This window comes from Rhinolophus hipposideros, assembly GCF_964194185.1.
Source record: "Rhinolophus hipposideros genome assembly, chromosome: 8".
Lineage (NCBI taxonomy): Eukaryota > Metazoa > Chordata > Mammalia > Chiroptera > Rhinolophidae > Rhinolophus > Rhinolophus hipposideros.
In genome coordinates, this window is record NC_138054.1 from 55,132,578 (window position 1) to 55,366,142 (window position 233,565).

The 233,565-nt window shown below is 40.2% G+C and overlaps 2 protein-coding genes across 3 annotated transcripts; one reads left to right on the top strand and one right to left on the bottom strand.

The window, feature by feature from the left end:
* Positions 1–15,313: 15,313 nt before the first annotated feature.
* PRKAA2 (protein kinase AMP-activated catalytic subunit alpha 2) lies at positions 15,314–62,602 on the bottom strand. Its single transcript, XM_081057884.1, has 9 exons — positions 62,429–62,602; positions 41,683–41,824; positions 32,971–33,064; positions 32,267–32,411; positions 30,938–31,025; positions 29,331–29,555; positions 21,113–21,617; positions 19,547–19,673; positions 15,314–18,307 (listed from the first exon to the last, which is right to left on the bottom strand). Exons 1-9 carry the CDS (start codon positions 62,520–62,522, stop codon positions 18,069–18,071), a joined length of 1,659 nt encoding a protein of 552 aa, XP_080914010.1. The 5' UTR covers positions 62,523–62,602; the 3' UTR covers positions 15,314–18,068.
* A 4,034-nt stretch (positions 62,603–66,636) lies between these two features.
* PLPP3 (phospholipid phosphatase 3) lies at positions 66,637–202,973 on the top strand. Of its 2 annotated transcripts, XM_081057886.1 has the most exons (7): positions 66,637–66,757; positions 114,628–115,254; positions 156,098–156,255; positions 169,694–169,974; positions 170,341–170,398; positions 180,659–180,835; positions 194,592–202,973. In XM_081057886.1, the coding sequence occupies exons 2-7, from the start codon at positions 115,116–115,118 to the stop codon at positions 194,715–194,717; spliced, it is 939 nt and encodes a 312-aa protein (XP_080914012.1). In that variant the 5' UTR covers positions 66,637–66,757; positions 114,628–115,115; the 3' UTR covers positions 194,718–202,973. The 2 variants fall into 2 exon arrangements, with proteins under 2 accessions (XP_080914012.1, XP_080914011.1); XM_081057885.1 differs by lacking the exon at positions 66,637–66,757 and having other exon boundaries at positions 114,540–115,254.
* Positions 202,974–233,565: the final 30,592 nt, after the last annotated feature.

Genomic DNA, 233,565 nt, shown 5'->3' on the forward strand with positions numbered 1-233,565 from the left:
CAAAGACGGTAGTGGTAGAGGAGTTGGGGGAAGGAGGCCCCCACACAACGGCCTGACAGAAGGTAAGAGGGGCATCAGCAGCAGCAATACCGAAGAATCCAGCTCCCTCCCAGGGACCGTGGTGGTGTTCGTACCACCGAAGAGCCTGGTAGCAGCAGAGGAGACAGGTCTTCAGCATCCAAGCCACAGCACAACAGTGTAAGCAGACATAGGGAACCAGGTGGCAGTATGGTAGGCTCACAAACCTGGCAATGCCTGCATCTGCCACCTCCCCCTGCCATGGGAGTGGTGACCCAAGACCCAGGAAACCTGGACACAACAGAGCACCCACCACCCTGGTCACCCAGGCAGCAACTCCCATACCATGGGAATAGCCCCCACATACATTGCAAAGATGCCAACCGTGGTGGGGCACCAGAGATCAGGGAGGCCCAAGTAATACACAGGAAAGAGAAAACCAAACTGACACTGAAAGCACCCCCAATTGGGGAAATGAAGACCTTTAATTATCAACCTGCTGAATTAAAATCAAAATGCAAAAATCCTCAACAAAATATTAGCAAATTGAATCCAGCAATGCATGAAAAGGTCATATACCATGATCAAGTGGGATTTATTCATGGGATACAAGGCTGGTTCACAGCCACAAATCAATTAACTTGATACACCACATAGAAAAATGAAAAATAAAAATCGTATGATCATATCATAAAAAAAGTGTTTGACAAACTCCAGCATCGATTTATGATAAAAACTCTCATCAAATAGGGAATAGAGGGAACATATCTCAACATAATAAAGGCCATATATGACAAACCCACAGCTAACATCATACTCAGTGGGGAAAAGCTAAAACATTCTCCTCAAAATCAGAGACAAGGCGCCTGCTTTCACCACTTTTACTCAACATAGTACTGGAAGCTCTAGCCACAGTAATCAGACAAGAAAAATAACAGGGATCCAAATGAGAAAGGAAGAAGTAAAACTGTCATCATTTGCAGAAGACATGATACTATATATAGAAAAACCTAAAGAATCCACCAAAAAACTATTAGAACTGATAAATTAATTTAGTAAAGTCACAGGTTGCAAAATTAATATTCAGAAATCAGTTGTATTTTTATACACCAATAATGAACTATCAGAAAGAGAAATTAACAAAACAATCCCATTTACAATTGCATCCAAAAAAGTCCTAGGAATAAATATAACCAAGGAAGTAAAAGACCTGTACTCAAAATATTATAACACATTGAAGAGAAAAATTAAAGACACAAATAAATGGAAGCACATAGCATGCTCATGTATAAGAGGACTATAGGTAATTCCATACTACCCAAAGCAATCTATAGATTCAGTGCAATCCCTATCAAAATACCAATGGCATTTTTCACAGGATTAGAACAAATAATCCTAAAATTGATATGGAACTTCAAAAGACCCCGAAAAGCCACAACAATCTTGAGAAAAAAGAATAGAGCCGGAAGTATCACACTACCTGATAATCAAGCTACGCTATAAAGCCATAGTAATCAAAAGAGCATGGTATTGGCATAAAAACAGATACATAGGTCAATGGAAAAGAATAGAGGACCGAGAAATAAATCCATGCCTATACGGTCATTTAACCTATGACAAAGGAAGCAAGAATATACTTTGGGGTAGAGACAGTCTATTCAATAAATGTTGCTGGGAAAACTAGACAAATACATGCAAAAAAAAAATGAAATTGGACCACCTTCTTACTCCATATACAAGAATAAACTCAAAATGGATTAAAGACTTAAATATAAACCAGAAACCATAAAACTCTTAGGTAGCAAACTCTCAGACATTACCCTTAGTAATGTTTTTACTGATATACTTCTTTGGGCAAGAAAAAATAAACAAATAGGAATACATGAAACTAAAAAGTTTTTGCACAGCAAAGGAAACCAGCAACAAAATGAAATGACATCTGACTGAATGGAGAAGATATTCTGTAATAATACATCTGATAAGGGATTAATATACATAATTTATAAACAAGACTCATACAACTGAAAACCAAAAAAAATCCAATTAACAAATGGACAGAGGACCTGAACAGACATTTCTCCAAAGAGGAGATACAGATGGCCAATACACATATGAAAAGATGCTCAATGTCACTAATCATCACAGAAATGCAAATAAAAACCACAATGAGATATCACCTCACACCTGTCAGAATGGGCCATCATTAATAAATCAAAAAACAACAGGTGGTGGTTAGGATGTGGAGAAAAGAGAAACTTTGTGCACTACTGGTGGGGTTGCAAATTGGTGCAACCACTGTGGAAAACAGTATGGAGGTTCCTCAAAAAATTAAAAATAGAACTACCTTATGACCCAGCAATTCTACTCCTGGGTATTTATCAAAAGAAATCGAAGACACTAATTGTAAAATATATATGCACCCTTATGTTCACTGCAGTGCTATTTATAAGACCCAAGAGATGGAAACAGCCAAAGTGCCCAGCAATAGAGATGATTGGATAAAAAATGTGGTATACATATACAATGAAATATTAAATAAAATCTTACTACGCATATTTGTGACAACGTGGATGAACCTAGAGGTATTACACTAAGTGAAATAAGTCAGACAGAGAAAGACAAATACCATAAGATCTCACTAATATGTGAAATCTAAAGAACAGAATAAACAAACAAAACAGAAACAGACTCATAGATACAGAGAACAAACTAATGGTTATTAGATGGGAGGGGAGTTGAGGGACTGGGAGAGAAAGGTAAAAGGATTGAGAAGTACAAATTGGGAGGACATCCAATATGCTAAAGTAGATAAACACTGTGCCTGCTTCCTTCCATGAACACATTAAAATTACAACCAGGAGAATCATCTGAAGTCTAGCTGAACAGAAGTTTTATAACTACAGATATAAAGAAGCCATGTTGAGACTAGTAGGAGGGGTAGAGATGCAAAACGGGCTAGCCCCAAACCGCCATGTGGTGGTTGAGAACCGGGAGGGATATCTTGGCTGTGGAGGTTCCCCCCCAGAGGAGTGAGAGACCTCAGCCACAAACTAGTCACCTCAGCCCGGAGTACTAGTGCTGGGAAGAGGAGCCCCAACATCTGGCTGTGAAAAACAGTGGGGATTCTGACTATCCGGGTGGGACACAGGCTGCAGGAAACCCAAAAGTCCTCTTAAATGGCCCGTGAACAGACTCTCTCACTTGCAGGTACTCACCTTGGGCTCCATCAGAGGGACAGTAACATGGCGGGAGTGGGAGGGTGTTGGGAGACATACGGAGGTCAGACTGAGGTGTGTGACTTCATAGAGAGGGCTGGAGGACAGTTGGCGTTTTTCCTGGGGTCTTTCTCCCGTGCAGCCGGCAGGCAGGCGCCATCTTTCCTGTGTTGAGCCCTCCCCCACAGGTCAAATATGAATCTGATAGGCCTGGTGAGCTCCACTGCTCCACCCTGCTGACTCAGCTGGGACTCATACAGCACCAGAGGTACTTTTTCTGTAAGCAGCCAGCCCCGTCCAAAATGCACTCTTTGTTGTTAGAAAACTATGAGTCCATGAGCCCCAGTGGGGTGGCAACTGGTCTCAGTGTGCTCTGAGACTTTTGCTGAGTAGCTCCAGGCTCAGCACGGGCACCAAACCAGAGTCTACATTAACCTGTTGACCACACCGTTTCCACTCTAGTGACTCCCTAAGGCCCTTCCTCACCCAAACTGTGTACTACATGAGGCTTTATCAGTTGGTGAACTTTAAGGAACTGGAAAGTGGCAGCAGGCCTCAGGGTGTCCTGGTATTTAGCAGAGCTATACCAGGCCCAGTACTGGTGGCAGACATCCTCGGTTCACAGCATGACCTCTCCCATGTGCTTCCACGGTTAGCAAAGGCAGCGAATAACTGCGGATTGCTTTGTAGCTCCTACCAGGTAGTCTCTGGCTGGTCATAGGTAGTGGGTGACCTGTGCTTGCACCAGAGACCCTCTCAAGAGGCCCTAGAATCAACATACTTGGAGACTCGCTCAGACTACAGCACAGCACTGCCCAAAAGAACCCCACAAACAGCATACCCAAAAGGGTCTCAACAGGCACCAAAGCTCACTGGAGTGAATACCTCTCAGTGGGGTAAGGCCATTGCACAGCAGCCTGTAAACTTTGGATGTGGCCAAACCCCACAGCCAATCAGCCTGAGGGTCAATCCCACCCACTGACATGCCAATAGCAATCAAGGCTCAGATATAACAGGCGGGCACACACACCCCACACAAGGGACATTCCTGGAGCATTCAGAACATGGATGACCAGAAAGACTGTGCCAGGGCCCCACAGGACACCTACTATATAAGGCCACCCGGTTAAGAATGGGAGACATAGCAGATCTACCTAATATAGAGAGGCAGCCAAAATGAGGAAACAAAATGAGAAATACCTCCCAAAGAACAAAACTCCAGAAAAAAAGCTGAACAAAATGGAGGCAAGCAATCTACCAGAAACAGAGTTCAAAACAATTGTTATAAGGATACTCAGGGAACTTAGTGAAAACTTTGACAGAGAACATAGAAATCATAAAAAAGAACCAATCAGAAGTGAAGAATATGAACACTGAAATGAAGAATGCACTAGAAGGAATCACCAGAAGACTGGATGAAGCAGAAGATTGAATCGGCAATTTGGAAGATGAGGTCGTAAAAAACACCCAGTTGGAACAGCAAAAAGAAAAAAGAATCCAGAAAAATGAGGATAGTTTAAGAGATCTCTGGGACAACATCAAGAGTAACAACATTCACATCATAGGGGTACCAGAAGGAGATGAGAGAAAGCAAGGGATTGAGAACACATTTGAAGAAATAACGACTGAAAAAACTTTCCTGACCTGGGAAAGGAAATAGAAATACAAGTCCAGGAAGAGCAGAGAGTCCCAAACATGATAAACCTATACAGGCCCACACCAGGATACATTATAATTAGAATGGTAAAGGTTAAAGACAAAGAGAGAATCTTAAAAGCAGCAAGAGAAATGCAACTAGTAACTTATAAAATTGTCAGCTGATTTCTTAACAGAAACTTTGCAGGCCAGAAGGGATTGGCACAAAATATTCAATGTGTAAGCAAGGACCTACAACCAAGATTACTCTACCTAGCAAAGCTACTGTTTATAATTGAAGGACAAATAAAGAGTTTCCCAGACAAGAAAAAGAAAAAGGAATTCATCACCACCAAACCAGTATTACAAGAAATGTTAGAGGGACTTCTTTAAGATGTGGGGGGGAAAAAAGATCAAAACTATGAATAATAGAATGGTAATAGCTACCTATCTATCAACAATTACTTTCAATGTAAATGGATTAAATGCTCTAATCAAAAGACACAGGAGGGTTGAATGGATAAGAAAACCCCTCCCATGTGCTGCCTACAAGAGAATCATTTCAGATTGAAAACATACACAGACAGAAAGTGAAGGGATGGAAGAAGATATTTCATAAAAATGGATAAGAAAATCAACAAAAAAAGCTGGGGTAGCAATACTTACACCAGACAAAATAGACTTTAAAACAGAGGCTATAACAAGAGACAAAGGACCCAGTAATCTCACTTCAGGGAATTTATCCGAAAAAACCCAAAAGCTACTTTGAGGGAACATGAACATCCGTATACTCGTTGCAGCATTGTTTACAATGGCCAAGATGTGGAGGCAGCTTGGGTGTCTCTCAATGGAAAAATGGATAAAGAGGTGGTACATATGTACAATGGACTATTGCTCAGCCACGGAAGGGAATGGGTTCTTGCCATCTGCAGCAGCATGGAGGGAGCTGGAGGGTACTGTGCTGAGTGGAGTGTCAGACAAAAACAGATGCAATGTGATTTCACTTATACGTGGACTCTAAGAATAAACAAACAGAACAAACATGTAGATACAGAGAACATATTGATGGTTGTCACATGGGAGGGGGCCTGAGGGTGACTTAAAAAAAAGGGAAAGGATTAAGAAGTACAAATTGGTTGTTAGACAGTAATGAAGAGGATGTAGGGCATAAGGACTATAGTCAATATTATAATAACTAGGTATGGTGTCATATTGGTACTAGATTTGTTGGGGTGATAGATAGGAAAGGGTTGGGGGCAGGGTGAAAAAGGTGAAGGGATTAAGAAGTACAAACTGATACTTACAAAATAGTCATGGGGATGTAATATAAATCACAGGGAATATGGTCAATATTATGGTAATAACTATGTATAGTGCCAGGTGAGTACTGGACTAGTCAGGGGGATCATTTCCTAAATTATACAAATGTCTAACTACAATGCTGTACACCTGGAATGAATATAAAATAATACTGAACATCGACTATAATGGAAAAATTAAAAAGGGGGAGAAAAGGTGAAGGGGAATAAGAGGTCCAAATTTCCAGGTATAAGACAAGTCATGGGGATATAATGTACCGCATAGGGAATATAGTCAATAATACTGTGATAGTGTGGTACGGTGTCAGATGGTTGCTGGACTTATCACAATGATCACTTCTTAGGTATATAAATACTGAATATGGTGTATATCTGAAACTAATAAAATACTGTATGTTAGCTATATTTTATTTTTTATTAGTTTCAGGTGTACAAAGCAACATAATAGACATTTACACCCCTCACAAAGTGATAACCCCCCCAAGCTACTACCCCTCTCACATCTTATATAACTGTTACAGTACCATTGACTATCTTCCTTATGCTATACTCCACCTCCCATGACCATATATATATATATGTATGTATATACATACATATATATATATATATATATATATATATATATATATATATGTGTGTGTGTGTGTGTGTATTGACATACAATATTTTGCTACTTCAACTTCAGGTGTATAGCACGTTGTTCATGCATCTATATTTTAATAAAAAACCTTTTAAAAAAGTATAATATAAAGAAAAATAATGGAAAAGTAGTGGGAAAATCTGTATCATAAACCTTATAATTGTACATTAAAATTTTTACATAAAAAATTAAAAAGTAAAGTACAAATTGATAGTTACAAAATAGTCACAGGGGTGTAAATACAGTATGGTGAATATAGTCAATAATATCATAAAAACTATGTATAGTGTCAGATGGGTACTAGACTTATTGGGGGATCACTTCATAAATTATATAAATGTCTAACCACTGTGCTATACATCTGAAACTAATATATTGAATGTCAAGTATCATTATAATAGTCATGGGGATATATAGTACAGCATAGGGACTATAGTCAATAATATTGTAATAACTTGGTACTATGTCAGAAGGGTAATAGACTTATTGGGGTTATCACTTTGTAAGATATATAAATGTCTAATCACTGTGTTGTTTTGCATACCTGAAACTAATAAAACAAAAAGAAAAAATATTAGTGAATCAAATACATTATAAGGCATTGTTTTATCCCACAACCAAGTGTGATTGATTCCAGACATTCAAGGATGGTTCAACATCCACAAATCAATCAACATGATACATCATATTAAGAAAATGTAGGATAAAAATCACATGATCATCTCAATAGATGCAGAAAAAGCATTTGACAAACACAATATTGACTTGTGATTTAAAAAAACTCTCAAAAAATGGGTACAAAAGTACCTTAACATAATAAAGATCATATATAACAAACCTACAGTTAACATCATACTCAACAGTGAAAAATTGAAAACTTTTCCTGTAAGATCAGCAACAAGATAAGGATGTTGACTTTCGCCACTTTTATTCAACATAGTACTGGAAGTCCAAGTCAGAGCACCTGGAAAGAAATAAAAACCATCTAAATTGGAAAGGAAAAAAAACTGTCACTATTTGCAGATGACATGTTTTTAATATACAGAAAACCCTAACAACTCCACCAAAACATTAGAATAAATGAATACAGTAAAGTTGTAGAATACAAAATGAATGTATAAAAATCTGCATTTCTATATACTAACAATCAACTATCAGAAAGAAAAATGAAGAAAACAATCCCATTTTAATTGCAACAAAAAGAAAAAAATACCCAGGACTAAACTAACAAAGGAGGTGAAGACCTGTACACTGAAAACTACAAGACTGTTAAAAGAAACTGAAGATACAAAGAAACGGAAAGATATTCCATGTTCATGGATTGGAAGAATTAACATTGTTAAAATGTCCATATTACCTAAAGCAATCTACAGGTTTACTGCAATCCCTCTCAAAATTCCAATGGCATTTTTCATAGAAACAGAACAAAAAAAACCCTAAAATTTGTAAGGTACTTCAAAAAGCCATGAGTACTCAAAATAATCCTGAGAGAAAGAACAAAGCTGGAGGTATCACACTCCCCAATTTTAAACTATACTATAAAGCTATAGTGATCAAAACAATCAGGTATTTGCACAAAAACAGAAACAGACTAACAGAACAGAATTGAGAGTCCACAAATAAACCCACACATAAATGGACAACTAATTGATGACAAAGGAGCCAAAAATATACAGTGGATAAAGTAAAGTCTTTTCAATAAATAGTGTTGGGAAAACTGGACAGATACATGCAAAAAAAAAAAGAGAGAAAAAGCTGACCACTATCTTTCACCACATACAAAAATTAAAGTAGATTAAACACTAGAATATAAGACCTGAAACAATAAAATACATAGAAGAAAACATAGGCACTAAGCTTCTGGACATCAGTCTTAGTAGTGATTTGTGAATTTGACTCCAAAGGCAAGAGAAACAAAAACAAACAAGTGGGACTATATCAAAATATAAGTATTCTACATAGCAAAAGAAACCATCCACAAAACGGTAACCACTTCAATGGGGAAAGATATTTGCAAATGGTATTTCTAATATGGGGTTAATATCCAAAATATATAAAGAACTCATACAACTTAACAACAAGAGAAACAATCTGATTAAAAAGTGAGAAGATCTGAACAGACATTTTTCCAAGGAAAACATACACATGGCCAACAGGCACATGAAAAGATGTCCAACATCACTAATTATTAGAGAAATGCAAATCAAAACCACAGTGAGACATCACCTCACCTCTGTTAGAATGGCTATCATAAATCAATCAACAAATGAGTGCTGGCAAGGATGTGGAGAAAAGGGACCCCTCGTATACTGTTGGTGGGACTGTAAATTGGTGCAGCCACTATGGAAAACAGTATGGAGGTGCCTCAAAAAATTTAGTACTATGTGATCCAGCAATTTCTCTTCTAGATATTTACCCCAAAGAATATAAAACACTAATGAGAAAAAGATATATGTATCCTTATGATCATTGCAGCATTACTTACAAGAGCCAAGATATGGAAGTGTCCATCGATGGATGAATGGATAAAGAAATGGCAGTACATATACACAATTGAATACTACTCAGCTATAAAAAAAATGAAATATTACCATTTGCAACAACATGATGGATCCTGACAGTATTATGCAAAGTGAAATAAGTCAGACAGAAAAGGACAAAAACCATATAATTTCACTCATATGTGGAATATAAAAAAGATGAATAAACAAACAAAATGAAAACAAATTCATACCCAGAGGGGTATGAGGGTAGGATGAGGGTGAAATTGGTAAATGGTGTCAAACATATGGTGAAGGATGGAAACTAGACTTTTGGTGGTGTAAATGCTACAGTGTATACAGATACTGAATTACAATTTTATACATCTGAAACTATGTCATTAACCAGTTAGCTCAATAATAAAAAAATTGTGATAAGTTTATAATAATTTCTTATGGCAGCAATAGAAAACTAATAGTTAACGTTAAAAATTACAATGTATGGGGCCGGCCCGGTGGCTCAGGTGGTTAGAGCTCCATGCTCCTAACTCCGAAGGCTGCCGGTTAGATCCTCACATGGGCCAGTGGGCTCTCAACCACAAGGTTGCCGGTTCAACTACTCGAGTCCTGCAAGGGATGGTGGGCAGCGCCCCCTACAACTACAATTGAACACGGCACCTTGAGCTGAGCTGCCGCTGAGCTCCCAGATGGCTCAGTTGGTTGGAGCGCATCCTCTCAACCACAAGGTTGCTGGTTCGACTCCCGCAAGGGATGGTGGGCTTTGCCCTGCAACTAGCAACAGCAACTGGACCTGGAGCTGAGCTGCGCCCTCCACAACTAAGATTGAAAGGACAACAACTTGACTTGGAAAAAAGTCCTGGAAGTACACACTGTTCCCCAATAAAGTCCTGTTCCCCTTCTCCAATAAAATCTTAAAAAAAAAAAAAATTACAATGTACAATAAAGAAGCAAAAGTGTGAAAAACAGACGGTGTGAAATCTCCAAGGAATCGTAGGCAATCTTTTTCTACAAAAGCTTTCTCTGTAACTATTAACTGATGTACAGAATATTAGCTTAATGACTGAGCAGAAACAAAAACAGCTTTCAGATTAACCACTTTAATTTGATTTTGTGAAAAAAATCTTATAAGCAATCAGATAGGCTGCTTTTTTCTTTCATGTTTGTAACCCATGAGTTTGTACAGTGCAAATATTAACTAGGGTGAACTTGTAACTATGAAATTCTGTGTAATTCAAGAAGACATCTTTACCATACAGTCACAGGAAGACACATCCTTCTCAGTTGATTACTGAACACTCACAAAAAATTCGTAACACAAACAAAACTGGAATTTGAATCTATGGTTATGGAAACACAGAAGCACTGGGAGCCTGGTCTTTTTCTTTTTCTTCCTAGAACGAATTATAAAAAGTGATCTTAATTTCAACAGTTAAAAAAATTTTTTTTAATAGATAGTAATCAAGTACTTGAATAATTTTGTGTATCAGCCTATGGATTTTTTTCTTTTTCAAAGATGAGCTTTAAAAAAATTGAATGTAGCATCTTCTTTAAAAAATTTGAATAATTACTATCGAATCTTACATTTTCTTATGATTGTCATGGACATAACCTAATGGCTGTCAACTTTCAGTTTTATTTGATGCATTCAGAATTCACCGTATATTTAAGTATACATGATGAAGCATACAAGCATTCTTCCTAAAACAATATTAAGATTCCTATGATAACAGTTTACAGTTCTATAACAATTTTGCATTAAACACTCAAAACATTGTACAACCACAGATTTGTGAACAGTCACGAGAGAATGTATTTTGGTACATTAAGGCAGCTTCAGCCAACAATTTACCAAGTTCTGAATATTTGTTGCAACAAAACAAAAATGTGATAATTGAATATTCAGTGTTTTCAAGAAATTTTAGTCACTTAAGAAAACCATGATTTGTGAAACTGTGGTCTTCAACATTTACAACTATATTCTTACCACATAAGACTTCCTAAAATCAATATACTCGTCCTATCAGTATCAAAGATATCTTTAAAAAAGGAGAATTTACATTAAATATGAGGATGATAAACCCTGTGTTTCATTAAACAAGGGCCTTCAAACAGTTTCTCACACACATCTGTGAGGTAGGTTATTATCCACATTTTGTAGGTGAGAAAACTAGATGAGGTTATGGGACTTGTTGCTGCCACAGCAGCCAAACTGACACTCAGATTTCAAATTAGGTTTTGTCCTTTGCTCTGCATTCTTTCTTTCCTTTACAAACTTTTTAAAAGGTTGAACTACCATGTTTCCCCGAAAATAAGACCTAGCTAGACCATCAGTTCTAATGTGTCTTTTGGAGCAAAAATTAATATAAGACCCGGTCTTATTTTACTATAAAACCGGGTCTTATATATTATAAGACCGAGTCATATATAAGACCAGGTATAATATAATGTAACATAATATAATACAATATAATACCGGGTCTTATATTAATTTTTGCTCCAAAAGATGCATTAGAGCTGATTGTCCGCATAGGTTTTATTTTTGGGGAAATACAGTATAAAGATTGCTATTCACTGCATTCCTTTTAAAAACATGAGAAGGCAGCCAATCTTTTACTAAGGTGACTCAAAAAGTGAAGCAACACAAAAGAAATTTTTAAAATCTGCATCCAATGAACAACTTGATGATAGGGTGAGGTCTAGCCAAAGGAACCTGTAAACAGGCAAAAAGCAAACAATGTGAACGTCTGTGGAGGGCAGATATAAGGAAAAATGAGAGGAATTAGAACAAAAGAAAATACAGTTAAAACAAGTTTTCAACTAATTATTACTGTTCCTATAATTTAAAAGAGAAGGCACAATTAAGGTATTTTTGTGATTTTAGATCAATGGATCTGTTTCTCTTTTCCATTTCAGGAAAATGTTTATCTGTCTAGAAAAACGGCCTTTGTAATAAAACTTACTTAAAAGTGGCTTTTAGCTGTGAAAAACATATGTGTAAATTAGCAGCAAAAAATTAACTATGCAATTCTCCACAGCTAGAACAGTATTTTTCCTTGAAATTTTACATCAACACAAAATAGCAAAATTTGAACAAACAAAAACAAGTGTATCACACTATATGAACCTTGTCAAAATTTTATGAATGCTCAAAACAAGTTTTCATGCTAGAATATTGTACAAATACTTTTTTTCCTGTAAAGAGCACTCTGCTCTAGAATTTCCTTAATTGCACTTTAAACATAACTGAAATTTATCTACCCTGCTTGTCCAAATAATCATGAGCTACTTCCATAAAATCAGAACTGCTTTAGATATAAATAATAGTTACCAAAAGTCACATACACAGTCATAGCTGCAAATTGGCGTTGCTATGCAAGGCTGGCAGTAAACATTAACATTGGCTCACAAAATTAATACAGGCCCACAGTCTGGTAACTTCTAAATCAACCTGATTCTTATCAGGTTATGGCTGAAAAAGTTTAAGTAAAACTCAAACCAGTCTAGACTCTGGGTCCTGTCCTCTTTTTGCTATTACTGTTCAGTGACACCAAATACATCATAATTATATGTGGGAAAGACTAGTAAGCATGCCAGCAACTTGTTCAAATAAGATTTGTATAATTTTTAAAGCTCATCAAACAAAAATCACATTTCAAAGTTTTATAAGGTTTGGGAGAATTTCTATCAAGCTGATAATAATTAGGTAGTTCATGAATAGAGATATACTCTATGAAAACAGTGTTTTATCAACTCATATACATATAAAACAAAAAATTTTCAACCTGTATATTTTGATGAGCCTAATTCAGATAATAATAAAAAACTATGACAATTTAGGATAGGGGTTGGAGCTAGTTTTACTTTCTAAAAAGATTGTACTGTAAGAACCATGTCATAAAATTAAAGGACAAATCATGTCCCAAAAAGTTTTCTTCAGTATTTCTTAAGCACCCTCAATTATAGAATTACTTATAAAAATCAATATACGGATCATAAATATTTCAGATAATTACATCTAGTTAGTACAATCAACTGTTTCAAATAATTAAACTAAGAAATATTCAGTTAAGACTACATTATGTCACTCTAAGACATGAAAGAAATACATCTGTGTTTGTTTTTATTACTCAACTACTCAGCCGGTTCCATAATTCAGACTGCTCTCCCCCAGAGGAAGGTGGCATTAGAGCAGTGATCATTGCTGAATATTTTCATGGCATTAATCTTTACGAAGAGCTTTCTGGTCCTGCTTCCTCATCTGGAAAATAGTTACCTCACAAGGGTACTGTAACATATTAATAAATAAGTTAATAGATATGGAGGGCCTCTGGGTCAAAAAATCTAAAATAAAAATGTATGGAATGCATCCATCACTTCAAATCAGCCATGTTTTGCTTTGTGTCAAGTACACATGACGTTTTAAAATGTTTGGTTTTCTGGATGACTTCTGCCATTTGTCTTCTAAGGGCAGCTGTAGTTAGAAAAATATTCAAGTACATACCTTCAAAATGCCTCCCCAAACATACGTAGAACATTCATGCTAATATAAAAACTCTCAATACATTAAAAATGGACACTAACATAAATCATATGAAAAGATAGAACTTTAAAGCTCAAAGGTACCTTAGAGGTCTTTTAATCTATCCCTCCCACTTTAGAAATTACAAAAATGAACCCCGACCTAAGATGTGATTTACCCAACAGATTGCACGTATCCCTCATCCAGAATTTCTAATAAACTAGAATCTCTGAGAACTACTAAAATAAATTACATTCCCTAGTTAAAAAGTGACAGAGTGACAGGATGACCAGGTAAAGAAATGCCAGATTGAAAATGTGGGGGTCTTTTAAAACAAAAACAAAGTCGTGAACATTTAGATACTGAGATTTCACAACCATTAGCAGGATTTAACTTATTAACCAGTGAACAGACAAAGATGCAGTGTCTGGATTAGACATGTTCCACTTCCGTATTTTATAAATGGAACTGCAGTGCTTGTATTAACTCAGTGTACTGCATTTTAATAGAGACTACAGATAAATCCAAACAGTCAAAAACATCTGTAACAGTTGTCTATGATTATTTTCTCACTTATATCTCATCATCTAACATTAAAAATCATTTGTATTCCCTGAGTACAAACTGGCTAGGGAATAAGAGAAAGCAAGCCCAGAATTATGAACTGTCATGGAAAACATACCTGCAGAAAATGTAGAATTGTCTATACTACATATAGCCAATTCCCTGACCTAGAAATACTATCATTTCTGATTAATTTAGGCTCCTGGATTCTCTTTATAGATGGCTAGTATCAAGGAATGCAAATACTAAAGGTTACAAAAGTGTCTCTTAAAAAAAAGTTGGTTGATCAAAACAAAACAACTTATAATAGTTGCCTACAAATTCAATTTGAAATGTTGTTTTTTCCTACATTAAAGGATAACAGGAATTAGATCTAAATATGGTGTCCTATTTAAAAGTACTTAGAAAATGTTCACTGACTACATGTTTTGAAAGTAAGAATCAGTAATATTGACTAACGATCCATACAGCCACAAGCATTAGTCAGTAGTCTCTTAGTACTTTTTCACAAGCAATCTTTTTCAGATTTTTCAGTTATCCATTCAACACAAAAAATTTTGCTCCCAAACAATACCACAACCTGATTAAGAAAATCAAGGCGCTATGAAACACGTTGCAAACACATACAATTCTATTTAGTCCAGCATTCGCTCAAGATGAATACGTGCACAAGTTAAAATGAAATTATTCTGATTTGGAGCCAGATTCTCTCCAACAACTGATAAGGGAAAAGAAATTCTTAATTTTCTGAACTACCCTAATTATGACAACCCGGGACAATAACTTTCCTAAAACAGTGTTTTCCAAATTGGCTTTTACCATGGAATATTAAGCTTAAAAAGTTGGTTAAATTAATTTGGACAAAGCAGGGTTAAACAAAGTTATGGTTTTCTTTTTTTCATAGGACTTATCAAAGTCTTTCCTGCTCAGATCCACTGTCGTCTTCAGTGGGAGAGTAGCATGTAACGTTTTCCAAACTTGCTCAAATGGAATCATTTTTCTACAGAGCATCTCACAGGCTACAATTTGGGAAATGCTGTTCTAGAATCATATGGAGTCCATGCCATGATAATAGCTAAGACTTTACCTATAACCTAATAATAGAAGCTCTCCTCCACAATTTTAACTGCAAGAAGTTGTTCCTACTCCAGACCTATCTAACAAATATCACATTCAAAATTAACCAGTTTATAAGACTGGAATGTGGGAATTTAGTAACCGATTCGTTCCCTCTTCCTGCTTATTAACAACAAAAAAACCTCCTTTGACAATGTCCTAGCCTGTTGTGCTGGGCTAAGCCTCCTGTAATCTTTTCTCTACAGAACAATTCTAGATTCACAGAATAGCTGTGCTTTAAAAACGCCAGCATAAAGAACCAAAACGGCGACCCTTGGTTCTCCTAAGATTCAACAGGTTAACTATCAAATTGTACATATTCACGAATACTGGAGAGAATGATAAAATAGTAAATAATATTTTTAACACTCAAAAAAACATGATAATCAACCATATAAAGTAATTTTGACATGAATAAGTGTCTAATATTTATTAGACTAACAAGCTAAAACGATACTGGATTCCTTCCTGTTGTTTCTCAGCCTTCAAAATTGTCAGGGATTTTGTCACTGAGGATAAGGAATCAGATTAGCTCCTTATTTCTAAGATAATCCAATTCATAGTCAGGCAAGTGTTATGAGATGGCCTTATTTTTCCCAAAAGAGGTATTTACACATCTGGATTATTGGAAATTATGCCATAACTATAATGCACAGCAGACTAACTAACACAGCAGGACTACTGCTTATCTCTATAAAAATAATCATTAAAAAAGCACCCTTTGGTGCCACTAGGTGGCAACCTTTCAAAGATTTAAACTTAAAACATCTTAACTTCAACCCCACCTTCTTTCTCAAATAGGATTGCTTTTATTTTGATATTAAGAAATCAGACTTAAAGATATTTAACAAGATTTTTTAAAAATTCTACAAAATAATATGATGTAACACTCCAAACTTCTGATTCAAAACTATTTAAAGATAGACATGTTTGTCTTCCATAAACACAGGAGAAACTTGGTCTAACATTCTCATTTGCATCTGGTAGAAAACATTAGTTTTGGCAAAGAGAAACCTGTCAAGGCTTAATCACTTTTTGTTTTCAAGAGCTTAATCTTTTCTGGCTAAGTCAGGTGAATGAGATTGTTAATTACAGCATACTCAAGAAAACAAATGAATAAATACAAATTAGATAAATTACACATAATTTAAAAATTAAATACTTTTACTAAAACAAAATAAATCAATAAGCTATTATCTACCCTGCTGTATATAAGTACTTTAAGATTACAAAACAAACCCCAAAACCTACACAAAGCAAAACAAACAAACAAACTGGTTTTCCTTCAAAAGTAACTTGTATATTTATACAAGAGAATTTTTTTTAATGTTTAAAGCTTCCCTGCCCTAAGAGGTTCAGTAGTGCAGGTGACAGCCTATCAAGCTTTGGAAGTACATAAAAGCCCTTAGGGCCAGAACAGGGTTTTCAAACTGGATGGCTAGCAACCAAGATACAGAACACAGAAAGGCAACTACCAAAGATTTAAAAGCTAAACCAATCAGTCACTAAGGATCACAATAAATAAAGACACTGGTGACTAGGGAAAATGAGGGAAAGGGTGGCTACGCTAACAAACATCAGATGAAGAATTAACATGTGGAATGCAACATCAATCACACACAGAAGACACACAAACACTCCCTACCACCACACACAATACGAGATCAAAAATTTAAAGAAGGGGCTGTGGATATTTTGCTTTGTTTCATGTAACTATTTCATCATGCACGGTGAAGTACAAAAATAAGAGCCAAAAAGAATTTGAGAAAGGTAGGTTTCAAAGGCATGTTTTAAAATGATGTAAGTTTATGAAAGAGACAACAGTTGTTGCAATTCCAGATGTTCCAATACTGAGTAGAACCTTGAAAGCTCTTAAAACATTATTCACAGAAATCTCAAGATAAAACCTCTGGTTGGTTACAGCTGTTTTGAAGGAACCAGGAAATAGTGGTTAGCTGTTTCAGGACCACAGCCCTTCTATTAAACACTAGGAAAAAACTACTAGAAGAATTTGGCTTCTGAAATTCTCGGGCAGGCTTTTAAGATTTAAACATTTAAATACTATCTTACGAATGGTTGTTTTATTTTTTAGTCTTCTTGTGCTAAAGAATTGGGTGCATAAACACAGCTTATAGCCTCTGGAATTTTTAGGAAGTAAACTGGATTTCTCTACACTAAAAAGTAAAACAAGGTGTTGTCAAACCCCCGTTGATTGAGATGGTTCCCAGTGAAGGTGTATTAATCATCTGTAGTGAACTCACAATTTTAAATTCACAGTCTTAATCAGTGTTCACCTCCTAAAGATTCTGCCTATGCGAATGCGTCACAGACAAAATAGAACTACAGATTTCGGTAAATACAGGTAAATAAAATGTCAGACTTTTTTGTTCAGTAATTTCATTGAGTGTCCCCTGGCGTATTCATGTCTGTCAATCAGCATTTTAGAGTATGCGATATGCGTAAGTAAAACAAGAATTTAAAGAATAGATCTGATTTTCACAGTGCAATTACAGAAAGATATAAACTAAGGACAGGTCATCAACGGGCTAAAGTAGTGATCAGACTGGCACACATTTCAAAAAAATCCATGGTGTGACTCCCGAGGCGAGGTGGAACTGAAGACAATATGCTTCCAGTCAAGGAGCCAGTGAGAGAGCCAGAGAGGGAATGGCTCTCCGCAGTCACAGAATCAAAACTTGATCGTGGTCTGTGTAAGCCAGCAGCAGAACAGGAACGCTGAGGTGTTGAGGAACCTGACCTCTGCTCCATCACCTCATCTAAAATGGACCAGAGAAGAGCAATTGATCTGAAAGGTGTATGGATCCAGCCCTTCCTATAAAGATGCTATACTCAGAATAGTCAGGAAGTAAACATTTCTGAGCAAAGGCAACTTAACAATGAATGTGATAGCTCAGTTCCATAGGAGCAGGGTGACAATACCTCTTCCCTCCCACAATCATAAAAGACATCACTAATTAATCACATTTCCACACAAACATGACCCCTGAATCCTTCTCAACATAGGATTCAGCATTAACCCTGAAATCAAACCGACATTCCTGTATCTGAGGAAAGCACATCCTTGAAGGTTTATGTTCTCATAGAATATCAATAAATAATCACTAGGATAAAAGTAAGTTACCAACACAGAGTGGTTCTGAACCTTCAGTGCACAATGAAATTGCCTGGGGGAGGGGGGAGGGAAATCTTGTTAGAAATGCAGATTCCCAGTTTCCCAGGGCCCATCTCCAGAGATTCTGAGTTAGTGGGTCTGGGGGCAGTTCCCAAGAATCTTCATTTTAATAAGAGCTATAATTTTGATGAAGGAGGTCTGGGGACCACATAAACATTGCTATAGTTGACGGTAGTTCAAGAATAAAATTTAAAAGCTCTGTTTAAATCAACTTTCTTATACCTGAACTCAGTTCTATTCTCGATCCATCCAGCACCTGACCCTCAGTTTATTCTCTTCTTATCCCCTGTGGGTCTCTGAACGGAATAAGCACATGTGGTTCACCTAGCTTTGACTCTTGACACAGTAAGTAATTGTAGGGGACAGCCTCCCCTGATTCCTTTGGCTGCTGGATGGCCATGGGCACTGAAATCCAACCCAAATCCTAGGAGAGGCCTATTTGGTCACCTTGGCCAACCAGGATGAGGGAAGTTGATGAACAGGGAAGTTTAGATAATATAATGTTAACAGTAATAAAATACGAATACGAATGTGACAACCTGACAACATCAGATATCTTAAGTAAAAATCGCCTCCCTGTTTTTGCCCCACAGCCAATACTTCAAATGACTTTTTAAGCCAAGGAAGCACTGTTTTTTAGGGAGGTGCTGGATTAGGGATATTCTGCATGTCTTTGATCAGTTTCATTTCACTTACTAAATCTAGATTACTTAAAACCAGTATATAAGACCTACCCACCATATCTTTGAGATGATTTTTAACATCTTGTCAACTAGTACCAAGTTTTATCTTCTCAGAGCTCATGCCTGCATAGCTTGCTTACCATCAATGCTTTTAAAGTCCAAAAGATAGCTTCTATTGTCAACCAGGTAAAGTTGTAAGCTCATTTTCACATAATTGCCAGTCACTGGATTTTTTCTTCTTACACGAAGATGGTATGCATTCACTACCTGAAACGAGAAATCTTCCGTAAGGAAAAATGTTAAAAATAACAAACTACAAAATATCTCCCTATTCTTATTGCAAAGAATATCAAAACAAATAATGGATAGAAGTGGGATAGAGAAGAAACTACTGATTGATCCTTGTTTAATATTATATGGTAGTTGAGTATTTATTTAACCACTAACAGTACTGTTTGTGTATAGCAATTAAAATTTACAGGGAACTCAGATTATGCTCGTATAGCATCTAGCCGTCATTCTAGGTATGCCTCACTCTAAAACATCAACAATAATTTTGGTTGCCCAGCCTCAAATTGAATAGTTTACCTATGGAGTAGGAGGAATAAAGGACAATTAACATCTTAATGGTTTGCATCAAGCACTGTAACAGGTACTGTCACAAAATTTAAGTATCACAATCATTCTGTGAGAAAGATACCTGCCTTTTGAATATAAGACAACTACAGCTCAGATAAAGAAGATTCTGGGTTTGCAAAATAGCTATCAAATTAGTTCCAAAACTTTTTCAGTAGGGATTTTAAAGATATTAACCTCCTTTTTCAATTAAATCAAACTGCTTCAGTAAAAAAACTGTTTTAAACAGTTTTAATAAAATATTTTATTCATGCATTTCATGTACAAATAATAATAAAAATGGTTTATTCAAACATGTCAAGTGAACATTTACATGGTATGTTTGAATGTTTTTCTTCTACCTTTAAAAATACATTCACAGTCCTCAAGAAAGAAAACAAGTGTTACAGAAATACCTGAAATGACAAAATGCTCCCCCCCAACATATACTCAAATGGAATTTAAATGAATTTGAGCACCAATTAAAAAAAGTAAAATGTGGGCTAAGCGTAAGAAAAATATACCTTAACTGAGGATTAAAAACACCAGCCAAATAAGAAAGATGTTTCTCAACTTAGAGAAAGGTATTTGTTGACTGAATAAATATATCCTGATGGTACAATTTGTATTGACCACTAGCTGCTACAGCTACTGACAAAGAGAAAACAAAAGAAGAAAACCCTTCCTAAAAAATGAGAGAGAAAAGTGAAAACATACTACCTTTTAAGACGTACAACTTTGTATTGCTATAATGAAGGCTGAAACAGGGAGACTATTTTCCCAGGTGATTTCAGGTTGATTACTTTTTTGTTTCTCTGCCAAAAATGTTATTTTGTAATTCAAAAATATGTAGGTCCCCAACATCAACACTCTTCTTCCTTAAAGAGGTTTATTCGTTTTGTTTTGAATGCACATGGTATATTATTGCAAAGAATGGGGTTTATCAGCCAGAAGCATCAAGACTACTAGATTTATATATAAATCAAAAACAACTCTTTTATTGACAACACTACTCAACTCAGCAACTCAGAGAAGCTTACTACATTTAAAGAAATGGCTTCTACAAATGATCTTAACATACAATTTCCTACCTTCCATTCAAAATCCAGCTGCTTCATAGCTCGGTAAACTTCAGCCATAATGTCATATGGTTTGCTTTGACTTCGGATTCCAAGATGCCACTTGGCTTTTTTTACAGCTAAAGATTTGGGCTTCGTTGTATTCAGTGCCTCCAATGGACATCTTGCTTTAGGGCTGTCTGCTATAAGAGGTGGCATCCTTTCCGGATGAGGTTTCAGGCCTGGGGGAATATGCATGGCACTATCATCCATAAAAGAACCAGTTGGGGGACTAGAGGCGAGGTAGAACTCACTGGCTTGGTTCATTATTCTCCGATTGTCAATGATAAGATGATAAGCCACTGCAAGCTGGTCTTGAGGGTCACCACTATATAAACTGTTCATTACTTCTGATTCTGTACACTCAAATTTTTCACACACTTCTTTCACAGCCTCATCATCAATGACGTTAGCATCATAGGAGGGGTCTTCAGGAAATAAGTAACTGGGCAAATCTTGTTTAAACCATTCATGTTCTCTAGGAAAAATACCACAATACACTATTGTAAGAACATGCTTTGGGAAGTCCCAAATAATTTAGACATGGGGCAATACAACATCACAGAATCGGCAAGATCTGCTCTCTAGTCACTTACTAGTTTTGTGACTCTGGGTAAGTTAATTAACCCTTATACTTGAGTAACGATGGTTATTCAGACTTGGGTACTTGGTTGACATTTTCTTAAAAATAAATAAAATGAGCCTGTCACTTCAAAGAAAAAAACTGGAAGTATTTGATGCCAATAATAAAATCCAAGATTTCAAGCAAAATTTTAGAATTACGTGTAATTTATATCTGTCTTCATGCGCTTGACAGGTTCCCAATACTTAAAGACTTTTCTGATAACTTTGTAGTGATGATTATAATGAATATGATTTTTGATATTGTTATAATGAAATGTGTCACCATTTGGAAAATCTCTCTACCTCAATAACCCAATCTTTTCCAAATGATCAATGCACGATATTGCAGACTTATACATAGGTTAAAAAAAAAAATTCCACTCAAAATGCAAAACAGACCAGTGGATTTTAATAAAGTACAATGGTTAATTGATATGTTTTCTGATTTGATAATATAACTAACATGTTAAGCTTTGGTTTAATATCAAAGAAAATGTCCACAACTATCTGAAAGGCTATTAAAATATTCCTCTTTTCCAACCCCTTATATGAATGAGGTCAGATTTGGTCCATAGATGTCAAGTAATACAACATATTGCAACAGACTGAATCAAGAAGTAGATATGAGAACCTAGCTGCTGTCTCTGATTAAGCCAAACACTAAGGATTTGAAAACGGTAAAATAATGCCACTGTTGTCACCAATATTTTCATTTGGGAAAACAAGGTTATTTTTCATAAAAGATTTTATTTAGGTTTATTATTATTTTCAAGTTAATTAAATATATTTTTTTAAATTTCTCAGTTCTAATTTCTAATGTGGTAAATATTCATAGATATGCCTGCATTTAAAAAAAAATAAAAACACCAACTCTTTGGAGACCTCAACTTTAAAAGCATAAAAGGGCAGTAAAGCAAAAGTTTGAGAACCAGTCTCCCAAATCTTATTTTATTACACTTCTAGGCCTTTACAAATGATGTTAATATTGCCACCGTAGGCTATCCCACCCTTTTTCACTTAACATGTACTATTCTTTCAGGATTGTGTCAGCAATACTATATAAGGGAATGGAGCACTCTCTAAGCTTAAATCCAGATCAATATATATTTTGCCTGGATGCCTTCTATTGACTGATTAATTTATGAATATTTACTAAAGACAGACTATATCAAAAAGATACACTCCTTCACCTCACAGAGATTATATTGTAGCTAGATAAAGATCCAACAAATACAAAAATATATGGTTACTCACAAAAATAAATGTATAGTTACAAATACATAAACAGGAAAATCTGTGATAAAGATTCTGAGTGGAGGGGCGGCCGGATGGCTCAGTTGGTTAGAGTGAGAGCTCTTAACAACAAGGTTGCTGGGCTGCGCCCCCTGCAACTGAAGATTGAAAACGGCGACTGGACTTGGAGCTGAGCTGTGCCCTCCACGACTAGATTGAAGGACAATGACTTGGAACTGATGGGCCCTGGAAAAACACACTGTTCCCCAATATTCCCCAATAAAAACTTTTTTTTAACTAGAAAAAATAAAAAAAATATTTTGAGTAGAAAACAGGGTAAAATAAGAGTATATTATTCAAAATGAGAGGCAGGTGATTATAGAAGCAACTTTGACTAATACTTAAGCAGATACCAGAATGATTAGAAGACATCTAAGCAGAGTTGAGAAACAGGTACTCCCAGAAAAAGAAACAATATATGAAAAGACTCTGAGACAAGCATTTTGCCATGTTCAAGGAACTGAACTCAAGCCACTATCATGACAGCGTAATGAGTTATGGGTTGGAGTGGCAAAAGACATCGGATATTTCTGACAGCTGTAAGCTATAAAACTGGTTTTGGGATTTGAACCTAGTATTAATGAAAATCACTGAAAAATTTTAAAAAGACAGGGGTAACATGAGCTAATTTGCATTCTGTAAAGATTGTTCCGCTTGTGACACAGAAATTGAATTGAAAAGATAAAAAATGATAATGATGATCATACTACTGCAATAGTCCAAGTGAGAAATAATGGCATGCCAGGCCCTGAGAATATACAAGATGAAACTTCTACAGCTTCTAGATTTTTCTATTATTGCATTCCCACTTTTTTATAGTTGTTGATTTTTAATATTCCCCATGAACTTGGAGCTCCTTGATAAAGGGACCATGTCTTATTTAGTTGCATGCCAGTACCTAGTAAATGCTCAATAAAAGCAGAATAAATCAATGATGAATAGACACATGCAGTATGAAGACAAAAATGAATTCATTAATGTGTTTATTTGCTACATTTTGATAATAATAAGTATCTAATAAATGTTTAATAAAAATGACTGATAGTATTAATTTTTCAAAAGAAATAATAGAAGAAATTATATTACATGTCTAACATTTTTAAAAACCAATGACAAATACGGAAGATAAGCACTTTTGAATTAACTCAAAACATTCATTCTTCCATATGAGATTAGGGGCCGGCCCGGTGGCTCAGGCGGTTAGAGCTCCATGCTCCAAACTCCAAGGCTGCCGGTTCGATTCCCACATGGGCCAGTGGGCTCTCAACCACAAGGTTGCTAGTTCGATTCCTCGAGTCCCACAAGGGATGGTGGGCAGCGCCCCCTGCAACTAAAGATTGAACATGGCACCTTGAGCTGAGCTGGCTCAGTTGGTTGGAGTGTGTCCTCTCAACCACAAGGTTGCCGGTTGGACTCCCGCAAGGGATGGTGGGCTATGAGCTGCGCCCTCCACAACTAAGACTGAAAGGACAACAACTTGAAGCTGAACGGCACCCTCCACAACTAAAATTGAAAGGACAACTTGACTTGGAAAAAAGTCCTGGAAGTACACACTGTTCCTCAATAAAGTCCTGTTCCCCTTCCCCAATAAAAAAAAAAAAAAAAAAAAGAAAAAAAAAAGTTTGTCACAAGTATAATTCAATGCACTTAAACACACAATGTTAAAAAAAAAGAAATTAGATTGCTAACAAAAATTGTCAAAAATCAACGTTTTCAGAACTCTGGAATTTAACTTACAACAATCTGAGGAATGCTTATTCAAAAAATAAAAATAAATAACTGTCTGAATCTCAAGAAGAACAGCAAGATTTGTAATGTTTTAAGTTGCCTTATGTCTTCTAACTTTCCCCATGTCTACGGTTCTTGAAAACCAAGAGCCTCACAATCATGGTAGCCCAGGAAATCAATAGTCTAGTAATCACTGGGGGGAAGATGGAGAGCAGAATAGGTTTAGTGTTCTCCAAAAATCCTATCCCCACAGAACTGTCATTATCTGACATGTCTGGCAGTTCCCTGGAACCCTCCACAAGCAAGCCTTGTCTTTATCTGACCTGACTCAGAGCTCCCTCACTGCAGCCTTCTCCCCAGGATAATTGTCAAAAACAATCAATAGCAACTGTCTAACATCTGAGCTATATAAAAGTGGCAATAAGAGTTGGAGCAAACAAGAAGCTGAACAAAAAAAACTTCAAAGAAAAAGAGAATAAGAGTTCCATATAGGTCCTTGAAGTACTCTAATATATTCCTGAGGCTCAAGAAGGCCACACACACACACATGCAGTGCTGTGTGCAAAAGGGCCGAATTTCTCACCACTGACTGACTTTAGGCTCAGTGCTAGCAGGAAGTGAACACCAAGACAGATTTATGAACTTGGAGCACTGAAGAGATAGTCCAACATGCACAGAATCCCTCAGTAAAAGCTGACAGGCTTATTAGAAGAAGGCATTTAAGGAAGGCGCTGTCTAATCATTAACTGACCAGTAAGCCAACCAAGCTGAGACCTGAGTGGCTACCCATGACAAAGAATACAGACCTGATGGAAGTAGTTCAGTAAAACCACTAAACAAACAAGAGCAACAACAACATACAATTACAAACTCTAGGCATATACCCAAGAGAAATGAAAACATGACTACACAAATATCTGTACATGAATGATCACAGAAACATTACTCATAAGAGTCAAAAAATGAAAACAACTCAAATATCCATTAACTGATGAACAAAATGTAGTATATCCATCCAGTGGAATATTTTTCAAGCAAAAAAGGAATCAAGTTCTGATACATGCTACTCCATGAAATCTCCTTGAAAACATTATACTAAGTGAAAGAAGCCAGACTCAGAAAGCCACTTGCTGTATGATTCCATTTACATGAAATGTCCAGAATAGGCTAATCCAGAAAGAAAGTAGATAAGTGGTTGCCAGGGGTTGGGAAGAAAAAAAATAAGGAATGATTACTAATGAGAAAGTTTCTTTTGGGATGATGAAAATATTCTGGGCTGAGATAGTGGTAATGATTGTAAACTTTGTGAATATACCCAAAACCAATCAATTATAAGGGCACATTTACAGTATGTAAATTATATCAATAAATGTTTAAAAAAAACAGTAAGTAGGGAAATAATCTATTTTGATTTCTAATTCATTAAACAAAGGACCATTTTGTTTATAATGAGAAAAACGTGCCCATTAAAAAGCCATACTCCCAGCTTTTGATGTTCAAGAGTGTTCCTGAATTAAATCTACTGACGTCCACAGACACCAAGATGTGTATGAAGGTTCACCTGAGACACTATCAATTCATTTCACAAGGACTATTATTACACAGCCACCAGAAATTATGTCCTTCTATCACTACTACCTGGCACCTGACTTTGATACATGACTTAAGACTTAAAGGAGTTGTCGGGATTACCAATCAAATTTTAGAAACTTCCCAACGTGTCTCAACTTCTTTAAGTGAAGCTAAAAGGTCTTTCAATATTCACTTAAAAATAAAATTAATAGCTAACATTGTGTGCTGGACATTGTTTTAAGAGCTTTAATGGTATTAGGTTGAATATTTGCAGTACTTACTGAAAGAGTAAATTCACGTTTCAACCTAAGACTATCCTCCCAACAAATACACTATGTATGATGTAACTAAAGCAAAAAAAGAAAGTATATGATGATAATAAACAGAAGAATCAGGATTCATACTTAGTTGAATTTCAGACCCTTCCCTTTTAACCATAATAACATTAATAGTAATACTTAGCTTAAGGTGCTTAGGAAATTACAAAAATGTGATTTTTAATGAACATAATCTCTGTCTCATCTACTACTGTATTCCCAGCACCTTGCATAGGACCTTGCACAGAGCAGACGCTAAATGTTTGTTGAACAAATAAAAGCAAAATGATTAAACGAATGAGTAGATGTTGAGATATATTTTCTAACCACCAATGATTTACCATCTTGTAAAAAAATAAGATCTGTACAGAAATATCTGTTAGAATGTAGTAAGAGAAATAAATATACTGTGTTTCCCCGAAAATAAGACCTAGCTGGACCATCAGCTCTAATGTGTCTTTTGGAGCAAAAATTAATATAAGACCATATATTATATTACATTATATTATATTACATTATATTATATTATACTATACTATATTATAGTAAAATAAGACTGGGTCTTATATTAATTTTTGCTCCAAAAGATGCATTAGATGCTGATGGTTCGCTTAGGTCTTACTTTCAGGGAAACACGGTAAAATATTATGGTATACTGGAGAAAGCATAGATGTCATAGAACTCATACAGCAATTCAGATTAGTGGAAATAGTATAGGTTTTGAATTCAGGCAATTTCTGTGTTGAGCCCCACTTCTAAATCTTAATTCATATCGAATGTACAATGCGTGGCACATATTAATGCTTGGTCCCTAATTTAAAGGAACTTAATAGGGACAAACAGATACATAAATGAATCATAAATAAGCTTTCTAAACTTCACTTTCATGTCCGTAAAAGTAGATTAATAATAGCTATCTATTAATCGTCAATGCAATAAAAAATGTCAAGTATCTAGCAAAATACCTGGTATATTGTAACTGTTCAATAATTAGTAACTCTTTCCTTGTTGAACTGTATTTTATCGAATCAAGAATTCCCAAACACTAAAAAGCTAAATTTGGATAAATAAAAAAGTGATGAAAACTCCTAATTCAAGTTATTATATTATTTGAAGTACAGAAATTAATGCCACTATTTTATACCACCTACATATGTATAAATTAATTCATCCTAGGAGACTTTTACTTACATTTTTCTTCTTACATTTACTTACATTTTACTTACATTTTTCTAAAGCCTGTACATACACAAACATCTGTTTTAAAATAACAGTCAATACTTCTACTCTTCCAAATGTATGTGCTAATCCACGTACAAGTTTATACACCAGTATATCTAGTTTCCTTTCTAACGAAAAGTCAATTAATTGAACCACATATTCTAAAGAATTGTGAACACAAAAGGTTTTTCCCTGCTAAGTTCATTTCCATAACTAAATCTGGTGCTCATTTACAATTTTACATTTTTATGCATCAGGCCTGGAACCCTGAAGGGGGGCAGGGGAGAACAGTAGGCAAACACAAAAGAAATCAGTCCTGGTTTGTGTGAGATCAGCAGCAGTCACATAAATATTTAAATATTCCAAGTCACAGGTCTCTAAATAGTCACTCTGGCATTTGAAGATAAGGAGAAGGATGGAAAGATGTCAAAAGAATGTGTTTGTAGGCAAATTCTTGATGAAATGTTACATAAGGACAAAAAAAAAATCCTCCAGGAAACATGACCTGATAAGTTAGAAGTAGAAGGCAATGGGTCGTCCCAGCTTGTGTGTGCTGCTCATGTTGTGTGTGCTGGTCATGTTCATGGAAACACAGCGACTACACTTACCAAAGTTTCTCACATAACAAGAAATCTTTCACTGCAAATAGTTCCCACTAGGAACTATTTTTGGATTCAAAATCTTAGCAAAACTTATAGTCTTTATTTCATCAACCATATGTAAAATACATAAATCTCACCCTGTTTTCCTATTTGAAATTTACTCAAATACTTTCTGAGCATATACTATCTTCCTAGGCCTTCTACCACTGCATATACAAAGATCAGCAAGACACTCTCTGTCCTTAGTTAAGAGACAGAAAGACACAAAGAGAAAATAGCTACATACAAAATAACAATGAAAGAATAGAAAAAGCAAGAACAAAATGTGGACATCACAGAAGTGGAAGCAATTAACATTAACCAGGGAAATCACAAGTGCTTTCACAACAGAGATGATATGTGAGTGGAATTTTATACGATGAATGGAAATCCAATAGGTCAAAGAAAGGCAGAAAAGGCATCAGAGGCAAAAGGACTAATATTAACAAGAGACATGTAGCCATAAAATATGTTATGTTTGAGGAGCAAGGAAAAACGCCTCATGGCTAAAGCACCGATGTGCGTGGGACATGGCGTTGAGTGCAGGCAATGAGACTGCAGAAGAAGGTAAGCAGAGCCTTGCTACGAAGGGCCTTATATGCTTTGCTACCTAAGCTCAAAAATTAGGGAAACAATCGGAAATATTTAAAAGATGAGTGACATGATCAGGTTCGTGTAATAAGGAAAGTCAAATGTGTATAAAGTGTTAGAGCTTAGCATAAAGGAGGCTTTCAATTAGTGACACTGTTGGAAATACTAGAATATGTACATAACAGTAACCAAAACAATATTCACCTTATGTCTTTGATAGTTGCTCGTTTCAGGGGGTCAACCTGCAGCATATGAGTCAGGAGAGTGGCAACAGAACGATTGAGATATTCTGGGATATAAAATACACCCCCTCGGATCTTCTTAAATAACGTAGGTACATGCTCATCATCAAATGGAAGGGTGCCACAAAGAAGAGCATATAAGATAACACCACAGCTCCAGATGTCAACTTCAGGACCTGCATATAATCTAAGAGAAAAGATAACAACACAGACGTGAAACGCAAGTGTCACTTTTGCTCATCTACATGTACCCTGCTCCCATATGCACGTAATATGGACTTGGTATCTACTGCTTTTCAATGTCTTCTTTAAAGTCTCTGGCCACTCCCCAACACTCAATGGTTGTTCTCCATAGAGAATAATTGGTCTGACCAATCACTATTTATTCAAGTTTTCCAAGAGAAAATGGTATTTTTATTTTTTGACACAAATTCATTTCACTGAATTTATTACTTGACTAAAAAATATAAAACTTTCTATGGTTAATTTTTGATAGAAACATCAAAGTAGATTACCATAAACTTGAAAAAAATACTATATAGTGTATTAGCTAAATTTTTTTACTATAAAACTATTACACAAAAAAAAATGCATATAGAATAATAGAATTTCATCTCTGGCACACCTATTTTAAAGAATATTTGAAATAGTAAAGTACCTAAAAGTCCAGTGGCAATCTCTTTGATAGTATTTACCCTGTGTCACATTATCCTGAGTACCTACTACTTTCATTCTAATCACTTGTTAGCTCATGGGATAAGATTAGCTTTGCTCCAGAAAACCTATGCCTAGAAGACCATTCCTTTTTTCTCTTACCTATCTATAGTATTCAAATTCCCTAATAGCACATTACCAAACTCAAACCTCGGTCTGAGGCAACAAAGTAAAATCTCTATCATTCCAATTAAAAGAATATAATCCATTTTAATAAAAGTTGCTGTCCATCATTTACGTCATTGGCTGTACTGTCCAAACACCTCTATGTGCTACCTGTGAGAATATCTTCTCTATCTTTTCTCTCATAGAATTGTGTTAACTTTTAAAATCAGTTATGGGTCACTGTATAAGATGGGTTTATCACTGCAATCTGTATAAACATTTTAAAAAGGTACCAATGAGGAAGCTGCTTGTGCAGTTTAATTCATGAAATAACATTGTCCCCCCAAAACCTCATTCTTCCAAAAACAAAATATAAAATACCATGTATACTTTATAAAAGAATATGTAAAACGTTATTAAACGATCATGTCTGATAAGTAAATGATGGCACTAGCTTAAATTTAGCAAATGCTTACTTTCTTATCTGCACTTTTCTAAAATGAAAAAAATCAAGTTATTCCAGTCATTTTTAATGGAAAACCTCCTTAAATACATTCATAACAAAATCTAAATTAATGTTTAAAAAATTGTTTATTATATATTGTCTCTTCAAAAATGAAAAAAATTAAAGGGATAATCGCTTTCTACTATATTAAAAATCTTATCTTCCAAAGAGAATATATTATAATTAAATGTTATCAGAATGAACTAAAGATTACACAAAGCTACTCTTTGCTGATATATAATTACCTGCCTGAGATTACTTCAGGTGCTGCATAATTCGGAGATCCACAACTAGTTCTCAGAAATTCACCATCTGACATCATATTAGATAATCCTGAAAATAAGAGTAATGTTTACCTGGTGCTGGACATTTTTAAAAGTAGATATAGATAAACGTGTGAGGAAAAATGTCAAATCTTTAATGCACCATACATCATGTTTTTTAATTATCAAAAAAAAGCATGGAACGCATTTGTTAGACTAGAATGAAACCATTTCAGAGAGCTGTTACACTATGACAAAAAAGCTAAAACACATCACACTATGATTGAAGTTAAATTCCTTTTCTAAATAAGAATGTTGATTCACTTCACAAATGAGTGAACTATAAAATTTTAAATTATATGAACTATAACATTTAAAAGCATCAAAATATTACCAACTTCTACAGTTGAAAGAATAAAATAAAATATTACTTTTTATGCTATGCTTTCAAAAGCCTTTTTACCAAAATCTCTAAGTAGAAATCAGACAGGCTCCAATTTATAAAGATTATATTCCAAACATTTTTAATTTGGAAAGCTTTAATTCAACATAGAAAAAATAATATACTGAACCAAAAATCTAGTTGAATTATAGTACTACATGAGTTTTGTGATTTCGAGAAGGGAAATAGAGAAACTAGTTTCCTAGTTTTTAGATCAAAGACCAAGAATTGACAGAAGTTTTTAATAAGCAATGCTGAACTCTGGCGCCCTTCCATCTCTCTTTCTATAATCTCTTACTTCCTAATCCGTTTCCCAAACACCCCACTATGACATCCTTTCCAGGTATGTTTACTCTGGAAAGTGTTTGATGCATAAAAATTAGATTTTACCTTTTCCTTTACCCCTGACAAAAACTCCTATTCTTTTCCAAGTTGTCAGACGTTACCCTGAGATCCACTAACACTGCCCCCATCAATTGAGGCCAATAAAGCTCCAAAAGTGCAGGCAAGTTTCCATATACCTCTGGTTAAGTGCATTCATCAAAGAAAGTGCCTACATTTTCATTACGCTTTCAACGGCCTTTGTGGTCCCCACATAAAAACAGCTAAATTTCATTTCCTTAGGAAGAAATGCAGATTGAATGGCTTTACCTTGATGCTAGCTAGCCCTCTACCTTCTCTAGAAGTATCTGCATGTTTTTTAAAGTGTGTTTAAATAAACAGAAACAAGCTAGAGTGGAGACTACAACTAATCCTTTTTCATGGTACAGGATTTACGGTGTTGTAATTGAAAGTTCTTCGTTCCACAGGAGCGTTACGCATTTTAAAAGGCAGCTCGTACATTGCTGGACAACCCTGAAGTCACATACCAAAATCGGCTATCTTGGCATTCATGTGCGCATCCAATAGTACGTTCTCTGGTTTCAGGTCTCGATGTACAACCATATGCCTGTGGCAGTAATCCACAGCAGACAGGATCTGCTGAAAGAGCCGCCTGGCTTCCACCTCCTCCACCTACCAGGTACAAAAGAAGCTGCACTAAGGATATTTGGGACGTCGATACAGCAAGAGTTTTAGTTTCATATCAGCCTAAATGTGACAGAGCAAGCTCATTAGATTCGTGTTAGAATTCTTAACAAGTCAGACAAACAAATCCAAAACTTGCATTAAAGCTCAATCAACAGGTTTTTCTTTGCTGCTAGGCAGTAATACTTAATTTTCAAGTAATATTACTAAATGTACATAGGTTTGGGGGAATTGACAAGTAAAACGTAACTTGAATGAAAGTGCTAAGAAAAGAAATAACTGAAGCTTCAACATGATATTACGGAACAGATTTTTCATTTTGAAAAGCATAGGCATGTTAGCAATTAAATGGAACATATTTCCTAAAATCAGTATATCAACAGGTGCACTTTTTAAGAGAGAGAGTATGTCTAATAATCTGTATGTGCAGTTGGACATTATTACAGAAGTATCCCCCACTTTATATCTTTGTGGTTTGCTACTTCCCACTACTTTCCCCTTTTTAAGTTTAGGAGTTTGTTATTGAACTAGAGAGTATGTTACTCACCCGTCCATGTTTACAGATGTAGTCAAACAATTCACCACCAGACACATATTCCATTACCATAAAAAAATCTGTCGGAGTGCTGATCACCTGGTATCTTTTTTGTAAATACAAAATAAGTTAGTAAAAAGTTACTTTAACTAAAATCAACCTCATATTTCTATTCTTGCTACCATTTTATATTCCAGGGTTTTATAATATTTTTAAGATTGCAACAAATTACATGATGTTATCAAAATAATCAGAAAGCTATAAACATGGAGCTTTACAAAATTAAACTACTTTCTAAGGCGTATGGACTTTCCTCTAGGTTCTCCCTTTCATGTTTACAAAAATCTTTCAAATTCTTCATCAAGTAGGCATTAATTCTTCCATTTAAACAAAAATTGTATTAGTCTATGGAGATGAGGTATCATATATTTAAGCAAAAGTAAAACGTATTCTTGGAAAGGTTAAATGATACCACAGGATACAATCAACAAAATCAAGAAAGTAGACAAATGATAAATAAACTACAACAAATAAACTACAAGGGAAAAAAAAAAAGAGGAAGGGGAACAGATTAAAAGTAACTTAAGAAACATATTAACCAATTATACATTGTATAGACTGGTTTTGATTCTGATTCAAACAAACTCACTTTGAAAACTATGAAACAATCAAGAAAGTCTGAATACTGACCAGAGAGTTGACAATATTAATTATTTAATTTCTAGGTTTTAAAGGAACTGCGCTTGTTATTAAAATTAAAAAAGAAAAAGTCTTTATCTCCCAGAGTAGATACTGAAGAGTTTACAGGTTAAAAATAGAATATTTGAGATTTGCTTCAAAATAATTTAGAGTGGGAGAAGTGGGAAGAAGCAGACAAAACAATATACTGACAATTGTTGAAGCTGAATGACAGATACATGAGGCGTCATCACTTTACTTTGTATACATTAAAAACTTTCCATAATAAAAAATTAAATAGATTAATATGTGTGAAAGTAATCTACATAGGACAAGATCAATAAAATTTATTTATTTGTATGTTTCTAGGTACTCAAAGCTGAGCACATTAAAAAAAATAACAAAGAACATTAGCTCTATTTGATCTTTTTTTTTTTTTTTTTTGGTTGTTGAGAGCCCACTGGCCCATGTGGGAATCGAACCGGCAGCCTTTGGAGTTAGGAGCATGGAGCTCTAACCGCCTGCGCCACCGGGCCGGCCCACATTAGCTCTATTTGACAAAATAAAATTCTTCCTAAAATATTACAACTCCCCCCCCCACACACACACAATTTTACGAGAGTAAAAACTTTGAAAACAAAAACATAACATTATTTTTTTTAAAAAAACATAACATTTAATGTTTTAACTGATGGTTGCATTTAATGCCTATAAATGACCAATTGTTCTACTTTTGAAAATAGGTTTGCTTTGTTTATAAACGATTGCCTATAGTCTGACTGGTCACGAGCAATATCTAATGCACACTGAGTTACTATGTATTTAGGGCCACTAAGTACAGCTGTGTAGTTTTTGCGTGGCTTAAAGGCACCCAGTGGAAGGCACAGGTAGAAGCTGAGAAGTGGCCCAGATGCCATCCTTAAGTAGTTTTGGTAATTAGTTCACCCAGATGGGGCACCTTTTATTAAAGTGCACAAAACAAGTATGTGGTACATGGTGGTTCGAGTTACTATTTCTTACTAAAGAGGAGGGGGAAATGGCCAGGAAGTTGGTGATATAACTACATACTATAAATTTTAAAAGAGGACACATCATGTATTAACATTTGAAAAAAGTAAAATATTAAAGCTATGGTATTGAAAATGATTACAGATTTTCAGACCAAGTATTTCTAACAGCAACCTTTAGTCTTCGGGATGAAAAAGGACAAGGTACCGCACTTACATAAAATAAACTAGTGTAACTGAGGAATACAGTTGAGAGTACTTCAAATGAGCTGTAGGAAGGGAATTTTACCGAGAACGCTAGAAAATTCTATAAAAGCCGTCCTGAACTCTAATCGAATAAAAGGAACAGTGTAAAGCCCGAGCCCTTACTGTGTCACCTCACTGTAGGCTAATCTGATTTATTAACAAAATTCTCAATCACTTGTGTGCTCTGTACATCTTTAGGGCATAAGAGAAAAAAAAGGATGAAATTCTAACAAATTTAGCAGCTGATTTTTCCAACTATACCACAGGTCTTTAATAGACATTAAAGAAACATTCTTTTCAAAACACAAATCCGTTCTTCAATAGATTCCTGATTAGAAATTTTCAGGGGTTTCACTAGTGCTCCCCGGGCCTGCGTTCATCAGGCCCCTGCCTCTCGCCGTAGTGCTGTATCACCTTCGGTTCCCACTACTACGGTACACGCCGTCTTTTCTTTGTTAGTCATGCTGCACTGCCCCCTGCCGCAGCTCCTTGGGTAAGCGATTCCTGCTCACCTGACTCCTATCCCATGACCTGGTGGGGTGCACCCTTTAACTGGTCACTAATCACCCTTCAGATCTCAGCGTGAAGGTCACCCCCACCAAGTCCAGATCAAGACCTTTTTGCTCTCACAGGAGCATTTTTAACTTCAGAGCATGTATCTCAGTTTGTAATTATACATTTATTATGATGATCACATTCATGAGTATGCGCTCAGTAAATTTCTATAACAAAATAGGTATTGAAATAAATACATAAATTAACACCTTTAAATAATGTGAGCAGCTTCGAGTCAAAACCAGATTAATCTGAGACTGCAAAATTACAACAAAACCTTAAGCAATAACAGTTTAATTAACCAGAATGAGGTGAGGAGAAAGGGAAACATAATTTTTAGAAGAAAAAAGTCCTAAGAAAAAAATGCAAATGTAGTGAAAAAGATAATTTCCAGTGTTCTAAGCCTGGCCAGAGTAAGCCAAATCTTTTGTGCCCTCTAAAATAATAATTAATCACACTGAAGCATTATAAGAAATTCAGTCATGAATCACACATGTCATTTTCTTAATACAACAGAAAAGGAAACAGATGTGCTTTAGAAAATTTTTCAGAAACAGTATTTCTAGTTAAACAAAAATAAAATTCAAGCACCAAAAAAAACTGAAATACAACAATATTTAACAGTCAGGCAAATAAAGAAGGGACCATAAAAGAAAGTCTTAAGATGGGGCAAGAATGAAAAAAAAAACAAAACACCACAAAAAAAAAACAGAAGATGGTAATGTCAGAAATCCAGGGACAGCATTTCTCTCTTTCTCTATTTTTTTTTAAGGAGGGCGCAGCTTACAGTGGCCCCAGAGGGGATCAAACTGGCAACCTTGGTTAGAGCACTGCACCAGCCTCCCTAGGACATTTCAAGGTGGTGGTGGTGAACAATGGTAAAGAGCTGTCCATAGGTTGAATAAGATAAAAACTCTTAAAAGAAAAAAAAAAAGCAGACAGGCAAAAGCATTTCTACCAAATTAGGAAGTATTGATCTTTTGATCAGTTAAAATAAAGTTTTCTTAAAAACTATGGGGGAAAGAAAAACAAGGACAAAAATTAATTCAACAAATTCTAGTTCATAGGAAAGTTTGGAGTTTCCTTTCAATCCTGTTTATTCCTCTTAATTTTCTCCCAGTGGTTTGTTTGGTCTTTTTTCTTCAATTCGAGTAATAGTGCAATTGTGCAATAAATAGCCTTCATTCTAGCTTTCAAACTTTCTTGCTAACTCTAGAGGCCCCAGGAAACTATTCTTAGCAGCTAGCCCAAGACTGCACATAACAAACAAAACCACTAAAAGGATCAGGTCTCTCTCCCTGTTTAAATCACTAACACTAATAGAGGCTATGTCAGTAAGATTGTTCTGTAGCAAGAATACATAAGTGCTTTTTTTTTTTTTAATTCAGATCCATAATTAGAGAGGCGATGTAGCTGAATGAATTAAGCTCAAGGCTGGACGCCAGAAGCTTTAAACATCAAATTCACCTATGCCAATTACTTTCTGACCAACCCTAAGAACGTTCTATATAACTCCTTCAACAAAACAAAATAGCAAATAACTTTTAAAATCCTAAACCAGCATAAAATAATTAGTCAAACTAAAATTAAACAATTATAAATAATTATAGAAATTGAGGAGAGAAAGCAGTGGTAGATATGACATCAAAAATAAGTCCTCATAACAATTGCAACTGCTTACTCACAAAATTTGGCTTGTGTTTGTAAGAACAGCACAGTAACTAGGGCTCATACCCTACATATGAGGGTTGGCCCTCTAAGTGACGAGGTCAAGAAACAACGCAAATACATAGAGAGCTGTCCCTTCTCCAGTCTCACTCTGACATGTGATACTTTTAGTATGGCTTCCCAGCTTTCTCCTCTTACACAGAGTGGCCACTCAGCAAGGAAGAGCAAAGCGATGTAGCTTAGAAGTCACTCAATAACTAGAACAAAGACATCGTTAGCGTGGAGTCGAAACCAGATATGAACTATGTCAGCTAACTGAAAACAATTCGGAATCATGAAAGAGGGCTGGAATCAGTGCCTAGGTTGCCAATTTCTACTTTGGGTCAATGTACATCAAACACTGGGCATCACACCAGTGCGAACACGTCTAATCCTGAAATAACACATGTGGTATCCCATTTTAAAGTTAAGGAAACAAAGAATAGGAGAGGTAGTCACTGAACTCATAGGTGGTATGTTAATTCTTACGATAATCTTAGAACCCCGTATACACATGCTCCGGATCGTGTGGAATGAAGGTCCTAGATAACCTGACCATCAAGCCCTGCCGCGCAACCTCAGGGCCCTCACTTCTTGTTTATGTTGGTGGTCAAGTGAGCTTGGAGTGGAGATCACATGACAGGGCCTGCAGCTGACGTTAGGGCGGTGTTTTCACAGTGCCCGTTGAGCACTGAGTCATCACAGGTGACCCAATGGCACGCCGAGCCCCAGGAAAGCCGTCTCTGAGCCGTCAATGGTATATGCATGCTGTTGGTAAGATGCACTGAATGGGGCCCTATCACTGAACACACCAAGTTGCAACAATTCACTAGCAATAAACACAGCTAGCGACAGGAAAGACTAAATGCATGTTCCAAATCCCAGCAATAACCAGATCAGCCACTCATTGAAGGATTTCCAGAATGCTTATATTAGTTTCCTATTGCTGCCACACTTCAAACATAGTGGTTTAAAACAACAAAAATGCATTTGCTTATATTTTTGCAGCTTAGAAGTCTGACACGTGTCTTGCTGGGGTGTCAGCAGGACTGCACTGCTTTCCGGAGGCCCCCGGGGAAACCCATTTCTTTGTATTTTCCAACGTTTGGAGACCACCTACACTCCTCGGCTCACGGCCCCCACCCTCCATCTTCAAAGCCAGCAACCGCCAGTTGAGCCCTGCTCACATCTTTTCACTCGGACTTTGCTTTCACCCTAAAACCTCTTTCCCTGAATCATTTGACTCCCTCTTCCACTTTTAAGGACTGTGATTACAGTCCCAGGTTACCAAGGGAAATCTATTTTAAGATCAGCTGATTAGCAACCTTAAATCCATCTATAAACTTAATTCTCCTTTGCCAAGTGACGTAACACTCACAGGTTCTGAGGATTGGGACATGTTGGGGCAGGGCGGGGCATTATTCACTGACCACAGCCACTATGCTGGCCTTGTCATGAGGTATAAACAGTGTGTCTCTACCGGATTATCAAATTGCTCCCCAGTAACACTGACATGCAAAGATTGCTCGCTGACAAAGTTCTGGCTAAATATAATTTCTGATTATAATGAACTAGCAAACAAAGCCTCAAAAATATTAACACTATTTTTTTTTAGAGTATACTTATATATTTCTTAGAGTATACTTACAGGCTTTCTCCAGGACAATATTGCTTGAATCAAAATATAAATATAGTATTGGACCTCCTTCTACTAGTTCTACTATTAATCTAACTAACAGCGACTTGGTGTTTGCAAAACACCGTTGTCACCTATACTATAGATAATACTTTGAATGTCATTGACGTCGTTGTCTTATTTGTATCTAAATTGTCAATTTATTTTGGTTTCATAATTGTGTCCAAGCCATGGAGCTTATACTTAGTTCTTTGTCTCTGTATGTTTAAGTAACGGCATAGTTTAACAAGAGGGATACATTCTGAGAAATGCATCATGAGGTGATTTCATCGTTCTGCCAACATCAGAGTGCACTTACACAAACCTACCATGTTTCCCCGAAAATAAGACCTAGCCGGACAATCAGCTCGAATGTGTCTTTTGGAACAAAAATTAATATAAGACTCTGTCTTATTTTACTATAATGTAGGACCAGGTCTTATATAGAATAAGACTGGGTCTTATATTAATTTTTGCTCCAAAAGACACATTAGAGCGGACTGCCCGGCTAGGGTTTATTTTGGGGGAAACAGGGCAGGTGGTACAGCCGACTGCACACCTAGGCTGTATGATAACAGCCTATTGCTCCTAGGCTACAAGCCTGTACAGCAGGTTACTGCACTGACTACTGTAGGCAATTGTACCGTGATGATAAGTATCTGTGTACCTAAGCATAGAAAAGGTGCAGTAAACACTGGTATGAAAGATTTTTTTTTTAAATGGTCCACCTGTATAAGGCATTTATGATGAATGGAGCCGGCAGGACTGGCAGTTGCTCTGAGTGAGTCAGTGAGTGAGTGGCGAGTGAGTGTGAAGGACGAGGACACAACTGTCCACTGCTGTCCACTTTATAAACAGTGTCCCACAAGCCCTTCCCCTGCTTCCTTCTGACAAGGTCAGAAATAGAATATCGAAGCCATCAATGTTGCTCCAGTGAGCAGAGACGTGGAATGGACAGATTGGAAATATTGGGGAGAAACTGGTGGGGAAGGCATAGGTGACCACAACAGTGACTGTCAGGAGGGATTGGAATGGTGGCCTGAGGATCAGTGGGAATAAGAAACCAAGATGGAGAGAGAAAGGAACATAGGGGTTTGTCAGGGCAGTGTGGTTTTGGTTATTGCATGTTGGAACAATGGGCAGATTAAGGAACTTTGTGGTGTTCATTTAAAGGGGGTGGTTAACATGGAGAGGGTGCAGAACTGAGGACTCAAGTGTTTTGACTTCGCAAATTTGTTTTTGGTTCCACTGACCCTATCTGGCATAAAGGGCTATCTCTGTCACTGAATTGATGGAAGAAATAAAACTTATCTATTTACATCATTACAATCTGAACACATTCCCAAAGTACGCGGAGAGGTTGGCTCCACACTACCACTGAAAGCTTTTACTAAGGTGGCAACGGCACTTAATACTTGTTAAGGAAACTCCTGTGGACCTGTGTCCTTGTACAGGATCTGAGGTCTGCCATAAAGAATTTAGTGCCCTCTGAGCAGGATGCACTGGGGGAGGGGGGAGGGTCAGGCCCCTCTGTGCTGACACAGCTCAGTGGCTGACTGAGTGGGATGTCATCTGTACACCAAAAAGTGAGGTGCTGTGTGTAGGAGGGAATCTACTGCCAATCCCCACAGATACTGCTTCTGTCAGAGAAAAAAAATTCTTCCTAAACCACATATCCATCCATTTCTTACAAGAAACTCGGCTCCATTACAATCTTATGGAACCAACATTGTACATGCAGTCCATCGTGGACTGAAACGTCATCATGCAGTGCTTGAATGTATATTAAAAATAATTAAGGCAAACAGGGGATCCAGAAATTTACACTTCCTTTAAAACGGGTTTATATAACTCTCAGGTTTGAAAAAGACTAGAGTACTGAAGTAGATATTAACAGCATGGCATTTGGAATCAGATATGAACTCAATTACCAGCTCTGCAACTTACTGTATTTTTGACCTCGGACAAGTTGCTGATACTCTTTAGATATACAATTTCCTTATCTATTAAATGAGAATAATAATACCTACCTTATAGGCTTAGGATGAAAAGAAATTATATATATGTAAAATGCTCAATATAGTTTCTAACCATTATCAGGTACTCAATAAGATTAACATTTATTTTATAAAACCCTATCCAAGCTTTAAGATAAAGAAACAAAGATAATTTTCAGTGTTTGGCATATTTTCTCAATAGATATTAAACTGCAACATCAAATGATTTAATAGACTACTGTTCCATATTAATGTCTAAATTTTCTGTAGGTCTAGTTGACTTTAAATTAATTATCCTTCTATTTAATTAATTAACCTATTATTAATCTCTAATATTTACTTATTTTTAAAGTTTATAATTTGGCGTATCTCCCCAATATTCATTTGCCTTACTATCAGTAATTAAAGAGCTTTACTACCAGTAATTAAAGTAATAATTGGAATTTTGTAAGTAATATAGTATGGTGGATAATGTTTAACAGTTACTTTCTACCTTCTCCAAAAAGAAAATACCCTGATATGTTAATGAAAATTGACTAGAAAAAAATTACAAAATGAAACTAGAAATATCAAAGTCCTAAATGAACTTGAAAGTGAAAGCTAGCAGGAAGAGTCAACTTCTAAGGCTTATTTTCATCACTTAAAAGAAAACCAGTACCAATTTCAAAACAACTATTAATTCTAAACCATAAGTATGCAAAGAAGGATTGATGGAGGCTAAATGAATTAACACTTGCTCAATATAAATATGAAAAAAGTATTTTTATAAAAGGTTAACTAAAGATAAACACTTATTTGTAAATTCATAGCTATTTCAAGACAGTTTCTCTTTTGTATTATCAGGTACAAAAATACTTACAGTTTGATAATATGAGGATGACGAAAGAGTTTTAGATTCTGAATTTCCCGTTTTATTTTTCCAACAACATCTAAACTGCGAATCTTCTGTCTATTTAAGATTTTAACTGCAACTTTATGGCCTGTCAACTGATGTTCTCCAACTAAAGAAAAGAAAAAGGAAAAAACAACAAATGCTGTCATAGAAACATAATCATTTATTCATGCTTCCTTGCACTGTAACCCCAAATTTCTTTACTCATATATACCACTTTTATGTCATTTATTGCATAGAACTGAAGTACCTCTCTTCACTTCCGTCTCTCCTACTAGAGTACTCGCAGGCACTCCTTGAAAATAAAAACCATAGCTTAGTCTCCTCTATATCCTCAGCACCTAGCACAGAGATGTTCACTAAATATTTGTGGAAAGGATTACTGAATTATGTTTTCCTACATAAAATTATAATCAAATTTGGAACATCTTTTGGGTAGAACAGAATTCACTATGTTTTGTTAATCTCTTTATTTCCCCTCTTCTGGTTAATGCCAGTCATTGTATTATAGAAGAATATATGATTGCTGTAATATATTAAAACTCATAGCTAGTTTCATTACTATTTCATCAGAAAATTCACATGTAGCCCTTTTTTTTTGGCCTTTTCCACAAAGCCTTCTTCCCCCATCAGAAGAAATCCAATATTTATTTCACCCCGTTTGATGGAATCTCTACTTCCTGCAAACCCTTATAGTACGTTTATAAAGCTCATGTGTCACTTACCATTTTTAGGCTATTATAAATATTTGTGTTTTTCACAAATCACATGACATGAGCTATCAGTTCATACCACTCTTGAATGAGACAGTCAGTATTCATCTGAACCTCCCAGAAAGTATGTAGCAGTGTTTTATATATGCTAGATGCTAAATAAATACATATTGTGTTCAAGGTAACAACAGTCTTTCCCTCTCCTGGTATACTTAAATACTATTCAAATGAAAACCCCTCAATTGGGGAACAGATGTTTTAGCCCTCCTCTCCTATTTCCCTCAATTACTATTCTAAGCTTTCACCATTGTCCTCACAGCACCTGTTCACTCCTTGACCCCTTTCAGCAAGCAAATTTCCCTTTCATTTCTTTGGGGAAAATGTAGTCATTAAGAATGATTTCTGGTCTTAAAGGCTTACTTATATCCACATCCCGCTTTCCTCCAGTCTCAGAGATGTTTTGGTCCTCTTCCTGTGCAAGGTCAGCCTCATCAATTTATACCCTTGAACTCATCTTTTCTACACTCTCCTTATATTCAACCTCTTTATTTTCTAATAATTCGTTCTGCTCAGCCTATAACATCCCATCCTTCTCCCAAATCTTCCATTTACCCTGTATCTTCCACTAGTTTCCAAAATCTGTCTCATCAAAAAGTCTCAAAAGAGTAATCTGTATTAGTCTTCTCTTCTTCCCTTATCACCATCCCTAAATTCACTATCTGGCTTCTGCCTCCACTCCTCTACTAAAACCAAAAGGTCACAAATGTCTCACTAATTATCAAGCCATTTATACTTTTCAGTTCTCAGACTACTGTACAGTTGACCCTTGAACAATATGGGTTTGAACTGGGTGGGTCTTCCTATACATGGGTTTTTTTTCAATACTATAAATGTACTTTTTCTTCCTTATGATTTTCTTAGTAACATTTCCTTTGTTTAGCTACTTATTGTGACAATATAATATGTAATACATATAACATACAAAATATGTGTTAACTGACTTTATCTTAACAATAAAGTTTATGGTTAACAGTAGGCTAAAGGTAGTCAAGTTTGGGGGGAGTCAGAAGTTACGTGTAGATTTTCAACTTTGCAGGGGACTGGCTCCCTTGGCTCCTGTGTTGTCCAGGGACCAACTATAATCTCTGTTGTACTGGACAATACCGATCACTCTCTCTTTTTGGTGGCACTGCTCTCTCTCCTGGTTCTACTCTCAGATGGTCTTCATGGCCTCCACCTGTTCTTTAAGCGTTAGTTTCCCCAGGTTTCTAACCTAGGCCCAATGTAGATCCTTAAGTTATCTCATTCATCTCTCATAGTCTTAACTACTACCCATATGCCAATAACTCTGCCCATTTCTTCAAATTCATAGATTTTAAATTCATATAGCAGCCCACCAACACTTCAAATTTAACACATTCAAAATGAAGCTCAGCATTCTATTCCTCCTCCTCCACCAAATCTATGCCCTTTATTTCACTGGGTGGCACACAGCCCACATGCTAGAAACCAAGGAGTCAGGTGACATTCTCTCCTAAACATTTCTTGAAGTCAAGTTTCAAATCATTTTGGCAAATATGTTAATAACAATGACAGAGGTGACAATGACACTTATTAAGTGTTTATTATGTACTAAGTATTATTCTAAGTACGAAATGCCCTGCTCACTGAACCCCATAACTCTAGAAAGTATTATTATCCTCCACTGTACAGATGAGAAACCTGAGGCACAGGGAAGTTAAATTACTCATCCAAGGTGCCATAGTAAGTACTAGCACAACATGCGGTCTCCAACTGTCTCACTTCAGCTCAGAGGCAGTAGATGTGGAGAAAAGGGAACTCTCATACACTGTTGATGAGAATGTAAACTGGTACATCCACTACGGAAAACAGTATGGAGGTTCCTCAACAAATCATAAATAGATCTAACATATGATCCAGCAATCCCACTCTGGGTAGCTATGGAAAGAAAATGAAAACAGGATATCAAACAAATATCTGCACTCCCAGATTCATTGCAACATTACTTACAATAGCCAAGATATAGAAACTAAGTATCTATTGACGACTGAATGAACAAAGAAGACACCCTACAAGTATATACATATATAATGGACTATTAGTCGTGAAAAGAAGGAAATTCTGTTTGAGACAATATGGATGGACCTTGAGGGCGTTATACTAAGTGAAATAAGCCAGACAGAGAAAGATGAGCATTGCATGTTACCACTTATATGTGGAGTCTTAAAAAAAAAAAAGTCAAACTCATAGAAACAGAGTAGAAAATTAGTTGCTGAGGGCTATGGGGTGGAGAAAATAGGGAGAGGCTGGTAAAAGAGCATAAACTTTCAGCTATTAGATAAATAAGATCCGAGGATCTAATGCATAACACGGTGACTATAGTTGATAACACTATATTGTATAATTGAAATTTTCTTGAGAGTATAACTAAAATAGTCTCACCAAAAAATATAAATATATACATAAAAATACATAAACGTGTGGTTATGGATGTGTTAATTAACTAGATGGGAGGAATCCTTTCATAGTGTATACATATATCAAATCATCATGATGTATGCTTTAAATATCTTACAATTTTGCCAATTATAACTCAATAAAGCTAAAAAATTTTTAATCATTTTTTTAAACAGTATTATTCGGTCTGATATCTGAGGAAATAGTGACTCATTTATCTTCATACCTGAAAGAAATTTTCCCCCATGAAACGATGGAAAAGAAATGGCATTTTCCCTTGAAAGCACACTGATAAGCTAAATGGATACCCGAGGTCGAGCTGAATGGCTTAAGAATGCCCCCTCAGTTTGCTGAACTATATTAGTGTCTATTGCCTATAACTTACGTGAATTAGCACTTAGTTATAATTAATTTCAAATAGTTGTCTCATAATCACATTCTACCTAAACGTCAAATGATATTCCTAAGAATCTTGTTACTATAAACAGATTTAAGACTAACAATTTCGTCTATGTGTATTACAGCCGTACATTTTTCTAAGGAAGTAACTAAAAGAAAAGGCTTGTATTCATCAAAGTTTTATTCCTATTCATTGATGCAATCTAAAAACATTTACTGAGTACCTTCAACATGCCAGGTCAGTGTTGATCAAAGACACACGAAAAGAGAGGTTTAATAGGCCTCTATTCAGCAATAAGAAGGCTACAATAAGTTATTTAGGGTAGCAAATCAGTCTGAAGACTGTTAGGGACACTTTATTTGTAAAGGGGGAACATAGATGAGAACGAACATTAAAAAATCACCAACGATGGACAACTTGGTCATAACTTACCATGTAGATAAGTAAATATTCAGAGCAATGCCTATTCTGACAGGAGAAATAAGGGGCGCTCATCCATAGAACAACTATTTAATGAAGTCCTATATGGTAAGTACTGTACTGGGCACTTGGGATGTAAGTGGTGAACAAAGGAGATCTGTCATGCTGCTAGTTGTCCCAATGCCTATTGCACCCTTCTTTCCCAGACGTTAAGACTCTCAAATTACAGCTGACCACATGGCTACCCAGAACAATGACTGTTATCTAGCATCTCTTATAACTACTCATACATGTGGCCATGTGACTATGTTCTGGCCAATGACATGTAAGCCAAATGTCCCTAGCAGCTTCTTTTTCATCCCTTCCTCCATCCTGAAGTCTGGAATTTCAAAGCCACCATCTCGTACTTTTAGGATAGGGATAGGCAGTTGGGACCCACAGAACAGACAAGACCATGCTTCTGATACCATCAGGAATGATTCATGAACAGGCAGGAACAGGTGTTTCAGACTGTTACAAGAGAGCAAAATACTGCTTTGTGTAAGCCACTCTTATTTTGAAGATTTCTGTCGTTCACAACTAAACCTAAATAATAACACTATTCAGAATACCTTAAAACTCATAAAAGGTTTGAACTTACTTTTAATTCCCAATTTTGCTGAACTGCCATCCGTGAACTACCATGTTTCCTGAAAATAAGACCTAACCGGACCATCAGCTCTAATGTGTCTTTTGGAGCAAAAATTAGAACCCAGTCTTATTTTAATGTAATATAAAACCGGGTCTTATATAAGACTGGATCTTATATTAATTTTTGCTCTAAAAGACACATTAGACCTGATGGTCCGGCTAGGTCTTGTTTTGGGGGAAACACAGTAATGAAAATAAATTATAAGGTACTGCCCATACAATTTCTTAGATTAAAAAGACTGGTAAACAAACTAGAAACAGCACTTGGACTAAAAAGAATACAATAAAATCCTTTTCTTAAAGCTACACCATATATTCCAAATATAACTTGATTCTTTTTAGCCAAAAGTTATACTTCAGAAAAAAAAAAAGATTCTTATCAAATTCAAGTTTTCAAAAACCCTTCATATTTAGAAGGCACTTTCTAAATTATTTTGAACTACAAATGACTATGCATGAAAGATACACTACCCAAACATGTACCAATCATTACATGAGATACAGCATTTGATGGAATCAGTAAAAATTTAAAATAAATATATTTATCAAGGATATGGTAATTATCCCTGAAGAATGACTTCATACTTACAAATGTAGAATATCACCCTAAATAAGCCTTTTAGAGATCAGTTTAAAAAGCAGATGCATTGTAACGTTGTAAAGCTCGTTAAGTATAACTCTACAAGACAAGTGAAAAAAAACCACAAAGCTCTAAGGTTATAGCAGTGGGTACCTGCTATAGTATCGCACAGATTCAAAATAACTTAAATGGAAAATATGGTATTCTAGAAAGCCACACTAGATTATTCAAACGGTATTCCCAGTAATAACAGAAATCTGAAATGTAAAGTAGGTAAAAACACAGTATCTGTAAAACAATATTTACATATATTTTAAATATATATGTTTATCTAAAATAGTTATATATTATTAATGGAGAAAAGACATGTTCAAAAATATTTAAAGCAGCTTTATTCTTAATAACCAAAAAGTAAAAACTACCCAAATGCCCATCAGTAACAGAATGGTATATTCTTAATATAATGTACACAACAATAACAATGAACACATTACAACTACACACGACATGGATAAACTTCCCAAACAAAGTAAAAGAAGCCAGACACAAATATCAGTCTGTTTATATAAAGTTCAAAAATAGGTGAAACTAATCAGTGGTTAGTGGTTACCCTTGGAGGAAGGAGGTGGATGGAAACAGTCACTAAAACCGGACACTGCGGGGCTTGTGGAATACTTGTCATTTTTTGCGTCATAGTGGTTATATGGGTATGTTCAGTTTGTGAAAATTCATTGAGTATTTCTGTAAAAAAAAATCACTTAGAATGTATGCAACTTTTTGTATATGTGGCATAATTCAATAAAAAGATTAAGAAAGAATGTTTGGACAGCATTACAGGCATACCTAGGCTATGACGAGCCAAGGGACACCATGTGTGTCAGCAAGCAGGGCCTTGTCAGGTGTCAGTCACCCTTTCTTCACTCATTTATATCAAGAGCCTTCACTCGGAAGTCAGGGAAGTCATCCGACGCGCACACGTTCTGACCCCTACCATCACCAGGCGCCTGCCAAAATAACACAAGGCTCCTTTCTTCTTCACCCATGGTGAAACAAAACAGTCTCAGTGCTTTCCTCCAAACTTCCTTTCCCTGGAAGTCCTTTAAATTTCTCTAAAGGATAGTTCTAAGTAGAAAGCAAAAGACTTTATTCCTTTTAATCTAACTCTGAATAAATAAGCACTACCAGAATTCTGTCAGGTAAATATCATTACACCCAGTTTATAGATGAGGACACTAGGAATTAGAGTACAATCAGTGAATGACAAGCTGGTACATCTGCCTCCAAAGCCCAAGCTCACAACTCCACTACTTTACCTCCCATTAATGAGGCTCTTTTGATTATAACATATCAGGAATGCATACTTGCATGTTTATCTTTTCATATCAGGCATTTGAGTTGGGAAATTAGGGCACTGAAGGGATGGGGTCTAGAAGTGATAGCCTAAAGATGGACCTGGGACAATGGGTGAGAATAGTCAAGTAAGGAGAACTGCTGTGTTCAGATAAAATGCAGGCTGGGGCAGAGCTGTGGCCTTTGCTATAGATCAGCTATACTAGTTATTCATCAGAGCTGCCAAATGCCAAGAAAATAAAACATGGACTGAAACAGTCCCATAATACAATAGGTAACATGCACTCAATTTCTACTGAAAGAACTCATGTATCCTTGACATTTCTCTCCTAGTTGTTTTTACTCTGTTGGTCTCTGTACTCATTTGTTCATTTATTCACTCAACAAATATACTGAGTGTCTACTGTATCCGAGGCTATCCAAATGCTGAAAATACAAGTATAAATGGAACTTGCCTTATGGTGGAGAATAGAAACAATAAACAAATATATAATGGTGATATAATGGCAAAAAATGAAGAAAATAAAGCAGAGTATGTGTGACAGAGGTGGAGGTAGGAAAATAGATCAGTAAAGGCCTGAAGCTGTGATTTTTTAGCAAAGGTTTGCTCTACATCTAACTTCTTGGATAACTGATTGCATACATGATATACTGTATTCTGCTTTATTTTTAAAACCCATGTTTATACTGGCTTCAGATGATAATTTTAAAGTATTTCTTTAAAAGTGAGTCAATCAAGAATTCCATAGGAGAATCAACTCATGCTTTACAAAATCATTCACACAGAGTCAGAAAAAGCTTTCCAGTATAGAAGTCATTATTTAAAACTGCTGGAGAAAGTATTAGCATCAAGGTCAGAGATACAAGATTTTTAAAAATATTCATAGATATCCTCACTCCAGATGAACAGCAGAACCTGCCAGGAACGCGTCTAAAGTTTCTTAAATCATCCCGTCTTATGGCTTTACATCTCTGATCCTTATGTCTACATGCTTTGTCTCCTTCTTCTCCTTCCTTTCTTTTCCCGTCTCTGCTTCCATCCCCATTAATTGCCCTTAACGGAATAAACTTTTTGTTGTATATATTTACTGAACAAAATTGTATGCTCCATAAAATTTCTCTTTAAGATAGAACTGTGGAATGACTTTAGAGATCCCTCCAAAACAAAATGAGAAACATAAACTGTTTCTTACCTTTGGGGCCTTAAGGTTTTCATTTTAGTGGTTACCCTAGGGATTACAACACACATTCTTGACTTATTAGAATCTAATATAAATCAATATTTTACCATCTCCTAGATGATGCAAGGACTTTCGCACACTTTAACTCTATTTTTCCTCTCCCATTTTTTCTGTTGTTGTATTTTATTTCTACATGTATTTTAAATCTCACAATACATTATTTTGTATAGTCAATATCTTTCTGCCTAAAGAATTCCCTTTGGTGTTCCCTTTACTATGAGTCTGCTGGTGACAGAGTTTCTCAATTTCTGCCTACCTGAAAATATATTTCACCTTTATTTTTAAAGGTTATTTTTGTTGGGTACAAAATTATAGGTTTACAGTTCATTTCTTTCACCTTTCTAACAATACCACTACACTGTTTTCTTACTTTCATTGTTTTTTGTTGAGAAAGTCAACTTGTTGTTCCATTGAAGACAATATGCATCTTTTATCCTCTGGCTACCTTTAAGATTTTCTCTTAACAGTTCCTCCCATCTCTATATACATAGATGCAGTCTACTTCAATATAGGAAAGCCTCAAGCAAATAGAACCAGTTTTGAACAGTTTTCCAATGATGTAGCTAGGAATGGCTTTCTTGCATTTATCCTGCTTGGGGTTCGGTGGCTTGATGTGTTTAATCCCATTAAAGTTTTAGAAAATGTTCTGCTACTATCTCTTCAAATATTGCTTCTGTCCCATTCAGTCTCTCCTCCCCTTCTGTAATTGTATATAGTGCCTATTCTGTATGATCATCAGTGATCTTGGGTTCAAAATGACATTCACATTCACAGGACAGAATAGAGAGTAATCTAACACCAATTTTACTTAGTTTTTAAGAAGTATTTAAGAATGTAAACACAGCATATCAATATGACCAAATCAAATACATCTTCATCAGGAGTCCTTAAAACATCCCGTTGCTGCTTCCAAAACCCCTCATCACACACAGCAGACCAGGTTGTGGGGGTTGAGACCCACATGCATCAACACAATGTCCTACAGCATTCCTAAGTCTCAGACAGTAACTACATCATATAACAGCCCATTCATGCAGCTTCTAAGCCCCCCACAAGGGGTGCACTGAGTTAGAAGAGACACCATAAGGAAAGCTGAAGGTCTGTTTCCCTACAAGTTTTATACTGGTGAAACAAAGCAGTAGCAATGTACTCTCTTGGGGTAATAACATGTCTCTTCATTCTCCCACTCCAGATGTCACAGGTCATTTCTACAGTAAATATGGGGGTTTGGCACCAGCACTGAAAAATCACATTTATCTTGGTAGATGTCCAGAGAAACTGTATTAAAATAAGATAAAACAGAGGTCATCTTTTGATAGGGGAAAAAAAATAAGTCTGCAATTAATTTTTTTTCTGTAAGTTCCAATAATACATATGTTAGACTTTTCAATGTGTTCACTTTTGTCTCTTACACTTTCTTTCCATCATTTTATCTGTTATACTTCAGTCTAGATAATTTCTTCTAAACTATTTTCCAGTTCACTAATCCTTTCTTCAACAGACTCTAATCTGATGTTACACCATCCATAGAGTTCTAACTCAACTATTGTATTTTTCAGTTGTGGAATATTTTTATTTTTATGAGTCTCTGTTAAAATTCTTCATCTTGAACATATTAATCAGTTACTTTAACATCTGTATCACTGTTTGTTTCTGTTGTCTTGGCCTTGTCTCCTGGAATGTTGAACACTGTGAGAAAAACTGTATAGGCTCCAGCTGATTTTATTTTCTATCTGCTTATCTGCCTCCTAAAGATCTGAGAAAGATCATCTTAATACTCTAGGATTAAGTTGATTCTAAGAAGAATTTCGATCTCCAGGGAGTTGCAACCAAAAACCCAACTGCTAACCACGGACTCTGCTCCTTGATAAGATGTGAACTCCAACTGTTGTCTCCTCAGGACTTGAATTCTGCTTAGCTTTTCTGCCTTTTACTCACTGCTCTCTCTGGCCTCTTACATTTACCATTATTACAAATTAGCAAATGACTCAAAGTCAAACAAAATGGCAGGCTCACTCCACTGCATTTTTATTCTGATGGGAATACTGACTGCTCAAGCCCTGGCTGCCTTCAAACAGATTTTTAAAATTTCTCCAGATTCTCTAATTGTTCTTGACTAGAAGGTTGGTTTGATACAAATCAGAAGTCACAGCTAGCTATGGAAGTCAATCACAGCAAATAAAATAGATGTACAATAACAGAATATTAAGGTTAAAAAGAACTTTAAAGATTATCTATGCCAACCTTCCATTCAAACTAGGAATTTTGTGGTAACAATCTTGAAAGATTATCATTCAGTATGTAAGGAAATATGTCAATGACAGAAATCTGATTTGTGGTACAAATTGTACCACTCAGAGGCAATTTCCTTTATAGAAAGATCCTTATTTTTCTGCATTATAATTTGCCTCCTTAAAACATTGATCCAATAGTCACAGTTCTATCCTTCAAAGCATTATTGAACATGGTGACTTTTTTCCCCAGATCATGGTACTTTAGCTGTTTAAAAATAGCTATTGCGCTTAAAATATGTCTTCTCACAGTATAAAAAATATTTCATATCATGTTTCCTTTACTATGTCTCATATGGAATACTTTTTATAATGGTCATTCTCTGAATGAAATATAATTTGGTAAATTTCTTCCAAATTGTGGTGCCAAGAACTGAACCCAATATTCAAAATTTAACTTAATCCAAAGTACAGCAGGACTATACTAGCTCTACAACTACCAACTAATATGGCTTCTACACAGCTATTTTCCATCAACGATTTAAGCAATCATAATATATAATTTCCTGTTTGTGGTCAGCTAAAACTTCAACATCTTAGGAACTACTATTAATTATACTACTCTTTTATGCACCTGTTTTTTGTTTTTGTTTATAACCTAAGTGCTAGATTTGACACTTATCCCTATTAAATTTCACCTTCTTGATTTTCACCTAGCAATCCAGTCAATATAGATTTAAATTCTGATTCTATGCTTTCTCTATTAATTACCTCATCTAGCTTTGTGCCTTCCTAAATAAGAAATCTTATTATATTTTTTAAATAGAATCAATGACTGAGATTTCCCTTTAGGATGACACCTAACTTCTTTGGGAACAGTTGTTCAGCAATAAGCCATTCAGAGCACATTTCCTCATATTCACAGAGCTACTATAAGACACAAAGTCAAATTTCTTTTTGAAATCAAATTTATAGCATACAGTATAACTGATATCTAACTGAATTAGGAGAGCACTAAGGGAACCTGGTATGAATCTGAGAAAAATGTGGATTCATCATATATCATATTTGAGTTAGAATTCAAATGTCAGAAAAGAATCATTTAAGTAAATTCTGTGATGAATATTTCCCCCTGTTTTAATTTAGTAAATCATCTGTTGTAGTGATATGGGAGAGCTCCCCACCCCCACCCCTCACCCCTGCACTATAGGAATTTTAGGTCTCCTTTTCCCTAGTTTCTTAGCTCCCTAGTTCCTGCCCTTAATCCCCTTTCAAATTAGCTTTTTAACCTTAAACATAAGATTGCTCCTAGCCTGAATCATAGGAAGTCCCCGGACCCCCTCCTCCAGGCCATTCCAGGCCCAGCTCCTGGGTGACCAATGCCACCTGAATGACTGGATTAACCAGAGGAAAAGGCCACAGGCTCCCCAAAGCTGAACAGAATTTCTATCACACAACCACCTTGCGTCAATGGTTTTGGGTCCTGCTCCTTGGGCCTACACTTTTAACTCTTTAACCAACATCTATCTCTCCTCATCTAGGGGCTAATGGGATACAAATGATGCCCCAGAAAGACTTCCAGTACGTCCCATCCAAAGAGGTCAACATGGCCTTCTGGGCAGATCCCAAGACCTCTTCCCCTCATCTAAGATCAGATAGGGCGAGAGTTCCAAGAATCCCCAATAGGTAGGGACTATGGCCACATCCAGCAGGAAGCAGACACAGAAGAGACCTCCTGCCCCTCAACTTCCCGTAGAGATTTATGGGGATCACGCCTCTCAAGGGAAAATGAGGCAGGCAGTTAGAGACAGGAATGGGGTCTCCAAACATTCCTGCATGGTTCAACACAACCTATGGAAAGCAACTGCCCAGAAGACCTCCCCTCCACACCCAAATCTTTTTCCCTTATCCACTATAGCCATCAACCACTATGAAGAAGCTAAAGGATACAAAATACCCAACTAGATTAGACCTGCCACTCACACCTGTGCAGTAAAGGCTACTATGACCTTCATTTCAGCTGGGCCTCATTATACCATCGTTGTAATAGTATACATATGCCCAGAAGTTCATTCATATCATTATAACAGACAACTCTGGGAAGAAACATGCGCAGTCTAAAAAGAAGAGATAATAGCCTCCTGTCAATCACAGGTGACAATCAAATGGTCCCACACCTAGAGAGGAGTGGCCCATTCTAGAAGCGAAGGAAATAAAAACTGCAAGTCCTCGCCAGCCAGAGTCTTTTGAGCCACTCTGTTGCTTGGGCCCGCTCCTATGTCTTTGGAGTATACTTTCGCTTCTAATAAACTGCTCTTTCACCACTGTATTTCTGTGTCTCATTCAATTCTTTGCTTGAGACACCAAAAACCTGGGCACCGCGCCGAGAAGGGCCTACTCTCCAGTAACAGTAGCATCGCCACATTTTCAACACTAGTAAAAATATTTGCGTAAAATTCAATATGACTAAGCACAGTAAATGCTAAATATATATGTATATATATATATATATATTATTTCATTAAGTCTAGGAGAACAGAAGTCAATTATGTAATATGATATACTGCCACATTATACTCAAAAACATTAAGGAAATAAGCACAGTGTGATATAATATAGATGATGTATTACAGAACTGTACACCTGAAATCTATGTAACTTTGCTAACAATTGTCACCCAAAAAACTTTAATTAAAAAAAAAGAAAATTAATAAATTAATTAATACTTATGGTATTTATCAAGTAAGAATTTATAAAAATTTAATGGTACACTTAAAATTTTTATTCTATTATTTTCAGTTGTGATAGCTAGGTAACTAGTTTAAAACTAATTTGTAATTCAGAAATGGAGAGATGTTAAATGAGAACATATTGCTCATGGTGTTTTTAACAGTACATAAAATATATAAAATAATATTAAGAAAAAATTCTGAAAAAAAGTATTTTAATAAACTGATACATGGGCATTCAAAATAAGAGACATTATAGCAAGATCTGAAAATTATTTTGACTCATATAATGGGTGTTTCAAAAATCTCAGGGCAAATTAAAAAAGAAATATTAACACTTTAAAAACAAAGACATCATCAAAAGAAATATAGTAAAATGCATCAGAGGCAAACACTGTTAAACATAAGACACCACTTAAGCAAGAATACTGATCCCTTGAAGGGGTGAAGAAGGTTTCTATTATTAGCAGAGATAAGAGCTGCCTGAAATTCTTTCCTTAATAATACCAAACTAAAAATAAAATGGTTCACCACATTTCAAAATAAACACATTGCTTTGCATATTCATTTCAATCATTTAAATAATAGGTAAAAATCTATTCAACCAGATTCAAGGTGCTTTCTCTTATATTTGTACCTAATAAATATACTAGGGAGATTCACTCTCATCCAGTATTGTAGAGGTCTTGTGCTACTCACTTATTCATTAGCTCCTAAAGGATTTGAGATTAGATCATTTGCTACCGTGTTTCCCCGAAAATAAGACCTAACCGGAAAATAAGCCCTAGCGTGATTTTTCAGGAGTGGCTCCTAATGCATCTTTTGGAGCAAAAATTAATATCAATATAAGATCTGGTCTTATTTTCAGGGAAACATAGTAGATCGAATTAAATTACCTGCTTGGCTTTAAAAAAATTCACTAATTTCTCTTCAAAATATTGTTGTATCATCAAGGAAACCACAGGAATCTAAGAAGAATAGATGGGGCAGTATTATCATTACAAAGGAGTAGTACCAAATGCTTTAACATCTCCCACGACATAAGTGAATATTTTTCATGTTTTTGCACAAAGAAAACTAGATAAAGCAGTGCTGTGTCAGCATGGGAAAGAGGAAAAACCCAAGAAAAATTGAGGTAATTACCTCAGTATATGTTCAAACTACAAAAATCCTTTCTAATTTACATAGATATGTTAGGTCCAAGTTTGTAGGAAGGCATTTTTAGCTCAGTCTGTATTTTCTATAGGTTAAAAAAATAAACTTTATTTACTATTTCAATTCTACTTGAAGGAGACACGGCCTTAAAAAATGACCCATACATAAAAACTGCCAGCTGCTCAGACTCTCCTTCCTTTCCCAATGTTTGCCTCCTTCCTTGAAGAGTTTTATGACCACTACCACAGGATCTGGAATATGTATGTTAGTGCTTGTATATATGCACTGCAAGTGATGTACAGGAGAGAGTGATGAGTGAGCAGAGTCCAGAGAATTCGTTCCCTGAACATATTTAAGTGAACTATGAAAGAAGACCTGGGAAAAAGAAACCAGGAGATCACGAACTCTTCCCCCTCATCAAATAAATTTCTGGTCTCAGAACGGGGTCACAGATTTGTCTCAGAGTTCAGCTAATTATGGGTTTGTATATAATAGTACATAAGACTTAAGTCTTTTTGAGTATCTTCTACATTTTCTCATAGACTTCTCACAACAGCATAAGGGAACATATGGTATTAAGTTGGTACAAAAGTAACTGCGGTTTTTGCAATTGTTTTCAACCTTTTAACCTGCAATTACTTTTACACCAACCTAATATTATTCTCTTTTTTATAAATCAAGTGATTTTGGCTTAAGGCCACACAGCTGGCTTTACAACACAGCAAAAGGTCCTCCAAATCCAATGTTCTCTATCCTATATACCATGCTGCCTTTGTGAATTTACCCTGAACTTATTCACGTTTATAACATTATTTCCTACAGGGAAATATCTTTTGAGAGTCAGTCAACTGATCACACAAATGAATACAATCCTTTCAGAAATTAAGGACAAAATTACCTATGTCGATATGATATAAACGATATATGTCAGCAAAAGAAACTAAATAGTATGTCATTTACCTAATTATTTACAAGATATGACTGAATTGATTTTGATTCAAACACTAATCATCTAGTATTTGAGAAGTAATACAGCTTCGTTATTTAGCACTATTTCAAAAGTAAAATCAGTTCAGCTAGTAATTTATATGAACCTTCACTACTACTTCCATTTTGTTATTTTATCCATTTTCCATATTTGTGAAAAAACAAATTACATGACTTATCCAAAAAGGATACTGCATTTTAATATAAACATTAATAATTAAATATCATACAGCAAAAATAGTCTTTTAGAACTTTCCTCAATGCAGGCAACCAAAAAAATACAGGCAGATTTTTTGAGATCACTGTCTCAAGGTTGATATCAGAAATGAAGGCATTTCTAAACACAACAATCACTTATTAACACCAACAATCACTTATTAACACAGGGTGCAGAATTTACAACAGCCTTGCAATCTATTTGTATGGCAATTTATCTTTTTTAAAGTCATTTCATGTACCTCAACCATTTAACCCTCATAAGAATTCTAGAAGGTAGGTAGGCCAAATGTTGTTATTGCCATTTTATAAAGGAGGAAACAGGCTAAGAAAAATTGAATGGTTTTCCCAAAGCCATGTAACTAGTAATGCAATGGAATTAAAATCCAGAGCTAATTAATGCCTTTCAAAAATCAATGTTCTTTCTAGGACATCAAATCATTTTTACAAGTTCTCTTTAGTCTGGTTACTAAAGGTTACTGGTAATCTTAGTCAAAGCTACTTTCACAGTAAGGAAAAAAAACCCTGACGTATCTAGTATTTCTAAGAAACTTGGGTTAAAATTGTTAGCATTCAGCACATTCATCATATAAGAAATAGAAAGGATTGAGGTATAAAAGTTGGGAATATAAAAACCTAAATGTTAAGAATATATATGGAGTTTCAAAACAACTTTTATTCTCTCTAAATGTGAAATTAAAGACATTTAAATCTCTTTTTCTCAGTCCTTGATAAATATCTACCGACACGTAAAATTATATCCTTGTAGGTTTGAAACTCACAAGATAACATGCTGTGCATTTTGACTTTACATTCCATATAGCACAGACTTTGGAGTCAGAGAACCCTGAATTTGACTGCTAATTCTGCAGCTTACTAGTAATGTGACTCAGGGCAACTTAACTTAAAGTATCTCATTCTCAATTTCTTTATTTGTAAAATGGAGATAATGTCAAACTCAGGATTACCCTGGGGAATGAGTAAAATCAAGTCTACATATAGTACTTAGAATATAACAAAAACTGAATCAATTTGTAACTTTTATCACTAAAGTGTTACAAACACATTTCCTTTTTCTTTGCTCTACATTTCAGCTCTGGTCTTCAGTAATTCAAATTTCCATTAAAACAGAAGAAATAATTAAACACATCCTTTTTGAAATTAAATTTTTAAAACAATCCATTTAATGATAAAGTTGTAAAATCCCTAACAGATTACATGTTTTAGTATTCTTTCTAGAAGAAAACATGGCCCAGAGAGTAACCGTTGTCTTGTTCATGGGAGTCAAAAATAATCACAGTAAGAGCCCAAAATGCCACAGGCACAACTCTCAGGTCCACCAACTGACAACGCATTTGTCCAAAATTCAATTTATCATTTGAGATGTATTTACATTTCAAAAAAGGTAACACATTGCTTGTTAAAAATTTTCAGTGCAAGTTCTGTTTGCTTATCTTTCCAGTTATCTCAAAAATTAAGTTGGGAATTAAAACATTTACTTAAATTCTTAAAAGCGAATTCTGTGAGCCATTCAAGAAAGTATATGAAAAATAGAGAAGGGAATTCCTTGATGAGCCTTTGCTGGCTAGAAAGAGGTTACAATGCTTATAAAGTATTCCTTGGTGTATAATTCTGATAAAGATTAATTATTTCAAAACAGAAATCTAGCAGTCCTTGCCTTGAAAATGTAGGATTCTTTTTAAATAAATAATTTACATTACATTATATATTTTTTCTTCAACCAGGCTTTGTATAACACAAACAACAGATCTATTCTTCTAGAATTTCTATCACCTTTACTAATTTAGATAAGAACTGAACAAGTCTAACTACAAAAGCTCTTAAAGAGCAGTTCCACCCTATCCTGGAAAGAGTAAGAACCGAAACAATCAATATAGAGAAAACAAATTAAATAAGTGTTACTTTTCAACTCTGTCAGCCCACATAATTTGCTTCCATAACTAATTTTACAACAGAATAATGGAGAACATTCAATTTAAACATTCTAAATAAGGCTAATTACTTACCAACAAATAATTTCCATATACCTTTCAAAAATAACTTGAATCCAGTGCTATTAAATGAAAACTATGCCACTTTCAAAATCTATGATAAGCATAACAATTAAGAAAGAAAGCATGTAAAATACTCCTCACTCTTCCATTTCCATGTTTTTATAGCCATAAAAATGAAATGATCTCCTCTTAAGTTTTTTTAAGTACCAAAAGCATGGTCCATAAAAGGAAACAAAAAAAATCAATAAATTAGACCTCATAAAAATTCAAAACTTTTATACTTCAAGACACCACTAAGAAAATGAAAAGTCAAACAACAGACTGGGAAAAAATATTTGCAAAACATATCCGATAAGGGATTTGTATACAGAACTTATAAAGAATTCTTATAACTCAACCTATGAGTGGCAAACAACCGAATCAAAAAATAAGCAAATGACAGGAACAGACATCTTACCCAAGAAGATATACAAATGGCTAATAAGTACATGAAAAGATGTTCAACATCAATAGTCACTAGGGAAATGCAAATTAAGGCCACAATAAGATACCATTTCACATCCATTAAACTGGCTATAAGACAGACAATAACAAACACTGGTGAAGATGCGGTGAAACGAGAACCCTCATACATTGTGGGTGGCACTGTAAAAAAGTACAACCATTTTGGAAAAGTTTGCAGTTTCTCAAAAAGCTAAATATAAAACTATGATATGGCCTGGGATATAAATATTCCTAGTTATATCTCCAAGATACAAAAAAACATACGTCCACACAGAGACTTAGATGTGAAGTTAAGTCTGTGGTGGCATTATTTGTAAGAACCCAAAACTGAAAACAATGTCCATCAACTAGTGAATGTGTAGACAGAATGTGGCCTACCCACACATTGGAATATTATTCGGCAATAAAAAAGAACAAGCTACTAACACATGCTATGTCATGCATGCACCTCAACAACATTGATAAAGAAGCTAGACATGACAGACTCCATAATGAATAATCCCAGTTATAAGAAGTGTCCAGAGAACGCAAATTTATACCGACAGAAAACATATTAGTAGTTTTCTGGGGCTGAGGGTAGGAAAGAGGATTAACTGAAAATGGACACAAGTGATCCTATTGTGGTGATAAAAATGTTCGAAAATTGATCTATGATGAAGGTTGCACCACTTGGTCGAGTTAAAAAATCAATGAATTGTACATTTGGAATGAGTTAATTTTATAATATGTACAATACACCTAACAAAGTTGTTTTTAAAAATGCACGTGCTTTTATTTCTTGTCCCTTGAAGAATTAAATGAGTAACTTTAGATTGTAGCAACTTCTATAATTTGTATTAAACAAACAATTGTACTAATTCGAATCGTGGATGGAAAACCACAATCTAACTTTAGAGAGGTTCTAACATAGTGTTAGGACACCACCCCCCCCCCACCCCAATGGTTGCTCACTGGACAGGAGTCCTCCAGGCAAAGGATTTCTCATAAATCAAAGTACCTTCTGTTGGTTTGCATTTTAAGAAGCCAGTGCCTGGAAGCAGCTCAAGAGTAACATATACAAAAGAGATTTAAGTTGTCCCTTGACAATAGGCCAATTGATGTGATGGGTGTTTTAGTCTATATTCATGTTACAGTTGAAGAATTTAAAGAAATAAACAAAAATGTTAACATAATTTAGGACATAGGGTGTTATCTAACTTTGGGAGTGTACATACATGTCCAGATAGCAAATGCACCATTTGATTGAGTAATTGCATCATGCTGAAACACAGTAGTCTTCAGCAATACCATTTAATAACAAGTAATGTTTCAGGCATCAATCCAATCCCTAGATCTTCCTATATTCATTTTAAAACATATGCTCACTACCCACTCTATCTATGAGGTCTTTCCAAAACAACCCAAAAGTTCACAGCCCTCATGGGACTTCAAAGAATTTTACCACCTTTTTAGGCCTGGACACACACTCCACCTTGTCTGTGAGTTCTTGCCTGACACCTTATTGAAAATTGCTAACCAAACAAAACTCCCTAGCCTCCCTTCCCTGATTCATTTCTCTTAATAGCACTAAACATACTATGTATTTTACATATACACTGTGATTATTGTCTTCCCCTAGTAATATAAACTCCACAAAAGGAGGGATTTTAATCTGGATTTGTTCTTTGCTGGATTCCTATTCTCTACAGCAGTGCCTAACACATTGGAGGTGCTCAACTGGTATTTTCTGAACAAACAAAAGGGTATTAGATATGTGTAAGGAAATAAGAGCTGATTCTGGCAACAGGAATGAACAATATGTTTCTTCTCTTGAATAGATTTAAAATTAAAATATGAATTTTAAAGGAAATAGAGGTGTCAGAATAAAATCTCCAAACTGCCTATCCAACATTTCTACAGCAAAAAGAGTTAAACAGCCAATATTCTACTTCTAATTCTGGATTTGCAACAATCAAACAGAAAGTATTTTTAATAAGCTGGTTCTAGTTCTGGAAAGAGGACAAATTAATTAAATCTCATGTGACTCCTGTTAACACAACAACAAAAAAGGAAAGTTTAATAGTTAACTAGCATGGAGGAAAAATTCCGATAGCAGCCTGTTTTTGTACATCCAAAATGGTCTCTCATCATCAACCAAACAGACCTTAGCAGAATCCGCGTTAGCAGTTCTGGCCTCCTCAGCCCCACACCTTGCAGGGCCCGACACCAAGGAAACTTTTTTCTCCCCTCATCCCAGAAGCCTTCCTAGAACCACTGTACACACGCCAACCAGCCTTCAGACTTCCCGTTGTAATTAAGCCGACCCGACCCAGCTGCATTCCAGCGGTTCCCACGCCCAGCAGAAGACCTACCCACCACTCGGCCCCCAAACATCCCCTAAACGGTCACCGCACCACCCCAGAGTCCTGGAGCAAAAGGAATCAGGATGGCAAGGACCCGCAGCCTGGCCAGAACTGGAAGACATTTTACACTTCATCCTGGTTCTGCCAATTTCGGTGTGACCTTGGGCACTGTCCTAAACCTCTAGGGGCCCCCGTCGTCTCACCTTCGAGGTGAGGATGCCACCTTCATCAAGTTGCTGTCAGCATTAAATGAAATCACACGTCCAGCACCGAGCAGGGCACCTGGCACGCAATGGGAACTGGAAATCGTCGGGGACGGATGTCACCCCCCAGCCCTACCCGCACGGTCTCGGGGCCGAGGGCGCCTCACCCAACAGCACACTCGCCCAGGTGCGGAGAGCAGGGCTCCGAGGTCCGGGCGGCGGGAGCGCCCGGCTCCCCAACACCCGACGGGCAGCTGGGCGCTGGCGCTCCACCCGGGCGCCTCCGGCCGCCGCTGCGGGGCCACGCGGAGCCCAGCGCTGCCCGCTGCCCGCCGCCCGCCCGGGCCCCCAGCTCCGCGCGGCCCGGGCCGCCCCACCTGCCGCCAGGCCCGGGGCTCGGGGGCCCGCAGCTCGGCCCGCGCTCCCGCGAGGCGGACGGCGCCTCGGGCGCGTACTCACTCTTCACTTTGCCGAAGGTGCCGACGCCCAGTGTGTCCCCCAGCACGTAGTGTCCGATCTTCACCCGCCCGTCGTGCTTCTGCTTCTCAGCCATCTTCAGCGCGCGCAGCCCGGCTCCGCCGCCGCCGCCGCCGCGGGCTCCGGAGTGCGGCCGCCGCCGCCACTTACCCACAGTGCAGCGGGCCCGCGGGGGGGGCGGGGGGGCAGGGCCGGGGCCGCGGCGCCGGGAGCCCGGGGGAGCCCGGGGGGGGGGCTGGGGGGGCAGGGCCGGGTCCGCGGCGCGGGGAGCCCGGGGGCGCCGGGCGGGGGGGGCCGGGGGGAGCGGGGGGGCGGGGCTGGGGGGCGGGGAGCCCGGGGGGGGGGCAGGCGGGAGCAGGGCCGGGGCCGCGGCGCGGGGACCCCGGGGGCGCCGGGCGGGGGGGGGGGCGGGGGGAGCAGGGCCGGGGCCGCGGCGCCGGGAGCCCGGGGGAGGCCGGGGGGGGGGGGCTGGGCGGTGGGGAGCCCGGGGGGGGGCGGGGGGGCAGGGCCGGGTCCGCGGCGCGGGGAGCCCGGGGGCGCCGGGCGGGGGGGGCCGGGGGGAGCGGGGGGGCGGGGGGGCAGGGCCGGGGCCGCGGCGCAGGGAGCCCGGGGCGGGGGGCGGGGGCAGGGACCCGGTGGGAAAGGCCCCCGAGCGGCGGGCGGGGCGCGCGGAGGGCACGGGGGAGGCGGGCCGGGAGGGTGGGGGGGGGCGAGTGCGCCGGGCCCCCGCGACGGGCGGCGACAGTGGGGGCTGGACCCGGGTACCCAGCGAGGGAGGGTTCCCAGCGAGGGAGGGTTCCGCGAGCAGGGGGCGGGGGGGAGGGCGGAGGCTGACAGGTGTGCGCGGTCGGGGGTGCAGGGGACCGCGCCTTTACCTGGGGGAGAGGCTGGAGGGCGAGGGTGGGCTATAGGGGCCCATTATGGGGAACACCGAACCCTAGTGAGAATGTGAGGGTGCGATTTGGGCCGAATCCTCGGGAATGGAAAGAGGTTGGAAGTAGAATTTTAAAAAACACAAGCAGGCCCGAAGAGTGGGGAGAGCGGAGATGTAAAACCGACTACGTGAGTCTCAGGGAAGTTGGGTCGGAGGCGACGGGAAAGGCCTTGATCCTGGAGCACTCAGAGCCTCAAGCAAGTCTCTCAGGCTGAGTGTTTGTGATACAGGTCATGGCACATGGAGAACTCAAATCTATGCTCCATTCAGTCCTCCACATATATTACAATTCTCGATTATTTTCTCCTACGGGTGGAAGAGACGCTCTCCTCCCGAGCTCTCAATTCTAATTTGCACAACATTCTCCAATAAATCACAGCCGCATTTTTGCTCAATTGTTTTTTAGCACATGCTTATATTAATACATAGCGTTCACTAGTTTGCGATGGAACTGTGCAGAAACAGTGAAAGAAATGAAAAGGGAAACTGAATGCAGTGAGCATAGAAAGTAAAATACATAGGGGCAAAGAGAAATTATTAAAAGCAAGGGCAATTTCCTGAAAATGGTGATGGAAAGAGAACTGACTCTGGGTGGTGGACACACAATGTGATATATAGATGATGTATTATAGAATTGTAAACCTGAAACTTATGTAACTCTACTAACAGTTGTCATCCCAATAAACTTTAATTTTAAAAAAAGCAAGGGCAATTTAAATGCACAAATTAATGAAAGAATAAATGTGATAAAGATAGAAGTGGGGGTAAAACATGGTGAGGAAACTAGACTGACAAGAATTTAGTAATGAAGTGATTATATATCCTTCCTTCCCTCCCTCCCTTTCTTGTTGTTCAATTCTTTAATGTTGCCTATCTTAACAGTGCTTAAAAAATATTGGCTGCTTGATAATAATGGGTAAGGATTAGTTGAACATTTTTAACATTGTGTATGACAATAGAGTTTCAAAGTCACATTCCTCAAACAAGAAGTCACTTACCACACTGTTTATATGTAAAGAGAGAAAAGTATTGATCACAAAGAATGAGATGTAACAAAAATTGTTTTTTTAAGAAACGATAAATACACAAATGGCACACATACATCATTCTTGTTTACACACCAAAACAATCTGATGAGAAATGATCACAGCTTATAAATTATAGATATCACAGCTGTTGAACAGAGGCTATTTTTATTCATTCTTGCGATCATCTTTCTTGCTGACAAGAAGTATCATTAAGAATCACTCTACCTAGCTGGCAATTTGGAGAAAATAGCCAGTTATTTTAGATACTAAACTTTCATTTGGTTAAGGTCACTCCTTAAGTGTTCATTTAGATGAATAAGAAAACAAAATACCTCTTCAGCTTTTGCGACATCAGATGTATGTCTCTTGTTCTAACATTCCGTTAGAAGATGTTGAAAAGTCTATTAGATTGTTTTCTTGAAGCTACATGAAGACAGACTTTAAATAGATATTTGAAGGCATTTTGCACTGTCTTAACTATTTGTTGATAATTACAACTTAAGTTTTATACACGTCATAACAATGACCCTTACCTAGCTACTATGAACTACCTTTATTTTTATGTCAACCAAATGTATGATACTTTGTTGATTAAAAAGTCCATTTAAACACAAGTATCTCATTTAATTGTCATAAAATAAATTTATGATTATCCCCATTTTATAGATAATAAAACTTAGTTTTTCCGTTTCTGATTTGTCCAAGGCTAATCAGCTAAGTGGCAGAGTCAGACCTCATATCTAGTTTTGACTTACCCTTTATCTCTACTTATCATAGCTGCCTATAAAAACGTGGTGCTCCGTGCAAGTTTAAAATCTTCACAATTGTAGTCCCATTCTTGTTTTTTTGATTTTTTTGTTTTTTATTTCTAGGACAAACCAATAATATGCCCTTTAAATTTATATTTTAGCTCTTTTCCTGACCTTTAGCTCTTTTAGAGGAAAGGTTGAATGTTAAGTGGGTGAAAAGGGTGGGAAAGGACAACTTCTGTCAGCACTCAGCCTTCTATTGCCCTGAACATTTTAGATATGGTTCCATCCTTGCCTCTCCCTACGGAGCAATACAGTATGACAGTTAATCAGACCAAATCTCCTTAACAGTCATGCCCCTTGAGGGTTCACTCCCTAAAGATGTTCTGGTAAGCACAATATTCCCCACTTTATTATTTTCCAATAATGTTTTAGTGTCCGTGTGTTATTTAGTACCAATCTCTGAGATTCGGTGGACCAGGCAGCTATTTACTTCTTAACCCTAGTCCAACTGTTACTGCTTTACTCTCCTACTACTGGGTCTTTGGGGTTACTTTACTTCAAATATTCTAAAGCAAGGCCTGAATAGGAGAATAATGGAGTGCCACTAATCTAATAAACTACATTCCACTGGTATTATCAATAACCAGTTCCTTCAAGTCTGCTCAGGGTCACCTTCTGAGAGAGGCCTACCTGCTCTGACCAATCCTATTTATTGCAGTTTCACCTCACTCATACTTCCTGCCCTGAACTCTCCATCCCCTTAACTTCCTCAACTCTGTCTAACATACTATTTACTTGTTTACTCTGGTTTTTTTTGTTTTGTCTGTCTCTCCCAAGTAGAATGTAAGCTTCATGAGAGAGTGTGTTTTTCTCTATTTTGTTCACTGGTGTTATCCTCAGTTCCCAGAACAGTGCCTTACAAATAAATTTTAGGCACCTGAGTAGATTCGGGCTGTGTGACACCTAATGTTTATACAATGTGGGGGACCTCTTTATGGGAAAAAAATGCAAAATTGTTCATGAAAGTGAATATTTCTTTGAAATGAAATAAACTATCTACAAATATTTTTAAGCTGACAACACAAAATCCCCAAATTCAGAAAAAAAAAATCTATATAAATTAAGTATCCCACACACCTTTATAATGCTTATTTTCTGCATTTTTTGGTTGTATATTCTCTGATTGCCTCTTCATATTTTGTAACATTTTTTTATAGAGATAATAGAAAGATAATTCTGTCCTTCTAAAGTGATTGATCAAGTTTTTGAGTGCATATTTCTCTTCAGGATTCCCATAGCACTTTTTTCATATCGCTAATACAGCATCTATCAATTCTGTAATTTTATATATTTATATTTCATATCTAAATTAATATTTTATATGTATAATATATATTTCACATATATAATTAATATTTATATATATAAATGTTTATATATATAAACAACATACTCCATCTGCTGTTTCCAGGGCCCAACAGAACTTGGTACATCATTCCAGAAATATTTGTTGAATTTAAATAAAGAAGATATGGTTATTAACCTATGGAATTAAGGAACAAGAACACAGAGAAGAGCACTTTTAAAAAAAGTCAAAGTAAGTTCATTTTATGCATATAAATGTTAAATACAAAGCATAATTTTCCACCTTGGGGTAGGTAGGAGTCACTAGTGAGGTTGGAGTTAGGCGTAAGCCAGAACATACTAGACCTTATAGATTCATGATAAGGTGTTTCTGTTATTGTTTTCCAGTTTAAAATAAAAAAAAACTAGACACTCAGTGATTAATGAAGTGTGTTGATGATATGTTGTATGTAATACAAGGCAAATAATTACTTCTTTTTTGTTTTTGTTATGAAAATATGTAAACATATATCAAAGTACGATAATATGTCAATGATTAGCAACATTGTCAACATTTACCAATCTACCTCCGCATTTTTAAAATTGGTTTGTTTCCTGGGGTGTTTTAAAGCAAATAACCAGATAGATTATTTCACTGGTCAATACTTCTGTATATAGCTCTACCAGGTAAGGTATATAAGCTCTACCAGGTAAGGACTTCTTTCTAGCACAGCCACACTACCACTATTACATCTAATACAACTAACAATAATTCCCTGCTATTATGGAATACCCACTCTATGTTCCATTTCCCTCGATTTCCTTAAAAATGTAGTTTTACTTTTGGTTTATTTTAATCCGGATCAAAAAAGTCTGCAGTTACCATTTTTTTAAAATGTCATTTGCTGAAAAGTTGGGTCATTTTACCTGTTGCATATCCAAACTTTGTTGGATTTAGCTCAATAATTTATCTTGATCACAAGAGATAGTATGGTGTTGTAGACAAAGCATGGTACTTAAAAACCAAAATCCTGAGTTTGTGTCTCAGCTTAGCCACTGAGCCGTGTGTCCTTAGACATGTAATTTCCCATCTCATTGGTAAAACTAGTAATGTTGAACTAGCTTATATTTAAAGTTATTTTTCATTGTTAGAAAATTCAACTCCCAAATCCCACTTCCCATTTTAGAAGGAAACTATCAAAGGAAAAAGATAGGGAGATTATTATAAAGTACTGTAGTCCAAGGTATCTCAACAAACTATTTGATCTTTGCACCTGATTTTCTCTACACACATTTATTTAGTTCTCAACATTTATTATTATTGGTTTGCAAGGCTGAGAGGATATTCCTGGCCTAACCCCTTCAAAAAGATAAATGGATAAAATACATGTGACAATACTTAAAACCCTTTCAAGGAAAATGTAATATATAACTTTGAAATATTGTTTTTAGTAGGTACCCTAGTAACAAACTTAATGTAACCCATTTCCATTCTGTGGCTGAGTACATTTATAAATTGCTTCAATATGAGTCAACATTGTAATTTTCAGTGTAGCTGAGAAAAAATAAAACATTTTGGATCAGACTTCTTCCATGAGCAGATGTATTAATTGGAATAACAAAGGTTGTTTGCTTTGTTATATAAACATTATAGGTCTGACAGCATTTTTAGAATCTTGCTTTCATGTGTGTGTTGACAGCTTGTCTGAAAAAAGCTCAAACACACTTTTAGATCAGTTAAGTCAATTATTTCTCCCCTGGAATGGATTCAGTGCCTATCAATACCAAATATTTTTAGGGATGGCCGGATGGCTCAATTGGTTAGAGCATGAGCTCTGAACAACAGAGTTGCCAGTTCAAATCCCACATGGGCCAGTGAGCTGCGCCCTCCACAATTATCATGTTTCCCTGAAAACAGACGATCAGCTCTAATATGACCTGGTCTTATTTTACTATATTATAAGACAGGGTATAATATAATACAATACAATATAGTATAATATGACATAATATAATATAGTACTGGGCCTTATATTAATTTTTGCTCCAAAAAACACATTAGAGCTGATTGTCCAGCTAGATCTTATTTTCGGGGAAACAGACTAGATTGAAGACAACGAGCTGCCGCTGAACTTCCGGAGGGGCAGCCAAATGGCTCAGTTGGTTAGAGAACCAGCTCTCAACAACAAAGTTGCCGGAATCTGCAACTAAAGATTGAAAATGGCGACTGGACTTGGAGCTGAGCTGCGCCCTCCACAATTAGATTGAAGGACAACTACTTGAAGCTAATGGGCCCTGGAGAAATACACTGCCCCCCAATATTCCCCAATAAAATTTATTTTAAAAAAAATACTGAACATTTTTAAATTGGTAAGGTTTGACTAAAGAGATACCAATGTCACCTTGAATTGATTATCATTTTTGTTAGGCTTGTGCATTGGAATTAAAACAACCCTTGACAAAACTATACAGTGTACGTATTATTTGCAGTCTTCTATTATACACTTTTAATGACCTAAAGTGGGTGTTAATACTTTGGTTTGTTGGCTCAACCCTGTGAACATTAACAGCAAAGCTTTGATGGGATTAATTAGTGCAAAATTCAGATCAATTAAGTAATTTCAAAATTTCCAAATGCTCTGTAAATAATAAAATAATTCTCCTTCCAAGAATAAAGACCTTTAAAAATAGCCAGAGAATTCACTTTCTTTCTTTTTTTATTAAAGTTTATGGGGGTGACGATTGTTAGTAAAGTTACATAGATTTCAGGTGTACAATTCTGTAATACATCATCTATATATCACATTGTGTGTTCACCGCCCAGAATCAGTTCTCTTTCCATCACCATACATTTGATCCCCTTCTGTTTTTCAGTTAGAATGTTGGCTTGCATTAGGTGCCCTTCAAAGGCTCATGACTCTAAGGTTCTGATTCTATGAAATTAAATTGTTAATCTTTTTTTTAAGTCTTGATTAATAAATTTTCACCCTTGAATTTTAAAATATTGAAATGTTTCAATAGTGGTATAAAACTAGCTATTCCACCTATTAAAGATTCCCAGATCATTTGAGAATATTGTTCCTTGTTCTAAATATATGCATTTATTGGACAAAGGTGTGTTGATACCTACTGAGTGATAGGCCCCTGGTCAAGGCACTAGGGATACAGTAGTGACTAAGACAGTCATGGCAGTTAGTGACTCGTTTACCACTCATAATGTTAACATTTTGTTAAAGAAAAGATTAATCATGACACTCGTTAAAGGCATACTTTACTCGGGACTATTGCCATCGGTATAAGAACTTCTGCAATGGGGTTTTGCAGTAGGAGTGAGAAATTGGCCTCGACTGTGCATATAACAAAGAAAAGTGGGTATTTATAGCCAAGGAGCAGGGTACGAGGGTCACTGGCAGAGAAATGACCAAAAGTAATTCTTTGCTAAACTGACCTAACAGGATCCTTGCTGAAAGCAGGCCAAGGTCATGGTAAGGATAAGGAATTTTGTTGGCTATCAAATCATTATCCTGGCTAACCTGACTTAGCAGGATTCTTGTTAAAACGGGGCTCTTGAGGACATGCCTCACTATGAGTTCAATTGGGCTCAGAGGATCCTAATAAGAGTTAAATCAAGGAGAGAATCTTTGTCACATTTTAGTGGAAAAGGCAGACAATAAACTATCAAACAAATATACAGTAGTTCCCCTCTTATACATGGGGGATACATTCCAAATCCCCCAGTGGATGTCTGAAAACACGGATAGTACTGAACCCTATGTATACTATGCTTTTACCTATGCACGCATGCCTATGATAAAGTTTAATTTATAAATTAGCACATTAGGAGATTAACAACAATAGCTAATAATAAAATAGGACAATTACAACAACATACTGTAATAAAAGTTATGTGAATGTGGTCTCTCTCTCTCTCTCTCTCTCTCTCTCTCTCTCTCTCTCTCTCTCTTTCTCTCTCTCTCTCTCTCCCTCTCTCTCTCATTATCTGATAACTGATCTTATAACCTAGACAGCTACTAAGTGACTAATGGATGGGTAGCATATACAGCATAGGTATCCTGGACAAAGAGATGATTCATGTTCCAGTTTAAAGAGACCAGGAAAACACAAGATTTCATCATGCTACTCAGAACGCATGCAATTTTAAACTTATAAATTGTTTATTTCTGGAATTTTCTATTTAATATTTTTGGACCATGGTTGACTATGGGTAACTGAAACCACAGAAAGTAAAACTGTGAAGAGGGGAACTACTGTATAATATAATGTAATGGTAGTGGCAAGCTCTGTAAAGAAAAGTAAGCGGAGGAAATAGATACAGAAATGAAAGTTGAGGGGATGTGAATAGGCATTTTATATAGGTTGTGAAACAAAGTGTCTGAGAATGTAGCAGATACATTTGAACACATAACCTGAGAATTATGTGAAGAAAGGAGCCATTGAAATATCTGGGATAAGAGCATAACGGACAGAAGGAAGGGCAAGTGCAAAGGCCCTGAGATAGTACAAATAGTATATTGGAGGAATAGCAGTGTGTCCAGAGTGGTGAGTACAAAAATAAGAATGGAAGGGTTTGCAGTTAAAATGCCTAAAGCCAGGTCATATTTGGTAGACTATGTTAAAAACTTTGGATTTTTTTTAAAAAGTGTGATTACATTTGGGGAGAATTTTTTAATATGAGTGATGTGATATGAATTATAAACTTAAAAGATCTCTCTAGATGGCTGTGAGGAAAAGAGTCTAAGGTGACAAGAGTGGAAACAAAGAAACTAATTAAGAGGCTATTGTAGTAGACCAGTTCAGTGTTGATAGTTGCTTAAACTAGGGTGGTAGCAGTGAAGATGGTGAGAGCCATTCAGATTTAGCACATATTCTGATGTTCGCACCAAGAGGATTTGCCAATGGTTGAATGAGAGGTGTGAGAAGAATCACAAAAGCAGAATCAAAGACATAGATTTTTTTGGCCCATACATCTAGATGAACAAGCATGCCACAGACTGAAATGCAAAAGGCTTCATGAGAAATAAGTTGGGAGAAAAAAGAGGAGGGCCAAAATTCTGTTTGACTATGGTAAGTGTGAAATGTATTCTAGAAATTCAAAAGGACATGTCAAGTAGGTTGTTGACCGCAAGAGTATGAACTTCGGGGGAGAAGTCCAGACTGAAAATGTAAGTTTCAAAATCATCAGCATATATACCATATGACTGGAGATCCCTCAGGAAGTGAATATGAACAACAAAAGAGATTCTCAGACTGAGATATCCCAGATTTAGAGATCTATAAAAGCAAGAGGAATTAGCAAAATACATGGAAAAGGAACATCTACTAAGGTAGGAGGAAATTTAAGAAAGTATTATCAATATTTCAAGACACTATTATCAACCATGTCTAATGCTACCAATACATCAAATGAGATGAGGATGAAGCATTGACTATTGCATCTGATGACCTTGACAAATGACTTTGTAGTGGAATGATAGAGATAAAGGTCAGCGTGGAGTAAGTTTATGAGAAAATTGAAGAAATAGAGAAGGTGCTTCTATACAATTCTTTTGAGTGTGTCTATGAAAGGGGCAGTAGCAAATGGGAGGTGTGGAGACAAGGGTGGACTTTTTAGGACAAGGAAAAATACAGCACACTTGTAAGCTGATGGGAATCATCCAATAGAAAAGGGATAAAGGATAGTGTGAGATAGAATAATAACTGTAGAACATTTAGCAGTGAATCTTGATTTGACAGTTCTTCAGGACCTCCCACACCTTCTTTCAAGGGACTTATGCTCTAATGAAAAATATATACATTAGATTAATAAATTTCAAAATGGTGCAATAAGTCATATGAAAAAGTTGTGGATAGGACTGAAAAGTGTGGAGAGGTAAGTTACAAGGCTCTTGTGTTTGACCAGAGGAAATATAATGAGGACCCGAACCACTGGCATTTCCAGTCGTGAAGGAAGGGAAAGGATGGACTTGAGAGCTGTTTACGAGAAAGAATGAATAGGATTTAATGATTGCTTATTTATGCATTAGGAGAGAAATGAAGTAATTTTGGATGACTTCCAGATTTCTGGCATGGTACTGTGGATGGATGAATCTTCCTAACATAGTTCTTAGCCTTTTACTTTCTTCCTTAAAAATGTTCAAAGACTTTTTACGTTGCTTAAAGATTAATCTTTAAAGCTCTATAGTCTGGATTCACCCCTAAAATCTGCCCTTTTTGGCATACCCTTTACCTTTCTGAGGTACCTCCTTGGAACTTAAGGACTGACCATAATAGCATCCGGTTTGAAAAAGGACTGGTCTGCAGAGTAAAATTCCAAGCCTTTAAGTCTGCATTCAAGGCCCTCTGACATCTAGCTCCTACCAAAGTAATTTCTTGCCTCATCTTCCTAACCCAAAGCTCTAACCATATCAAATTTCTTTCTATTCTGTGTCCACACCAACCTGTAGTAGGCTACTTGTACCTTTGCTCCCATTATTCTCAATGTCTGGAACTTCTTTATTCTTCGGTACTCTCAATCAAATAACCTCCACATGTTTCAAAATTCACCTCCTTTGTGCAGTCTTTCTTCAACGTCCCAGATACATTTGACCATTCTGTCTTTAAGAATGCTGTTTACTTTATGCTTAATTAAATCCATCATTATACTTACCCTATTTATCTATCTGGTCCACGATTTGGCTGTTAATCCTTTGAGGGCAAGCACTGTGAACATAGTAGGCATTGAATAGATGTTAGCTGAATGACTGAGAAACAAATGAAATCTCAGCTCAGGCATCACTTTATCTTAATTTACCTGTCCCCTCCAAGACAGCACTAAAGACTTCTTTCTGTTCATTCCTGTAAGGCCCTATTTCACTTCTGTTTATTCCTGTAAAGCCCTCTAGCACTTCTGTTTGTTCCTGTAAGGTCCTGTATCACTTCTGCTTAGCACTCTATTGTGCCCCCACATCGTATTTGTTCTATGGCATTGTTTTTTCTCTCTTTTTTGGTGTCTGTGTCTCCTGCATGGATTTTATCCTGTTTATCTTGGTATTCCAAGCACTTAGGTTCTCAATAAATGTTTTAAGAATGTATTGTTTAATAATTAAAGTGCTATCTTACTTTTTAAAGTCCTATACTATGTAATCATGCCCATCTTTTTCCACCTTCACAAAGTATTCCCTAATCATTCTTGGCTAGAACTCACCTTTCACTCTGTCATTCTATGAAGCTGTAGCTGTATCTCTGTTGTGTAATTATCATTTTCTAGGACAGTTATTGATCTAGATCGATTACAAAAGCCTAACAAGAACACTTTTATTCTTCATTATATTCCCGTACTGTTGTGATTCTCGACTCTTCTTTTTTGTGTACTGCGATGCGCCCCTCCCAATTCCAAGAGAACTTGGCAAAATTAACGGCAAAGGACCATTGGAGACAGTTATAACAGCAACAATCTTGAATCTGATATGATTTATTTTGTCAAAATAAACAATTAATAAGCTCCTCCATTTATACTCTCACTAGTAACATTTTCTGATCTCTTGCCCCACTGAACCTCATACATGGTAAGCATTCTTTAAATACTTGATTAATAAATAAAAGAAGGAAGGAATACTATTTCCACTACCAAGTTCAAAGGGCATTCAGACTTTGCCTTTTGTACAAAATATGTTCACTCATTTGTCTATTACGGTTTAGAGCTAGAAATAATTTATTTACATGGGCTAGAGGAAGACAATTTATTTATATTGTCCTTCATAAACTAAATTCTAGATAAAATAATAGTTTCACTTTAAAAATTTAGATTTCTTTTCCCAGCCCACGCTAACCTTAGAAACAAATAGAAATGTTACAGGAACTGAGTTTTCCCTGAGGTTTTATTAAGTTCTGACCTCTATATTCTCTCTGGAAACCCAAGTGACCCATACATACTCTGCCATTTCCCAGTGTTACTCAGCACTGCTTGTCTATCTGGCACCCTCTGCTGCTATCATAATCCTTAAAATTGAGGAGTAGGAATTTTTTGTTTATTTTCTCCTTCCAGTGACAACTCTTTAACCATTAAAAAGGTGATGGTCTTCTTTTAGGTTACAGCCCTTTACAATGCGGAACTTGAAACAACTTTCTCAGGAAAAGGACTGAGCAACAAGGGAAGGACATCATCCACGTATAGCCGTACTGTTATCTTTGCTAACCATAACTGAGTAGCCCAACCCTAGTGTACCTGTCTTTCTGCTTTCTTCTACCACTTGGGTAATTCTTACCTTTTCTGGGAACACCTTCCACTTTCCCAAAGATTGGAGGCAGCATTTATTTCCGCCACTTTGTTTTTTCCTCTTTATGTCGTCATCCTAAGGCTCCAGACAGTGTCTCCTATTACTGGGGAAAAAAGAGGAGAGAGAACAAAGCACGTTGGGAGGAGGTCCCCACACAAATTTGACATTTTGGGGCCCTTGCCAGAATATGGAAAGTGAGCCTGTTGTTGGTATCCCTACTATGATCCTGCTCTTATACTCTTTTCATTATTTGATCCACCTGATATCTCAGAAAGATTATGTAATAAATGGTGTAAAATTTCAGGCGTTCTTGGCTACAGACATAGATTAGGGAAATGCTAAAAATTATAAGGTGTAATGAAAAATCTATCACAGCATCTGCCATGAGTTTTTTCAGGGCGAAAAAATAGACGTCAAAACTATCTTCAACTATACCCCCGGAAGTGGAGCTTTAACATTTTCCTAATGAGGATTAAAAAGAAATCACCTTAAGTATCTTCCTTTATTTTTTTTAAATGTACATTTTAAGCCTTTTATAATCTATTTCAAATGTTGTTTGGAGAACAGTGAAGAAAAATACATTTTGAAGCATTCTTTTTTTTTAACTGATTCTGATTCACTTTTATAAAACTTACTACTACTTTTGATGTGGCTTTTTTCAGATAACTACTATTTGGCTTACTAGAAAGTTCAATCATTAGAATTTTTTTTTTTTGTAATTTAAATGCTAATTTTTCAGAATGCAATTCAAACCTCAAGAATGTTTTAATGCTGAATATACTAGATACAAAGAAGTATCTCATGAACAATGCCCTTAAAGCTCTGACCTTTTCGAAGAGAAGACTTGTACCCATGAAACAATTTAAAAACAAGTTACTTATTTTTTGACTTGTGGATTAAAATGTGCAACACCTCTATCTATTTCACCAAACTCTTTTTCGTTATATAGGAAAGAAGTAACTTAATTTTTGTTCATTATTTTCATTGCATCTGACATAAATACCTTCAGAAACATACACTTGCAAAAAAGAGTGTGATTATACACCCTTTCTGCCTTTTCTTTACTCCCCCATTCTAAAATCTAATGGTAGCTTGTGATGCCCACAGGACAAAAGCTAAATTGTGTGGTGATTGCTTAATGAAAACAACCTGGAAGGCAAGGAAAAAAATGTTTTTCAGACAGAATTAATCAAACCGACTTTTAATAAATCCCATGTTTTTAAGTCCCAACATTGACTATATTTCTTGAATCCAAAACTCAGCTTCATAATAACCTGAATTATTGCTGGAAAGTCTCTCTGCATCAGTCTGGTGTATAGACACCTGTTGTTAACTCTTACCAGTTGTTCTTTACTTTGCCTCTTAGTTTTCTGGTTAAGTCTGTTCACATTTTTCTGATTTACCCGTTTTCTATTCCTGCTCCATTCAAAATCCAAAGGCCTCAACAATTTCTTGCTCATCCCCATTAGTCCAAATTTCATTCTATAAAATTCGGATGCACCCTAGAAAACTCCAAACTTTCACCCGAAGAAGGATGCCATAGTATCAGTTAAACCAGGAACACGCCTCTCTGACAAGGTTTTGTCATACCAAGCAACCCCCAACCCTGCTGCCCACCAGAATTTATCAATATTGAGAAGGGATTGCTTTTTCCTCTTCTTCGTGAAAGAGGTTGCTATAAACACTTATTATTAAGCTTCGTTTAAAGAATCAAACCTATGGAGAGGTTTTAAGTGAGGAAATATTTGGATTGGTAGTAGAAGGCATGAATAGCTTTTATAAATTGGAGAAATGAAATCTAAGTTTAGTTAAAAGCACATTCTACACTTTATTTCCTGTTCAATAAATGGAGCATTTTTGTGGAAATAAGCCAAAGATTTTATGAATAGTTCCTTACTTTTTCCCATGAGCTTGGAACATTTTTCAAATATAAATTGAAAAATAAATCCCTACAAGAATTTGTATGTTCTCACTTTTTTGCTGTTGGGAACTTTACGTCATAACTTTAGTTGTGAGCTTTAGCTGCGTTTGTATCTGATAAAATCCTTAGAATAGAGTCAAGCATCAGATCAAAACAACTTGATTTTATTGTCTGGCAAATATTTCTTAGCAATAAGCAAAGAATTTTGAGATATCAAATGTTATCTATTTTTAACTGCCTTACTATTTCTGCCATAATATGTCTAAGTTCCTAAAATAAAAGCTCCTGAATATTTGTTGCAAATCTGATATTTCATGAGGTCAGCTGGTATTGCTGTGTGGTTTAGATAATACATTTAGTCTCTAAACTGTTATCACATTTTAACCTATTTAAAAAAAGGCAAGTTTACTTGAACTGAGATATCATATCCATTTGCGTCCTCAGAAGTTTTGTCATGAACAATTAAGTTTCCCGTAGAAACGTGATATGTATGTGTAAAAATCATGGCAAATTCTGTTTCTTTTTGCGTAGCTATATTAAAATAATATTTTCTATTCTAGTCACATATTTAGCCTATCTAAAACCAGTTACAGAATTGGAAAGTTACGGTTTGAGGAAGCAGGGGAAATTGTAGAAATGATATCTCTATATTATTTCTGGATGACTCGCACAGATGCAATTTTATATGAACTTTATTTTAAAATATTGCACGACTTCAGTGTGAAGTTTGAATCGTGAAAAATATACAATTGAGCCAAGTGAGTTTAACAACATTATATAGAAATTGAAAGCTTTATTATATGCATTGAATGGTGGTAGAAACCAGTTTGCGTTCTATTATTTCCTTTTTTTTTATTTATTTATCATCAGCTTTCTCATTCCTTCATATTGTCTGCTATTTACTGTGATGGCAATGCATCATACACTCTATTTGAAATCTTTTTAACTGTGCTAGTACAGTAATAGTCCTCCTGACAGGCACATAACTACATAACGTGAATCTCTGAAGGTTTTCCCAGTAAGTAAATTAGAAAAGCAAGAAATGTGAAAGAACCCAGTTCAAGAACTGCTTTTCATCAGTAGAATAGTAAATGAATAGTGAATACCCTAAAGACATTTCCTAAATGTATAAAAACTGCACAGATCTCTCTCTCTCTCTCTCTCTCTCTCTCTCTCTCTCTCTCACAAACACACACACACTGGGACTCAGGTGCACACAGCTTATCTGAGTGAAAGCACCTGCAGTATATCAAAACAATACATGTATATCAATGATAAAGTTTAATTTATAAATTAGTTATAGTAAGAGATTAACAGCAATAATTTATAGGGGGTGGCTGGTTAGCTCAGTTAGTTAGAGCATGTTGCTAATAACATCAAGGTTGCTGGTTCTATCCCCACATGGGCGTCTGTGAGCTGTGCCCTCCTTAAAAAAACAAACCAAAAAACCCCAATAATTTATAAAATAGAACAATTATAGGTATATAATGTAATAAGTTATATGAATGGTTTAGGGCCATTATTTAATAAAATAAGGGTTACTTGAACCCCAACACTGCGATACTAAGACAGCTGATCAGTCTAGATGGCTATTAAGTGACTAAAGGGTGAGTAACATATACAGCGTGGATACACTGGACAAAGGGGTGATTCACACCCAGACAGGAAGCAGTGAGACGGTGGGAGATTTCATCATGCTACTCAGAACAGCATGTAATTTCAAATTTATGAATTGTTTATTTCTGGAATTTTTCCATTTAACACATTCGGACAGAGGTTGACTGGGTAACTGAAACCATGGAAAGTGAAACTGCGGATAAGGGGGACTTCTGTATTCTGGATTATATATGCATGGGTTCATTCAGTCATTCAACATTCACTGAGTGCTTACTCTGTGCGAGGGGTTTTACTAGGTCTTGAATATACAAAGATAACAGGTACCGCTCCTGTCTTCGGAAGTGAATAACCAGAAAGCATAGTAATAAGAAACATGTTAGAGGTAAGCATAGGTGCTTAGGAGGCCCATAAGAGGAATGACTGTTTTGTTTTGTACTTTCTTAGATTTAATTACTATATCAAATTTCCTTCTCTAAACTTTCACTCTGGCTCTGAAACAATCAAGTCCTTTGTAAGTAGTTGTCCGAAGAAACATTAAAATTTTAATAAATTTGCAATGATATTTTAGTTTTTAACTTTTTGTAACTCAGGGATGTGACTTGGGTTTTTAATCTGTAGTAGCGATAGATTGTATTATTCTTCAACTAATATTTACTCTTCTGTTCCTCCCTTCCCTCAGCTAGAGGAATATACTTCCCCATGGCACTGATAAGGAGTGTGGCCATGTGACTTGCTTTGGCCAATGAAATGTGAGCAGATGTGACATAAACCCCATCCTTGCAGAGAAATTAAATATACTTGCATGGGTTGGCTTGGCCTTTTGAGCTTCCATTCTCTGCCAAGAACAGCCTTTCTCAGATAGTCCCAGACTGGAAAAAACACATAGAGCCCATCAAAGCTGGAGGCAACTCACAGGCCTGTTAGCATGAAATAAATGTTCATTAGTGAAAGCCACTGAAATTTTGGGATTGTTTGTTAGTGCAGCAAAAAAATGATTAATACAAGAGTCAACTTTATAAGCACACTTGTGTGGAAAACCATAAGCAATATAAACAAAAGGCAGGATATTTGAAATGACTTTCAAAAATTAAAAAAAGCAAATGTTATACACAGATTGTGAAATATGCTCCATTTGTATCACCATTAACACATGGCTACCTTATAGTACCTGGTGTATGTATAAAAGGCAAATATTTAGGAGCCAGGCAATAATCTACTGTATGTCAGTATGTCTGTACTAATAATTAATAGTTATGTATCTGTCATGAGTCCCTTTATACTATAAAATGTGGGACACTGATTCGTTTTTACAATAAATCTAATGCTGTTAATCGAATGCAGAAAAGTACATGAGGAAAAAGAGTTTCATCCTAATAAAATAGAACTTAAAGCTTATTAAATGCTTCAGTTTTCACTATCCACAAATGACCACAGGAAACAAAATAAAGGGAAAAAAATCATGTTCTAGGACTATAATGTTATATAACTACACACCCAGATATATAATATATATTAAATTATGTATACAATTGTGTAAATTAGTGTAAAAAGGATAAAAATACCAAACATTAGTAATTTCCTCATTTGTGGCAAGGTTCTAGTTCTAACACTGAGAAAGGTTTCTTCCTCAACACTGTGTGTTAGTCGTCGTGGACCACATTTTAAAATCGTCTATGACTAACACTCATCTTGTTTATATTTTCACATAGTATTTCCATATTATAGTTATCTGGCTATCTCAAAGCAACTTTCTTGTTCCAAACGAATCATAATGTTGTAGACTAGGATGTGTGCGTGGAGAGATTGTAACCGTAGAAAACAATGGTATTATGCCGTTACCAATATGAGTACTTTTATGTACTCTAAATCAAGTAAGAAAGCACATTTTTATAAATTGAAAAACATTTTATAAGCCCTGGTGGGATATAAACTCCCTTCACAAAGACACATATTGGCTTCTTCCTGAGCTATCTGGAATTTTTCATCTAAATGAAAATTATTTTTACAGCTGATTTTTGCAGCAGTTTTTATTCTACCCTGCAGATGTATTAACGTGTTTTTATCATGTGGACATCTGATTATAAACTAATCTATTTTATGTTAAACTTCAGTGTTTCTCCCATGCTTATATTATGAGGAAATGGAGACTAGTTTGAATCAAAAGAAGTGTCTTTAATAGTACCTCCAGAAGTTCCTGTTGACCTTTGCCAGCTTGAGGCTAATCTGGGGGAAGATGGAGAGGAGTTATAATCATCTAAAATATAAATAAAAAATGTTTTCTCAAAGTTCTTTGAATCAGAAAGAAAAAAAATATGTTTGGGATACACCCCATAGATTTATTTGAATTCCCTTGCATACTTCAAGTGAATCCACAGTCAAACAAATGAAGCTTATGGTTGCACAGTTGGAGACTTAACTAGTTCTTCATTTTATAAAAATAAAATTGCAGGTAATTGTACACCAGTTGGTTTGAATTTGTACATGTAGCAAGTAGCTAATGAATTACTTCCTCCACTTTCTCCAGGTACTGAATAGAAGCATTTTTCATGAATCTGTCATATGCTGAAAGAAGGAGACTGGATATTAAGGCTGAAAATAACTTTTTGACAGGTCATTTAACCTATTCATTCCTTGATTTGTTCCTTTGTCCTTTTCTTCACTTGTGTATTCATTCATTGAACAATAAATATTTATTGAGCTCTTCCTGTGAAGTAGGCAATGTGAGAGGTTCTGGGAATACAGCAGTAAATAAATAAACGCAAGAGGAGCTCAAAAGACAATTCCAGATCCTTCTCAAATTCACTCATCCATTTATTCACATTCATTTCCAACACCTACCGGTAGTACAACAAAAAAAGTCAAACATGGATTTAATTTGCACTTAACAGCTGGGTGATATTGGGCAAGTTGTTTACATTCTCAGAGCCTCAGCTTTCATATCTGCTGTCTATCTCAGAGAATGTTAGAGTGCATTACAAACATAACAGAGAACTGCTTGGCATTTTATTTTCCCACCACCCATTCCAAATCTCACCTGTTCCCCACATGTTAGGTTCATAGGGATGCATAATGGATAAATGCATTTCCTAGCCCTGTGCTTGGTCGTAGCTAAGAATATAGAGAAATATAAAATTTGGTCCCTGCCTTCTGGAAAATTAAGCTTAGAATAATAATGAGTAACATTTACTACATACCAAGCATTGTTCTAAGCACTATACATGGATGAACTCACTATCTAATTAAAACCTGGATCATTGGATATGTTTCTGTTTAATAGTCCTTCCTCTTATTTTTATCAGTAATGTTTATTTTTTCCTAATCTTTAACATATAGTATACATAACAAGATACATCCAACATTTACATTTCTAACACAACTCAGTGCCATAAAATTATTAAAATAAGATAATGCATGTTAAAGTTCTTGGTAAGCTTTCAAGTACTGTGCACACATTGTCCCAATGCAATCACCATTTACTCATACATCTCAGACTATACAGTATGTCACATATACACCCAATTCTCTGTGTGAAAACCCTTTATATGTTAGAAGGTTATCATCAAATCCCCATTCTAATATCTAGGCTGAATAGGCTCGTTTGTTTACAATTTCCTCCTACAATCTCTTTCTAAAACTTTCAATGATCTTTGTATTTTGTGACTTTTGTTTGACCTGTCATCTATTGTTTGTTGCCATGATAATCTTACAAGTGAACCTCACTTTATGAAACACAACTATGCAAAAGTAGAGTTTTTTTTTTATAAATTGTGTCATATTTCAAAGTTTCTTAAAGACCCTCTGTAGAGAAAAAGGAGAAGTTAGAAAAGGACTTGTTTATGGAGTACCTACTCCTCTGCTGATCTGTAATGTGACCTTGTTTCTTAGCATCTCTAAGCCCTAGTTTCGTCATCTGTATAGTAGGGAGTCACCATCATCCCCTCCTGTAGTGGTTCTCAGCGGTTCTCATATGTGCTGGGGCACATTTGAAAATGCCATTTGTGGCAACATGGATGGACCTTGAGATTTCATGCTAAGCGAAATAAGTCAGACAGAAAAAGTCGAGAATCATAGGATTTCACTCATATCTGGGAATAAAACTGAAAGCAACACAGGAACAAGACAAAGAAAGAAACAAAAACTCATAGACACAGACAACAGTTTAGTGGTTACCAGAGGGTAAATGGGGAGTGGGAATAGTAGAAGAGGGTAAAAGGGGTCAAATATTTGGTGATAGAAGGAGAACTGATTCTGGGTGGTAAGCACACAATGTGATATACAGATGATGTAGTACACAATTGTCCACTTGGAACCTATGTAATTTTATTAACCATTGTCAACCCAATGAATTTAATTATTTTCAGTCCTCACAATGATGTGGTTAGCTACTGCTGTTTAGTGAGGGGATGGAGTGGGGGGCAGAGACATAAATATATATCCCAAAATGCTTAGGGCAGTCCATCATAACTAGAAACTGTCCTGCCGCAAAATTTTGAGAAACAGATAAAGCAACTCCTTACAAATTTCCCTCTGATAAACTAATGAACACTAGATGGCAGGACAAGGGTACTTTATGATTAAGGAGGATTTAAAAAAAAAAAAAAAAGCATTCAAAATCCAGGACACTCTTCTGTCCTGTTACAATAATAATTTTAAAATTCTTTCCTGCGTAAGTCTGCCCAAAGCAAATCTGAAATTCTCCTGCTAGAGAAAGTATCTTAAAATCTCTGATCAGCTCCCTGTCAGGCTAGAAGAGTTGTATTAATAACTTTAGAAATAGCTAGCTGACTTCCATGTTTATCTGTGTTTCTCAAGTATTACTTGACTTGAGTCAAGTAAACTATATTTCCAGTTCTAAGTTGTATCGGACACTTCTTTGGATGCCTCTGTCTCTTATTCCAGGCGCTGCTGGGCCAGACAGCGCTGTAGGGGCTCTGACAACGTTCACACAGGCCTCAGTTGAAAGCACTGTACCTCCTACTCCTGCCTTACACATCTCTCCTCCCATCCCAGAGCATCCTATGAGGGGCCTGCATGCACCCATGTCTACGCTACCTAAAAGGGCAGGGGGTGAGCCTATGACCTCAGGGACCATAGTCAGTGGAAAACATCTTCCTCTTTTCTAGCCCCTCCTCTCCTAAATTGGCAATCCTGGGATGCAGCATGTCCTAATCTTAAGAGCACAATCTTTTTGTTGTTGGCGGTGGTGGTGTTTTTATTTATTTATTTATTTATTTATTTATTTATTTATTTATTTATTTATTTTTTATTAGTTTCAGGTGTACAAGACAAGGTAATACTTAGACGTTCATCATTTATATCGTTTACACTGTGGGGCCCCCTCCCCCCATCCACTATCCCTGCGACCTCGCACCGAGCCATCACATTATATATATAAAATTATAGTTGGCATTCATTAATGTTTAGCTTCTAGTGTACAGTGCCAAGATCAGGCATCTACAGTATCCCTGAGGTGGTCTCCCAAATGGGACACGTGTCCATCGGATACCCAACAAAATCTTTACAACATTATTGATTAAGTTCCCCAAATTAATTTTCAAAAACCCTGAGGCCATCTTGTGGTTACCAACTGTTTCCTAATCCCCAAGGGCACAATCTTTTGAGTTGAGCAATCAATTGTACTTTGCAACAACTAACATATAATGTCCCCACTTTGGCTTTCCCACCTCCTTGCCTCACTCTCCTTGCCCTTCACTCTTCTTCCCTGGGATTGTACTCCTTAATAAAAATAAGAGCGCGTAAGCTGTCTGCTTTAGGCTCTGCTTTGGGAAATCCTGGCTAAAAATAAGTAAAGTGGAGAACGGAAACCATCATCTTGTTAATTCGGACCAAACTCTTGCAGAGATCAATTCAGATTAATTTACAGGACAGGATGCTAAATACAGAAGAATGGTGATATTGCCAGTTGACGAGTAAAATGAGCTGTCAACACTGTCCAACCATCCTACTACATTTCTCTCGTAAGCTCACTTTCACATTCACTGAGATATCTGTTTCACAGAATTTCTGTCCTTATACTTCCTGTCCACGGTGCTATCACCTTCAACTGACAAACTCACTCCAAATTTAATTGGGAAAACAGAAACCATCAGATGGGCACACTTTCACCATCTTATCACCAGATCAACAAAGCCATCTGTGCCTGCCCTCCTCTCCTTCTCTCTTATTTCATCTGATGAGTGTCGCTTCTCCTATTATCAGCCAGTTCCTCAGTAGAGATCTAATTCCCTCTGGCCATCTCAGGGGCCTGCTTCCTTATTTCCCTCTCCTTCTTGCAGCAGTAATCCCTCTCACTCTGCTGCATTGTTCCCCTGGCATTCAAAATACTCTCCCACCATTAAAAGGCCTCCCTTAACTGCACATTGTCCTTCAGCTTCTTCCTTCCTTTCCCAGCCAAATGCCTCTAAACAGAAAGCTGTCTCAACTTTCTCACTTTCTATTCACGCCTCAGCTCTCGTAATTGGGCTCCCACCTCCACCACTTCACTGAAACTGCCCTTATAGAAGTTTCTAAGGACTTCTCTGTTGTTCCACCTAATGATGGTTTTTTTTGTTGTTGTTGTTGTTTTTATGGCTTCGTTTTAACTCAACCTCAAGCTGAAATCAACACAAGTAACCATTCTCTCCTTTGCACTTGCTCTTCTCCTGGCTCCCTTTGACACCTGCTCACGTGCTACTATTTCTCTATCACACTCGTGCTGCTCCGCTTCTTCCTGGCTGCTGGTGTTGTCAGTCCTCCAGGCCTGGCCTAGGCCTCTTCCCTCTTCATTACATACTGAGGCTTTCTCACATACACCCGTGATTTCAAATGACTTCTTTTGCAGATGACTCACAAATGTGTATCATCAACAGAGACCTTTCCTCTGACCTTTATTTCCCTCTGGTGCTTACAATCTTAGCTGAGAATCTCAAATCCACCTCAGTCTCAGTATATTCAAAAAACCAACTCACTATTTCCACCCTACCGTCCTCTCTGCCCAACCTGGCTGTCGTTCTATGACTTGATGGACAGTAATGGGTATCACTGAAACGGAAACAGAGTGAAGGGAAACACCCCCTTCACCAATCCATCACTATGCCCTGTCTATTTGTACAGGTTTTTAAATATCTCGATCGAGTTAATTTATATTAAGTCTATTTAAAAATATTTCTTGAATCTGTCCACTGTGCCACTGTACCACTGCCACCAGAGTGTACTAGTTAGTACCTTGTGCCTGGAGTACTCCGATGTTTGTTCAGCCAGAAGCCAGAATGGTGTTTTCAATCCCCTAAAGTGATTGTGTCACCCTGTTGCTTAACATCTTTAAATAGTTTTTCTGTATTTTAGAATAAAACAAAGAATCCATCCTCTAGGCTACAAACCCTGCATGTTCTAGCCTCAAGCTACCTCTTCAGTTTATATTTTTTTTACTCTCTGTCCTAATTCATTGCTTTTCTTTCAGTTTTTCCTATTCTCTGTGCACCCTCCTTACTACAGTACCGTGTTTCCCTGAAAATAAAACCCAACCAGAAAATAAGCCCTAGCAGATTTTTCAGGGTGACATCTCCTGAACATAAGCCCTAATGCGTCTTTTGGAGCAAAAATTAGTATAAGATCTGGTCTTAGTTTCGGGCAAACAAGGTACCTTCGGATATGCTTTCCCTCTGCCTAGAGTGTCCTTTCTCTAGTTAATGCCTGTCCAGTCCTCAGGTATCAGCTTAGGGCATTTTTTTTTTAATGCAAGCATTCCCTAATCTTCCAACCAAGTCAGATTCCTCTTATACAATCTGTCCTAGACACCAATAATGTGATGTATGAGAGAGCATGTCCGAAAAGTACACAAGGGTTTAAATTAAAGCAGTGGCTTTAGGGTTTAAAAGTCAGAACCCAATGTGAAACATCCCCACAAGGGAAATTATTTTGATTTAGTGTCTACTTTACTGGTAGCAGGGAATAAAAGGAAAGTTGGAGGAAATTTCGAATGTCTGACTTGTTTGAATGGATAGAGAAATGTTCCTTAAAGGGAGATGGCAAATTATTAGGCTGGTGCAAAAGTAATTGGGGTTTTTGCAATTATTTTTAATCTTTTCAACCTCAATTACTTTCCCATCAATCTAATAAAGAGCAGAAATGGGTTTAATGGCAAATTAACGAATGAATGCTGGTTAATTTCTATATATTACTATAGAGTAGTCTTCAAGATATGGTGTTAAGGGTAAAAAAAAAAGGAGAAAGCATACATAGTTTGTTACTATTTATTTAAGAAATGGAGGGGTAAATTCAACTATATAGAGGGTGCCAAAAGATATGTATAGACATTTTAAGAAAGGGAAAAAACTGTATTAAAATTACACTGATCATAACCACTTTGAGCACCTCTTGTAATTGCAGAAGTCAAACATGACTTGTATTCATCTTTTGTTAGTGGTATATATTGAGCATTACAATTTTAATACAGCTTTTTCCTCTCTTAAAATGTACATATAGTTTTTTGGGCACCCTCTGTATATTTGTACTTATATTTAAAAACAAAACAAAATGACAAACCATAAATATTTTAAATAGTTATCAATGAAGGGGGGACATAAGACTGTACTGCAGGCAAGTCTGACAGAACACCACAGACTGGATAGCTTATAAATAACAGAAATTGACTTCTCACAGTTCTGGGGACTGGAAGTCCAAGATCAGGGTGCCAGCATGATGGGGTGAGGGCCCTCTTCTGGGTCACAGGCCTCATGCTGTGTTTTCACATGGTGGAAAGGGCTAAGGAACTCTGTGAGGTCTCTTTTATAGGAGCAGTAATCCCATTTGTGACGGTTCTACCCTCCTGACCTGAGAACCTCCCCTTCCTGACCCAAGCTCCTTCTAAAAGCCCCACCTCCTAAGACTATAACACTGGGCATTAGTATGTTAACATAGGACTTTGGGGGGACACAAACATTCAGAGCATAGCACTACCATATTGGGGATTAGAGCCTCAACATAGGAATTGGTGGAAAGTGGATATAAATGCTCAGTCCATAACGTAAATTATCTGTGTTTAGTCACTGGCTTGGGGTTGCCCAGAAAGAGTGAGGTCCCAGTTCAAAAACCAAAATGAATCCTGAAGGCACTGAAAATAGAGGCTGTCAATGGACTTCACTTTTTCCAACAGAAGCTAGACAACGAGTTGTCTCTTGAAGGGACAGCGAAGCGATGCCCCTTTCTGGCCAGTCCAGTCCAGCCGTTGTGTCGTGTAGTGCATTTCTCCCTGGGGAATATCTCTTCCAGGGTTCTTCATGGACTTGGGATACCTGAAGACGCAGCTTACTTGTGCCCTTCCGTTCTGTTCCTGTTTGATCTCAGATGTGACACCTTCAGCTTGAGTGCTGCTGAGCACATTGCTAGGGGGAAAATGGGATGTAGTAATCCATGGCCTGCAATGGCATCACAGCTGTGCTTAATTGTGATGAAGTGCCAGAAAAAGCATGCGCCTTGGAAGCTTAAGTGGCTACTGTGTTTGCCCATTATGGCAGTCAGGACGACTAGAAGGATGGTGGCATGAGATGGATTCTTTTGAGATAACTTCAGCACTTACACACACACACACACACACACACACACACACACACACACACACAATGCAAAGTCAGGTCCATTATTAACTCTCAGCTCCCTTACCCATGGATGTCGCTTTCTATACTCTGTGCACAACAATTGGTGCCCCAAAGGGTTACTTCCTGCTTGCCCAGTGAATGTGGACTAGCTCTGGTCTGGGAAACCAGAGAATTTTTTCATCAGCTACTGGACTGCAATGACACCTTCTCTGATAAAGTCTGAACTCTTGTCCATGTTTTAATAACCATGTTCCTCGGTTATTCTCTTCAGCCCCAAGGCGTATTTATATCTTATTCTTTTAGCATAACTTGATAATGGATTATCTGAACTTCCCTCTTTAAATCACAGCATTATATCTATCTCGTGACTGGACCCAGACTGAAAGAAATGGAATCCAGGTTTAGTATCTGGCACATGCCTAAAAACTGAGCAAAGAATCACAAACTTTTTAAAAAATTATTATTTTTTTAAATTAAAGTTTATTGGGATGACAATTATTAGTAAAGATATATAGGTTTCAGGTATACAATTCTGTATTACATCATCTATAAATCACATTGTGTTTTACATCTGTGTTCACCACCCAGAGTCAGTTCTCCTTCCATCACCGTATATTTGATCCCCTTTACCCTCATCTACCACCCCTCTCCCCCCTTACAGAATCATAAACTTTTATTGAGGCAATTGCCCTCAGCTCCCTGCTTACCCATTCTTGTTTTCTTTTGATTCGAAACGGAAAGCAGTACTTTTTTTTGACTGCTTATCTATTTTTCCCCTAGACACACTGTATTCTCTTAGCTATCTTTATGACTCTGTGGATCAAGCTGTCTTAGACAGCATACCAACTTTGTTCGTTATTATAATAATTGTGAACCGTTGGCTTCTGGTGGTTCAGCACTACCAGGTGGCCTCATGCCCCTTCCTCTAAATGTGCCAAGTTCTCCTACTGTGCCTACTGTCAGACCTGGCCTTCACAAGAGAGCTACCGTTAAACCTCTGGCATATACCTGAAGGCCTTGGCAACTTGTGTGATCTTTGGAACTTTTATGGAACAAAACCCTCTGGTGGGTCTTTTAGCTTCACATGACATTTCTACTCCAGCATGCTCATTGCCTGAGCTTTTTATTCTCTCTGTCCATCATATGTCACAGAAAGTCAAGCATTTCAACTAAGCTCAATGAGCCATTGCTTTCTTCAGCCACCATTGCAGTGAGTTTGCACTGTCCTCTTAGTTTCTTGGAAGGGTGCTAAAGCTAACGTCTCAAGAGAGTTCTCCCAAGTCAGTAAACTCTCCCTTATTCAGCCTTATATTCCAGCCCCTTTGATAAAATGTTCTCAATACCAGTCCCACATGTACTCCGCCTGGCTCCTTCTAGAATATGCTAATTATCACAGCTCTTTTGGAATACAGACCCTAGCCTTTCTTATCAGGCTGGGTTATGCTGTCACTCCACCTAGCTATTGATTTGGCAGCTTGAACCCCGTGGAGGAGAGGTCTCTAGAGTGTTTTCCTCCACAGAGAGAACATTAGTTATTAGTAGATGTAGGCCACCTCTGCAGGCTCTGAAGGCTTAGATAAGTCTAGGGAGCAAAAATCTTCAGGGGCACCTAAGAGTTATCCCCATCCATGTATCAGGATCCCAGGTTTTTCCAACCAGGGCTCTGACATTGGCATAATAGACCTTCTTTGGTTTTATATCCAATTGCCTTTGAAGCTAGAGACTCTATTCAATCTTGAATTTGATTTTCAGCTTTTTTTCTGCGACAGGAGATAAGGGCCTCTTTCTAAGATACCAAAGAGGCTCTCTGGCCTTCACAATTAATTTTCTGTTATTAACTGCCCTCAGCTTTTCATTATCCCTTTTTAAGACAGAGGATCTGTAAGACACAACTTAATGACAACGAACCTATTTTATCGTATGCATTACTTCCCACTCCCATTCCTGAATCGTTACACCAACGAAGACATCTCTCTTCACCAGAACATTCTAAAACACCTGAAAATTTCAGCACTTGGACTGCCACCTTGTATCAGGGGCAATCCATGTCCCAATATCCACTGGTATGATTTTCCTTTAACTTGAAGAACTTCCATTATCATTTCTTGTAGTGCAGGTCTGTTGGCAATGAATTATCTCAGTTTTTGTCTGAAAGAATCTGTATTTAACTTTCATTTTAAAGGATATTTTTCCTGGATATACAATTCCAGATTGACAGTCTCCCCCAAGCACTTTAACATGTTAAATACATTGGTATTTTTTTTTTTCTGGCTAGCATTTTTCCTGACAATGCTACAATGCATTTTTCCTGACAATGTCTCCTATGAGTAATGTGTCTATTTTTCTCTGACTACATTTGGATTTTTTCCTCCACTGTTAAGTAATTTGTTTATTATGTTCCTTGGTTTGGGGTATGTGTCCATGTGTTTATTCTGCTTGATATTTGTTGAACTCCTTGAGTCTGTGGGTTTATAGTTTCATCAAATTTGGGAAAAGTTCAGCCATTATTTTTCCTCTCCTCTGGGAATCAAATTACATATATATTATATGACTTGATATTATCCCACAAGTCATTGCAACTGTTCATTCTTTTTCAGTCCTTTTCTTCTCTGTGCTTCACTTTAGAGGTGTTTCAGTTAACTATGTCTTCAGATTCACTCATCTTCTGTAGTATTGAATCTGCTAAACCCATTCATTGAATTTTTTTTATTTGGGATATTATATTTTTTAACTGTAGACTTTTCATTTTATTTTTTTAATCTTTCATTTTCTCTGCATTATATTTATATTTTCCTTTAAATCCTGGCTCTTCTTTAAAGTTACTGCCTGCATCTGTCATTTCTGGGTCATTTACATGAACTTATTTTTCTCCTGCTTATGAATCACATTTTCCTGCTTCTTTTCATGTCTAGAAAAATGTCATTGGAAGCTAGATATTGTGATGCCATTGTGTCAGGTATCAATTTTAATGTCTGTTTTTAGAGAGTGGGTAAGTTATTCTAAAATTTGTTTGATGCTTGGGAGCTGCAACTTCTTCTCCTGCCTCTAATAAACTATCCTCCTTTACAAAAAATAAATAAATAAAAATAAAATAAAATTTGTTTGATACTCTTGAGGCTTGGTTTTAAATTTTATGAGGGTGGACCTAGAGTATCGTTCATTCTAGAACTAATTTAGTTCTATTACTATGGTATGACCTTTCTTAGGTCTCTGCTGTAAGCTGTAGATGTCCAATAAAGTCTCTTTTCTCTAACTTGCTGGAATTTGAATATCTCTCCACTCCTCTGTGAGTTCTGAGAATTGTTCAGCTTGTATTTCATCATACTCTGCCCACCCTAATGGAGTTTTACTCTATGTATTCACAACTTAGTATTCATCAAGTATCAATGGGTTACTCCGCAGCTTACTGGAGATATTTTCCTGGTTAGCTCCCACTGTTCTGGTACTCTGCTTTATAAATTCTAGTCATCTCAGCTGCCCTGACCACTAATCTCTTTTTCTTCTCAATTCAGTGAGACAGCTATGCTAGTGATGCTTTCTCCCTGCACCACATTTTGTACAGTGACTTCAAATAAAAAGATGGGCAATCATAGGGATTCTCTCATTTGTTTCCCTTTTTTCAGGGATCAGAGACTTCGTTATAGCTGTTGTCCAAATTTTGAAAATAATTGTTTTCCATATTTGTCCATTTTTCTAGTTTCTTTTTTTTCTTTTTTGAATGACAGGAAGGCAAGCCTAGTACCAATTATTCCATTATGGTGGAAGTAGAAATTTGTCGTAAGTGTTGTGACAGGTATGAGCACATGGTTCACCCAAACACACAAATATTATAATAGCTTCTCAAAAAGACTTTCCAGAGAATGCAACACCTCCTCTAACAGAGAAGCCAAAAATAGAAGGGCCAAGGATGTTTCAGGTAATAGAATAGCATGAACAGAGGCAGAGAGGGATTCTAGAACTGTCAAAAGTGTAGCTAAATCCTAGAGTAAGACTTGCAAGGAGTGGGGAACAGGAATACGTAAGAGATTATTTAGGAGAAAATATAATATTCTTCTTATGCATTTAATGAGTAAAAATGACTGAAGAAATTATGTTTAATAAAATTATGCTATAACCACTCATTTAAACACTATAATTCAGTTAAAAATGACGGTTATGAAGACTATAAAGCAGGAATAGGGTGCTTATAATGTTAAATTAAAAATTCATAATAAAAAATTACATTTGTGTACATATTATAATTATTTTTAAAAGTCAGATGCATAGAAAATAATATCAGAAGGAAATATACAAAACTGAAAAGTGATTGTACTAATGTGGTGAGAAATGCATAATGGTTACCCCCCACCTTTTTTTTTTGTTTCAGATGTTCTGTATTTGGTATTATAAAAATGCCAATACATAACTATATACATATGAGTACATACATGACACATACATACAGGCTGGTCTTACCCTCTGTGCCTTGGTTTCCTACTCTGTAAAATGAAAATTTTGGTAGTACTTATCTTACTGATTTATTGTGTCAATTAAGCGGGACGTAATTTATTTAAGCACTTTTTCCCCAAAAGGACCACTGTTGCATTTGTGAAGGACAATGCATTATGCTTAATTCTGCTACACTTCTGAGTCCCACGCATTTTATGCATGTAGCAACCCCCAGACACAGTGACTACAAAAAAAATGTCATCCCATATTTCCAAATATGTATGGTCGAAAATCATATGTGTAAGGGTTATGGATCAAGAGACCCAGGAATGTCTGTGTAGATATATGACTGTAAAGGCTCTTTCTTTCCTCTAATTCTTTGATGAAACATAATCCCTCACATGCAAAGAAACCCCAAACAAAAAAGAAACAGGAACAATGTGGTATGATAGCAAGTGCCCAGGACTGGGACTCAGAAGATACAGATCTTGTTTTATTCTCTTTTTCAGTCAAGTCCCTTAGTCTCTCTAGGATTATTTCTTGCTAATAAAATGAAGTCCAAGCTACAACGAAGAGTCCTTCTGGCTCTAAGTTTTGATCATTTTAATGTATTCAAGACATAATTCTGCTGAGGTGCCTTCTTTCTGTAGCAAAGGTGGACACACATAGATAGACCAGTTCTGCAACTTGTGAATTACAGAGGGGAGGGGTTTAGATTCTATCACCCTTCCCCCTATTTAGATGCAATCACGTAATGCAGAGGTCAGATGACAAAACCTAGGAAGAATTTAAACAGCCGCCCAAGCTTTTTCAGATGAAGATTTTTATTGGCCAACCTGAATGTGAACTCTCAGTCTTGTGTTTTTGTCTCTAGTTGTTTCTGTTTGGATGCATCTCTTTGCCTAATATAGAATGCTGAACTTCTTTCCTCATTTGTCCATACAGTTTAGAAACTTGCGCGTTTCAATTACTTACCACACGTGAAGTGTTAATCCTCCATAACAGAATGTGGTTTCTAAGTAGTAGTTGCATTATGTAGCTGAATTACACAAAGGTACCGTGAATTGAGCATCTTATTTAACACCTTTACGTACATTCTTTTCTTAATCTGCATGGGAACACCATAATGTAAATAACAGCTCATTTTACAGATCAGGAAACTCAGGGACAGGGAGCTGAAGCAACTTGCCTGTGGTCACACATACTGGTAAGTAGCACAGCCTATCTGACTCCACACTATCACAACATTGAGATTAATCACCTGAATCATTTAGGCAATTTAAGGAAGATATTCACTTCCCTCCAAAATTAAACATTCAGAAACATGCCTATTAAGGGTTAAGAAACTTTCTCGAATATTAGCCCTAATATTGTCTATTCTGTTTCCTGTTTTTTAAGAGAGAGTATCTATATCAAATCCTGGAACCTGAAAAACTACTAATTATCCTAGGAGAATGACCCACAGAGAATGCTCAACGGCATATATAACCGTTTATGTGTTGTTACCTTTGGATAGTTACCTTGATCTCCACTCCAACCCACAGGGTGGGCAAAATAGGGTAGACAAAATACTTTGCCCAAATTCAACTGTAAAATAATGTCTTCTTTATTATTATTATACAAACTGGGTTAAAAAGTGGAAAATAACAATTATCACCCCAGTAAATTAAAATAAAAGTGGAAAATAATGAGTTTAAATAACATCGTAGACAGACATTTATTTTTTTAAGGATAAATAAGCTTGTCATTCTTGTAAGAGACTGAAGGACAACAAAGTTCCTTTGTGTAACCCTTTCTTCTTGTTACAGTGGGACTACCTTTAATAGTACTAAACTTTTCCTGTAAAGTAAGTCAAATCCCAAGCCTACCTGCCTCCAAGTGTCTGCCTTTCCCCATGGGGTCCTGGATGAAGTTTTTTTCCTGCTGCTCTAAGTGTTCCCTGCTGCTTTGACACTTGCTGGGCTCATTCCAACATGGCTGCTTCCACCCTAATTGATATCACTGGTCATGCCTTTGAGTGGAAAAAGGTCTTTCCCTTTCAGCATCTGTGTTTGACACACAAAGAGCTTCATACATTCTTCCCGGTTGGCTGGAATAAAACATATTTGATAGTGAGTCAGTAACCTACTTGACACAATCCCCCCTGTCAAAAGATCAACTTGAGCTCCAAGCTCATGTGTCTCAATTCTTTCCTAACAATATGGTTTTACTTCATGGCAATTGAGGGTGCTCTTCATCTCTTCAACCCCGTCTTTTTTGTTTATTCTGAGGCTTAAACACCTCCATGCTGATTCCACACAATCACATTTAAAGTTTACTTCATGGTTTTCCAGGTGCTGTAGGAACCACAAAGACTATCTTTCAGCATCTTGAAGGCAATTTTTTGTTCCTGAAACTTAATAAAAGTTGGTGTTCAATTATGTTTATTGAATGAATGGACAAATTGATGAATAGCTGTTAAGTAGGCATGCTAGTTAAGCTACATAAGAAAAGCTGTGTAGCACAGCATTTCTGTATTTAAATATACCTGTGTAACATATTTACATGTACTTTTTAGACATTATGATTTCTTTATTGAGCTATATAATTTTTAACACAGTATAGTGGTAACTTGCTATGGAAGCACTTCTTACTAAAAAACGATATCCAGACCTACCTTAATAAAATGATGGGCAGCAGTTAGGCCAAGGATGAATTTCTATCTGTAGCTCTACTTCTATCTAGTTAGCTATGCCCTTTCAACTTGATCTCTTTTACTATTTGTTTCAATACTTTTTCTTCATGTCTTTAGTATTAGTAATGATAAAGAGTGACATACACAGTTTAAGAATTCATTATAAATATGTCTCCTAAAACACTCACAGAATTTATTAGGCATTTGTCCTGATTCTCTCCATTCTTTTTGTAACTGCATGGCTGACTACCAGGACCACTCTGTTGCACAGGGTTGGAATTGTGTGGCCACATATGTGGCCCTAGATTACATACATTTCCAAAATTTTTATGGATATAATTCTGTTGATAAATAATATATAATTTTCTATACGATGTATTATGTAGAAAATATATTATATTTGTATTAATAATACATATAATTAGAAAATTATGAAGCATGCCGTTCAAGTCAAATCCCTATCAAATCTTAGCACTAAACTAGGAGCGTATTAAACTATTCCATTAAAGAATTTTGATCATTTTAACAGTGAAAATAATGTAATAATAGTGTATCTTCTAAGAAATGATTAAAGGATGATCTTTTTTAGATAGAGTCATTTCAGTCTACAAAGGATTTCCACATTCATTATCCCTTTAAATTCCCATATCAAGCCAGTGAATAAGGTCTGCGATTCTCACTTTATCAAACTGAGAACTGAGGTTTAGGGAGAGATAGCAACTTGCCCAAAGTCAGACAGCTACTTAGTGACAGACCTGGGATTCAAGTTGCCAATTCTATTTGCGATAGTATTTCTATTGTGCTACTTTTTAAAAAAAAATCAGAAATACCTTGCATATACTAGAGAGAATTTCATGACCTCATAAGTGTATATAAAATCAAAGGGGATATAATGATATTACATAAAACCTCAAAAGAGCAGGAAAAAAACACCCACAGACATCAGAAGGGTCCTTCTGGGAAATTTTATTTTATTGTATATTAGATTTTTAAAAATATATTTTAATATAGATGGTTTATTACTCGCTTATTAATTCAGTATACATTTTGGGGGTGCCTGTTATTGACAAGGCACTGAACTGAACACTATGAGAACTATAAAAATGAGTGTAATACAACCACTGATCTCATGAAATGTACAATCTCCAAGCACAATTACACAAGTAACTGTAATAGCCTGTGGAATGTTATAAATGCCAAACCCAATTTGGGAGTACAGTGTTAACGACAAATTAGCATAGAAAATCGGGAGGCAACATAATTTTCATTTTTGCCTACATTGAAACTGTATTACTCTTGTAATAATAATTAAAAGGGAGTCATTTATATGTTTTCCGCCCCTTCTTCCACCTTCCCCGCCACCGCCACTCCGGTTCAAGCCGTTGTTTATCAGTCTAGTTGTGATGGACACAGCTCCCTAGCCCATGCTGGTATTATGAGCCTAGCTCTACCCCTGGCTGAGCCAGTCCATCTCTGGTCGTTGGTCAGCCACTCACCCAGCGACCTTGGCGTTAGGAGCATGGAGCTCGAACCACCTGAGCCAACGGGCTAGCCCACATTTTTTAAAGAAGAGAGATTATATTAAGTTCATGGAAGACAAACAAAGGTATGGAAGTGGCCATGGAGAGTCAGGCATATGGAGATCAACTGTTTTTTTCTTTGCCTCTTGAATTAACAGGAGAAGAAACAGTAGCCACATTCCCCAGCAAAGTTCCAAGGAAATGATGATACCTGCGAAAAACTAGGTTTTAAGTAAAATAAGCAAGTAGAAGGATTTTTAGGGCTAGAGTGGGAGATCTTGTCTGTGATATTGCACAAACGCCCATTTTAAAGTTGAAGAAACTGAGGCACAGATAAATGAAGATACTTGCCCACAATCACATAACCAGTTGGAACAGAGACAGAACTGTTCGTGTTCATCTCTCTAGACCCCACACTATGTTCCCTGAGTACGAGCAATATGTAGATTACTGTCTAAGGCATTAGCAGAGTCAGATTATCTTTATCGATATCTACAGCTGTGCCTTATACATTATAAGCATTCACTAATTCTTTATTTAATGAGTGAAAAATTAAATTGGTAATACAAGTTATTTGATATTATAAGGACAAATAAAATCATATCTACGCTATATAGCTTACGCTGAATAAATAATAGACATTTCAAATTTTACACTTTCCAAACGGAACTTCTGATCTTCCCTCCCCAGACCTGCTTCACTCTCAGTCTTTCTCTGTAGACGGCAACTCCATCTTTCTACTTACTCAGGCTAAACATCTGGGGCTCACCTTTGATGTCTCTCTTTTTCTCCTACCACATATCCATTTTGTCAACAACTCCTGTTGGTTCTACCTTTAAAATATCTCCAGAGTCTGACCTCTCTCACCACTTTCTTTACCACTTTCATCTCAGATTAATCTACAACCGTCTGTCTCCTGGATTACTACCAGTCTCGGTGCTCGTCCTTCGTCCATGCTCAGTCTATTCTCAAAGCAGTCAGCATGATTCTTTTAAACCTTAAGTCAGATCATCACTCTTCTGACCCCAGCTCTGAAATACACTTTCATTTCACTCTTGAGTAAAGGGTAAAACCCCTTTAACGGCGCAAATGTTCATAGCAGCATTGTTCATAATAACCAAGAAGTAGAAACAAGCCAAATGTCACCAAATGGATGCATAAACAAAAATGTGGTATATCAATACAATGAAATAATACTTGGTAAGAAAAAACAAGTTAAGTACCACTATATGCTAAAACTTGGATTAACCTTGAAGACATTATCCTAAGTGAAAGAAACATATTGCATGACTATAAGAAATGTCCAGGTTAGGCAAATTCATGGGGACAGAAAATAGATTGAGGACTACCTACATCTAGGTTGGAGGGGCTGGAAGAAGAAATAGGGAATGATGGCTAATGGTTTATTTTTGGGATGATAACAATGTTCTAAAATGGATTTTTGGTCATAGTTTCACGTCTCCGTGAATATACCAAAACCATTGATTTGTACACTTTAAATGGATCTATTTTAAGATATGCGAATTACATTTCTAAAAATCTGTTTGAAAAAATTGGAGGTAATAAAAGTAGAAAAAGAATATAATAAAAGGAGCAGTATATGTAAAGACCACAAAGTGGGAAGGAACTTAATTTAATATCAGTGAAGAACCCACTGTCCCCAGAGTGCATGATCAAGGTGAGAAATAAGCTGGAGTGTGCAATAAGAATCACAGTATGGAGAAAAATGGCGACGTGAGGTGAGCCTCTGTAACGCTCCCCTGGAATGTACAACGAATCGGACAACAATAACTCCACAAAGGACTCCTTGCACAGCAGACAGGCAAGACGAAGAGGCCCACTACTGAATTCACCTCCAGGTGGGTGAATCGCGCGAGCGGGGGAGGAGGGAGAGGAGAAGTGCGGAGACGGAGCCGCGCGGGCGCAGGACACAGACCTAGCTCAGTGCTCGGAGCCCGCTGCGCCCGGGAACTACCGCCGCTGCGGGAGAGGAAAGGACTCGGACTGCTAGGGCTCCGCTCACGGCCCGCAGGGCTGAGGGGGCAGCATACAAAACCGCTGAACCCAACGCTCGCTCACGGCAGACCTCGGAGCAAAGACTGAGGGAAGAGGGCTGAAATCAGTGGTTTAAGCCCTCACTGCCGAGCGGAGAACGGAAGCCTTAGGCACGGAGACTAGCCACCCCCTCCCTACCCTCCCAGAGCTCGCCCTGCCCCCACCTGCCCGGTGCTAGAAGCGATAAAGTAGCAGTGTCGGATCAAAGGACAGAATATTTGCTGCTCTGAGAACTGTGGACCTCAGACACAGATTCGCAGCTCAACTAGTTCCGGCAAAGGGGAGGGAGCTGTGGAAGCAGGACTGGCTGTGGTGGTGGTCGCCGCCATTGCTCTGGGCCACCTCTCACAACTCACCCCGCCCCTGGCCCCACCTATCTGGGCGGATCCTTGCAGGAGTAAACAGAACTGCTGAAACAAACGGGCTCTGAATCTGGTGCAGAAAGAGCTTTGGAACTCCAAAAGCTCTTCGCATACCTATCAATCTGTTGCAGAAGACACTCCTGTAGATGTCTAGGAAGAGAAATAGTAAATCAGTGATTGCCATGAATAACCAAGGCAACAAGATAGCTCAGAAAGAAAGTGAAAAGTCTCCAGAAAAGGAACTTAGAGATATGGACCTTTGTGATTTAAATGACAGAGAATTCAAGATCGCAATTCTGAAAAAACTGAACGAGATGCAAGAAAACACAGAAAGGCAGTTTAATGAACTCAGAAACACAATCAAAGAACACCATGAGCATTTTACAAAAGAGATTGAAATCTTGAAAAAGAACCAAATAGAATTTCTGGAGATTAAGAACTCAATAGAAGAAATTAACAATAAAATATCCAGCTTAGGTAGTAGAGTTGACCAGATGGAGGAAAGAATCAGTGACATCGAAGATAGGAACCTGGAATTTACTCAGAGGGAAGAAGAAAGAGACTTGAGACTTAAAAGAAATGAAAGAACTCTACAAGAACTTTCTGACTCCATCAGAAAGAGCAATATAAGAATAATGGGCATACCAGAAGGAGAAGAAAGAGGGAAGGGAACAGAGAATATATTCAAACAAATCGTCGATGAGAACTTCCCAAACTTGTGGAAAGAACTGGATCCTCGAATCCAAGAAGCAAATAGAACACCTAATTACCTCAATCCCAACAGGCCTTCACCAAGGCACATTGTATTGAAGCTGTCTAAAATCAATGACAAAGAAAGAATCCTCAAGGCAGCCAGGGAAAAGAAGACGGTAACTTACAAGGGAAAGCCCATTAGATTATCATCAGATTTTTCAGCAGAAACTCTACAAGCTAGGAGGGAATGGAACCAAATATTCAAACTATTGAAAGAGAGAAATCATGAGCCAAGAATAATATATCCAGCAAAGATATCCTTTAGATATGAAGGAGGAATAAAGACCTTTCCAGACATACAGAAGCTGAGGGAATTTTCTAATACACGACCTGCACTACAAGAAATACTAAAGGAGGCTATTAGACCACCATCAACAGGGACAACTTGTGGCAACTGAAACATAAAAAGGGGGAGCGTAAAGGCCTGAACTGGAATATGGGAATAGAGAAAGTAAGCGTACTGAAGAAACTGGAATACTCTAAATATCAAACTTTCTTTTACATAAACTCAAGGGTAACCACTCAAAAAACATCCAAATCTGAAATATATACTGTAATAAAAGCAGAAACAGAGGGAAACATCATAGAATACCACCACACAGAAATAACAGACAACAACAAAAAGGCAAAGAAACAATGGAGACACAGCCTTACCAGAAAACTAAAGACAGAATGACAGGAAATCCTCACATATCAATAATCACCCTAAATGTAAATGGACTGAACTCACCAATAAAGAGACACAGAGTAGCAGATTGGATCAAAAAACTAAACCCAACCATATGCTGCTTACAAGAGACACATCTCAGCTACAAGGACAAGCATAGACTCAAAGTGAAAGGGTGGAAATTGACACTCCAAGCAAATGGTACCCAGAGAAAATCAGGTGTAGCCATAATGATTTCCGATGAAACAGACTTCAGGGTGAAAAAGATAACAAGAGACAAAGATGGACATTTCATAATGGTAAAGGGGACTATACAACAAGAAGACATAACAGTCATCAATATTTATGCCCCCAATCAGGGAGCACCGAAATATACCAAGCAACTACTAACAGAACTAAAGAGAGAAATTGACCAAAACACAATTATACTAGGGGACTTAAATACATCATTGACAGCTATGGATAGATCATCCAAACAGAAGATAAATAACGAAATCGCAGCCCTAAATGACACATTAGATGAATTGGACATAATTGACATATATAGAGCACTTCATCCTAAAACATCAGACTATACATTCTTTTCTAGTGTACATGGAACATTCTCAAGGATAGACCATATATTGGGACACAAAATCAGCCTCAGCAAATTTAAGAAGATTGAAATCATACCAAGCATATTCTCTGATCACAAAGCTTTGAAATTGGATATCAACTGCAAAAAGAAAGCAGGAAAAAACACAAATACATGGAGATTAAACAACATACTTTTAAAGAACGACTGGGTCAAAGAAGAAATTAGAGGAGAGCTCAAAAGATACATAGAAACAAATGACAATGAAAATACATCCTACCAAAATTTTTGGGATGCTGCGAAAGCAGTTTTAAGAGGGAAATTTATATCATTACAGGCCTATCTCAAGAAACAAGAAAAATCCCAAATAAATAATCTCATGTTACACCTTAAAAAACTAGAAAAAGAAGAACAAGCGAAACCCAAGGTCAGCAGAAGAAAGGAAATAACAAAAATCAGAGCAGAACTAAATGAAATAGAGAACAAAAAGACAATAGAAAAAATTAATGTGACAAAAAGCTGGTTCTTTGAAAAGATTAACAAAATCGACAAACCCTTGGCTAGACTCACTAAGATAAAAAGAGAGAAGACACTAATTAACAAAATCAGAAATGAAAAAGGGGAAGTTATCACGGACACCACAGAAATACAAAGGATTATCCAAGAATACTATGAAGGACTATATGCCACCAAATTTAATAACTTAGAAGAAATGGACAAGTTCTTAGAAACATATAGCCTTCCAAGGCTGAATCATGAAGAACTGGAAAATCTTAACAGGCCGATCACCAGTAACGAAATTGAATCAGTCATCAAAAACCTTCCCAAAATCAAAAGTCCTGGACCAGATGGCTTCACCAGTGAATTCTACCAAACCTTCAAAGAGGATCTAATACCAATCCTGCTCAAACTCTTCCAAAAAATTGAAGAAGAGTCAGTACTCCCTAACTCATTTTATGAGGCCAACATTACCCTGATACCAAAACCTGGTAAGGACAACACAAAAAAAGAAAACTACAGACCTATATCTCTGATGAATACAGATGCTAAAATCCTAAACAAAATTCTAGCAAATCGAATACAACAATGCATTAAAAAGATTATTCATCACGACCAAGTGGGGTTCATCCCCGGGGCACAAGGATGGTTCAACATTCGCAAATCCATCAATGTGATACATCACATAAACAAAATAAAGGACAAAAATCATATGATTCTATCAATTGATGCAGAAAAAGCATTTGATAAGATACAACATCCATTTATGATTAAAACACTTACTAAAATTGGTATAGAAGGAAAATACCTCAACATAATAAAGGCCATATACGACAAGCCCTCAGCTAATCTCATAATTAATGGTGAAAAGCTGAAGCCCTTTGCTCTACGTTCAGGAACACGACAAGGTTGTCCCCTATCACCTCTGCTTTTCAACATAGTGTTGGAAGTCCTCGCCAGAGCTATCAGGCAAGAGAAAGAAATAAAAGGCATCCAAATTGGGAATGAAGAAGTTAAATTGTCACTCTTTGCAGATGACATGATGCTATACATAGAAAACCCTAAAGACTCCACCAAAAAGCTATTAGAAACAATCAATGAATATAGTAAAGTTGCTGGCTACAAAATCAACGTACAAAAGTCCATTGCTTTCCTATATACCAACAATGAAATCTCAGAAAAAGAGATAGAAAAAACAATTCCTTTTGCAATTGCAGCAAAAAGAATAAAATACCTAGGAATAAACTTAACCAAGGATGTGAAGGATTTATATGCTGAAAACTATAAGACATTTTTGAAAGAAATTGAAGAAGACACAAAGAAATGGAAAGACATTCCGTGCTCATGGATTGGAAGAATCAACATAGTTAAAATGGCCATATTACCCAAAGCCATATACAGATTTAATGCAATCCCCATTAAAATCCCAATGGCATTTTTTAAAGAAATAGAACAAAAAATCATCAGATTTGTTTGGAACCACAAAAGACCCCGAATAGCCAAAGCAATATTAAAAAAAAAGAACAATACTGGAGGTATCACACTCCCTGATTTTTCCTTGTACTACAGGGCTACAATAATCAAAACAGCTTGGTATTGGCGGAAAAACAGACACATAGACCAATGGAATAGAATTGAGAACCCAGAAATAAAACCACATAAATATGGACAGATAATTTTTGACAAAGAAGCTAAAAACATACAATGGACGAAAGACAGCCTCTTCAATAAATGGTGCTGGCAGAATTGGATAGCTACGTGCAAAAGAATGAAACTGGACTGCTATCTGTCACCATGTACCAAAATTAATTCAAAATGGATCAAAGACTTAAGCATAAGACCTGACACGATAAACTGCATTGAAGAAAACATAGGTACTAAACTTATGGACCTTGGGTTCAAAGAGCATTTTATGAATTTGACTCCAAAGGCAATGGAAGTAAAAACTAAAATAAACAAATGGGATTATATGAAACTGAAAAGCTTCTGCACAGCAAAAGAAACTATTGACAAAATAATGAGGCAACCAACTGAATGGGAGAAGATTTTCACAAACAGTTCCTCTGATAAGGGGCTAATATCCAAAATATACAAGGAACTCATGAAACTCAACAACAAAAAAACAAACAACCCAATTGAAAAATGGACAGAGGACCTGAAGAGACATTTCTCCAAAGAGGATATACAAATGGCAAATAGACATATGAAAAAATGCTCAACATCGCTAATCATCAGAGAAATGCAAATGAAAACCACAATGAGATATCACCTCACCCCAGTCAGAATGGCTTTCATCAACAAAACAAATAGTAACAAGTGTTGGAGAGGCTGTGGAGAAAAAGGAACTCTCATACACTGTTGGTGGGAATGCAGACTGGTGCAGCCACTATGGAAGGCAGTGTGGAGGTTCCTCAAGAAATTACGAATAGAATTACCATATGACCCAGCAATCGCTCTCCTGGGTATCTACCCCAAAAATATAAAAGCATTTCTCTATAGAGACACGTGTACGCCAATGTTCATTGCAGCTTTGTTTACGGTGGCCAAGACATGGAAACAACCAAAATGTCCTTCGATAGATGAATGGATAAAGAAGTTGTGGTACATATACACAATGGAATACTATTCGGCGTTAAGGAAAGATGATATAGGAGCATTTGTGACAACATGGATGGATCTCGAGAGAATAATGCTAAGTGAAACAAGTCAGACAGAAAAAGCAAAGAACCCTATGATTTCACTGATATGTGGTATATAAACCAAAAAGAACAAGACAAACAAATGAGAAACAAAAACTCATAGACACAGACAATAATTTAGTGGTTACCAGAGGGTAAGGGGGTGGGGAGTGGGTGATGAGGGTAAAGGGGATCAAATATATGGTGATGGAAGGAGAACTGACTCTGGGTGGTGAACACACAATGGGATTTATAAACGATGTAATACAGAATTGTACACCTGAAATCTATGTAAATTTACTAACAATTGTCAGCCCAATAAAATTAATTAAAAAAAAAAAAAAGAATCACAGTATGAAGGATTTTAAATTTCATCTTAAGCCTCAAAGTTTTAAAGGGATTTAAGCAGGTCAGTGACATAAACAAATCTGCTTAAAAAATTATTCTGGCTAGTCCGTGAAGAACTAGAGGTAGACAAACGTAGTAACAGAGAGAACAAATAAAAGGTTATTGCAGGAGGTGAGGAAGAAAGAACAGTTGAAGTGGACACAGAGATAAGAGATAGGTTTTGAGATCTAGTTTGGAGGGAGAATCAATGAAAGTTGGTGACTAGATGGAGAGCATGAAGGCTATGTGTAGATGGAGGTTCCATTTACTTCGATGAAGGCCTCTGGAGGTAGAGTGGCTTTTGGTGTGTACTCCTGAATATGCTACCTGTGAGATGCATTTGAAAACAGCCAAGAAGATGTGTGCATAGGTAGTGCAATGTATAGCTTAGATTGGGTTCAAATATTACTCTGCCCTTCATTAGCTATGTGACATTGAGAAAAGTGATTTTTTTCATGATTCCTTCATTTGTTAATGAAGATAAAAATAACCTTTAATGGCCAAATAATAATATACTAGGTTATTACAGGCTTGTTGGTTTAGAGCAGATTTTGGACCCCAACTATCTGATTTGGATCCTGGTCCCACCATGACTATAGTTGTATGACCTTGGGAAAGTTAGTGAACCTCTTTGAATCACGTTTTCTTAATCCCAAAATAGGGATAATAATAACACCTGTCTCATGGAGTTGTTAAATAGTATATGCGTTAAATAATTCATGCAAAGTACTTTGGGCTTGTCATATAGAAAGCAATTGCCTGGTGATTAGATAAGAGTAAGTGGCAGCTATTACTCTTATCTTACAGGGTTAACATGAAGAGATGAGATAATGCATATGAAAGGAACCAGTGTGTGGTAGACACTCGTATAATATTATAAAAGTTTCCTTCCTTACTGTTCCACCCGAATTTTGTCTCAAAGGAACTTTTGACTTTTACCCAGGTTAGATTAACCTGAGACACCCTCTCAATATGGGAAAGGCTACTAAACTGTTCAACAGTATAAAATGGAGATAAAGTTCACTTAACATTGCCAGAGGAGAGGAAAACAGAGAAAGGATTGTCTACGAGGAGAGGGACAATCCAGGTTGGAGAGACAGAATGCAATCAGCAAATATGGAATTCAGCTTAGACAGTGAAGCAGAGAGTAAAATTCCTGAGAACAGTGGAGCTGGTGTGGGACATTGGCTGCTAAGAGATGAAACCCCACAGCTGTCTTCTATCTAATGAATAACAGCAAAGCAGGCTTCCTCAAGTGAGGACTCTAATTCAACAATATCTAAAATTATCATGAACTCGTCCTGAGGCTTTTGTATGTGCCATCCCAACTAGTCATTCATTTATGCACTCATTTATTCAACAAATATTTGCTAAGTGCCAGCCACTAAGTAGACTAAAGAGAAAAAAAAAAAAACCAAAGTGCTTATTCTAATGGAGATTGAAGTCTGGGGAGGAACTCAGGAAAGAAATAAAGAAGTAAAAATATATAAATTTAAGAAGAAAAATAAAGCAAGGGCGTCAGGAGAGATGTGGACATGGTGGACATGGTGAATAAAAGTAAAGCCCTAAAGGAGGAGAACATTCTAACAGGGCGAACATTCCGTGCAGAGGCCTACATCTTCCTGTCCCGGCCATGCTGTTGTCCGTTTCCCCATCCTGTAACATTTAAAGAAAGAAAAAGTTTCTATCAGACCGAAGAAGATAATGTATGCAGTAACTCAGTGTAGTTTTAGTTTCTTGGGGCTTCTTTAACAAATCGGTACAATCTGGGTGGCTTAAAACAACAAAAATGTGTTCTCTGCCAGTTCTGGAGGCTGTAAGACCAAAATCCCACTGGACCACCCTTCCTCTGGGGCTTTAGGACAGAATCCGTTCCTTGCCTCCTCTCCCTTCTGGAGGCGGCCCCAGCATTTCGGCATCACCGCAAGCTCTGCCTCCATCTTCACGTGGTTTTCTCTTGAGTGTGTCCAAGTCTTTTGTTTCTTGTAAGAACACTTTTTATTAAATTCAAGTCCCATGTTCGTCATCCAGGATGATCTCACTCTAAGATCTTTAGCAATTACATCTGCAAAGACCTTTTTTCAAAATAAGGTCATATTCACAGGTTCTGGTGATTAGGACATGAACATACCTTTTTTATGGGGGGGGGTGACCATTTAAGCTACTACACCCAATAAAGGTATTTTAGTTCTGTTTGCCCTTGATATGGAATTCCTCACATTCCCCATCTTTTTTCTTCAAGTTGAAGGGTTGTCTTTTAGAATTTATTTTCTTTTTCGGGGGAAGCGGGGAAGAGGGGTGCAGGGGGTAGAACTAAGGGAGGTAGATAACTAAGAATTATCTGCGGTAGAGATGTTTATATGGCCATAGCCATTAATGTTATCCAAGGGCAAGAGCGGGGTGGGGGGGGCTGGCATCTGTTTTGGAGTTGGGATGACTAAGTAGGTTAAAGTTCCAGAATAATTACTAACTCTCTGTTGGTCTAACATCAAATACATAAATTTAATCAATTTTAACAATCTGGAAAATTGAAGGAATTCATCTTTCTCCTTTTCCTATCCATACCATACATAGCTACTCCCTTCCTAATTCATGTTTCATTCATACTTTCACTACCCTTTTATGGTTTAAATATTTATCATGGTGTAACATACATATAATAAAGTGTAAAACCTTTATGTTCACATTATTAAATTTTACATATGCATATACCCATGTAAGCATCACCCAAATCAAGCACCCAGAAGGCTTCCTCGTGCCTCTGACCGGTTAATAACACCCTCCCCAAAAGTGACCACTATTCTGAGTTCTATCACCATGTTTTTGAATTTCTTATACAGCAATACAGTGCCAATTTCTTTTGTCAACATTATGTCTGAGAGGTTCATCCATGCTCCTTTCTGTAGATGCAATTCATTTCTTCTTTAGTGCTGCATAGTATTCTACGATGTGATATCTTATCATTTATTTAGTCATTCTCTTTTTGATGGATGTTTGTGGTGCTTCCATTTGTGAGCTATCATGAATAAGGCTGCTATGAATCTTCTTGTACAAGTCTTTTGCTGGACATATGTTCTCACCTTTGTTGGGCATATCCCTCGGAGTGGAATTGAGAGGCCAGAGGAAAAGGATATGTTTAGTTTTAATAGATATTGCCAAGGAGTTTTCCAAAACAGTTATACCACTTTTCACTCCAGTTGGGCCACACCCTCACCAACACTTGATTTTGTCAGGATTTAAAATATATATATATATAGTTAGGATTTTTAATTGTAGCCATTCTAATATGAATATATTGTGGTTTTAATTTGCAGTTCCCTAGTGACTAATGATGTTGAGCACCTTGTCCTATGCTTATTGGACATGCAGATATCCTAATTTGTGAAGTGCCTATTCAAGACTTCTCCCCCTCCCCACCCTCTTAAAAATTGTGGGGGATTGTCTGTATTTTTCTGATTGATTTGTAGTTTTTCATATATTCTGGATATAAGTCCTCTTTCTGGATGTATGTATTTTTCTAATCCCTTAATTGCCATTTCACTTTCTTATGTGTGTTGTGTAGCTATAAGCAAACTTTTTCTGTAAAGGGCTAGATAGTAAATATTTTAAACTTTGCAGGCCATCTGACCTTTGTTATAGCTACTCAGCTCTGCCCTTGTAGCACATAAACAGTTGCAGACAACCATACATTAAATGAATAAGCATGGCTGTTTTCCAATAAAACTTTATGAACAATGAAAATTTGAATTTCTATACATTTCACATATCACAAAATATTATTCTTCTTTTGATTTTTTTCAACCATGTGAAAATGTGAAAAACATTTTGAGCTCACAGGCTGTATAAAGACATGTAACATGCTGAATTTAACCCTCAGGGGATTGTTTGGTAACTTCCAATGTATTTTATAAATATAAATTTTTAACTTTAATGAATTCCAATGTATATCTCTTCTTTTGTAATTAATGTTTTTCATTCCTGTGTAAGAAATCTTTGCCTACCCTAAGGTCATGACTATGTTCTCCTTTGTTTCCTTCTAAAAGCTGTGTTTTATCATTCACATTTATGTCAGTGATCCATCTATGATTAAGCTTTGGGTATGGTGTGAAGTAGAGGTTTTACACATTTGTTTCTATGTACTCAGGCTATTATATACCTGTTACAATGTTATTATGTAGCTATGACTCATCTGTTCTGTGAAACTTTCCCTGATGGCTCTATGTGGAACTTAAAACTCTCTGCTGGTCATTCATTCAACAATTACTTTTGGAAGGCTTATTAGGTACCATGCTAGGTAGAAAGGGTTGTCTCTTCTGAAGCAGATTATAGTATTTTGAAGAAACCAATTAAGTCTTCACAGTAAAATGTGATAAGTGCCATGATAATATTGCAAGTAACAGTCTTTTGAAGAAAACAATTAAGTCTTTATAGTAAAATGTGATAAGCGCCATGATAATATTGCAAGTAATTTGTTTTTCTCCTACTGAAAATGAGATGAGTCATTTGAAGAAAGGGATCATAAGCTTTAATTTGATTATCTCTACCACCTAGTATGAATTCTAGTATAGAATATGTACTTTTGAAAATTTGAGGACTGAATAAATGAGTGAATAAGTACAGTGAATAAATACACAAATATGTATACAATCAGTGTTTATACAGAATATGTACAATATGAATTCAGTGAATAATATGCATCAATATATATATGTGCACACACACACACACACACACACACACACACACACACACCCTTTCTACCCCTTCTTCCTAGACACACACAGCTAAAGTACCACTTGGGGAAACCACTAATCTTTCCCTTGTGTACCTTAGATGACAAAGTTTATTCAGTCTATATTAATGATTAAAGTCTTGGTGGCTCTTGTATCAAACTGCATAGGTTCAAATCCAGGCTCTATCACTAATTAGCCACATAATCTTAGTTAGTTAACCTCCCTGTGCCCCAGTAACCTAATCTATAGAATCGGAAAACCTTTCTCATAGAGTTGTTTAGAATATTAAATGAATTCATATATGTATGAATATATATATATATATACATATATATATATGTATGTAAAATAAATGCAGCTCTAACCACCCAATGAGGACAGGAGTTTTTGTCTGCTTTGTTCATTGCCATATTCCCAGCTCCTTGAAAAGTGCTTGGTACATAGTAGGTGCTCAAAAAATGTCTGTTGCGTGAACGACAAATACCTGGATCATGAAAAAAATCTCAATAACTCAAACATTTCAATAATTATTATTTCATGTTTGATATAAAAGTTCTGAATTCTCATTCCAACCATTCCCCATCCCCCAGTTACAGCCATTTTTCACTTTGGGAATCAGCATTTTTCTACAATGACACAAGGTGGCAGCATCGGTCTCCTTTTGAGTTATCAGCCTCGCTCTAGTTTGACCCATTCTACTAGGGACAAACTGCAACATCTTTATTTGCAAGTTCCTCCGTCCATTCTAGATTCTGTTTATTTAAATGAACATTAACTGATTGAATTATCATAAGGTTAGCTCTTACCAGCCCTAATTTCTAGCTAAAGAAAAGATTACTGCTTGTAGAAAGGTAAAAATATTGACCATGAATTGAGGCTGCTTTCCTGTAACACTACTGCTTGGTGTTCTTAAGGCTCTCTTTTTGTAACAAATAACTGCTTGGCAAATAATGAAACCAAATCTTCCTTTTCAGTGATACAAGGTGCAGCACTGTTATTCCTTTCCAAGTCTACAAGAAAAGACAAAACAAAATACAACTTGTAGTCTGTCTTTTAAATAAAGATGAGGCTAATTCTGTAGTCCCTCTAATTACTCTGTGAAACCACTGTTGAGAAGCAGACATTTCTGAGCACCTTTGAGGATGAGACCTTGTGATGCAAAGAAAAGAATCTTGGTTTAGAAATTAAGAGACCTAGAATTCTTGTGGTGCTTCAGGAATCACCTCCAACTTTAAGCAAATCTCTTGTCTTTCAAAATTCAGTATATTTCTAAAGCAAAATCTCTGCCTTACCTACTTGAAATTAGATCAGTGAAGCTAAATACCTTTACAAACTGTAAAGCACTCGATTTTACACTGCGTGAGCTAACGATAGAATCATTTCTACTTTACCTATGAGGAAAACCAGTTCTAGCCAGTTAAATGGGCTTACCTCAGTTTTCTCATCTATAAAATGGGCTAATGATAGCAACCCCACCCACATCTGTGACTAGTAAGGATAAAATAACATAATAGATGTGAGTGTCTTTAAAATGAAAGTGCTCTCACTTGTACTAGATGATTTGTTTAAGCAAATGGATTTTTTTTGAGTTTCACAAACAATCTGAAAAAAACCAATGTCTTAAAAAAGAGAAAGCTTTTGATTTACTACCTTTAGAAAGCTCAAGAAAACGGACATTTTAAAAAAGACAGCAATAGAGATGCTAAAGGTGTTATTGCATTTAGGGAGGGATAAATAAAATTAAATTGGTTAGCATTCTATAGAGTATTCAGCGTTAGTATTCAATCAACACTTTTTAAATATCTGTATTTAAATGAGGCGTACTGCAGAGTTACTACAACACCAAATCATTCAAAATATTAACATTCAACTAATACTTGTAAACTGCTTATTGTGTACCAGGTGTTTTCAAATGTATTATTTAATTTTTAATGTTCTAGTCCTCAGAACCAGAGAAAACTGTCAGCACCATTTAAAAGTTGAAGAAACTGAGATTCAGAGAAGTTGTTCCACTTGCCTCAGGTCAAAAGCAGATCCAAAATGGTCAGACCTCAAATCCTGGACACTTTCCTGCCTTTTCCCAGGAATGTCACTGTAGAGGCTTCTATTCAGTCCTCTGGGAGCACTCATGATGTAGAATCCAATACTTACAGCAGCAAGCCAGCAATTCTTGTTTAGTAAAAAGCGGAGGTGGAATGTGTAAAACCAAGGATTTTAAATAACATAGATGAGTGGGAACTTAGCCGCCAAAACGTATCTATCTTCTTAGGTGAATTTCAGTGGCTTGGAAAATTTAAGCTCTGACTTTGGGACTATACACCTTTATGTAAAGGGACTCAGTTATCTCTCCCTTAAATATTTCAGAGCTAATTCATGCCTTTTCGGGGAGAAAAAAAGTCAATTATTGAATGTTAGGGGTTAAAAAGAGAAATAAAATTATGAGGTAACAAGAGATCTTAGAAATGAAGGCTATTTAAATCTCTTGGGAGGTATCAGTTATTTAAAAATGGTGTGCTGTTGTTGCCACACATAGTAAGTTAATCTTAAAAAGGCATTTATCCCCGCTGATATTGTCGTTTTTACACAGGCTAGTTTAGTGAACTGGATGTCATCTTAGGTGTGAATTTGGGTAAGCTATGTGTACCAGGAATTTTAATTACTTGATTTCTTTGAAACGACACCATTCTAAACTATCCAGTCTGTTTCGTGGCATTTTATTTGCTAGCTAGATGGTTGAGTTTTGGGATTTAAAGCAAAGAGATCTTCACATTTTTGTACCTGGTAGGCTGTTTTATTTCTTGTCTAAAGAATGATATTGACCATCTATTTATGACTTGTTCAAGTCAATTTAATGAGTCTCTGTAGTGTTCTGTTTCCTTGAAGTTACTCAAATAGAATGCTTGTTGGCAAATAACTGCATACGTCTATTAACACTGCGATCTCTTCCTTATTAAAAAAATAGCCCACAGAGCCTTGTAAATGGAAATACAAACCTCTCATTTAAACATCCATTGATTTTCTCTTTCATTTACTTCTGAAATAACTGATTTTCATCCTTCTTAATAATTAGCTGAGTTTAATCCAGAGAACCTTAAACCAAAACGGGTTTCTAGTAGTCAAGCTAGAGCTGGCTAAAGTTAATCTTACTCAAGAACTTTAAACAGATTAACAATCATTGCTAAGTTATAATACCATTTCACCACAGTAAAAGCCTGGCTCTTTTAAAAATGTGTCTTCTTAAATAAATAAAAGTCATTTCACAGATAAGAAAAGCAGACAGAAAAGGTAAAGGGAGGTAATTGTAAAACTCAAATAATAGAACAGAGTAGTATATACACCGGCTATATATAAGTGGCCTTCTCAGTGGCTGGCACTCAGTGGCTGCGCAAGACTCTTGGAGCTCCAAGGAGGAAAGGATCAGAGCGGGGTGTAGTTTCAGGAAGGTTTGCACTTACTCTTAGATTGAAGTTCCAAGGATAGGGTTTGGCAACTAAGAACTTGAAGGATAGTTATGATCACAGTGAGGGTTGGGTGGGCAAGGAAAAGACCTCGGAATCCCTGAATGTCTCTTAGAATGTCAATAATGATGAAATCTGCCTTGTATTATTGTTTCTGCTATTTTAACATTTCAAGAGAGGGCATTTCTCACTGAAAAGCTATGGAAGGAATCTGTTCTCTTGGTTACCCTGGCTTTTACATGCTGCTATTTGAATTGAGAGCGCTGAGTCTGATCCACAGCTGCATGCCCCAGCTCCCACACTGTCTTGGAGATTCAGTCCCTCTTGCTTCCAGAAGACAGTGGTTTTGCTTTTGTGCCCCTACACACACACACACACACACACACACACACACACACACACACACTTGTTGTTATCCAGTCTGGACATGAGCTTAATTCAGCAGCCACCAAACCATGTGCCAGGTACTGAGAACATGCTGTGAAGCTGATACTCTATTGAGCGTACTGGAGTCTACTAACGATAACACCAAATAGAACTGTGATAAGTGCTACAAGAGTGTTATAAACAAAGTGTCGAAGGTGAAGTTAATTCTGTCCAGGGGTCAGGAAAGGGCTCAGAGAGAAGGTGACATTTCAGAGGACCCTAAAGCAAGAGAATCATTTTGGGAGCTAGAGAAAGGATGGATGTGCATTATAGGCAGAGGAAGTAGGAGAGCTGGGGTGTGGAGCACGAAAGGACTGTTCGAGAAAGGGCAAGTGGCTGACAGCGGCTGGATACAGGGTTATTGAACCCCATAACAAGTCGCTGTAAATGCATTAAAAAGCTAAAGGATGTATAAAAAGAGACATCTGGAAGAAATGTTTATTGTCCACTGTGGGCCCAGCTCCCTGCCAGGCACTATAGAAGATACTAGAAGGGAAAGCCCTTGCCCTGGAAATGTTTATCTGGAAGAAAGATTAAGTCACGTAAAATAATTTAAAAATAATATGACAGTCTAAGGCAAAGCATCAGATTGCTCCAGAACTCAAGCTAAACATGGTCCCTCCAGCGAGTACTCCTGCGGGCCTGGGCTCCCCCACCCTCCTAGTGATACAGGCAGCCTGAGGCGGGCTGAGGCCGGCTGAATCTGCAGAGGGGCTTGAGGGCTTGAGATTCCTTCTCCTCAGGAACAGGAATAAAGGTCATGGAACTCATATAGGGCACTCATACACCGTCACGTACCTGACACCTTTCTAGGTGCTTACATTGATTAATTAATTCTTCACAATTACTCTGTTTGGGAGAAAGAGATATTATCTCATTTACACATGGGGAAACTGAGGCACAGAGCCCCAGTCAGAATTCAGATTCACGGGGTCTAGCTCCAGAGCCCTGCAGTCTTTTTCATGTTACTCTCCTCAGAATCTAGCACCGTATGCAGTGCTGGGTGTTAACACCTTTAAAATAAAACCAAAGACAGTTTTTCTTGAGTATGTTCAGGATGTGATTCAAATCAAAATAAAGACCTGAAAAAAAAAAAAAGAACTTGAAAGCCCCGCATTTGTAAGGGAGGAGAAATATTATATATTTTAGCTGTACAGGCTTAACTTTGGCCTGACCCAAGGCCAGCAAGAAAATGTTCGTTTTTATTTACATATATATATATATATATATATATATATATATATATTTTTTTTTTTTTTTTTTTTTTTCCTTTTGTGACAATTTGGCGTTTCTGAACGCTAGGGGCTCCCGGATTCTCCGGTTTGAGAGTAACTTTTCCTTTTAGGATTTTTTTTTTTTTTGAAGGGGGTGGGGGAAAATGTGGCCTTAATTATCCTACGTCTTAGCAACTTAAGGAAGGGGCTGTGCTTTCGGAATCCCTTCAGAGCCAAGTAAGGAGGTCCCTCTCGTTCCCTCTTTCTCTCTCTCTCTCTTTTAAAGGACCTCGTGAACTAAAAGTGCAGAAAACAAACCCGAGGCGTCCGTCACCGCAGCCGCGGCGGCAGCAGCAGCAGCAGCAGGAGGCGGAGGAGGAGAAGTTGGAGCTGGGGCAGGCGCTGCGCAGGGCTGCGCTCCGCTGCGCTTCCATTCATTAAGTCGGCAGCCGCCGCGCAGGGCAGTGGCCGAGCCGAGCGCCCGCGCTGCCCACTCCCTCGCTCGCGCGCGCAGACCCACGCCGGCCCCGCGCGCCCCGGGCAGCGCAGCTCTGCACAGCTTTCTGCTGCGGATTTGGCTCTCCTCCCCTGGGACTTTCGAACGATTTGGGGTTGAGAGAGGAAAGAAAGCAGCACCCCGGGGGCGCAGCAAGCCCCGCCGCCTGCAGTGGGACGCGGGCAGCGACGCCCCACTCCCGCCGCCTCGGCCCCCGCCGCCTCGGCCAGGAGGCGACCCCCGCCCCTGGGTGTGCGGCTGCCGCCGCAGCCAGCGCCATGCAAAACTACAAGTACGACAAGGCGATCGTCCCGGAGAGCAAGAACGGCGGCAGCCCGGCTCTCAACAACAGCCCGCGGAGGGGCGGCAGCAAGCGGGCGCTGCTCATCTGCCTCGACCTCTTCTGCCTCTTCATGGGTGAGCCCCGCCCCGCGGTCCCCGGCCGCCCCGCGGTCCCCGGCCGCCCCGCGGTCCCCGGCCGCCCCGCGGTCCCCGGCCGCCCCGCGGTCCCCGGCCGCCCCGCGGTCCCCGGCCGCCCCGCGGTCCCCGGCCGCCCCGCGCTCGGCGCGCGTCCCAGCCCCGGGGTGGCTGCGCGCGGGGCCGCCGGCCAGAGGCGTCTCCAGACCGGCAGCGCCGCGCTGTCAGCCCCAGGCCCCGCCGGGGAGTCTGCGGGCCACCCCCGGTGCCCAGGCCCGCGCCCTCCCCGCTCCCACCTACTCCCGGCCTGCACACGCGTGTGGCTGGGGCGTGCCTAGGCTTTCGCGGGCCGCTGGAGGTCGGCTCCTGAAAAGCGGTCGAGACCACTTGGAAGCCCAGGCGGAATCCCACGGGAGGTGTGGGTTCGCCCTGTTAGAATAGGGGAAGTTGGTTGAACCAGGATCGAGAGCCAGCGCATAACTTGTTGCCCTCCATCCAAGTGAAATGGAGCTCCCGGAGCGCCGGGCTCCTGCCTGGAGCCCAGCTGCCTTCCCCTGTCTGTGTGTAAACACCCAGCCTCTTCCGCCGGGGCTGCCTCGGCCCTGGCCAGACCTAGCTCTGCAAGCTGGCCTTTCCACTTGCTCCTCTCCTCCACGCTCCACAGGGGCTTCGGAGGCGCGCTCTAGGACCTTGGAGCCGGGTACCGTCCTTTGGCGCCTACTATGTGCCAGGCGGTAGGTTTAACTAGCCCTTTCCCTGACTCGGTGCAGTGCGAGTGAAGAGCCCTATTTCACTGATGAGGAAACTGAGGCACCGGGAAAAGCAAGCCGCGGTCATATTTTGGGACCACAATTAACTGCCCCCCAGAAAGTTGAGGCGATGGTCCACTTCGTTATCAAACGAGCTGGGAGCCACAGCTAACAGAGTGGTGGGAGTTAAAAGAATTGGAGTGGGAGAGTAAGAAGGATTTATGAACTCGGTGCGGGGAGGGAAAAGCTACTGACATGAATCTACAGGAGTTCCAAGGTTGAAGTCAGGGTAGCGAATTTTTATTTTTAAGCGTATCATGGTGTAATGGAAAGCGCACAGACTTGTCATCAGAACACTGCCACTATGCCACTTGTTGGGTGTGCCACCTAATGGCTCAGTGGCCTCAGTTTCTTCATCAGTTGAGTGAGTCGGTTGAACTAGATGCTCTCCAAGGCCCCTTCCTGCATTAAGAACTCGGATTTGGTCCAGGAGCTGTTCTGCCAACTCTGCTAACTGAAGAAACATCTGTGTTCCCAATTCAGATCCCTTAAAATAGAACTCCTGCACGGGAGACTGAAGTCCCCTTTGAAATGGATTTGTCCAGGCAGATTGTGCAAACCAGAGACGTCCTGGGCTGGACTTCTGCTTCCTCGGTTCATGACTTTCTGCAGGAGGGTCCTTACTGAGGTGTATCTGTCCTTGGCTTGCCTAGCCACAGTAAATTTAGCAAGTCAAAGAAAGATGGGATTCATTTTAAAAATAAGAAAATCTCCCTTTAGATGGAGACAGTGTAGGCTAAAATTGTGCTCTGTGCAAAGGAAAAAAAACGAGTGACTGACTGCACACACACCCCATTCCCACCTCTTAGAAAATTCAACATTACAATGCAATGTAAAGGAATTGTCACTGGGGGGCCTGCCTTCCTGAAGACTGCTGGCTTATTATCATGCACACTGGGAAGATTAGTACTTAAAGTCTCTGCCAAGCTATTGAATTTTTAAAAGACCCTCCCTGGTCCTGGGGGAGAACAAGGAAACAATAAACACGGAGGAGCTGTTTGCTGTAAACTTGCCTGGGGCTTCCCAGTGTTTACTGGAGTGTTGGGTTGGTGGTAGGGTAGACGGACTGCCGGTGCTTTGTACCCTCCTACCTCCTATTTTGTGTTTAGGAAAGCAGAGCTAGAACGAGCTTGACAGCCTTTGTACAGCTTCATTGCCTCCTCCCACTCTTCGGATTTCAGAAGGCAGTCCCAAGGCATGGTGTATTCTTATTCAAGGATAAAGAAGTGTGAAGGAATTTGCAAAAAGACACACTTGTAGCAAAGGATGCAGAAACCCCACTCTGTGGTGCATGGAAGGGGTTTAAGTAAAGTGTATGTTTGCACATTTCAGTTGTTCATCTGCCCCAATTCTCCCTGGGTCCCCTCAGAGCTGATAGTCTAAACCTAGTTGTTTTTTATGTTTCCTCACTGTTAGTCTGTTTGAATAAGTGATTTTGTTAATCTCAAAAAAGTAATACAATCACAGGATCTTGTATTTTATTATGAGAAGCACCTAGCTGTCTGTTTTAAAGGGTACGTGCCTTGCCATTAAAACCATGTCAACAAAATCATTTTCAAAGTGACTTATCAGTGTCTCCCCTATGTACAGGCCTAATTACAATATCACTAATTTAATGCATCTAACACATTTAATAAGGAAAACTGTTGAGTAAATATTTACTTGTGAAATTTATGCAGGAGAACTCTTTGGCTTCCCGAAGAAAATTAGTAACACAACATGTGATTTTAATGTTCTACACACCACAGTACTTAAAAAAAAAAAGTTGTTTCTACTTGGTTCACTTTTTGCCTAAGACTGTCAGTATGGTTTAATTTTTATATAGTTTATTGATCATATGGTCTGGATTACAGGGCACCAATGTATTAGAAAGAGAGACGTGGTTTTCTGTTTATTCGCTCACAGGAAGATATACCAAGCTTCATCTCTTTGTATCTGGAAAAAATAAAAAGCTGACGTGCTATGGACCTTATGTAAGTGGAAATAGGCAAGCAGTTCAACTTGTTCCACATACCTTTTTGGAATGTTAAATTCTTGGTGGAAAAACAAAAGTCCACCGTTGGTTGAAGGCCAAAAGAATTTGGAAGGCCAAAGAACACCAATAGTAGGTTACCTCCCATTGAACAGCTATCTTCACCTTCGCCGACTAATTGCGTGTATAAGTAGTTAGGAATCTTTGCATGGTAGTTTCTCCTGAAATTGGTTTTGTTTTCCTTGCCATTAAGTAATATGCACGCCTCCTGTTTCCTGTGCATTTGTTCTGGTGTGTGAGGTTACATGAGGGCAGCTGCGAATATTCTCAGGCAAGAAGGGAGGAGCATCTCCTATGATCTTTCTAAGCTCTTTTTAGCCTCTTTTTTATATAAATTAGTTTATGTACGCTTCACTGTAATTCTCCATTTTATGGATGAGAAAGCCAAAGGTCTGAGAAGGGCAGGACTGAGATTCTTACTGAAGTTCATTTGGGTTCATCCCTAATCCTCAATAAGCACAACTGGAGTCCATCCCCCTTTCCTTTCCTATCTGAAGAATCCTGAAACTCAAAATTCTTGAGTTTCAGGATTCAGAAAATCCTGAAGCTCAGTTTGCAGAATGCCCAGCCTTTCCACATTTCCGAGTTACCCTAAGCAGATGGATAAAAGCAGTTCAACTCTTCTGATCAGTGGTACAGTCTCATTGCTCCACGGCCTTGTTTTTGATTTGGAGTAAGTGCTAGTACTAAGTAATTCCCAGATTTTGAGGGCACCATTTTACCCCATGAGGCAGTGGTTCCAAAGAAAGAACACACAGCAGTACGTGGCTGTAGCACAATTGGTAAATCTATGTTGAGCTTCTGTGCTCTTGCTACCCCTCTTCCTTATCCCCTTCTCTAGATATGTACTGAATGCCTCTTTCCAGCCCATGCCTTTTGATGGGTAGGCAGTTTCTGACAGTCCCAGCTTTTTGTCCTGTGCACTTTGTTCCAGCCCTTCATCCTCTGAGTTCAGTGAGCTCATCTGCAAAATGGTAATCAGAATGTCCACTCCATTACGCTGCTGTGAGGATCAGAAGAAATACTGGATGTAAAAGTTATTTGTCATCCCTCAAGATTTGGGCAACTGCAAGGAATTTATCACCTGGAACCTTGCATGATGGTTTTGTGATTGTCTTCATATATTTTATCGCAGAATCATTGATAGATGAGACCATGAAATTAATATTTGGTAATAATATTATAATGAAGACCACAAAGCATTCACTTCCAATAGGAGAATGTCATATTTGCCCTGTAAATTGAAGACAGCTGATTTCCATTCATTGTTGATCAAAACGTTTAGCTGAGAAGGTAGCCCCTAAAATTTAGCAGAATGTTTGAGCCATCTGATCTTCACAGTATTCCCTGAGCCCTCTTTGGAAAAGGTTCTTTTGAACATCAAGACTGTTTCTCTTTTGGCTTTTGATAGTAGAAGGTAGGTTAGCTGAGTTTATAGTAGCCATAGGAAACATTAGAAGATGCTTGGACAGACTGGGTGTGAAAAGCCTGACTCCTGTGCCCTTCCCCACCAGGTAACAGTCAATGCGTGGGATATCATGAACAGAGGAAAAGAACCTCGAACACAGAAAAATATAGAATTTGGATGGTCAGCAACCATACTATATACTTTACTGGTTTCAAAACGTTTGGGGACATTTCTTGTTTTGCGGTTAACGGTCAGGATAAAATTCTAGAACTGGTTCCATACATGGGATACATAAAATCATCATGCATTATTCAACTATTCACACTTAATAGTGAGAGGGAGGCAGTGTGGGGTCATGAAGAGAACGGGAGATTGGAGCCAGAAGCCTCAGGTTCCAGGCCAGCCCATGCCACCATCTTGTTGTGTGGTTGTGGACAAGTAGGTTTTATATGGATCTCAGTTTTTTTCTCCCTTTGGTAAAATGACTGGTTGGGCGAGATTTTTTGTCTGATGTCTAAGGGCTGCCATGCAACATTCTGTGACCAATTTCTAGAAGAGGGGAATGACACATTTGTTTACTGTCTACCTGATGGATGTACTTTCCTTAGCTTTTCATTGTCCATTAGCTCAGGGCGTCGTTACAACAATGAGGAGCCTAGAAACATGAGTTCTTCTGGTCTTGTCCTGTCAGTACATCACTGTGAGACTTTGGGAAAGTTCACTTGACTTTTCTGGGCCTTGGTTTCTTTATCACTGCAACAAAGGAAGGGGACTACTAGATCACCTCTCGGACCCCTTCTAGCTCTAGCAGTTTTATGAATCTGTGCTGGTTGGTATTGTGATGTAGAAACTCAGTCATTATTTCTCTTAGATCATTTATCATCAATTAAATTTTTACACATTTTTTCACCAAAGAAGTGATGCTAACAGTTAGCTTACATTGGTATTTATTCTGGAGAAGTAGTAAGCACTTTTACTACAGTTAACCCAGTATGCTGAGAGAAACTGGCTAGATTTTTGCTGGGTGTGCCCTTTTACCTGCCTCCTGAAATTCATCGTAATCACAAGGAAACAAAGGGACTTTTCCCTTCCTTTTGTTGCTCAGTTATTATAGTCACTAAGTATGTGTTTTTAGTAACCTGGTAGGTTTTGATAACTTAAGCCACTGTGTGAACCACTGAACATAGAAATAGATTTTCATTAGTCAACTGGTGAACCACCTAGCTGAACATCCTGCATGGACTGAAATAAAGGCAACCTCTAGTTAGTAGGTAAGCCCTGCTGATTTCCCTAGGATGGTTGGAAACCTCAATTTTCTCGTTGTCCAGAATGGCTGTTTGTTTGTTTTCTTTGCTCCTTCCCTAACTTTCTCATATACTTCAGAGATATAGCTGCCTAAGGGGGTATAGCTGCCTTTGGGGGACTGCTAAAGCTAGAGTTGGTAGCCTTTCCACTTTTAATCCTTTTGATTTCCTGTCCATTTTGGATTCGTTCTTTCCCCCTTCCTGTGCAGTTGTTTGGGCTGGCAAGCCCAGTTGGACACAGCATGACATTAATGAGACTGTAGGCAGTGGTATTTATGGAGAAACCTTATCCTGTGTGTCAGTTCAATTCAGCACACATTGTTTGAGGAGAAATAATCTATTGGGGGGATGCCTACTATGTCAGTACTTCACAAGCTCACCTATGAAGGAGACCCATCTAGTGTGAAATACAGATCCTCAGACCCCTTCCTGGGAGAGTCAGATTCCACAGGCTTTGGGATAGGGACTGGGATTCTGTAATTGATCAAAGCTTCTGGTGATCCTTGTCAGGCCAATTTGAGAATCACTATGTTGTTTCACAACTGATGTCTTAAGGGCCATTGACTTATGTAGAGGGCTTTTTGTCTGTACTGAAGGTTCTGGCATTTTCCACATTGTTAGATTGGCTATACTTTTTGTTTTTCATTTGTGGCCAGTACACCTGTCTTTCTCAGTAAAGACAATCAAGCTTGTTACAGTTCTTTCAAAAGGAAAAATTACCCCTGGGTGCCACCCTGAGGTCTGCTGTGATTTTCAGTGCAAGGATGGGTTCTTGTTTTTATTTCCAGGTTCTAAACTGAGTTCTAGGTAGTTGACGTCAGCCAAGTGGCCATTTTGGATAAATGAGGTGGTAATTCTATAAATATTTTCTTTGGAGATTGAAGTTTGTGTATGAGTAAAAGGAATAAATTAGATTCCTCAACAGAGCCTTTAAAAGATCAAAATTAGCTTGGCATATATAGTCTTGTAGAGACAACACAAACTTTTGATTCACCCAGAGATGGGTTTGAATCCTGACATAAAGCTAAAGCTCACAGGTAGGTGTGACGTAGGCAAACATTATTTAACCTTTCCAAGTTTCAGTTTCCTGACCTGCCAAAGAAGCAAGCCAACCTAGTGACACGCTTTTGTGGTGATGCTCAGATGAAATCATGGAGCTGAAAACATTTTGAAAAGTTAAAAAACACTGTCATTATTAGGTATTATGTTGCTAATATTATTCATAGTAATAGCAATAATTTCCTTCCGAAGTGTCCTCACTCAGTGGTTCTATGGAATCCTCTTTCATTTTTTGGCAGCAAAGTTGCCTGAAAAATATGAGGAGAAAAAAATGTGAGGAGAATCCTAAGCAAAATCCAGGCAGAGGGAACCCAAGTGTTTTCCATTAGCTGAAGAAGAGCAATGGCAGGTTTTCTGACTCTGGGAAAGTCACAGGGCAGGAATCTCAGTAGCCTTTGGTGGCTGCATTCTCCCCCTTTGAAAGGAGGATGGCGGGATCATCTTAAGAGCAAGGCAAATACACCTTAGAAGGGTGGGAGGGGATTTGGACAAATGGTCTGTTTTAGCATCAATTCTTCCCTGTATCTTTTGCAGCTCAGGGGAAACCTAACTAAATAAAACAGCTGCGATTGAAAATGATCAAAATGCTTATTACCCAGGGCATTCCACATATTTGCTGAAGAAGAGAGTAACTGTTCTAGTTATCATATTTATCATTCATGCTTACACTGTGATGTAGATACTAGAGCCCTTTCATAGATGAGGCCACCGCAGCTCAGAGAAGTTAAGTAACTTGCACAAGGGCACCCAGCTAGGAAGTAGTCCCTAAAATTTCCAGAGCTCTTGTCAGCTTAACTTGCTGCCCACTTTTCCATGCAATTAATGCAAAGGAGACACACTCTTTTCTATCTCAATCCATTTCATTTATTTCTATTCTATTGAGTCTGAATATCTATAACACGTTCTACAGGGCTCAAGGACACGGATGTGAGTCTTTGTGGGGATCCAACCGGCAACCTTGGTGTTACTACGTAGCGCCACGCTTTAACCAACTGAGCTCACCAGCCACCCCACGGATGTGAGTCGAAAGGATCATTTTGGACAGTGGAGGAGACAGTTTTACATAAGTAATTGCAAAAATCGCTTGGAGTGTGCTGATGAGCCTCTTCTGTGGACATTTAAAGAAAATAAGAGCAATTCTTCATTGCCGAGATTTGTGGAGTTTGAAAGTACATTTCATTATCAACAAAGTACATTTCATTATCATTTTTTGTCTCAGTCACAAAAACAGGTGTCTTTGAACAGGGGGAGGTTGGGAGGTCTGAGGGGTGCAGTACAGGCTTGAGAGTCAGACAGATGGGAGTTTGCTTGCCATTATTAGCTATGTAAGGTTAGGCAAGTTATTGAATATCTCTGAGGCTTTAGTTTTCTCTGTCGTAAAATGGGATAATATATATGCATTGTGAAGCTGTGCGAATCGGCCTAGTATAGAGTTTGGTGCACCTATGGGAGATACCGTCATCACTGTTAACCTTGTCCTGGTACCCTCGATTCACATATGGTGAACCTGAAGCTTGGATTGGTTAGTAAGTAATTGTCCAGTGATAGTGAAAGAGCCGGGCTAGAACCAAGGTCTTGGCTTTATACCAATTTTACTTTTCTGGTGTTTACTTGTCAGTTTGAAATTGGATATCATTTATGAGGCAGAATTCTCCAGGGAGCAATAGTCTCTTCTTTCTCCTCCCTGTGTCATTTTAAAGAGGAACAAGGCAAACAGGTTTAACTTTTAGTCCAAATTCAAGGATGATCATTGAGTAAGGCCAGAGATACTTGGAGCAAATTGGAAGGAGCAGTCCTTTTTTTTTTTTTTTTTAAATTGCTTTTTTGCTGGCATGATACAGTCACTATTTTTTTTTTTAAGGATTTTTATTGGGGAAGGGGAACAGGACTTTATTGGGGACAGTGTGTACTCCAGGCCTTTTTTCCAAGTCAAGTTGTTGTCCTTTCAATCTTAGTTGTGGAGGGCGCAGCTCAGCTCCAGGTCCAGTTGCCAGTTGCTAGTTGCAGGGGGCGCAGCCCACTATCCCTTGTGGGAGTCGATCCGGCAACCTTGTGGCTGAGAGCCTGTGCTCCAACCAACTGAGCCATCTGGGAGCTCAGCGGCAGCTCAGCTCAAGGTGCTGTGTTCAATCTTAGTTGCAGGGGGCGCTGCCCACCATCCCTTGCGGGAGTCGAGGAGTTGAACCGGCAACCTTGTGGTTGAGAGCCCACTGGCCCATGTGGGAATCGGACCGGCAGCCTTCGGAGTTAGGAGCATGGAGCTCCAACCGCCTGAGACACATGGCTGGCCCCAAGGAGCAGTCCATTTTTGAGAAATCATTGTCTTCAGACTGGCACATGCTCTAGAAAGTGCTTATTACCAAAGATAGCTGCTGAGTGGTTTGAGCTCCAACAGGCACCATCTTTCTCAAATGATGTATCCAAGGAGAGAAGAAAGAACCCAGGTTTTGGAAGTTTTTGCTCTTTAAAAGCTTCTTCATCACCTCTTGAGGTGGACATTTTTCTAATTTGACTGAGGAGGAAACTGAGTCTTAGGTTAAATAATTTTCTCCAAGTCATGCATTAATTGGCTGTCGTTCAAAAGAAGTCTAGGACAGGTTCTCAAACATTCTTGTGAAACTATTCTTCCCTTAGGCCCAGGTTAAATTATAAATTATGATCTGCATTAACATTCCCCAATTTAAAACAAACCAAACAAAATAACACATAAGACCCAGTTGGAATCGTCTGAAAGGAACTTGTTGATTTCTGTATGCTTTGAAAGTATACATTGCAATCAGAGTATTGGTGGTAAACGTGTTTTTGAGGGTTGTCACAAATTAACAAAATTATATGCCTAGAGAGTTTTGCAGAGAAATACAAATCAGTGTAAAGCGCCTTGTCATAATAAGCAGTATGCTTTGGTTCCTGTTTACATATCCCTAAAGCATATAACACACATGATTATATTAACACGAAGGAAACCTCTGTCATTGATGGTTTCTTTATAGCTAGCCCACAGATTAGTTTGTGGTATCAATCATAATTTCTAGAGAGCCTATTTAATTAAGTCTGTGTTTGTATCTGTCTTTTTAAGTATCCATCTTTTGTAGATGTTTCTTCAACACCTACTATGTGCTACATCAGGGGCTTCCTTGCCCTTTAAGAATTCCCAGGCTGGTGAATGGGAAAGTTTTGCATAATTACATATGGGAGGTGATGCTGACTTTGGAGTGGTAAGGGAGGGGATACAGCAGCGTGGTGAAGGAAGAGTGATGATGAAGTGTGCTGGAAGAGGCATGGACCTGGGTCTTGCAGGATACATATGAAATAGCTCACAAACCATGAAGGGGAAGATGGTATTTCCGCAGAGGGACCAACAGGTGCTGAGACAGGGAAACACAAACATTCTTGGGAAGGGTGAGTAGTTGGAGGTTGGGTGTAGTTATTGTATATTTGCATTGAGTGTGGGGGTGGGGGGATGATATCGGAGATGAAGCTGGAGAGATAGGTTGGAGCCAGATTATAAAGGGAGGCTGTAAATGGCAGGCAGCTAAGGAATTTGCACTTTATTTTGGAGGAACAGCAGAACAAATAAAGTTTTATTTTTGTTTTTGTTTTTCTTTTATTATGGAAAATTTAATAATAGAAACCAAACAATGTATAAGTAGGAGTGGAATTATTGCTGGATCATCTGGTTAACTTCATGTTTGACTTTCTGAGGAATTATTGCCCAACTTTTTCTACAGTGGCTGCACCCTTTTAGAAATAACATAAAGTTAGTGAAAATATGTAAGAGAAAAATAAAAAGTTTTATAGATAACAGTTGGATTAACATATTCATGAAATTTTTTTAAAGAGGGGATTAATCTGATTCATGTTGAAATCCTGGGTTTGAGAGGAGAGAACTGGAGGTGGCAGAGGGAGACTGGCTGGAAAGCAGGTGAGAGCTGAATCTAAGGCATTGGGGCAGAGAGGAGAGAAGGATGGGCAAGAAAGAGGTTACAGGTAGTTCCTGATCTCCTGGTTGGGAGACCTCTAAACTGTGGTGATGTCACTCCCTCTACAAACACTTCAAATGCAGTGTTTGTAGAAGACTTACGAAATCCATAGGATGGGATTAGTAAATGCTTCATGTTCATAGCCTTATTAGAAAGATGAGGCTTTAAATTATCTTTTTTTTTCTGCTCTGAAATTCTTAAATTTTTCAAATGTCCCTTAAAATAAGTGGGCCATTGGAAATCCTCTTGGTTTAAAGAAACAGTTTTTCTTGATTGTTGTGGTATTTTTCAAACAGTTTTATCCACATATATTATAAATCATCTCACCATACAATTCATCCACTTAAAATGTACAGTTTACAGACTTTTAGTATATTCACAGAGTTGAGCAACCATCACAGCAATCAATTTTAGAACATTTTCATCATTCTAATAAGAAATCTGTAATGACTGCAGCCACTCCCATTTACCCTCCTCCTCCCACATCCTATGATAATCTAATCAACTTTCTGTTTCTATAGATTTGCCTATTTTGGACAATTCATGTACAAGTGGAATCGTATATCACTGTCTTTTGTGACTGGCTTCTTTCACTCAACATAATGTTTTTAAGGTTATACATTTGTATTATGTATGGTCAGTACTAATAAAGTATTAGTACTTTATTTACTTTTATTGCCAAGTAATATTCCATTGTATGGACGTACCGCATTTAGTTTATACATTTATCAGTTGATGGACATCTGGGTTATTTCCACTTTTTGGCTATTATGAATCATGCTGCTATGAACTTTCACATATAGATGTTTGTGAATGTTGTGTGGGTATGCGTTTTCAATTCTCTTGGGTATATATACCATGTTTCCCTGAAAATAAGACCTAGCCGGACAATCAGCTCTAATGCGTCTTTTGGAGCAAAAATTAATATAAGACCCGGTCTTATTTTACTATAAGATCAGGTCTTATAATATAATAAATAATATAATATAATATAATATAATATAATACAATACAATACCAGGTCTTATATTAATTTTTGCTCCAAAAGATGCGTTAGAGCTGATTGTACGGCTAGGTCTTATTTTCGGGGAAACACTGTACTTTGGAGTGGAATTGCTGGATCATATGGTAACTGTTTAAAAATTTGAGGAACTGCCAAGTTATTTTCCATAGTGGCTGCACTCTTAGAAACATTAACAAGATTAATTAAAATATGTATGGAAAAAATACAGAAGTTTTACTGGAGACCTTTGCAATTAACATATTCACGAATCCACTGTGGTGTCACTTTGTCCTTAGGAGCATTTTTTTTTTTTAAAGAAACAGTTTTTAATCAGTTTAGTGTCACTGGATTTAAGATGAGTGAGCAGAGAACAATATAGCTGACTGAGAAATAAATGCTGGGTGGTCAGCTAGACCCTCTCACCCGCTGAGTAACATACTTCCACAAACCAGGGTGTGCACGCAGATTCCTGCTTCAGCAAATGAAAAAAACCTTGGATCTTCAGAGTTCCTTGAAAACAGTTAAAAGTACAAATATTAATATTAAAACCTATATTTTCCTAGGATCTGCTTTACAAGATTTTTAAGACCATGAAATAGAACTCGTTCCTGATAAGGTTGATTAGTCACACTTTCCTCTATGGATAGATAGATGGCTGTATACATAATTTTCTCAGGTTTTGTTAAATTAAAATTACCATGTATCTTTTAGAATCATGTGCTGGATGCTTGGGATATTAAATAGTATAATACACAATCATTTAGGAATTAGTTGGAGTGTCAAGTTGTAAATTGCACTTAAAATTGCACTTATAAGTGCATGAAAAATTGAACCACAAATTTTACAAAAGGGTAGGAAAAGGCACTCACCTTTATTAGGAACTTTAGATGATACCTCACTTTTTACAATAACAGAAGAAAGTAGATGTCAATTACATGGGTTAACTCAGAGACGATAAATGATTTGTCCAGGTTCACACAGCTCATATGTGTTGGGGCTGGTATTTGGACTCAAGCCTGACAAAATAATGACCATTGCTAATATTTATCTAGTGCTACTTTTGTATCTCTCAGTGGCTTAAACCGTGTGCATGCATTCTTTTACTTAATCCTCCCCATGAGTTTATGAAATCCTTATCATCATCTGCATTTTACAGAACTGGAGTTCCGAAAGGTTAAACATAACTTAGCAAAAGTTATGCCAGCAAGTGAGTTGGAAGAGTTGGGGTCAGACCTAAGAAGTCTGTCTCACGGGGCCATTCTTCACCCCTGGGCTCTACTGCTTAATGTTCTCCAAGTGCCCCAATTTCTCCCTGCAACTCCATGCTGGCTTTCACATCAACAACATGTGATGAAGTGTCCAAACTGAGTGAGACCTGTGATTCTAACCCTGGGTTCTCTGGACCCACAAAGGTCTATCAGGGCAGTCACAGGGCATCTTATGCTCTTTTCCGCACTTCAAAAATATCTAATGTGTGCTATATGTTTCTTAGTGATAAACTTGCTCACATTAACTCAGAGCACGAACCTCTGCCTAGACGAGTCAAAGCATCTTCATTCTGTTCATCATTTGAATGTACAATGACACCAGTCAGCTCACCCTGAGCTTGCTGGTTATTTCCACGAATCAGGAGACTGGATTGGCATTTTCTATGCTTTGATTAACATAAGTGAAGAAAGGTTTTAAGCGTAGTTTACTTGGTAAATAAAGATGTCTTCCAGACATCATGGAGGGTCAAGAAGGAACTGCAAGGGATTTTTGATGGTGAAAAAGTGGGACAGCCTAGAATGGACAAGCAGCTCTGTGAATGTAGAGGAGAGGAAGTCCACTGGATCCTGGGAAAGCTTCCTAAAAGATGGAGGGACTTGGTAAACCTTTGTCCCTCATACCAGGCAGCAGAAATGGGTTGTCATGGGCTTGATCTGCTGTCCTGGTTGTTTGGTGTAACCTTTGGGTCACATCGAGAAATGTTGAACTCTGGTTAGTGGCTGCGGATGTGGCACCTTCATTAAATGCAGTAAATAGACCTTTCACCAGTAGTCTCTTCCCCACAAATGACCCACATTGTTGTAAAGTTAACAACCACTAACAGGAAGTGGCAGAAATGCTTCTTAGCCACACAGTGGATTTCATTAGACACTTGCCCAAAGTAGCTGTTTCGGTCAATTTGGCCTGTGTAGGTTCCTAGGGATGATTGGACTAATGCACTATTCCTTATAATTCCATTTGTCTTGCTGTCCTCTTGGCGCTAGTGGATATTTTGATTAAATGCTTAGTGTCTTCTTTTCAAGCAACTGCACATACTGTTGCATACTGTGATTATAGGGAGGAACTTTTGGCAGGCTGAGATTTAAAAAATGTTTCCAAGGTGTTACCCACTTACTTTGGGTCTTTGGTTTAGTGGGCTTCTAATTTAAATCTGTTTGGAGAGTGGTTCCAAAGACATGACAGGAGGGATGGTGGGCTCCACTCACCCTTGTAAACCATTGCATTGGAAGGTCTGTACCTCAGGCATCCCATGAGTGAAGAATTCCCAGGGGCTGACTGGGGAATGACAATACACTTCTTGGATCAAAACATTCAAAATACAGGCTTTCAATCCCAGGGCAAAATAAGCCATGTTGATTTTAGATTTCACTTTTCTTAAGGCCATTGATGGAGCTAAAGAAACTTTAATTATGATTTTACCTTAAATGGGCTGTTTACAGTTGTGCTGACCCCAGCTGTGAAATCCCAACATTTATTGTTAATTAATAATCCCTTTTACTGAACACTTCTACCAAATGGTAATGTATGCATTCTGAGAATTTGAATTCAAATATCCTTTCTTGCTTCAATTGATTTTGTTTTTATTCTAGATCTCCAGCTTTCCAGCCCTGAAAAGCCAGCAAAACAAAACATCAAAACTATCACACCCAGAATATCATTCCCAGATGTCAACTGGACAAAGAACATTTTTAACCTTTCCATTCCAGATAGGCACATTCACATATCTGATTAGATTGTGCAATCCTGAAGGGGAGATACTGCTCTAACTGATCTTACAGATAAGGCAGTTGCCCTTAGGAGAGGTTGAGGGACGTGCTGGGGATTCTGTGACTAGAAAATGGTGGTTGGAGCATCTGGGTTAAGAACCAACCAACACCTATTTTTCTTCCAACAAGGAAGACTGGCATTGGAATTTGCACTGACTACTGTTTTCGATAATAAGCATATGACGAAAGCAAGCAAACCAGAAAGTTTTAAAATGAAATTATCAGGTCTTGTAATTGGGGTGATTTGGGGTTTTGCCTATTTTCAAGTGTGATTGGGGTTTTGCCTATTTTAGTATTGCCTGTTTCATTGTGAATTCCTAGAGGACAGAGATTAGACTCAAAACCTCTAGCTTGGAAGAGGGAAGGGCATGAACTTGACTGAATACTTCTCTGGCAGGCACTAGTGCATGGGGCTTTACATGAATTATTAATCTTCTTGAATTTCACAACAACCCTACAAAGGAGGAGGTTGGAGTTCATTTCAGTTTTCCATAACCTGGTCAACAATGCCTGTCTCAATTCTTTTGGGTGGTGACACACTGTATTAATAATTCAACTAGTTAATCACTAGCAGAGATCCTTTACTGTGCTTTCAGGGGAAGTTCTTTTCTAGAATCTGCTTTGAGCCAGTCACTTGGACCATGCATCCACTGTTACTGAAAATAATGTCAAAGACAATCTCAGCTCCAGTTCTGTAGAGCCTTAGAAGAAAAGGGCAGGAGCTATGGCAGGAGAGTACTTTGCCCATTTCATACAGAAATGGAATGACTTTTCTGCAGAGAGATAGAACTGCAGAGTGTATTGTTAATTCTTCTTAACAGTCTTCTCCAAAAGAGTTAAAAAGCCAGGGAAATGCAATGTTTGGAGTGAAGTAGGCTACACTTTGGTTAAAGACTCTGTGTATTTCCCAGGCTATTGTAGGGCTGCTATTCAGCTGGGATTTGAATGGTGGTGTGATTAGCATGTGAGCAAGTGTATAAAGTAGGTCTTTTTTTCCCCTTTCCTAAAAGAAGTTTTGTGGCATTTCTTTTTCTGACAGAGTTGGCATGAAGCTTTGACAAACACAGGCCCATGGAAAAGTTAAATAGGACTTAGAGCAGGCCCATTTTGTACAGCTCCTTCACACTTAGAATGCAGACTAGCAAAGCATCTGGTAAGAGGCACCTCAGATCACAGGAGTTAGCAAGGGCTGTTCCTCCACTGTGGACCTATTATGAATGGCAACTCCAAGACCAATGGGAAAGTGTACCCGCGGCTCTTGACCATTCTGTGTCAGAAAACTATAGATGAGAACATGCTTGGGACTCAGCTATCTATCATATCTATCCCTCAGCATTTACTGAGATAAATACCAAGCACTGAGGGAGATAAAAAGAAATACAGGACACGGATCCTGCTCTCAAGGGGCTGGTGAGAGGTTGAGAAGATAAAAGCACAAACAGCCAATGGAAGAAAACTTGACCAGGTGTCTTAAGCTGATAATTAAATGAAATTATTTAAAAAGTTAAAAATCTAGCTCAGTGCTGAGCTAGGCCCTGTTCCCACCTTTGCTATATTAGCTGGGTGATCTTTGGCAAATCACTGCCACTTTAGGCATGATAAAATGGGGGTGATTCACTCCTTGCCTACCTCATAGACCAAAGGATATGATATAACACGTATATACAGGAATACGCTTTAAAGCATTGTAACTGTAAAGTCGTATTTGTACAATATATATATTTGGTCTTCTGAATCTGCTCTCTCCTCTTCAGTGTCTCTATTTCTAACCCGTGTTAGATGCATGGCATCATACGCCTAGGGCCGCAAACGTTTCTTTACAAATTGTGTTTCTAGGGCAATAGCCTCTTCTCCCCCACACATCCTTTATTCAATGAATATACAGGAATCATTTCTCAAAATTGCCATTCTGATCATGTAGGCCCTTCTCTTCAGAACAGGACTTTTACGACCCCTCATGAACTACGGAATAAAATTCTTAATATATTTGAGACCCTTTAGAAACTGGCCCCCACCAACCCTTTTTACTCCTCATTCATTCCCTTGTTTCCCATCCCCTCTAGTCCTCCGCTGCATACCCTTGTTCCAGGCAGCTCCGTTCTGTGGCTATTCTAGGCACTTTCCCACCATGTCATTCTTTTTGCTGGGTATGTACTTTTCACCTCTTGATACTCACTTCAACTTGTCACCCCCTCTGTGAAGCCTTTCCAGATTGCCTCCGGGCAGAATTTGGTCTTCTTTGGGCTCCCGTACCACTTTGTATTGATCTTCCTTCTGTAAAAATATTTGGTTTGTTTCACAGTGTTTTACAGTTCCATCCTGATAGATTATGACTTCCTTGTATATGATAGGTGCTCAAAATGTTTTATTGAAGAAAATATCAACAAAAAGTTATTTTAGAAACCACAGACGAGAAGCAAAACAGAAACATAAAATTTTTGTTTCCTATACTACCATAACCTTTAGGTAACCACTGACACAGTATCTTCTTTCTATAAATAGCTAAATTATTATTAAGTATAAAGATAAAGCTAAACGCTGGGTGCTTAATACATACTTCCTGCAAGTCAGTGTGATGAAATGGGAAAAAAAACCTTGCTTTCTAGAGTTTGTAACAGCCCATGATGAAGTCTTAACTAACCTGGGAGAACTGGGAGTATGTACCTTAAGAACAGCTAGGTGTTTTAAATTCAATTTTGCATTCATATAGTATTTTGAACTTAGTTGACACACTGAATTTGCACTAACTGTGACAGCTTCTATTAAAAAAAGCCTTTACCTTGCCCTGAAAACTAGGACTGTATTTAGAATGTGTGATTTTTCTTAACCTTGTCTTGCCTTAGGAGGGGCTCTAAATGGGAAAGCAGAAACCTCGTGCTGTAGAGGAAAGACTCCCAAGGTGGGAGTCCAGAAATCTGAGTTTATGTCCCAGCTTTGTTGCTAACTTCCTGGGTCAGCTTGGCCAACGAACTTTCCCTGTCTTGACTCTATTGCCTCATCTGTGACAAGGAACAATTACATCTTCTGGCATAAAGAGTCCTCTCATTGTTTTGCCCAACTGGATACTTCCTCTGAAATCTCTGTTCCTTAAAATGTTGTGAAGATCTCTTCACTTCAAGAGGGAAAAGTAATGATTTTCTCCTTTAACCTTTTTCTGTTTGATCATGTGGCCATACTTGTTCTTGCTTATTCACTTCAAACGTATTAGAGTCATTGCTTTTACCTATTGCAAAAACGTTTTCAAATAATCTCCTCGTGTACCAGCACATTGCTTGCTTGTATGTTTGCCTTTCGAAATTTTGATCTAGGTTAATCTTGCTTCCCACTATTCCGAGAGGGCTGAGATTGATATACCAAAATAATCTGACTCAGAAAAGAAAGGAACTAACAGTATAGAGCACCTAATGTATTCCTGAGGCTTCATGTGTTTGATTCAGTCCCGGCAATATCCTTGTGGAATGAGTGTTTTACTCCAATTGTATAGATGATAAAACTGAGGCATAACGAGGTTAAGTATTAGGGATTAACACCAGAACTGCGTAGCTTATTTCAAAGCTCAGGCTTCAAGACCATTTAATCACTCTTCCCACTCTCAACCCCATCCAGGGCACCAGTCATCTTTTCTTGGTTAGTATCAAGCCTCTGTTTAATACTTCCAGGGATGACGAGTTTTCCTCAGAGGCAGGTTAATTGTTCAAAAGGTTATGTTAATAAGCAATCTACCTACTTATAATTTCAGCTGAGCATCAATTATGTTTGGTTCCATGTTGATAAGTATTAGTGTTAATAATAGAATTAATCAGTTTTATAATTAAAAGCCCCTGAATAAATGGTAATGTGTCATTTCAACAAACACTGAGCACTTTTAATGTACTAGATGCCTAATGATGAATCGGATATGGTTCCTTGCCCATGTGTCTTCTGGAGCAGACCCTGAGCAGACACAGTACTAGAAATACAACATGGACACTGTACTACAGAGGTAGCAGAATTGAGCTGGGGGTGGGGGGCAGTAACATCGCAGTTGTTTGGATGGCCAGATTAAGGGAATGCCCTCCTAGGCACCACTTTCAAAGAAGGCTTTGCACTGAAGAAGAATTCTTTTTAGCAGAGTGGTTTCTCTGCCTCAGCTCTGACCAGTACCAATGGCCGCCCTTTTAAATAAGCTTAGAACACAGAAGGTGGAGGGGCCTAAGAATCAAGAGTTTTCCCCTGCCCACTCCCATTATATAGATGGGAAAACTGAACTCAGAGAAATTACCTGTCTTAGAAAATGTGTAAAATCCCGAAACAAAATTCTTCTCGTGCAGATTCAAGTTTAAATCAAGTAAAACCGTATTTTAAAGCATCCCTTTCCACTCTAGATTTGGTTGCAAGTCTGATATTGGCCCTCTGTATCAGTAATCTGCAAGCCTTTTAAACCTTAACGTAACATCCCAAAGCACAGTAATATATTATTCTTAAAACAATGCCATTAATATGATTACATTAATAGGGAATAACCCTGTCACAGTCCCTCCCAAGTTCCTGCCAGCCTTATTTTGAATGCACACCGTATTCTCATTGACTTCCATCTTCATCCATAGCGTTCTTTCTGGACACACCCCACCGATGTCTGCCTTCTGGCCTTTGGTCATGTCTTTCCCCTTCAAAGCACCCTCCTTTCTCTGCCTGTGGGAAAGGGTATCCATTCTTAAGGCTGGTTTCTGCTCACCCCACTCCCTCACGACTCCAACTTCGGGGTTCTTGCACCTCCTCGGATCAAGTCATTTTCAAGTCGGGCACTAGTTAGTGACCTTAAACAAATTTAAACTTCTACTCTGTTGGTGTAACTTTCCTTACCTAAATAATGTGGCAGTTGAATTAGATGGTCTTTATGTGAGCTCGTTTGGAAAAAAGAAAAAAAGATTCCATACCTAGGGCAGTTCTTCAGTTGGAGGTCTTGACCTTGTGGAATTGTTGAATCCTGTCACAGGGTTGCGACATAAAGGGAGAGATGAAGAGATTCACTATCACATGTTTTCACAATTGTAACTTAGTCATAAAGCTTTAAACTTATTTAAGTGGCATTGTGGCACAATGGAAAGAAGATTTTTGTCTTGGGGTCATACAGTTCTGGGCTCAAATCATGGCCACACTATTTGCTAACTTACTGCCTGAGGCCAGGGTTGTAACCTCTGAACTTGAGTTTTCCCATATGTAAAAGGGGAACAATAGTTCCTGTCTTACAGGTGTCCCAAGATTCGAAGATGCCTGGCAGAGAGCAGGTTCTTCCACATTAATCTACCCTAGCTCCTAAACTTTTTGTATGGAAACTTACCTGTCATCTATAATTGGCTAGCTTCAGAACAAATATGTATATCAGAAAGCACTACCTGGATTTATAGAATAAGCATGGATGAGGCTAAGTTTATCTTATGTTTGAGAAGTAACTTTGGAGTCCTTGCAAAGAATCCTTTGGCACCCACATGGATCTAGCTACCTTCTATTTGATCTGCACTTGCTTCAGGAAGGTGTTTTCCAACTGGGAGAGAACAAATTGGAAAATTGTCTTTAATGCATTCCAGTGTTCTGAGGCAAAAACTTGCTGGAGATATTGAGCAGAGCATATTAACCAATATCATTTAAAGTTGATTAAAGCTATCATCTTAATTAAATACAAGAGAACAAGAAGTTCTTAGTCCTCTGGTAGCAATTAAAGACTAAAGAGTCAATTTGAAGTTGTTTTTGCAACTCTTAGAATAATACTCCCGCTCCCCCCTCCCATGAAAAGAGTTTCTTAGCTATAGACATGCCCTCACATTGAGGGTTTTGAAAGCTGTTAGGACCACAAACCTGCTGGCGAAGCCTTCTGCTGCCAAGGCATCTGAGTTCTCAAAAGCAAGAGGGTTCAAGCTCAGGATACGCTGATTTGGAAAGAGAGCCCAAACAAAGGGCCTTTTGAGGCAGGAAGCTGGGCTTTGGCTTCAGCACAGAGCAATGTGGGATTGGAAAAGCGCTCTGGGACTTGCTGAGGAGAAGAGGGACTATGAGATCGATCGATGGAGGAAGTATAAAGTTTCTCCATACAGTGAGGAGTTTATTTCAAAACCCTCGAAAGTTGGTTTCAGAAACTGTTTGTTATCTTTCCTCTGTCAGCTTAATCAGCATGCCTATAAAATGTGGACTTAACTTTAATATGTCTTTGAGCAGAAAAGGGAAATGATTCGATAAGGTACATGTAGATGTTACTGTTCTAGCAAGGATGTCTGATGAATCCTTTTCAGGTAAGACCCACGGCGATTGCAGTCATTAACTCACTTATTCACCCACTTAATCATGCAGTAGTTATTGATTACCTGCTATAGGCTATATTGATATGGCTCTGAAGTCAAAAAGATACAATTCCTACTCAAGGAGCTTAAAATCTAGTTGACCAAAACTTGAATATTTGAAATGAAGGAGACAGTTCTTTCTTAATACCGCGTTTCCCCGAAAATAAGACCTAGCCGGACCATCAGTTGTAATGCGTCTTTTGGAGCAAAAATTAATATAAGACCCAGTCATATTTTAATATAATATAAGACCTGGTCATAATATAATATAATATAATATAATGTAATATAATGTAATCTAATATTATATAATATAATACTGGGTCTTATATAATACAGTATTATAATACAGTATAATACCAGGTCTTATATTAATTTTTGCTCCAAACGATGAATTAGAGCTAATGGTTCGGCTAAGTCTTATTTTGGGGGAAATATGGTAAGTATTTCCCACTGTGTCCACAGATACATGACTCTCTTCCCCCCACCACCCAAACAGGTTTTTAAAATTGATTTTCCCTGAAGTGAACCTTCTGACACTCATCTTCACAGATATTCTAAATAGAAGCAAACTGACCAAAAGAATGAGTCCAGCAGGGGCAGTCAATTAATTAGACAAGGGCTATAAACATGAGAGGAGATTCAATGATGTAACTCAAGGAAGAGAAAATAATTTAAATGCTGGTGGATTCGACTCTTCATTTCCCTCCATTTTTTATTTTTGTATATCTAAACTGCATCTACTAAGCAAAAATGTTCATGACCAGAAAAGACCTACTTCCTGTCAACCCTTTGGTAAGATTGGGGGGGGTGGGACAGGGCCAGAGGTGGGGGCGGGAGGAATACAACAGTGGGAACAATAGAAGGAAAAGAACCGTTGACAAGAGAAATTAACACTGGGAGGACCTGGGTCAACTGAGCCCCAGTCACCATAGAAGAAGAGCAGTGGCTTTGGGCCACACTGATTCTTCTGGAACAGATAGGGCTCAGAGATGTGAGGCAAGAAGGGACAACGTCTCATGAATTCGTGACATTAAGTGTTTGCTCTATGCCCCTCCCAAATGTGCATCAGTTGTGTGGCTTCCAAGAGTGAGGCATCTAAGTTTACTTAGTCTCTGTCTTGTGGTTGTATTTATGTGGCAGTAAACTATTATTGTTCCTACACAGTCGCTTTTAGAGATAGACTTGATTAGCAAATGCAAACATGCTTGAATTCACAGGTGCCAGGTCTTTGAATCTGTAAACAGGTAGCCTAACATTAGCTAGATGTTGTCATGAGATAGGAGGATGGGTTTTCTCTCTTGCTGGATTTGTACTGCTAGTACAGTGTATGACAGCTGGACCTAATCAGAGAAGTTACAATGGCTGATTGGTTTCTTAAATAAGAACATTTAGAAGAAAAGGCTCTGATATGTTTATAGATACCTAGGACACACACACAACTTTTCTCTCCCTCTTTGAAGTGTGTTTGTGGGGTAGATTAAAATTAGGAGAAAAACTGGATTTCTATGCATATTTGGAGAGGTAGAATATCGATCATAAATATGAGTTTATGAAGAACCCTGACGGTGAAATCTGAGTCAGGGACCTCATCTTTTTACTTCCATATTTCTAGTGCCTAACTTGGGTCCTGGTACATGTAAGTTGTTCAGAAAAAATTGAGCAAAATAGAAAAGCCTGCATTTTTGACACCAGCAGAAAACATTTTTTTAGCCTTTTTTTTAAAAGGTAGATTTGTTTTTCATTATTGGTGTCTCAAATGATAGCAGTCCAAATTTGGGGAAAAAGAGGGGAAATCACCCATAATCCACCACCTAATGCAAACACCGTTTGGGCATATTCCTTTTAGTAATTTGTATTTGATTTTCTGTCGGTTATTGAGGTATATCTACATATTTTGTATGTTGCTGATAGTTCTTTTATCCTTATTTGACCAAATGACCCGTTATGATCATTCAGAATTAAGCAATATTCATTCCCTCTCTCTTTCCTTTGCCTTACCCCCCCAGATCAAAACTGTGGAGTAGGTGCGATTGCCCCCTCTTTGCTAGGGCTGATGTAACAAAGTACCACTAATTGGGTGGCTTGAACAGCAAAAATGTGTTGTTTCACAGTTCTGGAGGCTAGAAGTTTGAAATCAAGGTCATGCAAGGTGATTCCTTCTTAGGGCTGTGAGGCAGGGATCTGTTCCAGGCCCCTCTCCTTGGCTTGTGGATGGCTGTCTGAATGTCCACATGGCCTTCTCCCTGTAAGCATGTCTCTGTCCAAGTATCTCCTGTTTTATCAGGTCACCAGTCATTGGATGAGGACCCACCCTAACGACACTGCAACTTGATTGCTTCGGTAAGCTTTATCTCTAAATAAGGTCACACTCTGAGATCCTAGGGTTAGAATTCAACAGAAGAATTTTTTTAAAGGTGGGAGGGGGACGGCACAATTCAACCCATAACACCCCCAATGTATATGTGAGCAAATTGAGGCCCATGTGACTCTGAAATGGTGAGTTTTCATCATATCCTGTGTCCTACCCATGAATTAAAAATACCATGAACAAGGGAAAAAATGTCTTCCTTGATGTGAAGGTGATTAGTGAGACAATGTTTAATCATTAGTAACTGCTAAATGTAACTGACCAACTGAAACCAGTATATTTAAGAAACAAGATTAAGTACAGCACCCACTATGCTCAATTAAAACTTTGTGGTTGCTCTAAAGCATTTGCTAAGCCTGCTGTTCAGATTGTTCCATTCTTATTCGAAAGCTCAGGGAAGACAGTGGCCTATAGGCTATATAGCATTCCAGTAATTCCTAGCAATTGACCACATTCCCCAGGAACACCAATCAATATTAGACATTGACCATTGATTTTTTTCATATCTCCAGCATTTGTATAGATTCCTTTTAGTTTTTAGTTTTCCTTCTCCTGCATCAGTGACTATAACAAGCTACACGCACACGCATAGACACACTATGTACCTACACACCAAGAGGCCCCAGGGAAGGCGAGAACCAGTATAACGATAATCAGTCAGTGTAGCCAGTCTGTCCGTGCTCCTTAGGGTGTCCATGTTCGCAAGAAAGACAAGCTGCTGAAGCTGTTGAGCAGAAAAGGTTGCATGGTCCCTGCTCAGCCCTCTCCATTATGGAGGACTGGACATGGCACTAGCCTGACTTTCAGCACAAGTTAATATTGAAGCCTAGGAGTAGTGTCCCCTGGAGTTTTGCAGTACGTACCTACCTGGGTCCTTTTTCCACGTAGTACCCTTGAGCAAATCACTATTTCTTTTCTTAATTTCCTCACGTGAATATAAAAGAAGGAACTATGGACTCGCTTTTATGCCTGTGCGTTGTGCAGTATAGGTGCATAATAAATATTTATTGGAAAAAGTGAATGAAAATGAACACATGGTCCCCAGAGAGATGGAAGTAACCAAGAAAGTTCCAGGGGACATACCATTCATTTGAACCAGCCTGAAGTACTAAGAAGTACCTAGTTATTTTCCTTTAGCTGGAAATAATCAAACATTGAAAAGACATTGGTAGTTTAGAAAACTACATATACGGTTGCCTTTGTTTTAAAGGAAAGGAGCTCCCACATGGGAGCAAAGGGCTACCATTCTTCTTCTAATGTATTCTGTAGAGAAGGTCATGAACAATAACCAGTGAACGGAATGTGCTATATTTGTATGGTACTGTATCTCTGAACTTCACAGTAACCCCGCAAGGTTGCCTGTACTATCCCCATTCTACAGATGGCCTAGAGAGGCAGCAAGTTGACCATTGACTGTCACAGGATGAAAAAGAGCAGATCTATGCTTCACACACAAATCTATTTGACCCCAAAGCCCGTGCCTTTTCTGATAAACTGTATTATTAGTCACCCACACCAAAGGCTTGGTGACTTTCATAATACATATTTAATAACTATATGTGAAGTAATGGATTTCTTTATGGGCCAAAATAACACCGACCTCTCCAGTGTTATTTTGAGACACACCATCCCGTATTTATAACAGTGATATTTTTGCGCCTTTCTGTGTGCCAGGTATTGTATGAGGCAACTTCACACACAATATCTTATTCCTCTCACATCACTGTGAGAGGTTCACTGACTTGTCTGGAGACAGGACCCAGGTGTGTCTGACTCCAAAATCCACATGCTTGGAGCTACACCTTCCTACCCTTTGCTATTGTACTTCACTTTCCCATAGAGGGATTGCCATCTTCAGCCATTTAGTTCTAATCTATACCGAAGTACACTCCTGGATAGTGCTATGTGTTAAGATAACCTGAGAGAGTGAATAGGGAGAGTACAGCCATCAGTTTCAGAGAGGTGTTTGAGGCAAAGAGGGAAACAGCCTCAGACGCTCCTGGACAGCAGGCAGTGTTTATTGGAGTGTGCTATCCAGGACCTGGCATGGCTGTGAGAAGCCTTAATACATCTTATTTGGGATTGATGGGCATGCGACTAAACCATGCAGAAGGCTTTTTCTTGGGAAGGTGGTTGGTCACATCTCAGCAGGGAGCTTTAGTTATAAAGCTCAAAGCTCCCGTGCTCCCATCCATCTTCCACGTGGCGCCCGAGTGATCTTTCTAAAACACAGCCTGGCCGTGCCACTGTCCACCCAGATGTATTTCTTCGAGTCTCTGCTGTGTATCTAGCACTGTGTAGAGGATAAATAAAAAATACTGCCTCTGCTGGCTAGGAAATCAGTCTTGTTTGAAAGCCATATACACAAAACATAATTTTAGAGCCAGTTAGGGATCTAAAGGCTACCCTTTAGGCTGCCTCTTCTTGACAGTGTTCTGGACAACTCTAGTTCTGCTAGGTTGTCCATCTTCCGGTGGATACTCAGCAGTGAACTTGGATGAAGTTTTCAGGAAGTAAGGTTCATGCCAGATACGCTTTGGGATTTGACCAACTAGTCCAACCTCCTCTCTTTAATAGATAAGGAGGCTCATCAAGGAAAGGGGACTTTATTTTATTAAGTCACAAAAAAGTCCAACCTTGGGCCTCAAGACCCAGTCCAGGGCCTTTTCTGTTGCACAGGGGACCTCATCATTTTATCCCCCACTCTATTTCTGTCTTCAAACCAGACAGTCCTAAGGTACATATGTTCTCCTGTATCTTGAAACCATATGCTTCTCAGGCTTTTTCTCCCCTTCTCAGATAGGCCCCTGAAGTTTGATGTCTGAAATCATTGTTTCTCTTTTGGAGCTTTTCTGGCAAAGATATTGTTAAGCTAAGGTCATCACAATGAGGTAGAAGAGAATGCGGGAGGAGAACTGCAGATTTGAATTCTTACAGGATCCTCATGGAGGAAAACCTGGTTTTTCAATTGGGATGTTACTGGCCTCCTGGCCAGGAGGGAGCTCTTTGAGGTCAGAAACCCCGTTTTACTCATTGCAGTACTTTTCTATCCCTAACACACAATACATGCTCAGTTACCATTGGATATTCAGTGTGGTTTAAAATTGTGTTTATTTGGTATATGCATATATAAATTGCATTTTATGTATATTATACATTTTTTTTAAAGCCCTTGAATTCAAAAATGAAAATGTTTCTCCTTTTTGAACAGTGACTCCCAAATCAACCTGAGATAGAATCATCTCAAGGTCTCGTTAAAAATGAGAATGCTCAGGCCTTTGCCCCTGAAATTCTGATTGAGCAATTGAGCAGGTCGGGGCAGTGCCTGGAATGTGTTTTGTAATAGGTGCTCCTGATGATTTTGATGATTGGCCAAATCTGAGAATCACCATCCAGATGGTTCAATTGTTCAAATCTTGTTCAATCCCCAATTTCACCCTTAAAGACAGACGTGAAAATAAGCACTAGGTTTCAGGCCTGGAACCCTCAAACAAACAAACACGTGCATAGGAATATAGACAGGTTGTATTTGGAACAAGTGGCCAGTGTACCTGGTGTCTGATCGAGAGGGGCAATGGAGAGAAATGATTTGCAAGCCTAATTAGACCTGCTCCCAGTTCTCAGACCTGCAACTCTAAGCCTCCTGCTAATTGGCAGTCCCTTAGTAGGTTAGGACTTGGCATTGGGTTTGCATGTTATTATAAACCACACACAGAAAAACCCAGTGGCTGAGGAACTCCTGCCAAACCCAGGCCTGGGTTTTTGTGAGGCTTTTGAAGTGCACTAGTCTTTTAGTATTTTGTGTAGTCAGTGTGCTGAAAGGCATCAAACTGTTCCTTTGGATGGGATTTGTGAAGGGCGAGTTTGTTGAATAATTAATTCACCCAAACCCATTCTGTCATCTTGATGGACAAGCAGGAGCCCACATACGCAGTTCTGCTCTTTGCGGTATTTGGAGCGTGATAGGAGAGATTATTTCTGGAATCCAGCCCCCTTCCCTTCGTGTTTTTGGTGGGGAAGGAAGAAGCATTAGAGTACCTCTGCTAGGAGCCTGGCTGTTTAACAGGCCATCTCAGGAAGTCCTCACAGCAGCCCTTCTAGCTGCAGGACCTATTGTGCCAATGACGATACTGAGGTCCTGAGAACTCACTAGTCCAGGGTCACACTGCCACACCCTGGCCGGAAGGGGAGGGACTTGTACCTAGGTCTGGTAATTCTGAACTGTCACCCAACCAAACCAAACCCGGAAAACACTTTTGGATTGTTTTGGGTGCTCAGTTGATTAATACGGGGGATGAAAGAGTTTTCTGCTATTTACATCATGCACGGGGTGCCTGTTGTCATCGTGGATAATATAGGTATTATACATGCTCCCCTCCTTCCTCAAATTATATAATAGAGTCCCCTACTTGGAGGTGAGACTCCCCATTACAGAGCCACATCATCCAGAGGGACGAGACAGAGGCTGGAGAAAGTGGCTTTTACCAGATCGCACAGGCCTGTTACAGGCTCCAAAGGGGCAGTCCAGTGTTCTGGGAGCCTTGCTCTCTGCTCCTGTCCACCCATTCAGGTTCCAGTTGGAGAGACTTCCATTTCTTTCCAAGTCCATTTCCACAAAGGGAGAGCTGTATTGGAGGCTGAGATTTCCATGAAAACCTTCCATTTTTCAGGCAAACATACCAGGCAGCTCTTGTGGCAATACCATGGTGAAGGAAAATAATGTTATTTGGCGTTTTGCCCTTTAAAAAAGTGTGTGTGGGGGGCTGGGGTAGGCGGGTGGGGGGAGGATGGGAAGAGAGAACAGTGGGAGCTTTGTAATTTACTGCAATAGAGGTCAGGTGGGCAGGGTCATGAGGGAAGGAGGGGTACAGAGTAGGCCTGAACCCCCCTTGGGCTTCCATACCCTCTTCTCCCCCTCTGCCTGATTCACACATTTTGGGCCTTTGTAAAGGGGAAGTTTGGGGGGGTATGTTTTTATTTGGAAGAAGGACTCCAGACATTCTGTCCCTCTGAGAGAAGCTGGCTCCTTGCTGCTTTGCAAGGATTAAGGGTCCGGCTTCCAGAACCATTGAAGAAACATCCCAGGAACTACCCTTTTCTCTCAACAGCTGAAAAATGCATCACAGAGCAGTAGCTTCCTGGAGAGTTTTGGCAAAAGATCTTCCCTCTGGAACAATAGGGTTCCTATAGCCAACCACCTAGGAGTTTTTACTGTGGCCCATTCTCCCACGCTGATCTGAATGCCGGCATTTTGTTGTCCTCATCCTGGTGGGGGAAGGGGTGGGGCTGCCAAAGGGACTGAGGGTGGCCCCAGAGCACATGGATTTCTGTCTCCGGGGGCCGGCCAGTTGATGAGATGCACCCCTTCTCAGGTCCAGTCGAAAGTACCTAAAAGACAGGAAATGTGATTGCTGCACAGAACTGTGGAAAGCCAGCCTGACCCAGCACCACGCCTGCTATGCTGCCCTGAGCCCGCTTCTGATCTTAGTGCCGGCCTGCCCCAAACGGAGCTGGTACTCCTTACCTGGGAAGGGTTTATTAGCAGGAGGAATAAACGAGGCCCAGCTATGTAGAGCCTAGAATGGTATCTGGTTTGCAGCAGTTGCTAATGCTAATTCCCACCTGCCTCTTACCCACACCACATTTTTGCCAATGCCCACTTCTTTGACAGAGCCAAGAGCTGCCAATCATTAAGTCAGTTTCTATTTGAAGATCTGCAGAATTGGGGACGTTTCCTGGAACTGTTCTTTATAAAAGAGCTTCTTTGAACTCTGAGGGGCTGTGCTTGGCCAGTCTACCTTTATGAACTTATGCTCCTCGGTTCCTCCAGCCAGGATGGTGGGCAGGATGATACCCATCTGCTCTACATGGATGCCATGGAAATGAAGCCTTCGGTTTGTTTATAAAATGCCCTGCATTACTTGGATAAAGGTGAAAACTCCTAAACTTAGAAAGGTCCACAATGCACCTGGTGAAAACCACCCTTTTCAGTTTACGTATAAAGAAATAGAGCCTGGGAGAACAGCAGTGTGGTTATATAGTTAGCAGCAGAATGATCTTCTGCTAGTTTTTGTTTTTTAAGGTTGCCTTGGCAAAAGAAACTTAACTTCTAATACTCCCAAACTTGCCTGTGTTATCCTCTTACTGGTATCGGCATGTCGTCACTACACCAAAATCTGGGCTTCAAATGATTTTCCTCTCCAGGATATCATTGGCTGAGCTGCTCCAGCTCCGAATACCTGAGACTCTTTATTACTCAGGAGGTAAAAGGTTGACTAATTTGCTAGAACAGCCACACCAAGTAGAATGACCCCAATACATTTCTTTGGCTTCAACTTACTTCAATTTATAGTAATGCTCGTGATGATTAAACCAGAAACCCTTTCCCCCAATTAAGAAATTTCTTCTGGATGGAATAACATTTTGAATTACTAGTTTTTCCTTTTTCACATCTTTTCAGTATCTATGTTTTAGGAATCAGATGGTCTCCCTCAAACTTGCTTTTCTCCTTTTTCCTCAGGGTAATAAGTTGGGTAGGGAATGAGGGTGGAATACAGAAGCAGTTCTGTTAACTTTTAGGGGGAAAAACTTTCGAGTTCTGAATTCGTTTTTCCTTTTAGTATAACGTCAAATACATTATTGCCATTCAAAGATAGCCAGGAATGTTTGAAATGCATTTACTGGCCTTGTCAGTAAACTGGTATTACATGTCTGCTGGCTGCCAGGTCATGCGTTGAAGGTGTCCTCTGCTCCCTGGACATTTTAGAAATGCCTCTATGGGAGTTCCTGTCACATTGCCTCATGGGTAGTTGCCCCCCAAGTGTGCATTCTTCGAGGGTGGGGACCACGTTTTAATAGTTTCTGTAGCCCATAATTCTCTCAGTGAGTTTTCTCGTTCAAAGCAGCCTTTTTCTCCTTCACTTTCTTGCCACCCAGTGTAATGTGTAAAACTTGGTGGGGCATGGACCAAGCCTCAGATGTCTGAGAAAGACGTTTGACTTGTACTTTAATCAGGTATTTTGTAATGCCATTCACTCCCTGGATACTTCTAAAATGAAAATGGAGCCTATAAGGACAGCACAGAGAGAGGAAATAAACTAGAAATTAAAAAGTGATTAGTGAGTGTTTAAGCAGAAGGTCAAAGGGATTATTTTGGACTTCAAACTTTTCAGCTTTCAGGGCTTGTATTCAGTTACAAAATTACATCCCTGAATTATTTGTGCAGGTGGCAGCTGTCATAGTTGAAGAAGGTTTCAGTGGTTTACAAAAGGAACATTGACAGGGCTGGGAATGGGGAGTGTGCTGCTGGGGTGAGGGTTGTCTTATCTGCAGCACACTGGAATGGCTCCAGTCTTGCTCAACTTGAGTGACATTCCTTGTCTGAGCTGACACAGCCCTGTCCAGGTTAGTTCAGCCACCTTCTTGAGGAAACCAGTCAAGCCAGTTGATTGGCATCATGTAAACAGCTGGATAGTAGATTTTCAGGACTGGGAGGGCAGAGAACGCAATAGCTACCATGGGATATTTCATCCTCGCAGCTCTTCAGAATGGCTGTTGGCATCTTGTCTTTACACTTGGGGTTCAGAGAAGTTAAGCAGCCTGCTGAAGATTGCATAGATTATAAGCGGCAAAACTGGTTTTCAAACCCAGGTCTGAGTTGCTTTGTTGAAATTGATGTTCTCCTTTTTACTTAGAGCTTTCTTCAGGGCAGAGATTCTCGATAGGATCACAGCAAAAGGCCTGGTGGTGGGCTGACATTGATCCCTTTGTTCCTGGGGCAGCTGGGCAGGGCAGGGTGTAGCTCCTGAGTCACTAACTAGAGGCCTCAGCTTATGTAGGGCTGCCCTACAAACTGTTTTCTGATAGTTTCACTTCGTAAAAACGGCCTGGAAACTGAAAATTAAGTGTCTTGAACATCATGAAGCCTAACCACCCACCTGAGACTTGAAGCTGGTGAGGTTGCCCATAAATTATTCCTGATGGAATTATCAGCTCCTCACGAGGATATGATATGTGCTATTGTGTTGTTTTGAGGGATACGGTTAGCCAAACAGGATTTGGGAAATGAGAGAGATTAGTTGTGGGGAGAGGAGAGGGGGTAGTTCAGAATTTAGAAGGGGTAAAAAGGATCCACAGGTCACAGAGTGTGTTGGGATGGAGTCAGGTCTTTTGAATTTTAGTTTGTTTCCTATACATTTATTCAATACACATTTGTTGAGCACACACTAAGTTCCCTGTGCTTATTCTCTGTGCTGGGGATACAGAGATGAATAAAATATATGGACCCTTTTCTGAAGAGCCTCTCAGCTAGTACAGGAGACTTACCAGAAAGGAATAATTAGAATGCTGGAGTGTGGTGAGTGTCAGTCTTCTCATCTCTTAAATGGAGTAAATGACATCTAAGATCTCTTGTAGTTCCAGACTTCATCAGCATATTACTGCAATGTGCCTAACTCCATTTAGAGTGAGCTTTGTAATACCAACCAATATCTGATGGACTTTAATTCTTAAATCACTTCTCACTTGGCTTTTACTCTTTAAAATTCATGAGCCGCTATCAGAAGGAGACTGTTTTATTTTTATTTTAAATAACTATTGCCTTAAAAAATAGAACTCTGATAACTCCACCCACTGCCAGCCTCATGGAGTAAATTTGCTAAGAGCTTCTAATTCTTACTCCTTTTACTAACTGAGACCTTTAGCAAGTCATTTAGCTTCTGAGCCTCAGTTTCCCCATATCTAAAATGCAAATATTATTAATTGCCTTGTAATGACGACTTGACATAATCCTTGGATTTATAATTGAAAACATAGTTAGGAGGCTCAGTCTTAGATTAAAATTAACACGGATACATAAACACATGCACATATCCTTTCACAAATACACATGTCGAATGAGGCCATTACCTATCATGGAGGACACTTGAATCAAGAGTTAGTTATTTCTATTTTTATGGGTTCATCCAAGGACTTCTATATTCTCTAGAGCAGGGATGGAAAAGCCAAATGTCCACAGGGGCCAGGCAGTTTAATAGAAATGACTGCAGTAGACCGGGTATAGGAAAATTGACAGCATAAGCTCAGTGAGAATGGCGACCGACACACAGCCTGAGTGTCATGGAATCAGTAGGGAATGCTGGCACCCTGGAGAATGGATGCAGCCCAGTTACCACTGCCTGTATTGCCACTTGGCGTTAGAGCTGGTTGGAAAGGAGTTGGAAATCTGGATGTTACATGAGACCGCCCGTTATTCAATGTTAACAACTAATTTAAAAAAACTGAAACCGTGGGTGGGCGAAACAGAACATCTCTGCAGACCAGATTTGGCCATGGGCTGCCAGTTTGTGACTTTTGACTTAGAACCTGGACCATGTGCCTTGATGGGTTACCTTGGAGTATCCTGACAGCCTTGGGTTGCCGACTGACATGATTTTGTTCTCACAGGGCCTCCAGTAATGCTTCCACGCTTTGTCTTTGGCACCACATCTCGCTCCAGTCTTGCCTTTTGACTCTCTCGAACTTTGGCCCTCCTAGGTGTCTCATGTTCTGCCAGTCCACAGGTTGTTTATTTTACTGCCACATAAACCTGGGGTTTGTGTCCACCTGGGCAGCATGGCCTAGATGGGGGCATGAATGCTGACGAAAGCATGTTTAACTGTTGGAAAAATAAAAAGAAATATTTCTTTTCACCCTTATATTATATGTAGCTTTACCTCCCATTCAGCCTCGTGTGATCTTTGAAAATGCATGGCATGGTTTCTGCTTCTTTCTGACAGGGTGCCAGGTGCTGTAACCACTGTGGAAGCCCCTTCTGTTTATACAATCCCAAGAAATCCCTGGAATTACGGGATTTTATCAGCCTGCTTTTCCCTTGGGATCAGATTGCATTTGGAAGTGACTGGCAAGCCCACAGCTACTTGAGTGAGCTTTTGACATAATTCTGATCACACCTTATCCCTGCTTAAAAGTTTTCAATGGCTTCCTATTACAGATAGAAGCAAGAATGAACATTTATGGAGCCAGGGAATTACTGGTACTTTATACACTGTTTTAGTTTGTCTTCATGATTAACTCTGTGCTAGGAGCTCTTCTACAAAGTCCTCTTGTACAGTGATGAAAATGAAGTTCAGAGAGGTAAGGTGACTTGCCCAAGGTCATACAGTAAGCATGACAGGTGACAGAAGTGAGAAGTAAAATCCTGTCTGCTTGACTCTGAAGTTCATGGATGAATTGGAAGAAAGGAACTCTTCCACAATGGGTTCCATGGCTAAGTAAGTCAATCCCTGGAGAATTATTTAAGTCTTGAAGGATGAACAGGAGTTTGCCAGTGGTAGTTTAATCCAGATAAAAACACAGGAAAATAAAATGTCATTATTTATATCAGAGCTATAAAATCCTATGCACCCGTGTGATTCTTGCTGTGTCCTAGCTCTGGGCAGCCATACTTCATATGAACACATTTAAGTCATAAGAGAGTCTGAAGAAGGAGAGTGGCTGCATCTGTATAAATCCATCTCAACATCTAAAGGGGAGCTTACATTTTATCCTTGTTCAAGGTCAACAAACACTTTCCAGAGCTTTGTAGCTTTTCTGAAATCTGCATAGACGTAACATAGTTCATGTGTATTTAGCAAGAAAGGCTAACTGGCCCCATCTGTGAATGAACTTTACAGTCAAAGTATTCTATTACATATCCTGGTTATGGCTCTTATCAGCAGAGTTGACACTGAGGCAAATTATAATCTCTCTGACCCTTGGTATTTGGGCTATATGCTAATTAATTTAGAGGATTATTTTGAGAGTTAAACCATCTGATGTATCTGAAACTCCCGGCACATAATACATGCTCAATGAATGTAAGTGTTCTCCCATCCTTATTTTAAATAAGGGATCAAAAGAGAGGAAGGGAGTCTTGGGAAATTACTCATTTTTACCTGGGATAGAGGAATCATAAGTCCTGTTGGCTCTAGTAGTTGTGTGTTAGTACTAGCAATAAAATATTTCATTTGTGAAATATGTGATGGCAGCAAAAGAGGTCTGGACATCTCTCAATGAAAGCTATGAACCATGGGCTGTTGGTCAGTTTGTTTTTAGTTCCTGGTGGATGTGGTAACCCTTTAAAAATGCAACTGAAAAGGCCAAAACAGCCAGAGCTGGGGGTGTTAAGCTGGCTGATATTAATTATTTTAAAGAATAAAATGTTTTCACTTTAAGCACTTTCAAATAAGAAAGGCCATCCAAAGTTCTTTTTTCACACCGATGATTAGACTAAAGACAGGTGTCTCTTTGTACAGGAACCTGAAACTTTCCAAAGTTGAGACACTCAAAAACAGTGCAGTAGCTTCCTCATTGTTGTGTCCCCAGCACCTAACATAGTTCTCAGTACACATAACTGTCCATAAATGTTTGTGGGATGGAACTAAACACCTTGGACTTCGGATCAGGAAACCCAGGCACCAGAACTGGATGTGCCATTAGTTTCTTCATTTGTAGGATGGAGGTGCTTTTGATTCTGACAATCTTCTTTTTGTGAAGAAAGGGCCTGAACTTTCCAGTACTGAAGAATTGAGCATTTGTCAAAGAGAACCTCTAGACCCCAGAATATTGCATGCTCACACCAGCCAACAGCAAGTGTTTTTCATGGCAGCTCCTTTCAAAGGTGGGAAACACCTTCATAGTAAACTTAGTTTTGTCTCATCTGGATTGTGTCCAGTCTAAAAATCTGGACAAATATCATAAACCAAAGAAAGTTTGCACACTTCTAAGACCAGTAGCAATTAATTACTTTAAATAGAAACCCTGTCACTTACAAGCAACATAAATATTTGTATTTTGAACCTCTAAGTAGTAGTTGGGTTGACCATTCTGGCCGTAAGTGATTAAAAAAAAATCATTTGGTCATATTTTAACAGGGAATACATTTATAAAGAAGGGGAGGGTCAGGTCATAGAGTAAGAAAATATCAGCCAAAAGAAAGACAGACCTGGGTTCAAATCCTGGAGACCAATTGACTCCCCTGGGACCATTGCACACGTTAGAAAACTTCTGGCCTTAGTTTTCTGTTGGGTACAAATGAAAATGATAACCTTTAACTTTTTATAGCAACGGTGGAGATTAGAATACGTTAATTCCTAATTAGACTAAACTCCTTGAAATCAGAATCCCAGCCTCTTCCATATATATTTGTAACACCTGGTCCAAATTGGTGCCATTTGCTAGTTTTGCATTGGAGACGAGCTGCTTTAATCTTTCTGAGCCTCAATTTTTCATTTGTAAAGTGAGTAGAACTCTACAGTGTAGGTAAGATGGATAAATTCCTGTCAGTCCTAATAGCTGCCTGATTTGAGCAACTTACTCTATGCTTCGTACTTACACACATATTCTGGTTCCAGTATTATTTTGTGGGTAGGGGTGTAGACTTTCTGCAGATGTTAGTTTAATTATTACTCTCCTAGATTGTAGACTTTTGCTTATTTTAATGTAAGTACAGATGCAGGGAAGCGGAAAGTTGCAAAAACTCTGGATGGAAAAGGCACTCGAAGGACTTGGGATATAGGACACATGGGAAGCCGCTCCCTGATGCTCTGATTTGGTTCGTGCAAAAGTGTAAAGATTTCTCATTCACTCCCTGACCGGCCCCACTCTTTCCCTGCCTACACCAAGGGCTTTCTAAAAAGCGCTCTGAGAGCAGGAGGCTGTGTTTAATTTTGTGCAAACGTGAAGTTGTGACTGAAGGGAGCAGGGCTCTGGCGCTGGGTCACTTTGGTAACACTTCCCACATGACTTTACCAATGGGTGGGCCACGAAAACTTAGCCTCTGTTTTTTTACACCCCACTCCCAACCGCCCAACCTGCCCAAGTGTTAGTTTTTCAAAGCCCAAGAAGTTTCAAAGGCCTGAACCCAACACAGGGGCCTTTCTTCATGCTTTGATTTTCTGCCCATTAAGTGTTTGTCAGTGAGTTCGAATTTCACCTCCGCTGCAGCCTACATATCCCAAGAGGTCTCTGGAGGTATAGGAAGTTAATTGATCCTTGATTAAAAGGAGGAATACTTGAGTCTGGGTCTAGAATCACCAGATGGTGTGTGTGTGTGTGTGTGTGTGTGTGTGTGTGTGTGTGTGTGTGTGTGTACACTTTTGGGTTCTGCTTTGCAAAAGCTCATAATGTACCTTTCATTATAGATAAATCTAAATTCCAGAGTTTTGGCTTCAGAGTTTTGGCTAAATTAGATACTGAGCACATTTGTGGGTACACGGTGAATGTTCAGTGAGCAGTAGCCGGTGCTGTTATCTTGACTATTGCAAACAAAGCCTTTTTTTCTTCAAAGACCATGAGGTTTGCTCAGCTTCATTTAATTTATTAATACTCATAGGGGCCTCCTTCTCTCTGTTTTAAGTGACTCACTTACTTTACAAAGCACCCAAGAACCAGATCATTGGAACCCTATCTAGCTCCATCACTTAACTTGCAGAGTGACTCTGGTAAGTCACTTAAATCCCTTGAAACTTAAGGTGACTTAACATGTTAGTTTTTATGACTATTTCTCCCAGGAGCCTGTGCGCCAGCCACCTGAAGGTTGGGACATAAACTCCTTCAGTAGCCCCATCAGTGCCTAGAACATAACAAGCAGCCAGGTTTGTCAGACTGTACTAGTTATGTGCTCATCAGCACACTGTGGGCACATAGTAGTTGTTTAGTAAATGCTCACTATTATTATTGTTCTCTGCGCTATTTTTCCCTTTGCTTACTTATGTATCTCTTCCAGCTCTGTAGCCAGATTTAAAATTGTATTCTCATATGGCCATCGGTTTTGTTGACTGCTTTATTGGAATCCCTAAACCAGACTAAATTCTCATGAATTTACTTAGCTTCTGGGCTCCGGAAACCTGCTCATATAAGTGTCACCTCAAGCCTCCCATCCTGTGGGCCATCTGTAATGTCCCTAGTAGAGTATTGTGCCCTCACTGTAGTCTATACATATGTCAGTTCACACACTAAAAAATATTTTAATGCAATTGGTTTTGTGACTTTCTTACGATACCATGAGCCTCTTGAGGACAGGTACTATGTACGATGTATTCACCTGTAGATTCCCAGTGACCAACACAGGGAATTTTCTTGAAATGAAATGATCACGGATTGTAGTAGTTGGTAATAAAGATGATGCCAAAGTTGGAAATGGAGATCTTTGCTTTGGAAAAAGAACAGCCTCTTCTCTGTGTCCTGGAGACGGAAGGCTTGATGTTATGTCTTTTGAGGACTAGCTGCCCCATTGGGGACAATGTTTATGCTTTTCACATTGACTGAAGGAATCTGAAGTGATTCTCTTTTTGGAGCAAAGTCAAGATTTGACTGGCATCACTCCCCATTGGACCACAAGTGTGTAGGGGAGACAAAGAAAACCCATTGGTTTTTCTAAATGCTCTTTCCACGCCTTTCAAGACAACAAACAAAGTATATTTAGGTTCAACTTCTTGTCTGTTTCTGGTCATCATCCACGTAATCAGAACCGGAAACCTTCCCCAAGCCTTGGTCAGGGAAGGCAGGAAAAGGATTTGTGTTGCTCCCAGGTTGAGGGCAAAGGAACTGACCAGACAGATTTTCTTTCCTAAGTTTCTCTGTGGGCCTTTTTCGCCCTTCTTCCTTTCTCACATGTATTGAGTGTACATGGCGTGTGCCAGACTGTGCTGTTACTAATGCTGTTTGTTGCCTGGTACCTTCCAACTAAGCCACATCCTGTACTGATTTTAATGGAGTCTAGGTGTCTTCCCCTACTAGATAGTAAGCTCCCTGGGGACAGGGCTTATGTCATCTTTGTATTTCTTATACTTAGTATGTACATAGTAAAAACTCAAATATTTGTTGAATCAATGAATGATTTAATACATTAACTTACTACATCACCCCAGCAATCTGAAAGCGAGATTTCATTCTTCCCTTTGCACAAATGAGACGGGGCTTTTGGAGATGTGAAATAATTTGCTCAAGGAGAAGGGGAGCAGAGTTGAGGTCATTAACCCAATTTATCTAACGCCATGGCTCTTTTATATGTGTTTTACTGTCCGGAGAAACATGTTTTACAGGCCTATCATGTGAATGCTATTAAAACATAGGAGCTGGGGAACTGAGAGTGTAGCATAAATTTAAGGAACTCGGGGTCTGTTTCCTACCTAAGTTTATTAGCAACGCTTTGGCTCATAGGCACCACAGAGACTGCGGCTGGGCTCGGACACCAAGCGCTAAACGATTTTATCACGATGTGTGGAACTTAAAAGCGGACTATTAATATCATACCGCTGGCTTCTCAGCTACTTTTCATAGCCAACTTGGCCACATTTCAAAATATTTAGGCAGTGGAATGAAGATGGTTCAGGCCCACATGATATCTTTTCTCTCCCAGCCCCCCACCCCAAAAAAGATCAACTCACCGCTCTTGCTACTTCTAAGCCAGACCATTTATCCACCACCCCTCCCTTGCCCCCTTTTCTCTGTTGCAGAAAGGCAGTTTCAAGAGCTGATGGTTACTGCCTTCCAGGGCCCCTCTGTGTTTACTTTGAGAAGGTCAGGCACAATGCTGTGTGGTGTGTGGCTGTATTTTTTTTTTTTTTTTCTAAGCACCAGTATGAATTTGATAAAGTAAATTGTTGTCCTAGCAGGAAGCAGTTAGGGGTCACCAAATAAATAGCCGGAGAGTTCAAATAAATCCAAAGAATAAAATCAAATAAATCCATGTGTGTATGCACAGTGATACATAAATACACTTTTTTGAAAGTGAGCATTTTTATCACTGCAGGTCTGGACCAAAGTAATTGAAAAATTGTGGCGTTCATGGTACTTTTAAAAAAAAAAAGAGAGAGAGATGGTGTGAGCCTTCCAGCAACGGGACATGAATTTAATTCTTTTTGAAAAACATGAAAATGGAATTCCTCTCCCCCCCCCCCCACAACTGGTTATCTTGGGATTTTTCAGCTAGTGAAAGTCACATTTGGATGAAACCAATTTGCAAAGTTAAATGAGGGATTTAGGCATTCTGGGATGGACTAAGAAACTGAGAGAGCTCAATAGTCTCCCAGAGTCTCTTTTTTCCGCTTGAAGATGAGTGATATTCATGCTTAAATAATGCTTTACAATGACCTCTCAGGATTATTGGAAGATTCAGTGCAGCAATGGCTGTAAAATACTTCACACAATGTAGGTGCACACCAGGGGTGGGTGTTGTCATTAACCAGGTGTTTTTCATGGTCTTCCCTAATCCTAACATTCGGTGGCTCACCTTTTTACCTTGTGAGGTGGCATTGGGGCTTGGGTGGTAGGGTGGAAACAAGTCTTCCAGTCTAAGAGAAGAGTCTAAACCAAGATAGAATATCTCTGTACTGTTTTCTTGTAGGATGGGTCAATGGGGGACAGCAGTCCCTGAGTCTGGAGAGGGGAGGTTCTTTCAGGTCATGGGGAACTCTGTAGGTCATACTTTATCTTGTCCTGTGCAATGGGAAACCATCGAAGAGGCTTTTTAATGACATGCTCGTGGTCAGGAAGTAAACTGGTGGATATGTGTAAGAGGCAGTGAAGGCCAGAAAACTGAGTGGGAGGCCTTGGAGTGTCCAAGCAAGAGATACTGGCGCCTTTCACTTTTTACTTTAGGGTTGTGAGGGATTTTTCCTGGCAGGTGATGGAATCCATTTACCATGACCTTTAAGAGAATAGTCTGAGCTGGCTACTGATTAAACCAGCAGCAGCTGCACTAGCAGCTTGTTACTCTCACATGCCCTTGGGCTCTGCTCCAGGTCTGCAGGCATCAGGGCCCAGCTCAGCTCTGCTCAGTCTTCTCCAGGACTCTTTGAACAGTAAAAGAAAAAGACAGGAAATGGCATTCATTGAGCAGCTACTGTGTGCCAGGCACTGTGCTAGCATTTTATGTGCTTCGTTCTCCTTTAGTCACCACCATAACTTACTTAATATACGGGGAAGTTTGAGGCCCAGGAAGATGGAGTGAGAATCAGAGGTCACACTGCTAGGAAGTGGTGGACCTGGGATTCAAATTCAGGTTATCTGACTCCGAGGCCTTCACTACTCCATGCAACACAGAGGATGGAGCCTTAGGATGAACTTCTCAAAGGGAAATGGTTAAGACTTAAGAGAAGAATGTACTTGAAGGCATAATGAGATATTAGATTTGGGATTGTGCTAGTAATTATTACAAATTAGACTTTAATTTTTAACAGGATGTTATAGGGCAGTGGAAACGCTCCTGCCCTGGCTCTTCCATTGCCTCCTTCTGTGCTCTTGGCCAAGACAAAAGGATAATGCTACACTCCTGGAGGGTGACGAAAGGAGGAAAGGGGATGCGTGGAGTGTGAAAGCTCTCATTAGGCTGTAGCTCGCCACAAACACAAGGAATTAATATCACTGCCCTTGTTGTTTGGGGTGGTCTTAGTTTTAGGTCATTCTTTAGCCTCCTTGCATTGATGTTTTCCTCTTCTCTTTTTTCCCCCCACCCGTGGTATCTGCAATGGTTCCATCTTGACCAGCGGGCCTGCCCTTCCTGATCATTGAGACAAGCACCATCAAGCCTTACCACCGAGGGTTTTACTGCAATGATGAAAACATCAAGTATCCTCTGAAAACTGGCGAGACAATAAATGATGCCGTGCTCTGTGCTGTGGGCATCGTCATCGCCATCCTTGCGGTAAGTGCCCAGACCATCATGCTCACCCTGTCTGATGTCCCCTCTGTCATACTAGAGAACATCTGAGCCAGCAGAGACTGTGCAGAGCAATTAGAATTTTACTAGTTAGTGTTACTTCACGAAGTTCATACTGTTACTAAAGGTATTTTAAAATACTAAGCAGACCATGCACACACACAAACACACACACACGCACAGAGCAGGCCTTCGAATAACATAGTTTCGTTCGATGTCTTTTTGTTATAACATCCAGATGCCACAGGAACTTAACTCTTGTTTCTATCAACTAGCCTATGATAAAATTGGCTTCCTTTTACGTTGTTTCCCTTAAAGTCACAGATCCTATCATGAGGACTTCGTATATACTAAAAGTATTATAAGAGTATGCTAAGCACCCTTCTAAAATACTGTGCATGCTTTACCCTCACAACAGTCCACTGAAGTCTAGATAGTGTTCTTATCTTTAAGGAACTGAGGTCCACAGAGTAAAAGTAATTTTGCCCAAGGTCACTGGTTAATAAGAGGTAGAGTTGGGCTTTAAACCTACTTGTCCCTTACCCCAGAGTCAGAGCACTGAGCCCCAGAGGAGGGGGGACGTGCCTTGTCAGATATCACAGGACTTTTCTGCTATAACAGGGATAACGCTACTAACATTGTCTGGTATAGTGTTTAGTTCTCTCATCCAGTGGCTCGGTTGTCAAAGTGAAGATAAAATGGGACTTGGGATCCAGAGACCTCCGTTCTAGACCTGGCCCTCCACTCATGAGCTATACATCTCTAAAACCAAGGATGACTATCTTGCTTCATAGCATTGCAGCGAGGAGTAAGAGATCATGACTAGTGACATACTTTGCAAACTCTTAACTGCTAAGCAGGTTACTCATATGTAGGTGGAAAGTCCAGACCTACATCCAGGTCTTCCTTTAGAGGATGACATCCTCATGGAAGATGCAAAAATGTGCCGTGGGCTTGAACAAGGTCCATACTTATCTTGAGCTCGTGGAAATTGGGGTATGGCCTGGGGTATGTCCTGGGCTCTACTTGGAAGGTCACTGCCCTGTTTCAGATGTGTCCATTTAGGACAGGGGTGGGCGGGAGTATATGATGGTAATCCAGTCTTATAATTTGTGAGTCATACATTTTTCATAGCTGTCCATTCCACACCTTTAGTATTGTCTAAGTTTGTTCTTTGCTCCTAAACCCCAGTCATGTGGAGCAAGGCGCAGGCATCATGTCCACGAAGATGAATTCTCCCTCACAGGCCCTTGCGTCATCCATGTGTTAGCTTCCACCTGGAAGCTTATCTTTGGCCTGTATGAGCAAGCCAAGAAGGAGGGAAGTTAATATTGAGATCATTACTTGTGAAATAAGTGGTATCATTTCCATTATACAAGTGGAAAATCAGAAGCTCAAGGGGGTTAAACGGTATGCTCAAAGTCTACAGCTCATAAAAGTTGGGGTTCAAACCTATGCCTGGCTTACTTCAAAGCCCTGTTTCCATCTTGCAGACTTGATTTCGGAATGGAGGTTGGGTACTCCAAATGCACTGCTCAAGGGGATAGGCAGTTAGCTAATCGCGCCTACTCTGGATCAAATATAACCTGTTGATGGTACATGAAACATGTTTCATGAAGTTTCTTTTCACTTCCCCACTCTAGAGGTTGGTTGTAAACTTTGAGACCCGTCTTTGTTTTTTAATAACATTGCAAACCAGGCACACCATCAACAGTTTGAAATTGGGGAGGTGGGAGAAGGAGGCTAGTAGAAGTCTTTTCAACATTCAAAAGAAAAACAGTCCATTTTACATCTGTAGTAGCTGCTCAAAGGTGGACTAAAGATCTTTGTGTTCAAAAACCGAAATACGAAATCTGATTTTACTGTTTTCTCCAATTTGACAGTGTGGGGTTGAGTTCTCTAGGAAGAAGGGCTTTGCCTAGAAAAGATGTTTGTAATAGAAGGCAAATAAATTGCACAGTACCTTGTACTTAAGGTTTGAACAGGTGTTTTTGACAGTTGGAGGATAAGGTTTGAACAGGTGTTTTTGACAGTTGGAGGATCAGTTCATTAAATGCTTTTAAGAAGCCTACTAAGTGGATAAGATAAAGACTAGCCCCAGGATAGTGTATGCTCTCCGCTCTCTGTGTCACCGGCTGGCCTCGTGGGCTGCTCCCACGCACAGCACAGCAGCGAAGGACATTCTTCAGAGACCTGGGCACGCACTGACTGTACGAATTAGGTGAATCACTAGTTTCTGTAGCCCTCCTTTTCCTCATCTGTAAAATGAGAGTGGTGTTTGAGTTCGCTCATGAGGATTGCTGTAAGAATCAAATGCTGTTGTGCATGGGAACACACTTTGTGCAGTGGGCTAGAAGAACAGAGGGCACTAACGTAGATTCTTTAAGACCCATGCTGCTCTGAGTTCCTCCTTCCTCAAGCAAAACTCCTGGGCATTGGCTCTTTCCCTGCTGTTTGCCAAAACCTGCCCCTTCCGCCTTACAAACGCTAACATTTCTACAAAAAATCTGCTTTTAAGATTTTAATCATGGCTTGCCTAGCTGCTCATGTCATGTTGACGTTTTAATTAAAATGCTCCCTGACCTCCCAGGTTTCCTTGTAATAGTCACGTGTTGTGGTCTTGGTGAGAGGATGAGGAACAGCACTCCTTGCCCAGCCATACACGGTTAGCAACGTAGGTTTGCATAGTACTTTTCCTATAGTTCTGAGAAAGCTCAGGCAAGCAGATACCACAATAATGATCTTTTGTCAGGTGCAGCTGAGTGCCCTAGAAACCTGTGGACCATGTTCAAGCATTTTCCCCCACGGGAACCCCAAGTGCTAGGTATTCTTACGGTTCTTAGTTTAGGGTGTGGTTAAAGGCATAAACTCTGGTTCATACCTGAGATCCTCCGCTGTGGAGCATGTAGCAAGTTAATGAACCTCACTGAGACTCAGTAGGCTCGTCTGTTAAATGGAGATACGTCTACTTATTAAGGTTCTCAGAATTAAATGAGCTAATATATGTAAAGTAACTCAGTGCCTGGCCCCTACCATACACTCAATAAATGTTAACTATTTTTATACTGAGTACCCAAATTCAAAACATGGTGAATTGACTTAGCCAAGACCCTGTATCTGATAAAAATAGAATCAGCAAAGGAACTCCAGTCTTTGGACTCATACTTCCTGCTCTTTCCTTGCAGCTAATGAACGATATAGAACCCAGGTCTCATGACTGTCGTTCCGGTGCTCTTTGCAAGAGGACCTTTACCTCCTGACCTAGCTGCCCTTGCATTTCAGCTGGAGGCAGGAGGTCTGCTTGCCTGTTTACCTGCCAATAAGGCCCAGAGTCCTCATGGACAAAAGTCAAAGACCTCAGAGGAAGAATGAATCATTCACTTTAGTTGATTCATTTCTGGAAAAGCAATAGAGCTTAAATTAAACAACAACAACACACTTCCCACTTTCCCATTATGACGTCATAGAGCCCGGCTGGCTCCACCCAGAATCTGCTCCTGGTCAGAGGACATGAGTGACAGTCAGGGCGGGTAGATGGGGACTCAAAGCTGGAAATCTAATCATCCTGCTAAGGCCTTCTCTGCTGAATGTCAGGTTTGTTTAAAACAAGAGAAGCCTGGACTGATTGGCTGCCCTTGCTTCAGTTTGAACGTCCCCACAGCAAAGTAATGGAATGCCGGTGGTGGAGTTTTAGCCATGCAAATCATCAGAAGTTATAGAGAAAGCAGACACCTTTCTATGGCAAGAGATAGGGAAAAACCTAGTCATGTTGACCTCTTTTTCAGATGTATCTCAGATTCTGGAATTATAGCATAATAGGAATTCCTTCCAAATCCACAAAGCAATGGTTTCTATCCCTCCCTTGTAAAGGCTTAATGACCTTAGCTGCAATGAGATTAGGAGCAAATAGTAAAATATCATCTCCTATCTAGCCTCCTTGCGTTTTGCCTTGCACTGTGCTGTGAAGAGTATTATGGACAAAGATTTTAATATGGAAAAAATGCTCAGTATTCTTTTTAAGTAAACATGGGATCAGTGCTTGCCTTGGTCAAGCCCTGAAAGGGGTTTATATGGATTCTTCATATCTAGGAGTTGATGCCTTGGTGAGTCATGGGTGAATCCCCTTCTCCCTCCAGCCATAAAAATGCTGCTTTTCCTCTCAGATCCCATTGAATCTAATCCTTTGTAACCATTCCAACCAGAGAAAAAGCTCAGATTTTGGCATCACCTAACCTAATAGGTTCATGTCCCAAATTCTGTGCTTACTCATTCTGTTACTTTTCCTTCAACCTCAGACAAAGCCACTGACTCCCTTGGAAAAGAGGGATACCTTCCTTTTCTGTAAACAAGTGACAATAGTTCACCAACTCCATAGGCTTGTTTTGAGAGTCAAATCAAATGAAATCTTGTGTGTCCTTAGTGAGAATCATCCTTTTCATTTCTGTACTGTCGTGCAACTTATAAAGTGGTCTTTATGTTTGCATTGCCTTATTTGCATTGACAGTCATCCTGGGAGGGAAGATATCAGAGGATGTTCTCATGGCGCAGCTAAGGTAACTGGGGCTCAAGGATAGTAAGTGACTTTCCCAAAGCTAATTAGGACAGGGCTAGACCAGGAGTCCTCGGATTCTGAGGCCAAGACTTTTTTTTGTGATGACAGCATGGCTGCCTTCTAAAGCCAGCCTACCTTCCACAATTATTCAAACCCCCATGGTGTAGCAGGTGCTGGGGGTGAACCTCAGTCCAAATAGCTGCATGTTGGCTCTCATCACTAAACTGCCAGAAGCTGTCCCATCTCAAGCAGACAAATAACGCCTCAATACACATTGCCTTGTAATGTGATTTGTGTCCGGTGTTGTCTTCCCAGCTAGATAATAGGTGCCTGGAAGGCAGAGACCAGGCCTTTTCCTCTTGCACAGGGTAGGTACTACATAAACAAGCAGACATCTTCTTCAGCAAGCATTCCTTGGCTCCCTCCTCCCGCACCTTCCAAAGGTCTCAGAGATCCCTGGCCCCGCCTCTGTCTTTGCAGTTACTGTGCTGAAGTGTCACGTCTGTTTACGTGTCTACTTCCTGCGTACCCTGTTATCTGCATCAGGCTAGGGACCGGTCTGATTTGATTTTTGTATTGCTAGACATAGTGCAAGGCATAGTCTTTGGTGCTCAATATATATTTGTAAAAATCACAGGGGAGGCCATCCATTTTGAGCATAAAATCAAAAGCATTATTAGGCCAAAAGATGCCAGAGGATGTATGGAGCAGGGGAAAGTGTCCAATTTGCTTCCCTAAACTTTTAAATGTGGTCCATGCTGCCCACTGGAATGTGCTCTATACCACATGAAAATTGCTTGCTGGAGAGACAAGAAGAAGAGCTTGATACCTCCAAGATTTGTTTATTCAGGATCAGGCTTCAGTTTGCCTACATCTGGACTTCATTACTTCCTCCCCATCCCCCATCTCCCTTTATCTGAGAAAGCACTGCCAAGAAAACAAGGTTCCCCAAGATTGCCTCCTCATTAAAGGTGAGTCAAGTTTTCAACTCTGAAAAAAGTGAAGTCACGCTGGCCCAGTGGTGCCTTAGTGGGAGACCCCTACCCCCAGTTTACAGTCCACTACATCTGTGCAATTACCAAGACCACCAACAGAGAGTGGGGCCACATTAATCCTCCAACTGTGTCATCCCCTGATCAGAGGGCTAGAGAGTTCTTCTGAGACCTTCTTATCCCTGGAGGCATGGTGGGAGGGGGCATCTATTTGCAATTTAACAAACACAGGCATTGAGATAAAGATTTACTGTAGTCTGTTCCCTTTCCCAACCACCTCCACTCCTGCCCTGGAAGAAGTGAGAGCTGTAGCAATTCTTCCTAAGTTACCAGCGCTCTGAGGGGTTAATGACTTTGAAAAATGTATCTAATATGAAGGTGACGATATTCTCCATTTTAAGTGATAATGCTTAGAGGCTGAAAAAAATCTGTTGGTGGGAGTCAGTGAGTGTTAGAGGATGGGGTAGAGAGTCGGATAACATTTGTGAGCTACCTAATGGGCCGGAAACCCAAATGCCTTATCTTAAATCCTCTTCAACAGCTACATGAGATAGGTATTATTTACCCCATCTACAATGAGGGAGGCTTACGAGGGTGACGAGGGTGACGTGACTCGTGTGAGGTTACTCTGCTTGGTGGGTGGGGGAGCAGGAATTAAAGCCCAGGTCTGTCTGGCTTCAAAGCCCAGTGTTTGAACTGAAGGCGCACTCTGTGCTAGGTGTTGTGCAGAGTGCTCTTTATTTAGTGACCTATCAAAGCTTTTAGTTCCCGGGCTTGGAGCTCAGTGTATAAAGGAAGAAAAACCATCTAGACCACGGGGCAGGTGACCACGGAAGATGGATAGTGTCTTACAGGGTTTTGTATGAAGTGGTTTGTGCCGAAGGTGATAAGCTGCTGTGTAGGTCGATACATGGTAAGACCTCCCCTGCAACAAGCAGGCATGTGATAGGCACCTTGGCCTAGAAGCTATAAGGCACAGATAATGCCCTTGGAGCTTATGGTCTGATGGAGAAGCAGGTCATGTAGTAGACTGACTACTCTATTAGAGACCCTTAAGGAAACTAAAAAATTGGTTGGAGAATAAGAAGAGAGTCAGGGCAGTGCGGGGTGGTGGGCCCCAGAGAGGTAAGAGCCAAAGGACAAAACAGGCCGAATGCTATAGATGGCCTGAGGGATAAATGCAGTGCTATAGAAGTTCAGAGGAAGATCATTGAAGGTTATTTTCATTTGGCGAAGACTTCATCATCATCACCATTCATTGAGCACTTTTACCCACTTAATTATCACAACAGCCCTTGAGCTGTTGGTACTGTCAACATCCTGCTTTATATACAGAAGGAAACAGGGTTCTCAAGCTCAGTTGTGCAAGACCCACAAGTAAAAGAGCCAAACTTTAACCTAGTACACTAGTTGGCAGTTGAGCTCTACTTTGAAATATGGTTTAGGACTTTCATCAAAGACCCTGACATTTCAAGCAGAGAAGATTGCTTCAACAATAGTAGAGCACGAACAATAGTGTTTTTGGATCTCGGCTGGGGGAGTAGAAAATAAGGTAATAGACAAAGATAAGGTAGGAAAGGATTATATAGCAATATTGTGAAATTCCTTGAGTGCTGGGGAATTCCTCCAATTAATTGGCTAGAGTTGGATGAAAGTATTTGAAGCTAGTTTGGTCAATTTTCTAACAAAAGTGAGGCCTGAACCATAGTGACAGCAATGCAAGGAGAAAAGGGGGAAAAAGATGGCTATGTGAGATGCCTTGCAAAAGTAGGATGAAGAAAATTTGCTGACAGTAGGATAAGGGAGAGGGAGGAGTCTACAATTTCATGTCTTTGAAGTTGTATGTTTGGTGGTACCTTGAGCAGAAATGGAGGCAAGAAAAGTGAGGTTTGGGGCAGAAGTTGGACTGAGTGGAATGGTTAGGTTGACATGCTATTAACATTGATTTGATAATCAGTTGGGAGATATGACTGAAGATTGGAATAGGGCTGATAGGGCTAAAGCATAAGCTGAGCCTAGAGAGAGCAAGAGATATCCTTTTGGAGGTCATCTTCACAGAAGTAATAATTGAAACTATTGAAGCAGCTGAGATCACAGCAGACAGGCAAAAATACAACCCTAGGGAAGACCCACCTTTATCTGGTAGAACCCGGAAGTGGAGCCACTGGAAGAAGAAAGGTGTTTGAGAATAGGAAGAAAAGCACCATGGTGCTATGTTAAGGAAGCTTAGGAAATTCAATGTCAAAAGGAGTAAGAGATGGGTCATAGGCAATGCTGCAGAAAAAGTAGCCAAGAGACTCTTTCATGGACAGGCTAAGGTGGTCATCTGAGAGAACTATGGGTTTGAGTCCCTGAGTTTTGGGAAGAGAATGTCTTCTTTATAAAGCTGGTGGGCATAGGGCAGCTGCTGCTCATTTCAACCATGAATAGCTTCTGCGGCCTCTATGTGGCCTTTTTGCTGTCCATATTCAAGATATTGGAGTTTGGACTTACCCAGAAACCCCACTGATGGCCTAGGACAGTCCTCATTGCCTTTTACAATCTGTTAGGCACTGACGTCTTGCTACAAGGCTGAAGACAACCAAGTGAGAGAAGAATCAAAAATTAAATTTTGCATCAATGATTTGTTATCACTGAAGATGCTGCATTTTATTGCAGTAGATGGAGCGTTAAGCTTCGGAGAAAATATAGCTTCACTTGTGTCTCTATCCTTAGAAGCAGGAGCTAGATAACTTGACATGTTTCCTTTCCCTTGGGACTGAGAAATAAACTGAGAAGAACGATTTCTTCCTTCATTATTCTCAATCCTCAAATGTTTGTGGAGTGAAACTCTTCTGGACTGAAAGAAGTTCATTAAGCCCCATAACTGAGATGTGAAAGAATAACTTGGTGCTCTGTGGTTGGAAGGGACTTCGATGGGCAGGTGTCTGACAAGATTACGTGACCTTACCGGGTGCTCTGTGACTGTCCATCTCACTGGAGACGCAGACGCTGCTGCCTGCTAGGACTTCTAAGAGAAAGCCAGCTTGGTGCCGTCAGAGCACAAGAACCAGTATGAAGAGGTCCAGGCTACAGTGACAGTCCTGCCACTGCCTTATTTCTGACCCCCGGTGATTCACTGACCTCTCTGGCCTTCACCTTACTCACTTATAAAGTGTCGATAATAACTTAGTAATTCATAGCCTGTTGGTGACAAGCAAATAACACAGTAGATGTGAGAAGCCTTTGAAAGCTGTAAAGTGCTATGCAAATATTATTATTCAAGCAGATCAGAGTATAGGGAAGCTGGTCCTTCAAACTCAGCAGGGGAAGAAGATGAGTTCCCAGTCTTTAAAAGGAGAGATTGTTGAAATACTACGTGCAAAAATCTTACTTTTCTTCAGATAATTTAAAAATAGAGTGGAATGTTCAAAAATAACACCAACGATACAGTACAATTGCTCTTTCTGCATTGGGTTTAGATTTCCCTTCCACTTTGTTCCCCTGAAAAAAGCATACTAGATTAAAAGGTCAAAGCCAGTGTCATCCATACACAGGTTTTCTGGTTCTACCCTGGAGGAGGTAGTACTTCCAAACTTGAAGTTGGAAGTTCTCTTCCAAGGAGCTCTTGGGGGTATCTTGGAAAAGATATTTTCTACAAGTATTTGTTAATATTTTTGTTTCCCCTTCTCCAATGGAAGAAGAAAATTGACTTTTGGAGGGCTCTTCTGTTAGGTCCTGGGCACCTGACGTACCACTTTCTTGAATCCCCTAGCAATCCTGCCATGTAAATAGTATCAGTCGTCTTTTATAGATGAGAAGACCTAAACCCAGAGAGGTGAAGTCACTTGCCTAAAGTAAGAGATGGGATTCAGACCAAAGATTTTTCTGGCTCCAAAGTCAGTACTTCTTTTACCACCCTAAGCTCTCCTTTCCAAAAAGTCTATCCCAATATTTCTCCAGATTTCCTCTCCAGAACAGTTCAATATTTGTGAATCTGTGGGCAGTTGAGCTCTTTTCCCCCAGAAAAGACAGGAAGGGTGGCTGTCTTAGACTTTGAGACAACCTCCCCCCAAACTGCAGCCGTTCTCAGGCAAGGACTGATCCCTTTCTGTCCCCTCATAGCTTAATTGCAATACTTTCCCAGTTTATTAGTTTCCAGATTCTGTGCCAAGTGCTTTAAAAGGCAGGTAGGGGAGAGTTCTCTGCTCACCTGGCAGCCTGCCATGCCCCTCCCCCCCATGCCACCCCCCAGAATCTGTTGCTTGCTGTTTCAGAAAGGGATCAACATTGAAGGCATTTTTCTCAGCAGTGAAATTTACATATCACCATCTTGCTGACTGAAGCAGAAATGAGGGCTCCTGGGGCAGGAGCCTGGGGGTGGGGACAGAGCCTTTGTAGGAGAGAGGGAGGGGGAGGGAAGAGCTTATTTTATTACCCAGGAATAAAAACATTGTGAGTAATGAATAAAGTCCGAAAGCAGTAAATCTGGGACTCCAGAGTTAGGTGTGTAATGTGTCAGAGAACAATTTAAGCCTTCGCCTCTTCTGCAGAGGTGAGGTATGCAGGCCGTCATTCACAGCCCGAATTTCATTAAATGGTCTTTTAAAGGTTAGGATTACAAGAAGCCAAGTCCGGCTGGTTCATAATGATGATTTATGGCTGTGTTGTCGACTCCCCGACCCTTCTGTACAAGGGGATAGAGAAAATACATAATTTGTTGCTCATTAGCTCCAAGATCTGTCAGGCTGGCCCAGAAGCCATGTGGTCCTGGAGTCATGCGTCTGCTAAATGACTTCAGCCTGGCCCAGTCCTTGAAAATGTACAATTGCTATACTATAGTGGAAACTGTTTTTAATAACAATAGACATAATAAAATTATCTCACTGTAGTCTGGCATGGGTCTGGGTCTTTGAACTTGAGAGTCAGAATAGCTGGATCTACTCTGTAACTAGCCTCAAATCCTTCAAATAAGTTGCTATCTCTCAGAGCCTTGGTATCGCCACCTGTAGAATGGGTATATCTTCTCCACAGTTGAAGATTAAGTGAAACTAAAGTGCAAAAGAAAGGTGAACAATTGCTGCTATGATTAGCATTGTTATGAGGCTTTGAGGTGCCCTCAAATGTTCTTTTTACCTCTTTGCCTTCCCATGAGAGACAAGGAAGCATTTTAATTTGAAGTTTATTGTTTGCAAGACTGTGGCATGGAAAGCCGAAATTTTAGGATGAAGGGATGTTAGAAGTGAAAGGAACCCTTGAGTTGTAATCAAACCCTTTCTCTCTATGCTGACTGAAGCAGAGAGATGACTCACTTGAGATTAATCAGTAGATTCATGTAAGAGATGCTAATTTGTAGTGGAAACTTGCGTGTTCTTTCACAGCGTTAAACAGGAAATCACGCTCAAGCCGAGCCAATTTAGAAAATTTCTTAATCTGTGGCCGCGGTATGGTTTGAGGAACTCAGAAGCAGTCCAAGGGTGGGGGTTGTGCATGTGGCCCCCGTTCCGCTCTTTGCCTATGTTATCTCCGGGGGAAAGCACCCTTCCTCTGCTCCTGCTTTGCAGGGTTGGGGGGCTAGTGGTGGAGGTATAGCACAGGAGAGTTGAGAATAAATGCCATTGCAATTATGAGGTAGTAAATCACGGAGTCGAGTGCCCTCATTTTGCAAATGGAGACCCTAACTTATCCCATATTCATTCAATGAGTACCTTCGAACCGTGGCCCCTTGACTCCGAGTTTAGTGGGGTTTTTTCCCCCCTGCACCTAAAATCATGTGAGTATGACTTATAAATAAAAAATAAGAGAGAACATGATGGTGGTAATAAACATCTGGAACTTGTTAGCCTAGAAGGTTACATAGGGTAAAAGTGTAAACAGGTTCAAAAGGGGAATTAGAATGAATGGTAGGAAAGAATGCTGGGTGGGGAGTTGGAACACCTGGGTCTAATCTTTAGATGTGAGTTAATTTGGACCTCAGTTTGTTCTGTATATAATGGACCCTTTCATTTCTGACTTGCTGTGCTTCTCAGATTTTAATCTTTGCAACGTGTTATCAAAGGTCTCTTCGTAATGTTTAGAGGATATTTCTAATTTTGCCATAAGGCAGCTGTGAGAACTACTGTCCTGCTCCCTTTCATTAATTCATTCATTCAACTAATAGTCTCTGAGCACCTCCCTGGGATCAGGTAATAGTTCTGCTCAACCAGGGAATAGCTAAGTCAGGACTTGGCTCTTTCTCTCTCTAATAGAGAATCATACGCAATGTGACCTGGGAAACCAAAGTGTAGCACTTAGAAGTAGCAAGGTTTTATAAACACAGAATCACTGTATAAACGTTAGCAGAAGTAGCTGTTCTCACTACTGTACCTGCTGGCCTCGGGGCCCAGCTGGCATTTCCCTCCTACGTGGCCATCCTATCCCCAGACTTTGGAGCCCCTGAGGACTTGGATCGGACCCCATGCCTTGATGCCTTCCCTCGCAGTGAAGAATAGCAGGAGACTTAGAAAAGGAGTGCCCGGATATGTCAGTCGATTGCTTCCCTTGTGGTTGTCAACTTGCTCTCTGCTCCCTGAAAGGGCAAGTGTGGCTCATCATCCCGCCCTGTGGGGAAGTGTGAAAGGGACTTTGTGGTGAGTGATGAGTTGAACATTGGCGTCCCTGGACTGTGGTGCAACCAGGAGGAAGTGGTCATGGCTGTGCTGTGGAGTTAAGACAAGGGCAGCCGGCTGTGTGGTTGTGCATTACCAAAGCAGGATTGGTCCTCTGCTACGAAGGCATCATAGGCATTTGTCTTACAGGGTATGGACTGGCCTCCCATCCTTAACATGAAACCAGGCCCTTTCAGTTGAAGTGCTTCCCCCCTCAGGAGAAATTCCCCCACCCCCCGGCCTCAACAATATCTCTCATGGTTTTTGTGAGGATTTCACAAAGGAAGTATATAAAAGCAAAGCCTGGTATGCAGTAGGTATTCAATAATTGATAGCTCTCTTTTATTATTATTATTTTTTAGTGGTGATAAATGTCCCCTCAGTGTCAAGGAGTAGCTCCAGTGGGATGGAAGAAGTGTATGAAAATCAAGACTCACTCGCCCTCCTTCAGAATTGAGGGAACAATGCAGGCAGACTTGAGGAAATTCACCAACTCTGAAGGACATTGTACTAACCGTGCCTTGGGTTGTAGTTCAGTGTTCTTTTCATCATACCATACTTCTGAAACGGGAGATGAAAGAATCACTTTCTATGACCCAGCTCATTTCCCATCCATGTTATCATATTTAAGCCAACAACTCTGCAAAGGTGGGTAGCCTCCTTTCATGGAGAAGGAAACTTAAGCCTGGAGAGGTTAAGTTATTGCTGAAGGACACCAGGTAGGTGGCAGAGCCTAGATTCAAACCCAGGACTTGGTCTTGGGATATTCACCCTTCCCTATAGAAACCCTCACTGTGGCTCAATGTTGACACAAGGCTCAGGCCCTTTGTAGAGTTAGACTGTTAGTGATTCTTTGCTCCAGATCCTCTGATATCCTGGCCACCCTTAAGTCTTGATTTTTCATCTAATTTTTTTTCTATAGCTAAGTTCTTATTTGTCTCTTTCTCACATTAAAAAATACGTGTATATTTATATATAAATATGTTTGATTTTATGTTTTTCTTGTTACAAGGTATTCTGTAGCTATGTAGGACTTTTTTGAAAAAAGCAAATAATGACCAAGTTAGCACTTTGATCTTTCCTCCCAAACGTATTTGTGTCTGTGTACTTACTAAATAGAAAATTGGGATTTTCTAGATTATAATTTACAGTTGTCTACTAAACATTCTCTTTTGTCAGTAAATACACTTTACGGCGTCAGTTTTGATGATGGGTCTTGATACTGCCTAATTCCCCAATTGGTTTCCTTTCAGATCATCACAGGGGAATTCTACCGGATCTATTACCTGAAGGAGAAGTCCCGGTCAACGATTCAGAATCCCTACGTGGCAGCCCTCTATAAGCAAGTGGGTTGCTTCCTCTTTGGCTGTGCCATCAGCCAGTCCTTCACAGACATTGCTAAAGTCTCCATTGGACGCCTGCGTCCTCATTTCTTGAGTGTCTGCAATCCTGATTTCAACCTGATCAACTGCTCTGAGGGCTACGTTCAGAACTATAAATGCAGAGGTGATGACAGCAAAGTCCAGGAAGCCAGGTGAGACACCTCCTCCCGTGGCCACTGTGCACCCCTTTGAGACAGACAGTTCAGTGAGCACTTACTAAGCACCTACTAGGCGCCAGGCCCAGTGCTGTGTTCCGGATTAGATGGGTCGCTATGGCATAGTCCTTATGCTTGAGGAAGTCACATGATTGAGATAGACATGTACATAAACAATTATGATATAGCATGTGTTCTTGATCGTGCCTGATAGGTTACAGGCAGTCTGTCCAAAGCACCACCAGGGATGTAAAAACAAGACGTTGCTGTTCCCTAGGTCAGTCTAGGGAGGGAAGGCAGGCAGACAATTGTGTAGCAGGGATGTGCATATGGCCCTTTCATGGCCCTCTCTTACTCTTGCAGGAAGTCCTTCTTCTCTGGCCACGCCTCCTTCTCCATGTACACTATGCTGTATTTGGTGGTAAGTACCTGCCCTCTTATTCCAATGGAGTCCAGCCCCAGCTTAAATCCCTTCTGTACACAAAGCCCCCAGGGTGGTTTGGGACAGGTGTCCTATGAAATCCTTGAAAAAGGGCTTAGCTAGAAAATTTGAGTTCTATTCTGAGCTCCACCACTGCCTCAGCAGAAGTTGTTTTAGTCTCCAGGATTTTCTTATTTTTCAAATAAAAATAATTACTATAGTTGCTTGGTAAGCATTGTGTACCCATTTTGAAATTACGAAGTGAAAAAGACACTTTGTATAACATTTTATGGGAACAAGGACTGTTTTCTGAAAATCCATTAAACTCAGTTGATCCTTACAGGAACCTTATGTCATAAGTAATATTATTTCTATTGTGGGAAAGGATTGCTTAGTAAGGCTCAAGAGAAGGCGAGTGAACTGCCAGAATGTACGTAGATACCAGGACCGTTGCTCAAACTGAAGTCTTCCGGTCAAGTTTGTTGCAGTGCTCCCCATGCTGGTCCTCTGTAGTCTACTGATGGAAAGGCTTGAAAACTCATCCTCATCTGACTACATAGAGTGATTTTATGCTTTACAAAATACTGCATCCATGAGCACACATGACCTTGTCCTAACAGGAGGTATCAAAATCCTCATCCCCGTTGCTTGGATGCAGAGACCAAGGCCCAGAGAGGCTACGCAGCATGTAGAAGGTCCTTCCACTGGTAGTGGAGCCACGATCTGCATCCCCATGTGGCCCGTCCCATTGCCATGTCTGCTCTGACTTCCTGGAGATGCCGGGACAGTGCAGGTGATGTCCCGTTCCCTGCCAGCTGCTGCAGATAGCGGCTGATCTGTTTCTCTTTGTCAGTTAAATATGGTCCCCCTGCCTTTCCTCTTCCCTTGAATGAGGTTGGTGTGCCAAGGCACTTCCTGCTTCTGACTGCTTTGATGGGAGGACAGAGAGAGAAGGCACCGAGAGGTCAGACATAGCTCAGAGGAGCATGAGCGGTTTGGAAAAAGGACGTTTTGATTTTGACTTATTTGAGAAACACGATTAGGAATTGGAAAAAACTTTTAAGTTGTTTTGTCTTGTTTCTTCCCCCACCAATCCTTTCCAAGTTTGGAGGCCTCTAGGCTTCCCGTTACCTAGGATGCAGAAGTAAAAAGTGGGCCCCAACCTACAGAAACATTCAATGTGCATTTTACGTATTCCTGAATAGCACTTCCCTTCATTCTTGATTTTCTGGTTTTTGTGTTTGCTTCGCTCTGAGAAAGGATAATTTAGCAAAGATATTCAGTTTAGTTTCCTGTTCCATTTCTATGTTTTACCCAGGCCTGGAAGCAATTTTACAAATGTAATCTCACTGTTTTGTAAAGGTGCTTAAAGGAGTACATATGTGCTCAGTTTTCTGTATTCCTTCATTTTCTTCCAAGAGAAAAACACTAGATAATTTTGAAACCTACGCCAGGCACTGTGTGCTCCACAGCTGCCCCAAAGGTAAAGGTGCTGACGGGTTTCTGGTGCCTTCTGTGTGCCAGGCGCCGTGTGGAGCTCACACTGTAATATTCGATTCTCTCAGCAACCCAGTGAGATACCTGTGATTACCCTGCTTTCCATTTAAAATAGACCAACCAACCGTAATCTAAGAAGGTCTGCAGTAAAAGGTCTACATCCAGTAAGAGGCAGAAAGGGTATCTGAAAGCTGGTCTTTATAACTCCAGCATCATTTTATGTTCTTTTCATTATACGGCACTACGAAAACAAAAACAAAACAAACCTGCAGAATAAACTTAAGGAATATAAGCCCTTGACGCTGATTGTAATTTCACCTGAAGGCGAGCTACCTTTCTTCAGATCTGCTTTAAGGGGCGAGATGGTCCCCTCACCGTGTTCGCCCCCATCCCCCCATCCCCCCACCCCCACTGAGTTACCTCCTTAACAGCTATGATTACAGCAAGTCTCTGCAGGGGTCATGGATGCAGAGCAGATTTTGATTGAATGCTTATTTGCATCTCTCTGAGGGAGGAAAAATTGCAGTGCCTTTGTACTCCTGGAAAGAAGAAAAAGAAGGAGGGAGAAAGGGAGAGAGGAAAGGAAGAGACGGGGAGAAAGAAGAGCCTTCTTAATCCTTCGTCTCTTGAGCACATTAGGATACACATTCACTCATGCACACACCCTACACTCTTAGGAACCCTCGCGAACGTACATACATTCAACATGCACAACTCGCATATACAACATACGAACACAGGGCTGTTCACCTCTAAGGTTATCTTGCCCTAAAACAACCTCTGAAGCTAAGAGCCAAAAAGTAAGGACAGTGCTCTTTGCCAGGGCTGTTTTTTTTTGTTACATTACATGGAAATGTCAGCCCCTTGAATGTCCATTTTGCAATGTTTTCTATAGTTAAGTTTGCTGCCTGTCAGAATTGGTGGGAAATCCTGCAGCCAGTCAGAGAAGCCCTTTCATGTTAGGCTTCAGGAAGTGCTGGAGTTGGGTGCTTTTGTTAACACAGCCTGTGATCCCAGCTTCCCTGGAGCCTTGGAGAGAATCACATTTCAACTGGTTGTGTATAGCGTTAACAGCTTTTGCCTTTAGAGTCAGTCAGACCTGGATGATTCTGGCCATGCCAATTAATAGTTATGGAACCATGCATGAGTGGGTTACTTAGCTTTCAAGCCTCAGTGTACTCACCTATAAAGTGGAGACAATCTTGTCTGTTTTACAGGGTTATTGCCACTTTTCTCTAGGCCCCTCTTTCCCCATCTGTCAAATGAAAGAGTGGAATTAGATGGTGCCTGTTTATCTCTCAATCTCTGTGGCTCTGTTTGAAAGAAGGTTGAACTAACTGCTGATGGGAAGCCCTCAGGGACAAACTTAGGCCCACATCACCATGGAGTTCAAAGAGAGTGGCCGCCCAGAAGCATCAGCCACCCCTAACTAGAGGCCTTTCAGCACCAGCTGCCATGTCGGGCCTCCCAGGGCTTTGCAGGGCATTCCGTATTAGGTTTTGATTTGTAAAATAGTTAGCTTGGAAAAACCATTCCCCAAACACCAAATTATCTCTGGGCACGGAACCTTAAGGATGAGGTTAGGGCTTGTTAATGCATATTCTAATGAGAAAAATCCCACAGCGTCTATAAACATGAATGGTGCTTCCCACCCGTGAGCCCTGGCCTCCACCCCAGAGCACCACATCTGGATTGGCCCTGCACTTCCATAGTCAGGGACTGAGGATGTCCAGCTAAAATGCCAACAGCAGGGCAGGCACCCATTCATGTAACATATCTGCTGTCTCCTCTGTTGTGTCACCTATGGGGGCTACTGAGCTAAATCAGACCCGCGGTCTGCCCTCCAGGAACTTCCCTGTGCATTCAACATTCAGCATCCAGCACATATTTAGCGAGTGGCTCTGATGCACCAACCACCACGCCAGGGGTGGGAAAATGGAGATTAGTAAGGCATAGTCACAGTCCTTGGGGAGTTCAGTCTAGAGAAGTAGGTGGACAATGACAACAGTCAGGTTCATTGTGCGGGGGAGAAGCAAGGGGATGTGTCGGTTATTGTGGAAGCTGAGAATTGTAGTGGCTACCCCGGAGTGGAGAGTGGCAGAAGCCAGGGAAGGTTTCCAGTCGGATGAAGGTGGGAGGATTGGAAGGACTCGCTACCTGTGTATAGATGGAAAGGAGGATGGTGCTTTGAGAACGGCAGGTACTCCGTTCAGTACAGCATTGATCTGGTAGGAAGTCAGGGGTGGAGGGCACGTTAATTGTTGAGAAGATCTGTGGGATCATCTGCCCTGGCTCCTCTTGCAGCTCAGATTAGGCGGCAGTACAGTACGTTCCTCTGGGGCCGTCTGCTCCTGCTGTGCTCCTTTCCCAGGACTCTGTACTTTGCCCCCTTTCACCTTTGCCCGTCCCTGGCCACCCTGTGTAAAATGACAGCCCCCTCCTCCGATACTTCCTAATTTCCTTTGTGGCTTCCTCCCCACACACACAACTTCTCACCTCTGACATACTATGTATTCGCTTCTTTGTTTATCTCCACCAGGGAAACTAAGCTTCTTTCCATTCCAATCAGAACTGTGTTCGTTTCCTCTTCACTGACTTGATAGATGACAAGGGGCCTGTGTGGTACAGGAAAGGTCTCGGTTGCCTCTTCGCTGAACTCTTTACCTATTGACTCTTGACTGCGATGCCCATGAGAACTGTTTATGTGTGGAGGGTAGGTTGGGTACCAAGGAAACAGGGAAGTGGTTGTCCTCGGACAGCCATGTTCTCCAGCCTGTGGTTGTTAGTCATTGAGGTTTGTTCAACGTGTTAGGAATCCTGGAGCAGTGGGGTCTGGTGTGCCCACGAGACATACCCGCAGATCCTGGGAGTGTCTGAAACTGCAGAAACAAGATTGTGGTTTCCAAGGGAAATATACCGCTGTGCCAGATGTTTTTCCTTTTGTCCCTCTCTATCTCATCCATCCATCCATCCATCTTTCCAGTGTCAGTGACCAGTGTCAGACCTGTGTGAACATCCCGGCACACCACAAAAGTTCACATCTTGTATGGAAAGCCTGAAAAGTAAAAAGCTGCCAAACAATTGGATGAGTTCTCTGACTGAGGGTGGAATGAAGGGTTAGAGCACAGAGGAAAGGGCTGTTAACTCTGCTGAGAGGTGCACTAAGTCAATTCACAGGCTCTCCTTACCTTAAGGTCAGCTCAGAGATTCTATTCTTACAAAAGCTGGACACTTGTGTTTCAGGTATGGGTGTTACAAAAACGTGTGAACAGTAAATGAGAGGAGCCCGAAGTTCAAATGTCCCATGCAGGTTGTTCTTTAGTTCATGACAGCTATGTAGTCCCCTCAAATTGGTTCTTTTCTCCAAAGATACAAGTGCAATACAAAAGACCAATACTTTGTGTGCAAAGCACTAATTCCCTAAAGAAGCCAGATGGTTCTGTGGTTAGAGCATGAACTTAGAAAGAGGCAAATCTTCCTTCATGTAAATCATGCCTCTTGTTACCTTGAACAAGTGACGTGGCCTCTGTTGGCCTTGTTTTCTTCATCTGTAAAATGGGCACAGTGGTGTCCATCGACCAGGATGACTGCGTGAACTGTAGGTTGTGTCATTTAAAGCACCTAGCACAGTATCTAGAACAGTGCTCACAGTATCTAGAACAGTGCTCGGCAAAATGATACTTTCTTTTTCTCTCCCTGATAGTGACAGAAAATAAGATCTGATTCCCTTCTAAAGAAGGAGCAAGATCAACTAAAACAAATATTTCTTTTTTGTCCTGAAAGTGGTTGAATAATTTTCCAGAGAGAAATTCCAGTTCTGCACCATGTAGACGAGTCACCGGGCACATGAAGCAGAGCCAAGCGTGCCATGGAGGAGATGAGAGAGGGAGAAACTGTCTCCCTGTGGGTGTCAGTGATCTGGACAGACTTCCAGGAAGACGGCAGGCTGGGACACAAGGAGGGACAAAAGCCTCCTTTTCACTCTTAGCAGAGCTGTCCCAAGAGCGATGGAAATGAAGGGAAAGGACAGTACCGACCTGTTTCACCAGTATGCAAATTGTGTAATGAAACACAAATGACTTAGCAAGAACGGGGACTGTGACTCACCCACATCTGACTCTGCTGGTTCAGACCCGAGGAGCCGGCTTGAATTCAGCCAGGGCTTTCTAAGGAGGTTTTGTTGAGATTCCACAGGACCCCGATTTTAAAGCTAGGATCAGGAAGAAGAGAACTCCATTCATGGAGTGAGTCCTCTGTGCCAGAGACTTTCACACACATCATTTAGTTGGGGGGAAGTGGGGGCGGGGATACAGGTATATACTTTTCTATTGTTGTCTTCATCTATCTACCATCAGCCGTTTCAGCAATTGGATGAAAAATCTTAGTATTAGAAAAGGACTTTACGATTTTATTCTTTTTTTCACAAAGGAAGGTATTTTATTCATGCCCGTCTCTTTCACAGACATGTTTTTTTGTTTGTTTTTTGTTTGTTTGTTTTTAAAATGAACAGAGCTCCTTATGAGACAGCAGAAATTCAGAGAAGCAGTGTGACTTGTTCTACACTTGGTATGAAGCAGAGAAAAGATTCAGATCTACTTGTTCTGATTGCAGGGCAAACACTTTGCATTCTCTGCATTGTCACACTGATGGTTGAGAAGCGGATTTTTGCAGCCCAGAGATCTTCCCACCACCAATGGGGAAGTGAAGACAGATTAGACAGGCTCTCATGGCTGCTGACGACTATGAGAGGTCAGGGTGATTTAGGCTTTCCGAGCTTTCCTTCAGCTCTGCTCACCCCATTCCTAACCACTTTTTTTCAGGGTGTCTAGGACTTTTTGGAAGCCCATGTAGGAATTCTGATTCTGGGAAAGTCTCCTTGTTGTTTGGCCCAGAACAGGGACGTTACATCCTTGTGGTCAGGAGGTTTGGCTTCCTCTTCTGAATTAGGGGCACCTGCCCCTGTGGAGTGGGAATGAATGGAGCCTCCTGACCCACACAGTGCCCCCAGGCTCAGGTTTCCCAGGGAGCAGGGTGCTCCAGAAAATACTCCCTGATTCGGCTGAGGCCCAGGCCCCTGGCCTGGAGTGGCTCCTGCGAATGAGGCTATGAACCAGCAAAATCTGCGTCATTGAGCAGTTAGATTGGTATGGGATGGGGGAGAGAATTACCAGGTCTTTTGATCAACCTCAAAGCCTGTTGTCACCTGCTTACTTCTCAGATCAGAAGTAGACATTGGGTGGAAGGTCATTGTTCAATCTTTCTTTAGTAAGTTACTTGTTTTGGTGAAATCAACCACTGTCATTGCCTAAATTTCATTTACTAAGGCAAAAGGGTAGTGTGGGTTTTTGGAAGAGCGCCTTGAGTGCACTAGATACTATTCTACCTATTTCACAGGTGAGGAAGTTTAGAAAAGTTAAGTGACACACTTATTAAGTGGTAAAGCCAGGACTGGAATCCCCAAATCCACTTTACTACTGCTGTGCTTACCCCTGAAACCCCAACTGCAGACACCAGGATCAGTCCTGAGATCTTGAGACATTTCTCCATAAGTGTGCTAGCTACTGATAGATGGGGTGGGGGAAGGGCAAGCTTCCCTCCACAGACTAATTCCATGACTGACTGCTTCTCAAAAAGATTCTTTCCCCATGGCTCCCTGCTCCTTTCTCATTCATAAGCGCTGTCTTCCTGAAGCTATTCTGATGACTGGTCTTTTCCTCTCCAAGTTCCTCTCTTGTATTTATTTTTTTCTTTTATGAAGCTCCAGCCTAAGTATCTGAGTCAGTGGGAAGGGGAGAGGTATGCTTTGTTGGGTTGGAAACCCACCCTTCCTGTGCCTCACCCTGATTCCGAAGGCCCGTGACCTCAAGTCTGCAAGTGGGGGGAAGTGTTGCAGGGTTTTGAACCAGACGTTCCTGAAGACCTGCAGATTTTTCAGGGAGGGAAATTAGAAAATCTTGGGGCTACTAGGTCCAAATGAAGAGAAGTGGTCAGAGAATGTATAATCCTCTGTTGATTGAGCCACATGTTCTTCCAGGCACTCCATCTCCATGATCACCTCTCTGTACTACGGCCTGTGACAGTGGTGGTTACATTTTTTTTATGTGTGAGAAAACTGAGGCTCAGTGAGGTTTTCCTGATGAAAACCTGGGCTCTTTCTGTTATCCAACACACCCCATCCATCGACAAGACTTGCTGGAGGGAGATCAGACCCTAGCAGGCACAATACAAATACACACACTATTCCTTGCTCCCTGAACTGGCCACTGTTCTGAAGACTTGTGTTGAGTTGGAGCTATGTCAACATTATCTCCATCCCAACTGCCCAAAGGAAGGGAGCTTTTATTCGTGATTGCAGAATCTGTGGTTGGGTCATTTCAGCAGAAATAAGGGACTAGGCTTTGACCTGCAGACTATTTTTTATGGTACTGAGTGCCTTGCTTCACACGGTTACATTTGTCACCGTTGCTTACAGTTAATATTTACCACTTGGGACTCAACGGGTCGATGTGCTGTACAAATAGTCATAAGTATAATAAGTGATGAAAATAAGGATGTGGAAGAGAGCGTTTACCAATCTTTTTTCAAAAGACCCTCAGTGTTCCGTGGAGTATGGTTTAGGAAAGACTGGCCTACGAATGAGAGACCAGGTGCCTTCGTTTGACCTCCAGTACCCTTCCTAAATAGCCTCTGCAGCCCTGTTTCTCATCACCCCACCCCCACCCCACCCCAACATCCTCTTCAGCTGCACTGAACTATGAGAAGTGCTCTGGAACTCTGCTGGCTTCTAAGTCGTCACTCTGCCTGGAATACACAGCCCTCACTGCTGTCCTCTTAACTCCTACCAAACACTATTCATCTGTAGGGTTCAAGTCAAGTATAATCATTGATCCTAGTCCCTGAACTTCTGTCATACTTCCTGTAAAACCCATAATATACTTACTTTTGCTTTCATGTATCTCCCCAACTGTGTGCTCCATAGGACAGGAATTGTAACTTCTTATTTCTGTGTCCTTAGCACTTATAGTGTCTGGCTTGTGTGCTTGCTTGTTTTTTGTATGTATGTATGTATGTAGGTATGTGTGTAATTCATTTATTTATTTATTATTTTAATTTAATTTTATTCCTCCCTCATTCCACAGGTTTGGCTTTTCAGGTTATTTTTAGAATATTGTTGTTACGTGTTTTTTTTCTCCATATCTTTATAGGATATCCATGGGAATCTGATTGAATTTACATGTCAATGTATGAGTTTAGGAGTTAAGTGTTCTAAAAAATGAGTGTTCTTGTAAAGACAAATGCTAACTCTATTCAGATTGTCCTTCACGTCCCTTGTTTCATAAGGGCCCTATGGGATTCTTTGTAAATTCATTACTATTTATTTAATCATCTTTGCGATTATGATGACTTTGCCTCTTTTAGATCTTGAACTGGTTATTTTTTGCATATGAAAAAACCTTTGATTTTTTTTTGATCACTTGTTTAGCAACCAACAGCATCGATGCATTCTGTATTAGTTTTTCATTTGTTATGCTTAGATTTCCCAATAATACATTCATGTAATTTCATAATGATTATAAAATTTCCTGCTGTTTTCCAGGCCTGGGTTTTCGAAATAGTTTCCCAGTAGTTGAGGATTCAGTGCTAGACACTCTTCCTACGTCGATAAGAGTGACTCCGGAATCTTCCACTCTTCTGTCTCCTCAGGACTGGTCTCTGGCGTGCTCTTTCCGGACCAACAAAAGGAAAATGTCCATTTGTCTCAGGAAGGGCAGTCACGCCTTTGCCACTGTCACAGATCTATCTTTAGGCCGTCAGCCCTCTCCCCTCCGCTCTCTTCCCTTCTCCTGGTTTTTGCTTTGATTTGTAGTCGGAAGTTCCTCTTGTCTCATTGCCTCTTCCCCCTCATTTCCCAAGTTCCCACAGGAACCTGGAAAGTAGGTTGTGCCCAGAGGTTAGAACGGAAACTGCAGCAAGATAACTATGGGGGACAATGCCCAGTTGACGTCATTTCAACTTCTTTGCTTCAGCCAGAGGTGTTTTTTTTTTTTTCTTCCATTTTTCTTCAGGTTACTCTCCTACTCCACCCAGCCCAGTGTCTGTCAACCTCTGTTTGAGAGCTCTCTGGCATTGTCTGGCTGGTTTATGTGTTTCCTTACTTTCTAATTCAAAATCCACAGCCCCAAGTAGTGACTTTGAAACTTATCCTTTGACAGAGATGCTTTCTTCTGATGCATAAGCAGCCCCTTGTGACTATCATGATAACCTCCCCCTCTCGTCATACGTCTTATTTCCATGGCAATCCTAAGAGGCAGGTAGTACATGGAGTGCGTAGAATAATCTCCACGAAAACACACAAGTGCACTGAATGAGCCGTCAATTGTAAAAAAAGAAACCTTTACTAACCCTGGTTATTCTTTGATTAGTTTCAATCAAGAAGAAGACAAAAGGGAATTAATATTTGTAAAGTGTCTAATACATACCAGGTAGTGTGCTAAGGCTTTTCTCATATATTCCTCAGCTCTCTCTAGCTTATCACCCTAGAAAAGCTCCATTTTTCTTATTTTTTCAGTACAGGAAGGACCGCTTAAGGTTTAAATAACTGGCTTGAGGTCATGTCCAAGTTGAATACTCTTTCTACAACATGCCACACCCAAGGTCCGGATAACTGCATTTAGTGGAAATGTAGTGTGCATCGACTTGGTATTATAATACAGGTGAGTAGCGAGTCACTTAGTGTCTGTTCATTTTATCTCCACCCTCCAGCTGTACCTCCAGGCCCGCTTCACTTGGCGAGGTGCCCGCCTGCTTCGGCCACTCCTGCAGTTCACCCTGATCATGATGGCCTTTTACACAGGACTGTCCCGTGTATCTGACCACAAGCACCATCCCAGCGATGTCCTGGCAGGATTTGCTCAAGGAGCCCTGGTGGCCTGCTGCATAGTAAGTAGCATCTTGTCCTCAGTATACAATCCGAGCTCTAGACTGCCTGCTTGTTAAATGTTTCCAGCTCAGTGACCAAAGCCAAGGAGCTCTCCGTCCTCTTCTCTGCTCGGTATCCGAAGAGTCACCCTACTCAGGACCCCTTCAGTAAAATGAGAATAATGACTGCTTCTTTCAAGCCTGTGAGTTTTAATCCAACAGAGTCTGTAAATCCTCTGTTCCATCAACAATGACAGATTTGGGCTCATAGAATTTTGCAATTGGAAGAGATCTTAGATCTTGTCCAACTCACTGACTTCATTGATGAGGACATTTAGGGTTAGAGAGGGGAAGAAACTTGTCCCAGGTCACGTGTCAAGTGTAAATCCCTGACTCATAGTGCTGACATGCTGCTTTGGTGGACACTTACTACTGAGTAGAACTTCTCAGCTTCTTGGAAACTTCTGTCTGTCTCTGTGACCTTTCGGATGACTCGGTCAGACCCTAACCTCAATGTTGGCTAGAAAAGAGGGGATTTGGTGAAGACTAAGGCCTTACCCATCAAGTCACAGAGTTCCCTAGAGGATGGCCTTGGGATGGATCACGTTCTGATTTACCCCAAATGAATGGGTTACCCGTTTCACGTACTTAATCCCTGATTCCAGTTTGGGTGGGATAAGGTATTCCACCTCTCTGAGCCTCCATCTCCTCAGGAATCCTGCCTACTAAAAGTTTTCGGGGCTTATTTAGCAAACATGACCGAATACCTATTCTAATACTGTTCCTTCCTGGGCCCTACTCAGGGGAGCTCAGCCTGGGCCGTCAGGAATCCCAGAATACAGTAATGGCTGGATGTTTCAGCACCACACATGTAGGCTGTGTTGTTAGTATAACCCTCGCTCATTCACAGTAAGAATCATGAACAATAGGGAAATGTAGACCAGCCCCTGTCCTTTCCTGATTTCTAAGCCTGGCTGCAGCCCCACGTCACCCTACAACAAGCTCTCCCACTCTTCTATGGCAGCATTTATCTCTGTTGAAATTGTTGGTATGTGTCTCCCTTTAGGCTGGGTTCCTTGGGGGTAGGGACCATATGTAACATATATATTATTCTCCCTATTTTACCAAGGCCTCTCAGGGATCTTAGCTCAGAGTAAGTAAATGTGCTTAATCAGCAAAACGCTAGAGTCAGTGAGATGATCTACCCTCTCCTGAGAACCCTGTCAAGAACATTCTCTTGAACGCAGAGGGAAGAATAAGGCACAGCCCTTGCACCTAAGGAAATCCCAGTCTAGTCGCTCCCGCAGCTGGGCCAAGCACAGCAGTTGTAGTACAATGTGGGGCTGCAATGGAGGCACAGACAGGGTGCTTCAGCAGGCCGATGGGGTCTGACTGTGCAGTGGTCAAGAAGCGGAACCAGGAGTTGGGGCGATCAGAGTGGGCACCATAATGAAAGTAGCATCTGAGCTGCTTGCCAACCTGGCATGGGAATCCTAACCTAATGGACTGGCTGTCTTGATTCATTACTTTCCTTTCCTTTTTTTTTTTTTTTTTTTCTTTTTCAGTCAAGGCAAAGAAGGGTGAGAAATTGGGAGAGCAAGCTGCTAATGAGAGCAGCTGTCACTGACCAGCTTGTTCTCTGATGCTTGGCCCTTTAATGTAAAGTGACAGTGGGGGATGGGTGTATGCACTAAAGGGTAAACCTTTGCTGACTGCCCTTCTCTGCAGGAGAAGGCTCACGGGGTCTCCTGTTGTGTTTCCTTGGCGCCACTGCCCTAATTAGAGTCTCCTGCACCCCCAATTAAAAAAATTAAAAGATGAGGGAGTCCTTCATTGCCTTCCTCTCTTTTACATCCCGGAGCACTGGCCATGCACAATTAGACAAAGTGTTCAGAATGACCAGGGTTATTTTCAAGAAGGGAAATGAGGGGTCTGACTTTTATTCTGTTTGGCCACCGTAGCACAAGATAGGAACTTGGTCCTAGCATTTGTAGGACCTACTCTGCGCTGGCACGTTGTAGATCCTTTATCCATTGTTTCCTTTTAGGTCCATGAAGCCATATTACAGATGAGGTAACTGAGGTTCAAAGTGATGGCTGAGGCTCAAGTCACCCAAAGTCAGAGCTAGCTGACAGGTGCTCCCAGATGCTCACTGACTCCGAAGCTTTGCCCTCTGCACTTGGTGGGATGATCACTGAACCCAAGGTCAGCCAAGGTTAACCCAAGGCATAAGCAGCATAGACAGCTACATAAAGAACATAATTTAAGGGTGTCACAAGGGCCTTTCCAACCAACGCTTTGAGTTTGAAAGCCTGTTTTACAGTGTTAAGGTGGGTAGGAAAGGGGTGATAAATATCTTTCCTTGTCGGATAAATATCTTTCCTTGTCTTTTGCCCCCTTAGTAGTGAACACATGAGAGAAGGGACTGGATCTTATTATTTTTGTCCAAATACCTAACACCCAGGCTGGTACTCAAGAGCTCATGGTCCTGAGTGGCTCTGAGTCACAGCACTGAGTGATCCACTTCATTTAGGCCATCTGAGAGGCCAGGGCAAGAAGCTGTGGCTAGTCAGCATAGGAGCTCGCAGATGTTTAGCTTGGGGAAAAGAAGGCAGTCAGTCCTTTCCCATCGTAAGCTCTGTCATCCCGGTTTTAATTGTACGGAAGACAGAAGGACAGTTCAGGACCCTAGATTGAGCGGAGATAGGTCTGGGGAACCAAGAGGCCATCTGAAGATGCCCGGGAAAGGGAACCCTGAGGAAGATGGAGGGTGTCTGCCTCACAAGTTTTATAGCTTTATCACTTGCTTTCCTGGAGTTCAGCATAGCTCTCGTAGCCTAGGCAGGGACCTGTGGCCTCTGCTCTGCTGCGTCATGTAGAACGTTCCCCCAGGAATCAAGGCTGACTGTCCCAGTGAAACCCAAGAAAAGACAAGTTCTCTTCTCATCCATGAATAGGGCTATGTTGGATGGATCTTGAAACAGACCAAGAAAGAGGCAGTACAGGGTGCCAAGAACTCAGAGTCCATTTCCCACTCTGCCTGATCACCTCCTAAGCCATGCTTCTGTGGACATCCCATTAATTTCACTGAGAAATAATATTTGCTAACATGTATTGAGAGCTAGTGTGCCAGCCACTATATTAAGTGCTTACACAGATCATCTTCAGTCCCCCCAAAATCCTATATTGAATCCTATATCCATCATTGTCCTCACTGAAGAGATGAGAAAACAGTGACGAAGAAAGATTAAGTTGCCAGATGGGAGAGGGGTTGGATGGCTGGGTGAAAAAGGGGAAGGGTTTAAGTACAAATTGGCAGTTACAAAAGAGTGATGGAGGTGTAGAGTACAGGGTAGGGAATACAGTCAATAATGTCATAACTAGGTATGTGTGGGTGCCAGAGGATCACTTCACAAGTTATATAAATGTCTAACCACTGCTGTACACCTACCTGAAACTAATATAAAATAATATTGACTGTCAACTGTAATCGAAAAATAAAATATATATACATATATATACAAGAAACAAAAAAAAAGGATTAAGTGCAATGGAGAGAAGGTAGAGAAGCCAGGAGGTGGTCCGACACAGAGCCAGCACGGCCAGCTTCTTTTAAGGGTCTCGTCTCCTTCTCTCCAGGCACACCAAACTTGCGAATATTTTCCAACATGGCGGTCCCCTTTGATGGGGACGTGCAGTTTCATGTTTCACCTCATCTCTGATCCAACCTTCTCTGTCAGCGTCTCATGTTGCTGTTGGAACACATTACCACCAACTTAGTAGTATAAAACAACACAAATTCATTTTCTTATAGTTCTTGAATTTGGAATTCCAAAAGCGGTCTCGCTGGGCTAAAGAGTCAAGGTGTTAGCAGGGCTGCGTTCCTTCTGGAGGTACTAGCGAGAATCCGTTTCCTTCACTTCTCCAGCTTCTAGAAGCTGCCTTTGTTCTTTGGCTTGTGGCCCCTTCCTCCATCTTCAAAACTAGCAGCATAGCATCTTCAAATCACTTTCTTTCCTTCTCTGGCCTCTGTTTCCATCATCACATGTCCTTCTGTGATTTTGACTCTCCTGACTTCCTGTTATGAGGACCAGTGTGATTACATTGGATTCACCTGCATAAACCAGAGTAATCTCTCCATCACAAGATCTTTAACTTAATGACACCTGCAAATCTATTTTGCTATGTAAGGTAACATATTTGCAGGCTCTGGGGGTTGGGACATGGACATCCTTGCGGGCCATTGTTTAGTGTACCACACCTTCCCTCTGTCTTCCCTGAATAAAGAATTCATCTAACTTTCATCTAGTGCTCCCATGGCCTCTTGCATGTTTTTTCTGCTGTGGCGTTCAGCCTGGCTCTGTCATAATTGCCTGCTCATAGGGCTGTCTCCCCAACTAGACTGTGGGTGCCTCAATAGCACAATCCATGGCTTAACTTTCTGGTTATTCATTCCCAACACTTAGTTCAGCGGCTGACATAGTGAGTGCTTGATAAGCATTAAAGAATGAGTGATGAATTAGCTTATGACCTACAGCAAGAAACTTCCCCTCTGAGCCAAGTTTCCTCAACTGTGAATTGATCTTGAACCCTGATGTTGGAGCCCCGTGACCGTCTCTCACACATTCTATGGCACAGCTGATTTTGGAGACCTGACTTCTCAGATGAAGCCCTCTCCCTGTCATGCCCACAAAGATGTCCTCTACTTGGAGATCATGACACAGTTCTAAGGTCCCAGTGAGTGCTGTGCACCACCTAGAATGTTGGCTGAGTCACTGCAGAGCCTTAGGCAACAAGCCGTGACAGCCAAGCCCTTTCCCAATTCTGCTGAGAGTAAATCCTGTCACAACAACAGACATGTCTAGACAAAAATCACATGCCAAACAGGAGGGGGTTTGGTTTCCTCCCCCACTGCTCACTAGTTGATCTAACTCTTTTCAGAGAGGGAGACAATGGCACCCAACACAGACAGAAAACATACATGATGTGATGGACTCAATATGAAGACATGGGCACATAGGGTCAGGTAGGCCTGCACACTGATGTAAGCATCCGCACGTGTGAATGGAGGTACACAGGATAAAAGTAGACAGCCAGCGCCCAGAGAGACAGAGGCATGTGGACAGACCCAATTGTACCCAAACACATCCTCTCCGTTTCTCACCTGCACTCAGAACCACAGACACACATAGACAGGCCAATGTAAACACAGGGGCATACTGACCTTCACAGTCCCCTTCACACACACACACACACACACACACACACACACACACACACAATTCTACCAAGATGTGAACTCTTCAGCTGTGCTCACCATGCCCACCCCCTGGTGTAACCCAGGGACTCAGATGAAGAGACAGACATCAGTTCATTTCCTATCTGGTGACAACTTGCCTATCTGGTCACCTCCTCCCTTGACCTTCTAACAGATGGCAAAGTATGGGGCCTTGGGAGGGGTCAGGGCAGGGCCAGGCCGCCATTGCTGTGGGTTTGGCAGAGGAAGCAGCTGCTCGTGAATTTCATAAACACACAGCAGAGTCTTTCCTGGTTTTCCTCTTCCCGGGGGTGGGGCTGTGCTAGCAGTTACTCTTTTTTTTGTGCTGCTATCTTCCTCCAGGATGTAGGGAAGGGCGAGGGTTTTCTTTGTCTTTGCCCCCGTGAAGTCAAGAGACAAGCAAGAACGTGAATGTGAAGAAGAGTACCGTGATGACAACTCCCTCAGGAGGAAACTGGGGGGCAGAGAGAGAGTGTGTGACATGCCCAGGGACGCAGTGATAGAGTAGGAACCAGATACAGGGGTCTTGAGTCTATCTCACAGGACTAAAACAGTCAACTCCAAACAGGCTTGGCCTATGCCATGAATTTGTGAGATCTCTCTCTTCTTCAACAGAGGAGATTACCACCTATTCCCATTGGGTTTATTATGCCTGGGCACGGGAATCGGTGAAATGAGCTCCCAAATCTCTTCTGGACTTGCAAAAGCCTAGCTCTTTGCCACTCAGGCCTTCAGTGTCAAGTGGGCAGGGGTGCCAGGAATGTGGATGTGGGAGAGAGAAAGGAGCAGAGGCAGAGATACATTTTGGCTCCCATTAGAGGACAGCAGTATCTTTGCAGTATTCTACGGTTTGCAGAATCCTTTTACAATCTCCTTTCACATTCCCCTGCTGAGATGGATGGGGTGAATGATAAGCAGCGACTCAGAAAGGGGAGTTATATTCCTGACACTTGCTAGTTAGGCTATTGGGCAAGTCACTTCCGCTCAGCAACCTTTTCCCATTCTATGAAGTGGGTATGGTAATAACTTTATACAATCTTTAGATTAAGAATTCAAAGAATAAAAGATGTACCATGCTTGGCACGTGCAACACATTGAATGTGTACTATGTGTTAAGTATTAGGTTTTGTTTAAAGATTTGGCTCTAAAAAGAGTTGGTCCTTAAAGAGCTTAGAATGCAGTCGCTTTCCAAGACTTGACCACAATTGATAACAAATACATTTTACATCATAACGCAATGGAGACACCCACACATAACTAAAATATTTCACAAAATAAGACTTACCCTTACTGTGTGTGATGCATTTTAATATTTTTAATTTAACCTTTAAAAATGCTGGTGGTGACCACCTAGTGTATTGATTTTGTATCTTACTAATGATTTGTGACGTGCAGTTTGAAAAACACTAGTCTGAGGGGTGGGCAGCCATGTGAACAAACGTGCATTTGAAGGGCACAGTTGCTAGGATGGTACCCTCTACTGGGGACAGTGGGAGCACAAGAGAGGGGATAGTTCATTCTTCTTGAGGTTATTAGAAGACTAGAAGAGGAGATAATTCTCGAAAGATGAGTGGACTTTTTTTTTTTGAGATGCAAAAGATAGGCATTTCATGCAGAAGGAGTAACACAGACTTTGAGATTGGTGAGAGTGTGATTTGTCTTCTGACCCTAGGAATTCAAAACAATGGAGCTTGTGGGATAATGGGGGAGGTGAGCTCAATAAACAGTGGTCCCCTTTACTCTTTGAGCTTGAAAATGTAGGATTTCTGGGAGTGGGGGTCCCTGCCTTTGGCCGGCCTCTGTCATCCTTGGGTACCACATTCCTGAGCTCTGCCTGCTGCCGGATCTAACACCCCTATGACAGAGCTGTCAGTGCTCTGGGTCCTCCCTACCAGAACGCCTTTTTCGTGATAGCCTAGAAATGACTTCGTGTCAAGCTCCTTGGAAAGATGTAGTTAGAACTGCCAGCAACTTTCTTCCCTCTGCTGCTCCAAACTCTCCTCCGTTTTCTGAGACTAACTTCCTTTATGTCCCTCCGTAGCAAGATGATCTTGAATGATGGTAACCAAAGTAGGATTTGAATAGCTCTTTATAAGTGTTTTCACATAAATTCTTCCATTTGAGCCTTACAATAACAATGGAAAGGTCGATTTTTAAGTGACATTTGCACAAAATACAGTGCAGATCCATCATCTGAAATCATAAACTTCTTCATTTTGTATAAAGTCAAGCCTAGACAAGAGTGTGACTTAGCCTGGCTCACCCAGTAGCAATTTTGGGACTAGATCCTGACTCTTAGTGTGACACTCTGTCTACCCCATCATGTTCCCTCTCTGATACATTAGGAAATCATACAAATACCCAGTGCCAAAAGTCACTGAAAGCTCTTTATTGCGGTACGTATTGAAGTAATGATTCCAATCCGGTAACTCCCATTTAGTCAAAAAACAGAGCTGCCAAAAATGGCTTTTCTTCCGACACTTACTATACTTACGGCATAAAGGTGAGCCAGGTCCCGAGGCTTTCTCCTGCAAAGAAAATTCTTTCTTTTTTTTTTCCTCCCCCTTCTTCCATGCCCCCACACACACACACACTCCAGTTTAAGCCGCTGTTTCTCAGTCTAGTTGTGTAGGACACAGCTCCCTGGCCCATGCTGGTGTTATGAGCCTTATGCTGGGCCCCACCCCCCACCCCGCACCCCACCAAGGCAGTTGGTCACCAGTCTTCAGTCTGCCGCTCACAACAGCTCATGGCAGTCTCACCGGCTGCTGGCTGCTCACGCTGGCCACCGGCCGTTCATGGCAGCACACAGTAGCACACAGCAGCCCACAAGAAAATTATTTCTTAATCTATAAATTGCTTATTATGGTAGAGCAGGATGCCAATAGGAAACCCCATGGCCAAGGCAATGGGATGTATGCAAAAGGAACATGGTGTCTCTCCTCACGTGAAGAGGGGACTAGATTTATTGAGGGCTACAGCTGCCGGGCTCTGGACACAGTTCATTCCCCTGAGCAGCTCACAGTCTAAAGGGGACACATGACAGCATTTAAAGCATCATGCATTACAGCCTATGCCTAATGGTAAGACAGAAGGTCAATAAAAGTTCAGTATGGGTACCGAAGAGAAAAGGTAAGGGCTGCTCAAAGAAGGTATTAATGAAGCCCAGTATACAAATAAAGGAGCTGCTCTTAAAGAGATTACATGATATCTAAGACAGATAGCCAGTAACCTTCAGGTCTAGGATTTGAGCCGATCTGTTCATCTCTACTGGCTGTCCACTAAGGTTCTCCTAATGTTAGTCTGCATAACAAACATCAGTAGTGTTTGTTCAATGCAGATTCCAGGCCAAACTTTCAGTAGGTCAGGGGTGGACCCAGGAATCTGCTTTTTCAAGGACTCAGCTGATTCTGAAATATATATTGTGAGGATGACAGTTTGAGAAATACTAGAATAGATAACTCTCAGTCTTCTTCTTTTTCTAACATTCCAAAATTCTTCTGCTTTTATACTTATCTGATTTGTGCTGGCATCTAAGCTCAACAGGGACTTATAAAAATCCTGATGAATAAGGACATGATTCCTATCTTCAAGGAGTTCACTTACACACTCTCAGGAGTTGAAACACTCAGGGATTCCATAAACATTTCAAGGACAATTTTGTTCTCATAATCCGCCCTTAAAATGACCCTGAGAATTTGCTGACTTGGCCATTTGCAGCAATGGGAGTGGAAACCTGGCTACCACCAGACTTCTTGTTTCTGGCCCGCTGGGTTCTTGGTGAGCTTAAGCCAGGCAGCACCCCGGCCAGCATCTCCGGGGTCAGTGAATGCTGGCAACAAGACATCGGAGCTGCTTCCTTGTGAATTGTGCTGACTCATTCTGTAAAACAGCCCCAGAAATTATAGGGCTGTGAGTTCAAGCCCTTATCTGTCCAATGGAAAATTTCCATTCGTACGTGGTCTTCATGTCCAGCTTAAATCCGTACAGGCTGTCACATGCCCATTCGTCTTACTCATTTCCTATTTTCTCCTCTCTCCTTTTCCTTTTTTTCTAGTTCTTTCTTCACTTTTCACACCAGGGGAAGGAGAAGAGAAGTGACTTTGTGTAGGTAGGCGCTGAACACACAAGCCAGTGATAATGGTTCCCATTTAGTAACCTTTTACTGGACACCAGGTGATGTGTCACAATTGTGCCTTTTGTTAGGTCATATAATCCTTAGAGTAACCCTTTGAGGTAGGTAATGTATTCCTCATTTAGATATTTTGCTGAAAATGGCAAAACGTGGATTTGAAGACAAGTCTACTCCAAAAAGGAAAGCTTTTACAAGGGGAGTGGGCGATCGTGACAGGATGATAATATAATAACAATAGTCCCCATTTTCAAGGAGACTCCCTGCACATGTCTTAGCTCCTCGTCACAGTGAATGGGATCCCTCCGGCCTGGAGTTGCCTTGTTTCTGTGTAGCGGCCTGGAGTTGCCTTGTTTCTGTGTAGCGTTGCTCTTTATGGAACCGCTACATTGTCCTGCGTGCTTGGGTGAATTGGATCACAGAATAAGCCTGCCATTCTGACGCAGCAGGAGGTCAGAACTACTTCCCCAAGACAATGTCAGAGGAAGCCAAAATATTAGAAGTCAAAGGAAAGCACAGCTACAATTTGTTTCACTAGCATAGTTACCCAAGGTTAAACAGTTTTGATGGGAACAAGTGCAAAGATTTCTAGAAAACAGAACTGGACAGAAAAGTATTACCTCCTCCTGCACACTTACACACCACCTACCCACTGCACTTCTGTCTTCAATATTTCAGAAACCATCTCTTCTTTTTTTGTCATCACTGCATGGTTGGAGTCCAGGACTCACCCTCTCCTGTATTCTGTAATAGTGTCCTGCTTTCGGGCTCTGCACCCCTTCTCATTCCTTCTCCATCTTAAATGCCATCATAATCTCAGTGCGAGCCTTCCCAACATGCTGTTCCCTTTTCTGCTTTGACAACAGCTCCTAAGGCCAAGAGGATAAGGTCCGAATTCCTCAGTGTGTCCTAGGAGGCTTTGTCCTCTCCGGCCTCATCACCACTCGGCCCTAGCCATGCCGAGCTTCCTGCAGCTCCCGAACATGCTGTGCTGTCTGTCCTCTCTCACTGCCGTGCCTCTGCACACACTGCTCCCTTTGCCTAGAACAACATTCCTGGCATTCACCACCTGGCTAACTCCTACTTATCCTTCAAAGCTAAGCTCAAATATACCTCCTTTGGGGAAAGCCTTCTAAGGCCCTCTCCCCTCCCCTTCAGCCTGGGTTGGAGGCCACACTCTCTGTGCTTCTTTAACACCCTGGCTTCCCCCTATCATAATCCTTAAAACACTGCATTGTAGTGGTCTGTTTACCTGGATCTCTCCCTCATTGCCCTGTGAGCTCTTGGAGGGCAAAGGACACTGTCTTATGTATATTTATTTTTATAATCTCAGGACTTGGCACAGACAGATGTTCAATAAGTGTTTACTGATTGCATTTTTCAAAAAAAGCAATTTATAAAATGCAGATGAGGAGAGGTGGAATTGAAAGTATGTGCTCAGGACAGTGTAACAGAACTCCTCTTGGTGCTTCGGGTATGGATTTCGTGTTTGCTGAGACTATGTATTATCTAATGTGTTTTTTCTTACGACAGAGAAGATGTGTGGAGTGGGACTGGGGCTGGGAGTGGGTTTGTTCCAGTGGATTTGTTTTAAGATAGCTCTCTAATTTATATAGACCCTTTCCTTTCCCGCCTGGGCCTCTGGGTTTTCTTTCTGGGTGGAAATCATCTTCTGCAGGAAATGGAACTGCTCCAAGCCAAGAAGTTTTCACTCTTACAAGTCCTTTTGGTGTTCTGCTGTTCAAGCATTAGGGAAGACTGAGCCCTGTTTGAGTCTTGACAGGACCGTGTTTTATGATCCCAAAAAAGTGTTTGTGTAACTTCAAGCCACGCTGAAAGTGAAATACAGCTTGAGGAGGGGGGATTCTGCTGGCCCCGGCTCAACTTTTCATCTTGCCGCTTGGCTGGGTGCATGTGGTGTGTCAGAATATGGTTCCCCTGAAGTCCGTAGGCGTTGTATGTGCCGACAGCATGCAAGGGCCAGAGTGCTTGCTTCCAGTAGAGAGGAGTTGAGCAATTCGACAACAAACATTGATTGAGCCCCTGGTGTGTCCAAAGCTCAGTGCTGAGTACTTTGGGTGATACAGGGTCATGAGGTCCAGGGTTCCATCCTCGAAAAGCCTCCCATCTAGGAAGAAAGCCTGATAAGCAGAGTTTTAGAGACATGAGAGGGCATGGCAATTTCTAGGTCCAGTCATTACTTTGGTGCCCAGAGCGTTACAGAAAGGAATACCTTTTCTTGAACTATGTACCGGACACAGGTTTAGATGAAGTACGTTGCTGCCTTTAACCTTTATATTCTTCCTATCTTGCAGTTAGGAAACAGAAACCCTAGTACGTAGTGGATACATGCTCAGAAAATTTAAATTGGGAAATAAGCCAATAGATTAAGGTGGTGTCAGGATCTTGAAGGGGTTCTGTTTGTTTGGGGGTGGGGAGACTGTCCCCTGCTATATTTGCCCTGAGCAGATAGGATGAGGCTGGGATTTCTGCTCTCAGAAATGAGAGCAGTAGGAGCACTTATTTGGTGGAGCTACCTATAGCTGCTGGGCTTGAAGAAGTGGAGTTGTAATACCAGCAGTGGAAGGATTGATCATAACTTCCCTCAGGACACAGTGAAGGAAGGAGGGGAAGGTAATTTCCAGGTAGAGATGAGGATGTTTATTGGCTCTGTACCTGTCAGAAGAGTTGAAAAGTTTACCTCCACATGTAACTTTAATCATGTTCATTGTATTTCCTTACACTGGAGGCATGTGAAAACACCTTCTCTGAGCTCTTGTAAAGGTTCCTGAGCAGGGGAGCCCAGAGCCTCATGGCAGGACTGAGTACAGATCTGTTCCTTCCTGGTTCTCAGGTTTGGCAAGGAGACAAATCTTTCTGTGCCACAGTTCTCACACCTCTTTAGAAAAGACAGGGGCACAAAGCTTAATTTTTTTTCCTTTGCAAAGTGCTAATTCAATAGCACTCAGACGGTAAATATATTAAAATGTTAAACCTCTTGGCTTTCTTATAGTAGCATAGAAATAGCCTGACCTTCTTATTTATAATCTTTTTTTTTTTTTTACAAAAAAATAATAATTAAACGTTTGAGTAAATAATATATGTAATGGGTACAAAATTCAAAAGGTATTAAATGGTTTTACAGTGACGTGTAAGTCTTGGGTCCACTTTTCTCTTCTAGTCACCCAGCTCTCCTGGGGGTAATCAGCATCACTAGTTTCTTGCTGTGATTTTTGTGGCACTTTGTTGATTGATGTAATTTTAGAGACGGGACATTGTGGCAATTGGTTCAACAAGTGATCCAAATCCTTAGTGGTTCCTTAGTGATCCAAATCCTGGAGCCGTGCTGTTGGTGTGAACTCTCATGAAGAACTTCATTTCTTGCCTAGAATGTGTCCAGAACGAAGTCACAGTGCTGTCATCAATAGTGAGCATATGACCCTCTGCAGGACAAAGACATTTGTATGCAGAAAGCTGTTAGACATAGGAACTTGGACAGTGTTTTATTCCCCGTTTCGAAACCCAGCCATATGTTTCCTATTACATTACATGACTGATAGGTGCCACTTAGGGTTACTTAATACAAACGCCTGTTGCTGAATGGCTCAAATGGATGTCTATGTATTTATTTTGCCATATAATACAAAGCATAAAATTTTCTTACTCTGGTAACTTATCAGAAGTTCTTAAATCTTTCATCAGAAGCTAATTGAGACAGGAACTCTGCCTGAGCCATCCCTATCCCCTCACAAGTGGGTGTTCAGTAAATGTTTCTCAGTGATTCAAGAGAGACTCAGTGTGTCGCATGCTCAGAGGGAGGAAGGCCGTGAGATGAGCGATAGGAGAGTTTTCATTGACCTTTCCTCTGGGTTGGTTGCTGACTCCCTCAGCAACGAGGCCCTTGCTTCTTGACCCCCATCAAACTGTTGATATCACTGGGCTTCCAGGAAAAGTCGTCACAACTGCTTCCTTATTCCGACTCTTTCTTGTAAGGAAAGGGAAAATATTGTGATTAATGACTGACTTAAGTATGACTTGTTTCCTTTGTGTAGGGACTTATCTTTCATTGCTGTTCATTTGCTTTGAGAAATAAGGTAGTGGGGGCTGGAGATATGGTGCAGTGGACTGGGAGTCCATAGAACTGAATTCTGTGCAACCTGGGGCAGGTCGCGGCCCTTCTCTGGGCCTCGGTTTCCTTGTATGTATAAGAAGGATTGGACTGTATGGCCTCTATGGTGCTTCCCTAGTCAAAGATCTGTGGTTTAGGGCCCCCTTTTCCTAAACTCCATGCTCTTATCCCCTTCCTTTGCTCGTCCCCAGATCCCAGATATCAGTCACTGATTTGGATGTCTGATTTGTGCTTGCAGGTTTTCTTCGTGTCTGACCTCTTCAAGGCCAAGATGACACTCGCCCTGCCTCCCCCTGCTATCAGGAAGGAGATCCTCTCACCTGTGGACATAATTGACAGGAACAATCATCACAACATGGTGTAGGTGCTACCCACTTCCTGCGCTGTTTTTGTAAAATGACTGCTGACAGCAAGTTCTTGCTGCTCTCCAATCTCATCAGACAGTAGAATGTAGGGAAAAACTTTTTGCCCGACTGATTTTAAAAAGAAAAAAAAAAAGTCTTACACTTTGTGGCCTTCCAAAATAGGTAGTGCTCACCTATGTGGAAACAACAGCAAACTAACACCAAGTGCCGGAACCCTGGATGTGCAATCGGTTTAAGTGTTCATGTTCTAGTGAACACTGGCTTGTTCTGGAACAGACACTAAAATGTTTTGAGTAGAGTCTGCCTGTCACTTTTGTGACGGAGGTATCCCAGGCCTGTGAGAAAAGCTCAAATTCACCTTGTAGCACACAATGCCAGAAATAGCACTGAATCAAGAAAATAGCCATGGGGGGGCTGGGGTCCCCTCTCGTGTCTCTCTGTCCACACCACTCTATCCTCTACTGTGACTTTGGTTCAGGAAGTTTTTGTTTGTTTGTTTGTTTGTTTGTTTTTTTAATAGAAGGAAAGAGCAAATTTGCTCAGTCAAGTGATCAGATCCTGAATCCAAATTCCTAGACCGAAGGCCTTATCACTCACTTCCCGGCCCATAGGCCAACACCACCCTCCCTCACGTTAGTGATTAGGAGACTCTTTGTGGATGAGTGAAGATCACAAATAGCACAATTTCAGAAGAGATCGAGGGTACAGGCCCTCATTTGTCTTCTTTGGACGCATCATCCTGTGATGTTGAAATGGCAGTTGCAGGATGGTGATGTTATATAATATCAATCACCCAGGCACTTGCACACTCTTAGTAACGGTTAGCTTCGGTTACTGCTTTCTCCCTTGAAATCCTTGCTCTGTACCCACCGGGATTTCCTGTGAGGGTCTGGAGATGAGCCAAGTCATGGTCTGCCACCAGCTGATGGAAAGCAGCCTTCCGTACAAGACATGAGGGAGTGAAGGGGCAGGAATGAAAAATGAACCAACCTTTTGGCTACTCAAAGTCAGAATGAGCCAGAGTAGCAGACGGTCTCATGCCTGAGAGGTTGCCCTTCTAGATAATGGAGCTGACGAGGGTCTCTGTGGGAGTCGCTCTTGCTAAGCTGTGTAAAGCACTATTGTCTTGGGGTTGACCTCTAGGACAGTTCTTGATAGGTTCTGCTGGGCAGAACACATGGGTTAAATCTCCGGAAAGAGTTTTCCTCATCCTCTATCCATAAGTGTCCTCCCATCACGCAAGGTCCCACTCTAGGCAATAGACAGGGACCCCTTCGACTGAACCTTTGAGGAAAAGAGGAAGGAAGAAATGCTTTCAAATCTTCTTGGATGCAAACCTTTCAAAGGGCTAAATGTAACCACATGGATCAACCACAAGCACATTCTTACCACAGAAGCCGTCCTTTCATTTCAACTTATAGCAAGCTATGATTTTTATATATAAATATTATATAAATAATGTATAAAACATTAAAAGTTAACTATGTAAAATATTATTTCTGAAACAATTTTAGCTATATCCACTATGATTATAAACTGTGTCTCGACCTGTGTTATTTACATTAGCTGCTTAAAGAAGCATTGAGTTAATTTTTTTAATATCAACTAAAATATCATAGTTCTGTGGTAGACGTTGTTTTACAATAAAAGAAATAACTGCAACTAGGGAAAACTGTATAAAAACATTAAATTGTCAGTATTTTTGTAAGGTTCCATTTTGTAAAGAGAATAATATTCAAAGACTTTTGTAGAATACAAAGTGAAAACTTGTATCTGCGAAACTATACTTGTATTAGATGTGCTTTTTAAATAAAAGCTCATAACACAACTAATTAAGGAGTTGGAAGTCTGAAATGTTGGATGGGTGTTTGTCTTGGGTAAAGGAGGGAGGGGAACAGGCTTGCCTCACCTCCGGGCACCTTTTCCTGAAATATGGTGGTCATTGTATGGATATAGATGTCTAAGCTGCTCTTTCATCTCCGAAAGCCTGTTTGCCAAGTGAAGCTCTGGTGCTCCTCTCCTCTCAAGCTCTTTTAAAGAGCTTTCTACTTTAAAGGGGGATTCACAGGGAGGGAGGAGCTGTGGGTCCCCCAAAGGCAGATACCGGCAGTGCTCTAGATAAGGTATGCTTGGGGAGCTCTCTGAGGAGTCCTTCTCACAGCCAACATCAAAGGAAGGAGGGTGCACCGCTGAACAGGACATTTGGCCCCTGATTTCCCTCTTTGTGTTGCCTCAACCTGGAAGAAGGACAAACTGGAAATTCACATGTACTGAGCCACCTGTGTGCCTGGCACTTTCTGCCTATTGGTCACTTTTGATCCTTATAGCAGTTATTATTTTGAAAAATAAAGAATACTAAGGGATGTAAAGATCAAACAACTTAAGATCCTAGAAGATTAAACTGCAGACCAGGACTTGAATTCATTTCCTACTGCTGCTCTTAACAAATTACCACAAAATGGGTGAGTTAAAACAACACAAATATATTATCTTAGCTCTGGAGGCTGTAAGGGAGAAAGTGTTTCCAGGTCTTTTCCAACTTCTAGAGGTCATCTATATCCTTTGGTTTCTGGCCTGCTTCTTCCGTCTTCAAAGCCAAGCAACATTGTGCCCAGTGCTTACTCTGCCATCTCTGGTTCTCCTGTGGTGCCACTCCTTACATATTTAGGACCTGGTGATCATACTGGGCCCACTCAGATAATCCAGAATAATCTATGTAAAGGTCAGCTGATTAGCAACCTGAATTCTCTCTGTCATCATAATTCTCCTTTGCCATGTCACATAACATATTAACAGGTTTCAGGGATTAGGACATGGACATTTTTGAGAGGGCCATTATTTTGCCTACCCCAGTTTCACCCTTTGGCCCCCAAAGATTCACATCCATTCCGCATGCAAAATGATACATTCACTCTATCCCAACATCCTCCAAAATTGCAACATATGATAGCATCAACTAGAAATCCAAAAATCTCATCTAGGTTTTATCAACTTAAAAATCCCAAATCTCATCATTCAAACTACATTACCTAATTCAGGTAAGGATGAGAGTCTGGGTTTAACCCATCCTGAGGCATAACTGCTTCCCATCTGTAAATCTATGAAACTCAAGAAACAAGCTTTCTTTCCCAAAATTCAATGATGGGAGTCATAGAATAACAGTTACAGACATTCTTGTTCAAAAAAGAAAATGGAAGGGAAAAAGAAGTCACTGGTCCCAAGCAATTTCAAAGTCCAGCTAGGCAAAATTTGGTTTCATGGGCTGGGAATACACCCATGTGGCTCCTGGCTTTCTCTTCCTAACGACAACGGCAGCCTGCATGTCACTAGAAGACAAGCCCCATTCAGACCACTATAGTAGCTCAGCACTTTGTCAGCATTTTGCTGAAAGTGGAAATGTAACATTGGGCCCTCGCTTGCAACTAGGGAGACCCTTAAGGCCAAAGTCCAAATTTTCCCTTCAAATCTAGGAGAACAAAGGTCCAGACAGACATAAGAACTTGTTGGTGGGGAGGGGGCACACAAAGCAAGTTAGTGGAGGAACTGGTGAGACCAAACCCCGAGTCTTCTAGTCCCCCAGTCTTTTCCATTACACCTTTCCCATAGCACTTGACAGACTAAACTAGTCTCAAAGCAGAAGAACAGAAAGAGGGAGCTGTTATATTTTATTCAGTATTTCTATGTAATTTTTCTGGGGGAGGTAGTTCTACATTAGTTAAGTCAACTAGATATGTTGCTAGATTTGGAATTTCAGCATTCCTTTCACGATCTGATACTTGCCTATCTCTCTACCCTTGTTTCTTCTGCTGCACCTACCTTTGTCCTTATCTCCTAAAATCCAGCCATACAGAACTGCTTGCAGTTCTCTCAAACTCATACCACTTTCTTTTGCATGTGTATCTACTTCTTCCTGGTCAACTTCAGGGATCAGGTCTGCCTCCACCTTCACTGGGAAAACTCTGAGGTGGGGTAGGATGGCATTGTTGGTCTTCCACAGTCTTCTTGTTCTGCGATCGACTAGATATATATCTATCTCAGTTATTGAGTGTGAACTCTTGGAGGGCAGTGACAATGTCTTATCCCTTATTTTTTCCCTTAGGAGGAAGCACAATGACTAGCACAGAGTAGGCACTCGATAAATATTTTTTGATCGAATAGATGCCTAGAGAATGCATCCTTTAGTTTATATATGTCAAAGTGTGTGTGTGTGTGATTATGTGTGCAAGTATGTGTATGTATTTGCAAATACAGTATATGAGTGTGTATCTCTGGATCTTCATACAAGTTTGTGTGCCCAAGTATACTCGTATACATATATGTGCATATTCATGCTGCTTCTTCTGAGTGGGTGACACAAACCCTTAGGTGGCATTTGTGGAGATGTTGTGATGTTTGTGGTGACAGTGGAGAAGAGAAATAAAGGATAATTGCAACTTTGGTGACCAAACTGTGGAATATGTGGTCCAAGCAGCTCTCAGAAACTCTCCCTACAGAAGGTGCCTGTTATGGAGGGTGGAATCCATGGTACCTAAGTAAACAGTGCACTGCTCTTGGGTTCAGGGTATTGGGAGGAGGGGGTGGAATGAGTTTTGACATCAATAGGACAGCCTTGAGGGACAATGGTTCCTGTGGACCTGATCTCTTTAATTCCAATTGAAGCTTATATACCAAGTTTTCACTTATTTATTTATTTTTTTTAAATCCATTCAGGCCAGTTCCTGTCTCACACAGGGGCCTCTTTCCATCCCATTAAGGTTTTGCCTGCTTATTTCCATGTTTTCTTTCCTCTCATTACTCTGGCATGTGTGGGCAAACAAACTTTCCACCAGCCCTCCACTCGATATCTGTCTTTCTCTGTTGATTTGCCGGCTGCTATCTGGTGTTCCACCTTTATCGGCAGAGGAGTTCCATGACTATGACGTCACCACTGCTCAGTTGGAGGACCTCAGCATGAATCAAGACATCAGAGGAAATGAGTGGTGATCCCCCAAGGTGACAAGCTCATAAAGTCATCATCAGTGACAGCAGAGAAAGTTAAGGAAAACTGAGGTCAGAGTTAAAAGAATACAACCAGTGTTTGTTTATTCATGCCTCATTCATTCAGTGAATATTCACTGAGCTCCTACACTGTGCATTAGACATAGGAATTTACAGTCTAATGAGGTAGATTGGTATATGGACAAACAGAAAGACAAAAGTAAGCCCAGGATACTATGGACACCCAGAGAAGAGGACTCTAAATGACAGGAAGATCAATGAGCAAATCATATACACACTGATAAAGAAGATGGGCTTAGAGTCAGATAGATCAGATTTAAATCTCCACTCAGCCACTTAACTACAAAAGTTACTCACTGATTGGCCTCTATTTCTTCAGTTGGAGATTATAAATGTAAATTTTGCATATCTATGCAAAATGGTTGTGATGGTTAAACGAAATGAATTTTTAACATGGACTCACTGCAAGCATTGAAATGGAAGATGTTTTATTATATCTTATGTAGATGATGCTTAATGCTAAATTTTAAAGTAGGAGTTGGCTAGGTGAAGAAAAGGGATCATGGTGTTTTAGGCAAAGAACACAACCATGTCCAAAGATCTGACATGTTTAATGAGCTGGGAATGATAAGATTTGCATTCTTTAAAAGTTACTCTGAGGCAACCTGACAGAAATGTCAAGAGCCTTAAGCATGTTCATATACTTTAATCTAATAATTTTACATCTAGGAATTTATCATAAGGAAACAACCACAGAGAAGGATAAAAATGTAGGTGCAAGAATGTACATTGGAGTCTGTTCTATAATAATGAACTTGGAAACAGTCTAAATGTAAAATAATTGGAAAATGATTAAATAAATTATGATACATCCAATTGATGTTATATTTGAAAACCTTCAAATGTATTCAACCAAAGTAAAGGAAAGTATTTATAATAAAATGTCAACCAATAAAGAAGAATTCAAAGCTTGAATACAATGATTCTGGTATTGATTTAAAATAAATAAATAAATAAATGCACAACAAAACGATTGGAAGAAATTATACCAAAACAAAACAAAACACTCTAGTTATCTGTGCATAGTGGAATTATTGGTGATTTCTGTTCTCTTTTTAAAGTTTTTACTGTACTGTCCGTATCTTTAGGATGAATCTGCAGATTTTACAATTTAAAAATATTTTAAAAATTATCATTCTTATAGGCATTGTACAGAATACAAGTTGATATAGGGCAGACAGAAAAAACATTAGACATGTAGTTGATTATCATAATAATCCAGGAGAGAAGTGATAAGATTTTTATCAAGGCATACGCGGAAGGGTTGTAGGTGCAAAGATGCATTCTAGAAATATAAAGAGTTAGACTTGGGAAGACTTCATTACCTCTTAGATATGGGTGAAAAAAAAGAGAAGAAACCAAATATAATGCTCAGGTTTCTGACTTGCTTGTACTGACCTGAGAGAGAGAAAGATTGAGAGAGAGAGAGAGGGAGAGAGAGGCTGAAAACAGGGAAAGGACAATTTGGAGGAGACAGTAGTAGAAATGAGGAGTTCTGTTTTGGAGTATTGAACTTTGGGTGTTTGGGGGTTGTTGAGGTAAAAATGTCCAGTAAATAGTTGGATAAATAGGCCTGCAGTTCATTCGTTCATTCATTCATTCATTCATTCAACAAGTATTTATTGAGTAGTCACTGTGTGCCAGACAGTGCTTTGGCTTTGGACATATAGCAATGCACAAAACAAAATAGAGCTTGCATTCCAGTATTCCAGTTCGGGGCTAGATTCTCTAGCTCAGAATATGAGTAGACTTCTGGGCTGAAGACAGACTTTTAGGAGTCAACCACCTGGACACGGTGAAAGTGAAGAAAAGCCACGAGAAGTCGATGAGCTAGATGGCCTGGTGGGGGAATGTGGAATGAGAAGAGTGGGCTTATTTTGGACCAAGTTCCGTCAGGCTATTTCTTTCCTATAGCTTAGAGGATTGAATGACTTTGATAAATGTCTGCAACCCCTTTATATATGACTACTTTCTGACTGTACTCAACTCCTGATTTAGCTATTACTTCTGTGAGAGGTGGACAAATCACTGCCTTTCTCTTAGATTTGGTTGTCTTATCTCTACAATATATATAGCATGACTTTAACCTGCATCAATATAACTTCCTGCTTCAGGATCTCAGCACTTTCTCTTCCTCTGCCTTGAATGCCCTTCCCTATGACCTTCCCCTGCTCGGCTCCTTTTTGTCTTTCAGATCTCTGCTCAGCTAACACTTCTCCAGAGAGGACGTCCCTGACCCTTCAGTGGAAATCAATATAAACCCAGGTCCTTGGGACTCTAGCACCCTATCAGTGTCTAGTATTTAACTCACTGTTAATTTTCCACACCGCAACCAGAACGTGTCATGAGAATATGGATCAAGCTTGTCTTGTTCTTTGTGATATAATAGTCCCAGCTCCCAGAATAGAGCCTGGCACCTAGTAGGCAAGCAATAATTTTTGAATTATTTGGAATTATTTGAATAATTTTGAACAAATAAATAATTTTCCAGCTTTAGGAGTAAACATTAAAAAACAGTTACATTTCTATGTGCCAAGTATCTTATTAAAGTGTGTGGGATACAGAACTAAGGTTGACAATCTCATGAGAGATACAGACACCTATGCAACTATCGTAAGGGAGTGACTAAAGGTGGAGCAGAGGTTTGGGTGGATGTGAGGAAGGATCTGGAGATGTGGTGTATGTGTGGGGGATAGTACTAGGTATTTTCAGGCTGCAAACTGTAATATTGGGATTGTGGTGCCAACTTGATATTCCGACCTCAAGGCTTGATTGATAGATGACAAGATGGGTCAGGAGAAGGGTCCACTTTACAATCTAAATTAGACTATATCTGTTTGGCGCACATTGTACATCATATACAGATGTATGTACACACGATAGTGGATGTTCAATAAGCATTTTTTGAATAAACAAAAATATCATCTCAGATAAAATTCAGAATTGGTATATACCTACACTGGAATATTGCTCCACCTCAACACAAAGGAAATTCTGACACTACTACAACATGGATGAAATTTGAGGACATTATGCTAAATGAAATAAGGGGTTTATTTTCTTATCCATTTCCCCCTCCTGTGTCTTTTGAGTGGAGCATTTTATCCATTTACATTGAAAGTAGTTGTTGATAGATAGGTAGCTATTGCCATTTTATTATGTATAATTTGATCTTTTTTTATTCACCTTAAAAAAGTCCCTCTAAAAAAAAAAAAAGTCCCTCTAACATTTCTTGTAATGCTGGTTTGGTTATGATAAACTCCTTTAGCTTTTTCTTGTTTGGGAAGTTCTTTTATCTCTCCTTTGATTCTAAATGATAGCTGTGCTGGGTAGAGTAATCTTGGTTGTAAGTCCTTGCTTTTAATCATGTTGAATATTTTGTGCCAGTCCCTTATGGTCAGCAAAGTTCCTGTTGAGAAATCAGCTGACAATCTTATGGAAACTTCTATAAGTTACTAGTTGCCTTTCTTGTGCTGTCTTTAGAATTCTTTGTCTTTAACTTTTGCCATTCTAATTATAACGCATGTTGGTGTGGACCTGTTTGGGTTCATACTGTTTGGAAATCTCTGCACATCCTGGACTTGTATGTTTATTTCCTTTACCAGGTTAAGAAAGTTTTCATTGTTTCTTCAAATAGGTTCTCAATCCCTTGCTTTCTCTCTTCTCCTTCTGGTACCCCTGTGATGTGAATGTTGTCATGCTTGATGTTTTCCCAGAGGTCTCTTAAACTATCCTCATTTTTTCAGATTCTTTTTTCTTTTTGCTGTTCTGATTGGGTGTTTTCTGCTACCTTGCTTTCCAAATCGCTGACTCTATCCTCTGCTTCATCTAGTCTGCTGGTGATCCCTTCTAGTGCATGCTTCATTTCAGTTATTATATTCTTCACTTCTGACTGGTTCTTTTTTATGGTTTCTATGTCCTTTTTAATGCTTGCTGTCTCTTTGTTGAAGTTCTCACTAAGTTCCTTGAGCATCCTTATAACCATTGTTTTGAACTCTGTCTCTGGTAGGTTGCTTGCCTCCATTTTGTTTAATTCCTTTTCTGGATTTTTCTCCTGTTCTTTCATTTGGGATGTATTTCTTTGTTTTCTCATTTTGGCTATCTCTCTGTTTGGTTCTGTATATTAGATAGATCTGCTACATTTCTCAGTCTTGGCTGGATGGCTCTATGTAGTAGGTGCCCTGTAGGGCCCAGTGGCACAGTCTTCCTGGTCATCTGCTCTGGGTGCTCCAGGAGTGTCCCTTGTGTAGGTTGTGCATGCCCTGCTGTTATAGTTGAGCCTTGATAGCTATCAGCACATTAATGGGTGGGATTGACCCTCAGGCTGAATGGCTGTGGGGTTTGTCCATGTCCCCAGCTCACAGGCTGCTGTGGGAGCGGGGAGCTTAAACCGTTGAGTGGGGTTTGCCCTAGCAGGTTTGCCCACCAGAGTGCCTGTGAAGACCACTCTTTTGGTGTGCCACTTGTCGGGTTAATTGGGCAGTGCTCTGCTGTGGTCTGAAGCCAACCTCTAAGTATGTTGGTTCTGGGGCCTTTTGGGAGGGGCTCACCTACCCAACTACTACTACTAGGCCAAGGACTACCTGATCCTACAAAGTGATTCACGGTTGTGTGCCACCTGTGCTAACCCTGGAGACATGTAGGAGAGGCCATGCTGATAACTGAGGATGTCTGCCACCAGTACTGGGCCTGGGGTAGCTCCATAAAATGCCAGGACACCCCAAGACCTGCTGCCACCTGCCAGTGCCCTTAAGCTTCAGACATTGATAAAGCCTTGTGCAGTATATAAGTTGGGTGAGGCAGGGTCTCAGGGACCCTCAGGCAGGGTCACTAGAGTGGAAGAGTTGTGGTCACCAGGCTAATGTAAATTCTGATTTGGTGCCAGTGCTGAACCTGGAGCTACTCAGCAAAACTCTCAGAGCACACAGGGGCCAGTCTCCCCCGACCTGGGGTCTGTTGGACTCTTACAGTTTTCCAAGAACGAGTGCAATACAAGCAGGACTGGCTGCTCTTGGAGAAAGTGTCTCCTGTGCTGGGGGATTTGGGTCAGGCAAGGTCCCAATGAGTCAGCAGGACAGAGCTGAGGAGCTCACCAGACCAATCAGATTCAGATTTGGCCGTAAGCGTAGGGGGAGGGCTCAACACAGGAAAGATGGTGGCCACCTGGGCCTGCCGGCTGCATAGGAGAAGCACACAGGGAAAATGCCGACTGTCCTCCAGCCCTCATCCCGAAGTCTCAAAACTCAGACTGTCCCCCATATGTCTCCGACCCTCTCCGAGTTACTATCCCTTCACTGGAGCCCAAGGTGAGTGTCTTGGAGTGAGAGAGTCTGTGCACTGGCCCTTTAACAGGATGTCTGGGTTTCCCAGAGCCTTCCGTCCCACCTGGAGTGTCGGAATCCCCGCTGTTTTTTACAGCCAGATCTTGTGGGGGCTCCTCTTCCTGGCACCAGTACTCTGGGTTGGGGAGGCCTGTGGGAGTGGAGGTCCCTCACTCCTCTGGGGGGAACCTCTGTGTTCAAAATATCCCTCCCAGTTCTCAACCACCACATGGAGATTTGGGGTTAGACAGTTCCGCATCTCTGCCCCTCTGACTAGTTTTGATATCGCTTCTGCTTTATATCCTTAGTTATACAACCTCTGTTCAGCCAAAGTTCAGATGGTTCTCCAGATTGATTGTTCTATAATTTAGTTGTAATTTCAATGTGTTCATGGAAGGAAGCAGGCACGGTATTTATCTCCTCCGCCATCTTGGATCTGATCTATTTTGCTACATTTCAAAGTTAAAAAAAATTATAAAATTCAGAGCGCATGATTAGTGATTCAGTTCCCCTTTGATCTGTGTTATTTTGTTCTCCTAAGAAGTTAAGGAACTCAAAACGTCTGTGTTCCCAGTCAGAGTTCCTCCTGCCTTCAGATTCTGTGGACTAGCACGAAAGGAGAAGAGGAAACTGAAGCTCAGAGAGGTTTTAGAACTTGTACAAGTTATAAAACAGGGCTGGTTCCGTGATTAGAACACAAGTCTTTTGACTTTAGTGCAGTACTCTTCCCATTTCAATGGCTTTCAGAGTCAGGATGAGCCACTGCAGCCACCTCTTTCATCCTGATCCTTCCCTGGGGCACCACGGTTCCTGCCATAGGATACAGAAGATGGAGTCCTTTGACATCTCTGCTAGAATGTCTAAGAGGCACCTCACAATTAGCATGCCTTATAATGAGCCCTGATTTATTAGTTATTAGATGATATATTTTTAAAAATAATTTTTTTGATGATAGTTCATTATGTGGTTTTTGGAATATAACTTAGAAGGGGTTCGAAGAATGAGTCACATTCCTATGACAAAACTCTTTCCCCAGGTACTTATTTTTGAGGATAAGGTATCTTAGTATTGACATCTATAAATATAAAATATAGAAATAGAATTGAGGCTTACCCCTCTAGCAATCCCCCTTATCACTCTAGCAATAAATATTATATGCCAATGGATACATGAACTAATTAAAGAAAATCCTTATGTAGCTTATTATGGAATGAAGTTCCTATAAATTTTTACTTTGTATGTTTAAGAATTATTTTTAAAAATCCAAAATATATTTATTATTTTGATCAATTGTGTACTACTGCTAATTATAGTAATCAGTTCAGATGGAATTTTTTAATACTTAGAACTATATGGTCACAGGAAACAAAACATTATGTATTTCCATTTATAGACATATTTTTGTTAGTGATATGTTATAGAATGGTCAATAAAAGACTTTAAATCATGTAATATGCATTAGGATAAGATTCCGGCAGGGAGGTAAAAGGAATGAAAATATGAGTTCAAGGAAGAAAAGGAACTATGTAAAATTTCTCATTGTGATGAAGAGCTCTTTCATATTATTTTTAAATAAGTGTGAGCATCAGAATGCTATGACATTTAAATCCAACTAGGTACATTTAAAAGAGTGCCCTAGTACCTTTATTTCAAATTTTCAATATTTACAAATTGCCATAAATTACCTTCTTTCCAACTCTTTAAACTTAAAATGAACTATTTTAGATGGCAGCTTAAAAGTGTGTGTTAGAATACACAGTTTTTCAAAATCCTTTGGGGGTAGTGGAATGAAACAAATTTGAAAACCACTGGCACAGATCGTTGTTGATGATTTGTACTGTAGAGAGGTGCTGAGAAATGGGAAGGTAAGTAGAGGAAGATGGGGACCAAAAGAGATTTCTGTTTTCGGTTTGCTCTTGTCTTGAAAGATGGGGAAAGTTACGGGATACTTGTGTGCTAAGGACAGTGTTCTAGACGAGAGGGGAAACTCGATGGTACAGGAGAGGTGTGGGGGGACGGGAGGTCTGTGATGGGGTGGTGAAGGGCGGAGATAAGGAGTAACAGTACAGGTGAGACCTGTGAAGGGCTAGATGGCAACTCGGCAACGCTCAGGGGGAGGGCAAAGAGGACGGCCAAGGGCACGAGTGGATATAAACGCGGGGGTTTGGGGGCACAAAGAAGTTCTGCTTGGCCTCTGTTTCCCCAATAAAATCCAAGCAAGATTCAGAGCTGTAAGGATGGGGGAGGACGTATTGAGGCTGAGAAGATGACAGATGTAGAATAGACCTTTAAGGGGCCGGGAGAAGATCTACGTGGGAAACGTAGTGGATCTTGGGCTTGGTGTCGGGAATTGACTGAGACCTGTCAGCCAGGCCGTGTGAGCTTCTGTGGGCAGGCGCAGGTGAGGGAGAACAGGGGGGCTGGATTTAACCAGCTTGAGGTTTGGTGACTGCGGACTCCGACGGGCAGGCTGGAGTGGCCGGGACTTGGCACATCGATTGAAGTGATGGCGCCTGGGAAGGAGAGAAGGGCCGTCGTGGGGATGGATGATGGAATCAATGGATTAGTAAATCCCTGTGGGTGAACCAATTGCTGCGTTTAGATTATTGATTTTTTTCTTTTTCAAATTGCAGCCGTCACCTTTTTTATTTTTTTATTTTTTATTGTTTTTATTCCAAGAGCACTTGCTGACTCTCCAATTCTCCTCTTTCTGAACAGTCTATGCCGTCGTCGTTTTCACGGGGGGACTATCTGCTCACTTTTCGGAGGAAATCAGTGAGCGTTTCCTTTAGTGGTACTTGTGCTGCCCGCGTGGGCCGCTGTGTTGGCTTCCGAGGAAATCGTCTGTTTTGTCCCGTCTGTTTTGGTCCCGGGCTCCTCGCCCGCCCCCGGGCTCGGGCCCGCCCACTCAGGTCGCAGGAGAGAGACGGAAGCTCTGATTGGAAGCCCCGAGTGCGTGGGCGGGGTCTGTCCCTCGAGGGCCACGCCGCCAGAACCCGGTCGGTCCTCCCTTGGCCGCAGGGCCTCCTCGGGACTCGTCGGTCCCAGCCCCGGTGTCGGGCGGCTGAGATGGGGGGGTCCCGGGTCTGGGGGGAGGGGTTCCGAGTTGGGCGACTTGGATGTGATCCCGTTGTTTTCACTCCCAGATCGGACGTTTTAGAATGCAAGAGCGGCACGCTTTGGTCGCCGTGCGTTTGTCTGGGGCAGTGTTTGCGGTGAGATCACAGCACAAGGGTTTTGTTTGGCTTTTTAAACATTTCCCAGCACAGACGTACTCCGACGGGAGGGCGGGGCAGGCACGGGCCCAATGGGAGCGGCCCTGGGCTTCCAGCCTGTCCCCGGAGTGAAAGGAACGGGGTCAGAAGTGCGGTTGAACATTAACCCTTTTGTGGCCGTAGTTTATCTGCGGGGAAGGCCTGGCGGCTGCAGGATTTGGATTTCCAGCGGCTCGATGCACCGTGTGTGGTCCACCTACAGACACTTTATTTCGTGCTTCCTTTGTGCCACACTCGGGGTAGGTTTCCGGAGCGAAAGGCAACTTCCAGCCCTTTCTAGTGACTGCCTCTTTTTCTCAGGTCCCATCACTTGGCTATTTCCGCTTTGAATCCTTGCAACCCTATGATGTAGATGCCTCCCTTATTTTTAGATTAAGGTAATTGAGGCTTGGAGAGCTGAAATGACTTACCCAACATCATCTAGCTCGTAGGACAGAATTCAGTTTGGCCCCTATCAGCCTTTCAAGGCCAGGTACTTTCTATTACATCACTCCAGCTATGTCCTCTAGGGGTACCAGTCTTCTGGGTGATTAGAGGACAAGAGAAACTAATGGTAAGTAAAGTAGTCAGTGCCGTATCCTAAAGGCAACGGAAAACGCCCACGTTTATTTCTGTTTGTTTGCTTGTTTCTGTGCTATTCAGGGAGGTATCCCCCAGAGAAAGTTAAATTTAACTTGGCTGTCCAGGATGAGCAGGGAGTTCCACAGGCACTGATGAATAGCAAGCCCCGGGATCAGAAGGTTCAACATGCCAGTGATTTTGGTACCCACAGAATGTACAAACTGGAAGGCCCTTAGGGCAGCTCCCACCCCTTCATGTTACTGATGAAATAAATGGAGACGCAGAGAGGGTAAGTAATTATTTCAGTTCACAAAATAAGAGAGTGACGAAACAGGGCTAAGAACCCAGGTGCTCTACCCTGGCCTGTCTTCTTAATAGTCAGACATAATATAAGCGCATTAACACTTGTTGGGCACTTACTAAACAAATATATACTTTTGTTTCTTTTACTTCTTGTGACAACTCCACGAGGTAGACTGTTTTACAAAGGAAGGAATTGAGACCGAAAGACGTAATTTACCCAAGATCACACAGCACGTTGGACCCTAAACCCTACTGTTGTAGTGATAAGTAGAGAAGGGAAGAAGGGCATGACCACCAAAACCCTTTCACTGGAGAAAGTTTTATCCCCCTTATTCAGAGGTGGAAACAGAGGCTCAGAGATGTTCAGGAACTTGCCCAAGGTGACAGAGCGATAAAATGGTGGAGCATCATGCCTGCATTCTCTCAGTCAAACAGGGTGCCCGCCAGAATAGGGAAGCCATCACAGCCCTTCTTCTCTTGATAGTCTTTCAAATCTTTCAGACAGTCCTGCCTTGGGAATGTTGGCCTCTGCAGGCAAAGTGGCTCTAGCCCTGATCCAGTTGTATTGTCACTTCTCACTTTGTCAATGAGGAACGACCTGTCCAAACAGGACAGGGAGCAGGCTCTCCCGGCTGCCAATGTGATTTTTCTGCCTTCCTCCTCACTTTCTCCTGTGCGTCATGTCATCAGGGGCTCTGGATCACGTTATTCCAAAAGGCCAAAGTGTGAGATGCTTTTAGTTCTGGGATCCTGAGGGAAGCCACTTGGTAAAGCAACTTTGGTTTAGGTTTGCAGGACACAAATCAAAGGGGCACAGCGCGGTCAGGACAGCCAGCACTAGAGGCTGGGACGTGCTTGAACTTAGGTAGCGCCTCTTAAATCTGGGTGAAGAGTGACGAGTAGACAGAGTTATGAATTGGGGGTGGAAAAATGAGTCTCCCCCAATATTTCTGTTTGCCAGTAACCCTCACTGACCAAGAGAATAAGATGCATGAGAGTGCTCAAAATTAATTAAGTTCACCTGGCTTGTCTTCACTGCTAACTAGGTGATCCTGAGGGCTTGGCTTCCAGAAGGGATATCAGGAAGGAGTGTTGCCACTGTGGAAGGAAGCTCTGGACTGGGGGGCTCCAGCCAGCTCTGCCAATTGGCTGTGTGACCCTGGAAAAGGCAATTCAGCTCTCTAGGACTCAGTCGTTATTCATTCCTTCATTCACTCATTCATTCACTTATTCAATAAACATTTTGTGGGGACAGATTCCCAGAGAGCCATTTCCAGGCTCTCGGCCTCACGTGGAAAGGCGCTGGCTCGGTTATTAGATGACCATCAGCTGTAATCAGGTGGCCATCAGCTGTTACCAGTTAGCCATTAGCAACTAATATAACGCTGTGGCTAGCCTCAGCATTGGTTTGTTGGTTTGTTGTTTGGTTGGTTGGTTGATTGATTGGTTGGTTGGTTGGTTGGTTGATTGGTTGGTTCGTTGGCTGGCTGGCAGGCAGGCAGGCAGGCAGAGAAGTGGACTGCGGATTGCGGCTAGCAAGTGGGGTTAGCATGTGTGGATGGCGGATTGTGGATTGTATGGATTTTACTTCCTGTGTCTCACCCGGCTGCCAGCGAGACGGGTGCAGGAAGACCCCTCGTTGGGGTACCGGCAGATGTTTGCTTTTTTGTCACGACCAGCTGCCAGTGAGAATATAGTGGTGTGACTCACCCATCTATGGCTCTCTTGGTCTTCCTTTTGGGCCTCACCATATCCTGTGTTCTTGTGTGGGGAGTGGGAGCTGAGACCCTGCGTGATGTATTTCTTGAACCCCTAATGTGGGCCTGACTCAGTCTTAATGGATGAGACAACTTCTAATAGTGAAAGAACTCACAGCCCTGCAGTGAAAGAACTCACAGCCCTGCGGGGGAAATAGAAAACACAGAGATTATGAGTAGTTCTAAACTACTCTGGGGTATGGGCAGAGGCCCCCTGGAAGAACTGAGGTCATTTGGAATCTCTTGTGAAATTTTGAAAAAAACACTCCTTTTTCTGGGCAAATACAGGCCCTTACCAGGAGGCTCAGCTGGAAAGTAGGGCCCAAGCAGATATTTGTGCCCCTAGTTGCCCCCTGGGCTGGTCCCTCTTGCCTGGTGAACAACCTACATATCTGGACACAGCAGCCCTGAATTTCCAGATTGAGACATACAGGTCCAGTGGAAGGCAAAGGTGGAAGAGTCCGTTTCAGGCTGAGGAATGAGCATGTACAAGACCTGCAGTCCTTGGAAAGAGCTTCCTTCACTTGGGGACCTGCATGTGGTGCATTGTGACTAGAGTGAGTGAGGTATTGGGGGGACTGAAGCGAGATGAGTTGGGAAGATCAGCAGAGGTTGTTTATTATTCACTCATTAAGCAAATATTTAGTGGGCATCATTGCAACTTTAGAGATTATGATGGGCCTCCAGTGTCTGTTAAGGTATCATAAGGGAATATTGATTTCTGTCCCACCTTCCCGTTAGCATTGCATGAGCTCCCAAATGAGCTAATGGGTGTAAAATCCTTTTAAGAACTTGGAACTTCTGGATCATTCCTATGAATAATCACTTCTAATCTTCATCTGAGTGACCAATACTAGTGCCTAGGAATTTTGGGGTTTGTTTCTGACACTGGGCACTACTTGATCCTATCTTTGGGGAAGAAGAGAACTTTGGTTATGATCACGATGATACAGGAATTGTGACATTTGCCCTTGCTCTGCTGTCAAGGTCCATCTTGACCAGGAAGGAAATCCATTTCTGTCTGAGTTAGCTGAGGGGACTGGATGGCCTGTAACTTCCTGGGGCCTGTACAGGAATTCACGGGCTCATCCCTAGGCAATGGTACCTATTGTGGTCAAAGGCTTTTACTCTTCTGGTTGAAATACCAATGGAGATGAGAAAGTCACCTAAAATCGTGAACAAAAGTGAAGCTCTGTTTCTGGGGTGAGAGAGAACTGAGGGACCCCCGGAGGCCTTGTCAGGTTGTCCCCAGGTTAGAAGCTGTGTGGCCTGATTAGTAGGTCTGATTTAGGTGAGAGAGGCTGGCATGGAGGCCTGGGAACTTGGCCTCTTCCTCACTGTGTGGCTATGGGCATGTCACTTCCCCTTTCTGGACTAGTTTCTCTATTAACCAGGAAGTTGGACTTATTCAAATATGAACAACAGAGTCCTTGAAACCCTTGTATAGAACCCTGGTATATAATCAAGATCAAAGCAGTGGTATTATAGTTGAGGCAAAGGTTGGGGCCTGGAGTTCTGCTCATTTCAACTCCTCCTTGTCCTGCCTCATCCTGTCAGGATTTCTGCCACTACTAGAGATAGCCCTGGAGTTCTTGTGGAATTTAGTTTGAAATAATTGGATTAGAGCTTTTTTTTTCTAATTGGGCTCCTCTGGCCCCTGGGCTTAGGGCAGGGATGAGGGCAATTGAAAATTTCTGTGATATTTTTTACAATTTTGTATTTGCATTGAGGTGATTAGCTAATGAATAGAGGGATTAACTAATCCCTCTATTCAATATAATATAATCTGGATTATCTACATGACCCTCCCTCTTCCTCCCCCCAGTTTTCTTATACAGACATGAGATTCCAGTGGCCCCATTTGAATTTTTATTTATGACTGTGGTAACACTATGAAAACATTTAAAATATTTTCCATTTCACTTTCCATGTAGTGTGTTTCCAAAATTGGGAAATCTGTAATTTTTTTTTTTTTAAGGAAAGTATTTATTAGAAGACAGTGGTATAAACAAGATAGGAATTTATTTCTCTTTCATATCTGAAGCCATCAAATGATGGCTCCACAAACATCAGGACTCCAGCTCTTTCTATCATGTTCCTCTGTAGTCCTCAACATGGACCTTCCATTTTGTGATACAAAATGGCATCAAGTCTGCATTCCACCTACAAGGAAGGAGGGAAGGAAGAAAGGGGAGAGCCCACCGTTTCCGTTTAAGGGCAAATAGTGGTGCACATCACTTGTTTTTCACGTCTCATTAGCTATAATTTGATCCTATGGCCATACCTATCTGCAAAGAAAGCCAAGAAATCTCTTTAGCTGGGCAGTTTTGTGACCAACTAAAACTTCTATCTCTATGCAAAAGAAGAAAACAGATAAAGGGGCCAAATGAAAACCTGCCACAAGGGTCTAGCCATTTCTCATGTTTGAGAAACACAATTTCTACAATCCTTTCTGGGTATAAAATTGTGATTAGAATCTAAGGACTTCAAGCTGGAAAGGAGCTCATCGTGAGTTTAGCTAATCCATTAAATGATGAAGATATTATGGACCCACTCTACAGATAAGGCATCTGAGGGCCCAAAGAGTTTAAGTGAATTGGCCAGGGTGAATTCAATCAGTAGCAAAGGGAGAAATTAATTTTGGGTAGATAATCACAGGAATGGTAGAATTCACTGGGAGCCTGGAGGGGCTCTTGTCTGTGCATTATAGTCCTATTCCCATGATGTCCTGGCTCTTCAGACTGTACCTTACCACTTACGCTATCATTGAGGAGAAAGTAGACTCTGCCCTGGGGATCAGGACATCCTGAATGGAGTAGGAGCTTTGGAGACAGTCAGACATGGCTGGCTTTCAATGCTGGTTTTGCTTCTTATTACTGAGATGCCTTGGGCAAGGCATGCCATTTCTTGGTTTTAGTTTCCTCATGTTTAAAAAGAAGATAATATCTACCTTACAGTTTTCTTCCTTTCTTTCACCCTTCCTCTGAACTCCCTCCTTACCTTCTCCTCCTCCTTCTTCTCCCTTCCCCAATGATCCTCCCCCACACACACCTCCTTTCCTTTCTTTTTCCCCCCCTTCTCCTCCCTGCTCTTCTTTCATTCCTGGAATGAATAAAGAGACCTGTATGAGACTTAGTACTTAGAAGTGTAAAGCAAAGGTAGTTTCCTTTCTTTCTTCCTCCCTTCCTCCTATTTTTTCCCCCCAGTGTCATATGATTTTATATTTTTTTCCATCAAGCCTAATAAGCACTGGACCCCAAGAACTGAACAAATGTAGTAGTTGGTATGCACTAGATTCTCTTCAGAAAATGTGGTGCCAGAAACAGTTTGCCCTGACTGGTGAACTTCTACTTCCTTTTAACATTTTTTTTTTGGCTTGTTTTTTAATCTGACAAGGAGAACTACAGTACTTCTTGGGTTTTCCCCTCTGACCATTTCGTTGCTGGACCCTGAAATGACTATTTTCCCCCTTTTTCTACATGACTTCTGAACTCTTGAAATGTTTATGTAACTTCATGCTTACTGTGGGGTTTTCTCCCCTTGTCTTTAGCTATGGTTTTCTATGAGCTCCTTGAGGACAGGGAATGTACCTCTGTATCTCTGCAGCTTGGCCCAGGACCTGGCCCAGAAGAGTGCTTGGTAGTCTGTGTTGAATACATATCAACTTCTGTGATGACAGAGAAATAAGTCAGGGGTGCACTAGTCTTGAGCAACCATAGCTTCCCATGTTTACATTTTACAGATGTGAAAACTGAAGCCTGACTAGAGATGAACTTTCTTTGAGCTAGTGTTATATTGCATTCATCATGGTACCAACTAAGAAAAAAAGGGGGAAAGAAAGACTGGAGGAAAGGAGAAAGAAAAGAAGGATGTGGAAAGAAGGAATTGGGGAGAAGGTGGGAAATCAGCATTTATTCAGCACTAAAAGTAACAGCTTTTAAGTAAATGCTGTTACTTAATCTTGACAGCATGCATGTGAGATAAATGCTGTTATCCCATCCTGCGGAGGGTGAAATTGAGGCCCAGAAAGATGAAGTCACTTGTCTAAGTTCCCACAGTGCATACAGAACAGAATGAGAAACTGAAACAAGGTCTGTGAAGCTGAGGCCACACTTTTATTCTTGAACCACAAGTCAGAGTTAGTGACACGGTCAAGTGTGAGAATTGAATGGGCTATGTAGGAAGTTATATCAATCTAAGAGATTTGTTTTAACAAGAATAATGGCAAAGTTGTATGACCTTGATAAGGTCACTCGATGTCTCTGAGACTCAGTTTCCTCATCTGTGATGAAGGGTGCCCTCTGTCAGTGCTGAGGTCCCTCCTGGCTCTCAAGTGCTGGGACTAATTCTCCCTGAAATTCTCAACCATGAGCTAAAAATGACAGAGTCTTCCAGAAGGAGCAACTTCTCTTTAGCTAGAATCCTCAAGGTCAGGCCAACCACACTTATTTGGGATTTTTGATGGGATTCTCTTAATTGATTGGGGTGAAGAGTTCAGAGCTAAGTTGGAGGATTGGCTTTTCAGCTCTGGGCTAGAAGAGACTGGTGCCTGACATGATGATTTGAGGTTATTTGATGATGGCTATTCCTGCCTCCTCTTAAACAGCTAACTGGCAAGCATTCAGCACCCTGCTACACTCTCTATTCCCTGGAGAGTTTGAAGGGAGTTGCTGAACAATGAATACTGTCTTGGTCATTGGAGAAATGATGTCAAATTTCTGGGGCTTTCCTATTTTAACTTTCCCCACTTCCTGGAGGGTTTTCAGTGGTTTTTTTTTTTTTTAATATTTTAATTTTAATTTTTGTCTATCTGTCTGTCTCTGTTTCTATCTGTCTTTTCCTTATTTTCTTCCTTCCAACCTCCCTCCCTGCTTTCCTCCTTTCCCTCCTTCCTTCCCGATATTTTATTATTCTAGTTTTAAGAACATTTCACACAACAAGAAATTTCAAATTATAATGCTATCCAGAGTCTAGCTAACAGTGATTTTTATATCTTCTGATTATTGGTATTTTTTTGTCTATTCCTTGTTCATTTAACTAAGGTTCATTATAACAGCAGTAGTTACAATTGGAGAACATACTTACTGATGCATTTCAGGTGCTGTTCTTTCAGGTATTATGAGGTACTACATTCTTTCAATCAACATGCAGCATCCAACCATTTCCAGGCACCGTCATGGAACACTGAGGATATAGTAGTGACCACGGCCAACTTCCTTACTTCATGGAGCTTACACTGTAGTTGGAAAACACAGACAATTAGCAAGTAAACAAATATTTAACATATTTTCAGGTTATCTAAGTGTATCTTCAAAATAACCTCACAGGGTAGGTATTACAAGCATGTTTTACATACACAGAAATACTAAAGCTGCAGATAGTGAAGTTATCTGTCCAAGAGAGTTGAGAAGTTGGAATGCAGCCCAGCCTGTGGTCTTTCTCATACCTAACATAAACCAAAATTTCCAAAGAGGTGTGGTAAAGGAGAGAGTCTTTATTCAGGTAAAACAGTTTTCAAATGGGAAACACAGTCTCTGGTAAAAACCAAAAGTGTTCTCCATCAAAACAGAGGGGAGCCTGCTTTTTATAATGTTCTTGCCCAGATCCCCAATTGGTCCTATTTTATTCAAATGACATTTCCAAATTATGGAAATGTTATGATTGGTCTGATTGATCATATAGTTATGAATGGTCTGAGTCATGTGGTTCTGATTGGTCAATACCATGTGTTCTGATTGGTTATTATAGAACAGTTGATTGGTCAGTATAGATGCAAATGAGGATCTAATTGTGCAGTTCTCATTGGACAGGGCAGGTCTCAGTCCATTGGTCAAAAGAGGAAACCAGGATGTATCTGCACCATTTGATTCAGATGGCATAAACAAGCAGGATACAAAATGTGAAGCCAAGTATTCAGTCTGAGGTTCTTCCCTATATACAGAGTACATGAGGAGCCTCTGTCAGCAAATGGCTGCTAGACTTATTGTAATATTTGAGCCCTTGGTTGAGTATTGGAAGTCCATCTCTGCAGATATATTCCTTCTCGGGGTTCACCTCAAATGAATCTTTCTTCTCAGGATCCACACTACTAAGGCTTTTTATCGTGAGCCCAGAGGCAGATAAACTGTGAAGCTATAAAACTTAAGCTCTAGGGCCCCTCATTTGCATGGCCCATTTCTAAATTTACTTCATACCTAATTTTTAATCCTTTTCTTAATGAGTGACTACCACATTTTATAAGCCTCGGGCTTTGCAAACCCTGGACCAGTCCTCACTGATAGAAGGATTCGGAAATGATTCTAAGTTCCCTCAAGAACTCAGAAGCCAGTGGAGGAGACAGACATGAAAACAAATCATAGTAATACATAGAGATAAGAGCTATGAGGTCTGACAATGAAATTCACGAACTCATCCTAGAAAAAGTGCTACATACCTCGTTGTTGAATACCACTGTGGTCACCTTTGAAGCACTCCCCTTGGGAAGCTATGCATTGATGTCAGTGCCTAGTCTACCCTTCAAAGCAATTTTGGAACTCTTTTTCTGGAATTGCCATCAGAGTTGTCATCGTATTACCCTTGATGTCCTGAATGTCATCCAAATGTCTTCCTTTCAATATTTTCTTTGTCTTCGAGTAAAGACAGAAGTCATTGGGGGCCAGATCAGGTGAGTAGGGAGGGTGTTCCAATTGTTATTTTTTTACTGGCTAAAAACTCCCTCACAGACAGTTCTGTGAGAGCTGGTACATTGTCGTGATGCAAGAGCCATGAATTGTTGGCGAAAAGTTCAGGTTGTCTAACTTTTTCATGCAGCCTTTTCAGCACTTCCAGGTAGTAAACTCGGTTAACTGTTTGTCCTGTTGGTACAAATTCATAATGAATAATCCCTCTGATATCAAAAAAGGTTAGCAACATCGTTGCAACATGTTCATGAACTTAATTGGCAGACCGCATATAATGGAGGTGTTGTAGATGGAATTGTGTTCCCTTCCGCCAAATTTGTATGCCTTAGCCTTCATCTGTATTTGGAGATAGGGCCTTTAGGAAGATAATTAAGGTTAAATGAGGTCATGAGGGTAGGATTTTAATCCCATAGGATTGGTGTCCTTGTAAGAAGAGGTAGAGACAACCAAAGAGCTTCCTCACCATGTACACACAAAGGAAACTCCATGTGAGGACACAGGGAGAAGGCGGTTGTCTATAAGCCAGGAAGAGAGCTCTCATCAGAAACTGAGGCTCTCACTGGCACCTTGAGCTTGGACTTCTAACCTCCAGAACCGTGAGAAAATAAATTTTTATTGCTTAAGCTACCTAGTTAGTGGTATTTTGTGATGGGAGTCCAAGCACACTAGTACCGGAGGGATGTCAAATGCAGGTGGGTTTGAGAATGGGGGTAGCATTCCAGGCATAGGAAACCTGAGAGAGCATAAAATATCTGTAGAACCATAAATAATAATAGTGTACTCTTGTAGAATATGAATGCAGAGACAAGCAATGACAGGTGGGTGGGGAAAAACCACAGAAGATATAGTATGCATGCTGCAGAGTTGGGGTTTTATCTGATAGATGTGGGAGTGTCCCATGTTTGTCAAAACCATCATGGTGGCAGCATGAAGGAGGAAGACAGATGGGAGAGACAGAGACTAGTTAGACAACTACATAATGCAATAGCCCAGCAGACAAAGGGTGTGGCTCTGAAGTCAATCAGATGGAGAGAGGAGTGTGTTTCTGCCACTAGAATGAGAGAAGAAGGAGTGAGACAGAGAGGGAGGTGCTAGAATCATACCTGGGTTTCTCCTTTGGGTGCCTGAGTGGATGTGCTTGAAATATTTTGACCATGTCTAAAGTGACTAGAACATATCAATAGATTTAATTTACTTATGAGGAAAAGGTTTTGGACTGCTCATATTTACAAGAAATATCAGGTGGAGGTGTGCTATGGTCCTAGATCTGCAGGTTTGGTCAACTACATGCTCTGCTCTTTGGCAACCAGCAGAGTGGGAAGATGGTGGCTAGAAGGCGTGGAAGAAGCTCTGCAGGCATGCTTCATTATCAACATCGTGCTTCTTAACAGGGTGCCTGTTTGCCTCCCATTTTCTTCTTCCTCTGCTCTCCTCTGCTCTCCTCTCCTCTCCTCTCCTCTCCTCTCCTCTCCTCTCCTCTCCTCTCCTCTCCTCTCCTCTCCTCTCCTCTTTTCTCCTCTTTTCTTTTCTTTTCTAGCCTGAAACTTGAGCCAGGGAGGTTACAATGTTTTGGAGGGAGTTGGGATCAAACGTAGTAACTACGTGGCTTGGTGCAAAGAATATTTTCACACTAGCCTGAGTCTTGGTTCTGACCCAACTTGAAGAATGCCTTCCAGTGGATCATTTACTGTCTTTGGGCCCCAGTCTCACCCTCTTAGAAATGAACATATGGGTTAAACGATCTTTAATTTCTCTTTTAGCACTAATGTTCTATGCATCAATGTTTAGCCAACTTTTATTTAAAAATATGGAAATCAAGAGACAGGGGGAATATTAAAGTCTTATTTCCAAGGACAATGGCCTAACTCTTTGTCCTGAAATGATAAGCTTTAACTTCTACATCATTTCCTGTCAGCCTGGACTTACAGACTCATAGAGGACTCTAGCGAGAAGAGAATATTTGAAAGCCATCCAGTGCAGCTTTTTTACCCAACACTTGAAAAGACTGAGAAACAGGAAGAGCATTGTCCAACGTCATATAGCTAGTAAATAGCTGAGCCAGGACTTGAACCCAAGTCTGTAGACTAGGGCCACCAGGGGTATATAACCACCAGGTTTTGTACTACATGACTTGGTAGGCTCTGATGTGAGTAGTACCTCCTGGAATTGTGTAAGGGAGAGGCCCTTCATCTAACTCCTCTCACTCTATGTATCTAATTGTTTAAAATGCCTCCTTCACGCTCCTGGATACCTGGCACCCTCTCTTCTGCCCTTTACCTGCCTGGTGGAATTCTATTCATTCTTTAAACTCAGTACAAATGTCACCTCTGTGGTCCGCTTTCTTCCCTTTGTCTATACCACTATGGCTATATATACTTAACACATTACATGTAAATTTGCATCTTGCTTATCTCCCTACAGTTGACCCAACAAGAATGGGAATCATGCCTTATTTATCTCTGTATTTCTAACACCTAGCCCAGGTGCTCACTTAATGTCCATGGAATGAATGAATACAACAGATACATGATAGAAGGAATGTAAACTGAGGTCTTTTGGATCAGATAGAATCAAACAGAAAAGGCTTAGGAAGCCATGTCCCACGAGGTGTAAATGAGACTAGGATTTTCCTCTCATCTGGTTATTTCTTGGACCTACAGGTCATCGCCCCCATTAAGGACGGCTTCCCTAAGCTGTAAGCAGGAAATGCCTTGGTATCAGGCCCGATGGCCCATATTGAAGACATAATGCTTTGGCTCATGACTCACCAATGGATTCCAGAAGGCTCATTGTGGGTGGCCCTCCTCAATCAATCAATGGCTGAGCATCGCAGCTTGTGATTGGATCCCCTTCCTGCCACCCAAGCTTATAGGTCTCTCAGATGCAGCCTGTATGGAGACCTCTGACCATCAGGCTTGCTCAATTTTTAACCACCCACCAGGAGACGCAGGGAAGCATCCATAAAAACTAGATTTTATGACCACTGACACTCTCTTGAGCATGGTCATTATGATTGTTTAACATTTATGAGACACCCTCAGTGCAGTGGAAGCAAGGGAAAGGCAGTTTGGCAGCCTTGATACAAACGGATGTTCCTATGTAACCCCGCAAAGGTGCTGCCTCCCATCCAAATTATTTTATTTGTAACTACATTCAGGAGCTTGCTCCTACAGGCCAGGGCAAAACTGACTTAATATGTCTTATAGTACATTAACACAGGCATTTCCGGGGGGTGGAATCTCGGTTAACCAAACCCAACAAAGAAGAAACTTCAATGAACTAGATTTCGATTTTTTCACTTTTAGTGAGTTGTTCTTTGGGTGATGTTAATGTGCAAAGTCCTCATTCATTCTTTCTCATTCAACAAAATATATGGGCTTCTGAGTTTATGCCAGACCTTGTCTCTGGTATTGGCATTATAAAGATAAATAAAACAGCTGATGGACCCAGGCAACTCAATCCTGTGGAGAAAATTGGCATGGAAATAGAAAAATAGAGTATTACAGGTGATGAGTAAAGCCAAGATCACAGAAGAGTGGAAGCCTAGATGGGGGAGTGGTCAACACACTCCACTGGTGGAGGCCACATTGGAAAGGCTTTGCAGAAGGAAAAGCTCAAGATGGCATTTGATTGATGATGACAATTTGGGGTGGGTGGATGTGGACATAACAGGTGGAGGGAATGACTGAGCAAAGGTGTGGGAGGGTAAAATGGCATTGAAATATTCAAGGAGCCCTAAGATATGCAGACAGGCTGGAAGTGATGGTGCAAGAGAATGGGGTGGGAAATTCAGGCAGGGACTAGATTATAAACGAGATCTGTCCAATCATTTAAGAAATTTGGCCATGACTGTGGCATTTGGAAACTCTGGTCACTCCTCTTAGAATGCACTCCTTCCTGGGTCTGGGTGACATCACTCCTATGGAGCAGGGCCCACCTCTCTGGCCACTTTCCCTCTGTCATATGCATGGGATTTTCTTTCTCTGCCCACCTTGCAATGCCCATGTTCTTCAGTGTTCCCTCCACTGTTTTTCTTATGCTAGACCCTTCTTTGAGGAATTTTCCCAGTTCAGTGGTTACCCAAATAATATTTCTTCTCCAAATAAGTTCTTTCCTGAACTTTAGATGGTACATAGATCCAACTGCCTAATGGAAGTCTCTACCCAATGGGGACAGTCATCTGCTTCCTAAACCTTCATTCATTCTGTATTTCCTATGCTTATGAAAAACATCAATATCCAACCACTCACATCTTCAAAACTGGAATTACCCTAGACTCCTTACTTTCCCTCATAAGTTACATCAAGTCCATCAACCATTTTTCATTCATTCATTCATTCATTCGTTCATTCATTCATTCATTGAAATTCATTCAGTTCTTACTTTTTGCCAGAGCACTGGTGATGTAGAGATACGTAGAACAGAGTTCTGGCCTTTGAGGAGCTCACAGTAGAGTGAGAAGAAAGGTATATGAACAGGTAGCTATCACTCTGGGTGCATAATGTAGCAAGAGAGGGCTGTGGAAGCATGGAGAAGGCACCTCCCCCAGGGGTAGGGTTGGGGTGGGTGAGAGAGATCTGGCAAAGCTTCCTCAAAGAGTTGGTACTTGTGCTGCACCTCGAAGAACGAGTAGCAATAAAGAGGGGAGAGGAGGTGAGGGAGGGAAGCATTCCAGGGGAAGGGAATACCATGAGGAAATGAATGGAGATGACAAATGGTATGATGCAGTTTGAACTACAAGCAGTTCAGGCTCCTGGGAGAAAAGTGGAAGGCAGAAGTGGTAGATGAGGAAATGAGATTGGGTTACGCAGGGCCTCGTGTTCCCTGAGAAAGAGTTTAGCTGTATCTCAAGGGAAATGGGGATGCAGCAGTTAGAGCAGCGGACTGACCTGATGTGGTTATTCGTGCAGAAAGAGCACACCAACAGGGAGGGTGGGTGGGCAGCGTGGAGGGAGGGGCTGCGCTAATGCAAAGGCCGAGAGAGAGGCAATGAGGCCTGCTCCAGGACAGGTGCTCCAGGAATGGAGAGGAAGTGAAAGTGGGGAGGCATTTCTCAAGTAGAGTCAGCTGCCTTTACTCATCATTGGACTATGGGAATGGTACAGAGAGAGATATAATTCACTGGGTTTTTCCTAGCTGAATGATAGGTGAATAATAGTGCAATAGTGTTTACTGAGAACACCGGAGTGGAAGTAAGCTTAGTGCTATGAACAAGCACCTTCAAGTTGAGATCAGTTTTGAGATATTTTACCCAAAAATACTTTGTGAGCTTGAAAGACTTTTTTTTTTTTTTTTTTTTTTTTCACTAGGGGGACTGGGGCTGACTGCTGTTCCTGGATCTGACCTTGATCTCTTCTGGGTTGAATTCATACCCTTGACTTGGGCACGCAGGATGGAACAGAGGGTGGTTTTGCTTTATAGACAGACAGCGGGGATTGAAGTCACAGTGATTCTCTGACTGAGAGGAGGCCTCTGTGCCTTTGCTGACCCATAGTCTGCTGGCTCTGGTGGAACTTCTCTCTTCCATGTCCCATTAGGAATGCTGGACCATCTGAGATATGCAACAAACCTCCATCCATGCCCAAAATGGAGAAACTTCTTGAACTCTGCCCATCCCTGCCTTCATTCCCATCTACCTCCACGTGTTCCTCATTAACGGCTGATGGAAGGGGCTGCTGTGGTTGGTGAATTTATCATCACTCTGTCCTCCTTCAATTCAATGCTCTAGAAAAGCTTGTGGTCTTAAAGTGAAAGGGGCTTTGAAGAAGAAAGTGCAGTTCTCAAGGAAAAATGGATTTGAGGGCTATGTCTGGGTAATAGTTTCCTTTTCTCTTTCTTTCTTTGCTTTCTGTTTATTTTGTTTTAAAAGGCAGGTGTTTCCTGTTGTCTTTGGACAGAGCAACATCTCTCTGGGATTTCTTTGGAGCAAATGAAATGAGGCCAACCTGGGGGTGAGGGTGGTGAGCATGGAGTCGCCAAACCTGAGCCACTTCTTTCTTGTCTGGACGAGGTTGGACTAGATGAAGTCAAAGGTCCTCTCAGGTCCGAGCAGCTAAGATATGGTTCTTAGAGTCACTTAGTTGGGGAAGCAGCACCATGAATGGAAGAAGCATTGGGTCAGGAGTCCTTGCTATTCTCGCCAACTGTGCGACCCTGGGCCACTCAACCCACCTTCTTAGATCAAGCTTATCCTATCTGTCAAATGAAGACAGTTATCCCATTTGTGTACTTTTCAGGCTGCTGTGAGGTTCAACTGGAAATGTCAAAGTGTGATCTGTAAACTGCTATGCACTTCCAAGGAACTTGGGTCTAATTGGTGATGGCCCAGCCAGCTACTTTACCAATTCAGGCCAATTGAATTGTGGCCTAGAACATGCTCAGTGTCAACAGCCAGGATAGGATGACTTCATCTTCACTAATTACATCTGCAATGACCCTATTTCCAAACAAGATCACATTCTGAGATACTAGGTGTTAGGACTTCAAGATATGAATTATGTGTGTGTGTGGGGGGATACAATTCAACTCATAAAAAACACATAGTTGATAGTCAAAATGCATTTGTTGAATGAAGGAATAAATGGATAAAGGCATAGAGGCAAGAATTAGCATAGTGCCTGTGGGGAGCTCTGGGTTGCTTGGGATTTTTTTGAGCTTCAAGAGCAAGGCAGAGACTGGTGAGAGCTGACAGCCAAGAGGTATGTGTACCTCCTCCTTAGCACATGGGAAGCCCTCAATCAGGGGTAGGTGCTACGATTTTAATTTCTATTGGTGATTAGGTGGATTCATGACTAACTCTGCAGCAATGCAGCTCTGCTCCTGGGTGACTCAGTGCATAACACAGTCGAGCTGAGTGTCAGCACCATCCTGTTTACTAAGGGCACATGCACACCAGCTTATTCAGCAGGTCCTGTAGGACCACATCTTGTACGAAGCCCTCTAACCTGGTCATCTTTCTTTATATCCCAACAATAGGCTGCCTTCTGCCCTCTGATAAGCAGTTTATAATTCATGAGCTGAGATCAGGGACAGGTTGACGAGGGTTCTGGAACATTTTCTTTAGGGTCATAACCACTGAGACACAGCTTTTGATTAATCAACCCTTGTGACACAGCATGGCAAGGTAACAGAACATAAATAGCAAAGGAAACCAAGATTAATGTGGAAATGTCCCTGAGAAATCAGGATAGGAAGTTGCGAAGGAGCCAAGGGCACTCCTTGGAGAATGAGCTGGAAGTCAGAGATAGATAACCAAATCAAGGAGTGAGAAAAAGCTCTGGTGTTGACCGCCTGACGTGAATCCAGCCTCTGCCACCTACCAGCTGTGGGACCCGGGGTAAGTCATCCTCCCACTGTGAATCTCAGTTTCCCCAGCCCAAAGGTGGAGATATGATCCGCATCATTGTGAAAATGAGAGAGAATGCAAGAGAGTTTAAACAGAGCCTGGCTTTTAGCAAGAGTGCAATGCATGGTGACAATAATTGCTTACCCAAACTGAGTGCTTACAATGGGCAAGGCATTATTCTAAGTGGTTTTATTATTATTCTAAGAGGTAGATTGTGCTCATAAAAGTATTTTGCAGTTGAAAAACTGAGTTTCACAGAGTTTAAGTAAATGCCCAAGGTCTCATAGCTGTAAGTGGTAGAGCTGCAATTCAAACTCAGGCACCCTGTCCTAGAGACTGTGCTTTTAACTATTATGCTATGTAATTATTGGCATAATTATAGTAGATGATGGTATTCTTTAGCTATAAAGTGAGAATTTGGGGCATTTTCCATCAAGAGAACTAGATGGAAGAGAAATAACAATAAAAGTTATCAAAAATTCCTAGGTGCTAAGTGATAAAATACTTACATTATCTCAATTAACCCTCACATGCAGCCTGCAAAAGATGTATTATCACCCACGTTTTAGAAATAAGGAAACCATGACTCAGAAATATCACACAGCTAAGATTCAAACCCAAGTCTGCCTGGGTCCAAAGCCCACATTCTCTCTCCCATACCTACTGCCTCCAGGAAATTCACTCAAGGTTACATAGAAGGGGCTGCATGACATCCAGAGCCCTATCCCTAAAGGGTGACTAAAGCATGAGGGATCTTACTGACTTGCGTCAGAGCTGAGCGTTAGGTAAGGAGGACCATGAACAAGTTCACAAGACATTGGGTCCAAAATGAGTAACAAATCAGACTCCCACAGGAAGTTAACAGGGCAATAGGAAAAATACTGTTGGGGTTTGATGGTCCATGAAGTGCAGAGGAAACATCAGTGAGTAAGGAAGATGGATGAGAGAGCCTATATTTAAAACTGGCTGGAGGTAAGGAAGGAAGCCATCGACCTAATTTTAGAAAGCTGCAGACTCTGAGGCTCCTAAGGTACGAGACAAGGAACTCGGGTGAGGATTACTTGTCATTTATCATCCACTGGCCTCCAGAGGAGGGGTTGGGGCTGATTCAACTGGAAGGCATCCCTCAGTGGAGTAGAAAAAGGATGAGCTTTGAAGTCAGATAGATCTAGTGTTGAGCTACATTTAGTGAAATGACTTATTTCATCTCTCTGGGGCTTGGTTTCCTCATCCATAAAATGGGATTATAGTATCTGCCCGACAGAGTGTTTGTTAAGGATTAAATGAAGAAAGGTTGAATGAGCCTATAAAATTGCCTGGCCCATGGCAGGCACTCAGTTCATGTTCATTGAATGAATCTTATGGGGAGATGAAATGTTTGTAAAACAAAGTCTTCATCGAATCATAAGAGTATCGTCAGTAGATTCTAATTTCTTTAGATCAGAAAAGAGGTTTTCAAGTCTACTGTGTTTGGCCTTTCCCTTATTAAATGCTTACTACCTCTGAAGGCTCTAAGAATGTCTCACAACTGCATGAGTGTATATGCATATACTCAAATCCTGGCATGAAATATTGTTGCTAATTACACAATACATTCTGAACTTTACATTATAGGACTTTAACGCCATTATCTCTTTTTTCTTCAAAATTAACATATCTTTATCTTTTTCTGATTCTAAAAGTAATATAAGTTGGTTGAAAATAATTTCATTAATTCAGGATGATATGAAGTAACAAGTGAAATTATACTCTCTAATTTGACTTCCCAGACATAACCATTTTGTGTTAGGTGTCTATGCTTTCAGACTTTATTCCCTACTCACATAAGCATATATGTTGCATTCTATAGACACACACTCAGACAACTTAGTGCAGCCTTGATTTTTAGCCCAACACATTGTTACCTGAAATAAAGACTGCATTTTCCAGCCGTTTCCAGTGAGATGTGTGCTTCTGGTTAAGTTCTGGCCAATAATATATAAGCAGGCAGGTTGCACAGCACCAAGAAGGTTGCCTAAGAGAGGCTCATTCACATAGAGGTGTGTCTTTTCAGCATTTTTTCTGCCTCCTTCTGGCCTAGAAAACAAATGTGAAGGTAGAGTTCTAGCAGTCATCTGAGGGCATGATGCGACCTTGAGGATGGGAGCCACATATTGGATACCGAAAGAAAGGAATTGAGTCATTGATAATGGGAAGCAATAGCCACATGAGTCCAGTTGGCTTTCTTCAGTCCTTTGTTAACACTGGAGAATAATTCCCTGTGATTTTAAGCCACTGTGATGAGGTCTTCTGTTACTGGTACCTGGATATGATTTCTAAATGAGAAAAATCCCTCTTCCCACCCTTTCCACTTAACTTTATATTAAAGATATTTATCCCTGTCAATGTATAAAAAACGACTAGATTCTTTTTCATGACTACACAAACATTCCTCTGTAAGAATTTATCATAATTTACTCAATTCCTTCTTGATAAAACTCATAAGTACTTTTCAATTTTTGAAAATTATAAATAGTGTGGAACATAAATCTTTGTGCACATTTTAATATTCTCTTAGGATAGGAAGAAGAATCTTAGGGCTAAAAGATTTGTGCGCTTTAAATTTATAATTTAATTAATTAAACTGATAAATCAATTTGTACATTGTAATTGATATACACTGCCAAATCTTCTCTAGAAATATTGTTCCAAGCTATACTTCTTCATTTTTTAATTTTTCCTTTTTAAAAATTAAATTATTTTCTTTTAAAAAAATTTGTATTAAAAATATAGCTAGCAAACAATATTAGTTTCAGGGATGCACCATAGTTATTCAACATTTATATACCTAAATAAGTGATCACCATGATAAGTCCAGCAACAATCTGATATCATACTATGCTATCACAATATTGCTGACTATGTTCTCTATGCTGCATACATATACTCAGATCCTGGCATGAAATTATTAATGCCCATGACTTACTTGTACTATACCTGAAAATTTGGACCTCTTATTCCCCTTCACCTTTACTCCTCCTTTTTAATTTTTCAATTACAGGTAACATTCAATATTATTTTATATTAATTTCAGGCGTACAGCATATGGTTAGACATTTATATAATTTAAGAAGTATTCTCCCTGACTAATCTAGTACTGACCTGGCATCATACCTAGTTATGACCATATGATTGACTATATTCCCTACACTTTACTTTATATCCCCATGACTATTTTGTAACTACCATTTTTACTTCTTAATCCTTTCACTTTTTTCATCCTGCCCTCCAAACCCCTTCTATCTATCACCCCCAAAAATCTAGTAACCGTCTGACATCATACATAGTTATTACAATATTATTGACTATATTCCTTATTTTATACCCCACATCCCCATAACTACTTTGTAACACCAATTTGTACTTCTTAATCCCTTCCCCTTTTTTCACCCATACCCCAATCCCCCTCCCATGTGGCAACCATCAAAATGTTTTCTGCATCTATAAGTCTGTTTTGTTTGTTCTTTAGATTCCACATATAAGCGATATCACATTGCATCTGTCTTTCTCTGTCTGACATACTCCACTCAGCAAAATATCCTCCAGGTCCATCCTTGTTTCCATAGATGGCAAGAACCCATTCCCTTCCATGGTTGAGCAATATTCCACTGTACATATGTACCACCTCCTCTTTATCCCTTCTTCCATCGATGGACACCCAGGCTGCCTCCACATCTTGGCCATTGTAAACAATGCTGCACTGAACATATGGACGCACAAGTCCCCTTGAATTAGCATTTTGGGTTCCTTTGAATAAATACCCTGAAGTGGGATCACTGGGTCCTTCTTTGTCTCTTGTTACAACCTTTGTTTTAAAGTCTACTTTGTCTGGTATAAGTATTGCTACCCCAGATTTTTTTTTACTTTTTTTGTTTCCATTTTTATGAAATGTCTTTTTCCATCCCTTTATCATCTGTCTGCATGTGTCTCTCAATCAGAAGTGTGTCTCTTGTAGGCAGCATATGTGAGGGTCCTGTTTTCTGATCCATTCAGCCCTCCTATGTCTTTTTTTTTTGTTTTAAGATTTTATTGGGGAAGGGGAACAGGACTTTGTTGGGGAACAGTGTGTACTTCCAGGACTTTTTTCCAAGTCAAGTTGTCCTTTCAGTCTTAATTGTAGGGGGCGCAGCTTAGCTCCAGGTCCAGTTGCCATTGCTAGTTGCAGGGGGCACAGCCCACCATCCCTTGCGGGACTCGAGGAATCGAACTGGCAACCTTGTGTTTGAGAGGACACGCTCCAACCAACTGAGCCATTCGGGAAGCAGCTCAGCTCAAGGTGCCGTGTTCAATCTTAGTTGCAGGGGGCCGAGCCCACCATCCCTTGTGGGATTCGAGGAGTTGAACCAGCAACCTTGTGGTTGAGAGCCCACTGGCCCATGTGGGAATCTAACCAGCAGCCTTAGAAGTTAGGAGCACAGAGCTCCAACAGCCTGAACCATGGGGCCAGCCCCCTCCTATGTCTTTTGATTGAAGCATTTAATCCATTTACATTGAAAGTAATTGTTGGTAGATATGTATCTATTGCTAATTTATTATTCATAATTTTGATTTTTTTTTCCTTCTTAAAGAAGTCCCTCTAACATTCCTTGTAATAGTGGTTTGGTGGTGAACTCCTTTAGCTTTTTCGTGTCTGGGAAGCTCTTTATCTGTCCTTTGATTTTAAATGACAGCCTTGCTGGGTAGAGGACCCTTGGTTGTAGGTTCTTTTCTTTTCTTCATGTTGACTATTTTGTGCCAGGCCCTTCTGGCCTGCAAAGTTTGTGTTGAGAAATCAGCTGACAATCTTATGGGAGCTCCCTTATAAGTTACTAGTTGCCTTTCTCTTGTTGCTTTTAGGATTCTTTCTTTGTCTTTAACCTTAATCATAATGTGTTGTGCTTTGGGCCTCTTTGGGTTCATCTTGTTTGGGACTCTCTGTGCCTCCTGGACTTGTATGCCTATTTCTTTCACCAGGTTACGAAAGTTTTCAATCATTGTTTCATCAAATAGGTTCTCAATCCCTTGCTTTCTCTCTTCTTCTGGTACCCCTGTGATGTGAATGTTGTTATGCTTGATGTTGTCCCAGAGGTCTCTTAAACTATCCTATTTTTTTGGATTCATTTTTCTTTTTGCTGTTCTGATTCGGTTTTTTCTGCTACCTCATCTTCCAAATTGCTGATCTGATCCTCGGCTTTATCTAGTCTGTTGGTGATTCCTTCCAGTGCATTGTTCATTTTAGTTATTATATTCTTTGCTTCTGACTGGTTCTTTCTTATGGTTTCTATGTCCTTTGTAATGCTTGCTGTCTCTTTGTTGAAGTTCTCACTAAGTTCCTTGAACATCCTTACAACCATTGTTTTGAACTGTGTCTCTGGTAGGTTTCTTGCCTCCATTTTATTGAGTTCTTTTTCTGGTGTCTTCTCCTGTTCTTTTATTTGGAATGTATTTCTTTGTTTCCTCATTTGGGCTGCTTCTCTGTGTTTGTTTCTATGTATTATATAGATCTGTTAAGTCTCCCAGTCTTGCCTGGTGGCCTTATGTAGTAGGCGCCCTGTGGGGCCCTGGCACAGTGTTTTTGGTCATGTGTTCCATTCTCCAGGTGCTCCATGAGTGTCCCTTGTGTGAGTTGTATGTGCTCTCCTGTCATAGTTGAGCCTTGATTGCTGTTGACATGTCAGTGGGTGGATTGACCCTCAGGCTGATTGGTTGTAGGGTTTGGCCACATCCACAGCTTGCGAGCTGCTGTGTGTCGGGGGGGAGGGCTTAGCCCACAGAGTGGGATCTGCCCCTGCAGGCTCTGGTGTCCGTTGAGACCACCCTTTATTTATACTGCTTGGGGTTAATTGGGCAATGCTCTGCTGTGTTCTGAAGCCAACCTCCAAGTATGTTGGTTCTGGGACCTCTTGGGAAAGGATCAGGTGTAGGCCTAGGTCACCTAGAGCCTGTGTACAACTGGGGGCTACCTGGAGAGGAGATATAACATGATTTGCAGTTGATTGCTGCCTGTGCTAACCCTGGAGTCACGTTGGAGAGGCCACGCTGTGAACTGAGGATGTCTGCCAACAGTACTGGGTCTGGGGTAGCTCCACAAAATACCAGGACACCCTGAGGCCTGCTGTCACCTGCCAGCTCCCTGAAGGTTCAGCCAGTGATAAATCCTCATGTAGTACACATGTTGGGTGAGGCAGGGTCTCAGGGAGTCATTAGAGTGGAAGAGTTGTGGTCACCAGGTTAATGTAAATTCTGGGTTTGGTGCCAGGGCTGAGCCTGGAGTGACTCAGCAAAAGTCTCAGAGCACACTGAGTCCAGTTGCTGCCTGCTTCCTACCTGGGGCCTGCCAGACTCAGATAGTTTTCCAAGAAAGAGTGCAATGTGGGTAGGGCTGGCTGCTCATGGAGAACGTGACTCCAGTTGTGGGGGAGTTGGGTCTGGTGGGGTCCCAGTGAGTCAGCAGGGTGGAGCAGTGAAGCAGGAGCAGCAGAGGTCAGCAGACCAATCCAGAGTTAGATTTGGCCATGTGGGGGCAGGTTCAATACAGAACAGATGGAGTTTGTCTGCTGGCTATACAGGAGAAGGACCCCTCACAGGGAAAATGGTGACTGTCCTCCAGTCCTCCATCTGAAGCCACACACCTCATTCTGACCCCCTGTATGCCACTGACACCCCCCAAGTCACCATTTCTTCACCGGAGCCCAGGGTAAGTGTCTGTGAGTGAGAAAGTCTACGTGAAGATCATTTAAGAGGACATCTGGGTTTCCTGCAGTCTTCCATCTTACCTGGATGGTCAGAGTCCCCATTGTTTTTCACTGCCACATATTATGGAAGCTCTTCTTCCTGGCTCCGTACTCCAGGCTCAGGAGCCCCCTGGCCCCTCCAGGGGGATATTTCGTGGCTGAGATATCCCTCCTGATTCTCAACTGCGACTCGGAGTTTTCAGGCTCATTCTGCATCTCACCCCTCCTACCAGTCTCAATGTGGCTTCTTCTTTATATTGTTAGTTATAGGACTTCTGTTCAGCTAGACTTAAAATAGTTCTCCAGTTTGATTTTTCTATAATTTAGTTGTAATTTTAATGTGTTTATGAAAGGACATAGGCACAGTGTTTATTTACTTTGCCATGTTGGATCTCTCTAAGCTATAGTTCTTTAGGTAGAATTTCTTTTTAAAAAAGTATCGTGACGTATTTCATACATGCAAAGCACAAAGAATAGCATAAGAAACACCTATATACTCACTGTCCAGTTTAAGAAGTAGAACATTTGCACAATTTCCTAAAGTGCCCTGTGTATCTTATTCCAGTGGCATCATCCAACCCTTCTCATTCAGCAGGCTCATGTCTCGCTTGATTGTTCAACAACCCCTGAGGCCAGTGGATGAATCTGTAGGACCCTTTCACTTACAAGAGATAGATACTCTCCCCTATCCCCAAAAGAGTGTGTTGGTTCATACAATTTAAATGTCCTGGGGTAGAACTTGCTAAAGAAGAGAGCACAAATAGTTATCAGGACCCCATCTCTCTTTCTTCTTTTCTCAGGCCTTCTTTCCTCCATGCTGGCTTCACTCTCAGTTTCCACATAGTGGCAAGATGGGGGCCAGCACCTCCAGGCCTACATTCTCTGAATGCACATCCAACAGAAAAAAAAAAAAAAAAAGTACATCTTCCCAGTGCCTTCCACACAAGACCTGGATTCACTCTGATTAGATTAACTGGAGAGATATGCCAATCTTGAACATATCTAGCTCCCACTACGGATTTGCCCTCTGGAATCTATCAAACCTTCTAGTGCTTATTTACATTTTCTGCCTGTATTGGGATAATGAATCCCAGGGTTAACTACCTTTTTGATACTGTGATTCCTGGCAGAGGACAATACAAAGTGATCGTCACCAACATTGACTGAGTGCTATAATGTGCCTAGTGCCTAAACTCATTCAGTCTTCCCGATAAATCTTCGAGGTACGTGTGATGCCCGTGTAATAAATGAGAAAATTAGAGGCTTAGGGAAGATGAGTAACTGACCTGAGCTTGCACAGCTTGTGTGTGTTGGGGCTGGGATCCAGCCCTAGATTTACCTCATTCCAGTGTCCAGTGGAAACATGACCAGGCCACGTGACCCCTCTGGCAATAGGCATGTGTTTACCTCAAAAGGCTGTTGTAAATGTAACATGAAAACACTGTGTAAACTGAAGCATTTCGCAAATCTTAGTTCATTGAACTCATTGGTATGTCTTAAATTTACCTCCTTCAGTCCCCAAGGGGAGGGTGAGGGACAGCTTAGTGACCCAATAATTCTGAGGTAAACAGATTAAGTAAGGGAAGAGGGAGACAAGTTATTCCCATAACTATTTTTCTTTATTTCTGCAAATATGTTTTTGAAAGGACATCTACAACTGTTTAGGATTTTAAGAATAATATAAAACACTTTTAGTACATGTTTACTCTGGTCAAACAAAGTGCTGGGGGGACCCTATGACGTGTGGTGGAAAAAAGTAGAATTCAGAGGGGACAGGTCAGACGTCCAGGTTGCC

Coding starts and splice junctions, on each gene's coding strand:
- PRKAA2 (XM_081057884.1), bottom strand. CDS start 62,522: ATGGCTGAGAAGCAGAAGCACGACGGGCGGGTGAAGATCGGACACTAC. Junction 33,065..41,682: donor CATCCTCATATTATCAAACT/GTAAGTATTTTT, acceptor TTTACAAAAAAG/ATACCAGGTGATCAGCACTC. Junction 31,026..32,266: donor TGCCAAGATAGCCGATTTTG/GTATGTGACTTC, acceptor TCTTATTTTCAG/GATTATCTAATATGATGTCA.
- PLPP3 (XM_081057886.1), top strand. CDS start 115,116: ATGCAAAACTACAAGTACGACAAGGCGATCGTCCCGGAGAGCAAGAAC. Junction 115,255..156,097: donor CCTCTTCTGCCTCTTCATGG/GTGAGCCCCGCC, acceptor CATCTTGACCAG/CGGGCCTGCCCTTCCTGATC. Junction 169,975..170,340: donor AGCAAAGTCCAGGAAGCCAG/GTGAGACACCTC, acceptor TTACTCTTGCAG/GAAGTCCTTCTTCTCTGGCC.